At 36.4% G+C, this 243,793-nt stretch overlaps 4 protein-coding genes and 1 pseudogene across 10 annotated transcripts; 3 read left to right on the top strand and 2 right to left on the bottom strand.

The window, feature by feature from the left end:
- Window positions 1-17,516: 17,516 nt before the first annotated feature.
- Window positions 17,517-43,883, top strand: OSGIN2 (oxidative stress induced growth inhibitor family member 2). 4 transcript variants are annotated; one of them, XM_057497907.1, is made up of 6 exons: window positions 17,517-18,046; window positions 25,648-25,802; window positions 31,596-31,732; window positions 32,269-32,460; window positions 38,081-38,172; window positions 41,610-43,883. In XM_057497907.1, exons 2-6 carry the CDS (start codon window positions 25,736-25,738, stop codon window positions 42,637-42,639), a joined length of 1,518 nt encoding a protein of 505 aa, XP_057353890.1. In that variant the 5' UTR covers window positions 17,517-18,046; window positions 25,648-25,735; the 3' UTR covers window positions 42,640-43,883. The 4 variants fall into 4 exon arrangements, with proteins under 4 accessions (XP_057353890.1, XP_036788512.1, XP_036788504.1 ...); XM_036932617.2 differs by having other exon boundaries at window positions 17,517-18,143; XM_036932609.2 differs by lacking the exon at window positions 17,517-18,046 and adding an exon at window positions 18,597-18,894.
- A 15,698-nt stretch (window positions 43,884-59,581) lies between these two features.
- Window positions 59,582-130,800, bottom strand: NBN (nibrin). 4 transcript variants are annotated; one of them, XM_036932658.2, is made up of 18 exons: window positions 130,785-130,799; window positions 128,822-128,985; window positions 127,832-127,889; window positions 126,908-127,038; window positions 119,808-119,956; window positions 119,190-119,349; window positions 116,836-116,939; window positions 109,218-109,335; window positions 108,458-108,651; window positions 103,020-103,117; window positions 97,943-98,072; window positions 96,276-96,551; window positions 94,159-94,603; window positions 85,771-85,839; window positions 84,434-84,589; window positions 71,986-72,099; window positions 64,767-64,816; window positions 59,582-59,746 (listed from the first exon to the last, which is right to left on the bottom strand). In XM_036932658.2, the coding sequence occupies exons 5-18, from the start codon at window positions 119,879-119,881 to the stop codon at window positions 59,716-59,718; spliced, it is 2,019 nt and encodes a 672-aa protein (XP_036788553.2). In that variant the 5' UTR covers window positions 119,882-119,956; window positions 126,908-127,038; window positions 127,832-127,889; window positions 128,822-128,985; window positions 130,785-130,799; the 3' UTR covers window positions 59,582-59,715. The 4 variants fall into 4 exon arrangements, with proteins under 4 accessions (XP_036788553.2, XP_036788534.2, XP_057353889.1 ...); XM_036932639.2 differs by lacking the exon at window positions 127,832-127,889 and having other exon boundaries at window positions 130,785-130,800; XM_057497906.1 differs by lacking the exons at window positions 64,767-64,816; window positions 127,832-127,889.
- LOC118935802 (phosducin-like protein 3) lies at window positions 60,347-62,769 on the top strand (annotated as a pseudogene).
- Window positions 130,801-145,282: 14,482 nt separating the features above from the next.
- DECR1 (2,4-dienoyl-CoA reductase 1) lies at window positions 145,283-186,548 on the top strand. The gene is made up of 10 exons (XM_036932678.2): window positions 145,283-145,523; window positions 157,242-157,441; window positions 165,251-165,308; window positions 165,432-165,518; window positions 167,206-167,353; window positions 174,725-174,824; window positions 182,419-182,491; window positions 184,546-184,692; window positions 185,122-185,184; window positions 185,281-186,548. The coding sequence occupies exons 1-10, from the start codon at window positions 145,473-145,475 to the stop codon at window positions 185,338-185,340; spliced, it is 987 nt and encodes a 328-aa protein (XP_036788573.1). The 5' UTR covers window positions 145,283-145,472; the 3' UTR covers window positions 185,341-186,548.
- Window positions 186,549-187,827: 1,279 nt separating this feature from the next.
- CALB1 (calbindin 1) lies at window positions 187,828-210,442 on the bottom strand. The gene is made up of 11 exons (XM_036932686.2): window positions 210,160-210,442; window positions 209,531-209,607; window positions 205,685-205,759; window positions 197,132-197,215; window positions 196,962-197,018; window positions 193,825-193,902; window positions 191,244-191,299; window positions 191,113-191,152; window positions 190,931-190,984; window positions 190,016-190,087; window positions 187,828-189,680 (listed from the first exon to the last, which is right to left on the bottom strand). The coding sequence occupies exons 1-11, from the start codon at window positions 210,236-210,238 to the stop codon at window positions 189,567-189,569; spliced, it is 786 nt and encodes a 261-aa protein (XP_036788581.1). The 5' UTR covers window positions 210,239-210,442; the 3' UTR covers window positions 187,828-189,566.
- Window positions 210,443-243,793: the final 33,351 nt, after the last annotated feature.

Raw genomic sequence — 243,793 nt, 5'->3', positions numbered from 1 at the left:
GTTATTAGCTTAAACATGTTTCCAAATTATTAAATATAAGTGTTTTAAACATTTTAGATATTTGATAATCCCTAAAACCTTTATTCCTAACAATATTAATTCTTTTAAATTATAAAACTGTATGCATGAAATATCCCATTTCCCCCCTGAATATTTGTCCATGTCTTTGGATATAATAAAAATATACACTTTTTGAAATTTATTCATTTTATAAATAATATCATTCATTTACCTTATGCTTTTATTTGCTCCTTGATTACTGATTTACTCAGCTATAGCAGTTGATCAGCATAAGAACTTTGTGAAAAATATCAGTGGCCCTGGAAGTCTTTGCTCCCAAGCATTCCAGAATGTGAGCTTGGTGTCTACAATTTAAATCTGTGCTTTCACAAAGATCAACTTCAGTTCAGTATTCCTAAAAATGACTAATGCTGAATCCTATGTTATTCACTGATACTGTTTTGAAGAAGGTGGTAGAAATTAGATGAACAGCTTTCACAATTAGAATACTTCAAATATCTCACTACCTTTTATTTTACATGTTGTCCCTGCTTCCTGTGGTAATGACAATAGAACACTGCTGAGACCAGTAAAAGCATGCAGTGAATTGACGATCCTGAAGGTACAGAGGCTTAGATTGGGAAAGAACATTAGAGAAACAGATGGTTGAAGTTCTGTACAGTAGATTCCTTTCCATAACCGGCTACGGACTGGAGGCAGGAAGCGCAGTCCTTCTTCAGGCAGCATGTTGAATGCTGATCAATACTAATTCCTACACCTATTTTCATTTCTATTACTGCTGCTTCTGCTACAACTGTTAGTACTGTTAATTTTATTACATTTGCATAGACTTTTCACATATATTATCCCATTTAACCTTTGCAAAAATCCTTTCATGTAGAGATCAAAAATTATTTTAGGTAAGTTGTCTAGGATCACATAGTGAGCAAAATACCAGCCCACACCTGAACTACCATCTTCAGCCTCTTCTTTCTACATCTTTCTGCTCTTTGTTAGAAAGTTTTCTTCTGCTTAATCAAAATTTGCTTCCTTGTGATTCTCCCCTACATTAACGCTAATCACTCTCCCCACCACAAAGAACTCCATTAATGTTTCAGTTCCAAATCCTTTGACTTTGATAAAGACTTTTAAAGGAAAGTAATTAACCAAATTCTTCATGAGGTTAAAAAGAAAGCAGCAAGATACTATAATGTATCTTCTTGGACTGGGTTCAGCCACTAGGGAGAGAAATCCAAAATAATCCTGGCTTACTTATTCTCTTACATGAAATGTGGGTGTAATAATCAAGGGTTGGTAGCATGGCTTCAAAAACTATGCTCTACATTGTACCAGGAATACTAAGAGAATTCGTTGAGTAGATCTTTACATAGAGAATATCAGATAAAGAATTTGTACTCAGAATCTAAATAAGCATATTAAAAGATTCTTAAAAGTATTAATCATTCATTAGAAGCAAATTAGGACCAAAATGAGATGCTACTACATGCCACAAGAACATCTAAAATTAAAAATACTGAGAACACCAAGTTGTCAGAAATACTGAGCAACTGACTCTCATATGTTGCTGGTGGGGATATATAGTAATACAGCCACTTTGAAAAACAGTTCTGAAGTTTCTTCTAAAGGTAAGGATACTCTTACCACATGACTCAGCAATCCCATTCCTAGGTATTTCCCAAAATGAAATAAAAACATACATCTACAAATTCATGTGTGCAAATGTTTATAGCAGTTCTATTTTTAAATTTTCATCCATGATAGCCCCGAACTGGAAACAGCTTTAATGTCCATCAACTGGTAAATAAATTGTGGTAATTTGTATAGTGGAGTACTACTCAGTAATGAAAAAGAGGATATGCCAGGGAAAGAAGAAAGCTGGCACAAAGGCTCAAGACAAAAAATAACTTGGTGTATTGCTATAACTACTAGGATTTGGAGGTCACTGAAAGGTAAAGTGTAAAGGGACTAAGCAGCAGTTAAAACAGATCACTTACCTTGTATGCTATGCTAAGGCTTAAGATTTACATTTTTGGTGAAGGGATAACTTCTACAATTCTGTTTGGGCAGGACAAAGCAAACAGGCAGGTGTTGAGATCAAATAAATGGAAAAAAGAATATTTGTTCAACAGAGCATGAATTGACTTATTGTCAAGGAATCCTAACCTGTACAGATAGGCTAGGAAGTCAAAGAGAGGGAAGAGAACAGGGGCATCCATTAGAATATTCTAGAGTGCGTGATTTAAAAATGTTGGTTAGATGAGACACACGAGCATGTTTCTGTGTCATTTCTGTGTGTTTATATTATGTGTACAGTTTCACTTTCAATGTTCAGGTTAACATATCATTAAAGTCAGAGAAGTAGTGACTGTATTGACACTACCAGACATATGATACTTTTTTAAGTAATCAAAAGACTGTACAGAAAAAGAGGACATAATATTTTCTTTCATCAATAGAGTAAATGAAGTTTTAACTCTATTTTACTCCAGGCCTGGGCTCTAAAATATACTTTTATAAGATGAAGCCAAGAAGTTTAACACATCAATGACTTACATAGGGTTTACAGACCTCTCCTCAGTGTAGGAAAGTAAAAAGCCTTGTTGAACAAAAGTGCATCAGGATGGGTTGGTGATAGGAGGAACTCAGATGGAAATATAAAAGGAGGATGAAAAGCTAGAGTATGGTCACTAGGGAAAAGTTGGAACCAAAGAAGCAGAATAGGTAGGGGAGGCAGTTACCAGACTATAATAAAGTCAAGTTCCATTACTGGAGGCTTACCGCCAAATGCTGCCTTTGAACCAAGCCTCTCCTCAGCAGTCCTGAGCACTCTGTCTGGGCCTGTAGAATCTTTAAAGGTAACCAGATGATCACGTTGAAAAGAAGGAATGTATGTCTAAAGGAATGAACAACAAATAGGAGACTGAAGAGTAGGTGTAACACAATGAATCAGCTCCGACAGCCTATGACCTCTTCTCTAACGGCTTATGACCCACTGGCACATTCAATCTGCGGCTGTGCCATGTATGCCTAAATTCAGCATATGTGTGCCCTCTGTCTGATGTGTTTGGCTCATCCACCTTTTGCCTCAGTTCAGTAACCAAGCTTCCATCGTGAACCGAAACCCTAGAGCCCATTTTGACTTAATTCTGATTAAAAAACAGGCCTGCTTCGCTCTGTGTGTCAATGTCATGTTCTGTTACTTTACTTGGTGCTTTAGTCTATTCAGAACTTTCTTGGCTTTCGCTAATCCTACTCACATGGAATGGAATCTTGACTCTAGGTAATGAGTAATTAGATGTAAATCTGACTGCCAAAGTAGTTTTACAGCTAAAATTAGATGCCAAATAATAATAACATACTAGTAAACATTGTGCATATCAGTAATGAATTCACATTCAAAGTACTGGTTTGATCCTTTTGAAAGAAATAAAATAATTACTTTTTACTTTACCCTAGGAATGATGAACATTCAGAAACCACATAGTATTAGACAAAATTCAGTCAACTATTTCAAGGAAGGAAAAGGAAAATTTCTTTACTTTTCACCTTTTAGTCTATGATTCAAATAAATGTAATTACAGTGATAAGAAAATAACTAATAAATCTGATCGAAACTCACAAGGAGCAGTAAACAATGGAAGATTAGGAAGATTTTCATATATTAAACAAAGGAGTACACTTTAGGTTGACATATCAAAACAAGTTTCCTCCCAATATGCAAATGATCAAAACACAGCAATGGAAGTTTTGGATGCACTGTCAACCTACAGATTGACAGTAAAACCTCCAGACTATAGAAAAGGAATGGAAAATGTGGGGTAGTGACTAGTGAGCAGGAGCAGAAGCCAAAGCAGCTTATACCTCAGGGTGACTGTAGGGTTACCCCATTCATACCACAAACATGGTTGGCTAAGGATAGGCTCACTATTCTTAGTAATAACACTCCCTTGCAATTTTCCAAGTGTGTTGATTTCAAGGATAAATTGTGAGCTCCTGCTAGCTAGTGGACATGTTGAAACTGGGTATTATGCTTGAGTGTGGGGGGCTGGCATTCCGATGACTGTGGAGGAAGAATGTCCTGGCCAAGAGACTTGACTCTGACTGTCCTGCATATGGCCGTGGGGCATAAGGAGCAGACCTTTACACAAAGTAGGAAAAACAGCCACTGACCCTGCCTAGTGAACCACAAGGAAGCTTGGGCGAAAAGAAATCACCAACAGGAAGCCAGCCCCTAGCCTGTGGGTAGCTGTGGAGTCCAAATTCGTTCCATCTGTTTGCCTCAAATGATCCTAAATTGAGGTATTCATTAAAACTGTTCTAGATATGGTAAAACCCATCCAGTCTAGGCACAGGCAAATGTGGAACTAAGCTGTGGTTAAGATTTTATATCCTGAGTACACAGCATAAACTCCCAAATCAGCCCCTGGTAGAGATGGATTTGTAGCTAGAGATTATAATCTGTTTGAGGAAATGAATCACTGTGGAAAGTATTAGCAGACACAACAAATAGAAGAATTTGCACACCAAGGACTAGAAGAAAAGGATACAATCTAGTCTGAAAAATACTTTGACAAATGTTTATAAGGAAGGAAGGAATATAAATCACAATGAAAGAACAAGACAGTAATATAAGTAACAGCAAGACAGATTTGTAAGAGAGCCAAACAATCTTTCTGCAAATAAAATATATATTCATAAGAAAAAAAATACTGAGTGGATGCATTTCAAATCTCTTATTTAATTAGTTTGTCTAGAGCTTTGATGTTTATCTCTGGAAATTAACTCTTGTATATGTAGTATTTTAAAAAAATTTTTATTATGACATTATTGATATACATTCTTATGAAGGTTTAATGTGAAAAAACAATGTGGTTACTACATTTACCCATATTATCAAGTCCCCACCCATACCCCAATGCAGTCACTGTCCATCAGTGCAGCAAGATGCCACAGATTCACTATTTGCTTTCTCTGTGCTACACTGTTCTCCCCATGACCCCCACACCATGGGTACTAAACATAATACCCCTCAATCCCCTTCTCTCTCCCTCCCTGCCCACCCTCCCACACCCCTCCTCTTTGGTAACCACTAGTTCATTCTTGGAGTCTCTGAGTCTGCTGCTATTTTGTTCCTTCAGTTTTGCTTCATTGTTATACTCCACAAATGAGGGAAATCATTTGGCACTTCTCTTTCTCTACCTGGCTTATTTCACTGAGTATAATATCCTCCAGCTCCTTCCATATTGTTGCAAATGGTAGGATTGTTTCTTTATAGCTGAATAGTATTCCATTGTATATATGTACCACATCTTCTTTATCCATCCATCTACTGATGGACACTTAGGTTGCTTCCATATCTTGGCTATTGTAAAAAGTGCTGCGAAAAACATAGGGGTTGCATATGTAGTACTTTTAAACAGGAAAGAAAGTAAATATTTTCTCCTTGGAATTGCATATGGAAGCTAGACGTGTTTTACATGCTTTTGTGGAAGCTGATTCCAAACTCTAGTTCAGAGGTCTGGAAGTCACACTAAATTTCTAATGACTTAGCATGAGTTTTCATTGATTTCTGTTATGGTCCATAAATTAACATAAAAGTGTATACAAATAAGCAGGTTCCTTGGCAACCCCCACAAAAGAACAACCCTACCAAACATTCTAGTTACAACAATGTAGCAGAATTAGAGTCAAACGATTACTTTAACTATGTCATGACTAGTATGTACTCTAAAATAAAATAGAAAAAATAAGTATATATTCACATTTATGATTAAAGCTATTGTTTGTGGGATTTATAATAATCTGTTTTAATGCTGAGAACAAGGACAAATATATAGTTATTTTAGTAATACTATATATCTGATAATACACTGTTATATTAATGCAAGTTATCTGTCTTATTTTTAAATGATTTTATAATTTTAAATGCCTTAAAAGGCCAAGCTAATTCCTCTTTTTTTATCATTAAAACACATCAGGAATAAATTATAAAATAGTGGAAATTCAAATTTTAATTTCAAGTAATCTGATCTGTGATGTATTTGACATTATCATATTTTCTTCCAAACCTATAGGAAGTAAATGCAATAAGCATTGAATGCTCAAAAGGAGTAAGAATCTTCAAATAAGATTCATTAATTGTAAAGTATCTCTTCAGACTCTGACAACCATGTTGAGAAGCAATTTAACAATGAGTATACACAAAGAACTGCTCTACCATAAAACCCTTTTATTAACTGGGGAGGCCAAATAGTCTTTTAAAGCTAAAAGAATAAAGTTAGGAACAAAATCACAAAACTACATTTTAAAGTGAAAAAATAATCTCTATGTCCTTATGAGACTATCTAATTTAGTGGCATAAATTGAAATTTTGAAGCCTCTGGAGGAAAATGTAGGAAATGGGTTCCTATCCAAAAATAACTTTGCCAGGCAGGTATCTTAGAATTTTCTCTCATTTAATGGGCAAACACTGAAGAACCTGATTAGATAGAAAGGACTTCTATAATTACATTTGTCCCAAGCCTTTTTATGGATAAAATGGATTAAGGGAAGGTAAATACACTTTGCAGGATACTGATAGATAGGTTTATGCCAACAAAGTATCAATATTTAAGTCAAACTTAACTCTAAAAAAAACTAAAACAATCCATTTTCTTCCAGCCAATATTCTTGACAACTTTGTTAATAAGGCTTAGCTACTGTCATCATCCAAATGAAATCTCATCCTGGCACTAAATTGACAATTGGAACAAACTACTCTATCAATGTAAGTAAAGAAATTGACTCAATTAAATTATCTCCACATTTAATACTATTCTGAGATATTAAAAAGCCTAAATCTATGAAAGAAATTAATATTTTACTGTTTTCTTAAGAACTTGAGAGACTGAATATGCAAACAGACCATGGTCAGACCATATACAATAGAAGTTTGACCCACAGCCTGTAGCACCCTGCCCAGAAAACGAACCCTTTACCTACAATAAACAGCCAAGGAAGCCAGCTTGCTGTGTCAGACCTGCAGACAACCAGATTGCTATCTCCAGTGACAATCCAGGAAGCCAAACAACTCCTGTAAAAATCAGCCCCAAATGTCCAGGGTTTGATGACTAATTGACAGCTCCCTACTTTCTGTTCCCACTTCTAACTTAGCACTTAGCAGAGGAAGATGAATATTTATCCCTAACCACCCTCATGGGGTGCCCTAATTCTAGCTAGCCCACCTGTACCTTCCCCTTGCCCACAGCCTCCCATCAGGGCATACCTGAAGACTTTACTTTTTTTCCACTAAAAGCTTTCCCATTTCAAAAAATAAAAAATAATAGCTTTCCCATTTTGCTTGCCTTTGAGTTTCTGCCAAAATGCAAGTGACAGTGGCCAGCCCCATTTCTACAGCAAGTTCACAATATATAGTTTTTGCTTTTCTCATCCAGTCAGTCTTCATTTATTTTCACAAATTCATGCGCAGAAAGTATTGCTAAGATTAATATTTCATGCAGTTAATAGCTAACTATTATTGAGCCTTTACCATCAACTATACACTGTATTAAATGTTTTTACATGGATTATCTAATTAAATTTCATGGTAAATATAATGACTTATGAAATTGGTACTATTACTATATTCATTTTAAAAAAGAGGGAACAGAGGCTGAGAAATGTTTGATAACTTGCTTGACACACAGATATGAGGAATTAAGCAAGGATTAAAATAAAGACAGTGTGATTCCAAAGAGGATAACTCTTAACCACTATACCAAATTCAATTTGAAATACGGAGATAGAGGCATGTTTTAACTGCTTTCATAAGAAAATAGAAAACAAAACAAAATGAACATCATGTTTCAATCTCACAACTGGTAATAAAATATTGTATGATTATAGTAGAGGAAGAGAACTTGGAATTCATTTTATAACCATCTCTTTCTTCTCTAGATTACATAAGTGAGGTTCAGAGAGGAGAGGTAACTTACCCAATATTGTATATCTACTTAACAGACAAGGCAAGAGTAAAGCCCAGATCTATCTTCTGACTCCCAGCCCAGATATCCAGTGTAGGGGCCAAGGGCAGGATGTCCTAAAACGTGCCACTTTGGTATATTGATTATTTTAAATTAAAGCAGCTGGAGAAACATCTGGAACAAGGATACTCTGACCCTCCTCTGTCCCTACTGAAACCAGGAAATAAATCTCCCATCCCTGTCTACAACTGGAGGGTACAGAGACACCCTTATCATCAGAGACAGGGAATTCAGAGCCAAGGAAGTTACATAAACAAATACTGTTAACTTCTTTACTAATATACTACCCCAGCTCAAACGCTGTTTGGAATTCCTTACTAATTGGAGCTCCCAAACCTAAATTTTCTTTGTCCTGTCAATTCCTCACAGATTTATTCTCTGTCTAAAATACATAAAAGAATTTATATAAAAGAATTCTTTTATAAAATATATAAAAGAATTTAGAAATGCCTGCCTTAGTCATTTCTTTAGTTCTTAATTTCATCATTGGGCCTCTGTGTGTGTGCAATAAATCTTTGGGTTTTTTTCTCCTTTCAATCTGACCCATGTCATTTTAATTCCTAGACCAGCTAGAAGTACCCTAAAAGATGGAAGAAAATTCTTCCCCCATACCAGCATGCTTCACAGAGAGACAGACGATTTGCCCGAGGAGATTTGTAACTCCAAAAAGACTTTATATAACCATGCAATGCTAGCACATTCCAAATGTATATTATACAACATGACTAAACACATATCTTTTGTGGAGATAATGAGCTAAATGTTATTTAAGAGGCCACTGAAGTTCAACAAACATATATTGAGTACTAACTATGTAATAGGCACTGTTCTAGACACTTAAGTTTCATTAGTGAATAAAAGGGAAAATTCCCTATCTTAATGGTTTACAATTCAGTGGGAAGAAACAAATACTACAGAGTAGATACATTAAGTAGGCAAATCATATAATACGTTAGAAGATAACATGTGCTATGATAAAAATAAAAGTAGAGCAAGGTGAAATTGGAAATGCCAATTAAGGACACGCAGGGCAGATTACAAATTTTAAGCAAGAAGATTCTGGTCAGCTCATTGAGAAGGTGATATTTGAGTAGACTCTGAGGAGGTGAAGGAGTTAGCCATGTGGATACGGTGAGGAGAGTGTTCCTGGTGGAGGGAAAAGCCAATACAAAATCCTGAGGAAAGACTGCCTGTTACATTTCATTTGGAGGGAACAGCATGGGGACCACCAAGAAAAAGGGTAAGATTAGAACTATAAACTGGTATGTTATGTGTAGGGGGGATTTTTATCATTGAACTAACTTTATCGATAAAATATAAGCTGCATGTCTTCTATTTATGCTGTACATACCATTTTAAGTTCCAAGAAAGAGTAGTTCTTTCTCAGATTTTATATTGTGAATATCAGAATCAAAAGTTGTTTGAAGCTCTAATTTGTTCTGTCAATTCAATCAATTGTGCAAAATTGCACATGAATTCTATGTTAATGATTTGAATTATGTGACTAGGCTCCTTCACCAGTTCCTAACATAATCAGCAAGTGTGGGAGGGGAGGGGACTGCACCTGGGCATTGATTTTTGTAAATGCTCCTGCATGATTCTCATATTGAGCCTTAGTTGAGAAGCACTACTGTGGTACTTGTGAAAAAGAGAAGACTTTTCTCATTCCTGCTCCCAAGTCATCTGCTCAGTATGCTTATCATCGTTGCTGCTCCAGTTCACTACCTAGAAGTCCAAAACCACAAATCTCCTTCACAGAAATCATGGGACTCCTCCCTGCCACCCCATTGGAAGGGAAAGGTAGGACAGGCCACATTTCTCCTTTGCTGCCCCATTCATGAGTTTCCTGCAAAACCAACAAGACTGGGAGTGGGTGCCAAATGACTGAGAAGTTGGTGTTAGGGAGTGTAAGGGGAAAGGAAGAGAAGAGGGGAGGAACTTGGTTTGCATTAATTGCCTAAGAAAAAATTTTAGACACAATGCTATCATTCCATTTCAAATTTTGGCATTGTTGTGGTAGAAAATATTTTGTCTCTCCAAATATTTTGTTTCAGAGGCAGGTGTTAGACACAGGCACATAGAACTCAAGGTCCCAGTAAGGCCCAGGCAGAAGGGAACTAGGGTCAAGGATTCTCAATGAACAAGAAGCCTCATCCTGGACATCTGGGAAAATTCAGCCTGAGAAAAAAAGGAGTTTTTCTTTTCCTTTGATCCTAGCTCAGCCATAGCAACAGCCCTAGGAACAACTCCCAGCCACTTGCATGGTTTACTCTGTTTTTGTGCTTATAAACCCTAGACACTGCGGCTCTATCAGTGACCTCCCTTGGACTCCCTCCCGATAAACGGGAACACTTCTTTCTTCTTTCACTCTTATTAAACTTTGCTGCTTGTTCCATACTCTTGTCTGTTGGCCTTATTCTTTGTCACCTCCAAGGCACAATCCTGGGAAAAACAGTGTCTCAGCCAGTAACATCTTTGGGGGATCACCTGGGATTGCCTTTGAAGGGTGAGTATTGGCTGTGACCAGGATCTTTTTCTTACTTTCCTTATTTATAATGTGCCAACTGCTGCATGTGACAGCCATTTAAAAAAGCACTTAGTACACAGTGTGGGGGGGATAATGGGGAAGGGAAGACAAGTGTAGCACAGAGAAGATAAACAGTGACTCTGTGGCATCTTACTACACTGATGGACAGTGACTGTAATTGGGTGTTGGGGGGGAACTCAATAATATGGGTGAATGTAGTAACCACATTGTTTTTTATGTGAAACTTTCATAAGAGTGTTTATCAATAATAACTTAATTTTAAAAATTGTAAAAAAAAACAAAACAAAAAACCAGTAAGCTAAATGCCAGTGCAATCCTTTCTAAGTCACCAGACTTCCTCAACAGAGGAAACCATGACACAACCAGAACGATCTGGCTCATTTAGACTGCTATAAACTTTGTCTCCAGAATTTAATCTCCTGAACAATTGCATATGTTACTTATCTCCGACAATCAAGAAAACAATAAAAATGTGGGAAAGCATAGTTATCTCCTTACCAGAAAAATTCTTATTCAAAAAAAAAAGCAATCAGCATGGCTGCCGATCTCAAACCTCAGGTGTTAGGTTACTCCAAGTCTCCCTCAGTTGATTCCCCATCTCCCTTGGGAGTTGGGAACGTGGCTGAGTGGGGGTCAGACTTCTCTTTTGAAGCTCTCCTTGGATGCAAAGGACTGAGGAAAATAGGCAGACAACTGTGAGGTCCCCAGCAGAGGTCACACCTCGGTGGGGTCTCTAAGGTCCGTTGGAACTCAGATTCTAACTGCCCAATCTGGTATCCATAAGGAGCCACTTCTCCTCTTCTGTCTTACTTTCCTAGGAGGTGCAGGGGAAGTTAGGGGGAGGCTCCCCTGAGTATCCTCTCTCACAAGAGTGACTTGAGCAACTTCCCCTGGCCCCCTGCAGAAGCCTCTTATATGGATTGAGTATTTCTTTGATTCTCTCTTTGCTCCACCGTGAAATAAATGATGTCCCCATGACCTGGAGGGAACTGCAGCTTCAGGAGCCTGCCTGAAAATCTCTCAATGAAAATCTCCCTTCTTTGGGAAGTTCTCAGAGCATAATCTCACTCCATCCCATGCTCTGTGGCTCCCCCAAATCCCGGGGTGGCAGGGGCTAGTCCTCACACTGTGCAGATCCAAGCAGACACGGGATGCCAGGTGACCCTGGCTTTAGGAGCTGGTGAGGGAGACTTCCCTATGCCAAATTCAGTGATTTCCCTCTCCCACCCTCTGTACCCCTTCATTTTCCTGTTTTCAGCTGCCTGCAAGGCCACTGCCATTCATTTCTGCTCTCACTTTAATGAATTCCTTCCTTACCTATACTCTTCCCACCTGCTTGAGAATTCTTTCTCCTTCAGAGTCAAGAACTCTCCCCCATCCAAGTTGAGGTTTCACCTGGTGCACAGGGAGAGCCCTCCCAGATGCAGCCACCCAGAAACAATTCCTTTATGTGCCTGGGACATTTTCGGCACACAATTATGTGTTATATGAAGAATTCAAGTGGGCCAAACACATAAAGCAACAAGCTTACCACCTGTAACTCCAGAGGGAAAACATGTTCCCAGCCCGGGACAAATAAACCAGGGAAACCTGTGAAGCCGAAATCAGGCGAAGAGAAAAATTTAGTGGTAGAAACCCATTTATTGCTTACAAGAAGTCATCTACTCGCACTTTCCCATATCTCTCCCCCTGGCTTGGAAGAGCCAAAAAAAAGCCTCTCAGTCTTGATGCCATTCTCACCTCTTCCCTACCCCTTGTAAGCACCTGCTGATACAGAGTTGGGCTACTTCTCTCCATCCCTTGTAAACACCTATGATATGGAGATGGATTAAGGCCAGGCAAGAGGTTCTGGAAATACTGCAATTTTACCCATACCGCCCATCCTTTCCCAAAGTCTCCAGTCTTGTTCCCTAGAGGTGATTGCATTTACCTCATTGTTTCCCTCCTATCTCTAAATAAAATGCTTCTGCTGCTAATTCTGGATATATCAGTGTTTAGTTTTGCATACTCACTTCCTGCCAAGACCATTAAGAATTTTACTTAATTAGCCACCCTAAATGTTCACTACCTACAACACTCAATAAATTGTGTCACTGTTGTTAGCTTTTCCATTGATTACATTTGTGATATCATATACTTAAACTTGTATTTCTTGTTTCAAATATAAGCAGTACCTCTTCACTTTGTCAAATAAGACTATTGTATCCCATACCCTTCTCTTCATCTGTCCTAGTCTCTTTTAAATTATCAGGGTAACTATTTGCAATCTGCTTTGTAGCCATAGTTAAGAGATTCTTGCTTGTCTACAGCTGAAGTATCAATTTGAAAATCAGTTTACGTTTTGATAGAACATATTGTTCAACTGTCGAGGAAAGTATGTTTTTGTATACTTTATATCATACATCACCACCCTAATGGACTTCTGCCTTTTTGCTTTTAACTTCAGTTGTTTACTTGTATTCCATCATTAGAATACGTTATTCCAACATTTTCAGGGTACTACCACATCTAGGGGCTCTATATTTTTCCTCCAGCAGTTCTTTTACAGCTCTGTAGTCTCCTCTCAGTTTGGGTGGGTGGCTGGCAGGTCTGCTGCACAATTGTCATTCTGAGACTTGCCTTCACTGCTCTTCTGAATTCTATTGTTCACAGATGCCAGCCAGTCTGCTATAATTTCTTGGATAATTCCCTTGTTTTGCCAGCTCATATTCTCAAGTACTATCCTCAAAAAGAATTTTGAGGAGATAAAGCTTTTTCAGTTTATGTTTAATTTTTTCATTCTGCCCATATATTTTATTGACAGTTTGGGTTGGTATGGAATTCCAAGTTAAAAGTCATTTCCCCATGGAACTTTAAGGGCATTGCTTGTCTCCTAACTACACCTCCATTCCTGCTGATGAGAAGGCCATTGCTAGCTTGATTCTTATTCCTTCATGAAGGATCTTTATTTGTTCTCTCAAAGACTTTAGAATGTTCTTTGTTCTTGTTATCCTTAGATTGTATGATATGCCTACATATAGACTTGTTTCTTTTTCCTGCTCAGTACTCAATAGGTCTTCTACATTTGTAGATTCATGTCTGAATTTAGTTGTGAAAAAATCGTTTTTCTTGTAAGTTTCATACAGCCATTACCTTTGTTCTCACTTTCTGGAACTTCCATTGTGATATTTAAAACCTCAGTTAATAATACATGACTTATCTTTTTGGTCATATTTTCTGCCTCTAACTATCATTCTGTTCCCTACCCCTTTTTCCCTAATCTGGTAGTAATGCAAATAGAGCCTGCAAGTTGATTTTACAGGCAGTGAGATAGAGAAATAAGTTGTAATTCATGTTTCTGCCTCCACTTACTTAAAGGCCTATCCAACATTAGCCTGCTGGTTCACTGGGTGTGTTGCCTATGGTGGTGTGTGTTCATTCCTACTACAAACCAAGATACTGTGTTTCTTTAGCCCGCCTATAATTCTGCAAGACAGGTAAGCCTGTGAGAAATTCTTTTTATCCTGAGTTAGGGAGAGTGGATTCTATAAGTTGTGTTCTCTGCAACTGAGCCTTACTGCTACAATATTCACAAAAATGGATTGTATTTTTAGCAAGCAGCCTTGCAGGTATTTTTCTTTCTGTCCCCGGAGTTCAAACTGCAGGAACAAACTTCATCTTAAGTCCTCAGCCCCAGCTTCTGTCCTCAATTTTCTATGTAGTCAGGAAACATTTCTATTTGTCATCTAGATAAGAGAAATGAACTGATGGGAATTCCAAACCGACAGCTGAACAGAGGTATTCACTGTACCAAAAAGTATCAATGGGCTTGAGGATTTTCAGATCTCAGGTTTCAGAATAAATCAGAAAGGTCTCTGAGCTCCCCAGATCTTCAATAAAGGAGGAACTGTTTTTCTAGAAGGTTCTTTAAGGCTCTCTAAAGCGGAATCTTATACCACCACACTACTACATATGAAATGGTCCATTGACAGGTTTACCTAGTTTATGAAATGCAATGGTGTATTTTGAATTGTATACATTGAAACTTTTTGTTTTCTTCTAGAAAATGCAAAACAAGAGTGTCTTAGTCTTAGCTCTGGCTGTCTTAACAAAATGCCACAGACTGAGTTGCCTAATTAACAAAGTTGCTTATTTTCTCACAATCCTGGAGGCAGGGAGGTGTAAGTCAAGGTGCTTGCTGATTTGGTTCCTGATAACTCTCTTCCTGGCTTGCTGCCCTCTCCTGTGTCCTCACCTGGCAGAAAGAGCCCCTCTTCTTATTAGGTGCCAGACCTACTTGATTGGGGTTTCATCTTATGACCTCGTTTTACCTTAATTACCTCTTTACAGACCCTAACCCTTTGTTAACTTTAAAAATAAAAGTTACTTTACTAGCTAAAACAGGTTTATTCAGGAGTAGCAGAGAATTGCAGCTGGGGACAATAGAACCATAAGTATGTCTAGCGAACAAAGGAAAGGAACATTCTTTTACAGGGGAAGGGGCTGGGCTAGAAGGCTCTGTCTAAGCAGAAAGTCCATTGGAGTAAACTGGCAGTCCGATATATCATGGCTTCTTATTGGCTAGACTATAGCAGGAGGAGGAAGGTGGAAGCCTTCTTATTGCTGGGTGGCAAAGTAGCTAAAACAGCAAGGTATCCATCTCTTTTGATGGGATCTGAGATTTACAAGGCATGGTAGGCATGAGAGCTTCTCTCCTCCAGGCCTCCTGACCCCATGTTAGTGAAGTTTCCCATAATTTCTTTTCACAGCTTCAACATATGGATTTAGGAGTCAGGCACAATTCAGTCTAGCCACATACATTCTGGAATTTTGCTTTTAGAAAATCAAAAAATACTTTTCAATATGAATATTAATAATAACGATAACTGTTATTTCTTTAGTGATTAACATAAGCCGGACACTGTGGTAAGTGCCTTATAGGTATTTTCTTTTTTAATCCTTACAACCAGAGGAAAAAGTTCTATCATCCTCATTTTATACATGAGGACTCAACGCCTAGAGATGCCAAGTAATTGGCTCAAGATTACACAGCTAACAGAGCAAAGATTCCAAAATGAACACACCTTTTAGCCACTATATTACAATTTAATGTATGACATACTGGTATATTATATACCAGTAAGAGGAGTTGTTTAGTAAGGATTCTACAATCAGGAAACACTGTGACAAGTCAAAAACTCTAGAGACCGAGATCTCTGAAATGAAAGGGTTTATTGAGCCTTTACATATGTTAGCCATAGAAGGACTGAGTCCCAAGACAGGAAGTTTCTGCTTCCCCAGCAGAAAGGCCAGTTAACAGAAGTACCTTGTCCACCAGACTCTAGTAGAAACAGGGAACATTTATGAGGGGTGTCAAGGAAAGAAAGTTCTCTAAATTCGTATTGCGTACAGGCGAGGAAGGCAGTTCAACGGGAAGCAGGGGAAGTCTGAGGATAGGTGGTTAGTCCAGAGAGCAGGGCCGTGGGTTGGTTGGTTATGATGGTGTATTGCCAATGGGTTTCAGCCCCAGGCAAGTTCACTATGGATTCTGGGAGACAGAGGAAGGACAAAGGAACGTTGGGTGAAAGGGTTTGTTACCCGGCATTCTTCTCCTGGCAATAGGTCGAACACTAGAACTACATCTGCATCCAACAGTCTACAGGTCTGTAATCCTCCTCCATCTCTGCCTCTGCCCAGAGCACTGGGCAGAGCTCTTTATATAGTGACTCAGTCAATAATAGCTTATTGCCTAGGGGTGTGAAAGCAGTAGCCTAGCAGCAGGCCAGTTACATCATCAAGTAGTTTAGGTGCAGATGATGGTCCTGGCCATAGGAACTCCAATTTTCCCTACAGATGGTCAGGCACTGGTCATGTGCATGGCAAATGTGGTGGTCCTAGGGACCTTCTAGATGCTTGTTCAAATGACTTCACTGAGGAATGTGGAGTTTCTGGTTAGCTATGGCCTGTGGCTTTTGACTAGCGACCTTCCCTTGTCTCTGTCCCTCATTCACCTGTCCTTATGTCACTTAATTTAGGATATTTCATAATTTTTTAATCTTGTCAACTGGAAGCCCATAAAGTACCATGACTAGTACAGTTATAAGTGAGATAAGCTTCACCCTAAATATGCTAGTGTAGGCACTGAAAGGAGGGCTGAGGTTCTATTATAACAGTGGGGGAAGTTCCAGATTACATACTAATTATACTCTAACCAGCAGAATCTAAGTCTGTTGCCCTATAACCTCACCAAACCTGGATTTTTTATTTAAATAAGACCTTACCGACAATTTCAAAATAAAAATACACAAATTCTTAATAAGCTCCGTTTGCTCTAAGAAAACTCCTATATGCAATCAGTGGCTTCATATAATCATAAGCCATTATCACATGTAAGCCATGATAGCAAGTTCACAAGGTTTAAATACAAACTAGATTAAGCTTAAATTTTGATATGCCTTACTATTTGATCTGAAAATACTATAAGAAAACAGTAAGGTAATAACAAAGTCATGAAGGAAAAGTTATACAAAGTACTATAAACATTCTTGTAGTTATAAACATTATTTCATTTCCCTGGATTGGCATAGCTTTCAGGAAGTTAGGCCCTTTCTTTCTTTTAATTGAGGTATGCACAATAAAATGCACAAACCTTAGTGTGCAGCTTGATGAATTTCGATATATGTATACACTCATGTAACCATCACTCAGATATCAAACATTCTCACTAGTTTTTTTTTCCCCCTCCTTCACCTATTTCACCTGTCCTTTGGCAACCACCAATCTGTTAGGAATTTAGGTTCTTTAAAATGTTATAAAAAACAACAGAAAAGTAACTTCATGTTTCACTTTCTGAAACAACTTTTAAGTAGAAGGAGCTCCTCAAACTGTCAATAATTCATTAAAGAACAGAAATTTTAAAAATGGGATATTCCCCTTAGATTCTGTAATCCTGGAGGCAGGCTGGGTCCTACAACTAAGTTCCACAGAATCTAAAAATACCTGCTAAGTGCAAGTTCAGTGACAACACTCAGAAAACCTGAGAACTTCTTAAAAATAACTATTTAAAAACAAACTCATGCACCGTATATTTTAACTGCAAAAATAATTTGAGGTTTTTTGGGAATGGGTATAGAAAGACATCTCTGTATAATAGTACGTGCAATCAATTACTTAGGTTTTTCCCTTAGTTTCTGACAACACCGAATAGGGACACTCATTACTGGGGACTTTTCTAACTATACTTGCATCACGATCACCTGGAGGATTTAAAAAATACACATTGCTGCGCTTTCCTCCTCCCGGAAACGCTCTCGGCAAGTCAAGGGCGGGGCTGAGCAGCGGAATTTTTAATCAGTAAAGTAGGTGATTCTTACACTCGTGGATGTTTTTGAGCCACTTAAAGGAGGTAACTCCCTCCAGGAAGCCGGACTTCCACAACCAGAACGGCGGTGGGGGGCGTCCAGGCACCTGTGGTTCGGTGAGTTCCCCCGGCGACTGTGAGTCAGAGTCAAGAGCAAGACGCGCGCGGAAGCTCCGGGCGTCTGCGCCGGGTCAGCGCGAGGGAAAGCACTGAGGTGGGTTTACTGGGGGGGAAATCTCGGGCTTTCTAGGGCGCCCTCGGTGGGCGGCCCGCGGGGACCGACTCCGGCGACTCCAAGCTGCGCCGGTCGCCGAGGCCCCGCAGGACGCAGGGGTTCCTGCCGCTCAGCCTCGCTACCCGGCTCAGCAGCTCGTTCTCTGCCCTCGTCACTGGCCCTCTCAACCCCACGCCGCGAGGGGGGTGCAGGCCGAGGCCCGGGCTCGGGGCGCCGCGGCCGCAGCCGTCCGGTTGGCGGGCAGACCTCGGCCCCGGCCCGCGCAGCCGCCGCTCCATCAGGCCCGGCCCCTCGCCCCGGCCGCGGCTCCACCAATCGCGGGCCTCGCCCGCCGCGGCCGCCGCACCTGCGAGGAGGAGCCCGCACGCCTCCGCCACGGCCGTCGCAGCGTCCCCGCCCCGCTCCGCCCCCATCGCGGCGCCCCGAGATCACCCGCCGCCGGCGTCTGGCTCCCCGCGGGCGAGGAGCGGAAGCCGCTGTCCTGAGGCGGACTTAAGGGCGCAGAGCCTGGCCGGCTACAGAGCCGCAGCTTCCGGGCAGCGGCGGCAACGGCAGGCGCGGTGCGCGGGCGCTCCGCGGACCCCGCGACCCCGAGCGAGCAGGCGGGCGCCCTGAACGCTGCCCGCCGCGGGAGGCAGTGGCGGCGGCCGTGGCGTCGCACTCTGGTGCCCCGTGCGCCACACTCCATGCCTGTGTGGTGCTGTCGCTGCTCGCTGGCCGGTCATTTCAGGTGACTTTTCCGCAGGGGAAGGAGAGGAGCTGGCGAGGCGGAGCGCTTCCCAGCCGTGCGGCCGGGCCGGGCTGAGGTGCGCCGAAGCCGGGCGGGGCCGGAGCCGGACGGGCTCGGGTGGAGGGCGAGCGCCTGGACTGCAGCGGCCTCGCGCTCACCCCGCCCAGGCCCCCGCTGCCTGCTGGCTCCCTCCCGGTCGGGGCTCCCGCCTGGTCGGGGCTCCCGCGTCGCCGCCCAGCGAGCGGACCCCGCGCTCCGTGGGACTCGGCTCTCCTGTGCCCCTTTCCTCGCCCTGGATTGTACCTCCCACAGGACTTGGGAACCGGCTAGGCCTGGAGCGAGTCGGTTACTGCGAGCCGAGACTAATAAGCAGTGCAAAGTTTTAGTCAAGGGTTGTGCAAGTTACCCCCATCCATCCCCCTTACGTTTTCTTATTTCCTTTAAAAACGTAATAACCTCAGTTACTGGGTTGAAGCGAGGTGGGGAACTGTTTTAAGTGTGATGCTCTTGTTAGATAGAGATAGGTGCTACCTAAGATACTAGTAATTGGAAGCCACATAGTAGAAATTTGAAAAACGTGATTCTAGACTCACATTACGGCAAAGTATTTAAAGGTTTTAAGGATAATCCCTTTTAAAGTAAAAGTGAATAAATGTTCTAGATCAGCACAGTTGACCAAATCTTGAGTCACTTAGGGGAAGACCAAAGACGCTTGAAACTGATTTTAATGCTGTAGTGAAGAAATGTTAAACTTATCCAGGACTTTAGTAAAGTAACTTGCTTTACATATATGAATAAACTAAAATAATGGTATATAAAACTTTTTTTGGTAAAATATGAAACTGATGAAGAGTTCTTAAATTGGAAGTCATAGATAAAATTTAAGTATAAATCCATGAACTTGGGTGTAAAGAAAGGTACAAGAAGTTTTTAATCAAAATCTATGTTCTTCCAACTACGAATGTAAGCAACAAATCAGAGTAGTAACTGTGACTTTGTCACTAGAGGAAGTCATAAATATATCATCTACAGTTGTTGCACATATCTAGAAATACTGCTAATGCTTTTTCCCCCCATAAACTCTTATTACACATCACTGAACTTGATAAGATAGAGAAGGGCATATAAAATCACAAGTTTACTCTTTATAACTATTTTAATATAATTGATTTTCATGTAAATTTTGTGTATCTCTTATTTAATGAAAATCAAAGAGGTCCAGAGGTTTCACCAAATTGTAAAAGGATAAGGCACAGAAGGTTCAGAACTCTTGTAAATAGAGAGCAACAATCCAGGCTTGCCCAGCTTCCCAGTGAGTTTTGTAGGAGTCTCTAAATGCTGGATTTTTAAAAAACTGTTTTATGTAATAAACTGCTGAATTTTAAGTTGTGGACATATTTGTTGACTACTTGACAGACAGTAGTTTGAGAGTAGCAGATCCACTTTGGAGAGTTTTAGAACACAGGTTGTCCTGTGAAAATGTGTTAAACTGAAGTCCCTGGGAAAATAACATGCCTTTCAGAAAACACTATCAGAAAGCCTTTTGACATCTTTTGATACAGTTGAACTCAAAGGACACATCTTGGGACTCATATCCATTCAGCTAACCCTAGGTAGTAACTACTCTTTGTACAGAAATTTGGAGGAGGGGATGAAAACAAAGAAGTATTTCGCTGTATTTGGATATTGAGGGATAAAGGAAAACAAACCTGCTAGCCAAAAGATAAAAATTGTGATTAATATTTAGATTGTAGAAACAGCTCCATTGCATCTAGAATTCTAAAAATTATTTAATATTTAAGATGGCTCCTTTAGGAGGATGTTTATATTCTACTAATGCTGGTTTTTTTTTGTTTTTTGAAATTTCATTAGGAACATACATTAAAACAGGTTGTGACATCTATGTTTTGGATCTTGTCTAATATCTGAAAGGATAGGTATTGTGAGAGAATTATCCTCTTAACTTTGCAGCTGTCCACTAACTGCCCCATACTTCCTGCTCTGGAAAATGGCGAGTGTGACAGACTACATTTGTGACTTAGATCCTTCTTTTCGTATGGTAATATCAGTTTGGTAACAGTTTAGAATCATGCTTCCAAAGACTAAAAATTCGGATAGTAAAGCATGTCATTTTGGTTTGAGTGATCACTTAAAGAAGTATTGTTCGTTGTGAGAAAAGTTGTCTTGTTATCCCAATATTATGGTTACCCTGTCCTCAGAAATTTGTTTTGAGACTTTGGACTCTGATGTTTTGAAAACAAAAGATAGAAGGCCTCTAAAATCATCTTAAAATAATCTCTTGATGCCTACCAATAGGGTAACTATTTTCACACATGTAAAATGCTGTTCTTTATTTCCTAAAATATAATTATTTATTTTTTTGTAATTAATGTCCTAAGTAAAGGAAATTAGATTATTTTAATTACTCAAAATAAACACTTGTTTTAGAAAGCAAACATTCATCAAATTGGATACCTAAAGTAAAAATTTACACCTTTCATAGATCTATGATAATAGTGTGCATTGTAAAACACGTAAAGCAATACTAAATTTTAATTTAGGCTCTGAATTTTTTAGAAAGAATACTCAGTAGCAGGCCTTTGTTTCACTGTTACTTTATGTAAAACCAGTGAACCATGTTTTCATTTTTTGTTTGATTGTTTTTTGTTAAGTCAGTATTAAATTTTTCAAATATGCAAGTTTATTACAGATTATTTATGCCAACATTATAGATTATATGCAGGTTATTTATATGCACATTATACTGGTGTCTTAGAAAATCAGAACAAATTACTATACTATGCAGATAATTTCGATAAGCTAAAACTTGGGTGCTGTATACTCTGCTTAAATCTTAAGACAGACTAGATCAAATTTCTTGAGGCCTACACACACAAAAAACCTACTGGATCTAATGAATGAATTCAGCAGTGTTGCAGAATATAAGGTAAACATACAAAAATCAATTATATTTTGATAAACTAATAATGGATAATCTGACAGTGAAATTAATACAGTTCTGTTTATACTAGCATCAAAAAGAATGAAATAGGAGTAAATTTAACCAAAAAAAGTAAGACTTGTATACTGAAAACTACAAAACATAATTGAGATGAATTAAAGAAGGCCTAAATAAATGAAAAGGAACCCTGTGTTCCTGGATTGGAAAGCTTAATATTCCTTCAATTGATAGGTAAATTGAGTATAATCCTATCAAAGTCCTATCAAAATCTTAGCCTTTTTTTCAGAAATTGACAAGCAGATCCTAAAATTATTATGAAATTGCAAGAAACCCATTGTCCAAGATGACTTGAAGAAGAATAAAGTTCACACTTCTGATTTGAGAACTTACTACAAAGAAACAGTAATCATAACAGTGTGATGCTGGCATAAAGATAAACATGTAGATCAGTTGAATAGAATTGAGAGTCTAGAAATAAGTCCTTCATTTATGGGCATTTGGTATTCCATGGGATACAGAGACAATGTGGAAATACCATCTTCAGATGGTGCCAGGACAAAAGAATATCCACAAGCAAAAGAATGAAGCAAAAAGTAACTCAAAATGGATGAAAGACTTAAATGTAAGAACTAGAACTATAAAACTCATAGAAGAAAATGAAAATAAATCTTTGATGTTGGATTAAGCAGTGGTTTCTTAGGTATGACACCAAAATCACACCAACAAAAGTAAATTGGACTTGATCAAAAATTAAAACTTTTATAATTCAAAAGACAAAATGAGACAGCCCACAGAATGGGGAAAATGTTTGCAAACCCTGTATCTGAAAAGAAATCTGTATCCAGAATATATAAAGAATTTTTAAAGCTCAACAATAAAAAAGACCACCCAGTTTGAAAGTGGGCAGTAAATTTGAATATTTCTCCAAAGAAGATATATAGATGGCCAATAGACATGTGAAAAGTTGCTTGACATTAGTCATTAGGGGAATGCCAATCAAAACTTCAGTGAGATTCCACTTCATACCTGCTAGGATGGCTAAAAAAATAAGCATTGCTGAAGATGTGGAGAAATTGAAACCTCATATATTGCTGGTGAAAATGTAAATAGGTATAGCCACTTTGGGAAAAGAGTTTGGCAGTTCCTTAAGATACTAAAGAGTTTATTAAAGATACTAAGAGTTTTTGGCCCAGCCATATTCTTAAGAACATACCTGAGAGAGTCCACACAGTTTATACATGCATGCTCATAGCAGCATTCATAATTGGAGATGACCCAAATGTTCATCAGCTCATGAATGAGCGATGTGTTCTATCTGTACAATGGGATACTACTCAGGCATAAAAAGGAATGAAGTACTGATAGATCCTACAACGTGGGTGAACCTTGGAAGCATGCTAAGTGGAAGAAGCTAGACACAAGACCACATAATGTGTGAGGGGTTTCATTTTTGTGAAATGTCCAACTAGGTGAACCCAGTAAGACAGAAAGTATGTAATATGTGGTTGCCGGTAGCTGGAGGGAGGGAAGAATGAGGAATGAATGTTAATGGATTCGGTATATACTTTTGGAGTAAAAAGAAATTTTTCTGGAATTAGTGGTGATTGAGAAACCTTGTAATTATACTAACAATCCTGAATTGTACACTTCAAAAGAGTGAATTTTTTATGTGATTTATATCATTCAGGTTCTTGTTTTTTTTGTTTTTGTTTTTTTAAACGGTATTATCTTTCCATACTCCCTTTATTTACCTTGGTCTAGGGACTGATCAAATGACCTGTTATTGTCTTTCTGATATTTTTGAGCTCTTGAAAGCTGTTTTTTCTTTAAAAGAAGCCCAACGGAGGAGGAATTTTATTTCTTATTTTCTTAACTTCTTGTTTCGTCTTTTAAGTATAAACTAATTGTTTGAGAGGACAGGTCCAATGTAATGAAAAGTACTTATAAAATATATAGTCGGTATATATCCTTGGTAGCTATATTAAAATCTGAGGCCTGCCAGAAAAAAGATTGCTTGAGACACCTTTTTTTGGAATATTAACTGCTTCTTAGTAAGTTCTACAAAAATTGAGTTTTGTACCTTTAAGCAAAAGTGATTTGGAGTTTGTATAAGCCAACACTTCTGGCCATGGTTTGTTCTTAAGGAATCTGAATATTAAGTATTCATTTCACAGCATTTATTTATAGACTTAAGAAACTGACTGAGGCATTTTAGATCATTGAGTTTTGCTCACAGAATCAAATATGGCAGTAGCTGCTAAAATGCTTTCAGTCATTCAAAGGATCATGTTTGCTTTCAGAGTGTACAGGGTATCAGATAAAATTTAAGTAGTCTAGCTTACTAAATATATATAATACACTTTCAGGTTGACTCTTAACCCCAAGCATATCCCCCCCTTTTCAAAATGTGAAATGTTTAAGGTTTAAAGGAGGTATCTCTATCAAAAATGTGGACTGATGATCATTTTTTTATGAATTATTTCCTGGGTTTTATATATATATATGGAAACAACAGTATGGATAAGGTAGGGATGTCTGGAGGAGACTGAGAATGAAGTGTGCATGTCGTGACAAAATTGTAGCCTTTACAGCAGTCACAGTAATATTAATGAGGCCTGAGTCTCCAAAAAGACTTTGGTCTGAAGCATCCAAAGGGAGCTGGTGAACCTGTCCTTGGCACACAGGAGAAATATCAGGGTATAATACACACATGTTGAGTTCAGTTGCCAAGAAGCAAAAGCAAGCAAGCCAGCTAATACACCTATGTCTGATCAGAGGTAGTAGTTGGAATGCTTCCTTTTCTTGCATGTATTTAATTACCTGTCATGTCATGAAAGGAATGGGTCCAGCATGACATTTCTTCCAGGGGCAGGCTTGTGGTGTGAGGAGGGGTCCATGTGCCATTAGGAGAGTCTAAATGTTTGGGGTAGAGGTTACACCTTCTTCAAGAAAGCTGTTAGTGTATCCTGGAAGGTTATAGGGAAGCAGAAATTTCAGTCTCTTAATTCTTACCTTTTATAATCCTCCTCTAGGATCAGTAAGTCCCGTAAAATAACATATGCATCCCATGTTTATCATTTTGAGAACAGTAATATGTATATTAACCTACTGGTCAGTACATAATTTAATATCCAGGCATTTTTCCTTTTGCTGACTCTATGAAGATAAAAATAATCCAGGGATTCTTTCTTGAAGTAATCTCTATAATGCAGAACATAAACTGTTTGGCGGGTACTCCATTTATTGCATGAGCATCTCCGAATGCAAAACAAGTTTCTAGGGAACCAGTTGGGAAGGAGGTAGATTGGAATCAACATTAAAATCTTCCCATATATCAGTATCTCTTTGAGAATTAATAAGATGTATAAACATGTTTTACCAAATGCACAATTTGTAATATATAATTACAGTAATGTTTCCTTAAAATATTTGATGATTTTGTTCCAAATATACTGCGCTAATGCAGAGAATTAAAAAAACCCCAATACAATGCTTTGTCTTGCAACATTAAGGATAACTTCTTATTTAGGACTTCTGTAGCACTTGCATACAAGGTACTAAAGAGACATTAATAGTTATTTAGGATTTCTGGCATATAAAGTGGGATAGGTTGACATGTAGCTAAGCTACTAATTTGAAAGCATTAATCAGAGGGATTTCTTTTTCTCCTTTTATGAACTTTTAAATATTTTATGGCCTAAATAAAATCTGAGTAAAGAGAGGTTTTCATAAAGGCTTTATTGACTATATTATCTTTTTTTTGTTTCTTCCATGTTTGTTTTTTTAAAAAGAAACTACAGTGACACTGAAACCGAAGGAGAGATTTTTAATTCTTTAGTGCAATATTTTGGTGGTAATTTGGGGCGAAAAGTTAAAGCTATGCCATTAGTTGAAGAAACTCCTTTACTTGAAGATTCATCAGTGACTTTGCCTGTGGTAGTAATAGGTAAGTCATTGCATTTTATCTCTTTAAAGTTACAGTTATGATTCTTACTGTGTTTATAAATGTATAGTTGCTTAGCGTAGATCCTTAGGATTATATTGAAAAGTATTCTTATGTTGTTTGATATGTTAAAATACCTAATAATAAAATATTTGGAGGGAGTAATTGGTTTATCTGATACTAGATTCTATGTTAGAACACATCTTTTCACTGAAGTACTGATACCACTCTATTAAGATACTACCAGTTGTGTTAATTCTATTACAGTATCATGGTAATGATAACCAGTATTATTAGAGCCCTATACAGAGTATAGTGTGTACATCATTGGATTATGCCTTACAACTCTGTAGAATTAGGGTATACTCTAACCCTCTGCAAGCCTCTGATGTTACAGGGTAGATACAGACAGGGAAATTCAGAAGTTGAGTAACTTGTGCAAGTTAGTAACCAGGTCTCAGTATTGAGCTTGATAGTACTGTGCAGTAATGGTTATATTGTCTTAACTGTAATACTATTAGATACCCTTTGTATCACCTCAACAGATAGACGTGTAAGATAATAAAAAGCTGCTATTAAAACCTAATTTAGAATTGTAAAAGTTTTATTATTTAGTTTTATTTCATGTATTTATTTACCTGTTGTGTATTTTCCATGTAATATTCAAACTCAGGAAGTCAGACAAGTACTATAGTATGAAGCCACGCCAAAAGAAAGAATTAATGGGCCATAACATACCATGATGGCATTATTCCTTAGTTAACAGGAAGGAGAGAAAAGCCTTGTCCTCTCACTGGCATGTGGGAGATGCAGTGAAGGAAGGAAAGGAGGAAAGCAAGATAGTTCTACATTAGATTTTCCTGTGGGGAAATGTCAACAGTTTTCTCAGTAGTTCTTGCCCAGGATTTCTCTGGGACCATGCCTCAAGTTCCATTTCCCACTTAGGTCCAATCATAGTTACCTGTCCTGGATATATTGGAATGGGTAAGGGAACCTTGGCTTCTTGTTTTAGCTGGGCTGCAGAAGGGTCAGAAAAGGAAAAATGGCTTTATGTATACTTGCACACCTCATTCCCCTTTCAAAACAGTCTATTCCTGTTTTGCCTCAGCTAGCCAATGAGAAACTTAACCTAATGTTTGTGAGGCCGTTATTGCTGGCCATAGCATCACCAGTCTAAGCATGGAGAAAGCTAATTTTCTTAACATGTATTGGTTTTCTGTTGTTGTCACAACAAATTTCCACATACCTAATGGCTTTAAACAACATAAATTTATTATATAACTGTGCTGAAGGTCAGAAGACCAATTCTGGTCTCACTGGGCTAAACTTAAGGTATCAGCAGGACTGCATTCCTTTCTAGAGGCTAGGCTGTAGGGTAGAATTACTTCTTGCATTTCCCAGGTTCTAGAGGCTACTCTAATTCTATACCTCCTGAACCACTTGCATCTTCAAGAGCAGCGATGTTTCCCTATTAACCTTTTATAGTTCTCCCCTCACCACAGCTGGGAAAGTTTCTCTGTTTTTAAGAACTTGTATGATTAGATTGGCTCTACCTGTGTACTCCAGGGTACTCACCCCTGTCTCAATGTCTTTAATTTAATCACATATACAGAGTCTTTTTGCTATTAAGGTAACATTTTCAGGTTCTTGGTGTTAGGGTGGGGGTGTCTTTGGGAGTGAGGGAGCATTCTGCCTACATACGTTTCTCTGTGAACTGCCTGTTTGTATTCTTTGCCTGTTATCTGCTGAGTATTGTTTGTTTTTGATTCAGGAAACCTAGCTGTTCGCCTTAGAACTTAATTTGCACTGTTTTTCATCTATTCAGTGTTTATCTTAATAGACTTTATTTTTTAGGGAAGTTTAGATCTACAGGAAAATTGAGTAGATAGTACAAAGAGTTCGCATTTACTCCCTTTTTTCTTCTCCAAGCCCCCAATTCCGTTTTTCCTATTTCAACATCTTGCATTGGTGTGGTAAATCTGTTATCATTGATGAATCAATGTTTTTATATTACTATTGTTAACTAAAATCTGTAATTTAAATTAGGGTTCTCTATTTTGTTGTATGGTTCTGTGCATTTTGCTGAATGTCTAATGTCATGTATCCACCACTATAGTGTTACACAAAATACTTGCACTGCCCTAAAAACTCCTATATTCTACCTATTCATCCTTTCCTTCAACTCCCAATCCCAGGCAACCACTGATCTTTTACTGTCTCTCTAGTTTTGCCCAGAATGTCATATACATGGAATCATACAGTTGGTAGCCTTTTCAGACTGGTGTCTTTCACTTAGCAATTTGTATTTAAGTTTTTTCCATTCTTTCACGGCTTCATAGCTCATTTCTTTTTATCTCTGAGTACTATTCCATTGTATTGATATCTCACAGTTTGTCCATTCACTTATTGAAGGACATTTTCATTGCTTCCAATCTCTGACAATTATGAATAAAGCTGCTGTAAACATGCATGTGCTGGTTTTTGCATGGTCATTAAATTTTCAACTCCTCCAGGTAATTGATTAGATACTAACTTGGCTCTTATGGTAAGAATGTTTTTAGCTTTTTAAGAAACTGTCATCCAGAGTGGCTGTATCATTTTGCATTCCCAGTAGCTCTGAATGAGAGTTTCTGTTGCTCCATATCCTCATTAGCCTTTTGTATTATCTGTGTTTGGTATTTTAGCCATTCTGTAGGTATGTGGTACTACCTCATTGTTTTAGTTTGCAGTTCTGTAATGATATATGATGTTGAGTATCTTTTTGTTTGTTTGCCATCTACGTATCACTGAGACGTCTGTTCAGATCTTTTCCCTACTTTTAATCCATTGGGTTATTTGTTTTATGTTCAAGAGGTTTTTTGTATATGTCAGAAACAAGTATGTTGTCAAATACATGTTTTGCAAATATTTTCTCCCAGTCTGTGACTTGGGTTTTCATTCTCTTAACAGTCTTGTGCAGAGCAGAAATTTTAAAATTTAATGAAGTACTGCTTATCAATTTTTTCTTTCATGGATCCTACTTTTGGTGTTATAGCTAAAAACTTATTGCCAAACCCAAGGTGTTTCCTAGGTTTTCTCCTCTGTTATCTTCTAGTTTTATAATACACTATTTTTTTAGGTCTATGATCTGTTTTGAGTTGAGTTTTATAAAAAGGTTAGTATTTAGATTCCTATTTTTGCATGTGGATGTCCAGTTGTTCTGGTACAATTTGTTGAAAACACTGTCCTTTCTCCAGCCTTAGCTCCTTGTCAAAAATAAGTTGACTATATCTGTGAGGATCTTTTGCTGGGCTCTCTATTCTGTTCCATTGATTTGTCTACTTTTTTGTCATTTTTGTACTGTATTTTTTATTATAGTGAGAAAGACTTGAAGTTGGGTGTGTCAGTGCTAATGCTGTTCTTTGAAACTGTGTTGGCTGTTCTGGTTCCTCTCATCTTTCCATTTAAACTTTAGAGTCAGTTTGCCAATATCCATAAAATAATTTGCTGGGATTGTGATTTGGATTGCATTGAATCGTAGATTAAGTTGGGAAGAACTGACATCTTAACAATATTGAGTCTTTCTACCCATGAACATGTAAAATCCATTTATATATATATATATATAAAAATTATTTTGGTATCATTAATATACAATTACATGAGCAACATTTTCGTTAATAGATTCCCCCCATTATCAAGTCTCCACCACATACCCCATTACAGTCACTGTCCATCAGCGTAGTAAGATGCTATAGAATCACTACTTGTCTTCACTGTGTTATTCTGCCTTCCCTGTGCCCCGTATGTCTGCTAATCGTAATGCCCCTTATCCCCCTTATCCCTCCCTTCCCGCCCATCCTCTCCAGTCCCTTTCCCTTTGGTAACTGTTAGTCCATTCTTGGGTTCTGTGAGTCTGCTGCTGTTTTGTTCCTTCAGTGTTTTCTTTGTTCTTATACTCCACAGATGAGTGAAATCATTTGATACTTGTCTTTCTCTGCCTGGCTTATTTCACTGAGCATAATACCCTCTACTCCATCCATGTTGTTGCAAATGGTAGGATTTGTTTTCTTCTTATGGATGAATAATATTGCATTGTGTATATGTAGCACATCTTCTTTATCCATATTTAGGTATTTTTTGAGTCATCAGAGTTTCGTGGTTTTCCTCATATTGCTCTTATACGTATTTATTTCATGTATGTCCAGCTATTTCTTTTTTGTGTGTGAATATAAGCAGTGTTGTGTATGTAATTTCAAATTCCACTTGTTCCTTGCTGGTATACCTTATATTCTGCAGCCTTGCGAGAATTGCAAGTTCTAGTTCTTTGGTCACTTTTTTGGGATTTTCTGTATAGATAATCATGGCATTTATGAACAAATACAGTTTTATTTCTTCCTTTCCCATTTGTATACGTTTTATTTCCTTCTTGTTGTACTGCATTAGCTATGACTTCCATTGTGGTGTGTATTGAATTGGAATGGTGAGAAGAGACATCCTTGTCTGGCTTTTTAAGGAAAGCACCTCATTTCTCATCATTAAAATATGTTTGCTGTAGGTTTTTTTTTATAGATATTCTTTATCAAATTGAAATTCTTTGAGTTTGCTGACAGTTTTTATCATGAATAGGTGTTAAATTTTGTGAGATGCTTTTTTCATATCTGTTGATATTATCATGATTTTTCTTCTTTAGTTTTTCTTTCTTTTTTATTCAAGGAAATTAGTTCTTTGCTTCAGATCTTAACTCCCACTATTTGTCATTTGTTTTTAATTTTTCTGAAGTCAATAGTTTATTTTTCTTTGTCTGTTGATTTTTGTGTCTTGCATAAAAGCTTCCCACTGCAGTATTATAAGTAGAAATATTGCCCCCTTTTCTCATAGTCTTAGGATTTTACTTTTCATATTTACATCTTTGAGCCTGCTTTAAATAGGGCAAAATATTAGGGAAGAAACAGTATTTTTTTCCTGATGAATAGCCATTGTCCCAGTTGGATTAAATTTTTGATAGATGGAGATAATAGAGAAGTGGCAACCCGGACTAAGGGAACTACAGAAATGGAAGTAGTTCAACAGAGTTCAACAAAAAGTGGAGTTTGATTTTAGTTGCAATATATAAAAATGTAGTAAAGGCTGTATTTGGAGATGAGACTGGAAAGATGGTTGAGACCAGAACATGGAGAATGCTGGGTAACCAGAGAGACAAGTAATTAGGGCCCATAGAATAAAGGGGGTATCGTGATAAGGACAGTGTGTTACCAAACTCATCTGAATGTAGAATATGAAAGATTTTGAAGTAGGTGAATCTTGAGCAGAAACAGGAGACTTTTGTCTTCTAAGCTAGAGTATAGGAGTGATAATTATGCAAACAACTGAGTGGTGATAGATGACCATAGGTTTAGAACAGGTTTAGAACCTGATTTTGCTAATACCATTCTTTGAGAAGGGATAGGGTTAAAGGAGAAGACATCAACTGAAATGAATTTGCTTTTGAACACATTGTGATTAAGTTGTTAGAGGGTCAGTCAGGTGGAGTGAAGAAATAGCATATGGAAATGTGGGATATATTTTTGGGAAAGAGGTCAGCCTAGGGATCTAAGTTCGAGAGTCAGTAGTATAGAGAATTAAAGCTTTGAGTAGATGAGACTCCCCAAAAGAAAACAGGATTCAAGAAGACAGGGTCAGAATATTGTGAATATTTGGATTTAAGAGTTTAGAGAAGGAAGAATAGGTGAGGGAAGAGCCATCTGTGAGAAAAGCCAGACTAGAAAGGTGCATGATGCACTCCTCTACACTTTTGTTTTGTTTTGTTTTTAATAGGAAATGGACCCTCAGGAATCTGCCTTTCTTATATGTTATCTGGCTACAGACCATATTTATCATCAGAAGCAATACATCCCAATACAATCTTACATAATAAATTAGAAGAAGCAAGACATCTTTCCATCATTGATCAGGTATTGTTTCTTATGTGTAAATCCTTTTACTTTTCTATACTGGAACAAGGTTGGTTGTCTCCTTACATAAGCATTGTGTAATTTGGAAAACCGTTTTTCTAAATAATACTTATTATTTTTAGTTTAGATTTATAAATATATTCTGCTGAGTTACCTCAGTTTATTTTCTGGAATTGATTAGAGCAGAATTCCCAATTATACCTGTGGAGTTGTAATAGGTACTCTATGCTCAGATAAATTTGGGAAGTGCTGCTATTTGTCATGGAAGACATATTAAGGCAAATTAGCACAATAAGGAATCTTGAAGTTTTTCAGTAAAAGGATCTGATTAGCTTTCTTGAAACCCAACTTTTCCCCATATTTATTTAACGAAAGAATCTATGAAGATCTCGAGGAATGTCAGTGTTCTGTAGCACACTATCTGGGAAATGCTGGGTTAGAGTAAGGGCCACTGTTACGATGATAGCTGTTGATATATGGTTTTTTTTGCCCCTTTCAAACTCTGCCTTTTGTCTTTCTAAAAAAAATTCATTCAGGACTTGGAATACTTGTCTGAGGGCCTTGAGGGTCGGTCATCCAATCCAGTTGCAGTACTTTTCGACACACTTCTTCATCCAGATGCTGACTTTGGGTATGATTATCCATCCGTTTTGCATTGGAAATTAGAACAGCATCATTATATCCCTCACTTAGTTCTTGGTAAAGGTGCACCTGGTGGAGCTTGGCATGTGAGTATATTTTTCTTAGCACTTTAATGTATGTGTGTTATTATGTGTCATCTTGATAAGACCATTTTGACTCTTAAACATTATGATATGATATATATGGTGTTTACCATGTTTTTAACCAAGAATTTTAATGCTGTTCAATACAGGTTAATTACTAGTAGGATTTAAGCCAAATTTGATTATTGATGCAGTCTTAGAATAAGCAGTTCTTACATTATTTTGTAAGAATTATATAGAATTTTTTGCATAATAAAAATTTTTTTAATACATTTCTGTGTTTTTAGACTTTTACAAAGTCTCACACAGTACTTCATAGCAGTGTCCTTTATTTCCCTATATTTTCATGATCTTAAATGAAAAATGTATTGTAGAAGAATTTGTGTTAGTCTGCCTGCGTTGCTAGAATGAAATATCATTGACTGAGTTGTTTAAACAGCAGATACTTATTTCTCACAGTTTGGGGGCTGGGAAGTTCCACATTAAGGTGCCAGCCTGTTCAGTTCATGGTGAGGGCTCTTTTCCTTTTCCTTTGCAGATGGCCACTTTCTTGCATTGTCTTTCTCTCTTCCTCCTCTTTTAAAGCCACTAATCCTATCCTGAGGGTACCATCCTCATGACCTCATCTAGCCCTGATTATCTCCCAAAGACCCCATCTCCAAATACCATCACACTGGGAGTTAGGGCTTGAATACATGGATTCTGGGGTTGACATGACTCAATTCATAGGAGAGATTAAACAAGAGAACTGATAACAGGTTCAGTGCATGTCAGTGGGCAGCAGCTAAGTCATCACTCCTGTGTTCTTAGCAGTTAGTACAGTGTACAGTGTGTAATGAGTGCTCCTTTGTTATACAAATAAATGTCAAATCATTTTTGCTGTGTTATGAATCATGGGAATTTTAACATTAAATACCAAATCCTTTAGTACAAACTTCAGTTGGCTCTTCCTGTATTAGCACAATGTTGTATGTCTAAAAGTTATTTACATTTAACTTGTCAAGTGGCTATTCAGGGTATTTGGCGACTGTACAGATTAAATATAGCCTTGATACCTTTTATAATCTTAACTTGGTGGCTGCTATCCCTACCATAAAGAGAATTATCTTAAGTGTTTTATATTTGCTATATTAATGAATTCTTAATAAACATGTATTTCTTGAAAAAGTCATAATGCATATTTTAAGTCTTTAGATTACCTTCTCTAAATTCCTGAGGTATTATTCTACTTACTTTTTTCTGCTTATAACAATGTACAGGAAATAATTGATGTTACTTCATTTCTTCCATTTAAAATGGAAAGTTAAAGTATAGATAAACCTTAATTACCAAAAACACATGGAAATCAGTGGGAAAGCTGAAGTCTACCTAAAACTTGCTGAAACTTTTTCATACATCATAAATACATGATAAAAGAGTTTTCCTACACTCTCAACCATTTCAGTGATGGGCTGCTTCATTCCATTCCTTGAAAGCTTGCCTTTTCCTGAAGGAGTATCATGCTTCCCTGCAGCCCTCTGGAGTGGAGTCTGTTCCTTCTCCCATCGTCCATGTCCTATCATATTGCTAGTGAAGTTGGTATTCTCCTTGTTCCCCACTGCTCTTGTGTAGAGGTCCCTGTTTATTTGAACAGAGCTTGTCACTGTTCTAGAATTTTCCCCTCAATCACTGAATCTGTGGCACCTAACTCATGGTTTTGCATTATATCTCAAGGTTTATTATTACCTGGAATAACATTACCTGTACATACATGACACAGAACCAACACCTTAACCTCTTCATTTCTCAGTGATCTTCTCCCATTTTTCATTAGGTACTAACTCCAATAGCTCCACTGTAGCTCCTATTCATAACTACTCAACTTGTGAAAACCTAAATTTTCAAAATCTTACTTTATGATCACAACTTTCTATTCTTCCAACTGCATCACACAGTTATGCATACTGTGCCTAATCTCCAAACACGAGTGTGTTCCAGGCCCCATCTTAACCTCCTTACCTTTGCAGTTCTATTGCCCAATGATTGAACCATTCTCCTTAGTTCCCTTGACCCATTGTCCTTCTATCACATAGCCTTGGCAAAAATAATTCTTACAACTATCCACTCTTTCTTTTCCTATACTTGAGTTGTTAAACGTTACCAGAAATAAAATCTTAACAGCTACAAAAAGTAATCCCCAACCTTAGCTGGGTCCCAAGAACACTACTTGGTAACATCTTTTGATATTTCCTTATTAAATTCTTCAAGCTTTTATCCCTTTTTTCACCTTCCAGCTTTGAAATAACTTGATTCTTGCTTTACAGAGGAAGTGGAATCTGTCAGTATTGGGCCTACGTAATTTTTCACTGAAACCTACAAACTTACCTGTCTTCATCCTTATTCTTTGTTTCTTATTCCCTGTTATAGTAGAAGAGGTATCACTTCTATCCAAGGCCAACCTTCCAGCTTATATTCTGGATCCCTGTCTTCTCAAGTACATTGCTTATTTGATTTTGCCATTACTTTCTTGTAATGAAGCTTCAGTTTCTCTGCCAGGTTCTATTCATCAGTATGTAAATATGCTAGAATTATTTTCTGTTGTTAAATGTTGTGCGCAAGCTTGCCTATTTGTATCCTTTGTTTGATAGCCAACTTGAAAATGTTACCTCTATGTATTTCCATGCCTTTTGGCCTCCTACTCATTTAGCTCATCGCACTCTATCTCTATCACCATTTTTCCAATGGACCATCTCTTTTTGAAGGTCAATTATTTCCTTTTTTGCTGAGTTTTATAGGCTCAAATTTACCTTTCCTGATATCTGCAACATTTGATAGTGCTGATGGCCCTTTTGGATTCTGTGAACTTTTCATCTCAGTTTTCTTACTGTTTGTTACTCCTTTTCATTTATCTTTGTGGACTCTTGTTCTTTAAAACTGTGCTTGTGTATACTGACCCAAGCCAAGGTCTTCTCTTTCCCTGGGTTGCTCATATACTTCAGTGACTTGCATATGGATGCTGATTGGTTCCCAAATCAAGGTCCCTCGCCCAGATCACTCTTACATACTCAATGAGATATGTTCCCTTGATTATGCCACAGGTGTTCTCAAACTCTACATGCCTAAAATTAATCACCTTTATCATCAGATTCCTTCCATTTCCTTATTATAGAGTGGCACTATAATGTCATAACTTCAGGCAGAAACCTTTCTTGATTTCTCCCCAACTCCCACTTCAAACCAATTATCATATCTTCTCCATTCTTTCTCATAAACCTATTTTGAGTCAATGTACATTATTTTTCTTCATTGTAATTGAATTTTGCTGTATGGATCACCATTCTTTCTCCCCCAAGTTATTGGAAAGTCTTCCTAAATGGTTTTCTCACTCCAGTCTTGTCTTTGTCTTCTTCACTACATTCTCCATACCAGAGTCATCTTTCTAACACATATTTCTGGGATGTTATATCCATGTATAAGACCCTTTGGCCTCTTGTTTATCTAATGAATTATATGCAAAGTCTTTAATGCATTTTACCATGGTTTGGGTGATCTAGCCCCTACTTAGCTTTCTTGCCTTACTCCTCTCTGTCCCTTATATTCCATGCTCCAGAATGCTTTTATTAAGAGTCCAGGTTCTCCTCAGGATGTGTGATTCACAGAACTCATTAAAGATGTACTGATGATTACACAGCATTACAATGAAAGGATACAGACTGGATTCATTAAAGGAAAAAGGTTCATAGGGTGAGGTACAGGAGAAGATAAGCTCTATTTCTAAACATGTGTTCTATGTGGAGTTGCATGAGCATGCACTTAATTCTCCCAGCAGTGATGTGTGACGTGCAAGGAATGGCTGATGTGGCATGCTCACCCACACCTGAGTGTCTAGGGATTTTTCTGGGTGGTCACTCATGTAGGCAAGCAACACCCATGTGACTGACTTTTCGTGACTGATTCCTCTGCTTCCCTGAGCAAATACTCAGGGAATTGAGTATTTTGAGTTCCAATTCATTATGGTATTCACTATAAATGACATTGTTAGGATAAACTTAACACAGTCACACAAGCATAGCCCAAGTGTAGCCCAATGTCTCTGACATGCAAAAACAAAAACAACTCTCTTCAGGCAGAATTTTTCAAGGTCTCAGAGGCTCTTCCCTAGGAAGCAGCCACAGGCCAGTTCTGAAGACAATACCTTTCTTAGTAATGTGCAGGTTTAAGCAACCCAAGCCTGCTAAGTTCATCTTTTCTTGCACAAGGCTGAACTTTTTATTCCTTAAGCGACAGTCATGTTCTTTCTCTTTTTTAAACTGTCACATAACCTGTTTGTAGTTGGGAGTATTGTCCCTTCCTAATAGTATACTCCTCAAAACCCATTTGTGTCAAGAAATATTCTTCATTTTCTATACATCTCCACAGTACTTCTGTCAGGTTTGCATCCCTTAATATACTACACTCTCCATGACAGAGATATGGCACATAGATTACATAGGGAAAATAAAGAAAGGAAGATAGGGGAAAAAATAGAAAGACCAAGGGACTAGGCTTTCAACCAAATGGAAGAACGTGTACAGTTGGGAATAAAGTTAATAGGTTGTTGACAGTTAAGTGGAATAATATTAGCACTTTAAGGTTTTTGAGTTCCAGATGAGACGATTATGGCTCCATGTAACTTCTGATACATGATAAATTTTTAACAGCTACCCTTCCGATGTTTTCCATCTTCTTGGTTCTCCTCCTAGTACCAGGCTATGTGCCTTAAAGTAGTGGCAGCTTGCTGTTTTCTCTCCCTGTGGTGATCTGTGTATGTCACAAATAATAGGCTTCATAAGGCCGTTCATACACTAAATGTTTTGTAAATGTTAGTGAAAAGTAAGTCCTATTCCAAGTACTGGGCTATGTAGAAACAGGACAAGAATTAAGGGAAAAGCTGTAGCCTAAAATTGTTGGTTGAAGGAGATCATTTAGGTCACTGGAACAGGAGATTTTGGCCGACGGGCTTCTCCTGCTTTGTACTGAGCAAGCGAAGTAAGCAGGACGAGGGAGCTTTAAGGGTTCTTTCTTAAGGGCGGCATTAGCCTCAGCAGTGAGTCTGTTCTTAATTAAGCAACCATTGCTTATTTCCCTAGTTTTAAAAAGGGATGCAATTTCCAAACCTGCTTAGATTTCATACTTGAAGTTGGTCAGTTGATGGAGGACCTAAAAGTGCTTTGCTACCCATTAAAGAAAAATCTCTTAATAATGTCAAAGTAGAAAGACATCTGAAGTGTTACAAATGAACTTTTTTCCTTTTGTTTAAAGAATGGAAATATTGATTTGTTTCCTAACATGATATTCTGCAACTGAATTATCATGTTGATATAGGCCAAAGTTATCAACATTGTATAGGCATAGGGCAATATTATAAATTCGTTTTATAAATAAATATATTCTTATATGAAAGAAGGCTTTTGATAGTACCAAATTTATGGATGTTTTTGAAAGTTTATTTAGAACAACTTTCAGAGGTAATTCACACAACCATTTAAGACTTCTCTGAGCTCTCCTTATCCAGACTCTTAATTATAGTAAATGAGATGGAGTTAAAAAATCCATGTTACTGCTTTAAATTTGTTTTTTGATTGTACATTTTTTATTCAAATAGAATATGGAAGGCTCCATGTTGACAATCAGCTTTGGAAACTGGATGGAGCTACCTGGACTTAAATTCAAAGATTGGGTATCCAGCAAACGAAGGTAAAAGTGAACTATTAAAATTCTTTTGTGTACAGTGGGAAAGAGTGTGCAGATTTCAAAATATCTGTGATCCTGTTTTAGATGAATAATATAAACATATGGGTCTTTCAAATAAAATGTCTTTTCAGCAGTGATTACAAGCTACTTTCCAATTAGAGATGTTATAAAACTACACAGAGGTAAGGGCTTGTCTACAGATTGCGTTCCTTTGACTTTGTTAATCATGGGTTTTTTTCCCCACTTTGTGTTTAGTTACTTTCTTATTCACCCGTATAAATCTCTTCCATACTTACTTATTTTTATGAGTGGATATACACATTTATCCACTATATGCATATTTCATGTATGCATATCTCATGTATACATAACTAAAGTGTCTGACTTTCAGAGTAGAAGAGTATGTATGATTAATAATTTAGAATGATGGGATAAACCAGAATGTGTAATGTGATTGGCTCCTTGGGTATAGAAAGTGTTCATAAAAGTAGGAGTACCTGTGAAAATCTCAACTTTGAAGAAGACAAGTTTATTTTGGGGAAAAAGAATCCAGAATTTAGAAAGAGAACTTTGAAAAGCCTTATCATTTTCAAGGATAGTAAATATTAAATTAGATAGGAATTACTAATACAAAGAATCTTCTCTAATTTGCTCACAAAGCAGGAAGTTACTTAACCTTTGTTAGAACAGAGCTGTGACATTTGAATGCTTGATTCCTGCTACATAGAAACCATGCTACTCCACAGAAATTATCCTTAATTTAAGAAGATTTAAGGAGGATAAATTTAGACCAACATGGCTAATTGAGATTAAACCTTTCAGATACTCCTTTTGTATTTTTTAAAAATGAATTTTGTGTTTGAAATGTAAAGTTGCAAAACCAGGCAAGTTATACAAGTTCTTAATTTTCATAAGTAAGCAAGTGAAACTGCTCAACATTCTTCCTTTTGTGATATGGGTAAGAAAGGGGAAGCTTTATGATTTATGTACTATTAGTGTTCATCCTTCTAAATTAGGTACATTGTATATTGAAATAATATGTGAAAATGAGTCTTGGGATGAAATATTAGCTTTGGTTCCTACTTGTCTGATGTGTTTAGACTCTTAGATCTCGAGAGATTGGCAGGGTTTAAATCCTGACTCTATAACTTCTAATGTGACCTGGTCAGATTAACCTGCATATCAATTTCCTAGTTTATTAAATGGAGATGATAATACTACCTAGGGTTTCTGTAAAACTTGAGAATACATTCTAAATCTTAGAAAGTATTGAACTTTAAGACAAAAAGTTTTTATGAACTTCTTCAAATTACAAGTTACAATGAATTATGTGAAATGATTTGGTATCTTTTTGCTGCTACTTATCTCTAGTTAGGGCCCAGTAATTTTGGGGAAATTCCAATTATTTGAAAGTTCAAGTGGAAAATCAAAGATGTATTAATGTACTTTTTTCATAAAGAGCAGGTTATATTTATAGGTGAGTAGGAAAAAGGAGAGAGAAATGTTATTATCTTATTAGATGTAAGTTGATTTTGTTTAGAAGACTGATCTGAACACTAGGCTACTAGGAAAATACCAACTAACTAAAAATTGTGTCAAGATAGTATATATTTAAGAAGTGTATGTAATAGTTTAGACCTGCAATATCTTAACGATTGTAATCTAAATAATTCAGTCCATAGTTACAGTAAAAAATATAAACTGAATAGTATACAGACTGAAAGTTACTTAGTTGGCAATTGTGAGGCAAGCCTATAAAAATCTAATTTTTGGATATATATGTTTTAATCCCTTCATTTATTTAATACAAGTTTATTGATAAAGGCAGCTAATCTGAACAGGTATTATGCAAGGTACTGAGGAAACAGACGCATTAAATACAGTCTCTACTCTCATGGGACTTCTCTTTATAAACTAATTCATTAACATTTTTTTTTTAACTTTCTGAAATTATCTTTTTTACTTTTTTCTTTTAGATTTGAAAGTATTCAAATATAACACTTTGATACATGTTATTTTGCTGCATTTGTTTAATTTAATTTGAAGCCATTAATTCCATTCATTTTATTAAGGAGACATTATTATAATTTTAAGATACAACTAAATTTCATAAAGACGATTATGTCCAGTGCATCCTCAACTGTTTTGCAACAAATAATTATGAAAACTGATTTATACTTGATTACCATTCTATGAATGGTCAACATGCAAATTCATACTTTATGAGTATAGCATGCAAGCGCTGTTACTAAGCAAAGCTTAGGAACCTGTGGAGTTTATTATGATTCTGAATGATATTTTATAACTAATAGCTAATATTTTGGGGGGTGACTACTATGTATTTTATTATTATTTCCAACAGATAACACCAAAATTACATATTCTGATGTTATAATTTGGATCAACACATAAGTCTACCTTGTCCTAATGCCCACCTTCCTAACTACCACACTTTAATTCTCCCTTTTTTTTTTTTTTTTTGAGAGGGCATCTCTCATATTTATTGATCAAATGGTTGTTAACAGTTAACAACAATAAAATTCTGTACAGGGGACTCAATGCACAATCATTAATCCACCCCAAGCCTAATTCTCATCAGTCTCCGATCTTCTGAAGCACAACGAACAAGTTCTTACATGGTGAACAAATTCTTACATATTGAATAAGTTCTTACATGGTGAACAGTACAAGGGCAGTCATCACAAAAACTTTCAGTTTTGATCACGCATTATGAACTACAAACAATCAGGTCAGATATGAATATTCGTTTGATTTTTATACTTGATTTATATGTAAATCCCACATTTCTCCCTTATTATTATTATTATTATTATTATTGTTTTTAATAAAATGCTGAAGTGGTAGGTAGATGCAAGATAAAGGTAGAAAACATAGTTTAGTGCTGTAAGAAAGCAAATGTAGATGATCAGGTGTGTGCCTATAGGCTAAGTATTAATCCAAGCTAGACTAGGGCAACAAACCATCCATGGATGCAGAAGATTTCTCTCAAAACAGGGGGGATGAGGTTCTAAGCCTCACCTCTGTTGATCCCCAATTTCTCACCTGATGGCCCCCTTGCGACTGTGCCTGTCTTAGGTTGTTCCTCCCTTGAGGAATCTTACCCGTCTCTGGCTAACCAGTCATCTTCCGGGGCCATACAGGGAAATGTGAAGTTGGTAAGTGAGAGGGAAGCCTTATTGTTTGAAAAGGTTAGCTTTTTACTTCTTTGCAGATTTATGCCCTGTGGGTTTTATGCCCAGCATTTGTCTTGAGTTCATTAACATTTTTAACTAAAAAGAAAAAGCTTTTTTATAAAGTGTTAGGATAATTTATAGCTAAGACAGTCCAGAGGAATTAAAAAGATAAATAGCTTATTAGATGAAGCAGTACTCATAGAAACTCAAAGTACTCTTTGCTCATATTTTCCATTTTCTTTATAGGAACCTGAAAGGGGATAGAGTTATGCCAGAGGAAATAGCTCGCTACTATAAACATTACATAAAAGTCATGGGTCTTCAGAAGAATTTCAGAGAGAATACTTATATTACCTCTGTTTCAAGACTCTATAGAGATGAAGATGATACTGATGGTCAAGACAGAGACATTTCAACACAGCATTTACAGATGGAGAAGTCAAAATTTATCAGGAGAAACTGGGAAATCAGGGGTTATCAGCAAATAGCAGATGGTTCCCCTGTTCCCTTCTCTCTCTTTGCTGAGAATGTAGCTCTCGCGACTGGAACACTGGATTCTCCTGCCCACCTGGAAATTGAAGGGGAAAATTTTCCTTTCGTGTTTCATTCAATGCGTGAATTTGGAGCTGCTATAAGCAAAGGGAAGTTGCGCGGCCAAGTGGACCCAGTATTAATTGTAGGTTCTGGGCTTACTGCAGCTGATGCAGTACTTTGTGCTTACAATAACAACATCCGTGTGATTCATGTATTTCGCCGAAGAGTAACTGATCCAAGCTTAATTTTCAAACAGCTTCCCAAAAAGCTTTATCCAGAATACCATAAAGTCTATCATATGATGTGTACTCAGGCATACTCTGTAGACTCAAATCTTTTATCTGACTATACCAGTTTTCCTGAGCACCATGTGCTTTCCTTTAAGTCAGATATGAAATGCATTCTTCAAAGTGTCTCTGGATTGAAGAAGATATTGAAGCTCTCTGCAGCAGTAGTACTGATCGGTTCTCATCCCAATCTGTCTTTTCTGAAGGAGCAAGGGTGTTACCTGGGCCATAACTCAAGCCAACCAATCACATGTAAAGGTAATCCTGTGGAAATAGATGCATACACCTACGAGTGTGTTAAAGAAGCCAACCTTTTTGCATTGGGTCCTTTGGTTGGAGACAATTTTGTTCGATTTTTAAAGGGAGGGGCACTGGGTGTTACACGCTGTTTGGCTACAAGACAGAAGAAAAAGCGTTTATTTGTTGAGAGAGGAGGAGGAGATGGAATAGCTTAAAGTTTACAAAAGTTTACAAGAAATTATATGGACAGTTTACCATTAAAGATTTTTTAAGAGTGGTTTTGCAGTGTCCTGGCTTGAATTTTCTGGACTTGAATTAACTGGAAGAAAGCCTGAAGCTACAGTGACAATTTTTAAAATTACAAGAACTTGGTGTCCTCATTTTTATTGTATCAAAGGTGTAGAAACACTGCCAACTTGGTATACTACTTTAAGCTCTCACTTAACTAAAATGTTCCTTTCTTCCAAGACTTTTTGTGATCATTTTTGTTATGTTTGATTCCAAAATATTACAGCCTTGAATAATCTGTAAAATCATGCAGTCATTAGGCCATAAATTGTCCTCACTGTATCTTGGGTCACCTTGCTGCTCAAAGAGAGGTCCAAAGACCAACATCAGCTTCTTTTGTAGCTTGTTAGAAATGGAGACTGTCAGGCCCCACAGCAGACTTACTGAATTAGAAACTGCATCTCAGTGAGATCCTCAAGGCATATGTATGCTCATTAAAGTTTGAGGCACACTAGTCTAAAAGAAAATGGGATGTCATACATACGTAGACAGGGAGAGGAGGTGTTTACAACTCAGGATTAATTTATTTTGAAATGATCAATTGTATAATTTATTACCAACTATGATGGTCTTTAAAAAAAGATATTTTTATTGTTGAAACCTTGATAGGTACTTCATATTCTTAGCTTATAACTTAAATGGTCCAGTAACATTAGGATACACTTAGACATTTGGACACCTACCAAGATTTTTGGGGGGATTTATTCTTAACTAGCATAACACATAATCTATTTGCATCTGAATAAATTGTGAATGGAACTACTTACCCCTGTGTGACTACTGAGTTAATTTCTGTCACTAAAACTAAAATACTTGGGCATAAGCAATAATACTATAAAATTTGGGGGTATGGCCATAATGAAAGGTTAACCTAGAAATTAAGTTTAAAATCTGTCTTTCCCATTCCCAAGATTTGAATTGTGTTCATTGGAAATTACATAGCAGTTTATCCTAAGTTTATTAAATGCTTTAACTTGATTTATATTAATTTAGGTGTACCTAATGTCTATATTTTCACATAAGACTGAAATTTTTGGTGTTAGACAAAATCTTAAGTCCTTCCTGGTAAACTGAATTCTCATTCTCTTTTTTGGGGGGGAAAGAATTAATTTCATCTGGAATGTGTTTATTTAGACTATTTTTTCTTAATATTAAAAAAGACTAAAATGTGTTTCTGTCCATCTTACTGCAACATGTACTTATAGGTATAATTCATCTTAAATTTTAATTGTTTAAGATATACTGGCTTCTGCAACTTAGCTGTTTCATAAAATTGATGAATTCTTATACTGTTCATAAGTTGAGTTAACTTGATTTTAGAAATGCTATAATCCAGTAACTTTTTTTCAGATTAACTTCATACCAGTTGAAATGGTATAACAGTCTCTGACTGCACTTGATTGAGCACTCTCTTACTTGCCTGTTCTTTTGAGGTCTGAGTTGTATGTTTTTCTTAATGTCACCACTTCTGATTAAAAATGACATTATTATAAAGGTTCTAGGGAAGGGTAAGAACTGACATCCCCGGGTGTCTAAAAAGTTTGCTATTACCTAACCAATACCATTTTTGTGATCTGAATAGTCACAAAACAAAAAAACTTAAGTAAGGCTTCAGTAGGGCCATAAATAAACCTGGTGAATAGTTTCATCCTTAGTAACTTCCTGTTTCTCAATTCTCCCTCAAACATGTCCATTTTGCGTTTAACATTTTTCTCTGATGTACTAGCTCTTGTACTCTTAAGCTGATCAGTTTGCCCCTTATTCTGTCTTTCCTTAGTCTTCAGTATCAATAAGATACTCAAGAGAGGGAAGGAAAGCACTAAATAATTGACTAGTCAGTCGTACCATAATGTGGGTAACTCTCCTTCATCCCTCACAAAAGTCTAGCTCTTGACAGAATGTCTGAAAAGCAGAATCTTATTAGGTTTTAAATAATACATTTGGTCACAGCTCTCAGTATTTTAGGCAGTCTGAGTATGCAAACTTAGTAAAGTTTTATCATGTAATGTGTTTCCCTTGAGTCAAATTTTAATTAACAGACTTTTAAAAATCAAAGGTATTTAAAAATATTATGAAGTTAATGGGAAGTGGTTAAAATTCTTTTTAAATCCTAAATGAAGGCAAGTTCTCTTAAGCAACCTCTGGAACACTGCAGGGACCCAGAATGAAAATAAGACTGTATTGCCGTTCAGATATCTAACTTGGTTACATGGCTTCTAATTGTATTAAGTCATTCTGATCAGATCATAGTCTTTTAAACTACATTGTATTCATTGCCAGGGATGGGGTGGGGATACAGGGCCAGGATCCCTAGGCCTAACCAAGAAAGAGTTTGTAGAAAAGGTTTAAACAGATACTGTGCCAACTTTGTCTTCTCTACTGCCACTGCCAGGCTGTTAAAGTGTCTGTTGGGGAAGGAGCAGTGTAAACAAATAACTGATAAGCCATTCAAAAACCTAATTTAAAATTAAGAATAAAATGACAGCTTTATATTTTTAACCATGATGGAGTAATGGGAATTGGATGTATACTTCTCTGAAATCAACTATTACACCAAAACAAACCACATAAAGCACTGTTTTCATATAATGCACAACAGCCCAGGACTTATTTCTAAAAGAAGAAACACAACAGTTGAGCTCTACAATCACCTCAACTTTCTGTCTGAGGGCACCATTCAAACTAACACTGGAGAGGTGTTTCTGGGTAGAAGAAAACATCACCATTCAGGGTTCCGGCTGGAATTTGATGAGGAGGGTATCAGACAGGAAGGAGCTGCATAGAGAAGCAGCTCCAGAAATTTACATTCATGGTCCTCTTAAATATCTCTCAATAGTTAACCTAGTACAATGACAAACCAAAAGGCCTGGCATAGATTAGTACTGTGAGCTGGGACTGAATGGGGATTCTGGAGGGATATATACAGTTTTTATAAGACTCGAGTTGTGTACAGACAGAAAAGCAAGTCCTTGCCCATCATCCAGACATTCAATTGCAACTCCAAAAAGGGCAGGCCTTGTGAATATGGTTATTTTAGATCTGTTTTAGCCTAAAGTTAGTATCAAAAGGATCAAGCTGGTTTGCCAGTAAATTGCCTGCCAGCACAAAATCTGACCCTCTTTTAAAGGAAGACAACAAAATCCAGACTTAGCAACATCACATCTACAATATACAATGTGCAATAAAAAACTCTTAGATGTGAAAATAAGAAAATGTGATGTGAGAAAAAACAAGTAATCAAAATAGATTCAAAGTTGACACACCATGCCAGAAACAGCATCAAGCACTTTAAAAGTTACTGTCTATATATATATGCCCATAATTTTAAGGAAAAGGTTAATGAGTTACTTGTGGTGAAGCTCAGAGGAAAAACAAATATTATGTAGCTGAAAAATACAGTGTGAAATGAAAATGTCACTAGATGAGGGTAAAAACATATGTGACACTGCAGGAGAAAAGGTCAATGAACTTGAGGACAGGTTAACAGAAACAGTCCAAGCTCAAGCAGACAGAGGTAAGAGGATTAAAAAAAAAACCAGACTTCATGATATATATGGGATAAATAAGAAGTGGCCTAACATGTAGAGCAGGAATCGGAGAGGGAAACTCAGGCAGAAAAATACATGTGTTGTAATGATTTTACTCATCTGTGGAGAATAAGAACAAAGGAAAAACTGAAGGAACAAAACAGCAGAATCACAGAACCCAAGAATGGACTAACAGGTACCAAAGGGAAAGGGACTGGGGAGGATGGGTGGGTAGGGAGGGATAAGGGGGGGGAGGAAGAAGCGGGGTATTAAGATCAGCATGCATGGGGGGGGGGGGAGAAAGGGGAGGGCTGTACAACACAGACAAGGCAAGTAGTGATTCTACAACATTTAGCTATGCTGATGGACAGTGTCTGTAAAGGGGTTTATAGTGGGGACCTGGTATAGGGAAGAGCCTAGTAAACATAATATTCTTCATGTAAGTGTAGATTAAAGATTACAAAAAAAAAAAAAGGGGGATTACTCCATGATAGGATAAAACTAACTATAAATCAACGATTAATGCATGCTTTAAATATCCTTAATTTTGATCACTTAAAGGGTGTGAGATGATCGGCTATGGAGGTACACTTTTCTGATAATATTCCTTTCTCTTAAAAAAAAAAGTTCCTGTGTGGTAACCTCCAATGAGTTCTACACAAGGGTATAAAGGGCAGATCAAAGTGTGGGCAAAGGGTCTGTTTGTGTTTATACAGAGGATCAAAGCCTAATTTGGCTACCGTGAAAATGAACTAAGATACGATATGAAAGAGAACTTCCAACATCAGCACTCTCTGGAAGAGTCATACCAGAAGATGATCATCAAAAAACCCCAACAAAGATCCTGGCGCTGTTACAGTTGTAGCTGCATTCATCCCACCGGTTCCTGGACTTGCCATTGGAATGAAGAAGGAGATATCTAAGCTGGCCTGTGCATACAGTAAAACAACAAATTTGACTGGATCTACACTGTTGGAACTCAACCAAGAATTAGGAGAAGTGCAAGTTGTAGCACTCCAAAATCTTACAACTACAGACTATCTACTGTTAAAAGAACATATGGGATGTGAACAGTTCCCAGGAATGGGCTGTTTTAATTTGTCTGATTTCTCTCAGACTGTTCAAGTTCAGTTGGACAATATCCATCATATCATAGACAAATTTTCACAAATGCCTAGGGTGCCTAACTGGTTTTCTTGGCCTCACTGCAGATGGCTGGTAATTATAGATATGCTTTGGTTATGTAACTATACTCCTATTAGGTTAATGTGTGTGCGCAATTTAATTAGTAGTTTAAAACCTATACATGCTTAAATTACTCTACAAGAAGATATGTCAAAGAAATAATCAATCTTCCCATGTTTTCTTCCGTCTGCTACCTCTATAGCTTTTCTTCTTCCTTCCTAATTACAACCCTTAAATAGAATTCGTGCCTCATATCGAATTTACCGAGTATCATAATTCCTCCAAGTGGTAAAGATACCTCAAGACAAATGCTGGGCATAGAAGCCACAGGGCATTAATATGCAAAGAAGTAAAAAGCTAACCTTTTCAAACAATAAGGCTTCTCTCTCACTTACCAACTTTACATTTCCCTGTATGGCCCCGGAAGATGACTGGTTAGCCAGAGACGGGTAAGATTCCTCAAGGGAGGAACAACCTAAGACAGGCACAGTCGCAGGGGGGCCATCAGGTGAGAAATTGGGGATCAACAGAGGTGAGGGTTAGAACCTCTCCCCCCGTTTTGAGAGAAATCTTCTGCATCCGTGGATGTTTTGTTGCCCTTGTCTAGCTTGGATTAACACATAGTCTACAGGCACACACCTGATCATCTACATTTGCTCTCTTACAACACTAAACTATGTTTTCTACCTTTATCTTACATCTACCTGCCACTTCAGCATTTTATTAAAAATAATAATAATAATAATAAAGGTAGAAATGTGGGATCCACATATAAATCAAGTATAAAAATCAAGCGAATATTCATATCTGACCTGATTGTTTATAGTTCATAATGCGTGATCAAAACCGAAAGCTTCTGTGATGACTGCCCTTGTACTGTTCACCATGTAACTTATTCACTATGTAAGAATTTGTTCACCATGTAAGAACTTGTTCATTATGCTTCAGAAGATTGGAGACTGTTGAGAATTAGGCTTGGGGTTGATTAATGATTGTGCATTGAGTGCCCTATACAGAATTTTATTGTTGTTAACAACCATTTGATCAATAAATATAAGATATGCCCTCTCAAAAAAAAAAAAATAAAATAAAATAAAAATAAAAGACAAATGAAAGTAAAAAAAAAAAATACATGTGTTGAAATGAAAGCTGAAAATTTCGTAATTTGATTTAAAAAAAGAGCAACCCACAGATCCAAGAAACTCAAACTACAAACAGGACAAAAATAAATCATCTATGCACATCACAAACCACTGAAAATCAAAGATGAGAAATTCCAAAAGCAGAGAAAAAAAGGCAAAACAAATTATAATGAAGAATTGACAGAAAAATAACAGGACAGTGGAACAGTGTCTTTAAAATGCTGAAAAATACTGTCAAACTGACTAAAATTTAATATTCAGTAAAAAAAATTCTTTAATGAAATCTGAGAAAATTTGATACCAGGAGACCTACACTACACAAAATATTAAAGGAAGTTCACATTGAAGGTATATGGTACCTGATGAAACATGAAGAGTTTGCCAGAGATGATAGATTATTTTTTCTAATTCCTTAAATTTAAAATCCAATTGATTGTTGAAAGGAAGATAACAGTATTTAACTAGATGCAATTTAAAGCAGATATTTAAAAACTTAAGATATGGGACGTAGAAAAAATATAAATAATGAATTAGTAGAAGTACACATTTATAATTAGGACATAGACATTATAGAGGAAGTGGTATGTTAAGTGGTATGTAAACTGCATTCAGCAAGGAATGTACATCCTTACAGAAAGTACTAAAAAAAGTTAAAGATGTAGATATAAAGCCAATAAGGCAATAAAGTGGAATTAAAAATATTTGATTAATATAAAGGAAAGCAGAAAAGGAGGAAAAAAGGAAACAGATGGGACAAAGAAAAGCATGATGACAGACTCAACCAAACCACATCAATAATTACATGGGTGGATTAAGAATCATCAACATAAATACAAATATCATATTGGATAAAGAAGAAGCTTCAACAATATGGTGTTTACAAGAGACTTCGGAAAACAGGTTTTAAGTAAAAGGATAGAAAAAAACATGCAATGCAAAAGGAAGTGGACAAGAAGTATCACTACAGACAGGTATTTCACAATAAAAGGTGGTAAATCCAGGAGACATTCCAATCTTAAACGTATATGCATCCAATTACTGAGTTTCAAGATGTATGAAGCAAAGTTCTGGGCCAAGATAGTGACTTGGAGGCTCCTTAATTCAACTCCAATGGATACACCAAATTGGCAGTTACACATGAAATCTTTCCCTCAGAAAGAAATCTGGCAACTAGCTGAGCAATTCATTTATTGGGGAAACAAGACATCGAAAGGGAGAGGAGAGGCTGAGACACTCTTACCATAAACTCCACTTCTGGCACAAAAATAATCAGGAAGGAACTCCCAACTCCCTGAAGACTGAAAAGTTTGGACTTAACTTCTAATGCCGTAACTTTTAAGACTTCCACCTGAGGGATGGGCCCCCAGAACACCTAGCTCTCAAAGCCAATGAAGCTTGTGTCAAGACCCACAAAACCACAGCAAACAAAGAAACATCTGAACTGGCTTGGACTTGCTGTGGATATCCCATCAGGGCTCAGCAGAGAGGCAGCAGACAAGCACCCATCCCCATCTTTCTTTCCCTGTAAGAGGCTTATTTGCATACCTTAAGACCTGCAGTCTGAGTATTAGGTTCCTAATTTAGCACACATCTAGTAACAGATGGTTATTGTTTCTGGAGACCAGCAGGTACCATCTTTACCTTCTCCCTATGCCCCCTTCCAGGTCCCTGGTCTCACCCCAGAAGGAGCTGTTGTGCAATGTCTGCTGCTCTAGCTTTCATAGCTACCATCCAGAGAACATATTCCTTGATAGCTTGCTCTAGTGGCCCTCAGAGTTTGTGTTTGTGGACTCAACAGGACTGTAGCAAATAGCTTTTAACTAGCTATCTGCTCAAGGTTCAATGCAGAGTCAGCAGACAGAAATACCCCTTCTCCCAGTCTTCCCCTGAAAAAGGCCTATTTGCTTATCTTAAAAGCTGTAGCCAAAGAATCAGGCTTCTAATTTAGCTTGCATCTAGGGACAGATTATCATTGTCTCCAGACACCAGGGAAGCCAACAGACACCGTGTCTGCATTCTTCTTGTAATCCAGTCCAAATCACCAGTATTTCAGAAGTTTGTGCTCATGGGTCACACAGAACTACAGCATAAAAGAAAATTCTTACCTGGCTTTTCCACCAGGGTTCATTGCAGAAGGAGACAGAAACACCCAACTCACAGATTCATGAAAGGCATCTACTTGAATATTTTAAAAGCAGCTGACTGAGTGTCTAGCTTCCGATGAGCCTGCTGACTCTAGGTGCTGACTGAGAGCCTCTCCTTTAGGGCACTTACAGAACTTGGTATATCCTTAACTACTGGGAGCCACTAATAACAAATATGGCAGCTTGGACAATCACAAAAGATTGAAAGACCTAGGGCCTGGCTGAACAATAAGGTTCATCTACATGAGACCACACTGTCAAGACTGAAGAGGAGGCTATGTACCTAATATACAGAAACACACACACAGTCAAGAAAAATGAAGAAACACAGGAATATGTTCCAAGCAGAATAAGATAAAAATGCAGAAGCAGATCTTAATGAAATGGAGACAATTGTTTTACCTGATAAAGAGTTCAGAAGAATGGTCATAAAAATGCTCACTGAGGTCAGAAAAATATACAAAGTAAATATCTCAACAAAGAGAGAGGAAATATAAGAAAGTACCAAATATATCACAACGCCAAAGAAAACAAAACTGAACTCAAAAATTCAATAGAAGGGTTCAACAACAGACTGGGTGAAACAGAAGAATCAGCAAACTCAGAAAGAAAGGGAAATGGAATGCAACTAATCAGAGAATCAGAAAGAATGAAAAAGTGAAGACAGCTTATAAGACCAATGGGGCACAATCAGATGGACCAATATTCACATCACAGGTCTCAGAAGACAGAAAGGGGCAGAAAGCTCATTCCAAGAAAGAAATGGCTGAAAGCATCCCTAATCTGGGGAAAGAGATACACATCCAGATCCAAGAAGACCTGAGTGTTCCAATCAAGAAGACCCCAAAACACCCACAACACACTAAATTGCCAAAAGTTATATACAAAGAGAGACTCTTAAAAGCAGAATGAGAAAAGCAAGTTGTTATTTAGGATTATGAGATTAGGATTATGAGAATATTAGCCAGCAGGTAAATGGCAGGCCAAAAGGGAGAAGAATTACATACTCAAATTGCTGAAAGAAAAAAACAGCCAACCACAAATATTCTACCCAGCAAAGTTGTCTTTCAGAATTAAAGGACAGTTTTCCAGACAGCAAAGGCTGGAGTTCATCACCACTCAACCAGCCTTACAAGAAATGTTAAAGGGACTCCTTTGAGCAGAAAAGAAAGGATACTATTTACTAATAGAGAAATATATGAAAATACAAATCTCACTGGTCAAGGCAAAAACATAACTAAATTGAGAATACTCTTTGTGATGGTGATGGGTAAATCACTTATAAATCTAGTATGAAGGTTAAAAATAACAGTAGAAAAAATAACTACAATAATTTGTTAATGGTTACACAAAACTGTGACATCGAAAACATAAAACATGGGGGCAAAGTTAAAAATGTAAAAGAGTAGTATGCATGAAAATTATCAGTTTAAAATAAATTGGTAGAAATAAAACTTTCACTCTGCTTCAAGAAAAAATAAATTGGTATAACTATACAATGTTCTATGTAAGCTTCATGGTAAACAGAGTAAAAACCTTTTGTAGATACATTAAAAAAAAGGAATTTTCAAAACAAAGAAAGTCACAAGAGACAAGGACATTACATGATGATAAAGGGGTCAATACAATAAGAAGATATAACCATTATAAATATATATGCCCCCAACACAGGAGCACCTACATATGTGAAACAAATACTAACTGAATTAAATGGGGAAACAGAATACAATGCATTCATTCTAGCAGACTTCAACACTCCACTCACTCTGAAGGACAGATCAAAGAGACAGAAAATAAGTAAGGACACAGAGGCACTGAACAACACATTAGAACAGATGGACCTCACAGATATCCACAGAACTCTAAACCCAAAAGTAGCAGAATACACACTCTTCTCAAGTGCACATGGAACATTTTCAAGAATAGATCATATACTAGGCCACAAAAAGAGACTCAGTAAATTCAAAAAGATTGAAATTGTACCAAGCAGTTTCTCAGACCACAAAGGTATGAAACTAGAAATAAATTACACAAAGAAAATGAAAAATCCCACAAACACATGGAGGCTTCACAACATGCTCCTAAATAACGAATGACCAATAAAAACAGAGATCAAGCAATATATGGAGACAAATGACAACAATAAATCAACACCGCAAAATCTGTGGGATGCAGCAAAGGCCGTGCTAAGAGGAAAGTATATTGCAATACAGGCTTCCCTCAGGAAAGAAGAACAATCCCATGTAAGCAGTCTAAACTCACAATTAATGAAACTAGAAAAAGAAGAACAAATGAGGAACAAAGTCAGTAGAAGGAAGGACATAATAAAGATTAGAGCAGAAATGAATAAAATCAAGAAGAATAAAACAATAGAATCAGTGAGAGCAAGAGTTGGGTCTTCAAAGAAATAAACAAAATAGACAAACCCCTAGCCAGACTTATCAAGAAAAAAAGAAAGTCTACACACATAAACAGAATCAGAAATGAGAAAGGAAAAATCACTACAGACATCACAGAAATACAAATAATTATGAGAGAATACTATGAAAAATTATATGCTAACAAACTGGATAACCTAGAAGAAATGGACAATTTTCTAGAAAAATACAACCTTCCAAGGCTGACCAAGGAAGAAACAGAAAATCTGAAGAGACTAATTACCAGCAATGAAATTGAAATGGTAATCAAAAAACTACCTAAGAACAAAACCCTGAACCAGATGGCTTCACCGCTGAATTTTATCAAACATTTAGTGAAGACCTAATACCCATCCTCCTTAAAGTTTTCCAAAGAGTAGAAAAGGGAATACTTCCAAACTCATTCTATGAGGCCAGCATCACTCTAATACAAAAACCAGGCAAAGACACCACAAAAAAAGAAAATTACAGACCAATATCCCTGATGAACATAGATGCAAAAATACTTAACAAAATATTAGCAAACCAAATTCAAAAATACATCAAAAAGATCATACATCATGATCAAGTAGGATTTATTCCAGGGATGCAAGGATGGTACAACATTAGAAAATCCATCAACATCATCCACCACATAAACAAAAAGAAGGACTAAAACCACATGATCATCTCCATAGATGCTGAAAAAGCATTTGACAAAATTCAACATCCCTTCATGATAAAAACTCTCAACAAAATGGGTATAGGGGGCAAGTACCTCAACATAATAAAGGCCATATATGACAAACCCAAGGCCAATATCATACTTAACAGCAAGAAGATGAAAGCTTTTCCTTCAAGATCGGGAACAAGACAAGCATGCCCACTTTCCCCACTTCTATTCAGTACATAGTTCTGGAGGTCCTAGCCACAGCAATCAGATAACACAAAGAAATAAAAGGCATCCAGATTGGCAAGGAAGAAGTCAAACTGTCCCTGTTTGCAGATGACATGATATTGCACATAAAAAACCCTAAAGAATCCACTCCAAAACTAGTAGATCTAATATCTGAATTCAGCAAAGCTGCAGGATACAAAATTAATGCACAAATCTGTGGCATTCCTGTACATTAACAATGAACTAGCAGGGAGAGAAATCAGGAAAACAATTCCATTCAAAATTGCATCAAAAATAATAAAATACCTAGGAATAAATCTAACCAAGGAAGTGAATATATATCTCTATGTACCTCTATATACTCTGCACCCCTGGGATTATGCATGTCTCTGTTTGAGAGGCACAGACCTCCAGAACAATCAATCTCTTCTCTTACATACTAATTTGCATATCACAGTGCATTTTTATGTGCATTTTGGCACTTTCACAAATACTTCATTCACTGGAAATGACAAGGCTGAGCAGCACAGGTCATAAGATTGAAAGGGATCTTAGGAGGCTATGTTTTCTAGTCTCTGGCCTTCAAGGATAATCATATTAAATTACCAAAGACATATGAGAACACAGATTGTTCCATAAACTTTGCAGAGAAGGAATTCCATAGTCTTAGAAACTCATCCCATTTTAATATCAGGAAGTTCCTTCTTCAATATAGGCAAAATGCATTTTAACTGTACATAACTTGGGAGACCTATAAAAAATAAATTCAGGTAATTTAATTTAAAAACAGCCACTTGCAGTAAAGGCCATCAATTATAACCTAGATGATGGTAGCCTTTTCATTAGAATGTTTCTAGAATATACATGGTATTCACAGTGAAATTCAAACATCATTAAATTTTTTGTTATAAAAAAAAAGGGGAATTTAATATACCACTAGAGAAAATCATTACATCACAAAGGAGAGCAAGGAAGGAACAAAGGAACAAATAAATTATAAAACTACTTCAATAAATTAGCCAGAAAAGAGTTAGCAAAATGGAAATAGTAAGTTCACATATATCAATAATTATCTTAAACATAAATGGAGTTAATTTTCCAGTTAAGAGATACAGCTCAAAAGACTAAACAAAAAACACTAAGACCTAACTATGCTGGCTACAAGACACTTCAGCTTCAGGGAGATACACAGACTGAAAATGAAGGGATGAAAAAAGATATTCCATGCACATGGGAAACAAAAAGCAAGCAGGGGCAGCTATACTTCTATCAGACAGAACAGACTTCTATCCAAAGAGACAGAATGACAAAGGTCATTATATAACATTACAAGTCAATCCAAAAAGAGGATATAACAAACATAAATAAAAGAGCAGACTGAAGCTACCAGAATTCTTTCACTGACATAGATAGGGGAATCTTCCTTAGAAACGGACTATGCATCATAACAAAGATGAATATTAATCTTTACATTACATTCCTCCCCCAAAAAACAGACCATATGTATTCCATTAGCTTCATTGGCTGATTATGAAGCAAGACCATTAAGAGACTCAAATGACTCCACTTCACCAATCACCAGGGCCTGTCAGTTCTACCTCTGAGGCAATTCATGTTTTCTCCAGTGTCACTACTACTGTAATTTAAGGATTCATAACCCCCTATACTAGCTCAGTAATCTCTTCATTTTTTTATACTGTCTCAGTCTTGGTGTCTATACTAGAAATTGTAGATTGCTCACCCCATTCCACTTCCTAGGGAAGCTGAGAATCTTAAAAAGCTTTTATTTTTTTTACTCCCTCATGGCTAGAGTGCCACCTGCAAGTAGGTGGTAACTTGCAAGTAGGTTAATTAGGTTCTGCAAGTAGATGCACTTTGCTGAGATTTTAAAGTTAGACTGAGGAAGAGGCTAACTTCCTGTTTTGCTGTTTCTGCAAGTCAAACAAAGATGTTTTCCCTGCAGTGCTGTTACATTTCTCATTCTCTAGACAATTGAAAACCTACAGTTTTTCTTGACTTTAGCCTTCTGTTCCCTGAAGCATAGGTACATGGGTATATTCCTGAACACATAGCTCAGTAGAGGTATGAGCGACCTGAGTAGTCTGCTCTAAATTATTCTATGAGTTTTCCTGAAGGCCCGCAGAAGAATCTGCTTCTTGGAGAGCCATTTAAAGGACATTAATTTCCCTAATCCTTTCCAGTTTAAAATATAGTGGTTTCTGTTTATTTCAACTAGAGGTCAGTATGTAAATATCTCTAACTTGCATTTCTCAATGTAGCTTACATAGTTAACACACTGATTTAGAAACTGCCATTCAGAAATTATCTGCAGCTCTCCACTGCCTACTGAATAAAATTCAGACCTTTTGGACCAACTGTTAAGCACTTGCAATTAACTAATGAAACAGACACTCCATTTTTAAAAAAGTGTTGTTCCACTGGTTTGGGAGACTAACCTGTACAGTGACAGACAAGAGTGACATCCAATTCCATGGTTTAGAGCAACAAAATACCTTTCAGTAAGTTTGTTCTTCCCACATTATCCTTTTATAAAGGAAACAGAGTGATTCAATACTATTATGCTTATAAATTCACAGCTGGGAGCCTGACAAAAAGGGTAAAAATGTTCAAAAGCAAATGATATAGGCAACTTTGTTAACTTGAGGAAAGAGAAGACTTTACCTAAGTCTCAACTTGCTTCAATCTCTCAGGAAGGAATTTGAATCTTAATTATCATTCACATAAGCAGACGTAGACTCCCACTAGTGTGACCAGCCCCAAGGCTTCTACTGTGGAATTAGGACAGTCTGGAAGACACTCCTGGATAGAAAAAGAATTACGCTCGTAGAAAGGGAAGGGGTATGACGTTCCAAAACTGCTACTGAGGAACAGACAATTGTGAGATTGTGGCCAAGGCCACATCCCCTCTGTCATGCCATCAGGAAGCTGGACCGATCCACAGCTTTTAAAGCCGCAGGCTAGAAATGGGCACGCAGTTCCCATTCATCTGACTAAAGAAAGAGAGGTGGCGTAACTATACTCCTATTATGTTAATGTGTGTGCGCAATTTAAGTAGTAGCTTAAAACCTATACATGCTGAAGTTACTCTACAAGAAGATATGTCAAAGAAATAATCAATCTTCCCATGTTTTCTGCCGCCTGCTACTTCTATAGTTTTTCTTCTTCCTTCCTAATTACAACCCTTAAATAGAATTCGTGCCTCATATCAAATTTACCGAGTATCATAATTCTTCCAAGTGGTAAAGATACCTCAAGACAAATGCTGGGCATAGAAGCTACAGGGCATAAATATGCAAAGAAATAAAAAGCTAACCATTTCAAACAATAAGGCTTCTCTCTCACTTACCAACTTTACATTTCCCTGTATGGCCCCGGAAGATGACTGGTTAGCCAGAGACGGGTAAGATTCCTCAAGGGAGGAACAACCTAAGACAGGCACAGTCGCAGGGGGGCCATCAGGTGAGAAATTGGGGATCAACAGAGGTGAGACTTAGAACCTCACCCTCCCCCCCGTTCTGAGAGAAATCTTCTGCATACGTGGATGTTTTATTGCCCTTATCTAGCTTGGATTAACACATAGTCTACAGGCACACACCTGATCATCTACATTTGCTCTCTTACAACACTAAACTATGTTTTCTACCTTTATCTTGTATCTACCTACCACTTCAGCATTTTATTAAAAATAATAATAATAAAGAGAGAAATGTGGTATCCACATATAAATCAAGTATAAACATCAAATGAGTATTCGTATTTGAACTGTTTATAGTTCATAATGCATGAGCAAAACCGAAGGTTTCTGTGATGGCTGCCCTTGTACTGTTCACCATGTAAGAACTTATTCACTATCTAAGAATTTGTTCCCCATGTAAGAACTTGTTTGTTATGCCTCAGAAGATTGGAGACTGACGAAAATTAGGCTTGGGGTGGATTAATGATTGTGCACTGAGCATTGACACCCCTATACAGAATTTTATTGTTGTTAACAACCATTTGATCAATAAATATGAGAGATGCCCTCACAAACAAACAAAAAAAAAAGTACACACTTCCAATGGTAAAATAATAAGTAACCGGGATGTAATGAATATAGTCAAGATATTGTAACAGCTTGGTATGGTGATAGCTGGTACCTAGAACTGTCATGTATATAAATGTTGAATCACTGTGTTGTACACCTGAAACTAATGTAATGTAATACTGTGTGTCAACTACCCTTCAATAAAAAATAATTATCTACCAAAAAAAAAAAAAGGAAGAGAGGTGGCAACTTAAACCTCCTCTTCTTTCTCCTAAAACACGTAAAGCCTCAGAAAATAGTCTCCATCAAGACCAGGGGAAGAAGTACACTCTACTCACTCTACTCAAGCAGGGCTATGACTGAAGTTGAAAATTGTGTAGTACTGAAGGATTTTTGCAAAGCAATGGAAAACATCTTGCATCTATTAAACAGTACTTTCTATGCTGGAACTTAATGGGAATTTAAAAACCTCAGACCATCAGTTCCTAGAAAGTAGAGACCAACATTCATTAACCTTTGGAGTCTTCCAGTGGTGTGGAAAGCAACGTTTTATATATAATACATATTTAATAATGTTTCCAAAACAAAGAATTTGAAGAAATAAATTTCCAAAATAAACAAGAAAAAGCTATGCTATTATAAACTATGTCCTGAAAGGAAATATGTTCTGAAAGCTCATCAAGGGTGCAAAGTATCTTAGCCAGATACTTAAATGTGGTAACTTCCTTTGAGCATGGAGGAACCTGAATCTTCCATGAAGATGTGGCAAGAGTACAAATTAACATAATTTTTCATGGTAAATAATCTCTTAATAACCTTAAGAAGATAAGCTCTTGAGGGCGGCAGAACCTATGTGAGACCAGGAAACTGTCAATATAAAAAAGTTTGTTCTACTTCCTAGTTTCTTTTACTATTTCTACTTTATAGATACAAAAACTAGGATCTAAGGGGCTCAGAACAGGTATTCCCAGCTCAATACGATCACCAAATAGGTTTCCCCATTCTAGTGGGATCCATCCACAAGCTTGGTGGTATCTTCCATGTGCCCTTTCCGGCATTGCAATGCTGATAGGTGGGTGACACTTTCACCACTGAAACCCACTTCCTTTGGGTCACTTCAGTTCTGGGAAGACTATGCATAATGGAAAAGAAAAAAATTATGTTCTGATATGCCTATGATCTTCCAATCAATTCAGTGAAAAAGAGCAAAATTCAAAAAACACTGTACGTGTTATGCTATCATTTCTGTAGGAAATTTTTGGGAACTATTATGCATAGAAATTTGAATAGGCATTCAAAATCTCTGGAAGACCTCGAGGAAATGAGTATCATGGATTGTTTCTGAGGAGGGGAACCAAATAGCTAGGACAACGGTGGGAGAGTTGATGTCATCTTTTACCCCTTTATACTTGTAGAACTTTGAACTATGACTCTATTAACTATTCAATAAATAACCCCATTTAAAAATGAAAAGGTATCACAAGAGATGACAAAGACTCAGAACAAATAATACTCAAAACAGAACAAAAAAATGAAGTTTTGTGTGTTTTATTTAACAATTTAGGCCATAAAATATTTGTAACTTAAAACTCTCTATATATGATATGCATGTATCAAAGAAACCTGAAGTAAATGTCTTTCCATGGCTTCTTTATAAAATCCTCAGTTATCTTCTCCTTTTAATATTAGGATTATATCTGTAAAGAAAGAAATGAAGTTAAATGGTATTTAGATAATAGATGGCATTTCTTTCAAAGTTAAAGGGTTTTCAAAATATAGTTACACTTTGACAAGCTGAACAAGAATACCAATTTTATGCTTAGTATCTAGATATTATGTTTTTAAATATATAAAGTTAAAAAGTACAACTTTATCTAATTATCTAGATATTAAGCACAAAATTGGCATTCTCATTCCATAATTTTTTTTCCTTATAAGCCTGGGTATACTTTTAATCTGTTTAAAATATTCTCCCTCCCCCTTGGTAACCACTAGTCACTTCTCAGTGTCTATGAGTCATGCTGTTTTGTTCCTTCTGTTTTGCTTTGTTGTTATACTCCAAAAATAAGTGGTATCATATGGTATTTGTCTTTCTCCACCTGGCTTATTTCACTGAACATAATACCCTCTAGATCCATCCATGTTGTTGCACATAGCAGAATTTTTTTTTCTTTTTATGGCTGAATAATATATCATTGTGTATATGTACCACCTCTTCTTTATCCATTCATCTACTGATGGACATTTAGGCTGCTTCCAAATCATGGCTATTGCAAACAGTGCCAGTGATAAACATAATGGTGCATGTATCTTTTTGAATCAGGGATTTTGTTTTCTTTGGGTAAATTCCTAGGAGTGGAATTGGGTCAAATGGTATTTCTATTTTTAGTTTTTTGAGGAACCTCCATACTGCTTTCCATAGCAGTTGTACCAATTTGCATTCCGACCAACAGTGTAGGAGAGTTCCTTTTCCCCACATCCTTGCCAGCATTTGCTGTTTCTTGTCTTTTGGACAGTGGCCATCCTAATTGGTGTGAGGTGATATCTCATTGTGGTTGTAATCTGCATTTCCCTGATCATTAGTGATGTGGAGCATCTTTTCATGTGTCTACTGGACATTTGTATTTCTTCTTGGAGAAGTATCTGTTCAGGTCCTCCACCCATTTTCTAATTGGGTTGTTTTTTGGGTTTTACAGTGTAGGAGTTTATACATTTTGGATGTTAAACTCTTATCAGATGAGCCACTTACAAATATATTCTCCCATACTGTAGGATGCCATTTTGTTCTGACGGTGTCCTTTGCTGTACAAGCTTTTTAGTTTGACATGGTCCCACTTGCTCATTTTTTATTTTGTTTCCCTTGCCCAAGGAGATGTGGCCAGGAAAAAGTTACTCATGCTTAAGAGATTTTTTCCTCTTTCTTCTAAGAGTTTTATGGTTTCATGACTTACATTCAGGTATTTGATACATTTTGAGTTTACCTTTGTGTCTGGAGTTAGATAATAATCCAGTTTCATTCTCTTACAGGTAGCTGTCAAGTTTTACCAAAACCAGTTGTTGAAGAGTCTGTCTTTCCCCCATTGTATATCCATGGCTCCTTTATCTTATATTATTGGACATATATGTGTGGGTTTGTATCTGAGTGCTCTATTCTGTTCCACTGATCTATGGGTCTCTTTTTGTGCCAACACCAAACTGTTTTGATTACTGTGGCTTTGTAGTAGAGCTTGAAGTTGGGGAGCATAATCCCCCCAGCTTTTTTCTTCCTTCTAAGGATTGCTTAGGCTTTCAGGGTCTTTTGTGGTTCCGTATGAATTTTAGAACTATTTGTTCTAGTTCACTGAAGAATGCTCTTGGCATTTTGATAGGGATTGCACTGCATCTGTAAACTGCTTTGGGCAGGATGGCTGTTTTGACAATATTAATTCTTCCATCCATGAGCACGGGATAAACTTTCATTTATTTATTGGTGTCCTCTTTAATTTCTCTCATGAGTGTCCTACAGTTTTCAGAGCATAGGTTTTTTATCTCCTTAGTTAGGCTTATTCCTAGGTATTTTACTCTTTTTGATGTAGTTATAAATAGAATTGTTTTCCTGATTTCTCTTTCTGCTAGTTTATTGTTAGTATATAGGAATGGGACAGATTTCTGTGTATTAATTTTGTATCCTATAACTTTGCTGAATCCAGTTATTAGTTCTAGTAGTTTTTTGGTGGAGTGTTTAGGGTTTTCTATGTATAATATCATGACATCTACAAATAGTGAAAGTTTAACTTCTTCCTTACCAATGTGAATGCCTATTACCTCTTTGTTGTCTGACTGCTGTGGCTAGGCTCATTCTGTAATTTTATTCAGATATTAAACACTGACATGTTTACTTCTGTTTTTCCTTTTGATGTTGATTTGATAAATATTTGGTAAAAATAAAACACTAATCAAAAAAATCTTGCAAAAGCATTAAAATAGAGGGTGGTGGCACCATGGCCAGCCAGGTTGAGCAATTTGAGACAAGATTCAGGAACCCAATGCAGACACCGAGTGGAATGACATCTTACGCAATAAAAGAGCATCTTGCTCTCAAAGGACAGTCTGAAAGATTTGGAAAATGAGGCAGAAGAGGAGGAACAGAGAATCCTTGAGCAATCAGTTGTGGAAATGTATGAAGAAACTACTTTGGAAGAACTGGAGGATAATGAAGACAAATTTCATAAGGAAGACTAACATGCTACTGAAAGGTACAGGGAGCAGAGACTGGCTGAGAAGAAAGCAACTAAACTTATAGATAAATTTGGAGAAGTTTTGGAGATCGATCTCAGGAACGGATTACATTCAAGAAGTTACCAAAGCTCGTAAGGGCTTGTGGGTCATCTTGCACTTTTACGAAAAAGGGATTCCCCTCTGTGCCCTGTGGACTTGCCAGGAAGTTTCCGGATGTTGAATTTATCAAAGCTACTTCAACCACCTGCGTATCCAATTATCCTGATAGTAATCTGCCCACAACATTTGTTTACCTTGAAGATGATATCAAGGCTCAATTTACTGGACCTCCAGTGTTTGGTGGCATGAACCTGACAATAGATGAATTGGAGTGCAAACTGAGTCTGGAGCGATCAAGACAGACCTGGAGGAAAACCCTAAGGAACCAACTGAGGACCCACTGTTATCCTCAGTACAGTGCTCTATCCCTGTGAGGAGAGACAGCGATTCTGAGGATGACTGAGGCTGTGGCCTCAGTAATGTGCTGAACTTTCTTGATGTGACAGATTGTCTGGATGTTTTTGAAAAGGAAAAAGTAGGAATGTATCCTTTCGCTTTAGCCTTTTATAATTATGTTTCAAATTTCAAATTTCTGTCAGAAATTATCACTTCTGGGAATATTATTAAATTTCTTGGAATTCTTTTTAAATTAATAATATTGCCTTAAAAAAAAACCCAGCTACTGGTATGGCAAATGTCTGTTTCCTCACTTATATTTTAAGTAAGCTATAAAACTATTCATGATTAGTTCACATATAATTATATAAAAAGAAATATGGAGTTTTTAAAATAATGTGAACTAATTAAACTAAGCTTTGCAATTATATTTTGTTTACTTTTAATGCTCTTATAAAGCAGCAACAAGATTATTAAATAAAATAATGACCGATGGAAAAAAATCTCATTATCCTATTTAGAAGGAATAGGCAATAATTATTAGGAAACAAACATTGTCATATGAAAGCAATACCTGGAAGATTCCAATTTACTGCCACTTTGGGTTAAATGTTTTTTGCTAGTTAAAATAATTTTTTGTCTCGGACTGTTGAGATGTCAGCTAATCTCTATTACTGTCAAAGGCACTTTAAAATCTTTTTTAGAAATAAACTGACACAAGAATAAGCATTAAAATAACTAATGAAAACTACAGCTTAAAAATTAATACACATTTATAATTCTTTCAGTATGCTTTCAAGCAAACCACTCCTCCCATTAAAGTATACTACACATACCATAAAAGAGCATTATGAACCTAAATTATACTCCACAAAATTTTCACCTACAGCAATTAAATAAACAAGCTGGGCATCCAGATTTTCTTATTTGACTACTTATAAAAAAGCACAACATTTTCACCAATGATTCATATTGTCAGTAATGAAATTAAAGAATCACATTTGCTGCAAAACAGACTCAAATGTGTAGTTCAGGCATACCTCCTTTTACCGTGCTTTACTGTGTTTTGAAGATACTGTGTTGTTTTTTTTTACAATTTGAAGGTTTATGGCAACCCTGCATCAAGCAAATCTACTGGTGCAATTTTGCCAACAGCATCTGCTCACATCATGTCTGTAATGTTCCAGTAATCCTTACAGTATTTCAAACTTTTTCATTATTATTATATGCTATGGTGACCTGTGATCAGTGATTATGCCTTGCTGAGATCTCAGATGATGGTTAGCATTTTTTAGACATACTGCTGTTGTTCAACTTAATAGACAACAGCATAGCATAAACATAACTTTCATATGCACTGGGAAACCAAAAAATTGACTCAACTCACTTTATTGTGATGGTCTGGAATTGAAACTGCAGTATCTCCAAAGTGTGCCTGTACTTCTTGATTCTGCCTTTAAATAAGTCTTGTTACTTACAAGAAAATTTTATTCTCCCCTAAACAATATCTACCTATAATATAGCATAATATGGTATTTTATGAGTATTTGATAGCTAAATATTCTAAGGTCTGTTGGGCTTCAGAACTGTTAAAAATATGTTTAATCAGGATTAAACTATAATCACCCATTATAACTCCTCTAAACCTCCCACAAAAACCTGCTTTGAAACTATAATCCAGCCTCTTGTTTTTATGTAGGTACCAACTAAAACTAAACAGATTGGTATTTTACTTACTTCAAAACTCATTCATTCATGAATTCACTAAGTGCTTAAAATCTCACAAATTTATCAGCCAAATTCACCCAGCTCAGGAATGCCCGCATATAAATTTTCTTGATATAGTACTTCTGATCAACCCCAAATCTCAAAGTTATATACAATAAACCCAAATTAGAAGTGCTCAAGTAGTAAAAAGAAATACATACATTAAAAATAGAACACTTTATGTGAAGGGACTAAGTGTATATTTCTAAGGACAGAAGAAATATTTAATCTCTATGAATAGAAATGAAATTTATATACATCTCAAAGATTAGTAAGAAAGCTGAAATTAAACTTTACCTAAAGAGATCATCAGCAAGAGATTCTTCTTTTGCATGTTGATTTTGCACCTGTCAAAATTAACAATTTCAAACATTTGTTCAATGATTGATATATAGTTAATGAAATGATATTGTTATTATAGGCGGTCATAGTCATCACTGAGATTTCTACATCCAGGGGGTCATCAGGTCTATGAATTCTTGTCACCAAAACATCTTTTCCATTCAATAGGACCTCTCCATTTTTATTTCATGCCAAGATTATATAAGTCCTCTAATTAAACAATTTTCTCCAGCCAATCTCCTCTGAAAGGCAATCAACATACATACAGCTAGCTTACTGAGTTTTTAAACATTTTTCCAGGAAAACCCTTTCTCTAAATGAAATTCCAGTGAACTGAAGTCATATGACTGATGAAGGGACTGAGAAGGCACTATTTACCCCACCTTCAACCAGGTCATCTCTACAGGTAATGTGGCTCTTTTCCTCAAGGTCCCAACTGAGGGCTCAGAAGCTGCTGCTGAACGACCATACCCATAAAGTAATTTTAAACACAAACTTGTCAAACTCCTAAAATGTCTTTAAGAGTTAGAAATGGAAAAGCTTGTGCTGGTGCATCTGCCTAAAATCCAGCTGTGATCCTATCAAGTGCCATTCAAAACATTTCAGCGGCTTCTTTCTACCAAAGAAAATAGAAGCTCTTGAGTCTGACCCTTAAAATGGAAACATCTCTTCATTATCTGGCTCCTTCAACTTTTTAATCACCCTCCTCTTCATGAACCCTGTACACTCCAGTGTAAAGTGAACTGTTAAAAAAGAAAAAATAAAGACAAACAAAAAAACCTAATAAATATCCTGTGACCCTATCTGCTTTTATTCATGTTTCTCAGAAAATTACCTCCTTTTTCTCCTCTTTACATACCTGAACATCTTTCAAGATGCATTCATTCTATAATTATTTACTGTCTACAATGTGCCAGGGAACATGTTCTTCACCTCTTTAACAAGGGCTTTCTGATCCTTTTCATTTAACAGTAAGATCTGCTATGAAGAACTCCCACAAAACTTCAGCTATACAACTTTCAGATGCTTATCAATTTCTACCTTCTGTTATAATTTATATCACATCCTGACTAAAAGTCTGTAAGTTTCTTGAATGGAGATACTGTTTACTTTTACTGTTAAGAATTTACATTTATATTTCCAGATAAGACCTTAAAACTCCAAAAAATCCAATTTAATCTTCATATAATTTCATTATTACTACTACACTATTATGCCAATTTTAAACAGTAAGGGAATAGAGACTGAGGTTAAGAAATTTACAGAAGTTCAAAAGCTGTCATATGGAAGAACTGGGATTTGTCCAGGTCTACCTAAGAGCCACAGCTCTTAAGCAGGCTGTTGCACTGCTTCTGAGTCTTTGGAAGGGGCCTAGAACAACTTGCAGGGACTCAAACTTCTAAAATGATTTTCTGTTCATACAGTGAAATGACAAAACAAAATTATACCTTTTCACATTTTCTAATAGATACAGCAGAACATAAGTGGGAAGATGCATTATTTTCATAAAGCAGTTGTAAAAAAAAAACTGCTTTTATCATCATCCTAAATATTCTTACAGGCTTCCTGGAAGGGGATGTTAATTTAAAAGCAATAGTAAAAAAAAAAAAATCAGTGAGAAACAATTAGCTTTATTTTATGTATCTTAGTAAAAACATTAAGTGAAACAGTATTAAGAAATATACATCTTCATACTACTGGCATTTTTCAAGGGCTTGGGAGAACTACATCTCAACTTCTTTCAAAATTCAAACCAGGTTGGACAGAGTTCAAAGAATTATTATGTTTAATGCACAGAAGGAAAATATTTATTCAAAATTCAAGGAATCGTCAGGAACAAACTCAGTGACTATGAAAACTAAGACTGGCCTGCAATAGAAGCAGGGAAAAAAGGGCTGAAAGAACAAAAGGCAGGGAATACAGAAGAGTAGCTGAGGCAAACCCCGGGAAATGAGATGGCAAGACAAGAGCACATTAACTTATAAAAGAAGCTGTAGCCACGGAGAAGGAAAGTCAATCTGTTACCTTAGAGAATAAATCCTACTTAGAACACTTAAAATTACTAGCAAAAAGAGAATTTGGTCAGATAAATCTAGAACACAGGCGCTCTCTCTCTACTAATTCTAATGAAATAAGCGAAGAAAAAAGTCAGCAGCTGCCCTGTTAATGTCTCAGCATCTCCCCACCAAGAACAAACAAAACCCAACATCCATCATTCATGAAGGAGAAGAGCATAACCCCATGCCACAGACTGCAAAAAGGTGGCCATGCAAAGAACCAAAAGACTGACACAAATGAGTCCTAACACTGCCCCAACCCATTAAAAAGTGCTACAGAACTGACCAGACCACATCTAGAATTCTTAGTAATACTCCAACTTTGGGAAAACGTATTCTGAGCAGGAAAGAGAAAACCAACTGCTAGTGGACTGCTGGGAAAGAACTAATGGCACAGGGAGGTGGGTGAGTGACTGACATGACCAAAGGCACAGGCTCTAGGTGGCCCCGACTCATTAGGCAAACAACCAAAGGTGCCAGGTTATTCTCATCTGGGATAGGATATACTGCCTGGTACATATTTAATTCCAGTCCCAGGGAAGTGCTGCTCATAGCTCCAGCTGAGCCTTTACGTTCCTTGACTGAGAGTCTCCAGGCAACAGAAACTCAAGGACACACAGTGGGCCTTTGACTGAGCATGTCATACTGACAGTATGGAGGCCCCAGGATAATTTTGTCCTTTATGAGCAAGCTAAACGGAGTAAAAATCATTTTGACTACATTCGATTTTTACCTCATAAACTAGGTTTAGAATGCCCTACATAAGATGGCACACAATGCTTCACAGCAAACAGAATAGCCACACAGGGTATTTTACTTTAAACAGCAGCAAGATGAATGAAAATGGCAAAGCTATTCCACATACCAGAGGAGAAAAAAAGAGGCTGCAAAGACAGATAAAGAACCTAGTCTTCATGAAATAATAACCCTAAAATCAAAAAATAAATAAATAAAATAAGAACATGAAAGCAATAAAATAAGAACAAAAAGGTGATTAAAAAAACCTCAATGAAATGAAAAGGGAACAAATGCTAAGTAAACAAACTGAGAACTGTTAATAAACCATTTCAGAATTAAATAAATTAGAAGTAGCTAATACTGATTGTTTCCACTGTTATAAATGGTTTATAAGCAGTGCTTTATTTCATCTTCATAAAAAGCCAGTGAAATAAAGGTACTATTATTGTTCTCATTCTGCACAGGAGGAAATAGCAGCTAAAGTATATCATCCAAGGTCATATTGTTGATGAGGGAAAAACAGACAACCAACTGAAGTCTGAATTTTTGACACAGTTAAAGAGCTTTTCTAAAAAAACACTATGAATGCAAAAGAAATGGATGTGGAACACAAAGGTGACCTAATGAATAGATGGTTGTGTCTTAAATGGAAAGAACCCAGCAAATATTAAAGTGTTTTTAAAGATGTAATAGGAAAGTTCCTTGAAATAAAAAAGAACTGTATCAGCAAATCAAAGCAGCACACCGTATTCCAGGAAAAACAAATGGAGAATGATTAACATTGAAATCTATTCTGATTGTTACTGACTTTCAAACCTATGAAGGAATATTATAGGCATGCAAGTCATCCAAAACTGAAGGACAAAAGGACTGTCAGAAGGTGAGGAAGGGCAGATGTAGAAAGTACAAATAATTTCTTCACTCTTCACAGAAGCGAGCCAAAAATGGTATCTAAAATCGAAATATGTAGTTTGAACTAAATACTGAGTCTAACCTGGTATTTTCCCTCCTTAGTCTTAGAGGAATCTCAGGAAATAAAATATCTTGGAGGGAAGAAACCTTTGCAGAAATTCAGCAATGCTTTCAGTTTTACTTTCTTCTACCACCCTTCCTTTACTCTGTCCCGGCCACTCACTCCTCAATAAAAAGATGTCTGGAATATTATTCACTTAAAGTCTAAACAGGTAATTTCTCAGCTCTAGGATTTCAACTTCTTCATTCTTTTGTGCATTACCACAACTTTTTGGGATGCAAATTGTAAAATAATAAAGCCAATTATTCTTTCAAAAAATAAAGGATGCCATTTCCATTTTTTATAGCAAATATTGAGTGATAATATGGCACACAACCTTATTCTTAACCATCCTACTTTACTGAGTTACCTTCTAACAATTTTTTGATTAAAAAAGTATTTTCAAAAACGAATTTCTGAAAGCTACTTTAAACCCACAATAATGGAAAATACAAACCTTGAAAGGTTACCAGGCCCCACAGTCAGCTTTTGCCCTGCCCTGTGGGAATCCACAAACCATAAAAAACCTCAACTCTGATCTGATGTCTTGGTGGGAGATGAGTGATATAAAAGAAAATTCAAGATGGGGAATCTAATGAAAGATTCCAGCACTAAAGCGTGAAAGAGTAATAAACCCTATAACACAAAAGGAGAGAGCAAAGAAACTTGCTTGTCTTGACACTGGTACAGGGTGAAGGAAATAAAAACTCAAGATTTTTGATTTCTTAAAGACTATGACAAGCTGGTTTTCTCTCAAAGTTTTGGTCCAAATACATGTTAACTACTTGGGAGGTCCAAAAAAAATCACAAGCAGAGATTAAAGTTGTCTCATGTTAGTAGAACAAGACTGGCAGATGTAGATGTACCAGGAAATAGACCTGAAGTCTCAAGGATTTCCCACTGATTAAGTTCTAAGGAAAATAAACTGCTCACATTCAAATATTACAAATTACACACTTGAAACAAGGCACCATGAAGAGAACTGCAAAAAAACAAACAAAAACCTGACAAACACTTCAGGTATTGGTATTATTAGGCAAAGAATACAAAAGTGGAGCTTAAAAATACCAACAGGGAACAAGAAGGTTTAGAAATGAATGAAACGGACTTTTAGAAATGAAAAAAATACTATAGGTTGAATGAAAACTCAATGGATGGATGGAATACTAACCAGATGGAGCTGAAGAGAGAAGTAGTAAACTAGAAGACAATCTGAAGAAATTATCAAAAATACAATCGAGAGAAACAAAGATGAAACATATAGAAAAAAAAATTAAGATACACACCAAAGGAAGTGAGATTCAATTTACATCAAAAAGGAGTTTGGGAAAAAGATATTATCTCTATCATCCTATTACCTAACAGGCCTACTTTAAACAGCCTGCTGAGATTACCTATCTGGAGCCTACCTTCTGGGTTCCAGCAACACTGAATAATCAGGCAAAGACTAAGAGAAAAACTTGTAACCTTGGATGAAACCCCTGATTATCTCACAATCCAATGATTATGTGTTTCAGAATTCTTAACTTCCACACAGTACATTCTATAGAGCAAAAAGTTCCTCCTCACTATACTGAATTTCATTAAATTCTCCAGTTGAAAAGAAGGGGTTCAAAGAATTATGGATCAGGTGGATAGTATGTTATATAATACCCATTAGGACTCAAAACACCAAAGGAGAAAGTTAAAAAGAGAGAGAGAGAGGGATGCATATTTTTGTAATCCTTCCTGTGAGTTCTCCATTTAGCAGTTTATAAATATAGGTAGCTAATACATGTAAATAATGAGTTCCTAGAAACCACAGTCTAACATGGAGAGCTGTAAAGTAGTTCATATTTTCCTAAAAGAATAATGCTATAACTGAGGTTTAGGTTACTGAGGCTTAGGCAGCATATTAGTTGTAGACATGATCAAAGAAATGCCATAAAGTATGCAAAATTAAAAAGCTCTAAAGCAATTTCAAATATCAAAATTATGCTGCTGGTGCTAGTTCTAGGGTTTAAGACAATATGAATAGATTATACAAGTATCCTACTATAAAATACATAGAAAAGCATACTCTGACATAATACATATTTGATCAGAAATTCATGTTTACATTAGACATAAAAATATGAAGGAAACTGTAAAATGGGATTTGTCTTAGAATATTCCAGAAAGAAAAAAACTAGGCAAGAAAATGTGCAAAATGCTGATATTTGTTAAAGCTGTGCGTTTTAAAGCCCTCCCCTGACCTTCAAGATAGTATGTTCATGCATCATTAAACCAAAGTATAAAAGCATAACTGCAGAGAACAAAGTTAGACTCTACCTTACACCACATGTAAAAACTAACTCAAAATGGATCAAAGATCTAAAATTAAGAGTTAAAAATATAAAACTCTTAGAAGAAAACATAGGGGGAAAGCTTCCTGATACTGGATTTGGTGATGATTTCTTGGTTATGACAACAAAAGCACAGGTAACAAAAGAAAAAAACTGGACTACAGCAAAATTTAAAACTTCTATGCATCAAAGTACACAATCAACAGAGTGAAAAGTCAACCCAGAGTGGAAGACAACATTTGATCACATATATGATAAGGGGCTAATATCCAGAATATATAAAGAACTCTTACACTTCAACAACAAATAAACAATCTGACTAAAAATGGACACAAGAGTTGAATAGACATTTCCTCAAAGAAGATACACATTGGCTAACATGTATATAAGAAGATGTTCAACATCATAACCATTAAGGAAATGCAAATTGAAAACACAAGATACTTTCTCATACCCATTACCCAGTAACAAAAAAACAGAAAATAAGAGTTGAAGAAGATGTGGAAATATTGGAACCCTTGTGCATTGTTTGTGGGAATGGAAAATGCTATGGAAGTTGGCATAGAATTAAACAGAATAAAAATGTATTAGTGAAAACAGGAAAAAAATATTCAAGAAAATGAATTCTAAAATTCTCAGAACTGTTGAAAACTAATTCCCAGATTTAGAAAGCTATTCATATACTATATAATTGTTATATTTGTAATATCCTCCATATGAATGTATGAATATGTTTTTAATTGTTATCCTTCAGTTTTCTTTAAAATTTCTCTGGGTTAAATCTCTTTATTCTCCTTTATGTTAGAATGTAAACCTAATTTGTTTAGGTTTTATTTTTTAAATTAATAAATCTAGAAGTCCCTTAAAGAAGTGTTATGGAAAGGTTCAAATTAATCTTAATGCTCTGTAACTCAGGAATTTTTCTGAATGACTACCTTAGATAACTTAGCTTAAGGTTGGTTTTAAGAAGAATTTGCTCAAAGAAAGGCACAAGGGATCAAAAGGCAAATCAAACAAGTTACTGGGCCTCACTTCCTACTCACCTCCATTTCCTGCTTTAACCACTCTTCTAATTCACTATTCTTCCGAGTATGATGGGCTATTAGATCTGATCCTCCAATGATGTGTGGAAGTTTTCCTGCTCCAGGAAATGTGACCTGTTAAAGGTATTAAGGTTAAATGTATTACGAAATCAAAGAACTATATATAAAGAACTCCTACAATTCAGCAAAAACAAAAGTTTTAAAAAAGCAAAGACTGTAAATCATGTGTAAGTGCTAAAGATATTCGTATCTCATAAATAGAAAGAGAGCAGTAACTATTCAGACCCATCTGTTTGAGCTCTGATTGTTGGCTTCTACTATACCCAGGATTTAAATATACCCAGAATTTAAGTACTGAAAAGTTAGATTTTTAATTTGGAGCTTTTCTTAAAAAAATGGCCTTAGCTCATCATCTAGCCATTACAGCAACTCAAGGTGAGAACACATAATGAATTAATGTATTATATTTTCTAAAGATCTCAAAGTTTGGAGACTTCAACATACCACTCACTCCAAAAGACAAATCAACCAGACAGAAATAAGTAAGGAGACAGAGGCACTGACATACCAGGCCACAAAAAGAGCTCAGTAAATTAAAAGAGACTGAAATTGTTCCAACCACCTTCTCAGAACACAAAGGTATGAAACTAGAAATAAATTATGCAAAGAAAAAAAAGGCCAACAAACACATGGAGACTTAACATGCTCCTAAATAATCAATGGATCAATGACCAAATTAAAACAAAGATCAACTAGTATATGGACACAAATGAAAACAACAACTCAACACCCCAAAACATGTGGGATGCAGCAATACAGGCTTACCTCAAGAAAGAAGAACAATCCCAAATGAACAATCTAAACTCACAATTAATGAAACTAGAAAAAGAGGAACAAATGCGGCCCAAAATCAGTAGGAGGAGGGACATAATAAAGATCAGAGCAAAAATAAAGAAAATGGAGAAGAATAAAACACTAGAAAGAATCAATGAAACAAGGAGAAGGTTCTTTGACAAAACACCTGGCCACATTAGTCAAGAAAAAAAGTATATGAGTGTACACACATAAACAGAAACAGAAACGAGAAAGGAAAAATAATTATGGATGCCACGGAAACACAAAGAATTATTAGAGAATACTATGAAAAACTGTTATGATAACAAACTGGATAACCTAAAAGAAATGGACAACTTTATACAAAAATACAACCTTCTAAGACTGACGCAGGAGGAAACAGAAAATCTAAACAGACCAATTACCAGCAATGAAATTGAATTGGTAGAAAGATGGCGGTGTGAGAGGTGAGGAGGCTTCCTCATAAAACTGCATATAATATGAAAATATAATTAATAAAACTAATCCCGAAAGACCACCAGGAAGGAGGACTGCGCCAGACTGCATACACCTGGAGAAAAGAGCAGACCTCACGGAATAGGGTAACGTACCAAAGGTGTACACCGGCAGGACCCAAGCCCTTCCCCCACCCGAGCTCACCAGTTGGAGGAAGAGAAATGGAGCGGGGAAGGAGAGGCCTGGGATTGCTGAATACATAACTCTGGAGATCTGACCTGGGAGCACAAATCTACATTTCATGGTGCTTTCATGATACTCTTGAGATTGGGGGATTGAAAAGCTAGGACAGGCAGAATTCCTGGAGAGAGTGAGATTCCAGCCACTTATGGAAAGCAGGGATCCATATCCAGCTGCACTGGGACAAAGTAAGGGCAGGAAGTCTGAGAGACTTCCTAACAAGGAAGCCCTTAGCAGGAGGGCTGCTAAAGAGGCAAGGATTGCACAGAACTTACTGCTCAGGAGAAAGAACAGGTAGACAAAATCGTCTGGGTGTACTATGCCCAGCAGGTTGGGAGCTTTCCAGATTTACAGGTGCTCCAGCTTCCTGGCTGGCTACACAGCTCCAAGGACCCCTTCTGTGATACACAGCCTACTGAGCCTTTCTCCTGGACAGCCCCACATGGCTCGCAAACCGGCAAACTCTACCCTAGCATTAGGTCAGCCAGAGGGAAGATCTGTCTACAGCAACTGCAAAGGAAAGGCATAGAGGCTTATGCCTGTGTGCTCGGTGCTCTGGTTCAGGCAGTGTAGACAGGCATAGTGGTTGGGAAGCAGGAAACAGCTCTTTCCTCTTGCCAGGCACCAATACCACTCCCCTGTGACCCCCCATCATTGCTTCAGGGGCTGAACAGCTTCAGAGAGTAGAACTTCTGGACACCAGAGGGCGCCATATACAAATATGAAATGCCAAAGGAACCTGGTTCAGAGTAAAATTAATATAACTCCTGAGAAAGATGACATGGACTTCATGACTCTTCCTGGAAGGAAGTTCAAAATAAAAATCATTAACATGCTAATGGAGGTACGGAAAGATATTCAAGAACTCAGGAATGAATTCCGGTAGGAGATCCAATAATTGAAGAGCAAAATGGAGGGAATTAAAAGCAGACTGTATATGGTGGAGGAGATGATAAGTGAAATAGAAACTACAGAGGAAGAATACAAAGAAGGTGAGGCACAGAGAGAAAAAAGGATCTCTAAGAATGAAAGAATATTGAGAGAACTGTGTGACCAATCCAAACAGAACAATATTCACATTATAGGGGTACCAGAAGAAGGAGAGAGAAAGGGATAGAAAGTGTCTTTGAGGAGGCAATTGCTGAAAACTTCACCAATCTGGGGAAGGAGATAGTCTCTTAGGCCACAGAGATACACAGATCTCCCAACAAGAAGGGACCCAAGGAAGACAGCCCCAAGACATATAGTAATTAAAATGGCAAAGATCAAGGATAAGGACAGACTATTAAAAGCAGCCAGAGAGAGAAATAAGATCACATACAAAGGAAAGCCCATCAGGCTAACATCAGGCTTCTCAGCAGAAACCTTACAGGCCAGAAGGGAGTGGCATGATGTATTTAATGCAATGAAGCAGAAGGGCCTGGAACCAAGATTACTTTATCTGGGGAGATTATTATACATTTGAAGGAGGGATTAAACAATTTCCAGATAAGCAAAAGCTGAGAGAATTTACCTCCCACAAACCATCTCTACAGTCTATTTTGGAGGGACTGCTATAGATGGAAGTGTTCCTAAGATTAAATAGCTGTCACCAGAGGTAATAAAACCACAGTAAAGAAAGTAGAACAGCTAATTTCTAAGCAAATGCAAAATTAATTTAACTGTTCCCAAAGTCAATCAAGGGATAGACAAAGAGTACAGAATATCATACCTAATATATAAAGAATGGAGAAGGAAGAAAAAGTAGGAGGATAAGAAAAGAACCTTTAGATTGTGTTTGTAATAACATATTAAGGGAGATTAAGTTAGACTCTTAGATAGTACGAAACTTCACCTTGAACCTTCGGTAACCATGAATCTAAAGTATGCAATGGCAGTAAGTACATACCTATCGATAATCACCCTAAATGTAAATGGATTGAATGTACCAATCAAAAGACACAGGGTCACTGAATGGATAAAAAAACAAGACCCATCTATATGCTGCCTACAAGATACTCACTTTAAATCCAAGGACCTACATAGACTAAAAGTGAAGGGATGGAAAAAGATATTTCATGCAACTAATGGAGAGAAAAAAGCAGAGGTTGCAGTACTTGTATCAGACAAAATAGACTTCAAATCAAAGAAAGTCACAAGAGACAAAGAAGGACATTACATAATGATAAAGGGGGTCAAACCAACAAGAAGATATAACCATTATAAATATTTATGCTCCCAACAGAGGAGCACCTACATATGTGAACAAACACTAACTGAATTAAAAAGGGAAATAGAATGCAATGCATTCATTCTAGGAGACTTCAATACTCCACTCACTCTGAAGGACAGATCAAAGAGACAGAAAATAAAGAAAATAAGTAAGGAGACAGAGGCACTGAACAACACATTAGAACAGATGGACCTCACAGATATCCACAGAACTCTAAACCCAAAAGCAACAGAATAGAGATTCTTCTCAAGTACACATGGAACATTTTCAAAAATAGATCATATACTAGGCCACAAAAAGAGACTCAGTAAATTCAAAAAGATTGAAATTGTACCAAGCAGTTTCTCAGACCACAAAGGTATGAAACTAGAAATAAATAATGCAAAGAAAATGAAAAATCTCACAAACACATGGAGGCTTCACAACCTGCTCCTAAATAACCAATGGACCAATGACCAAATAAAAACAGAGATCGAGCAGTATATGGAGACAAATGACAACATTAATTCAACACCACAAAATTTGTGGGACGCAGCCAAGGCTGTGCTAAGAGGAAAGTATATTGCAATACAGGCCTACCTGTGGAAAGAAGAACAATCCCATATAAGCAGTCTAAACTCACAAATAATGAAACTAGAAAAAGAAGAACAAATGAGGAACAAAGTCAGGAGAAGGAGGGACATAATAAAGATTAGAGCACAAAGAAATAAAATCGAGAAGAATAAAACAATAGAAACAATCAATGAAATCAAGAGCTGGTTCTTCGAGAAAATAAACAAAATAGATAAACCCCTAGCCACACTGATCAAGAAAAAAAGAGAGTCTACACACATTAACAGAACCACAAATGACAAAGGAAAAATCACTATGGACACCACAGATATACAAAGAATTATGAGAGAATACTATGAAAAATTATATGGTAACAATCTAGAAAACCTAGAAGAAAAGGACAACTTTCTAGAAAAATACAACCTTCCAAGGCTGACCAATGAAGAAACAGAAAATTTGAACAGACCAATTACCAGCAATGAAATTGAACTGGTAATCAAAAAACATACCTAAGAACAAAACTCCTGGCCAAGATGGTTTCACCGCTGAATTTTATCAAGCAATTAGTGAAGACCTAATACCTGTTCTTCTTAGTTTTCCAAAAAATAGAAGAGGAGGGAATACTTCCAAACTCATTCTATGAGGCCAGCATCACTCTAATACCAAAACCAGTCAGGGACACGACAAAAAAATTACAGACCAACATCCCCACTGAACATAGATACAAAAATACTCAATGAAATATTAGCAAACCGAATTCAAAATACATCAAAAGGATCATACACCATGACCAAGTGGGATTCATCCTAGGGATGCAAGGATGGTACAACATTCGAAAATCCATCAACATCATCCACCACATCAACAAAAAGAAAGACAAAAACTACATGATCATCTCCATGGATGCTGAAAAAGTATTTGACAAAATTCAACATTCATTCCTGATAAAAACTCTCAACAAAATGGGTATAGAGGTCAAGTACTTCAACATAATAAAGGCCATATACAATAAACCCACAGCCAACATCATACTGAACAGCGAGAAGCTGAAAGCTTTTCCTTTACGATGGGGAACAAGACAAGCATGCTCACTTTCCCCACTTCTATTCAACGTTGTACTGGAGGTCCTACCCACAGCAATCAGACAACACAAAGAAATAAAAGGCATCCAGACTGGCAAGGAAGAAGTTATGCAGATGACATGATATTGCACATAAAAAACCCTAAAGAATCCACTCTAAAACTACTAGATCTAATATCTGAATTCAGCAAAGTTGCAGGATACAAAATTAATAAACAGAAATTTGTGGCATTCCTATACATTAACAATGAACTAGCAGAGAGAGGAATCAGGAAAACAATTCCATCACCACTGCATCAAAAAGAATAAAATACCTAGGAATAAACCTAACCAAGGAAGTGAAAGACCTATACTCTGAAAACTACAAGACACTCGTGAGAGAAATTAAAGAAGATACCAATAAATGGTAAAACATCCCATGCTCATGGATAGGAAGAATTAATATTGTCAAAATGGCCATCCTGCCTAACGCAATCTATAGGTTCAATGCAATTACTATCAAAATACCAACAGCATTCTTCAATGAACTAGAGAAAATCATCCTAAAATTCATATGGAACCACAAAATACCTAAATACCCAAAGCAATTCTGAGAAGGAAGAATAAAGCAGGGGGAATTATGCTCCCCAACTTCTAGCTCTATTACAAAGCCACATTAATCAATACAATTTGGTACTGTCACAAGAACAGACCCACAGACCAATGGAACAGACTAGAGGGCCCTGATGTAAACCCAACTATATATGGTCAATTAATATATGATAAAGGAACCATGGACATACAATGGGGAAATGACAGACTCAACAGCTGGTGTTGGCAAAACTGGACAGCTACATGTAAGAGAATGAAACTGGATTATTGTCTAACCCCATTCACACAAGTAAACTTGAAATGGATTAGACTTGAATGTAAGTCATGAAACCATAAAACTCTTAGAAGACAACATAGGCAAACATCTACTGAATATAAGCATGAGTACCTTCTTCCGGAACACATCTCCTCGAGAAAGGGAAACAAAAGCAAAAAGGAACTCATGGGACTACATCAAACTAAAAAGTTTCTGTACAGCAAAGGACACCATCAACAGAACAAAAAGGCATCCTACAGTATGGGAGACTATATTTTTAAATGACATATCCTACAAGGGGTTAACATCCAAAATATATAAAGAACTTACATGCCTCAACACCGAAAAAGCGAATAACCCAATTAAGAAATGGGCAGGGGATATGAAGAGACAGTTCTCCAAAGAAGAAATTCAGATGGGCAAAAACACACAAGACAATATGTTTCACATCACTAATCATCAGGGAAATGCAAATTAAAACCACAATGAGATATCACCTCACACCAGTAAAGATGGCCCACATCGAGAAAACTAAGAACAACAAATTCTGGCAAGGATGCAGAGAAAGGTGAACACTCCTACACTGCTGGTGGGAATGCAAGCTAGTTCAACCATTGTGGAAAGCAATATGGAGGATCCTCAAAAAACTAAAAATAGAAATAGCATTTGACCCAGGAATCCCACTCCTTTGAATTTACCCAAAGAATACAACTTCTCAGATTCAAAAAGACATATGAACCCCTATGTTTATCACAGCACTTTTTACAATAGCCAAGATATGGAAGCAACCTAAGAGTCCATCAGTCCATCAGTAGATGGATGGATAAAGAAGATGTGGCACATATACACAATGGAATACTATTCAACCATAAGAAAGAAACAAATCCTACCATTTGCAACAACATGGATGGAACTGGAGGACATTATGCTCAGTGAAATAAGCCAGGTGGAGAAAGACAAATGCCAAATGATTTCCCTCATTTGTGGAGTATAACAGTGAAGCAAAACTGAAGGAACAAAATGGCAGCAGACTCAGAGTCTCCAAGAATGAACTAGTGGTTACCAAAGGGGAGGGGTGTGGGAGGCTGGGTGTGGAGGGAGGGAGAAGGGGACTGAGGGGTATTATGCTTAGTATGCATTGTATGGGGGATCACAGAGAGAACAGTGTAGCACAGAGAACGCACATAGTGAATCTGTGGCATCTTGCTGCACTGATGGACAGTGACTGTGTTGGGGTATGGGTGGGGATTTGATAATATGGGTAAATATAGTAACCACATTGTTTTTTCATGTGAAACCTTCATAAGAGTCTATATCAATAGTACCTTAATAAAAAATTTAAAAAAAAAAGAATTGGTAATTAAAGAACTACCTGAGAAGAAAACTCCTGAGCCAGATAACTTCCCTGCAAATTTTTTCAAACATTTAGAAAGACCTAATACCCATTGTCCTTAAAGTTTTCCAAAGAGTAGTAGAGGAGGGAACAATTCCAAACTCACTCTATGAGGCCAGCATCACTCTAATACCAAAACCATGCAAAGACACCACAAAGAAGAAAATTACAAACCAATATCCTTAATGAACATAGAGGCAAAAATCCTCAACAAAATATTAGCAAACCAAATTCAAAAATACATAAAAAAGAAATATATCATCAAGTAGGATTTATTTCAGGGATGTGAGGGTGGTACAATATTTGAAAATACATCATCATCATCATCATCCACATCATCAAAAAGAAGGACAAAAACCATATGATCATATCCATAGATGCCAAAAAAGCATTAGACAAAATTCAACATCCATTCATGATAAAAACTCTCAAGAAAATGCATATAGAGGACAAGTACATCAATATAATAAAGGCCATATATGACAAACCCACAGCCAGCATCACACTTTAAAGCAAAAAGCTGACAACTTTTCCTCTAAGACAGGGAACAAGACAAGCATGCCCACTTTCCCCACTTCTATTAACAGAGTACTGGAGATCCTATCCACGGCAATCAGACAACACAAAGAAATAAAAGGCATCCAGATTGATAAGAAAGACCTTAAAATGTCACTGTTTTCAGATGACATGATATTGTACATAAAAAACCCTAAACACTCCACCAAAAAACGAATAGAACTAATAACTGAATTCAGCTAAGTTACAGGATACAAAATCAATATACAGCAATCTGTTCCATTCCTGTATACTAATGATGAACTAGTGGAAGGAGAAATCAGAAAAACAACTCCATTCATAAATGCATCAAAAAGAATAAAATACTTAGGAATAAACCTAACCAAGGAAGTGAAACACCTACTACCTAAAAACTACAAGACACACATGAGACAAATTAAAGGAAACACCAATAAAAGAAAATACATCCTGTGCTCATGGATAGGAAGAATAAATATTGTCAAAATGGGAACCCTGCCTAAAGCAATTTACAGATTCATTGCAGTCTCTGTCAAAATACCAACAGAATTAACAAACTAGAATAAATAGTTCAAAAATTCATATGGAACCAAAAAAGACCCTGAATAGCCAAAGCAATCCTGAGACAGAAGAACAAAGCTGGGGGAATCACGCTGTTACTTCAAGCTCTACTACAAAGCCACAGTAATAAAAACAGTATGGTATTAGCACAAGAACAGAATGATAGATCAATGGAATAGAACAGATAGCCCAGATATAAACCCACACAGGTATAGTCAATTAATATATGATAAAGGAGCCATTGATATACAATGGAGAAATGGCAGCCTCTTCAACAACTGGTGTTGGCAAAATTGGAGAGCTACACGGAAGAGAATGAAACTGGATCATTGTCTAACTCCATACACAAAAGTAAATTCGAAATGGGTCAAAGACCTGAATGTAAGTCATGAAACCACTGAACTCTTAGGATAAAACAGGCAAAAATCTCCTGAATATAAACACAAGCAACTTTTTTCTGAGCACATCTCCTCAGGCAACGGAAACAAAAGCAAAAATGAACACATGGGACTACATCAAACTAAAAAGTTTCTGTATGGAAAAGGGCACCATCAACAGAACAAAAAGGCACCCTACAGTATGGGAGAATATATTTGTAAATGACATATCCAACAAGTGGTTAACATTCAAAATATATAAAGAACTCACATGCCTCAACACCCAAAAAGCAAATAACCCGATTAAAAAATGGGCAGAGGATATGAAGAGACAATTCTCCAAAGAAGAAATACAGATGGCCAACAGACACATGAAAAGACGCTCCACATCACTAATCACCAGGGAAATGCAAATTAAAACCACAATGAGATATCACCTCACACCAGTAAGGATGGTCAGCATTGAAAAGACTAAGAACAACAAATCCTTGCAAGAATGCAGAGACAGGAGAACCCTCCTTTACTGCTGGTGGGAATCTAAGCTAGTTCAACCATTGTGGAAAGCAATATGGAGGTTCTTCAAAAAACTAAAAATAGAAATACCACTTGACCCGGGAATCCCACTCCTTGGAATTTACCCAAAGAATACAACTTCTCAGACTCAGAAAGACATATGCACCCCTGTGTTTATTGCAGCATTATTTACAATAGCCAAGATATGGAAGCAACTTAAGTGTCCATCAGTAGATGAATGGAAAAAGAAGACATGATACATATACACAATGGAATACTATTCAGCCATAAGAAATAAACAAATCCTAACATTTGCAACAACATGGATGGAGCTGGAGGATATCGTGCTCAGTGAAATAAGCCAGGCAGAGAAAGAGAAGTGCCAAATGATTTCCCTTATTTGTGGAGTATAACAATGAAGCAAAACTGAAGGAACAAAACAGCAGCAGACTCACAGGCTCCAAGAAAGGACTAGTGGTTACCAAAGGGGAGGGGTGTGGGAGGGTGGGTCAGGAGGGAGATGGGCATTGAGGGGTATTATGTTTAGTACATATGGTGTGGGGGTCACGGGGAAAACAGTATAGCACAGAGAAGGCAAACAGTGAATCTGTGGCATCTTACTACGCTGCAGTGACAGTGACTGCATTGGGGTATGGGTGGGGACTTTGTAATATGGGTGAATGTAGTAACCACATTGTTTTTTCATGTGAAACCTTCATAAGAGCGTGTATCAATAATACCTTAATAAAAAAAAAAGAAAGAAAACAAATCCTACCATTTGCAACAACATGGATTGAACTAGAAGGTATTATGCTCAGTCAAATTAGCCAGGTGGAGAAAGACAAGTACCAAATGATTTCACTCATTTGTGGAGCATAACCACAAAGCAAAACTGAAGGAACAAAACAGCAGCAGACTCAGTCTCCAAAAAGGGATTAGCAGTTATCAAAGGAAAGGGGCTGTGGAGGGCAGAAGGGGATTAAGGGTTAAGGGGCATTATAATTGGCATTCACATTATAGGTAGGTCACGGGGAAGGCAATACAGCATGGAGAAAACAAGTAATGACTATAGCATCTTATGCTGATGGAGTGATTGCAATGGGGCGGGGGTGGGGGACTTTATAATATGCATGAATGTTGAAACCACAGTATTGTTTATGTGAAACCACCATAGGGTTGTATATCAATGATATTTTAATAAAAAAATTAATAAATGGCAGGTAACCACTGCCATTGGTAGCTAAAAAAAACACAAAAAAACATAGAAAGATTTCAAAGTTTAAGCTCTTTCTAGTACTTAAAGAAAATTTAAGTCTCAAAGCTTTCAAAAATTTATAGATACCCCAACTAAGAGATGTTAGAGACTGTAACAGTCTATACTCTTAATTGAAATTTTAATTGTTTACAAAGAGATGCTAAAAAAAAATGTGAAAATGCATGTAAGCACACTGCTAATACTGTATTGAGTACATAATAAATCCTTAATATTTATGGGAAATACTTGAAAAATTTCAATATATAAAATGGAAAGGGAATTTCAAATTAGTTTTCATCATTTAACAGCATTTTAAAAAGTACTTAAAAAGTACAAATAGAGCCATGTCATTGGGGTGTATAAAGAAAAACTGAGACAAATTCTTTCACTAGAGGCAATCCAGTTCAACATCTTTCTATAAAAATTTTAGTTTGAATTTCTTTTATATTCTCAAAGAAATTCCTTAGTCAAGGATATTACTATTTTTAAGAGTTAAAAAATTTTCCAAACTACTTTTCAGAAGTGTGTACTATTTTATACTTCTTCACCTTTTCTGTGCCAACAGTGAATATTGCTTTTCTTTGCTAACCTTATTAATAAAAAAATAGTATGTCTTTTGAATTTTGATTTAACAATGAGATTTTTGTAACATGACACTGAACATGAAGGAACCATGCCCTTGTGCTATTCATGAGCCATAGCTGTTGGGTGGGAAAGAGTAAGTGGGTGTTGTGTAAGGGGGAGATATTTCCATCTTCCATTCCAAGTAGATGAGATTCTTCTTGGAGTTCAGAAGCCTTTAGACATTGTCACAGCAGGCAGAAAACGAATTTAACAAAGGAAAGTTAATGGTAGCTCACATTAGAGAGAAAAAGCTACATCACTTCATTGTCACATAAAGAATCATACAGATCATGTTCCAGACAAAAGCAGTCTTTCAAAGAAATCATTTTTGAAAGAATTACTGTATTCTAATCAAATGCATAAGCAAAAGTTAGCAGTCAATGGTAGGTATGGTGTAAGAAGCAAATATCCCAGAACAGACAGCAAAAGAATCGAGATGGTATCAGAAATACTGTTTTAACTACACTGATACAATAAGTATCTGATCGGTTCCTAAAGGAGGTACAAATCAGGACTGATGGTAATATTCAGTGTACGTATTTACATTTTGTTCTTCAAATACAGGTAATAATAAAATGCCTAGTTTTCATAATTTAATGTACTCAATTACTTTCAACAATCTGTTATCTTCACAAAGTCGAGTTAAAGAATTCCTTCAGGTAGTCACAGATCAATATTAAGAACTGGGAGGAGGACCCAGTCAATACAGCCAAAGGCCTGCTGCTTAAGGTAGGGAGAACCACCCTTTAAAGAGCACCCTTTAAAGAATTCAGTCTTCATGAAGTTTGTTTCATTCTAGGTGTTCCAAATATTCATAAACTAGTAGTTCATGTGCTTCTAGAGTAACTTTAACTGTTTTTAAGCAGAAGAAATAGCATCAGTTTTCAACATGAATGCTTTTATTACTATTTAGCATCAATAGTATCTTTAAAAGCATTTCAAACACTCCCTTCTTGTAGGAATACATACCTTTTTGAATTTCTTGAAGTTCTTTAGCTGACCATAATCATTACTTACACTGGATGCATTTCTGGAGGTAGAGTTATTGACCACCAGTGATCTAAACTCAGTCAGTAACATCTTCCTTGGAAGCATCTGACCATCATCCAGAAGTTCATCACTGTTCTTAAATGGGGTTAAGGTGGATAGACAAGAAGAAGAAATAAGAAGGAAAAGGAAAATTACTTGTCATTTAGGGGTTCACAGAAAAGAAGTTCAAATACATGAAAAAATAATAAAAAAAGGTTCATTTCTGGTACCTGAACTTTACATTTGTAATCAAATCATATCTATTTCAAAATTAGAAAATTATTTACTCAAGCACTCTGTAACTTTAGAAATATTTATAATTCAACTCATCTTATGACAGAGGGCTAAAAACGCTATCATATATTTAATTTAGTAGCCTATTCTAATAAATACCATCTCAATGAACAATTTATTTTCTTACATATATATTTTCTTGGTGAGAAATCTCAGTAATGACTGCTTTTCAATAAAACTGTTCAATGACATTATTTTACAATTTGTCCTACAAGTTCTCATGTACCCTTGGATTTTCAGTAATTTATTTCTTTTACTATTTTTGACAATTAAAAAAAAATTTATCATTAATTCTGACACACTACCTTATTAACTGAAAGCCACTTTTTACTTCCAGAATAATAGTAAATCAACCTGAAGACTCAGTTGCTGGATGAAATTCTTTTTCATTTACTTTTAACTAACTAGTTAGTTACATATCAACATTGTTACAGCTGGTTGACTACCTTAGTTTTTAAACTGCTTTACTATGCATTTATAGAGAAGTTGCTAACATGACTAAGATAAAAACATGGAGAGAAAAAAATAATGAAAAAGTCAAAATAAAAGGTTCATCTGATAATAACAGAACATAATCAGGAACTCCAATAAAATAACAATTATCTAATTCTTTTGTATTCAGTTTTAGATTTACAAATATTTCACATCCATTACTCAATTTGATATAAACAATCCTATTGGGAAATGTCAATCTCATTTCCTAAACAAAAGACTTGGGGTTCATAAATGTAAAGACTTGAAGGTCACCTACCTCTAGGGTAGAGGGCAGGGAATTACACTCAGGCTTTTCTCCATACTCTTTTTGCTGTACCACTATATTAATACCACCTATGCATTTCCAGAACAAGCAAATTACGAAGTAGACCAAAATTACAGAAAGAAAAATATTAATCCTAAGAATGTAAACTGACAGAAACTGATGAGATGATGATGCTCTGGAAGTCAAATCTTTATAAAGATAAAATAAATAAAAATTTCCTCACAGAGAGTTCTTTAGTTGACCATAGTGAATCTTTCTTGAGCTCACATTTTTTCCCAATTTCATCTTCTTCCTAAGAAACAAATATTGTTCACAGGAGTTATAAAACGGTCCCTTTCTGAAAACCTTAGACATATTCATGCTCTTGACCCAGTTATTTGACTTTCCAGTAACTTTTCTAGAGAAACTATGAGATGAGAATAGAAATATATGTAGAAAAATACATTGTAGTATGAGTTACAAGAGCAAAGAATTGGAAGAAACCTAAATTCATAGAAGTTGCATACTTGAAGAATTTTTAACAATATGAAAAGTGATAATATAAGTAAATAAAAAGTGGCTATACATTTGCAGTGATTCCAAGTTTGCAAAATAAGATTTGAAAATCAAAGTATCTCAATATTAGTTATCTGAAGACAACAGGATAATCAAATTACTGTTTTTCTTTATTTTCCATATTTCTTCGTGGTTCTTATTTTCAGTCAAAAATAAAAACACTTTTAAAGGATTCTATATAAATTTATGTGTAGAAGTGACTTTTCACCCTTAAACCAAGAAAAAAGTTAATTTAATTGTTCAAGTATTATCTGCAATAAACTGGAGACTGCCTTGTATATACACTATCCTTCACATTCATATATTGAGACCATGTTATACAAATAGCTTTCCAATACTTTCAGTAAAACTACAATGTCTTTGGAGACAATAGGGGGCATATCGTTTTACATCAAATTTCCAATGATTTGGTTAATAAAATTTCAGAAAAATTATTTAATAAGTGAATTGGAAAGAACAGAAAAACAAATACGCTTTTTGTTTGCTTAAGGACTAAAGATAATTAATATTCTTATTTACTAATAGTAAGAATAAAAAGGTATATTCCAAGCCTCTCATGTGCCTGTTTACTGAGTACTTTCATATAAATCACTCACTGAAGTTGTTATCACAATCAGAACATTTTATTCCCCACACCTTCTCCCTGGCCTACTCCCTCAAACTTGCTCACCCTCTTGAGCAAGATTTTATTTCCTACGTTAGAGAATCAAACATAATGCACCCAGACACTTGGGCAGTAAGCTTGGAAATTATCCCATAGTCTTTCCTCTCCATTTCTCATATTGATTAAGTCAGCAAGTCCTGGAAATTCTACCTTTGAAAGGCATCTACTGAATTTATTCTCTCAGACTCCCTTTCCTGTTAGTATGCCCACAGCCTAGTGTAACTAAATGAATCAATGAATGACATTCTGAGAATACTGACAAAAGGAACAGCCAAAATATTACGGCAGACTTTTTCTTTTTCTTTTCCATTTTATGCCTTTATTAATTGTAAACCAATTACTTATTGGTACAACTTTTTATTTTGGTATAATTAATATACAATTATATGAGCAACACTGCGGTTACTAGATTCCCCCATTATCAAGTCCCCACCACATACCCCATTACAGTCACTGTCCATCAGCATAGTAAGATGCTGTAGAGTCACTACTTGTTTTCTCTGGGCTATACTGCTTTCCCCGTGCCCTGCCACCCCCACCACATTGTGTGTTAATCGTAATGACCCTTATTCCCCTTCTCCCTCGCTTCCCACCCATCCTCCCCAGTCCCTTTCCCTTTGGTAACTGTTAGTCCATTCTTGGATTCTGTGAGTCAGCTCCTTTTTGTTCCTTCAGTTTTTGCTTTGCTGTTATACTCTACATATGAGTGAAATCATTTGGTACTTGTCTTTCTCCACCTGAATTATTTCACTTAGTATAATACCTTCTACCTCCATCCATGTTACTGCAAATGGTAGGATTTGTTTTCTTCTTATGGATAAATAATATTCCATTGTGTATATGTGCCACATCTTCTTTATCCATTCATCTACTGATGGACACTTAGGTTGCTTCCATTTCTTGGCTATTGTAAATAGTGTTATGATAAATATATGGGTGCATATGTCTTCTTGAAACTGGGCTCCTGCATTCTTAGCGTAAATTCCTAGGAGTGGAATTCCTGGGTCAAATGGTATTTCTACTTTTTGGTTTTTTGAGGAACCTCCATTTTGCTTTCCACAATGGTTGAACTAATTTACATTCCACCAGCAGTGTAGGAGGGTTCCCCCTTTCTCCACTTCCTCACCGACATTTGTTGTTGTCTGTTTTTTGAATGTTGGCCATTCTAACTGGTGTGAGGTGATATCTTATTGTGGTTTTAATTTGCATTTCTCTGAAGATTAGCGATGTGGAGCATCTTTTCATGTGCCTGTTGGCCATCTGAATTTTTTCTTTGGAGAAGTGTCTGTTCAGATCCTCTGCCTATTTTTTAATTGGATTATTTGCTTCTGTTTGTTGAGGCTCATGGCTCTGTATATATTTTGGATGTCAACCCCTTATAGGATATGTCATTTATGAATATATTCTCCAATACTTTAGGATGCCTTTTTATTCAATTGGTGGTGTCCTTTGCTGTACAGAAGCTTTTCAGCTTGATATAGTCCCACTTGTTCATTTTTGTTTTGTTTCCCTTGCCCGGGTAGATATGTTCATGAAGAAGTCACTCATGTTTATGTTCAAGAGATTTTTGCCTATTTTTTTTCTAAGAGTTTTATGGTTTCATGACTTACATTCAGGTCTTTGATCCACTTCAAATTTACTTTTGTGTATGGGGTTAGACAATGATCCAGTTTCATTCTCTTACATGCAGCTGTCCAGTTTTGCCAATACCAGCTGTTGAAGATGCTGTCATTTCCCCATTGTATGTCCATGGCTCCTTTATCATATACTAATTGACCATATATGTTTGGGATAATATCTGGACTCTCTATTCTGTTCCACTAGTCTGTGGGTCTGTTCATGTGCCAATACCAAATTGTCTTAATTACTGTGGCTTTGTAGTAGAGCTTGAAGTTGGGAAGTGAGATCTCCCCTGCTTTATTCTTCCTTCTCAGGATTGCTTTGGCTATTTGGGGTCTTTTCTGGTTCCATATGAATTTTAAAACTATTTGTTCCAGTTTGTTGAAGAATGCTGTTGGTATTTTGATAGGGATTGCATTCAATCTGTAGATTGCATTAGGCAGGATGACCATTTGACAATATTAATTCTTCCATCCATGAGCACGGGATGTGGTTCCATTTATTGGTATCTTCTTTAATTTGTCTCATGAGTGTTTTGTAGTTTTCAGGGTATAAGTCTTTTACTTCCCTGGTTAGGTTTATTCCTAGGTATTTTATTCTTTTTGATGCAATTGTGAATAGAACTGTTTTCCTGATTTATCTTTCTGCTAGTTAATCATTAGTGTATAGGAATGCAACAGATTTCTGTGTATTAATTTTGTATCCTGCAACTTTGCTGAATTCAGATATTAATTCTAGTAATTTTTGAGTGGATTCTTTAGGGTTTTTTATGTACAATATCATGTCATTTGCAAACAGTGACAGTTTGACTTCTTCCTTGCCAATCTGGATGCCTTTTATTTCTTTGTGTTGTCTAACTGCCGTGGCTAGAACCATCAGTACTATGTTGAAGAAAAGCAGGGAGAATCGCCATCTGTCTTGTTCCTGATCTTAAGAGGAAAAGCTTTCAGCTTCTCACTGTTAAGTATAATGTTGGCTGTGGGTTTGTCATATATAGCCTTTATTATGTTGAGGTACTAGCCCTCTATACCCATTTTGTTGAGCTTTTATCATGAATTAATGTTGAATTTTATCGAAAGCTTTTTCATCATCTATGGAGATGATCATGTGGTTTTTGTCCTTCTTTTTGATGATATGGTGGATGATGTTGATGGATTTTGGAATGTTGTATCATCCTTACATCCCTGGGATGAATCCCTTTTGATCATGGTGTATGATCATCTTGATATACTTTTGAATTTGGTTTGCTAATATTTTGCTGTGGATTTTTGCCTCTATGTTCATCAGGGATATTGGTCTGTAATTTTCTTTTTTTTTGGTATCTTTGCCTGCTTTTTGTATTAGAGTGATGCAGGCTTCATAGAATGAGTTTGGAATTATTCACTCCTCTTCTATTTTTTGGAAAACTTTAATGAGAATGGGTATTATGTCTTCTCTAAATGTCTGATAAAATTCAGCGGTGAATCCTTCTGGTCTAGGATTTTGTTCTTGGTTAAGTTTTTTGATTACCAATTCAATTTCATTGCTGGTAGTTGGTCTGTTCAGATTTTCTGTTTCTTCCTTGGTCAGCCTTGGAAGGTTGTTTTTTTTCTAGAAAGTTGTCCATTTCTTCTAGGTTATCCAGTTTGTTAGCATATAATTTTTCATAGTGTTCTCTCATAATTCTTTGTATTTCTGTGGGGTCCATCATGATTTTTCCTTTCTCACTTCTGATTGTGTTTGTGTGTGTAGATTCTCTTTTTCTCTTAATAAGTCTGGCTAGGGATTATCTATTTTGTTTATTTTCTCAAAGAACCAGCTCTTGGTTTCATTAATTTTTTCTGTTGTTTCATTCTTCTCAATTTTATTTATTTCTTGTCTGATCTTTATTATGTCCCTCCTTCTGCTGACTTTGGGCCTCATTTGTTCTTCTTTTTCCAGTTTCAATAATTGTGAATTTAGACTATTCATTTGGGATTGTTCTTCCTCCTTTAAATATGCCTAGATTGCTATATACTTTCCTCTTAGAACTGCCTTAGCGGTGTCCCACAGAAGTTGGGGAATTGTGCTGTTGTTTCATTTCTCTCCATATATTGCTTGATCTCTTTGATCCATTGATTATTTAGGAGAGTGTTGTTAAGCATGTGTTTGTGAGCCTTTTTGTTTTCTTTGTTCAATTTATTTCTAGTTTTATATCTTTGTGATCTGAGAAGTTAGTTGGTACAATTTCAATCTTTTTGAATTTAGTGAGGCTCCTTTTGTGGCCTAGTATGTGGTATATTCTGGAAAATGTTCCATGTGCACTTGAGAAGAATGTGTATCCTACTTTCGGGTGGAATGTTTTGTAGATGTCTGTTAGGTCCATCTGTTCTAATGTGTTGTTCAATGCCTCTGTGTCTACTTATTTTCTGTCTGGTTGATCTGTCCTTTGGAGTGAGTGGTTTGTTGAAGTCTCCTAAAATGAATGCATTGCATTCTATTTCTTCCTTTAATTGTTAGTATTTGTTTCACATATGTAGGTGCTCCTGTGTTGGGTGAATAGATATTTATAATGGTTGTATCCTCTTGTTGGACTGACCCCTTTATCATTATGTAATGTTCTTCTTTGTCTTTTGTTACTTTCTTTGTTTTGAAGTCTACTTTGTCTGATACAAGTAATGCAACACCTGCTTTTCTCTCCCTATTGTTTGCATGAAATATCTTTTTCCATCCTTCACTTTTAGTTTGTGTATGTCTTTGTGTTTAAAGTGAATCTCTTTGTAGGCAGCATACAGATGGGTCTTGCTTTTTTATTCATTCTGTAACTTGTCTTTTGATTGGTGCATTCAGTCCGTTTATATTTAGGCTGACTATTGATAGATACGTACTTATTGCCATTGTAGGCTTTGGATTTATGGTTACCAAAGATTCAAGGGAAGTTTCTTTAGTATCTAACTGTCTAACTTAACTCACTTATTATGCTATTATAAACACAGGGCAGATCTGTGTTTTTATCCTAGCATCAATACCCAGCTCAGTGACTTTGGCGAGTTACTTAACACCTCCCACTGTCAGTTTCCTGATCTGTTCATGCAGAAAGTACTACTTCCTTGCAGGGTTACTGTAAATAGAATGACGGTATCTAGCAAGTGGTAGCTATTAGTATTGCGCTTTGAGAGTTGCTATGGTTATGAGAGGAGGAAACCTTAATTTAGAATAGGAGGGTTAAATGAGGTGAAGAAGAGATATTCTGTAGACAGTGGGTGCTATTAAGAAGAAGAATGTTAACAAGGATGCTGACTTATGTTTGTATTTTATGAAGACTGTGAAATTCAAAAGCCAAAACTCAGGCACAGCTGTCATTTATATTACGATATACTCCTAGCAGGTGTATCTAGCCAACAACTTTCTATTTCAGTTTCTAGGAAATTTTACAGATGTGCTAGAATCTATATTCAAATCCCAAAACAGAAAATGGCAGTTTTACAATCTACCATTTTTAGTATATGCAAAAATGTGCCACACATTGCTATTCCCTCTCCAAGAGGGAGCATATTTATTAGGACATCATAAATTCTGAAACAGTAATATAAGGGCAAAGGAAATTATGCTACACAACCATAGAACAAAATAATTATATCCCCTGATAGCACTATATTGATGTAAACCCTGGCTATTAAATGCTAAGTCTTTTCAGGTCCACAAAAGACTGTTTAATGGTTCCTATATCATTGGTGTATGGTGCTCACTTCCTATCCTTCCCAGCCTGGGCTCTAACGCCCAATTCCTTAGGTAACAGGAGCTGTTGAAGAATGTGCGAAGTAGGTATTTAGGAAGATCAATTACCAGGCACACAGGATGAATCAGAGTTCTATGGGTAAAACCACAACCATTTCCAGACAGAACTGTAGCCACTGTAAGCAGTGGACCAATCTCAAATAAAATTTAAGGGGGAAAAAAAGCTATTTAAAAAAAGATTAAAGTATGTAATAGTGTAAGACAATCAGAGAAATAAAATAAAATCATATCAGAAAAAATTAGAAATAAATACAAGAGGAAAGAGTACCACAAAGGAAATGCATTTGCAAAGACATGGCCAAAATAATATAAATAGGGCTTAACTTCCTAAAGACTAAATATTTGTAATACTAAGTAACTTGAACACAGTACAGTCTGGAACAATCTGTAACTAAACTGACAATGTAAATTCATAATGCAAGAAGATATGTGTATCTTTATAAAGAGCTGTAAATTTAGTACACTTAGGAAATAAACCCTTGGATTTCATCAAATGCTACATTAAACAACTTAAGTAGCTCTCCACTATAGTGCAAACTGCTACAGAAATGACTTACAGGATATATTAAAACACTTAGTCCAATCAATCTCCTTGTGAAGAAACAGCTAATCTTAAACCAGTCAAAGATTTAACAGTGCATAAAGGACCCTCTGTGGAGGAAGTTCTCAATCTGGCTATAAGATATCTCAGTATCTATTCTCTTTCCTCCCTGCTAATATAACTCTAAGTTTGTTAGGAATGGCAATGTGCCAAGCTTAAAACATTTCCCAGACTCTCACAGACTGAGGGTGAGAGATGGAGTGGCACAGCCCCATGACTAAAATCTGGTCAAGAACCAAAGTGGGGTTTCTGAGGAAGCTCCTTGAAAAGTGGTAAGGAACTCAAGTAGAAAGGCCCTTCTCCACTTTGTTCTTCCTCCCTGAGAAGATGACATGATGGCTAGAGGTGCCACCTCTTTAATAGAAAGAGAGACACTTAGGAAATTTATCTCATGGAACTGCCAAGCAGCTTTGGTTACCTAAATCTGGGCTTCTTTTATAGGGAAAAAAATAACACAAAACAAAACATCTTATTTAAACACTGATTTATAATTTTTAAGCAAAACCAAAGGAATTCTTAATACAATGAGGGAACTTTTTCTGGAAAAAAAATTGGATATACTGAAATCTGGATCTCTGGGGCTTTGGTCCCAGAACTTGTATTTTTAAAAAGCTCACAGGTGAGTCTGATGCAGCTTGTCCACAAAAGGGCATCAGGAGTCACTCAAGAAATAAATAATGAGGATTCCCTCCCTCATATGAAGAAGCCAATAAATAGAATAAATAGAACATAAACTTTGTTTTTTCAATAGTACTTACAGATTTACATAGTGCTTGATAGACACTAAGTTCTCAACAAATGCTTATTGATAGTAGTACCTTCCAATTACTTAATCCTTATCCTTTTACTTAGCCCTGTACTTATCTAGCAGCCATCTACATAGGCAACTTACTGATGCGTAAAATATGAAATAATCTTAAGAGTTTTCTTAGGTAAAAGTGGGTAAGGCAAAATGATCAGCATTCAAGAAAACATGATAGAACATTAAAGATCAAAATGAAAATAAGAATTCCTAGTGATGTTATATATGTTTTAAACTAGTTTATTAGTAGATACTTTATTTTACTAACATCTTCATCTTTCTGTGCTGTTTACTCTATTAAGGCATCTCCTAATCTTATCATCATGGCCAAAATGTCTGATATAATACATTGTATAGCCTAGAAATCTATTAAAACAATCATGAATGATAGTTTTTACTTGTCATTTATTATTTACTGTCAAGGAATAACTGTGTTTTTAACATTCACCTAAACCCCCAACAAATTCTTATACTTAATACTGGACGTTAAAGAAACTGTTTTGCACAAAGAAAACATAATGGGTGCTCACACATCAATACCAATACCCGAAGTACTTTTTAACATTCTAAGTTTCTATTTGCAATACTTCTCATTAAAAAAGATTGTACTTACAGATACTTTGTTACTTTCTGGTATTACTTCATCATTAAAAATGCCATTTGTTTCTATTTCCAATCTTGGTCTTTTTCTAACACTGACACCATCCTCTTGTTTTGGAACTTTCACTGCAATTTCTAACTCTGGCTTTGTGTTCTTGAATAACTGTTCCAATACTTCATTTTCTATGACCAAATCATCAATTTCTTTTCTTTTTTCTGATCTTGGTTTTTCCATAGAAAGAGATTTATTGGCAGAGTTGTTCACAGTGGATTTTAAATCTGTATCTGTAAATAAGTTATCTGTTTTTTTTCCAGTAGGCTCATTCTGAGATAGATGCTGCTCCTTATTGTTCCATATTGAGGGTGTAGCAGGTTGTGTTGGTTCTAAAAGAGAACAGGACATTTCTATTCTTGCTGATTTAGATGAAGAAATTCCTTGATTTTCTTCATCCCTTTCCCTTAGATTTAGAAAAGGAGAGAAGGAAACAAAAAACAACACAGCTAAGTAATTTTTTCAATTGGCAATATTCACCTTTCCCCTATTTAATTCACAATATTCTTGATTTTATTAATTAACAATGTCACTGGAAATAAAAAACAGACATCTGAAAACAGCACATAATTCATACTCTATCATTTTGACAGGACTAATCAACCCTATGCTAAAATAATAAAAGATGTCTATCTTTTCTGCTGAAGCAGCAGTAGTTGATAGATCAATATGGAAGGAAAAGGTAGAAAAATACAAAAATATAAACGACTTGTTGACAGGAAACAAAAGCTTACTTTATAATGTAAGGAGTTTATGCGCAGGGAAATATTACTCTAGGAATATAAGCTGATGGGTTAATGAGAGTTGGATTCAAGATTAAGGCAGAGTAGGTAAATCCAGAAATATAGCACAGCCTATGCACTGCAACTAAAATATGAATATATGACTAAGAGCATTCTCTACAATACTATTTCATTCATTAAGTACTGAATACTTCATTCATTTAAACTCTATTAAGGCCCATAGAGGATACAAAAACTTGGGTGTCTGCTCTCCAGGAGTTTATTGGATTCATGCTAAAGTAGAACACTCAAGGTGATATTTTAATAATAGTAATCTAATGTCAGGATACTGGAAAGACTGAGTAAGAAGTTTTTGTAATAATTTCGGTGGTCAGAGTTTGAACTAGGGAGCTGACAACACAAACACATGGAAAGGGAAGAATCAAACACTGAAAATAAGAATCAGCACTACTATTTTGGGGAGGCAGAGAATAAAAAGTCCAAGATTTTGACTAAGTGACAGGGGAGAAAAGGTTTTAGGCCTTATTTTTGGGAAAACCGCAGAAAACTCCTATGGGAAAACAGAAATGAAGCTTAAAGGATAAGTTAGGAACAAATACACTGATCATTTGTAATAAAGTCAGGAGGAAACCCTGAAGGTGCAGTAGCAGGAAGAAAAGAAGTCCTCAAGGGGGTTAAGGGGAAAGTCAGACAGGCAAATGAACCAAGACAAGATACTACTATAAAACTGAGAAAAGACTACAAGGAGGACAGAGGACTACAAGAACTGAATGTTAACCAAAAGACCACTGGAGATGGCAACTGTATCAATGGATACTTTCAAAGTTGTCATGTCAACATGAAATATTTCATCCAGAAATGAGAGCAATAACAATCATCTTTTTTGAGATGTTTTAAAAGTGACTGTAAAAGACAAAAGGCAGTGGCAAGAAGGAGAAACTAAGACAAGGTTTTAAAAAATAGAAGTGAGCTAGAGCTGAATACACAAGAAAAGGATCCAGAAAATATTAAAGGTGACAGAAACTGAGAGTATTATTTATAACGTATGGTCCTAGAGAGATTAAGAGAAGTGGGAACAGCTAGGCAGAAAGAACTCAGGTGTGGGAAAGTGTGGCAAATGAAACAACACATAAACTAAGGTATACAACAAAAAAGATGAGGGAGAATCTAATGACCTTAGTGAAGGAACAGATTTGGATATCTTTGAGAGATAATAAGGTCACAGTGTCACAGCTTTCCAAAGAAGCATATTTAAGCAGAGCACAGACTAAATATCATTCTATAATCATATAACATTAATATTTTTAAGAGACAGAGTTATAATTTAAAATATACCTTTTTTTGGTAGACGTCTGAAAGTAATTCTTGATGGAGTTGGTCTTCTGCTGAAAAGCCTGATCTCTACTTTTATTTACGTCTGGGAGTTTAGCTGGTGAAAGATGATAGCTTGGGATTTTCATCCTTACCAGAGTATTTGATACTACATTTTTATTATTGTTAGAGCTTATTTTGGAGGGTTCCTTTGCAGTGAATGTTTTTTGAGAAGGCAATCTGAATTTTTCTTCCATTCTGGAGATTTTGATTCCTTCTGGCCTTTCACTCAAATCCATACTGTAGCAAAAGAAAAGAATGCAAGGTAAACAATTAAGTTTACAGCAATTTTCCAGAAACAAAATCTTTAAAGTAGTACTAATGTAATACAGCTTTAAGAACACAGTCATTTTTAGATAATTCAACAAATACATTTTACTCTCCTAAGAAAGTAGCTCCTTTGTCATCAAAGCTCCGTGAAGATGAATGATACTTTCCTTCATCACCTACATCACATCAGGCATGCTCTACTCTGAACACTGTCAAACACACTTGGAATATCAACCTAGTATCCTATTACAAATTAAACTAGGTGATAATTTTTGCTTTAAGATTTTAAAATTATTTCTATGCAAAGAAAAAATTTTGAAAAATGGGAAATCAGAAAAAAACCATCTTCATCATTCTAGTATAGTATGTATCACATGTTTAAATCACTTTAGATGAATTGATCAGTTATACCCCAGCCAGATGATAGTCTCTATTGTTCTAGATTACCAGAAAAATATTTTAAACACACACAGAGCCTTCTACAATGCAGGATTAAGTATGTACTACCTTTGCTACTTTATTTCACAGAAAAACAAGGCTGTCATTCAAGTGACTTTTAAGACATTAATAGCTTCTCTTTAAAAAGCTGTATCTGGCCTCAACATTTTGAAGTATAGGTGCAATAAAAATTTAAATATGGTCTAATATAGTGATATCTTAAGTATCTTTTAATACAATCATTCTGGATTATTTTTAAAAAAATACTGTCTGAAATGAAAATTCTCATAGAATACAAATGAGCTACCCTTGCTCTCTCAAAACAAAATTCTCCAAACAGAGAAGCACTAAAAAAATTATCTTTATCAACAAACATAATTATTTTAAACATAATTATTTAGATAGCCAGGTAAATATACAGAAAGTATATGCAAAATTGTAAGCATTCTTCAAATACAGGAAACATCATATAATACAAATTTATTTCAAACATTTCACAAGTCACAAAGTGGTAAAACTCTTTAGCCTTCTATGCACATTTGCAAGGAACAAAAAAACTTAATCATAAGTGTTGGCAAACTATGTTCTACAGGCAAAATCTGGCCTGCCACTTGTTTTTGTATATGAAGGTTTATTGGAATGCCACACTCATTCATTTATTTGTTGTCTATGGCTGCTTTCATGTCACATGGCAGAGCTGGGTAGCTGTGACAGAGATCAATGGCCCACAAAGCCAAAAATATTTACTCTCTGGTCCTTCATAGAAAGTTTGCTGATCTCTGTCCTAAAATATGTCCCCTGGTATCCCACTCTCCCATGATTTATCTCCCAAGAGATGACCTGATAAAGGCACTGAATGCCTTTTGAATATTATATTAATTTATTAATAAAATAATAATAGTTTGTTAACAATGAAGATTTACCATGTATCTGCTTGCTCTGATTCTGTGTCAGCTACATATGTCATGGCATCCACTGGGACACTTGGCCTTAGTTTTTCACTGACTGATAAGTCGTGGGAAAGACTTGGCCCTGGAGTTGTCGTCTTCAATCCTGCAAATCACATAAGTCAAAGAAAGAATCAAGACTGCTAGACACAAGATGGACATTTGGTCACTTGAAATTGTTAGACCCTGCCATGCTGAGGGAATTCAGCAGGTGACACAGTACACACAGTTGTCTTCAGTCAGTAGAGCCAACAAGTACCTAATAAACTAGCTTACAAGCAGCCTGTTGGTATCTGTGATCAGCTTATCTATCAAATCATTTAAAACCACATCAAACCCTTCATGGTGAAGTATTATCAACTTAAATAAAACTAAAATCAACTTAAATTCTAATTCAAATTATGCTTTAAGTCACTAGAACAAAAAACTACATTTCTTCCCTACAGAGTGTACCTAACCTACTGTATATACAAATCAAAATAAGGTGAGTTTTATTTTCAGAAGGAATACACTTTTTGAAAAGAGAGTTGAAGACAAATATTTTGGCTACTCCAGAAAATCATGATTACTTCCTCATTTTATTTACTAGAATAGCCATTTAATTCAAGTGCCATTCTTCTGCATACTTTTCTCAAGCCTCCCACACTGAATTAGGGGCCTCTCCTTTCAGCTCCCATACCACCCTTTACATCACTCTATAAACTTTTAACATATTTAATGCTAGCTGTGTGACCTGTGTTGAGTAATTTAACCTCTTCATGCCTTAGTTTCCTCATCTACAAAATGGGAATAATTAACATAATTTCCTCATATGTTGTTTTGAGAGCAAAGTGAATTGATATACGGACATTGTTTAGAAAAATGTTGGGAATATAGTGAGCACTATGCATGTGTTACAACTGTTACCATTATCAACACTTTATATTATACTTGTTAACTTGTTATTTCCTTTATTACTCTTTAAATCTTGAGAATACATCTTGCTTATTCTGTTACCTCCATTCTCTAAGTAATGGTTGGTACCTAGTGGATATAAATAAGTTAATGGAATTAAACTGTTACCTGTAAATTTTTTTAGTTAACATTTACTAAGTATCTAACTTAAATTATCAGTTATGAGGTCCTCATGACATTGGATGCACTTAATAAATGTTTATTACTGGCTCCAAATTCAGGTATTTAAATAACTTCCTCTACTTTTCTTACATGACCTCCTTCAAAGCTCACTGGCATTTCCTTAAATACACATATCCCTAAAATCCATTATAGCTTGAACAGAAGTTTGCAGAACAACTATAAATGCTTATATAATTACTAAGAGAAACATTCATAAATTGAATCTAATGACCCAGAATAACTGATGTTGGTTGATAATAAGATTATTTACAATGTTCTTCTTGCTAAAAGTATCATGGAGGCAAGGATTTGGTTTGGTCTGCTTATCTCTTTATTTCAAGTGTTTAGAATAATTACAGGTATATACAAGAAATGTTAAATAACTCCTAGTAAATAAATGAATGAATATGGAAGCAAAGGAGGAAAAGAAGGAAGGGAGGAAAGGAGAAATGCATTCACCATCTCCCCAAAACTGGCTATGTCTTAAAACTGTTTCTAAGTCAGATGTCTACTACATCTTAGAAGTTACATAGACTTACCTATGAATACACCCAAGAAATAAATACTACTACTAATTACACACAGTTTTTTTTACTCATTCTTTATGAGTTTATTTCTATATGAAATGATACAATACAAAAGGTCTGTTTATCAAAAAAAAAATGAATTTTAAGATTGGCTTGGCTATGAAGTATTTATAGGACCTTAACTTTTCTGTCTTGAGATCTCTTACCTTTTAACAGAAAGACAGATTAGATGATCTCTAAGGCCTTTCTAGCCATAAGTACATTTCCAACAGGGGATAATAAAACTATATTGCTCCACACCGGCAAAGATAATCTGTATACGAGTCAGTCAGTTCAGTTAAGCAAATATTCCTACCTACTATAAACAAGTACTGTGCTGGTGCTGTCAGGCAAGCTAAAGTTAGTAAGAGTTAGTAAAATCAATCTTGTGGCTAAAAGAGGCATGGAAACTAAATATATTTCAAACTAGGGAGAAACTTTAACTGGAATGCAAAAAACAAGGTTATTGGGGTATGAAAAACAGAAAATTCTGACTTGGAGTAGAGTTATAGGAGAGAATATAAATTTAAAAAGCTTCATGAAGGAGGTGAGCATTTGTGTAATGAGTCAGATTTTGAAGAGCAGTACTGGCATTCTAGGAACAGGGGCCATGATGAGCAAGGTCAAGGAGTGTGGAAATTATAAATAATATGGCACATGTACTATGTAGAAAGGTGTATTAAAAAAAGATGAGGATGGGAGGAAATAGGCTGCAACTAAATTGCTGAAGGCCCATAAATCTACACAAAGGGCTTAAGGATTTATTTTATAAATGATATAACTAGTAAAAGGTGTTAGGAAAAGGAAAGGTGAGTCAAGTGGCAAAGTAAAATACTGTAGAGATGAGCATGGAGGCAGGACCACTACTGGGGGCAAATAACAGCCTCAGGAATGAAAGAAGCAATTCTAACAGCACTCAGGAAAGAAAGAGGTGGAAGGTTCAAAGGGGGTAGATGCTATGAGAAAGGATAGTAGCAGACCTATTGAGAAGAAGCTGCAGAAGGATTTCAGTCAGGTCTGGTTGATTAAATGTAAAAGGAAGAATAGAAAATGACTGAAGTTGTAAGTCTGAGTAGTGCCTCCTCATTTATATAAGGTGGCTCCTCTTTAGTTCAGTCCTTCCCAAGATACTATAACCCGGTGGTTCTTGGAATTTGTAGGAAAAATACCAGCTTAAAGTCAATCAAAACAAACCAAAAAGACCCAGAAGCCTCTGCTGCATCCCACAATATTCTCATCTATGAAGAATGTCAATTTATGTTAAAAATGTTTCTGAAGCATGTACCTACTGGAAGAATTACTTTTCTAAAAGAGAAAGGACAATTGTCCCAAGGTGGGCTGGGGCAAAGGGAGCTACTCACTTAGACCCAAGGGTTCTGCTTTTATACATTTTTTTGTTGTTAAAGTCTAAAATTACTGATAGGATTTTGAATTTTTTTGCTCTAACAGAAATACAGTCAGTAAAATGATATCTACAGCATATGCTATTTCTAAAGGCTGTGCAGATTTCTAACAGACAGCTTCTCTAAGAATATGGCTTTCTTGTCCACATTAAGTAGTTCTCTCTCTAAGAGAGGCTGAAGAATATTTAGCTTCCTGACTCTAAGAATGAGTTCTGGAATGTTAGTCATGAATTTTTGGGAAATAATCATCATACCACAAGTCCATCAAAATAAGTTATTTGGACATATTGGAAACTTCAAAAATAAAGTGTTTGTATTTGAAAGTTACCTACATACAGATGAAAGGATACAAAGTATACTCAGTGGGAGAATGTAAAGAGATTAGGTGAATAAACATTCTTATCCAAATAATAAAATACTAGCCTGTCAGGCTTTTTATCAAATGTCTATCTTTTTACATCAGCTTCCAGTCACCCCTATGCCAGCATGTCTTAAAACATTATATATCAAAATTTATGCAATCTGTATGGCAGTGTAATAATGTCATAATACCTTTGACTTAATAGTCAGTTTCAGTCAAATTACTTGCTATGTAACTCTGGCTAATTTCTTAATGTCTCTGTATGTCAGTTCTCTCATGTATAAAATGCAGATGTCATTTACCTTAAAAGGACTGTTTTGCAAACTAAATTTTGATGACATATGTGAAGTGCTGTGCAAAGTCAAGGGATGGCAGTTATTATTACTCATAAGGCTCTGATGGCTAACTCCTTCCAAAATCTAGCTTAGCATGCTTATAACCTATATAAACGAGGGTTGCAGAGTATAGCCATTCAGGAGGTACACTGTCCAACTCATAGGTGCCACCCAATGGGCCACAATGTGAACGATACCCTCTGGAGTGTACAATGACGTGGTAGTGTGTCTTTTAGATAAAGTTCAGTGACTGCTAAAAAAAACTATAGAAAGAACACAGGAGGCAAATAAATATATATGAGTACATAGAATGGACACTGTTAGCTAGGCAAAGAAAAGTTACTCATAGGGAGTACTTTAGGGAGTATAAATGCAAAAATGTCTAAGGTAAGAAAGCAATAAGAATAAAGGAACCAGCTTCAAGAATGACAACATCATCTTATTTTTAAGAAAATGAGGTGAATGTGTTCTAAATAACAAAGGGGTAATAGTGACTATCTTTTAAAACATTGGTTTTTATGACAATCAACACTGAGATGATTATAATATGCACTCTTCATCTCAGTAAATGGCATCAGCATCCTCCCAGTTACTCATGGCAGAACACTATCAAGTCCTGCTGGGTCTAGTTTCAAAATATACCCCGAATCTGTTCGTTTTTCTGTAAGCTCCACTGCTACTACCCCAGTCCCAGGCATTGGACTGTCTCTCATCTGGACCTCTACACAGCTTTCTACTCATATCCCCACTTCCATTTTGGACCCCTAGAATCCTTTCCTCACACAAATGCCACTGTGATATGTTCCTCTTATCTGGCATCTCTGCTACCCAGATTCCCCCTTTTCTCATCATTCAGGACTTATGAGGCCCAAATGTAACACCATCAGTGAGACTCTCCTTGACCACCTACCTGAAACAGCCCACTCCTAGTTACTATATCATCTTATTTTAGCGTTCTCTTTGTACCTGGCCCTAACAACGTTATCAGATGTGTTTGCTTGTCAATTGTCTGAATCTTTACCTTCAGAACATAAAGTTCACAGTAATATATAACTTGTTTACTTTATCTACCAGGGTATCTTCAGCACTTAGGACAGTTCCCCGTATATGGCAGCAATGTGTATTTATTAAATAATGAATGAATGAATGGATGAATTTTTAAAGATAATGAAAATGGTCACCCTTAGTAAGAGTAATGCACAAAGAGCTACTGTCAATTTACATTTACATAATAAGGTTGATAAAGAATCAGTAAAATAATGCTTGAATTACCTGTACTGGGCTGGCCCTGGGGATCACAGTAATTCTCTGTAGTCATGAAAATAACTGCCAATCCAATTTCTGCTTCAGGAATAGGTCTAAGACCCTGTCTAGAATAAAACAGTTTAAGTATGATGATACTGAAAAACAACTTTTATTAGCATGATATCAAGTTGGATCTTCATTTTATCCTCCCTAAAAAGATAACAGAAATTTCACATTATGGAGAGAATTTCTAACAGAGTACTAGCTAACTCAATGGGGCAAAGTTACATTTTACAAGTCAAACACCTTTTAGTAACTCAGTCATTTAATCTGTAAAATAAAGGCCTAGATCCTTCCAGTTCTGAAATTCTGCAATTTTCAGAATAAGAACTCTAATACCCAATGAAACAATTAAAATATATTTTTATAAGCAAATCTATGATTACCAGATCCTAAGGTAAAACTTAAAAGAGAGACAGAGAAGAAGGGAAGGAAGGAGAAAAGTACAAGAGCTATACCTAAGCTGTATCTATACATGTGTTTTAAGTTTAGTAAATCAAATCACTTTATTAAGTTTACATATATTAAGGAATCCTCTTTTTAAAAGAATCTTATGGCAAACCAATATAAGACTGTATATAAACTATACTTCAATTAAAAAAAAATCATATGGTGAACCTATCTTCTATTATTCTATAATGCAGATGACTGATTTTATAGAACAGAGAATTTAATAATAATGCTATATAGAAACTATACCTCAAATTTTAAGAAAAAGCCATAAAACTTTTAAAAAGATATTTTAAGTGGTTATAGCATTTTAAAGAATCTTTTCTAAAATGCCTTATGTTTGTTTTTTGTATGTATTAAATTAAATAGCTATCAACTATATGTGCGATTATAATTTTTTTAAGTAATATAATCAAGTGACACTATAAATCAAGCAATTCAAAATTGGTACTTTAATACACTACTTTTTTTGAAACTGTAAATTTATTTTACTATGTAATTAGTTATAAAGATTGTCTATATAAATAAAAACATTTTAACATATATTTAATAATAATGTTATACAAACATTACATCATCCTAAATGGGGAAACATTTTAAGTGCTCCTTTTAAAGTCAACTATGAGATAAAAGTGGCTATTAACACCACTTATACTCAATACTTCTCTCTGGAGATCCCAGATGGTACAAAAGAAAAAGTGAGAAGTATCAAAGGCATAAGGATTAAAAAAGAAGATGGGGACATTACTATTTACAGATGATATAATTTATACAAAAAACACTACAGATGTATTAGAAATGAAAGGGGAATCTAATAAGGTAGCAGAATATAAGATTAATATCTGAACATCAGCTAAATTTTTATATATCAGCAGTAAACTAGGAAATATAATCAAGAAGACAGTATTTTTTATTAAAATTATTAAAGAGAATATATTTACATTCTACCTACCAGAGATATATCTATCATAAAATATGTAGTATCTAGGAATAAAAGGTGTTCAAGATCTCTACAGAGAAATGATAAAATTGTTAATCCTCCCCAAATTGACTTGCTGGTTGCATGGAATTCCTAATCAAAATCCCAACAAGGTTTTTGAAAAGACTATTCTGAAACATATATGGAAAAATAAGAGCCAAAAATAGCTAAGATGCTTCTGAAGAAGGGCAGAAAGAAGAGATCTGACCCAATAGATACTAGGACCTAAATGATATTATAGTAATTAAGACAATGTGGTATTGGTACAAGGATAGACATATTGATCTACAGAATAGAATAAAGCCAAAATCATTCCCATGCATGTATGAACTTTGGTATAAAACAGAATCAATTACAGATAGGTTAAAAAATTTCAAAAACAAAATATCAAAACACTGGTAAAAAATTAGTTAAAAATATAAGTGAATATTTTGTTATCTATGAATAGAAATATATTTCTTAAGAGGTTGTTAATTTTTAGTAAAATTAAAGGTTTTAATGCATCAATAACAAAAAAAACACAGTAAGTTACAAAGTGGTAATAGCTATCATAAAGATTTTGCAATATATCTAAGTGAAAAAGGATTAAAAAAAATAAAAAGGAAAATAAAAAGTATACAAACACACCATTATCATATGACTCAGAAATTTCAAATCCAAAGAAATGAAAACTTAGGTTCACTTGGAAACCTGTATATCAATGTGCAAAGCAGCTTTGTTTGTTAAAAAAAAACTGGAAAATTGTTGATGTCCTTCAATGGGTGAATGACTCAACAAACTTCAGTGTATCCATACAATAGAATACTACTGGGCAATAACAAAGAATGAACTACTGATGCACAAAAGTTAGATGAATCTGCTAGTAATTATGCTGCAGGAAACAGCCAATCCTAAGGGATATGTGCTTTGTGATTTCATTTATATAACATTTTTAAAAGATGAAACTTTGGAAATAGAGAATAAATTAGTGGTTGTCAGGGTTTGAGAACAGGGAGTGGGAGGAGGGGAGGAAGCAAAGTGAATGTGGTTAAAAAAGAGCAACATGTGGGGGACCCTTCTGGTGATGGAACTGTTCTGTATCTTGGCTATGGTGAATATACAAACCGGCATGTGATAAAATTGTACAGAAATAAATATACACACACACAACTGGGGAATCTATATAAAAAAAGAAGAGAGCAATTATCCCAATAGAAAACTGATTAAGAGACATAAACAGAATTTCATGAACAGTATTTCAGAAAAGGAGAAAAACAAATGTCCAATAAATGCTTGAACAAATGTTAAGCATCAGGTGATCTGGGAAACAGAAATCACCATCAAGAGGTAAGATTATATATCCATTCAACTGACAAAAATAATAAAGTCTGAAAATACCAAGTGCTGAAAACCATGTATATGTACTTGACCTTTTATATACGGTGGGTGGGAGTATAAGTGTTAAACAATTTGATACCACTTCATGCAGTTGAGCATTCACAAAACCTATGATTCAGCAGTTTTAACCCTAGATCCCTAAAGAAAACCTTGCAAAAGTACCAACAAGAAACATACAAAAATGAACTCAGCACAGTTACAATAATAAAAATCAGGAAACAATATTTTCAATGGGAAATGGATGAGTGAACTATAGTATATTCACAAAATAAAACATTTTACCATTAAAAGAAACAAATTACAGCAACATACAACAAAACAGATCAATAATTATCAACAATGTATCAAGTGAGAAAAATCCCCAAAGAATGATTACATGTAGTATGACAGCCATGTTTAAACTTAAATCCACTAAAAGATACACACACACACACACACACACTTTAGGAATACATAAAGAAGCAACAGAACTATAAAAGAAAGTAAATCATGAGCAAAGGATCCAGGATGGTCATTATCCTATGTAGTGGGAGACTGGGCTTGGGGATACCATATAGTTAGATGTAGGCTATTTCCAAGGATTTAGCTTGTTTTTTTTGTGGGGGAAGGGCATATACTCATTTATTACATAATTTAAATAACTGCTCAAGAAATCACTGAATAAAATAAATGCGTATTTTTTATGGTTCAATGATGACAATGCATCATGAACCAAGAATTATGATTTATCTAATTTTGTGCAAAGCTGCAGAACAGGTGAGGAGAGGATATAGCAAAGGAAAAAGACAGGATAATTAAATTAATAAGAGGAGGAGTTCCCAAATTTGAAACAAGATACTAAGAAAATATCTGATTAAAGACAAAACCAAGGTTGTATTGTTCCCCTAGACTTCTTAGTCTTCTTCAGAAGATATTTAATTTTAACCACTGATATCCTATACCCACTTAAAACAACTAATCAATAAAGCGGTGGCACTACCAATCCCAATATTTCCCTGTTGTCTAGAATTAGTCAACATCTACTTGTTGACATCACTGCCCTTTCCATGGCTATCAGTGGCTTGGCCTCAGTGGACAGGTGTTAAGTGGTAAGTCTTTCTCAAACTATAAGGTTGCTCTTCCCCCAAAACAAATTGTTAACAGGGGCCAAAGACTACAAATGTCACCTCATGATCAAGGCACCAGCCTCTGAGCAACCTCGTGTTCTACCTCCTTTCTTACCTCAGGGGTCTCTGTTTGCTGAAAGGCAGAGAGATGTAATGGTGAAGAGCATGGACTCTGGAACTAGACTGTCTGGGTTCATATCCTCCTCCTTTGCTCACTCTGTGTTCTACTCAAAACCTCTTTTGGCCTATCTGCATAATGAGTGCCTTAACAATAAATAATACATAGGGTTGTGTGAGGATTAAATGTCTTCACATAAAACTCTTAGAACAGGACCTGCTACTTAGTATTATGTAAATGTAGCTATTACTACTTTTGTTCTGCCTAGCTCTTTGAAAGAATGGTTATAGGTAAAATGTTTTACCTGAAAGAGGCCTTCTCTATTTAGAATAAGCTTCTTCCCTCTGCCCTGTTATTCTGCTTCTTTATACACATTTGTAATTATCTGTTTACTTGTCTTATCTCTTTCCCTCTATGTAGTAAGCTCCACTGGTAGCAGGAGTCATGGCTCTCTTGTTGAATACGAGATTCCCAGTGCTTAAAATGTAACAGAACCACAGTAAATTTTGGCTGTGGTAATAAGAGGGTATTTTTGTTACACAGGTATTTTCTTTTTTCCAGTAGTTAGTTAATATATCCCCATTAAGTAAAATATTTATGAGACAGATGAATGAAATTTTGCTTTTTACTTCAGCCAATAAATAAAAGGAAAAGAAGCAATCTCCATGGTCAAGAGGACTCCTCGGACAGGAAAAATGAATACTGTAAGGAACTAGCTATTGATTTCTTAGGCATAAAAATACTGTAGGCCCTAACTACGTTTGGCCAAGTGAACAGAAATGTAGTCAACAGACTGCCACGCCTGCTATTTTCACAATATTTTTTGGTTTCAGCAATGCTAAAATTATTAATACCAAAAAAAGGTCTAGGAAAAAAACCTTGATTTAGCTTTCCCTCTGGACAAGAGAGACTATCCTAAAATATTTGACTTTTTTTTCTGCTTTCCATAATAGCCTACATAAGAGGGATAAAAAGTTTTATATGCATTTTTAATGGATAATCATCATGAAGGCAATTTCAGCTCTAGGCATTTTCAGAAAAAAAAAATTTACATTTGAGATTTAACTTTTTCAACTGCTACATATTCTACAGAAAAACTTAAATACTTCTTTATTCATTTAGGGAGGTAAATTCTATAATTTCTATTAAAGTAACAAAAAAGAGGCAGAAAATAAATATTGAGATAAAATTGTCATGGATAAACACTGTATTTCCAGCATACTAAGTCACAATAAATTTTCAAGCACTATACACAATAAAATCTTTATAATAATTATTGCATATAGTTTAAGTGGAGTGCAGCAAAAAATTTAAATATAAAATTGCCTATTTGTACATTCTTCTAATAATAAGTATTCTTTTACTGATTCTGTACCTTTGGAGCATATCCATAACTGAACGAATCCATTTTTTCTGAGAGTCAGGAATTAAGGTCTGTGTATTTGTTATTCCTACATCAACAACACAAGTTCCAGGCGCTGAAAAGAAACTATCTTCTTCTTCATTTTCTTCTGTTACCAGTTTAGCGTCTCCTCCTCCAAAAACAACCGCTGAGCTTAATTTTTTATGCTAAAAATGGTAAGAAAAAGAGAAAGTAATGAAATAGCCAAAATTAATTTCTTGAGTAAATTCTTGGAAGTAAAGTCATAGTAGAATTGGTTCTACTTTTTGAGAGGACAATCTGAGGTTCCACTTAAGAAAATCCCTAGTTCACGAGGTACCTCTGCAGTCCTGGATTTGTTACACAGTCTGCAGTTTCTCATCATACTTACTCTACAGTACAACTATGGGCTTACTTGCATTATTTTTCCACCTACAACATAAACTTCTGGAACCTCCACTTTAGCACACAGAAGACATTTGCCAGCTGTTTATTAACTGAATAAGCTAGGACTTAAACCAAAGTTTCCCAATTTACAAATTTATATAAACTTAATAGGTCAATTAACAGATATTAAAAATACCATAATCATATACAAAAACAGTGGACTGATTCTAATGCCTGGGCAGTTTTTTATTCTGTCACACTTCAACACAAAATTGCAAAAGGAAATGCTTTAACAATTGTTGATAACAGTAATCATTTGTCCTAGTTTGTAATGTTTTCTTTAGGAAAATTTAGCTTATAACATTACCTGTTTGGCATTTAGAAATACAAATGTTTTCCCTCTGAAGATTTGTTTTCTTTCTTGTCGTCCTGACAGATCTATGTTTTTACTTCCAATAGCTGGTTCATCAATAGGTGGGTAAAAACTGCAAAAGAAATAAAAAATTAGAGTATACTCTAATTATATACTACTCTGTATGGATACCAATAAATTTGTAAATGGGGTGGGACACTTAGAAGGGTTTCATTTCCATAATATCATCATATTACTAAAAAATAAATGAGAGTTTAACCTGGGACAAAAATGACAAAAAATCTAAATGCTCTTTCTAGACATATGGTGACAGGTGCCACATAGAATAGCAGAACTGTTCTTTATTTTCTGAAAATACACAATCCAGGGACAGACACTCGTAACAATATACAATTAAATATACATGAATCAAACAAGTTATGTGGATTATAAAAGGTTGAGACATTGTCCATAAAAATCAAATTCCATTAACATCTTGTATTTCCTAGCAGCTGGATATGGATTAATAATGTTCATATTCCAATTATATGAACTGCTACTAAAACTGTTCTGCTACAGATCCCTTTGGAGAAGCTCAGGACATTTTAAAACATTATTTTGTGAAACTAAGAAACAAAGTTTTTTAGCTCTTTAATATAATGCTATAAGAACATCTTAATTATCCATGGAAATGAGGGAAAAGAAGAAAATAGAGGAGTAAAGTCAGAAAATTCTTAAGCCTCTCATTAGTCCATAATTTCAACTATCTCATCAGATCTTTTGTTAGAGTGATTCATAATTAACCAACCTTTCAGCTTATCTTTACCTTCTAATAAACTTACTATCATTCATGGAAAAGAAACTCAATATTGTAAAGATGTCAGTTCTTCCCAAGTTGATCTATAGACTAAATACAATCCAAATAAAACCCCCAGCAATTTAAACCTGTGAATACTGACAAACTGACTCTAAAGTTTATATGGAGAGGTGAAAGACCCAGAATAGTCAACACAATATTGAAGGAGAAGAATAAAACTGGAGTACTGACATTACCCAAATTCAAGACTTACTTTTAAGTTACAGTAATCAAGAGAGTGTGGTATTGTGAAAATTAAAAAAAAAAAAGACAAAAGAGAATATTAAGCCCAAAAATAGACTCGCAGGAATACAGTCAATTGATCTTTGACAAAGAGCAAAGGAGTAGAATGGAGATGAGGTAGTCCTTTCAACAAATGATGTCTGAACAACTGGACATCCACATGCAAAAAAATGAACCTAGACTCAGATTTTACATCCTTCACAAAAATTAACATGGACCACAGGCCTAAATACAAAGCACAAAACTACAGAATTCCTAGAAAATGACACAGCAGAAAATCTACATGACCTTAGATAAGGCAATGCCTTTAGATACACACCAAGGATATGACCCATGAAATAAAAATTGATGAGATGAACTTCATTAAAACTAAACTTCTGTTTTATGAAAAACAGTATCAAGAGAATGAGAAGGTAAATCACTCCAAGAAAATATTTGCAAAAGATACATCTGGTAAAGGACTGTTAACAAAAATACAAAAAGAACTCCTCAAGGTCACAGTTTCCATAAGTAAACAATGATTAAAAAATGGGCAAAGACCTTAACAGACACCTCACCAGAGAAATATACAGACAGCAAATAAGCATATGAAAAGATGCTCAACATCATGTTATCAAGGAAATGGAAATTAAAGCAATGAGATGCCATTACACATCTAATGAATGGCCCAAATCTGGAACATGGACAACACAAAAAAGCTGGTGACACTGGGAAGGACAGGAACTCTCAATTATCACTGGTAGGAATGCAAATCAGTACAGACATTTTGCAAGACCGTTTGTCACTTTCTCACAAAACTAAACACGTTCTCACCATATGATTCGGCAGTCATGCTCCCTGGTATCTACCCAAAGGAGCCGAAAACATATACACACAAAAACCGGCACACAGATGTGAACAGTGCTTTATTCATAACTGCCATAACTTGGAGGCAACCAAGATGTCCTTCAGTAGGTGAATGGATAAACTGTGGTACATTCAAACACTGGATTATGTCCAAACCCACAGAATGTACACCAAGAGTGAACCCTAATGCAACCTATGAATTTTGAGTTACTATAATGTGTCATTGTATGCTGGACTGTAACACATGTGCCACAGCAGGGGTGAGGGTGAGGAAGCTATGCATGAGAGAGGTAGGGGGTATACAGGAAACTTCTGTACCACCTGTTCTTCTTTGCTGTGAACCTAAAACTGCTCTAAAAAATAGTCTTAAATTTTTTAAAAAGACATTACCAATGCATCTTGGTGATGATAAGGGGAGAATGTAGGATGTGGCCAGTTAATAAACTTGACAATCAGTCACTAAACAATCAAGAGTTAACAATCTGCAGAAAGCAACACCCAATGTGGTAAACATACTTCAGTCATGAGAGTCACCACCCAGCATTTTAAAACTAACTTCCTTACATTTTTTCCCTTGGATTTCTCTTTAGCAGCATACATAGTTCATAAAGTTAAGTCATAATCAAACAGTTATATTACAGTTGACCCTTTAACAACTGACACCTCACACAGTAAAAAATCTGCATATAACTTTCATTCCCCAAAAACTTAACTATTGATAGCATATTGTTGACTGGAAGCCTTACTGATAACGTAACAGCCAATTAACACATATTTTATGTTTTATGTATTAGATACTTTATTCTTACAATAAAGTTAGAGAAAATGTTTTTTCAAATGGTCTCAAATCTTCCAAAGAATATTCCAATATATTTATTGAAAAAATCTGTTTATTAAGTGGACCCACACAGTTTAAGCCTCCGTTATTAAGGGTCAACTATCATTTTTTTAAATGCTGGCTACTAAAGAAAACCACAAATACATGCATTTTAATCTGCTACAATGGATGTTCTATGTCTATTCTATGATAGGGAATTTCTAGAACCTGCCATCTCAAATGAGTGAGTTATCTGCAGGCAAGAGCAGATGTAGTCAGTCATCAGGATGGAAGGGAACCCATTACATTATTCTGGTTTTCTAAATAACTGACTTTAAAATTGCATTTATTCTACTTAAGATAGGATATAATAGATACTATTTTACCTGTTAAAATTAAATCTACAATAAGAAAAGAGTTCTAGAAAATAAGTAGACATTCTAAATCATGAATAGCATAAATTTGTAGTATCTCTTGAAACTTGTTTTATCTTGTCTATTTAACAAAAATTCTCCCATATCTTATACTTCTTCTAGTGTGAAAGGCAACTAACATTTCGCTTATATACATATGGCTAGCTCATGAATGAGTCTATAATGTAACACTAGATTATAGATGACAAAATAGTATGTAAATGTTTAACACATACATATGATTAGTAAATATGATATTCTTAAGTCTTTCTAATGACACTTAAATACAACTTTTAATTATCTACTACTTTGTGTTATCCACTGCCATTCCCACAGAAAACAAATTACTGTACCCAGGGAGCAGTTAACTGTAGAAGTTCAATGAAGATGGAACATTTGTTAAATCCTGAACCAGGTTCCTAAACATATGAATGTGAAATACCCTTAGTTTTCCTTACTGGCACTATGAGAGTTCTAACATTGTGTGTGTAACTCTTTAATGTTTGACTCTTTCACTAAATGCCATTGTGATATAATGAGTTATAAGAAATACATTATTTGGTCATTTATATGACCAAATACGTATTTCCCAGGTATATTGGTCTTCATCCACGGTTCTTGAAAACACTGTGGAGTCTCAAAGGTGTTTTGTTATGTTAATGAGAGACTTTTGGACCCCCACCCAAGGTGGGGGTCTGGAGGCTGAATCATCCAATGGCTAATAATTTAGGCAATCATGACTATGCAATGAAGTCCTCAACCTAAGAGAAGAGCTTTCTCACTCTCTCTCTGCTCTGCTCTGCTGCTCTGCTCGGTTGGATCCTGCTTCTTGGTCTAAGAAAGCTTCTATGCCTGGGGAACCAGAATGCCTGCATGTGACAAGCCAGGCCCCAAGCTCCACGAGGACAGAAGCTCCTTTATCTGGGACCTTGCCCTATGTCTCTCTTCATCTGGCTGTTAACTTGTATCCTTTATTAAACTGGTAAACTTGTTTTCCTGAGTTCTGTGAGCCGCTTTAGCAAATTAATTGAACCTGAGGGGGAGGACATGAGAACTTCCACTTTGTAGCTGGTAGGTCAGAAGCACAGGTAACAACTGCCTGGGGCTTGCAACCAGCGTCTGGAGTTGGGGGTGGAGGGCAGTTTTGTAGGACAGAGCCCTTAACCAGGGAATCTGGTGCTGTCTCCAGGCAGATGGCATCAGAATCAAGTTGAGTTCTCTAACACCCTGTTGGAAAACCCCCTCCCACATATTTTACACACACTAGAATTGGGTCCAGTTACCAGAATGAAGTTACACTACGATTACTGCTGTGTGTAGTATTGTTACTGTTATATATGTATGTAGGGAAAAAATACACCATTGCATTTCATGTCAGAGATGTTCCAGCCATGGAGGCAGAAAATGCTTTCTGGCTCATCATTATATCCTCAGGTCTATCTCACCTGGTACATCATAAACACTCAATAAACATTTGGTAAAAAATAAATTGACAGTACAAAATACACATAAAATTTCACCTAATAAATTAAAAGCAAACAAAAAGTATAAACATCCCTCAATTCCTCAATATACAGATCTGAGTATTAAAATTCTGTGATAAGAAAAATGTATTTTGGTTTTCTCTTAAAACTGTTGGTAAATTTGAGCCCCACTACTAAGACTGACCCTGAAAATACCAAGAATCTAAGCAAATGTTAGGAGCAGTTTACAGATACATATACATGATAGACAGAGATGACTGATAATACAGTGATAAATGACTATGTTCTGGAACTTAATATACCTAAACAAGTCTTTTTCACTTTAATAGTGTAAGGATGAGAAAAGAAAGGAGACAAGTGATAAATGTCAAGAAAACATCCCTAAAAACCAGTATTTCTGAAGCATTACATTCCACAAATTTTAAAGCATTTGAGAATTTATAGTGATTTGACAGCTAGTAAAAAAAAATTGTAAAACAGTAAATTAACTTGGTAGAGACCTAGACTAAAGGCACACTTCTTGAATACAAGGCTACAACAAATATAAACTGATCCCCAATTTCTATAACAGATTAAAACAAAGTATTTTTGGGCACACTTACATAGAAACCTCAAGAGCTATAAATACCTGTTTTATTACATAGCAGCTGGTACATTCACAAATTCTACAAAATACAAGTCTAGAAATAACAACTTTTTCCTATGTACATTTTAGGACTTTTACTTAAATTCTTTACATGATCTTCAACATATTTCATCTAACTTAGAGCACATAATCTTCACTTCTATGCCAAGATTTTCCAAATACAGAATTTTTCTGAATTCATGTATAATTCTGGCCCTGGAAAGTATTCTAAGCCACAATACTTATCTGTCCAACATCTGGGCAGCTGTTTATTTCACTACTCCTGTAGGATATTCTGTATATATATCCTGTAATCCTTCATGATTGCTAGAAATAGTTACTATACTGCTTTTCTTGGTGATCTCTAAAAGGCTTTAATTATGCTGACATCCATAGCTTGTAAATGTGAGGTTGTATCTTCAGGAAAAAATTTATTGTTCATGTTACATTTCTGTGCCTTGAATTTTAGCTGATTATATAAGGACAACTCTATAAGCTTCCTTAACTCACACTGTTTTAAGCTAATGTGTCTCCTGGGTCTGAGATTTGATTTCAAACTGGTGAGTTAACCCATTCCTATTTTATAAATGCTGGCAGAAGACACAAGACACTTTGACCAGAGACAAGGCAGCAAGGTCCTATCTGGGGAACACAGATGGCACACACAGTGGGTTGTGCTACAGGAGAAAGGAACACTGAACTTGGGAATCAGTTTTTATAACAAGCTATAAGAAGACCTCTCTTTGTCCTGGGAGGGAGACATTACCTTTTCCCTCAATGTTTCTTACTGCAAATATAACCTGGAGAAATGGCCTGGGTTTAGGCAATCAGGGCCATAGATTCTTGGCATGTTCCTCAAGTTGTGTATGAATGTAGACTCTCTCCCAACAAATGTTATCATCAGTAGTACACACTATCAGACTCCTCCACTTCCAAGTAATCTAGAATTAACAATGATTTGTAATCTGTAGTAAGGGTCAGTATTTATAGGATTCACTCACTGCCCACTCCCCACCAGGGAGGTTCACGAATAGGCTTCAGGAGAAAATGTGATTCTGTTCAAACACTATGCAAATTCGTAGTATATAAATGAAATTTCTGGAGAGACTATTGTTTTCAGGTTCTCACAGGGTTGTAGGACTCAAAAAAAGTTAAGAATCAAGTATTTTAAAATCTGAGGACCTCTTTCCAAAATCCAAAAACACATTATCTGTAAACCAGATAATAAAATACAAGAAACCTTTCAAATGAAAATTAAGAACAAAAAGAAAAATATTATTTTCAGAAACTTTTCAAACAGACACACATCATCAGGTATAATTAGGCCCTAAAAGACCCTCCACTGGGCAGAATAGCTTACAATAATAGCTAGTAGTATTTTAAAATTAGTAATAAAATTCTTAACCTGTATAACATTTTAGATTTTTTTAAACTTCAAATATTCACATTTGTCTTATAGACATAAAATTAGCTTATATAAATTGTGCCATACAGACTATAACCTGACACATATTTTAAGCAAGTTTATCTTCTTGTGCTAAGTTGACTAAATACACCCACCATTTTATAGTCACCAGCATTTTAATCATGCAATCTGTAAAAAAAATCCAAATATCTTCCTCCTCAACCACAGTTTGTATTACTTCAAAGCATCACAAATACAAATAGATACAGCAGATAGAACCTTTAGTTTGGTGGCTTACAAGTTTAGCACATCATCCAAGATAATAATAATAATAATAATAAAGCTATGATGCATCTTCCTAAATACTATTGCAACTAGCAACATTTAACAGGCACCTATTATGATGCCAGGCAATGTGCTGAGACTTTATATAAACTATTAAAATAACTAATACTTATTAATAATACTAAATACTTAAATACTCAGCAGAACAGATATTAGTCTCATTTTCCAAAGGAGGTAATTGACACTGAGGAGAAATAAGCTCCATTCTCAAAGCCATAGTGCTGTTAATATTCTGACCCAGGACAGTGTGGCTCCAGAACAGGCTGCTGCACCACAGAATTCCAGGGTCCCACTTGCATGATGCCCAATGCATGATGCCCAGCATTGGCACAGTAGGTCTTCTGATTTTACCTTTGTGCCATTTACTGTCCTTCAATTTTTTTCTTTAAATATTGGCACATATATAACGTTTGTTTCACTGAAATAAGAATCAACAAAAAACCGGGGGAATCTTTCTTCACATACCAACAAAATATTTCATTAATAAAGCTGAACTGTAATATTACACCCTGAAAGAGTCATTAAAAGGGTATTAATCTGAACAAAATAAGTACTATCACATTCTGTATGTTATATTTTATTTACAATATAAAATGTACCTTTCAATTTGTGGAAGCTGTTTCTTGGAGTGAACTGCTTTAAGAAACTCAGTAAAATATTCTGGCTTTACAATTGGACGTCCACAAATGAGTGCACATATTGTCTAAAGAGAAAAAAACATACCTGAATGCTAGCTTTTTTTAAAGAAAAGTCTTAAGTTATAGGGTACAACAGGGCTGTTCTATTCAGTTTTCCTCTTACGTCTCTAAATTTATAAAGGAGCCATAATCTGTAAAACAGAAGTCAGTATTCGTCCACTGCTCAGTTTTGGCATACAAATTCCTATGTAATCACTCAATTGTAAGAAGCCATAATTACAGTATTAATTTAAAAACCACTTGGGGCACTGGGAACAACTTAACAAAATACAAGTCAAATTAAAAATGTATTCCAAAATTGGTATGTGTAATTGCGTATCACATACTTTAACCATGGAATAAGGTCTTTTCAAGAAAGTAAATAAAGGAGTAACTGTTTGGGGTTGAGCATAAGCTCAAAATAAGTATACACAGATAAGCGGGGGGAAAGAAACAACTAACAAGTGAATTATGTTATAAGCCTCAAATAAAATATATCCATAAAATCTGAGGAAGATAAAAAACACCACCATTAGCAATGAAAATAAAGAAGATTCAGCATAATTCTAGGAAATAATCAAACTAAAGAATTTGTAAGAATGCTTCTAATAACATGGGGTATTATTTAAATATGAGCAAGCAATTTAGGGTGTCTTCCAATGGAATCTGAGACACACCAACCTCACACATGAATAAAATAATTGACTTCCGACATGAAACAGTAATGTGCAATTCAACATTGGACTGAGTAAGCTCCAACACATGTGATACTGAGCAGAGGATTTAACTGTTCTGTGCCTTGGTGTCCTCTTCAGAAAAAACTTGAATGGAATACCCTCTAAGTTTCCTTTTGGTTCTAACATTCAGTGATTTAAAAAATATATGCTAACCTATACTTTTGGAAAATTTACTCCCAAAGTATCTAAAAACATATATATATAATGACAAGGTTCTCTTCTTTGGCACATGATCAATCAGAAATACTGAAAAAGGAGGGCTGCTCTGCAAGCTTTTGTTGGTGCTTATCTGTACTCTAGTCTCAAGTGACGAAACGGCCATTAGCATCTTCAGTCACTGGAACAGTGCGTACTCAGGTGAACAGATGCTAGTGTCCAATTCAGCAGTCTCAGTAAAAAACGATCTCAAGGCCATTTCACTGCTTTTGCTTTTATTTCATACCCACCAAGCAAGGGCATTATTACCGATTTCACTTCCCAGGTACCTTGATAACTTCAAGGGTACTGTGTTAGACTCAACACATAAATATCCTGGTAACTATTAAGGTGTATCCCTACTATAAACTAATAAATGGACATTTTGATTTATTAGCATAACTTAGTACTCAAGAGGCTGATCAGTCTGCTGAGTTTATGAATCAATGTCATAAACTTGCAAAGATGAAGAGATCTTTAACCAGAGATAATCCCATAAACATACAAGTTTAACTTGAGGTTCAATCTGAACAAGCCAGCCTTTTTCTATGACACCTCTTGAACTATAAGATGCATATTCTAATTTAATTATATTAGATAGTAATTGTGTCATCTAATAAAATCACCTAAAATATCTGTTGTTGTTCACTAAGGTATTAACCTAAAACAATCCCATGTATCTACAGTCAACCTGTTTAAAAGGAGACAAATCACCTCTCAATGTTATTCTTCAATTAGCTTTGGCTATAACCAAATCTGATAAAGATGCAAAATCTGAAAACATACTGGAATATATTACTGTTTTAATGAATATTCAGCATCTTCAAAAGGTACGTATCTATATATCTCAAGATTGTAAAGATACATTAAGGTAATATTAAACTAGAAGAGCTAAAAACATCTTGTGATTAGGGCCTTGAAGTAAATAAAAACTTAAATAAGAGAGCATGAGATCATGAAGTGATCTGGAGGAAGATAATTTGATGAAAGAGACTAGAGATGCTAACTGTGAAGACGGGCACTTGATCTCAGTCTCTTTGCTCTTAGACTGAAGACACAAACTACACACTGTAACAAACTTCTTGGTGAAAGGATAACAAATCATTTTTCAAGATGTTAAAATATGAAACAATTTTATGAGCTTTTGCTTCTCTCAGATAATAAACAGATTATCTGAAAAGCCATTGTAGCCTAAATGGTATGCAATGGCATGGGGCTGGCATGTATAAATCTAACAGGTCTGATAGTTATAAAGTAAATGACTTTAAAAACATCTGTATATAGTGGGTAAGTAAGCTTAAATTCAAAGAACTTATTAACATAATAAAAAGGTATTCAACCTACTTTAATGGTAACTTTAACTGATACCATGACAAGGTGAGTACATTCTTCTGTCCAATTGTTTATAGTAAGTCCTCCAAGTTGCAATACAGCTTGATTTAGAGCAGTTTTCCCAGAAACATCTAAACAAGAAGAGCATGCAACCAAAGGCTCATACTCTACTCTGTAAATGAGAATAAGTTACATAAAGGTGTATTATCATTGTTAAAAAAACAGCAACTTTGTTAAAAAAACAGCAACTTACTTTAAATTTTAATTTCACATCACATGCTGTTATTTTAATTTTTATGTAGCATTAAACTTTGACTTACGAAATTACCACTTCCTAAGTCTTAACTCACAATTAAAAAAAGGCAACAATCAAAGTTAACATTATAATCTCACCTATGTGGAACTGAAAAAACACTGTTCCCATCAAGGTTCTCAGAGTCCAATCACACTTTTGGTTAATCATGTCACTATCTTTGATTGACAAAATGCACTAACCACATGTGGAGCAAAGTTCACTACTGCAGTAAGTAGGAACTAATTAGATGGCTTTCAATTCATTACCTATAAATATCCTTGTCTTTTAGAATTTGATTAGTGTAAACTAAAACTGACTGTTAAAAAAATTCTTACCTGAATTTACTTTCAAACACTCCAAAAGTAACTCTATCCCCTGTCTTCAAAGTTAAGGTAAGGCCATTCTGCATTTTTTCCTCATTAACAAAGGTACCATACTTAGAATTATCTTTTATTGTCAATATAGGAATTTCATCCGTTTGACTCTGGAGAAAAAAATAAATAAATCAACAAATAATTTAAGTCTTTTACCACTCAGTAAATATAATTCTCAGGGGGAAAGATTTCAAAAGAAAAGGTTGAGAAAGACAGCAGCACGGAAAGTGAGACAGAAACCTCCTCCGAAAACCACAAATAATATAGCAAATACAACTAATCCTGAAAAAGCAACCAGAAAGAAGACTGGGACAGACTGCCTACATCTGGGGAAAAGAGAAGACCTCAAGGAAAAGGGGAAAGCAGCAAAGTTGCGATCTGGTGGGACCCAATCCCTCCCCTGATCCAAGCTCACCAGCGGGAAGAAGAGAAATGGAGCAGGGAGGGAGTGGAGGCCTAGGACTGTTGAACACCAAGCCCTGGAGATCTGCTCTGGGAGCATGAACCTACATTACATGGTGCTCTGGAGATTATGGGGTTGGAAAGCTAAAACAGGCAGACTACTCGGCGAGACTGAGATTCTAGCCACTTATGGAGAACAGGTACCGACAACTGGCCACTCTTGGACAAAAGAAAGGCGAGCACTTTGATAGACTTCCCAACAAGAGGAATGCTAAAGGGGCAAGGATTACACAGAGCTTGCTGCTTAGGAGAAAGGACAAGTGGACAAAATTGTCCTGGCGCACTGAGCCCAGCAGGTTGGGAACTTTCAGGAGCTTCAGGCACTCCATACCCCTGGCTGGCAATGCCCACCAAGGTGTCCCATGGCAATATGCAGCCTGCCGCTCCTTCCTCTAAGCCGACATCAGTTCTCAAACCTGCTGCCCAGCTATTGCACCAGGCCAGCCAGAGGGCTGTCCTGCCCATGGCAGCTATAGGGGCATAATGCAGAGGCTCTTCCTTCTGCGTTTGGCCTACTGGCCCTGGCAGTGGAGACAGAAACTGCATCCAGAAAGCAGGAAAGAGCTTTCGTCCCAGCAGGAACTGGCGCAGCTCACCTGTGACACCCACCACCACTCCAGGGGCTGGGCAGCTCCAGAGAGTAGAGCTTCTGGGCACTAAAAGGCACCATCTACAAATATGAGATGTCGAAGGAACCTGGTTCACACCAAAATCCCTCAAATACCAGAAAGAGGGCCAAGTGAAACTGAAATCACCAATTTTCCTGATAAAGATTTCAAAGTAAAAATCTTAAGCATGGTCACAGAGTTGCAGAAAAATATTCAAGACCTCAGTGAGGAATTCAAGAAAGAGATAGAAACTTTGAAAAATACAGTATTTGTAATGAAACATACAATGGAGGGATTTAAAAGCAGATTAGATGAGGTAGAAAAGACAGTAAATGAAACAGAAATTAGAGAACAGAAATACAAAGGTGAGGCACAAAGAGAAAAAAGGATCTCTAGGAATGAAAGAATATTGAGAGAAGTGTGTGTCAAATCCAAACAGAACAATATTTGCAGTTAGGTGTACCAGAAGAAGAGGAGAAAAAGGTATAGGAAGTGTCTTTGAGGAAATAATTCCTGAAAACTTCACCCATCTGAAGAAGGAAATACTCTCAGGCCATGGAAGTGCACAGGTCTCCCAACACAAGGGACCCAAGGAACACAACACCAAGACACATAATAATTACAATGGCAAAGATCAAGGACAGAGTATTAAAAGCAGCCAGAGACAGAAAAAAGATCACATACAAAGGAAACCCCATTAAGCTATCATCAGACTTCTCAGTAGAAACCTTACAGGCCAGAAGGAAGAGGCATGATATATTTAATGCAATGATACAGAAGAGCCTCAAACCAAGAATACTAGGTCTGGCAAGATGATCATTTAAATTTGAAGGAGGCATTAAACAATTTTCAGATAAGCAGAAGTAGAGAGAATTTGTCTCCCACAAACCATCTCTACAGTGTATTTTGGAGGGACTGCTATAGATGGAAGTGCTAATAAGGCTAAATAGCTGTCACCAGAGAAAATAAAACCACAGTTAAGGAAGCAGACCAATTAATTACTCAGCAAATGCAAAATTAAATCAACTACATCCAAAGTCAGTCAAGGGATACACAGAGTACAGAATATACAGCTAATACATAAAGAGTGTAGGATGAAGAAAAAGAAGGGAGAAAAAAAAACCCTTTACATTGTGTTTGTAATAGCATACTAAGTGAGTTAAGTTAGACTACTATATAGCAAAGAAGCTACCCTTGAACCTTTGGTAACCATGCATCTACAGCCTGCAATGGCAGTAAGTACATATCTATTGATAATTACCCTAAATGTAAATGGACTGACTGCACCAACGAAAGGACAGTGTTACTGAATGGCTAACAAAACAAGACCCATGTATATGCTGCCTACAGGAGACTCACTTCAAACTCAAAGACATACACAGACTAAAAGTGAAGGCATGGAAAAAGACACATCATGCAAACAATAGGGAGAGAAAAGAAGGTGTTGCAGTACTTGTATCAGACAAATAGACTTCAAAACAAAGAAAGTCACAACAGACAAAGAAGGACATTACATAATGATAAAGAGATCAACACAACAAGAGTATATAAATATCTATGCACCCAACATAAGGGCGCCTACATATGTGAAACAAATACTATCAGAATCAGAGGGGGAAATAGAAAGCAATGCATTCACTTTAGGAGACTTCAACACACCACTCATTCCAAAGAACAGATCAACCAGACAGAAAATAAGTAAGGAGACAGAGGCACTGGACAACACATTAGAACAGATGGACATAACAGACATCTACAGAACACTCCACCAAAAAATAGCAGGATACACATTCTTCTCAAGTACACATGGAATATTTTCCAGAATAGATCATATACCAGTCCACAAAAAGGGCCTCAGTAAATTCAGAAGGACTGAAATTAAACCAACCAGCTTCTCAGACCACAAAGGTATGAAGCTAGAAATAAATTATGCAAAGAAAACAAAAAACCCACAAATATATGGAGGCTTAACATGCTCCTAAATTGTCAATGGATCAATGACCAAATTAAAACAGAGATCAAGCAATATATAGAGACAAATGAAAATAACTCAACACCCTGAAACATGTGGGACACAGTGAAGGCCATGCTAAGAGGGAAGTTTATTGCAATACAGGCCTACCTCAGGAAAGAAGAACAATCCCATATGATCAGTCTACACTCACAATTAATGGAACAAGAAAAAGAAGAACAAATGAGGCCCAAAGTCAGTAGAAGGAGGGACATAATAAAGATCAGAGAAGCAATAAATAAAATTGAAAACAATAAAACAATAGAAAGAACAAATGAAAGCAGGAGCTGGTTCTTCAAGAAAATAAACAGATAAACCCCTAGCCAGACCCATCAAGAAAAAAAGAGTCTACACACATCAAGAGAATCACGAGTGAGAGAGGAAAAATCACAATGGAAACCACAGAAATACAAAGAATTATTAGAGAATATGATAAAAAATTAAATGCTAACAAATTGGATAACCTAAAAGAAATGGACATCTTTCTAGAAAACTACAACCTTCCAAGAAGAAACGGAAGAAACAGGAAGAAACGGAAAATTTAGATCAGATCAATTACCAGCAATGAAATTGAACTGGCAATCGAAAAGCTACTTAAGAACAAAATGCCTGGACCAGATGACTCCACCGCTGAATTTTATCAACCATTTAGTGAAGACCTAATACTCATCCTCCTTAAAGTTTTCCAAAAGTAGGAGAGGGAATACTTCCAAACTCATTCTATGAGGCCAGCATCACTCTAATACCAAAACTAGCCAAAGAAACTACAAAAAAAGAAAATTACAGACCAATATCCCTAATAAACATAGAGGCAAATATCCTCAACAAAATATTAGCAAACCAAATTCAAAAATACATCAAAAAGTTCATGCATCATGATCAAGTAGGATTTATTCCACGGATGCAAGGATGGTACAACATTCGAAAATCCATCAACATCATACACCACATCAACAAAAAGGACAAAAATCACATGACCATTTCAATAGATGCTGAGAAAGCATTGGACAAAATTCAACATCCATTCATGGTAAAAACTCTCAATAAAATGCTAGTAGAGGGCAAGTACCTCAACATAACAAAGGCCATATATGACATACCACAGCTAACAACATACTTACAGCGAAAGCTGAAAGCTTTTCCTCTAAGATAAGGAATAAGACAAAGATGCCCACTCTACCTACTTTTACTCAACATAGTACTGGAGATCCTCACCATGACAATCAGACAACACAAAGAAATAAACGGCATCCAGATTGGTAGAGAAGTCAAACTGTCACTGTTTGAAGATGACAGGCTATTGTACATAAAAACCCCTAAAGAATCCATCCCCAAACTATTAAAACTAATAACTGAATTCAGCAAAGTTGCAGGATACAAAATTAATATGCAGAAATCTGTGGCATTCCAATATACCCACAATGAACTAGTGGAAAGAGAAATTAGGAAAACAATTCCATTCACAATTGCATCTAAAAGAATGAAAATACCTTGGAATAAACCTAACCAAGGAGGTGAAAGACCTATACGATGAAAACTACAAGACACTTATGAGAGAAACTAAAGAGGACAATAATAAATGGAAATACATCCCATACTCATGGATAGGAAGAATTAATATTGTCAAAATGGCCATCCTGCGTAAAGCAATCCATGCACTCCCTATCAAAATACCAAGAGCAATCTTCAACAAACTAGAACAAATAGTTCTAAAATGCATATGCAACCACAAAAGACCCCAAATAGCCCAAGCAATCCTGAGAAGGAAGAATAATGCTGGGGGGATTACACTCCCCATCTTTAAGCGACACCACAAAGCAACAGTAATTAAGACAATTTGGTACCGGCACAAGAACAGACTCATAGATCAGTGGAATAGAATAGACAGCCCAGATATAAACCCACACACATATAGCCAATTAATATATAATAAAGAAGCAATGGATTTACAATGGAGAAATGACAGCCTCTTAAACAACTGGTGTTGGCAAAACTGGAGAGCTACATGAAAGAGAATGAAACTGGATTATTGTTTATCCCATTACACAAAAGTAAATTCGAAATGGATCAAAGACCTGAATGTAAGTCATGAAACCATAAAACATTTAGAAGAAAACAGAGATAAAAATCTCTTGAATAGAAACATGAGCAACGTTTTCCTGAATGCATCACCTCAGGCAATGGAAACAAAAGCAAAAATGAACAAATGGGACTACATTAAGCTAAAAAGCTTCTGTACAGCAAAGAGCACCATCAGCAGAACAAAAAGGCATCCCAGTATGGGAGAATATATCTGTAAATGACATATCTGACAAGGAGTTAACATACAAAATATATAAAGAACTCACCCACTTCAATACCCAAAAAGCAAATAACCGGATTAAAAAATGGTCGGAGTGTTGAACAGATACATCTCCAAAGAAGAAATTAAGATGGCTAACGAGTACATGAAAAAATGCTCTACATCGCTAATCATCAGGGAAATACAAATTAAAACCACAATGAAATATCACCTCACACCAGTTAGGATGGCCACCATCCAAAGACAAACAACAACAAATGCTGGCAAGGATGCAGAGAAAGGGGAACCCTCCTACACTGTTGGTGGAATATAATTATTTCAACCATTGTGGAAAACAGTATGGATGTTCCTCAAAAAACTAAAAGTAGAAATACTATTTGACCCAGGAATTCCACTCCTAGGAACTTACCCAAAAAAACAAGATTCCAGATTCAAAAAGACATATGCACCCCTATGTTTATCGCAGCACTATTTACAATAGCCAAGATATGGAAGCAACCTAAGTGTCCATTGATAGATGAATGGATAAAGAAGATGTGGTACATATACACTAAGGGATATTATTCAGCCATCGAAAGAAAACAAATCCTACCATTTGCAACAACATGGATGGAACTATTATGGTCAGTGAAATCAGCCAGAGAAAGACAAGTACCAAATGATTTCACTCATTTGTGGAGTATAACAACAAAGCAAAACTGAAGGAACAAAACAGCAGCAGATTCACAAACTCCAAGAAGGAACTACTAGTTGCCAATGACAAGGGGGTGGGGAGGGAGGGAGAAGGGGATTGAGGGGCATTATAATTGGCACACATGGTGTGTGTGGGGTCACGGGGAAGACAGTGTAGCACAGAGAAGACAAGTAGTGACTCTATAGGATCTTACTACACTGATGGACAGTGACTGCAAGGGAGTGTGGTGGGACTTGATAATAATGGCTGACTGTTTTAACCACAATGCTGCTCATGTGAAACCTTTGTAAGATTATATATCAATGATACCTTAATAAAAATAAAAGAATACAAACACAAAACTAAATAGCACTGATCAGATTCAGTATTTGCTAATATGCAGTCTTTGCTCAAAACAATGGCTTTTCTCACATATTACCATCAACATTATCACGAGCACAGCTATTTGTATGTATCTATATTACTTTTATCAGCCATGGTTGTGATTAAAACAGCCAACCAAAGTCAAAGGCATTCAAAGAAGCTGGGGGGCATAAGCAATAGCTGTTTTTCTCTAATAAAACAAACCATATCTCAGTGTGAAATCTTCTTTATATGGGAAATTTAATGTTCACATGGCCACACAAACTCTTTAAATTTAAAGCAGGAGTTGTGACAGCCTGTTCACTGCTGTATTCCCAGGCTTGAAACAGAGATTGACACACAGTAAACGTTCAATAAATGTTAAGTAAACACATGTAAGTATGTTCTACTTCTAAATCACAAAAATAAACAGTAAAATACTAGTACAGAAACTTCCAATCTCATAATAAACAAATACCACTGGCACCACTGCCAAAACGTACGTATTTTATTGTGTTTACACTTTGAAAAAATCTTAACAGCTTTATGAAATGAAGGGACTCTCTCTTACATATGCACCAAGGTTATCTTGTGATTTCAACTCTATTACTGTAGGCTAGTGAAATAAAATTAGTAACATACCAGTTTGGACACAGAAAAGTTAGCAGTTAACACAGCATGATTTCGACTGATTGACTGATCATCTTCAATTAGAATGCCACAGTTTTTCCTTCCAACAATGTACTCAACACCAGTCAAAAGCCTGTAAGGTTCTAAGAGAATTAAAAAAAAGTAAATTGATACAGACACGTTTATACATACATACACATAAGTGTATAAGTGATATAAGTATGGCAAATATTTAGATAAAATATTATTTTGCTATTAAGTGTTAATAATCAACATTACATAAAACAAACCTGTTTTTTCTAATCAAGCCCGACTGAAAGGTGGAAAAGACTATCTAAATAGATGGGAAGCTCTACCATTTTCTAAAAAGAAAACAATATTGAAAAGTATCAACACTTGTAATTAACTTACACATTAATGCATCACCAAACAAAATCATAATACTATGTATGGAATTTGATAAACATATTCAAAAATCCATTGGAAAAATAAAATGTAATGAGAATTTCCCCTATCAGATGGTAAAATAGGCTATAAACCTATAGTAATGAAAAAGTATGGTATTGGATCAGAGGTTAACAACATAGATCAATGCAAGAAAAGTTCAGACTAGATTCAAGTGTATATTTTTGGATTAAAAGTAAGCATTTCAAACCAGTGGGAAAGGGTTATTTTTTTTTTAATGTTGGAAATTACAAATGATGTATTTTGGAGACTTGTAGATTTATGTTGCCTATGCGCTGGAAACTTGTAAAGTTTAGTCTGAGAGTAGAGTCCGTTACCAGAGTAGTATGCTGACTGCGCAGATAAACCAGACAAGCAGGAAGGAGTTCAGGTAAGCCTTGACCACGTCTGGAATGTATTTTATTAATTAGAGATTCTTAACTGCTCCGAGGAAAAAGTTTCAAGGAAAAAGTTGTGTGCTGGTTTACCTACATTTCTTTCTAGAGGAATGGGCCCGTAGCTTCCATTAGAGTCTGAAGAGTTCACGGGTCTTCAAAAGGTAAGAATGCCAACCATTGACACTACAGGCATTTCTCTTCTGCTACCACTCTGCAGGAACCCTGAGATTCAGCGACAGGCTACAACTATTCCTCCAAAGAACTGACTTCTACTCGCCCACCAAGTTTATGTTCTACCTGCACATGCTCCAAGTTCAGAGTGATACCTTGATTTTTCAGTCTTTACAGTATTTACTTTCCTTACTGTTCATTTGGCCCTCTTCAAATTTACCCTCTACACAGATCTCTTTGCCAAGTATAATGTAAAGTTCATAAGGACAAGACCCAATCATACACCACACCTGCTTAGCCACCTCGCAAACCCTACACGCCCTAAGCAACCAATTAACATGAGAACATCATGTTTCCATGGCAGGAGATGCAGACAAGAAAAAAAAACTACTTTTCTGTTGTTCTGATGACAAAATGGTAAAAGGTGTTGATACAAAATTTGAAATTAAGCTTTCCCACGGTTGCCATTTACCCGTCACCTCTGCGGTCCTTCACAAAAGTAAAAGTGCTCAAGACAGTCATCCGCTGCCATCGTGTGGTCTAGCCTGTAGTAACTTATTCTGTGTGTTTCCCCAAAAGCTTGTCACCGCAAGCACCCAGCCACGGCTCAAGCGGGCAGGCCATCTGCGCCCCGCCCGAGGTCTCGTCAGCGAAGCCGGTCCCGAGCGTCACTGGCGGTCCCAGCGCCGCAGGCCGACTGCACGGTTCGGGCTGCAGGCCGGCTGGAAAGCAGCCCGCCATGCGGGCAGACGACGCGGTCCGCACACACTAAACGCGCGGCCTTAGCGCCCCTTGCGCAACCTCCGGGCGGACCGGAAGGCGGCGAGAGGGGCGGGTATGGCTCCAGAGACCCTCTGCCCCGGGCAGTTGCTCCCAGGAAATCGGTCCCTGCGCATCTCCCTTCCGCCCTTACCTCGGGCCAGGCCCGCGACAGGGAGCAGCTTCCACATGGTTCCGGGACCTCACGGTCGGGGCCGACGTGAGGCCGCGCAACCGCAGCTGACCGACGTGCGTGCACACAGCGCCAGCAATCCGCGCGGGCTCCGCAACGTGCGCGCTCCCGGGAGTCACGCCTTTCTAGGAAACAGAGGGATAGGTAGGAGTGCTACGTGGGCGCCTTTCGTCACCTGGTGGTAGGGAAGGAACAGCGCAACGTACTGAAATGTGCAGTATTAGGCTGTGAAATACAGGTTCCATTTTAAGGTGTTTAACGAATAGAATATTATCTGCTTTTTTTCTGATTGTGAGTGCACATTAACATACTAACCAGTTATGTAATTCTTTGCATTTTCAACTCCTTAAATTACAGTCATTCCTTTGTAAGGATCCTAATGATGGTGATAATTATGATGAAGATAAAGATTCCACCCCAAGTCAACTCATTTTTACTCTTCTCCAAGTCCAAATCAACTTCTCCTAATTTCTCTGTTTGATAACATTACACTTGTATCTAATCAGGAGCTAAATACTGGGGAGTCTATCCTTTCTTTCCATTTCCACTTGTACCAAACTGGTCCAAGCTTTTCTCTAATACTCCAGTAGCCCCCAATCCTCATCACCCACCTCCTGCACTAATCCATTCTACATCCTGCACACTATCCGAAGTAAACAACCTAACCCACACTTCTGATCATATAATTTCTGATTCTCAAAAGAAAAAAAATGTCACTTTTAAAGGCTGGTTTACCAATCTCAGTTATGACATACATGCAAAAATTCTAATCACAAAATTAGCAAATTGAATCAGGTGGTATATAAGAATGATGACCATGACTAAGTGGGACTTATTCCAGGAATGGAAAGGTGCGTGTTAACTGAGAAAAAGAAAATCAATGTAATTTGCCAGAATAACAGAAAAAAAGAAGAAAAATCATATAATCATCTTAGTAGTTGCAGAAAAAGCACTTGATAAAATTCAACATCCATTCATCACAAATACTGTCAGAAAACAGACAAGGAATAGAGAGAACATCTTTGATCTTATAATGGGAATCTATGAAAAAACTACAGCTTACATTATATTTAAGGTAAATTATTGAACATTTCCCTCTGACATCAGAAATGAAACAAAATATGTGCTCTCACTTATTTTCAACATAGTTTCTGATGCTCTAACTAATGCATAAAGGAGAAAAAAAAAGTCTCATGGTTGGAAAGGAAAAAAATACAGTCATTCACAAATGACTTAATTATGTACATTGAAACTGTAAAATAATCTATTGGCAAACTATTCAATTTAATAAATTAATTTAATAAGGTCACTGGATACCGTACCTATACACAAAATTTAACTGAATATCCTTATTCCAGAAAAGAAATAGAAAATGACATACAAAATAAACTAAATAGTACCCAAAGTTATTAAATACCTAGTAAGAAAACTATCAAAAAATGTGATACAAAACAGTATTGAAAAAATTAGAATAAATCCTAAATAAGTGTAGGGATAATATACTATGTTAATGGTTATTAAAATGTCATTTCTTCCAAAATTAATCTACAGATTCAATTTCAATAATGTTTCTGAAGATTTTTTAGTGGAAATTGATAAGAAGATTCTAAAATATATATATGGAAATTCAAAGGCTGAGAATTTGAATTCCAAGACAATTTTGAAAGAAGCTGGAGTACTTATACTACCAGATATCAAGATCTATTGTAAGGTCATAGTTATTAAGTAAGTGTTCTAATTGCATAAGGATAGAAAAATGGGCAAATGGATCAAAATAGACCTAAAAAAATCCACACATATAAGGTAATTTGATTTTTCAAAGATGATATGAAAGAACAATGTATGAGAAATTGTTTTTTTTTTCAATAAATGATCCTGGTGATCTTGATTAACACTACAGAAGAAATTAGAACTGACCACTTACCTCACACAGATATGAAAAGTCAATTCTAGATGGATCATAGATCTAAATATGAAAGTAAAATAATAAATATTTTATAAAAAATGAACATGATTGAGAACTATTCTTAAACAGGACACAGAGAAGTATGTCCTGGGCCCCAGAATGCCTATGCTTCACTGATTTGATGGGCCCCCCCAACAATTTGTATGGGTTTTCTTCTTACTCTTCTGGATTTGACATGTCTTGCCAAAGCCTCCAATACACTTTCCAATTCTTGTTAATCCAATTTTATTAGCATAATGCCATCGATGTAGTAGATGTTCTGTGGGATGTCCAGGTATTTCAAGTTCCTTAGGAGAATATTATGACACAAGGTAGAAGAGGCAACATAGCCCTAGGACAAGACTGTAAATATTTTCAATTATTTGTTCCAATGGAATGTGAACAATTTCTGATTTAGCTTTCTAATAAGGTTGGGAAAGAACACAGTCATGGTACCAGTCACTTCAAACCAGCTACCTGAGGTCACGCAGCTCTGCTCTTGTAAAGATACCATATCTGGTAGAGCAGCTCTAGTTGGGGTTATTACTTGGTTGAGTTTCAGTAGTCTATTGTTTATTCTCCAGGAACTGGTGGGCCTTTGTAGGAGTAAGTATGGTGAATTGAATGGAGATAAGATGGGAACCAAAAGTGGCACCAGTATCTACCATTTTCCTATATTTTTAAATTTACTATCTTGGCTCCCTGCAGCCTTTCACTGTTTTGATGGCTCTTACCCTGTAAGCCAAGGAACCAGTGTTGGTGCTGTGCTAAGTACCAAGTATGTCCTTACCAATGATACATGTGGGACTGGAGAAATGACCACCAGAGAGGTCCACATGCTTAGTGGGCCCACTGTATGCCAGATCTGGGTAAAGCTCCATTTATTATCTGAGTCCTGTATACATATACTCTAATTGGAGGCCCTAATAATACTTGAGGTTCCTGGGAATCAGATTTTGGGGCATTATCTTTTCCTCAGTGAATGGTTTCCCAAAGGAATGTCCATATATCCCTGTAGGGAAGGACTGGGGGTGGGGTGAGCACTGGGGAAGTCATGACCTTGTATTCTCACCTTGGTCCTCCCTCCTGGCACTCCTGCCTCTCCTTTAGCCAATGAGTTCTGGACTGCTAAACTGGCTCAAGTCAGCAAATTGGATAAGAGCCTATGACTTTTTATTAAGGGTGCTGCTCTCAGCCTGTACCATCTTCCTTGGTTTCTTCTTATTGTATAGATTGAGCACGTCTTTGTTGGCTTACCTCTGTCTTTCCCCATAGGGATGCCATATTCTATTAACCATCTTCAGAGCTCTCTCTGAGTCAAAAGTTCCATCTGCTGCTCCTTAGGATAGTTTGTACCATTCTGATGATTAAGCCCTGCCACCTAACCCTTATTGTTTCAGGATTCTATTACTCCTGTTGCTATCTGTGAACCTATCGTTCATCATCAGTCATGACCTACAAGGAGAGCACACTGAGCTTCTCCGTGATCCTGGCACCCGTACCACCAAAGAATTCCTAGTCACTTTGATAAATGGAGCATCAGAATGGGAACTTTGTCTTCTGGGAGAGTTTCCAGCTTTACATGGTATAGCCACTCTAGGATGCCCACTTCTCTGATCATTTAGCTCCCTGCTTCCACCATCTGCCATGGCAATTCTGATGTTTCTATTTCTCTTATCATGGGCCACCACCTACTTCAAGCTTCTAAGAGCCATCACAGAAGTATGATAGTCATATTTTCCAAGGTCCTTACCAGGGTGTCCAATCTTCTCTTCCTGGAGAATGCTCTCCAACCGATAAACTCTCCCTTATCCAAATTTATTTGCCATCTGCCCCTTGTTCAGCATTGTCAGAATAGAGTCCCACAAGTACTCTCCTAGTTCCTGCCGGCACTTTGACCAGGTACTGCAGGTCCTTCACTGTAAAGTCACTTCCTCCCTTATCAGGCCAAGTCCTTCCCCCACTGGGTTATGCTGTAACATAGCCCTATTTATTCTGATTACCAGGAGGGGAGATAGAGCAGTGTCAGAGTGATAAAGGAAAATTTATCTGTAGCTTGGCCACAACACAGGTCTGATAAACAGAGTCCAGAAAATTAAAAAGAGGGGACACAAGGCAGATAGAGTTTAAGATTGGTAGCAGATCGGCCTGCTGACTGCTCCATGCTCTCTGCCTCATGCAGTTTGCTGGCATCTGTTCTCACCTCCTGTTCTGTTATAAACAAACCCTCCTACATCTTTAGTCTTCATCTTGCCCTAAATGAAACATGGCTCTCACCCTAGATCACAGCTTCCCTCAAGTTCTATGGTACTTATTCTGATGCCTTTCCCACTGATGTCCAGCATATTTATTAGCCAGTAAGATTACTGTTTACATTCTAATTTACCATATGCAAAATGCATAATCTGTGCCTTGCAAAATCTCTCCTAGGTCAGGATCATTACATGTGAATATCGACCGTCTATACCTTCTCTTACTGTTGCCCATTGCAGGTATGTCCATGTCACTTGCCTATATTCATGGAGGACACTATCACCTATGTGAGAGTTTTCTACTCCATCCTGTCTGCCATCACTCTCAAGTAATTGTAAGACGCAACTAGAAAACTCATTCTATCCACTAGGCTCACATTTATTTGACCTTCTCAACTCCTGTGACTCTCAACTCTACTCCACACACACACACACACACACACACACACAACCTCTTCACTAGCCACATTTTAGGTCTTTACATCACCAGAACCCCCTCCATCTTTTTTTAATTTTTTATTATTATTTTTTTTAAGGTTTCACATGAAAAACATTGTGGTTACTACATTCACCCATATTATCAAGTCCCCCCTCACACCCCATTGCAGTCACTATCCATCAGCATAGTAATAAGCCACAGAGTCACTACTTGTCTTCTCTGTGCTACACTGTCTCCCCATGACCTCCCCACACCCAACATGTGTGCCAATCATAATACCCCTCAATCCCCTTCACCCTCCCTCCCCGCCCACCCTCCCCCACCCCTCCCCTTTGGTAATCACTAGTCCCTTCTTGGAGTCTGTGAGTCTGCTGCTGTTTTGTTCCTTAATTTTTGCTTTGGTGTTATACTCCACAAATGGGGGAAATCATTTGGTACTTGTCTTTGTCCACCTGGCTTATTTCACTGAGCATAATACTCTCTAGCTCCATCCATGTTGTTGCAAATGGTAGGATTTGTTTTCTTCTTATGGATGAATAATATTCCACTGTGTATATGTACGACCTCTTCTTCATCCGTTCATCCTGATGGACACAGGTTGCTTCCATATCTTGGCTATTGTAAATAGTGCTGCAATAAACATAGGGGTGCATATGTCCTTTTAAATCTGGGGTCTTGTTTTCTTTGGGTAAATTCCTAGGAATGGAATTCCTGCGTCAAATGTATTTCTATTTTGAGTGTTTTGAGGAACCTCCATATTGCTTTCCACAATGGTTGAACTAATTTACAGTCCCACCAATAGTGTAGGAGCGTTCCCCTTTCTCTGTATCCTTACCAGCATTTGTTGTTCCTTGTCTTCTGAATGTTGGCCATCCTAACTGGTGTGAGGTGCTGGGGCCAGGGTGGGCCCTGCTGGGAGTTTTCTGACAATGGTAGTACCTGAATATTAGTTTGTGACATACATTCATTGGCCCAATGGTTGCCTCGGTGGCACCGTGGGCAAATTCCAGGTACTCTATTTGGTCTTTCCCAAGGCTGTGGGGAGACTTCTGGAGAAGCCCTTGGATGCCGTCTTGGGTGTGGGCACTCTCGAGCAAAATGGCCGAGCTGTCCACAGCAAAAACATTCATCTTTAAGAGTGCGCTCCATCCCTTGCCAGAGGCCGGGCTTATGTGTGGGCCCAAATGTATTTTGTAGTGCTGCGGCTAATGCTGCACCCTGCATGTAGGAAGATCTCACATCTGTGCAGAGTTTGACAAAGTCAGAAAGAGTTCCCTTTTTTTTATAAGGCTGAATAAGGCCCTGACATGTACTGTTTGCGTTTTCATAAGCCAATTGTTTAGCGAGAACATTCCCAGCCTCAGAATCAGTAACTACTCTAGATATTGCCTGCAGTAAACGCATTACAAATTCCTGGAAAGGCTTTCCTGGGCCTTGCTGAATGCTGCTGAGCTCTTCAGTTTCAGCTCCTGTGGTGGGCAGGCTCCTACAAGCCTTGCTTCCACAAAAGTTAATTTGCTGATATGCTTGTAAGTGAACTGAAGCTGATCCAGCAAGGTGGAGTACTGCCCTTTCCCAGTCAGCATATCCAGGCTGATGGGAATGTTACACATTTAATTTCTATCAGATTGTTGTGCACACAGTCTACAAATTCAGTCTTTCATAGCAAATAATCACCTCCAGTGAGAGATGGCTTAGCAAGCATTTTCCAGTCATTAAGAGCCAGAGCCTCAGATGTTACTGTCTCCAAGAGAGCAAAGGTAAAAGGGGCAGCTGGACCATATTGAGAGCAGGACTGTCTGAGCTCCTTCAAAGTTTTGAAAGGGATAGGATTATGTTGTCTGATAGGATTTCTATCCCCTTCCTGCCTTTTAATGACTGGTAGGCAGAGAGAGTGAAACTTAGATATGTTCTCACCCCGCCTTTGGGCTTCGTGGAAGCTGCACTGCAACGCTGAGCAGTGAGCAGGGCCAGGAGTTACTTTGGTGGAATGTCCCCGGTTAGGTGGACTACTAGAGGGGCCCGAAGGTGAAGAGAGGTTCCCTGCTTGCAGTCTGTGGCTCTGAGGCCTAATAGGACAGAGTGGCGATTGCAGGGGTTTAGGAGACGACACTTCAATTTTTGAAAAGTGGTCAAGACAGGCCCAGTATCGGTAGGAGGTTTCAAGGTGTTAAAAGGCCCTGTGTTGCTTTTTCCCTCCACCTCGGACTCCAAGGAGGCAGATACCTCCTGTTCACAATATGAATTGTTCTGGTTGCTATATTGGACACCATGGGAGCCATGTTGTTTATTTCCAAGGGGCTCCTTCTCACATTGCTGCTCCTCTTTCAACAACTTTTGCTCATACTTGGGAGGCAATAGCTCATTGTTTTGTTTATACTTGGGAGGTAATGGCTCACAGTCTACGGGAGCTGTCACACTAGCCAAAGCCTCGTAACTGGTGAACATTTGTTTTGATTGCTTGATTGCTCAACTATAGAGCCTTCCTCCGGAAGTCTGTCAGGTGAACAAGTTACCTCGGGGGAAAGATCTAAACTTTCCTTTACTAAATTCCATAAAGCAAATGTTTCTACAGGAAAGTCCTGAGGCCCATGAAGAGTGAAGCACTCTTCTTTGGGGAGTTTCTTCTTTGGGGAACCAGGGGCAAGTATCCTGCACAAAAGCAAGCAAAGATTCTAGCTGCAGACTGTGCACAGTACTGCCACAGGTACGAAGCATAGCTTTAAGCATATGTACAAAGATTTCTCGGTCTTTAGACCCTGATTGTCCCATATTTTACTCCTGACTCTATTGCATCCATACCTCACTCTGGGCTCTATTGCCATACCTTATTTTTCCTGGTTCCCAAAACTGTACTGATGCACGTCTGATCCTTGGGGAGTCCCCTCACTTAAGTTTTCTTCACCCCGTTCTCAGGTCCTTGTTTGGGGATCACCTGCAGAGACCAGCTTTGCAAAACAGCTGAACGTGAGAGGAGTGGATGGGAGATGCAAGAAAAACACAGAGATATCAGGAAAGACACAGAAACTAAAGTTTGGGTCAGGAGGTCTTCTGGCTGCTGGTGGCAGACAAGTGATGCAGTTTTATTTCACAACACAGCTTATATGCACAGGGTCACTTCCGTGAGCTGCCCACAATGATATCACTTCCAGTGATCACACTCCCGGTGCCCTCACTTCCGGATCCGGTGATCTCACATCTGCTGTTCTCACTTCCAGATCCAGTCTTCATACTTCCAGCCCTCCACAGTGAGGTGATACTCATTGCGGTTTTAATTTGCCTTTCCCTGATAATTAGCAATGTGGAGCATCTTTCCATGTTGGCCATCTGAATTTCTTCTTTGGAGGTGTCTTTTCATATCCTCCACCCATTTTTTAATTGGGTTATTTGCTTTTTGGGTGTTTACGCATGTGAGTTCTTTATATATTTTGGATGTTAACCCCTTGTCAGATATGCCATACTGCAGGGTGCCTTTTTTTTTTTTTTTTTAATGGATGGTGTTGTTTGCTGTACAGAAGCTTTTTAGCTTGATGTAGTCCCATTTGCTCATTTTGCTTTTGCTTCCCTTGCCCGAGGAAATGTGTTCAGGAAAAAGTTGCTCATGTTTCTATTCAAGAGATTTTTGCCTGTGTGTTCTTCTAAGTGTTTTATGGTTTCATGACTTACATTCAGGTCTTTGATCCATTTCGAATTTACTTTTGTGTATGGGGTTAGACAATGATCCAGTTTCATTCTCTTACATGTAGCTGTCCAGTTTTGCCAACACCAGTTGTTGAAGAGGCTGTCATTTTCCCATTGTATATCCATGGCTCCTTTACTGTATATTAATTGGCTATATATCTGTGGGTTTATATCTGGGCTCTCTATCCTGTTCCATTCATCTATGGGTCTATTCTTGTGCCAGTACAAAATTGTCTCAATTACAATGGTTTTGTAGTGGAGCTTGAAGTTGGAGAGAGTAATTCCCCCAACTTTATTCTTCCTTCTCAGAATTGCTTTGGCTATTCAGGGTCTTTTTTGGTTCCATATGCATTTTAGAACTATTTGTTCTAGATTGTTGAAGAATGCTGTTGGCATTTTGATAGGGAGTGCATTGAATCAGCAGTTTGCTTTAGGCGTGATGGCCATTTTGACAATATTAATTCTTCCTATCTATGAGCACAGGATCTAATTCCATTTATTGGTGTCTTCTTTCATTTCTCTCATGAATGTCTTGTAGTTTACATCATATAGGTCTTTCACCTCCTTGCTGAGGTTTATTCCGAGGTATTTTATTCTTTTAGATGCAATTGTAAATGGAATTGTTTTCCTGATTTCTCTTTACACTAGTTCATCATTAGTATATAGGAATGCAACAGATTTCTGCATATTGATTTTGTATCCTGTAACTTTGCTGAATTCAGTTATTAGTTCTAGTAGCTTTGGGGTGGATTCTTTAGGGTTTTTATGAACAATATCATGTCATCAGCAAACAGGGACAGTTTAACTTCTTCCTTACCAATCCAGATGCCTTTTATTTATTTGTGTTGTCTGATTGCCATGGATAGGACCTCCAGTACTATGTTGAATAAAAGTGGGGAGAGTGGCATATTTGTCATGTTCCCCATCTTAGAGGAAAAGCTTTCAGCTTTTCACTGTAAGTATGATGTTGGCTGTGGGATGTCATATATGGCCTTTATTATGTTGAGGTACTTGCCCTCTATACCCATTTTGTTGAGAGAGTTTTTACCATGAATGGACGTTGAATTTTGTCAAATGCTTTTTCAGCATCTATTGAAGTGATCATGTGGTTTTTGTCCCTCTTTTTGTTGATGTGCTGGATATGTTGATAATTTTCGAATATTGTACTATCCTTGCATCCCTGGAACAAGTCCTACTTGATCATGATGGATGATCTTTTTGATGTATTTTTGAATTCGGTTTGCTAATATTTTGTTGAGTATTTTTGCATCTATGGTCATCAGGGATATTAGTCTGTCATTTTCTTTTTTTGTGGTGTCTTTGCTTGGTTTTGGCATTAAAGTGATGCAGGCCTCATAGAATGAGTTTGGAAGTATTCCCTCCTCTCCTACTTTTGGAAAACTTTAAGGAGGATGGGTATTAGGTCTTCACTAAATGTTTGATAAAATTCAGCAGTGAAGACATCTGGTACACGTATTTTGTTCTTGTGTAGTTTTTTATTACCAATTCAATTTCATTGCTGGTAATTGGTCTGTTCAGATTTTCATTTCTTCCTGGGTCAGTCTTGGAAGGTTGTATTGTTCTAGAAAGTTGTCCATTTCTTTTAGGTTATCCAATTTGTTAGCATATAATTTTTTATACTATTTTCTAATAATTCTTCATATTTCTGTAGTGTCCCTAGTGGTTTTTCTTATTTGTGATTTTGTTGATGTGTGTAGGTTCTCTTTTTTTCTTGATGTGTCTGGCTAGGGGATCATCTATTTTGTTTATTTTCATGAAGAACCAGTTCCCGGTTTCACTGATTATTTCTATTGTTTCATCCTTCCCTATTTTATTTATTTTTGCTCTAATCTTCATTATGTCCCTCCTTCTACTGACTTTTGGCCTCATTTGTTCTTCTTTCTCTAGTTTCATTAATTGTGAGTTTAGACTGTTCATTTGGGATTGTTCTTTCTTGAGGTAGGCCTGTATTGCTATATACTATGCTCTTAGAATTGCCTTCACTATGTCCCACAGATTTTGGGTGTTCAGTTGTTGTTTTCATTTGTCTCCATATATTGCTTGATTTCTGTTTTCATTTGGTTATTGACCCACTGATTATTTAGGAACATGTTATTAAGCCTCCACGTGTTTGTGGGCTTTTCTGTTTTCTTTGTGTAATTTATTTTTAGTTTCATACTTTTGTGGTCTGAGAAACTGGTTAGTACAATTTCAATTTTTCTGAATTTACTGAGGCTCTTTTTGTGGACTAGTATGTGATCTATTCTGGAAAATGTTCCATGAGCCCTTCAGAAGAATGTGCATCCTGCTGCTTTTGGGTGTAGTGTTCTGTAGATGTCTGTTAGGTCCATCTGTTCTAATGTGTCATTCAGTGCCTCTGTCTCCTTACTTATTTTCTGTCTGGTTGATCTGTCCTTTGGAGTGAGTGCTGTGTTGAAGTCTCCTAAAATGAATGCATTGCATTCTATTTCCTCCTTTAATTCTGTAAGTATTTGTTCCACATATGTAGGTGCTCCTGTGTTGGGTGCATAGATATTTATAATGGTTATATCTTCTTGTTGGATTGACCCCTTTATCATTACGTAATGTCCTTCTTTGTCTCTTGTGACTTTCTTTGTTTTGAAGTCTATTTTTTCTGATACAAATACTACAACTCCTGCTTTTTTCTCCCTAGAGGAGTGGCTATAGACAATGACACTGTCTTTCAATGGAGATGAACATCATGAGACCACCTGACAAACCTATGCACCCCCCCAACAACCCTTTGTCTTTATCCCATACTCGTTAACTTCTTAAAAGACAGAATCCCAGCTTTTGGGTGCACCTCTTCACTGAGGTAGCCCACACTCCCCTTTCTTTGAGTGTGTGGGTAAAATTGTAACATTTCCAGAATCTCTTGCTGGGCCTTACTGCATTTCCATATCAGTAGGTGTCTCCAAGGGGTGGAGAGAAGTAGGCTATCTCCGTATGAATAGGTGATTACAAGGGGAAACGAGGGCCTATCTGGATGAGAGAGGTTGGGTGGGGTCACTTTTTGCAGCCAGGGTACCGGAGACACACACGAGCAGAAGTGGACGACTACTTGTAAGCAATAAATGGGTTTCTATCTCTTTATTTCTCCTTTTGACTGATTTCCATTTCAAAGGTTTGTCCCAGGCTGGGAAGGTTTATTACCTTCCCCATCCACTCCCCCACCTCCCCAAGTTACAGAGTGTGCACCTTTTTACTTTAAATAAACCTGCTCAACTTATTGCATTTTGTTTCTGCTCTCTTCCAGTGGTGTCATTGTTACTTTGCTATTTCATTCTATTCTCTAAGCTTAAACACAGCCTTCCCTCTGCCTCTGTCCCACCTCAGATTAGTAGAAGAGGGCTGCTGAGAGTTCTGATTTGGTCTTGCAAGCTTCCCTCACATGAGTGACCTGGACAGAAATGCAGCTATACAATCATGCTCCTTACTAGCATGCCTGAAAATCTTTCTTTGCCTTTGGGAAGTTCTCAGAACACAACCTCACTCCATCACTCAGATCCCATGCCATGCAGATTCAAGCAGACACTGGACCCCAGGTGACCCTGGCTTTAGGAGTTGGCAAGGGATATATCCAATGTCAAGTAGAAGTTCAGTGACCTTTCCTTTCCTCTCTTTTTTTCCTTCCTCTCTGCTTTATTCAAGTAAACCTGCCTTTGTCTACCTTGACTCTGGCTTGCTCCTTCCTTGTAGTATATTCAAATAAAGCTTCAGCTCTGCTTAATTACTGTGTCTCTGACCTTCAATTCTTTGTTGTGGCAGGGACAAGAACCAAGGAGAATAAATTCAACCCCTAACAAAGTGACCTCTGATGATGGGTGTGAGAGGCTACACTAAGGTGGGTGTACGTGTGTGTGTGCATGCATGTGTGGTTTGGAGTTAGGAAGGGGAGACTGTGAGGGGTGTGCATTGTTTGAGTACATGAGTCTGCCAGTTGCTAAAGCTGAACCATGAGGAGGGCAGCAAAACTCATGGTGTGTTTTTAGGACTTAGGTGTTTTTTCAAGAAAAATTAAAAATTAAAAAAAAATTAGTATACCCATTTGTTTTTGTGGCACATTCAAGACAGGTGTAACAGGCATGAATTTTCAACCATGTATTCAGGAGAGAAAGTGATAGCATCTTATTTAAGTCCCATTCCTAGACCTCATCCATCCATCTATGATTTTGTGAAATTCAACCTCAGTCATCTTTAGTGCCCTGTCTCTCCCCTTCTCTCTCAGGATCATGAGAAGGGCCCTAGGTCTTAGAGGCTTTTGGGGAGGCCTCCTGGTTTTCAGTCTACCATGGTTATATTTTCTCAATCTGGCTTGTTCCCTTGATTTCCAACCCTTCAGCCACAGTGTACCAACAGTTAAGTTGAGCACCCAGTGTTTAGCCTGCCTAAGTATATTATACAGCTCTTCCCCTCTGACTTGTGGTAGAGTGTGGGTCTACCTAAAATGTTTGCAACCTGCTTACCTTCCCATGTATGGCATAGTTGTTATGGAAGGCAGAATTCTAAGGCAGTTCTTATTACCCCCACTGTTTTAACATAGTATTCACACCTTGGAGTATGGATGCAATCTGTGACTTGATTTTAGTCAATAGAAAACGGCAAAGGTAAGGGATTTTGCAGATGTAATTAAGGTGTCAAATTAGTTGATTTTTAATTAATCAAAAGGAGACAAAGATTATTCTGGGTGGGCCTCACTTACTCAGGTGATTTGCCTTTAAAAGAGGGACTGGGTCCTGCCTGAGGTGAGAGATTCTTCTTGTTGGCTTGAGTCACATTGAGGAAGCCCACATGGACAGTAATTGCAAGTAACCTCTAGAAGCTGAGGGTGCCTTCCAGCCAACAGCTAGCAAAAGCTGGGACCCTCAGTCATACAGGCACAAGGAAATGAATTCTACCAACAACCTGAATGAGCTTGGAAGCAGATTATTTTCCAGTTGAGCCTCCATATGAAAACACAGACTAGTAGACAACTTGATTGCCATGTTGTGAGAGCCTGAGCAGATGACCTGGGTAAGCCATACCTGGACTTCTGACCCATAGAAGCTATGACATGATAAATGTATATTGTTTTAAGATATTAATGTTGTAACATCTCTGTGGAAACAAGATAAACTTCCACCCAAAATTTGATTTGGATATCAAGACTGATGATGGCACACATGTACATGTATGCACACACACACACACACACACACATACACTCACATCCCAAGATAATAGGAAAAGCCTCATTATTTATAAATTGAGGCTTTTGGGAAGGACAACGGATCTCCCAAGCAGGTCTGAAAATGGTTTGAGAGAGCGAACGTTATGGACTGAACTGTGTCCCTTCCAAATTCATGTGTTGAAGTCCTAATCTCGAGTACCTTAGAATTTCACCATATTTGGAAGTAGGGTCTATAAAAAGGTAGTTAAGTTACAATGAGGTCATTAGGGTGGTCCCTAATCCAACATGACTGGCGTTCTTATAAAAGTGGATTTTAGCCATAGAAATATACAGAGGGAAGACCAGGTGAAGACAGTGGAAGAAGATGACATCTATAAGCCCAGGAGAGAGGCCTTCAGAAGAAAGAAACCAATCCTCCCAGCACCTCAATCTTTCTAGCCTCCAGAACTTAGAGGAAATAACTTTCTGTTGTTTAAGACACCCAGTCTATGGTACTTAGCTATGGCAGCCCTGAAAGACCTATACAATAAAGTAAAAAGGGTGATTTAGGGTTTTATTGTGGTTAGGGGCTGCAGCTGGAGTGAGGGAACACGTGTGAGAAGGGGCTTTGCTTTCAGTGCTATAGAACAGAGTATTCCAGATTTCTTATCAGCTCTCCCAGATGAGGCATGGGACACAAGAGAAAGAAGGGCGAGGCTTAAAATCTATCACCAAACATAAAAAAATAGAGGCAGACTTTTGTTATAGTTAGGCTGGTGGTAGTTTGTTATGCAGCAGGAGAAAAGAAAATACAGTGGCAAGGAGCACAGGCGCTGGGGCTAGCCAGTTACAGTCACATCCCAGCTTATAAGCTCTGTAGCTTGAGGCAAGTTCCTCAGCTACTCCGTTATATGCCTCAGTGTTCTCTGTTCAGTAGGAAAAATAATAATATACACCTTACAGGGTTGTGGGAACGAAATGAGTGAGGTTGACAACAGGGAATCCCACTGTTATATCCCTTGGGCCCTATTACTTCAGGGCACCACTACCTCCAACTGCCAGTGCTGCATTCGTTTTCTTGAGTCTTTCTCTGAATGAAGCCTTGATCCCAAGTCCATAAGACAGAAGGGCTAGAGAATCAGTACCCACCTCCAGCTCCCTCATTCATGAGGTGGGATTTCTCTGGGGCATGTGTGTTAGTCCATTTAGGCTTCTATAACAAAATACCATAGATTGGGTGCCTCAAACAGCAGAACTATTGCTAACAGTTGAGGAAGCTGGAAGTCCAATGCCAGCATGGCTGGATTCTGGCAGGAACCCTTTTCTGGGTTGCAGACCACCAACTTCTTGTTGTAGCCACACATGGTAGAAGGGATAAGCAAACTCTCAGGGTCTTTTTTTATAAGGACACTAATCTCCATCATGAGGGCTCTGCCCACATGACCTAATTACCTCCCAAAGTCCCACCTCCTAATGCTATCACCTTGCGGGGTAGGATTTCAACATACGAATTTGAAGGAACACCAATACTTAGCCCATAGCAGTATGTTTTCACCATTCTCTCCCAAAGTTTCCTGTGTGACATTAGCTCTAGCTGCCTGCAGTGTTAGACAGCTGGATAACTTACCCTGCACTGCCTGCCTCTTTTCCATACAGGTGTTCCCCAAAGTTCTCAGGGAGTCACTTGCCCTGGATTCTTGTCTCCCTTTCTGCATTGGGAGAACCCAAAGTACCACAGGGAGTTAATACTGTAAGGACACTGTCAATGCCCTCCAGCCAAAAATCACCAGGTGTCCCCACAGTTGAATCAGTTGAGTTTATTATCTTGATTTTATATTTTGCAGCAAGGGAAACCATGGGGTGTCTCAGTAAAAGGGTATTAGAAAGAACTGATCTCAGGATTTGGACTTTGGCTGGGTGATTTATAAGGAAGTGAGTATTCACACTAGATTGGATGCTGCCAGAAAATAGGCAATCCTATAAAAGAGGATCTCAATAAATCTTATCTATAGTGAAGGGAGATTAAAACGAGGTTAATGTGATTGGTAAAAAAAAAAAGTCACTCATTTTAGCCAAGGGGTTGTTAGGTAATTTGTGGATGTCAACCATCAACTTGTTTTGGTCTGTACTTAGATAAAATTATGACGTTGACTTGCTTTGTCTCACCTGCTCCCAGAGTAATGTGTCTGATATAGGTACTCTGTGAGACAGTTTATGTCTACTAGGAGATGAGTGCTGCCTACCCGTTAAGTGCCAGGCCAGATTCTGAACGACAGGCTGCTTTTCTACCCTTTCTTTCTCGCACTTAGAAAACGCGAGGCACTTAAGAAATTCTGTGTAACTTACCATTGGTTCGAGCTTGGGGCTTCATAAGCATCCTCTTTTAATCTTCACAATAATCCTGAATTAGGTATGAAAAGTTACATGTTAGAAGAAAGGGAAGAAATGTGATCTGGGTTTATGCAGCGTGTCAACAGGTACAGTACATTAAAATGGAGAATGATAGGCTAAATAAAGGTCAGTCTTCGCTGTTAATGTGTATATGAATCCCATTTAGAGAAAAGCAAAGAAGGGACGGTCAGAGCTGGACTGCTTCTTGGCAATAGAGGGCGCTGTTTCTTGGGAAAAGTCAAAGCCGCGGGGAGCTTCAGCAGTTAGCGGATTTCAGCCGCTACGCCTTAGGAAAAGTGAACCCGCAGTTTAATCCAAGATAGTGTTATTCAAATGATGCGTGATTCAACGCCGCACCAACCACGAATTTAAACATACACTTACGGAATAAATATAAATTACTGAAAAGTCATTAGCACTCGGTGAGCTGTGTGCATGGGTAGCGGTTGTGCAATCTGCAAACCGTTTTCTGGCGCAGTGGTTCGTTCAGCCACACAAGGACACACCGAAACCGCCATTTCTGGGCTGCGGAGGAAGGGTGGAAGATCGCCGGAGAGACAGCGCCCTGGGGTGGAGGGGCGGGGGGCAGCGCAGCCACACAGTCTGCGGCCCGCCCCTGCCCCGGCCCCGGCCCGCGGCCCGCCGGCCCTCCCTCCCCAGCCCTCCCGGCTCTGTGGCCTCGCGACCGCCCCCTGCGCTCAGGGAGCTTCTAGACCAAGTTCGGGAGGCCCAAGATGGCGCCGCTGGGCCGTGTTTTCTTTGCTCTGGGCCGCAGTCCTCGAAGGGTAAGGCGGCGCTGGAGGGGCCGGGGCCCGGCTCACCCCCAGCGAGCGCCCTGCTGGTGCCCGTCCCGAGGACGGAACCCGGGGCGCGGGGAGCGAGGACCGCGGGGCCTGTGGGGAGACGAGGGGCCGGGCGTCTCGGGCGCGGGGAAGCGCCGGAGGACTGGGAGCCAGGGGACTGGGGTTGAGGGGAAAAACCGCATTCCGCTGCCAGTGGACGCTCTGGTGTATGCACGTGATTGTACGTAGGGGGTCGGGGAGGCCCTCAAAGGTCACGTTCCTCTAAGTTTCACAGTTACGTGTAAACAGGTGGGAGAGGACACTGCGCACGCCCACCCGCTGAGGAGAGGAAGAGGACGCGGTGGGGAGTGGGCCCGGAGGGGAATTGGCCTTACCTGCAGTCCTTTTTGTGAGGAAAGTTCACTCACCTGTTAGTTGTGAAATTAAACATTAGTGCAAACATACTCACATAGGAAGAAAAAGAAAAAAAATCCAGCTGTCTGTACTCTGCTCCCTATATGTAAGGCTGAGAGCGATCTCACCCTGCTTTCTCTCCGTCTCCTCCATACTTCAGGGTAGGTTTCTGTTAGCCGGTGTAGGGGCACTGGAATCAAAGTCGAAACAAAATGTGCAAGTGAAGACATGAGAGAAGAAAGAGAAAGGAAAATAAAAAGAAGCAATAATAACAAAGACAGCCCCTTCCCTCAATAAAATTTAAACATCTTAATAAACCAAACTAAAGCAAAGTGCACAATTTCCTTAGTCAGAAAAACTACTCTGCCAACTGAAAAAAACTTCTTTCAGTTTAATAGAATGGGCAGCCATGTTCTTTTTTGAAAAATATGGACGGTTGTTGCAAATGTGAACACAAGGAAACAGTATGGTGAATCTCTTTGTCAAGTAAGAGGAACTTTTACAAAATGAGATTTATTCAAGGTTAAGGTTTTGTTGTAGCATTTTATCTTATAAAGATTAACGTTATAGGTCATTGTAGAAGAAGCCTCTGCTTTCTGATACCTTTCTCATTTGAATCTCTACAACAGCTCTGTGAGAAGAAAAGTCTTCAGAGACGATTTTTTTTAACAAATCATTAGGATTGTAGTAATAAGGTCACACAGACTGTATCCCAGCTCTTCTGACACCATTTGACAATACAATTTGAGAGGTAGAAAATGAACTCATTTAAAAATTAATTATAATGTGACAATTTTGAAATTCCTTTGCCTAAGAAAAATGGAAGTTTTGAGGATCAACCCCACCAGAGGCAGGAGAGGTCCCTATTGGTGTGGTTTGTTTCCTTCCTGGCACATGCAGGGTTGGGTTTGAATTCCTGGGAAAAGAAAAGGCTTCACATTTGTGAAGTGGGAGGTTGTTCCAGGGAACATCATGTTTTTGTGGGCAAATACAAGTTGTTACAATTAAAACCCCTAATTTGGATAATTTTGTTACTAAGAAACAAGACAAATGTTTCATTTGTTATACATCCTATTTTTGAAGTGCTATATTAAATTGTGTCCTTAGTTGGTACTTCTCAGTTCAATGAAACAAATGTTCATTGAGAACTAGCTCTGTGCTTGACCCAGAGGTTTTTTTAGAAATGATCCCTGCTTTGAAGGTGTTCTTAGTTCTACTGAGGTAAACATTCACACATCAGGAAATGATAGTTAGGTGCCTGCTAATGTTGGGCATTCCTTGGGGATCCTTGGCTGAAAAGGTATCTCTTCATTGAGCCAATAGCCTCATGTATGTTTTTCAAGCTATGGAAAATAACCTGTGAGTGGACCTTGAAATCACTTCAGTGGAGCAAAATTAGTTTAAGAAAAATAAATTGGAATAGAATTGGAAGCACCAGAATTCAATCTTACTTAGTAAGGTTAAGTTTACTTTGTGAAATCTTTTTTACTTTTTTTAAATTTAGCCATTCTTCCTTTTGTAGGTTGATTCTTTGATATCTGTGGTGGGCACTGTCATGCTTCTTTTCATTTTGTTTTTATTAAGAGTAATAACTACTATTTTTATAAAAATGATACCTGACCATTATAAATTCAGGTAATACAGTTAAAAAAAAACAAACAAAATGAAACAAAGTAACTCATGACCCCAAACTGGCCACTCAGAAATAATTAGGGTTAACATTTGGTGAGCATTCCAGACCCCTACCTGTGCTGGTAAAAGGATGAGTACCTAGACATAATTTTGCCTGGATGTGTCACATTTATTTTTTCCTTATAATTCAATTAACATTGTTTCTTTATCTTCTGACAGTGAACATTGTCAGGAAGTGTAAGGCCCGCTAGATTTTTTTCTTCTTTGTTTTGAGTTTTCTTTCTTTTTTTTCTATCTGAAAGCCTAAGAAATCTTTCTTTACCCAGCTTAAAATTCCAGAATTTAAGCTTCTTAGAGGCAAGGATTTACATCAGGTTTGTTGACCACTGTATCTGCAGGCCTAGCACAGAATAAATTTCTAATATCTATTACATGAATAAATATGTGTACTGTATTGCTGTATAAAGCATATTTCTTATTATGGTCTACATTTTTTAAATGTCTGAAAAATAAGTCTGTTAGGTCACACCAGACCCAGTAGGCTATCATTTAAAATGCAGTTGTGTATTAGAATGCATTTATGAAGAAAACAGTGCCTAGAGGAGTCAGGAAGCCTTCATGGAGGAGGTGGCTCTTGGTACTAACTTTTAAAGGAAGAGTTGGAATTTAAAGGGCCCCAGAGATGATCTAGACCCAAGGAATAGCATGTATCAAGAAGTGAAGGAGCATGGCCTATTTCTAAAAAATGTGGTTTGGTTCTGTGAAGTTTGTGAAGTATGTGTGCAGAGAGAAATGCATGGAGATTGTCTGCAGCTATCAGGAGCCATGTTTAGGAGAGAAGTGCCTTGAGCAGGTGTGTAGTACTCTAATAGAAGGCAGCAAAGCAAGTGGGTTGGGGGAGGTGATTTGGGAAACTAGGTAAGAAATGACAGCCCTTGGTGTTTGTGCACTACAAGAGATACAGGTCTTTGAAATCAGGCAGTGGATGGAGAGGGAAGATATTGGGGAGGTAAAATGAGTGAGACTTGGAGAAAGATTGGATATAGCAGGTGAAAAGAAAGGATTTGAAGGAGTCACTAGAGGGAGTCATGCAGATGAATGGTGGCCTTGTAGCTAAATTACACAAGTGAAGAAATTTAGAAACAAACTCCTTCCCAAAACTTAAAGCTAACTTTGTAAAACTAAAAAAAAATTAAAAACAATCTAGGTCTCAGATGATTCCTTAAAGGTCATTTTAAAACACATCGAAAGAGGAAGGGAATTATAAAGTTAGCCAGGGTTGCCTGTAGCCCATATTAGAAGGCATTCCATTTGGCAACTTAGTTTTTAAGGAAAATTTCAGGTAGAAAATGATCAGCGATCTCAGTTTTCCTGTGCTTTTCTCTTCCTAAGATGATGATTCACTTTGAGATCAGAATGCCTGGGTAAATATGAGTAAGATAAGAGTAAGGGGACAACTGTCCTTTGATCCCTTCCAGTCTGGGGAAGCTCCCACACTGCACTGCATGTGGAAAGCAGTGATACAACTGTAGGCTTTCACAGTTGATGAAGTGATATTGCCATTTACCACTAGTCCCTATTTATTCTTCATGCTTCTAAACTATTTCCGGTTGCAGATTAGATATCTCCACTTGAATATTGCAAAGGTATTCCACGTACAGCATTTCTAATAGAGAACTCATCATCTTCAATTCTCCAGTGTGTTCATCTCATGTCAACCCAGCCATTGCAGTTAGAGCATTCCACGTCCAGCCGGGTACATCAGAAAATATCTTCAGCTCTCCATGCCTCCAGCTGGTTGGCTTCTGAATTCAGGCTAATCTACATGTTCAATGCATGTGCAAAATGTTATCTTCCCCTTATTTCTGCTGCCCTCATTATTTCTCACCTAGACTAATACCTTCTGTCTGAGTAATCTGCATTTCTTTCATCTAGCTCACTGTTAAATCTTAATATTTCTAGAACACAAGGCAATGCACAAAGTAACAAATATTGAGGTGAAGGTGAGAGAGATGGAAAAGCTTCTCTCAGCTGAATAACCTTGATATTTTCAGTAAAGCAGTAGACCTCTTTATCTGCTAGTGAAATAGGTCAAGGTGTGCTGAGGTTGGACTTGGAAGCAAGAAAAAAATAATTGGACCAGAAAATAATATTTGCAATGATAATTTATTACATCCTCATTTTCTGGGACCTTCCCATCTGCAAGTAATTTTATTTGCTAACTTCCCACCCCTTCTGATGATGGCATGCTGTCTAAGCCATCATAATCACTTGCCTGGCCTGCTACAAAAGCGTCATACCCAGTCTTCCTGCTTCCAATCTTGCTTCCTACATTTCATTCTCAACAAGGCAGCCAGAAAGATCCTCTACTTAAGACAGATCATCTCAGTCGTCTGCTCAAAACTTTGGAGATGTTTTCCACTAGACTCAGAGTAAAAGCATTAAGTCCTCACATGATGGTCATCTCAACCTGCATGATCCAGTCCCCTTTACCTCACTGACCTCACCTGCCACTCCCACCCTGACTCCTTCTCCAGCCACACTGGTCCTCTGACTGTTTCTCAACATGCTAGGAGTGCTTCTTCAGACCCTTGTACTTCTCCCTTTGCCTGAGAACCGTGTAACCCATTCCCTCACATCCTTTAGGTCTTTGCTCAAATGTCACCTCAGTGAGATCTCTGACCACTAAAATAGCAACACTCTATCCCATTGTAAACCTTATTTTTCTCCACAGCACATATTGGCTAAATATACTATATATTAAACTCAGTTTTTTACTTCCCCTCCTCCCCAGAGATAATCTCTCTAAGGGTACAATATTGTATCTGTTTTGTTCACTGCTTACTGCCATTGTTTAGAATAGTGTCTAGGGTATAGTAGATGCTCAGTAAAAACTTACTAAAGATAAATAAATGAGTTAGCTTTATACCTAATGATAATAATCATGTTTACTCCTAATAATTTTTCATTTGAGCTAATTCCCAAATCAAAACAACTTTTCAAGAGCTGGGGTTCTATTTCTATTTCTGTTAAAAAGAGTCATGTTAGTTTCGGCCAGTGTGATAGGGATCAATAAGAGATGACTTGAATGAGAGGCAAGCAGGAGTGAAGGTCCCAAGTTGAAAATTTCAAATTGCCTGCTAATGAAATGTCTTTGATGTTCTCTCCCTTTATTGTATAGTATTGGTCTGTTTGGTCGACATCTAACTGCAGACAGATAAAAACTAATAAAAATGGAAAGTATCCCCTGTAGCACAAAGCACCTACTTTTTCAAGGACTCATGTTCATTGCTATAAGATGTATCATCACTTAAAAATGTGATTTCTGTCTTGCTACTGGCAACAACTGCATAATTCAGCCTAGCTACTGGAGCTCGGAGTCCAGCTGGCTTTCTTTTATATTTGCTCAGCCTTACCTTCAAGTTGCTGTGGCAACAAGATCTGTGTTCTGCAGAAGCTTAGAATATCAGTGGCCTCTGTGCAGTGCCCTTCTTTAAATTAAGGAGCAGTTAGAGGTGCTCAAGCAGTCCACACAGGCACAGAACATGAGCTTCAAATGGCCTGGGGCAACCATAGGTTAGGTGGAATTTGGGCTCTTCAATCTTTTAAAGTTTGTAGGTTCACTATTGCCATTAGGGTGTGAGACAGTTCTTCTCTGCAGGATTGTCTTTTTTTGCACTGGAACATCAAGTACAACATGTTACCTAGCTGCCACCTAGGAGCCATGTCCACTGTGCTGAAGTGGCAGTGGTCTAGGCATTGAAAAGAATGCATGCAAGGCACAGACGTGCCTCTAGCAGTCAGACAAAATTAATTGGGGTAGGTATTGAAGGTGTGCATGGACTATATATGAGTTGCTTTGGGAGTGCAAAGATGTGCACTTTTCAAAGGTATTTGAAAAATAAAATTGTCGGTTCTTTGTCAAGCTGACATTTTTGTGTGACAGTTAAGGCCAGTCTGCAGAGGTCTTATCATGTGGATTTGAATTGGGGTAAATTTGATCTACAAAAGTAATCATTTTGACCTAAGCCAACAGGCACTTAGAAACTCCAAAGAGTAGATATGGTAATATTTCATTGTCTTTATAAATATAGCTCATATTTAAGCATGGAATATAGACTACTTACACTTCAAATAAGGCATTCATCCTTATCTTAACACCGATTCTATGCTAGTTTTCTTCTTCCTGTAACTTTGTTTTCCTCTATGCCCTTCCCATTTCTTATACTTGTATATATTATTTGATTTTCGATTTCACTGTATTCAGTGAAAATTTAAGAGCATAATGAACATTCAACAATATAAAAGGATATGCAGTGATAATACATTAAGTCCCTTTGCTAAGAGGTTACTGTAATGAATAGTTCTTGTGGATCCCTCCAACAATATCTGTGCTTGTATCAAAGTATGTTTGAACATAAATTCATTAAAAAAAAACACACACAAGTGGAAGTGTTTTATATGTATTTCCCTACCTTGCATTTTTCCCTTAATACATGCCTCACACTGTTGGTATTTATTTTAATAAATACTTGTCAAGTGATTGAATAAACAATATGTATGTGTCAATATTTACATTAGCCATGTAAATTCTAGCTTCTTTTAATAGATACATAGTATTTTATATAGGTGTGCCCTGATTGATTAGGTCTATCCCCTATGTAAATGCAGATAGATTGTTTTCTAGTCTTCTACCACAAACAATGCTTTAATAAATATGTTTGGCTATTCTGAGTCTCTTGCATTCTGAGCACCTAAAAATGAATTTTAAGATGAGCTTGTCAACTTTTGCAAAAAGCCAACTGGGATTTTGATAGAAATTTCATTGAATCTGTAGATCATTTTGGGGAGTATTGCTACCTTAACTGAGTTAAGTTTTCCGATCGATCAACACAGAGTATCTTTTCATTTATTAGGTCTTCTTTAATTTCTTAATGATCTTTTATAGTTTTTAGTTTACAAGTCTTGTACTTTAATTAGATTTATTAGTAATGATTTTATTCTTTTCAATGTAATTGTAAATAGGATTGTTTTCTCATTTTCATTTTCATCTTAATACATATCTTTGAGAATAGCTTCCCTTCCTTCCTCCTGCAATGAATGAGTACATCTGTTGGATAAATTCCTAAATGTGGAGTTGCTGGGTCAAATGGTACTTGACAGTTAACATTTTGATAAATGTTGCTAAATTGGCTTCCAAGGTGTTGCCCCAAATCATATCAACAGATATGTAAGAGTGACTTTAATAAGCTGTTTTTGTATTATATATAAAATTTTGAACTTACCAATCTAGTAAGAGAAAAATAGTATCTCCCTTTGTTTAAATATTCTCATTCATTCTTAAGTAGAGTTGTATATATTTTCTTTGGTGAGCTGCCTTTTTAAGAACTTTGCTGTTTTTCTGTTTGCAAATGACTTATTAATACTAATATATCAATAGATTTGGGTTTTTCTGGGTTTAACTAATTTCAAAATGCCGTAGTTTAGAGTCATTAGAAATTATTTTAAAGTGTTAAAACAAGGGAAAAAGCTGGGTTTGTATCACATATCTGCATAAGACTGCTTGTCTGCACACATGCACTTTTGATGGCATTGGAATATGGCCAATCAGTGTTACATCTATTTATTAAATAAAACAAACATTTATTGAATGTCTAGTTGTTGCCCAAAAACCTATCATAGTAGTGAATGGAGATTGTTCTGCCTTCCTGGGTGTTCACAGCCCAATGTGGAAAACTGGGATCCTGATGGAGGGAGGGATTCAGTTGACCCATTTTTAACAGAGACACCTGATAAAAAGTGTCACCAGAGTTTTTGAAGGCTGATTCTGCTGGGTTGAGAAAGAAAGTGGGTAGTTCAGGCAGATGAAAAATCAGAAGCAAAGGTGAAACATATTTGGCAAGATGCAGGAATGGTGAGCAGTTGGTGAGCATAGGGTATACTCCTATGTGGTCGAACTGGTAGGAAGTGAGGCTAGGAAGGTAGGTGAGGCCATGTTGTCCAACAGCTTGAATGCCATGCTAAAATGCTTAGTTTTTATATTATCTGACTCTGGAGGACATTGGTTTTTTTGAGGGATGGTATTTTAATATGAAGGCTCAGTCAGTAGTAATGATGACAATAATGTTGAAACAGCTAAGCGATATTACCTTATTTGGCTCCAGAACTTCTATATGAGGATCTGTTATATGATTTTTACAGATTTGAAACTGTGTTTTCTTATAATATATATAACACATTAAGAATTGTTTTTACAGAAATTTGTTTTGCATGAAACTCAGAAACTTCTTTATGGTGCAAAACAAAAAACAAACAAAAACAAACATTTTTTCCCTTTTTATTTTGTATTGGTTTCTTGGGTTTTGTTTAGATTAGGGGTCATACTTAAGAGGCACAGTTCCCTCAAATTCCCTGTGAAACGAAGAGACCACCCAATGAAAAGGGCTCAGTTTGGCTGTGTGAGTGGGGACTGGGCAGAGCTCAGGCCTTGTCTCAAGGGAGCATGAACTCAGCCTTGTAGGAGGTTTTTATCTGAATTTGTCTGAGTTCTGCTAGTACCTAAATACTAGTTTGGATTTTTTAAAAGGTTAGGTAAGCCTAGTGAAATATTTGGCCTACTATCACCAGTCTAAATATTAGATGTTTATTCTAAACATTTCAGACTGGCCAAAATACTTAAGTAATTTATTTATAGATATAACACTGCTCATCCCCTACAGAAGAGACAGTCAAGACTCTTTCAGAATTGCCATTTTGAGGATTAGAAGTACAATCACTTCACTGGTTTAGATACTGTAATTTAGGAATATGTGAAGGAGGAAGATACTGTTTATATAATGTGGGAGAGTGAGGAGTATAGAGTAGGAGGCAGATGGTAACTTATTTTCCCTCTGGGACATTTTAGGACTATTAACTCTAAAAATTATATCTGTATTGCCAAAATTGGGAGGCTTTGGATAGTTTTAAGAATTTAAGATTTTAAAGCTCTCCTGAGAAATTAATGCTGATATGAAAGGTGTTATTTCCATTTGCAAAAAGACAACTTATTTCTAGAAAAACCACAAAGCAGGATTTGAAAATCTTTAAAAGTCTATTTTGTATCCACTTTTTGTAAATCAAAAAGAAGTGGTGGCCAAAAATGTCGTTTCAGTTATTCAGGATCCTTCTCTGTAGAAGTAGGAGACTGAATAAAACATGATCCTGTGAGGGATATTCATTTCTATGGGTCTTAATGTTGAAATGAACAACTTGTTTTTAGACCAACAGATGTCTTGAATTTAATATTCAACAGCATATATGCTATGAATTATCAGAAGGTAATGTGATTAAAATAGTATAACAATTTCTTCATGTTTGGTTTGGTGGGGAAAGGTCGTCATAAGTATTGGTCAGACCAAATAAGACACAACAGGTTGTCTGTGCTATGTAGTAACGTGATACCTTATAGACACATAGTAGGAATTGTTATTACCAAATGTGATTATTTTTACCTTTATATTCTTTACCAGTTAGGAGGTTGAGAAATGTTTTACGAAAAATAAAAAAAGAATGTTTGTATGCAAATATCTTGCTTAATTTATCTTTCATAAAGTAGCACATCAAATTCCCTATAAAAGTCAACACTAAGTAAATAAGAAATCATCGGAGAGCCTTTGGAAAATTAGAACACATTTTTTCATTATTACCAGGTAATGACAAACTTACCTGCCTACTTGTGCAAATTTCCTGATTCATCATCTTAATGTAATAGTTCTGGAGGCGGTAGCAGCCTTAAGTAAAACTGCCATTTATGTAGAGAAAGATTATTGTAGGTTGCTTGTGTTATGCTTTGGCAAAAGCATACAAAAAGAAAGTGCTTTGTCTAAGCAGAGCTGAAGGAAATATAATGACTAACATAATCAGATGTGCAGATTTATCTTTGTAAGTTATTTTATACATATTTTCAAATTTTGTCTTTCAATAATGTTTTTTTCAATAATAAAATCAAGTCATTCTTATTGAATAGATTTTGAAAATACTAAAGACCAAACAATCAAATCATCATCCATAATCCCATCATGCGAAGATAAGAACTGTATGGTAATGGATGGATTCTGAAGTCACACATCTTAGATTTGAGTCAAGTCTTCACTACTTATTATTTCTCTTTAAAAGTTAGTTAAATGACTTCCTGTGCTTTGGTTTCCTCATCTACAAAATGGGGTAACAGTAGAATTTACCTTATAAGGTTGTTGTAAAGCATTGAAAGTCTTTAGTATACCCTGGCACATGGTAAATATTGAATCTACTATTTACTATTATTTCCTTCTAGTCTTTTTTCTAAGCATATATTTTTAGTTACAGTTAAGAATACACTGTATATTTCTGCATTCATTTAACATCATATCATAAGCATTTTGTGCAGTTTTCAGCAGATGAACAGTCACATCCTAAATTATTAACCACATTTCTAATTATTTCCTTAGGATAAATGTCTAGGTATCCTAGATCAACTGATAGCAGCCCACTTAGCTTACAGGAATACTTGAGGAGGAAATGATAGATTCTAGAGTTTTAATCTTGTAATTATAACCTGACGGGGAATATCACATACTTTTTTGGTGTGTCACGAAGCTCAGTAGGAGTTCAGTGAGTACAGAGAGGCAATATATAAGGCATTTATGAGGAAGGACTCTGGAGCCTTGTCAGCCCATGTTTGAATTTTGGTTTTGCAGTTGGGCAATATATTTAACTTCTCTGGGCCGGTCCTGTAAAATGAGGCAAAAATAATACCTATTTCATGAGATAGTGAAGAGTAGTTAGGTATCTAATCCTGGCAGATGGTAAGCTTAGCTCTTTATTGTTTGTTATTATGTTTAATACTTAAAGTTTGTTTTTATAATTTAAATGTGATAGAATGTCTCTGATTTTCACAACTAATATGAGAGTGTAAATTGTAAAAAAACCTAAAACACGGCAATACGAATAATTTTTAATTCAAGTGTTTTGATTTTTTCCCCATTTTAAATATAACAAATAGTTTATCTGTTCTAAATTTATTATCCAGAAGACAACATGTGAAGAAGCATTTGATTTAATAATCTTGTATCTTTACAATTATATAAATATATAATTGTAATTATATAATATAATCTTTTAAAATTTTTCTTCTTTTACTCAAAGATGGAAAGTGATTTTTATCCAGTTATTATTGTTGTATGACAAATATGCTTTATGCTAGTTCTTTTTAAAGTTAAATTTAAACTAAACACCTGAAAATAATACTGATAATATTTATAGAGTTCTTAGTGTGTGCTCAACAATGTTCTAGGTATTTTACTTACATTAACTCATATAATCCTCACAATATCCAGTGGGGAAGGTTCTGTTATTGTCTCCATTTAAGAAGAAACTGAGGCACAAAGAGGTAAAATAATGCTGAAGTTTATATGACTATAAAGAAAATTCTTTTTAGTCTCGCTCCAAAACCCATGCTTTTACCCACTCCACTGTTACTTAACATTCCAATAGAAAAAAGTAATAACTGATTAAATATAATACCAGTATGCTTACAGCAAGTTTGTATTAATATAGGAATCTGATTAATATTAAATTCAAGAGTGAGTTTTTTGAGATTCATCTCTGTTGTGGAAATACATGCATGCAAATTTCAATTAATTTTTTTTTCCCTTTCAGTTTTTCAGTTGTGGAATGAAATTATATCAAAACCTTGAAGCTTTTCAGGCTGAATTCTTTCCACCCCTTCAAAAAGCGATGCTACCACCTAATAGTTTTCAAGGAAAAGTGGCATTCATTACCGGGGGAGGTACTGGTCTTGGTAAGGGAATGACAGCTCTTCTGTCCAGCTTAGGTGCTCAATGTGTGATAGCCAGCCGGTAAGTCACTCTCAGTGTTTTCTGGCAAGAGTTTATTATGAAACAGTTTTGTGCCATAATATTGATAACACTGTTTGCCAGAGTCATTTGATTTGCATCTTAATCTTCTATGAAATATCCTTTAGATTATTTAAGTAAATTTCCTTGGAAAAATCAGTTATAATTTGTGATGATAGAAATACAGATGGTCTCTGACTTATCATGGTTTCACTTGCAATTTTTTGGCGTTTTGATGGTATGAAAGCAATAGGCATTCAGTAGAAGCTGTACTTTGAATTTGGAATTTGGCTGTTTTCCTGGACTAACGGTATGCACTGTGATCCTCTCTGGCAATGCAGGGCAACAGTGGTGTGCTGCAGGTCCTGGTTGGCCTCGTGATCTCTAGGGTGTACAACTGATACAGCCATTCTGTACCTCTACAACCATTCCTTCACCTTCAGTATAGTATTCAGTTAATTACAAGAGATATTCAATACTTTATTATGAAATAGACATTGTGTTAGATGATATTGCCCAACAGTAGGCTAATTTAAGTGTTCCAAACACTTTTTTAAGGTGAGCCAGGCTAAACTATGATTTTTGGTAGGCTTGGTGTATTAAATGTGCTTTATTTTTTTAATTTTTTCTATTTTGGTATCATTAATCTACAATTACATGAAGAACATTATGTTTACTAGGCTCCCCCCTTCACCAAGTCCCCCCAACATACCCCTTCACAGTCACTGTCCATCAGCATAGTAAGATGCTATAAAATCACTACTTGTCTTCTCTGTGTTGCACAGCCCTCCCCGTGCCCACCCCCACACTATACATGCCAATCGTAATGCCCCCTTTCTTTCTCCCCACCCTTATCCCTCCCTTCCCACCCATCCTCCCCAGTCCCCTTTCCTTTGGTAACTATTAGTCTATTCTTGGGTTCTGTGATTTTGCTGCTGTTTTGTTCCTTCAGTTTTCCTTTGTTCTTATACTGCACATATGAGTGAAATCATTTGGTACTTGTCTTTCTCTGCCTGGCTTATTTCACTGAGCATAATACCCTCTAGCTCCATCCATGTTGTTGCAAATGGTAGGATCTGGTTTTTTTTTTTTTTTTTATGGCTGAGGAATATTCCATTGTGTATATGTACCACATCTTCTTTATCCATTCATCTACTGATGCACATTTAGGTTGCTTCCATATCTTGGCTATTGTAAATAGTGCAGCGATAAACATAGGGGTGCATCTGTCTTTTTCAAACTGGAGTGCTGCATTCTTAGAGTAAATTCCTAGAAGTGGAATTCCTGGGTCAAATGATATTTCTATTTTGAGCATTTTGAGGAACCTCCATACTGCTTTCCACAATGTTTGAACTAATTCACATTCCCACCAGCAGTGTAGGAGGGTTCCCCTTTCTCCACAACCTCGCCAACATTTGTTGTTTGTCATTTTGATGAGGACGATCCTTACTGGTGTGAGGTGATATCTCATTGTGGTTTTAATTTGCATTTCTCTGATGACAAGCGATGTGGAGCATCTTTTCATGTGTCACTTGGCCATCTGAATTTCTTCTTTAGAGAACTGCCTATTCAGCTCCCCTGACCATTTTTTAATTGGATTATTTGCTTTTTGTTTGTTGAGGTGTGTGAGATCTTTATATATTTTGGATGTCAACCCTTTACCAGATCTGTCATTTATAAATATATTCTCCCATACTGTAAGACACTTTTTTGTTCTATTGATAGTGTCCTTTGCTGTACAGAAGTTTTTTAGCTTGATATAGTCCCACTTGTTCATTTTTACATTTGTTTCCCTTGCCCGGGGAGATATGTTCATGAAGAAGTCACTCATGTTTATGTCCATGAGATTTTTGTGTATGTTTTTTTCTAAGAGTTTTATGGTTCCATGACTTACATTCAGGTCTTTGATCCATTTGGAATTTACTTTTGTGTATGGGGTTAGACAGTGATCCAGTTTCATTCTCTTACATGTCGCTGTCCATTTTTGCCAGCACCATCTGTTGAAGAGACTGTTATTTCCCCATTCTATGTACATGGCTCCTTTATCGTATATTAATTGGCCATATATGTTTGGGTTAATGTGTGGAGTCTCTATTCTGATCCACTGGTCTGTGGCTCTGTTCTTGTGCCAGTACCAAATTGTCTTGATTACTGTGGCTTTGTAGTAGAGCTTGAAGTTGGGGAGCGAGATCCCCCCCACTTTATTCTTCCTTCTCAGGATTGTTTTGGCTATTCGGGGTCTTTGGTAGTTCCATATGAATTTTTGAACTATTTATTCCAGTTCATTGAAGAATGCTGTTGGTAATTTGATAGGGATTACATCGAATCTGTATATTGCCTTGGTCAGGATGGCCATTTTGATGATATTAATTCTTCCTAGCCAGGAGCATGGGATGAGTTTCCATTTGTTAGTGTCCTCTTTAATTTCTCTTCAGAGTGTCTTGTAGTTTTCAGGGTATAGGTCTTTCACTTCCTTGGTTAGGTTTATTGCTAGGTATTTTATTCTTTTTGATGCTATTGTGAATGGATTTGTTTTTCTAATTTCTCTTTCTATTAGTTCATTGTTGGTGTATAGGAAAGCCACAGATTTCTGTGTGTTAATTTTGTATCCTGCAACTTTGCTGAATTCCAATATTAGTTCTAGTAGTTTTGGAGTGGAGTCTTTAGGATTTTTTATGTACAATATCATGTTATCTGCAAATAGTGACAGTTTGACTTCTTTACCAATCTGGATTCCTTGTACTTCTTTGTTTTATCTAATTGCCGTGGCTAGGACCTCCAGTACTATGTTGAATAACAGTGGGAAGAGTGGGCATCCCTGTCTTGTTCCTGATCTCAGAGGAAAAGCTTTCAGTCTCTCGTTGTTCAGTATGATGTTCACTGTGGGTTTATCATATATGGCCTTTATTATGTTGAGGTACTTGCCCTCAATGCCCATTTTGTTGAGAGTTTTTATCATGACTGGATGTTGAATTTTGTCAAATGCTTTTTCAGCGTCAATGGAGATGATCATGTGGTTTTTGTCCTTGTTTTTGTTGATGTGGTGGATGATGTTGATGGATTTTCGAATGTTGTACCATCCTTGCATCCCTGGGATGAATACCACTTGGTCATGGTGTATGATCCTTTTGATGTATTTTTGAATTCGGTTTGCTAATATTTTGTTGAGCATTTTTGCATTTACATTCATCAGGGATATTGGTCTGTAGTTTTCTTTTTTGATGGGGTCTTTGCCTGGTTTTGGTATTAGGGTGATGTTGGCTTCATAGAATGAGTTTGGGAGTATTCCCTCCTCTTCTGTATTTTGGAAAACTTTAAGGAGAATGGGTATTATGTCTTCTCTGTGTGTCTGCTAAAATTCTGAGGTGAATCCATCTGGCCGGGGGTTTTGTTCTTGGGTTGTTTTTTGATTTCTGATTCAATTTCGTTGCTGGTAATTGGTCTGTTTAGATATTCTGTTTCTTTCTGGGTCAGTCTTGAAACGTTGTATTTTTCTAGGAAGTTGTCCATTTCTCTTAGGTCTTCCAGCTTGTTAGCATATAGGTTTTCATAGTATTATCTAATAATTCTTTGTATTTCTGTGGGGTCCATTGTGATTTTTCCTTTCTCTTTTCTGATTCTGTTCATGTGTGTTGATATTCTTTTTCTCTGTATAAGTCTGGCTAGAGGCTTATCTATTTTGTTTATTTTCTTGAAGAACCAGCTCTTGGTTTCATTGATTTTTTCTATTTTTTATTCTTCTCAATTTTATTTATTTCTTCTCTGATTTTTATTATGTCCCTCCGTCTGCTGACCTTAGGTCTCATTTGTTCTTCTTTTTCCAATTTTGATAATTGTGACATTAGACTATTCATTTGTGATTGTTCTTCCTTCTTTAAATATGCCTGGATTGCTACTATCCTCTTAAGACTGCTTTCACTGCATCCCACAGAAGTTGGGGCTTTGTGTTGTTGTTGTCATTTGTTTCCATATATTGCTGGATCTCTATTTTAATTTGGTCATTGATCCATTGATTATTTAGGAGCATGTTGTTAAGCCTCCATGTGTTTGTGAGCCTTTTTGGTTTCTTTGTACAATTTATTTCTAGTTTTATACCTTTGTGGTCTAAAAAATTGGTTGGTAGGATTTCAATCTTTTTGAATTTACTGAGGCTCTTTTTGTGGCCTAGTATGTAGTCTATTCTGGAGAATATTCCATGTGCACCTGAGAAGAATGTGTATCCTGTTGCTTTTGGATGTAGAGTTCTATAGATGTCTATTAGGTCCATCTATTCTAGTGTGTTGTTCAGTGCCTCTGTGTCCTTACTTATTTTCTGTCTGGTGGATCTGTCCTTTGGAGTGAGTGGTGTGTTAAATTCTCCCAAAATGAATGCATTGCATTCTATGTCCTCCTTTAATTCTGTTAGTATTTGTTTCACATATGTTGGTGCTTCTGTATTGGGTGCACATATGTTTGTAATGGTTATATCCTCTTGTTGGACTGAGCCCTTTGTCATTATGTAGTGTCCTTCTTTATCTCTTGTTACTTTCTTTGTTTTGACGTCTATTTTGTCTGGTACTAGTATTGCAACACCTGCTTTTTTCTCCCTGTTGTTTGCATGAAATATATTTTTCCATCCCTTGACTTTTAATCTGTGCATGTCTTTGGGTTTGAGGTGAGTCTCTTGTAAGCAGCATATAGATGAGTCTTGCTTTTTTATCCATTCTACTACTCTGTGTCTTTTGATTGGTGCATTCAGTCCATTTACATTTAGGGTGATTATTGAAAGATATGTACTTATTGCCATTGCAGGCTTTAGATTTGTGGTTTCCAAAGGTTCAAGGTTAGCTTCTTTACTACCTTACTGTCTAACTTAACTCACTTATTGAGCTATTAAAACACAGTCTGATGATTATTTCTCTCCCTTCTTTTTCCTCCTCCTCCATTCTTCCTATGTTGGGTGTTTTGTTCTGTGCTCTTTTTAGGAGTGCTCCCATCTAGAGCAGTCCCTCTAAGATACCCTGTAGAGGTGGTTTTTAGGAGGCAAATTCCCTCAACTTTTGCTTTTCTGGGAATTGTTTAATCCCTCCTTCATATTTAAATGATAATCGTGCTGGATACAGTATCCTTGGTTCAAGGCCCTTCTGTTTCATTGCATTAAATATATCATGCCATTTTCTTCTGGCCTGTAAGGTTTCTGTTGAGAAGTCTGATGATAGCCTTATGAATTTTCCTTTGTAGGTGACCTTTTTTCTCTCTCTGGCTGCCTTTAATACTCTGTCCTTGTCCTTGATCTTTGCCATTTTAATTATTATGTGTCTTGGTGTTGTCCTCTTTGGGTCCCGTCTCTCAGGAGTTCTGTGTGCTTCTGTAGTCTGAACAAATATTTCCTCCCCCAGTTTGGGGAAGTTCTCAGCAATTATTTCTTCAAAGACACTTTCTATCCCTTTTTTCTCTCTCTTCTTCTTCTGGTACCCCTATAATGCAGAGATTGTTCCTTTTGGATTGGTCCCAGAGTTCTCTTAATATTGCTTCATTCCTGGAGATCCTTTTATCTCTTTCTGCGTCAACTTCTATGCATTCCTGTTCTCTGGTTTCTATTCCATCAATGGCCTCTTGCATCTTATCCATTCTGCTTATAAATCCTTCCAGAGATTGTTTCACTTGTGTAATCTCCCTCCAGACATCATCCCTTAGCTCTTGTATATTTCTCTGCAGCTCCATCAGCATGATTATGATTTTTATTTTGAATCTTTTTCAGGGAGACTGGTTGGGTCTATCTCCTCAGGGGTTGTGATTTTGATCTGTATCAAATTCTTTTGCCTTTTCATGGCGATACAGATAGTTTGTGGAGCTGGCGCAAGTGATGGCTGGGAGAATGTCCCTTCTTGTTGGTTTGTGGCCTTCCTCTCCTGGGAGGACAGCGACCTCTAGTGGCTTGTGCTGGGCAGCTGAGCGCAGACGGGGCTTCTGATTCTTGCCCAGCTGCTATGGAGTTTATCTCCACGGTTTCTGTGCGCATGGCCTGCCTCAGGCTGCTGCTCTGATATGGCTGAGCTGCGTCAGAGGGGAAACGGCCGGGAGGCTGTTTATCTCTGTGAGGGCCCTCCGAGCTGCCCTGCTGTCCAGGGTGTTGGGGTGCCCAGGGTTCACCGGGATTCTCAGCTGCTGTGCTAAGTGTCCCGGGATGCTTCTGTCCAGCTGTGGTGTTCCTGTCCCTTTAAGACTGTTCAAAAAGCACTCACTTTTCTTTATCCCAGGGGCGCTGGCTGCGGGGACCCACTCAGAGGTCTTACTGTTCTGTTTCCCTAGTTTCCAGTACCCGATGCATGCACTGTGTGTCTGCACTCTGGTGCGGATGGCTAGGGTTGGCTATTTAGCAGTCCTGGGCTCCCTCTCCCTCCCTGCTCCGACTCCTCTCCTCCTGCCAGGAGCTGGGTAAGGGGCGCTTGGGTCCCTCTGGGCCGCGGCTTATATCTTACCCCCTTTGCGAGGGGCTGGGTCCTCGCAGGTGTGGATGTAGTCTGGCGGTTGTCCTGTGTCTTCAGGTCTCTCTTTTAGGAAGAGTTGTATTTTCAAAAATATATGTGGTTTTGGGAGGAGATTTCCACTGCTCTACTCACGCCGCCATCTTGGCTCCACCCCTCTGTCTTAGGTATTTTCATGAGAAGTTCTGGCAGCTCGATAGAGGGCTATTAACCAAGCATCATTTTAGAGCTGCAGTCCTAAGGAGCCTTCTAATTAAGGGATTGAAATGCACTTTTAACAGACAGTATTTTCAATTTATGGTGGGTTTGACAGGACATAACCCCATTGTAAGTTCCATAAGGGTGAATTATGGAACTGATTATTTATGTATGTATTTGCCCAAATTCAGTTACTGGATTTTTTTCTATACCTGGAGATGAAGTTCAAAAGTCTTACATTGCGGGTGTTCATTTTCATGCGAGTGATTATAATTACTGCTTGAGTCGATAGTTAGCCTTGAAGTAGGATAATGAATATAATCCTTCCATTTTCTATAAGATGGGCAGATATTTCAGAACACCTATTGTGAGAAATATAGGAAGGGTAAGACCATGTGGAAGGATATTCTTATTTAGGCATACTGGGACCATATAACTGTAAATCTAGAACTTCAGAGACTGGTCAAAAAGTCTATGCCTTCCTCCTGTTTTGAGCAGTATGACATTTTTAGGTAGCCTAAGTAGTAATATAAATGACACATTGCTACAAAATTTACAAAGAGCCAAAGGAATTTCAGATGTTTCTTTTAATGCAAATTGGTCAGAATTTTTCTCTTTTTACATTGTAATGTTTTTAAAGGTGTTAAAATACTATTTTCTTTGTAATACTAATGGTTTATTTTTGTTTTTCTTCCAAGATTGTGAGATTCTGAATGCATATTAATGTATTTATATCCATACATTTGGTCTGAAATCTACTAACAGATCTTACACAAAACAGATTTTATATAGTATATTATACACTTACATATTACCATGTATCTATTTTCTTTCTAAAGCAAAGTTGCACAAGGGAACAGGTAGAAATAATTATAATTAAGGAAATATTTTTATATCTATGTCATTATAAAGTAACTGGTTTAAAATTATTCAGTAAATTAGCATCAGATATATAAAACGTATTTGAATTTAACTTTTTGAAAATGAATTCAAACTGATCTGTTTATAAATATAGCTTTAATGTTTTCTCAAAAATGCATGTCTGTAAGCTATAGTTTCTCTTTGTTTTTTAATTCATGGAATTAAAAAGAAATATAATATGAAGTCATTTCCAAACTCATGCAAAGTACCGTGTACTTATTTCTAGAAAGATTGATGTTTTGAAAGCTACTGCAGAACAAATTTCTTCTCAAACTGGAAATAAGGTACATTAAAAGAGTTATTTAATTTAGACTTAGGGATTACAACATGCTTAAATAATTTACTTTTGCTTTTGTTTTAGGAAGTCTGAAAAATGTAAGATTCTTTTTCTCCTTGTTATTTTGCAGGTTCATGCAATTCAGTGTGATGTGAGGGACCCTGAAATGGTACAAAACACTGTTTTGGAACTGATCCAAGTCGCAGGACATCCTGATGTAAGTATAATGGTGATAAGGCTAAAGTATGAGATGTCTGATGTTGATTTTGGGTACCAAGATGCATTAAGGAAATAAAACATAGATGTGAGCAAGTGCTGTGTTGAGAAGCACCTATTTTCTGTCTTTAGGAATAAGCCAGCTCTGCTTAAAGCAGGGAATAGATTAGGTGAACTGCTACACCATTTCAGAAATTTTGTTTGTTTGTTTGCTTCTATATAATATTCTTTATATTATTCTTTGTAACATTCACTTCCTGTTCTTCATAACATTCATTTTTTTCCTTTATTACACTATTTTTATATCGTTAATGTACAATTACTTGAACAACATTATGGTTCCTAGACTCCCCCTATTATCAAGTCCCCACCACATACCCCATTGTAGTCACTGTCTATCAGCTTAGTAAGATGCTATAGAATCATTACTTGTCTTCTCTGTATATTCTGCCTTTCCCATGTCCCACCCTGCTACATTATGTGTACTAATTGTAATGCCCCTTTTTCCCCCTTATCCCTACCTTCCCACCCATCCTCCCCTGTCCCTTTTCCTTTGGTAACTGTTAGTCCATTCTTGGGTTCTGTGAGTCTGCTGCTGTTTTGTTCCTTCAGTTTTTTCTTTGTTCTTATACTCCACAGATGAGTGAAATCATTTGATACTTATCTTTCTCTGCCTGGCTTATTTCACTGAGCATAATACCCTCTGGAAGTTCCTCAAAAAACTCAAAATAGAAATACCATTTGACCCAGGAATTTCACTCCTAGGAATTTACCCTAAGAATGCAGGAGCCCAGTTTCAAGAAGACATATGCAGACTTATGTTCATCACAGCACTATTTACAGTAGCCAAGAAATGGAAGCAACCTAAGTGTCCATCAGTAGATGAATGGATAAAGAAGATGTGGTACATTTCAGAAATTTTTAAATAATGCATTTATACTCATATAGAACAAACTCGATTTCACTTTACTTAATAAGATTATGAAATAAAAAGAGCAGTTATCCAAGAGCACAATATGTAGTTTAAATGATTCATGCTTCTTGTTTTTCTTAATAACTTTTGTTTATCTGTGTCAGTGGAGGAGAACAATACAAATAAGGAAACCTACAAGAAACTCCAGATTTCTCCTTTCAATACCCAAGATATGCATAGACATTTTGCTGTTCAGTTCACATGTTGGAAAGAAGTGATTTCCTCCAGTAGTCCCAAAAAGAGCACTTTTCTGTGTTAAAGATATTTTCAGACAGACCAATAATAGTGAATCTGCTATAGAACTAAGTGGAATCTTTATTGATCATGAAGAAACAGGTCATCAACCAAGAGTTTCATTGGGTAAATTAAGCCAAAATGCCACTTGAAATTAAAAGGCATTTTAATTGAGATTCTTTGAAATAGTCTAGTCACATGGTAGACATGTTTAATCTGTATTTATCTTCTTAATAATAGATTCCACTGTGATTTTGAGATGGATTAGGATTCTGAAATTTGGTAAATAACACAGGAGCTTTTCCTATTCTGAAAAAAAGAAACACTGAACCAAATCTCATGGTATTATTTCATAGCTGACTGTGAACTTTAGCTTTACAGTATTGTTTGGATTAATAAGTTTCAGAGATAAAAGCCCTTGAGGAGAGAAATGTTCTTTCTCATCTAAAAGTTTCTGTAACTTGCCTTATTCATTTCTTAGATTGTGATAAACAATGCAGCAGGGAATTTTATTTCTCCCACTGAAAGACTCTCTCCTAATGCTTGGAGGACCATAACTGACATAGTTCTAAACGGAACTGCTTTTGTAACACTAGAAATTGGAAAGCAACTAATTAAAGCACAGAAAGGTATGCTTATTTATTCTTTACATATTTATTGGGTCCCTCCTGCATGCAGGTTCTGTTCTAAACCCTGGGATGCTTACAAAAGTCAGTAAGACAGTGTCTGCACTTGTGCAGTTTATAATCTAATGGAGAAGAAAGATACTTAAATAATTACCATATGCTATGATATGAACCATAATAAATATGTATTTCATGTGCATTAGAAATCCAGAGAGAGGGATGACTAGCTCCCCTAGGAATGATTATCAGGTTGAGGAATAAGATGCAATTTGAGCTAAATTTTCAAAGCTATAAATATGGAGAAGGGGGAGGGAAAGTAAATGGGAATGTTCATGGGAAGAGGCCTGGTGGAGGGGAAAGCAGGGTTTAGGGATGGATGAGAAAATTGATACAGTTAGAGATGGGGAAGAAGTGTGGTAGGAAATGATTATGGGAGGTGAGTTAGGTGTAGTTGGGAAAGTTGCCAGCACCAAAATAGGAAATTTGATGTTAATTCTGAAGGAAATGGGAGATACTTCCTTACAGATTTCTAATGAAGAATGTGACTTGATTGGAAAGGTTATTGGCAAAAATATAGGGATGGAAAAGATTAGGGAGACCATCCAGGAGGGTTTGGTTCTTCTTTTGGCTTGTGGATGGTGACACTGGGGATAATTAGAAGATGTAGCAGATATAGCCAGCAGGCTTTACTGGTAATAGTTTGTAGCTGGCTAAATAGTTTGTATGATAACGACATTGACAAAACTGAGAACACTGGAAGGAGAATAGCTTTAGAGGGACATTATAAGGTGAGTATTTTGTTTAGTACTATGAACCAACTTCTTTATCAAAGTTCATGTGATGTGAGTAATACATATATGTGCAGTATATGTACGGGTATATACATATATGTCTATAACCAGGGTACATTTGTATGTTTAATGGACACTGATGACCTTTGTGTTGCAGGCCCTGTGCTGCATGCATGCTTGAATGACAGAGGTGGGCAGACTCTGTCCCTGAATAAGCTGGGGTTGGGACCTGAAGGATGAGGGTATTTCTCAGGGTTGAGAGTATTCTGAGCAAAGGCAAGGAGGAAGACACTCTGTGCTCCTCAAAGCATCCAAGGATCCTGGATGTCTATCTCTTGTCCTTCCCTCTGCCTCTGTCTGGTTTTTTCTTTGCATACTTCTTACTCATTTCTCTATTTCTTTCTCTCTCTCTCTCTCTCTCTGTCAACTCTTCACTTTTGGTTCTCTGATTCTCTCTTCACGTTGGTCTGTATCATCATTTCTGTGTTTCTCGGCTTCATTGTCTCTTTTCTTTCTTTCCCTGCCCATCTCTTTGACTCTTGACTTCTGCCTGACTCTCCCTTCTTTTCTCATTATTGTCTCTCCTTTTAACATAGATTTTGATCTATTTTTACTCATCAGATTGGATTAAAATTCTATGGGCTTCATTAAAAATTTATTAGCTAAGACCTTTTTAAAGATGGGAGCCAGTTTTTATTCTTCCAAGACTTCCTGTCAGTTATTGATGCCATAACCTGACGGAGTTTTAGGAACTTGTACCACTGGGAGAGAGTACAACGCACAGGGTCTATTCTGGTATTGGAGTGACAGTCAGGGAACATAGGTGCTAATGATCTCGGAATCATGTCAAAGTAGGTATATCTGGAATTCAGTTCAGGGGGCAGGTACTCTATAGTAATTTGTGATCAGAGGTATGTTAGGTGGTCTGGCATCTCAGAAGACAGTCAAAGGAAAGATATCCAGAAAGTCAGACTAGAGAAGATAAGGATACCAGTACCTGGAAGACAGATGCTCGCTTGCTGGGGCAGGAATGTGCTTCTAAGCAGCATTTATGCAAAATTGACGATTATGAACAAATAAAAGGTTTAGGAAACTTTTAAAGACATCCCAATGTGCTCTTATAGCCAAAAAGGTCAGTAAATACAAGGCTGGTCTTTACTAGGAAGAATGTTAAAAATGTGCTAAGGTCCATTCATCACTAGGATATCATGTATAGATGTAAAAATCTATTTAAATTTATTTTAGGGAAAGAATACCTAATTTTATTAAAGAATTGAAAGAACTTGCAATGAGGAAAGACTGAAAGAGATACTAATATGGGATTTTATTTAAGAGTCTCATCATAAACAACTTGGATAGGATAAATATTAAATTTTTCCATCAAATCCTAGATCACTAGGAACAATAGATACCTCTTGAAATCCACAGGAGGTGAATATAGGACCTCCTATATTGGAAGAAATATGGAAGAAATATTTTATTGAAGCAGCATTACAGCATTACTTTATACTAGTCTAGTACTTTATAATTTACAATGTCCTTTCATATACCAGTATGGAAACAGTGTGAAATCAAGATTATTGTAAGCTGAAATAGAAATAAAGAAAAGAATAAATCAGTGTGCACTATAACTCTTAATGTATTCATTTTAGCTTGCTAAAATTGATGTGAAATTTATATGTAGTGAAAGTCACAGATTGTTTAAATTGATGTTTTGATAATCTTATGCACTTAATTAGCCATTATCCCAACCAAGGTATAGACCATTTCTACTGCTCCCAAAACTTCCCTCTTGACATCTTCCTCCCTATTTAACTTTTTAATCTATTTTTATTGGGTCTTTTGTCTTTTATTATTGATTTGTAGATTCTTTGTATAACCTTTGACTGGGCCCTTTGTCAGATACAGTATGTCTATCAAATATTTCCTTCCTGTCTATGGGGTTTCTTTTCATTTCCTTAGCAGTGTCTTTTAATAAGTAGAAGAAGCTAAATTTTGATGAATCTGCTAAACTCTTCTCCAAACTGGCTTTACCGTGTTGTTTTGCATTGAAAAAATTATTGTTATGTATTCTGGATACTAATCCTTCATCAGATATATGTCTGCAGAATTTTTTTTCCCAGTCTGTGACTTGTCTTTCCATATTCTTAACAATGTCTTCTGAAGAGGAAAGGTTTTTAACTTTGATGTTAACTTTCAAAATTTTTCTTCTATGGCTCCTGCTTTTTGAGTCCTATCTGAGAGATCTTTGTCTAACCCAAGTCACAAGTAATTTCTCCATTATTTTCTTATGGAACTTTTAGAGTTTCCACTCTCACATTTAGGCCCATGATCCATTCAGAGTTAACATTTGCATAGGGTATGAAATGACCATAGAGGTTACTTTTTTGCATATGTCTACCATCCTTTCCTCATTGAAGTACCCATAACTTCTGTTGAAAATCAATTGATGATATCTATATGGGTCAATACCTGAGCCCTTTATTCTGTTCAATTGATCTACATGTCTGTCATTATTTTGATTACCTAGCTTTTAAATATATACATGTATTATATTCTATATATATTACAATATTGATTAGTTTTATATTAAATTGACATCAGGTAATATGAGTCCTCCAACTTTATTCTTTTTGAAAATTGCTTTCACTATTCTATGTCATCATTTTCATATAATTTTAGAATTAACAATTTTTAGAAAAGAATCTACTGGAATTTTGACCAGAATTATGTTAAATCTAGATTATACTGGGGAGAGTTGACATTTTAACATTATCAAGTATTTCAATCCATCAATATAGTATGTCTTTCCATTTGTTTAAGTCCTCTTTAATTTCTATCAGCAGTATTTTGCTGCTTTCAATGTGTAGGTATTACACAAGTTTTGATAAATTTCTGCCAAAGTACTTTATACTTCTGGTGCTATTTCAAATGATACTGTTTTCTAACTTTTAGATCTAGAATTTAGTAATACAGTGGGTTTGTATTTGTATATTGACCTTTTTTTCTATAAGCTTGCTAAACTCACTTATTAGTTCTTATAGCTTTTTTTGGTAGAGTCCTTAGTATTTTCTATATTGTTGATTATATTGTTTGTGGAAGGAAAAAAAAAAAAGGACAATTTTTGTATCTTCCTGTCCAATCTGTGTTTTTTTTTTCTTGCCTCATTTTACCAGCTGGGGACTCCAGTACAATTTTAAATAGCAGTGGTGAAAGCAAATATCTGTTTGTTCCTGGTATCAGAAAAAAAATCAAGTACATTTTCTCCTGATATTAGGAATGTGCCATTTCCAAACCTCTTCCATAGGCAATTATTCTAATTTAAGTAATTGGCCCTTTTACAAAAAAGAAAAACATGTGTGACTAACCCTGAGAATCTGGGAATTCTTTACTCTGAGCTTTTTGCACCACTGTTCAGCTTTGAAGTTCAGCTGTATTGTATCACCAGGCAGTATTTATCCTATTGGAATGGTGCAGTTTAAAATTTTTACTGCCTTTTTATATTTGGGGAGAATTAAAAGCAGTAGTATCTCATTCTAAGCAGTAAGCTTCTCCAGTTCATCTAGGCTGAGAAAATAAAACCTTAAAGGAAATAGAGAAGAGAGTAATATCTTTCATTTTCAGTATCTGAATTATATAATAATGGATTAACTCCTCCTCTCCCACACCTTGATAAATACTTCTGCTAAATCTGAATCAGAAAAGAGAGCACTTTCTACTGGAGCATTTTCTTTGTGTAATTGTCATTTTTTAAAGTTGTTTTTATAATTTTTCTGTAAGACTGATGCAGTTAGCATGTGTTGTCAGTGTACTGTAATGGTGTACACTGATGCCCTATATCACCCCTCTTTCACAGAGTGGTTTTGGAAGCGCAGTAACTTTCAGAGATCTGAGAAGCCAAGTGTGATATATAAAGGAATTATCATAATGACTAACATACCATTCTAATTTTTCATATCCTCAAAACGGTACTCCTGCCCCCTCTCCCACCCCCGAGCTGTCCAGGATGTGCTGAGTTTTGTTTCTGCTGTGGTAAATGCAGAGGGAATGAGAAACTAAATATATGGAGGAGAAAAAAACTTATTTGAACATTCTTCAAAATATTTCACTGTAGTCCTTCAAACTTGTAGTCCTTTAAGTTTTTTAAAGTATGTTCTGTTTTATAAATATACAAATATGTTTTCTTTTGTGAATATTAAACTTACAGTATTTTATCCAGTGTTGTGTCTAAAATAACAAGTAGGAAATTACTAATTTCTCAGGAGCTAAAGATTATTATTTTAAACGTTCATTCACTCAGTTAATTTACTGAGAATCTACTATGTCCCAGGCACTGCTGATTACTCTGTGTTTGGTGTCACTTTTTAGTATAGCTTTGTACAGTCAATCATTTTCAAAAGAAGTTTAGAAAATAAGAAAAGAGGTGATATATTTACTGACATGTTTACTATTTATGACGTCCATCATTCCATCTGAAGATCTGAATTTCTATATAATATCATTTTCATTTAGCATGAAGAACTTTCTTCAATATATCTCATAGTGCAGGTCCTCTGGCAATGAATTCTTTAAGCTTTTGTTTGCTGGAAAATATCACCTTCAGTTTTGAAGGATATTTTCACTCTGTACAGAATCAGAGTTGACAGATTTTTTTTTCTTTCAGCACCTTAAAGATATCATTCCATTGTTCTCCAGCTGAGATGATATCAGTGAATATTTTTATCTTCGTTCCTTTATATTGTGTACTTTTTCTTCTTGTTGCTATTAGGGTTTTCTCTTTATCGCTGTTTTTGAGTGATTGATTATGATATGCCTTGGTATGGTTTTCTTTGTGTTTATCCTATTTGGGATTTGTTTAACTCCCTGGATCTATCTATAGATTATAGATAGCTTTTACCAAATTTGGAAATTTTTCAGTCTTTATTTCTTCAAGTGATTTTCTGCACCATCCTTCTGGGACACCAGTTATTATGTAAGCATGCTAGATAGCATTCTGTATAGCTCACTGAGTCTGTGTTGCTTTTTGTTCCCCTCTCAACTTTTTGTCCCCTGTCCTTCATATGAATTGTTGATATTGCTGTGTCTTTAAGAGCATGGATCTTTTCTTTTACAACTAAGCACATTCATTTAATTTTTCACTTCAGATATTGCATTTTTTTTAGCTTTAGCTATTTGGTTCTATTTTTGTATTTTTCAATTTTCTCATTATACTCATTTTCCTTGAAGTCTTTTGGCATAATTGTAATATCATTTTAAAGGTCTTTGTCTTCTAATTCTATTTTTTCTGTCATTTTTGAGACTATTTCTATTAACTGACTTTTCTCCTTGTTTGTGTGTCTTTTTAAGTGTAATAATTTTTATTGTGTACTGTGAATGTTAATGTTGAGTGTGTGTGTGCACGTGTGTGTGTGTATATACAAATTTTCCTTGGAAGTGTGTTGAGTTTTATTTTGGCAAGCAGGTAAGTTACTTGTGGATCAGCTCAATCATTTCAGTGTTCATCTTTAAGCTTTATTTGGGTGAGTCTGGAGTAGCTTTCACTTTGGGGCCAATTTAACCCTCCTGCTCTGAACCCTCTGAATTTTCCTTTGAAAGCCATGGATATTCAGTGGAGCTGCTTAGAACTCACTAATCTCCCAGTCCCATTTCAGCTCTGGAAATTGTTCATCTTACAGCTATTCTTTTCCTGGTTTCATGGAATCTCACACTAAATATGTTCAGCTTGGTATTTGGCCACAGAGTCAATGAGACACTGCAGATTTATGGAGATTTATCTCTGCATACTTTCCTCCTTTGGGGAACTTTCCTCACAAATTCCAACTTCTCCAGTCTCTCCAAACTCTGATCTCTCCCTCCTCAACTCAGTCAGATTGCCATGTTTTGCTTGTACTCCTCTTTATGCCACAGTCTATGTAGTATATGTATATAGTAGATAGTATATGCTATAGTACATAGTAGGTGCTTGCATACAGTATATACTATAGTATACAGTATAGTATTTAGTGTGTATATATTACACACTATTACTTATTATATATAGTATTTTTAGGTAAAAGTCTGGGGTGATCTTAGGGCTCATTTGTTTTTCTTCTCTCAGAGATCACTGTCCATCCTTGCCTGCTGTACAGTACCTGAAAGTAACTGTATCATGTATCTTATACAGTTTCCTTGAGGTTGAAGGGAGAAGGGCAAGTCCTTCATGGCTGGAGGCAGAAGTCCCTGCTAATTTGTTTTTGATTCTGGTTTATTTTTATTTAACTTCTTAGTTAACATTAATTCTGTCCATCTGATTATGCAGGGGATTATAGGACCATGCCTCTGATTTGGGTCTTGGTATTAACTCACCTGGTATAGACTTCCAAGTAAATGCTGACTGGCTCATCCTGAATGACCACAAGATTACTAGTGAGATGTAGCATTTTGTGAGATTACTCTCTCATTAATTTAGGGTTTCTGAAGTTCTAACAAAGGCTTTGGTTTTTGTTATACCCTCTTGAATCAGATCCCATTCTTGTCAATCATGTTTTCCTGGTGTGAATTTATTTAGCTGTACATTAATTGCTTTATCCTTTAAAAATTTCAGGAGCAGCGTTTCTTGCTATTACAACCATCTATGCAGAGACTGGGTCAGGTTTTGTAGTACCAAGTGCTTCTGCCAAAGCAGGAGTGGAAGCCATGAGCAAGTGAGTACTGCGCTGTTAAGGTGCTGACAATAAATGATGTCCTCTGGTCACTCAGGGAACTAGATTCCTGCTTTCTAGTCTCTGTCCAGAGAAACATAAAACAAAGATTAATTTGGGATCAGCTGGAGAAAGATATTCAATCTCCTTGTTGAGTCCTCTGTGTCTATTTAGCATCATCCAATAGAACTTTTGGCAGTGATGGAAATAGTCTATAGATCTGCACTACCCAATTGCCGCATGTGGCCAGTGAATGCTTGAATTGTGGCTACTGTGACTGGGAAACTAAATTGTATTTAATTTTAATTATTGTAAAATCAAAATTGAATAGCCATATGTGGCCAGTGGCTATCATATTAGATAGTGCAGGACTCTAACCATTTTTTGCTCTCCCACATATCTTTGTGAGTTACCATCCCTGATCTCTATTAAACACACCTTCATCCTTGTACCTACTGTTCAAGACTAACAGGACTAACATAGACCAGTGGTGGCCCCTTGCCAGGTCTTGTGGCCTTTTCTCAGCAGCATATGATTGCTTTTTGAGTTGGCCTTTCCCACTGTCTCTGTGGTAATGTAGCTTCTCATCATGGCTTACTGTAATAACTCTGATATATTTCTATGCTACCACTCTCTTCCCACTTCATTTTTTATTCATATTTCCAGCAGAATCATCTTTTTTAAAGTTTATATCTGCTTATGATACTCCCTAGCTTAAAACCTTAGATCATTTTTTAAAATTTCTCTTTAGAGTAAAAGCCAAAACTCAGTATGGCATTCTAAATAGGCTTGTCCTTGGCCTTTGTTTAATTCATCGATTTATTGGATAAATATTTATTGTGTGCCTGGTACTGTTCTAGGCACCAGGGTTAGGATAGTGGTACAGGCAGAACAGTCCTCATCCTCACCTGAGCTTATATTTTAATGCCATTATTCCAGTGCTGTAGTTCCCATTGAATTGCTGCATATTTCCTTAAATGTGCCGTGCATTCTCATATATTTCTGCTTGGGCTATGCTGCCGAGAGAATTTGCTGTGATAGTTTGCCAACTTCCAAAGTCCCCATTGTATCACCTTTTCTGGGATGTTTTCTCTCATTTTTCTAGAACAGACTTAATCACTCTCTACTTTGCACCTTTAAAACTTTGTTTATTCCAATTACTGAGAACACTAACACACAAATAAATCCTATTCAGTGTTACAGATTCTAAAGTGAAAGTCATGTATCAATATAGTAGGGGCACAGAGAAGGGCATAATGAACTGCTTTTTAACACATCACTAAAGCTATCTGACCTCCTCCTTAGAATGTAAATTCTGTAAGGGAAGTGACTGTATCTTACTCATCTCTGTACACACATGTTCAGCAGGATCTGGTACACAGCTTTGTGCTTGCTGAGCTGTGTCTCTTTTCCCAGTAGTCTCAGAGTTCTTGGAACATTTAAGTCAACATTTAAATCAGTAATAAACACTTTTTGAGATAAAAATGTTTTTTTATTACTTTACTCACAAGTTGAATCTTAGTCTGAATAGATATAATTACCTTTTTAAAGGTCAGTTGGTTTTGGAAATACTTATGGGACTGGAACTTGACTATTTTGGCATGAATTACATAATCAGTATTTGTTTTGTTGGGACCTTTGAATCTTGTTAGAGGTTTCAATTTCATGTCCTTTAAGGATTGTGATTTTGTGTTTTTTTGTGTTACTGCCTAGTATATCGCACATAGTAGATGCTCAATAAATGTATACCTCTTGTCCAGCCTGAGGTCCCATCATCCCTTTTCTCATATGTTATGGTATACACTCATACCAGATAAGACCTTGTAGTCTTCAAATACTGCGTGTTGTTTTTGCCTTTTTCCTTTATTCATATTGCCCATATGCCAAGTCTGTCTTCTTTCTTTTTTTTTTTTTTTTTAAATAATTATTTTTTATTGAAGGGTAGTTGATGCACAGTATTACATTACATTAGTTTCAAGTGTACAACACAGTGGTAGAACATTTATATACATAATTCTAGGTTCCAGCTATCACCCTACCAAGCTGTTACAATATCTTGACTATATTCCTTATGCTTGTTACAATATCTTGACTATATTCCTTATGCTATACATTACATCCCGGTTACTTATTTATTTTACCATTGGAAATCTGTCCCGTTTTTTTTGTTTTTTTGTTTTTGTGAGGGCATCTCTCATATTTATTGATCAAATGGTTGTTAACGACAATAAAATTCTGTATAGGGGAGTCAATGCTCAATGCACAATCATTAATCCACCCCAAGCCTAATTTTCATCAGTCTCCAATCTTCTGAGGCATAACAAACAGGTTCTTACATGGAGAACAAATTCTTACACAATGAATAAGTTACATAGTGAACAGTACAAGGGCAGTCATCACAGAAACTTTCGGTTTTGTTCATGCATTATGAACTATAAACAGTCAGTTCAAATATGAATACTCATTTGATTTTTATACTTGATTTATATGTGGATACCACATTTCTCTCTTTATTATTATTCTTTTTAATAAAATGCTGAAGTGGTAGGTAGATACAAGATAAAGGTAGAAAACATAGTTTAGTGTTGTAAGAGAGCAAATGTAGATGATCAGGTGTGTGCCTGTAGACTATGTGTTAATCCAAGCTAGACAAGGGCAATAAAACATCCACATATGCAGAAGATTTCTCTCAGAACAGGGGGTGTGAGGTTCTAAGCCTCACCTCTGTTGATCCCCAATTTCTCACCTGATGGCCCCCCTGTGACTGTGCCTGTCTTAGGTTGTTCCTCCCTTGAGGAATCTTACCCGTCTCTGGCTAACCAGTCATCTTCCGGGGCCATACAGGGAAATGTGAAGTTGGTAAGTGAGAGGGAAGCCTTATTGTTTGAAAAGGTTAGCTTTTTACTTCTTTGCATATTTATGCCCTGTAGCTTCTTTGCCCAGCATTTGTCTTGAGGTATCTTTACCACTTGGAAGAATTATGATACTCGGTAAATTTGATATGAGGCACGAATTCTATTTAAGGGTTGTAATTAGGAAGGAAGAAGAAAAGCTATAGAAGTAGCAGGCGGAAGAAAACATGGGAAGATTGATTATTTCTTTGACATATCTTCTTGTAGAGTAACTTCAGCATGTATAGGTTTTAAGCTACTACTTAAATTGCGCACACACATTAACATAATAGGAGTATAGTTACATAACCAAAGCATATCTGTAATTACCAGCCATCTCCAGTGAAACCAAGAAAACCAGTTAGGCACCTTAGGCATTTGTGAAAACTTATCTATGATATGGTGGATATTGTCCAACTGAACTTGAACAGTCTGAGAGAAATCAGACAAATTAAAACAACCCATTCCTGGGGAATGTTCACATCCCTTATGTTCTTTTAACAGTAAATAGTCTGTAGTTGTAAGATTTTGGAGCGCTACAATTTGCACTTTTCCTAATTCTTGGTTGAGTTCCAACAGTATAGATCCAGTCAAATTTGTTGTTTTACTGTATGCACAGGCCAGCTTAGATATCTCCTTCCTCATTCCCATGGCAAGTCCAGGAACTGGTGGGATGAGTGCATCTACACCTGTAGCAGTGCGTGGATCTTTGTTGGGGTTTTTTGATGATCATCTTCTGGCATGAGTCTTCCAGAGAATGCTGATGTTGGAAGTCCTCTTTCATATCGTATCTTAGTTCATTTTCAGGGTAGCCCAATTAGGCTTTGATCCTCTGTATAAACACAAACAGACCCTTTGCCTACACTTTTATATGCCCTTTATACCCTTGTGTAGACCTCATTGGAGGTTACCACACAGGAACTGCCCTCTTCTTTTTTTTTTTGTTTGGTTTTGTTTTGCTTTGTTTTTGGTATCACTAATCTACACTTACATGACGAATATTATGTTTACTAGGCTCTCCCCTATACCATGTCTCCCCTATAAACCTCTTTACAGTCACTGTCCATCAGCATAGCAAAATGTTGTAGAATCACTACTTGCCTTCTCTGTGTTGTACAGCCCTCCCTTTTCTCCTACCCCCCCATGCATGTTAATCTTAATACCCCCCTTCTTCTCCCCCTGCCTTATCCCTCCCTACCCACCCATCCTCCCCAGTCCCTTTCCCTTTGGTACCTGTTAGTCCATTCTTGAGTTCTGTGATTCTGCTGCTGTTTTGTTCCTTCAGCTTTTCCTTTGTTCTTATATTCCACAGGTAAGTGAAATCATTTGGTATTTCTCTTTCTCCGCTTGGCTTGTTTCACTGAGCATAATACCCTCCAGCTCCATCCATGTTGCTGCAAATGGTTGGATTTGCCCTTTTCTTATGGCTGAGTAGTATTCCATTGTGTATATGTACCACATCTTCTTTATCCATTCATCTATCGATGGACATTTAGGTTGCTTCCAATTCTTGGCTATTGTAAATAGTGCTGCGATAAACATAGGGGTGCATCTGTCTTTCTCAAACTTGATTGCTGCATTCTTAGGGTAAATTCCTAGGAGTGGAATTCCTGGGTCAAATGGTAAGTCTGTTTTGAGCATTTTGATGTACCTCCATACTGCTTTCCACAATGGTTGAACTAACTTACATTCCCACCAGCAGTGTAGGAGGGTTCCCCTTTCTCCACAGCCTCGCCAACATTTGTTGTTTGTCTTTTGGATGGCAGCCATCCTTACTGATGTGAGGTGATACCTCATTGTAGTTTTAATTTGCATTTCTCTGTTAATTAGCGATGTGGAGCATCTTTTCATGTGTCTGTTGGCCATCTGTATTTCTTTTTTGGAGAACTGTCTGTTCAGTTCCTCTGCCCATTTTTTAATTGGGTTATTTGTTTTTTGTTTGTTGAGGCGTGTGAGCTCTTTATATATTCTGGACGTCAAGCCTTTATCGGATGTGTCATTTTCAAATATATTCTCCCATACTGTAGGGTACCTTTTTGTTCTATTGATGGTGTCTTTTGCTGTACAGAAGCTTTTCAGCTTAATATAGTCCCACTTACTCATTTTTGCTGTTGTTTTCCTTGCCCGGGGAGATATGTTCAAGAAGAGGTCACTCATGTTTATGTCTAAGAGGTTTTTGCCTATGTTTTCTTCCAAGATTTTAATGGTTTCATGGCTTACATTCAGGTCTTTGATCCATTTTGAGTTTACTTTTGTATATGGGATCAGACAATGGTCCAGTTTCATTCTCCTACATGTAGCTGTCCAGTTTTGCCAGCACCACCTGTTGAAGAGACTGTCATTTCGCCATTGTATGTCCATGGCTCCTTTATCAAATATTAATTGACCATATATGTCTGGGTTAATGTCTGGATTCTCTAGTCTGTTCCATTGGTCTGTGGCTCTGCTCTTGTGCCAGTACCAAATTGTCTTGATTACTATGGCTTTATAGTAGAGCTTGAAGTTGGGGAGTGAGATCCCCCTACTTTATTCTTCTTTCTCAGGATTGCTTTGGCTATTCGGGGTCTTTGGTGTTTCCATATGAATTTTTGAATTACTTGTTCCAGTTCATTGAAGAATGTTGCTGGTAGTTTCATAGGGATTGCATCAAAAGTCTGTCTTCTTTCTCCTTCCTACCACCTCTTATCTCCTATCCTCCACTCTTTCTTTCCCCCTGCTTCCCACACCAAACGTCTAATCATCCTTCAAGTGTCAACTCAAACATCTCCTCCTCAAGGAAAACTTCCCTCTTGCTCCTGGTAGACTTAGGCACTTCTTCCTGTAAGTAGTCATGGTACCTGTTACACAATTCCCACTATAGTAACTGGTTCACTATACAACTAAACTGACCTCTGTTGAGAGCAGGGACTGCCTTTCTTAGGGAGTGTTGGCACGGATCAGTACACAATGAACATCTGTTGATTGAACAACAATAATGGTTAACATATCTTGAGTATATTGTGCTTGACATCTTAACATGCAGAGCGAGCCAATGAGGTGGATTCCTTATCATGTTATAGTATTTATTCAGAATATAAGCCAACTTCAGGAGAAGTAGCTCTGAAACAAACTTATCAGGGCGCCTCTGAGCAGAGATAGGATAGAATTTCCTCTAGTCAGGTTTCCTTAACAGGTTGCTCAGTTTTTCACAGGGTGCTATAAACTCTGCTCAGCTCAGTAGTTCTGTTAAGGGAAGTTACTATTTCCCTACCAATTTGAAGTGGGTGCACTACAAGCCTAAGGAAGCTATTGTCATGAATTCTGTCAAAAGCATCACTCAGAGAAGCAATTTTTATGTATGATTTGCCCAAAGAGATGCAGCCCACCCATTTCTCTAAAGTGCACCCACAAAGATTTAAGTCAGATTAACAGACTGAATTTGGAGTACATGCCCCCGTCCCATAGAAAACGTTTTACTGAATTGGCCCTTGAAGTGATGCTCTTAAGGCCATATTAATGGATATCTTATAGTGTCACAAAACTTATTCCTTTGTATATCTATTCCAAGGCTATAGTGTCTTAAGGTCATTACTGTATTGTACAATTTTCCTTTTATAGCCTTCTTGAAAGAAATGGCTTGCTGATTTTTTATCAGAAACAACTTTACCTGGGACATTAGCTTGCTTTTTGCTTACAGGTACTGCAAATTGTGTAACTGATTAGGCTTACCTTTTTTGCAGAGTGTCATGGAAAGAGGAACTGCAAATTTGTGACCTGCTTATTTAAATATATGTAATGTCACAGTGCATTTAGGTGTTAGCTTAATTCTTGACCCCTTTATATTTCCTTATCCTTGCATCTCTGCCTTCCTTCTTTGCTTTTTAATGATTTTACCTTCCTCATTTGCATTATATATGTATTCTTTTAAGTTATTTTGTCATTTTTTGAAACTAAATTAAGTATAAATATATATATATACAAATATAGATATGAGTATAAATTCTTAAAATAAGTTTAGATAATAAAAGTTAGAACTATCTTCTTAAAGAGGCTTTTAAAACAGGTTGCTTTAAGGTTCCATGTTTCCTATTATTATATATTGCTTCAGGGCATTTAGTAAGATTTGTTAAATTCCTACTTCCTTTTGAGTGCAGTTTAACAATTATATTAAAACCTCATTAAACATGGTTGTGGTTAATATTTTAAATCTGTGTAATCCATGTCTTATTCAATTAATGTACTTGTGTTGTTGCAAACATTGTAACCCAATGTACCATAGTAAAGTTATATTGGACATTGTAAATGCAGAACTAACTCCAGAAAATATGGAGGAGTGACATGATTCTCTTACTTTTTTATGCTCAGTTATGATACTTACTCTCAAAGTGTATATTGATATTGAACTTGGTTCTAGAATGTAAATGGTAGGTAGTATAGCATAGGGATTAAGGACACTAACGTGTAATGATAGATAGTACAGCAGAATGTTTAAGGGACAGACTGGAGCTGGGCCATTTGAGGTTGACTCACTAGCCAAATGACCCAGAGCAAATGATTTAACCTTTCTGTGTCTCAATTTCCTTGTTTGTTATATGGGGAATAAAATAGTACCTACTTGTTGGGGTTGCAGTCTCTGCATGTAGTAAACACCCAGTAAGTCTTGTTTATTAGTATTTTTAACATATGGTATAATATTTTAGAATCTTTGTTGTTTATTTAATTTTTAGGTCTCTTGCAGCTGAATGGAGTAAATACGGAATGCGATTCAATGTGATTCAACCAGGGCCTATAAAAACCAAAGTAAGTTTTAGTTTGCTTGTTATCACATTGTGAGTAGTAAGGATGAAACACTGATAGATATATTCTGAGTATTGTGTGCAGGACCTTCCAGAGATGCCTTAGTTTGGAGCCCTGGTGGTAAGGAGAGGGTTTTGTCCTTATCCAACATAAGAAATAAGGAGGTGGCCAGGAATATGTCCTCTATGCAGCTTCTTCATAAGGTCCATTTCAATGTTTTAATTTTCTAGAATCTTTTGTGCCTTCAGTTTTGGCATTTTGTCTCATTTGCTTCAATGATCTCTTATTGCCCTGTGTTTCATAATTTTCTCCAGATTTTTGATTGACATAACTTTTTTAAAACCATGGAAACATAGCTATATTTTTAGTTTAAAAGATGTTCTAGAAGTATATCATACAGGCTTGGTCTCGCCATAGGGAGTATTTTCTTTGACTCATATCTGTGCCTTTTCACTTTCAAACACTCAGTTATGCATGCCATTTAACTTCCTCTTCTCTCTGGTTAAAAATCCTTCTGATGGCAGGCATTCCACCTTATAATCAATAATCCTTACAGATACTCACTGCAGCTCATAATGATCACTAACACTCTTGCAGATGTCACTCAGAAGGTCCACAGGTTTCTCACATTACCCTGAATGACTTCATTCTCACTTCTTTTTGTTTTCATGTAGCCTAAGAATTTACAGTCCCAACCACTACCTTGTTTCAGTTGTATACACATATTTGAAAGTAGTGTTAAGGAGCATTTGGGTTGTAGGTAGGTCTGGATTATTAATCTTAACCTGGAATTGGTGGATTAGTTTATTTGGTAGTTTAAAGAGTGGAAAATGGAAAGAAAAAATGAGCTGAGTGAGTAAAACTTGATTGAATATCTTCTTTGACATTTCAATAAAAAAGAGTCTGATGAAACTCATGGAAAAATAACTCAAAAGCATATATTAAAATGCATGGTTCAGGGTGGCACTGTGCCAAGCACTGTCTGAAAAGAACTCACAGTAACTTCTTTTTTGGACCTCAATATATAGGGAAGATCACCTGCATTATATTTATTTATATGACATATTTATTGAATGCCTATGGTGTACAAAGGTAAGGTGCTAAGAAAGATGCAAAAGCATTTGTGACAGAGTGCTTTCCATCAAGGAGCTTATAGTCTTGCAGTAGAGGTATAAGTTGTATACAACGAACAAGTGTGAAATTTTAAAGGGATTCAAGGAAATTCGAAGTCTAGAAACTCCCTAGCAAGTACTGATAGAGCCAGGACTGGGGCCAGTTGTTATCCTTTGTCTCTGCTGCTTTATATCTGCCCAGAGAGAGCCGGAGGGCTCACAAGGACTCCTGAGAGCTTGCTCCGTCTTGTACCTGTTTTATCAAAGAAAATTCTCACTCAGACCTGTAGGTATTCATACAGAAAAATCTAACTTTTTATTAATCAGTGCACGCACATACTTCATGTTTGTTCCTTCACATCATTAATAGAAAGCAGGAATTGTTTGGCAAATTTGGTTATGGCTTTCTATCTCTGGGATCTACTTGAATTTCATATTCCTACATAGTTGTTTTCTTCCTTCCCTACTATTTTGAGAAGAAAGGAGAAGGAATTTTTTATTAAATATTTCCAACTGGAGTCATTTTTCTGTGTTTACCAAATCAAACAATAGTACCACTATGTACCTCTACCTCACTAAGCTTGTACATATTCCAAATACTTTCAGATATGTTTTTTCATTTGATACTTAAGACAATTTTGTGAGGTAGCTAATATAGGTATCCTCAATTTTACAGGTGGAGAAACTGTAAGGTAAAAAGGTAAAGAAATTGTTAAGGTAAAAATGTTGCATTTTCTAGTGATTCTTTCTAAAGCTAACATAAGGTAAAATGACTTGTTTTGAGCTAATATGAATGTGGAAGAATTTGGCAAAATTGTTGCTTACAAGGCTGAAAATGTGAATAGCCTGCCATAGTAACATTCCAGTTTATGCAAATTTGTTTCTTAAATAGGAAAGGGGGTTGAATTAAAAAAATGTAGCTTAACTATTTTCTTAATTTCTAAGGGTGCCTTTAGCCGTCTTGACCCAACTGGAGCATTTGAGAGAGATATGATTGACAGAATTCCCTGTGGTCGGCTAGGAACTGTGGAAGAACTCGCAAATCTTGCTGCTTTTCTTTGTAGCGATTTTGCTTCTTGGATTAACGGAGCAGTAAGCATTGCTTCTCTTGACTTTTTTGGTGAGGTGGATTTGGGGTGGGGAGACATATTGTGGAACCAGTCCTGATAATTTGAATGTAAATGTGATTTACAATACTTAATTAGCTGTAAATAATATCAAAATATTAATACATATTGTTTAACCTGTGGAATTTATTCATTGATAGATTAATTTTATTAAATGCAGATTAACCTAATAGACATGCCTTTAAGATGCTCTTTAAAATTGGGTAGAATTTGAAATTGTGGAGTTGGGGGAAAGAAGATTCTAAAGAGAGTAAATCAATTTAGGTTTAATCATCAGTTTTGTCTTTAAAATTTGGCTTTGACTGAAAGGGCCAGGAAGACATTCCATCCAGTTAGGATGAGAAAATGGCTAATGGTTCAGAAACTTTAAGAAGGATTATTTTTTTTTTTTCAGGTCATTAGATTTGATGGTGGAGAGGAAGCTCTTATTTCAGGGGAGTTCAACAGGCTAAGGAAGGTAATGCCATTTTGTAAATATAATTTTAGCAGGTAGGATATTAAACCTTAAGAATATCAAGAATCACATTAAATTGACTTTTTCTTTTTGTCTTAGGTCCCCAAAGAGCAGTGGGACACAATAGAAGGACTCATCAGGAAGACAAAGGGCTCCTGAGACCACTCTGGCCTTCATCTTGGTTACACTGAAAATAATACAGACTTTCTGTAATCTTTTGATTATTTTCAAGCCTAATAAGTTGTTAATTAACAAATATTCATTGAATATGTATTATGTGCCAGGTCAATGGTGGATAGACACTGTATATTAAAAGGTATATAAGGTTGGGATATCATCCCTCCAAAAATTTTTTTTTAATTAAAAAAGGAGGAAATGAATGAAGACTTAAATTAGAGGTAAAAAGTGTTGGAGCTACAGAGAAAGGAACAGATATTTGTAACCTGGAAAAATCAGGAGCATCTTAACAGTGCAAGTAGCATTTGAGTTATATATTAAACCAAGCCTATGGTAATGGGGTCTAAAAGAAAGAAAGTAGAGGATTTTCAGTAGATTTAATGGACTCTGCCTTTCTATTATGTTTCCTTTTCATTGGACTTGTGAATTACCTTCTTTTAGATAGCTCACTATTATTTCAAACACATTTTTACTAAAGCCTATTTTGCAACCAGACATTTGTCTAGTACTAGGGATAAAACACAAATAATCTACAGCATTTGCCCTCTTGAAACTCATTATCTAGTGGGACAGACAGACCTGTAAATAATTATGTATGATGCATTGTGATAAATATTATTCTAGCAGTGTTAAAGTGTGGAGAAGGAAGTAATTCATTCTGTCTCCAGAATGTAGAGAAAGTGACACTTTGGAGATTGCATTCCATTTCAGCTTTAAAAGAATAGATTTCTCTTGGTAGAGAAGATGAGCAAAGCTTATAAAATATTTTTTATATAATTAATGTCATTTCATATTTGGTTTGACTAATTTGTCATCCTGAGAATCAAATAACAAGAAAGCCATAGTCTCAAGTCCATATAGCTATAATTTTGAGCTTATATTAAAAAAAAAGTCTGTTTTGCTTTCTTAGGATTGGCTTCTCATATGCTCACTGGGCTCTCCCCATTGCCCAGTTACCAAGAGATGGGACCAGGTTCCATCTCACCTCCCCTGAATAGATCGGTCATGCAAAGGAATGTAGTTTTCCAATTTGAATTTATATGCTGTAAACTCATATGGAAACCCTTACATTGACAGTTGATTATGTACATAAATTACATTGAATTGTGTCTACTAAGTGGGTAATGTTACAGGTTTGGAATAATTTGCATTTCTCCTGATTACTAATAAAGTTGATTACTTTTATTGTTTTTGGATATGTTTTGATATCCTTTTATTTGTGAAATGCCTGTTCAAGTATCTTACACATTTTTCTATTGGGTTATATTTCTTAAAACTTACTTTTAGGAGGAGTGTTTGTATATTTTGGATGTTTACCTTTGTCAGTTACATGTGTCACAAGTCGTCATCCAGAGCACGTGACCTACAAGTTGACCTGGGGCAATCAGAGGTTCCTCGCCTCCTCCCTGTCCTTGGAAAATATGTTCTGCCCACTTTTTTCACAGCTGCAGCCCTTTCAAGGAGGCAGCCTTGAGACAGTAAGTGTTGAGACCATCTGGACTGAGTATGTGACTGAGCCTCGTTAAGGTCCTACATAAACTTTTTAAGATTCTGGAACATGAGTGTGGATATCTACCAGTCTTGTGGCCTACCAAGACAAGCCTCATGTGTAAGTTCCCTTGTTTGTTAAACCTGCTGCCTACCAACCTGGAGTGGCCTGTCTCTCCTCCATCTCTCCCTGCCCTCTGTGTTCAGGGGGCCAGTTTCAGATTATACCCAGGAACCTCCCAAGGTTGCCAGCCAGCACAAATATCTTCTCACATTCTGACATTTGATTTCTCACTCTCTAAATATTGTCTTTTAGGAAATAAGAGTTCTTAATTTTAATAGAGTCCAGTTTTCCAGTCTTTTTTTTCATAACTGGTCATTAAGGAATCTTTTCTTGCACTGGTATTGAAGATATTTTATGTTATTGTCTGCATACCTATCACGTTTAGATTGAGAATATACTTGGAATGAGTTTTGTTTGTGATATGAGGTAGGTGTTGTATACGCTATCTTACATTTGCTCTTTCAGATTCATTTTCTGTTCTTCCCTCTGTTCTTTGCTCCAGGAGGCCAAACTCTCACTTACATTTAAGTGTGACTGATTTAGCTGAGCTATGAGAATTTTTTTCCCCATATAGTGCTTAGGAGCTAAAGTTCACCATGATAGGTGCTGGATTTCTGGGAAGTCCCCTCAGGTATACTCCTAGCAGATTTTTTGTTATTTTCTTTCTTTTTCCATGCTATTATTGTAAGAGTGCGAAACCTTGTTTACTTTTGGTATACTTTAAAATGAAAAGCTGTTTTCTACAGATGAAATGTAGGAAAATTCTGTGTATTTCTCCTCTTCTCACAGAGAAGATATTCCATTAAGAAATATTTGATTGTATCAGGCAAAAAACTCCAAATATTTAGATTTTTTTGAGATTTCTTTGTAGACCTTAATGTCAGAGGTACCTCTTAATTCAATGAGGCATCCAGTAATTCACTGAGTCAGGAAGACTTACATTTATTTAGGTTTCTTACACCGTAATAATTTGAACATCCTACATTTCCACCTGGACCAATCACAGGTTACATGTCAACTGACTTTTTGAGGCAGAAACAAAAATACAAGAGATTAGAGTTATTTTTCTCTTTATTTATTCTTAGTAGTTAAATTCAGCTTAAGGTCAGTGCTTCCATTTACACACTAGAAGCAAAACCAATCTACCAACTCACTTACATTATTTGATAAATTCTATTTTTTTGGCAGATCTCTTTTTTGTTCATTGTTGGGGGAAAGAGATGTCTTGCTTTTTTCGTTGTTATCTATGAATTGAGAAGTCCAGTGCTAAATTTATAGAATGGGGATATTCAAACTGAACCAGAACCATGTAGCTCTTTGGTGGCAACTTTGTAAATTTCACACAGATGTATCTCTCATAGCTCCATGCTTCACAATCAGAGAATTAGAAATCACCAACCATTACATGTCAACTATAACCAGTATAAGATATTCTAGCTACAAATATATGAAACTGTGATTTGGATGTGGGTCAAAAGAATGTTATAGAATCTCCCTTGCTAAATAAGATAAATGATTCCATTAGCATTTCTCTTCGGATGTTATTTTTAACTTTTTTGAACTATTTGCAGATAGAAATAGAACTATATTGAATGCCGATCTCAATATGAAATACAGAATTCACAGAATACACAAAATTATTGGTGATAGAACATTCAACAATCAGGGTGCTATGACTTTTACATTAAAATTCAATTATGTAGTAAAAAATAGAGTTGTTATAGCTAGAAAAAAATATTTTCAGAGGCAGCAGATACCCTTGATGGATGAACAATTCTACATAGAATGAAAATCCTATGAACAATTCTGCATAGAATGAAGTATGCAAACTAGACACCAGGATACTCGACATATATAATTTAATCAGAGATCACACAGAATATGACATAAAAACAGCAGTTTACTAGAATAATTATAACCTGCAAAACATGACAACAGCTTAGAAAATTGGTTAAGGTCACACTCTCTGACAGTAGGTTTGTTGGGAATACAGATATAGAATCAGATAGACTTATGTTTCATCTGGTGCTGCCTTTCTGTGTCATCAAATCAGCTTGAACCTTATAGCTTGGTTTGGATCAAGCAGTAGGTATGTTGTTGATTAATTAACTAAATCTTGTCTATTGAGAGTGTTAACCTCATAGATTAACTATTGACTGATATTTTGGTAGTATTTTAGATGCAAAAGCATATTCCTCCTAATAATTGGAAATACAACTTACAGCTCTTTTGTAGGACAGACCTATGATTGTCTGAAATAAGAATGTTTGGTTTGTTATGTATAATTCTCCTATCCAGTGACAAATATGCATTTACACATAAGAGACTAGAATTTTGGAGATTTATCCTAGTGGAATTTTTAGGGAAATCTTGTCCAACTATATTTATGAAAGCAAGATAGGTTTTTTTGGTTTTTTTTAATTGGGTGTATTGACTGGCATAAGCATAGACATTCTCCTTTTCAGTCATGTAGTTACAAAAACTGTACATTACAAACAGTATAGAAACAAGCTGAAAAGAATGTGCCACATCCTGGATAATTATCTATATGCAGTTAAATTTACAGTTATAAAAGAAAATACAGCCTACTCCCTTATAGTGCACAGTTATTTTTTAGATAAAATGTATCGCTAGTAAGTGGTCATGGTCACCAACTCTAGTTGTCTTCAGCGCAGAGAATAAGAGCAAGGTCTGTTCGGTACAGCTTTCCTCCATCTGATAAAGCCATTATGCTTTTCTTGTATATTGGAATATTATTAATATCCAGATCCTGTATAGAACATAGATGGCATTATAATCTAGTTAAATATGGGAGTTAACCACTGTCCAGTGATGAAATGTGAGATGAAAAGTGCTTATTACATCAATCCATTAAGAAAAGAGCTGGATTAAATTCTTATACAAATGGGATTAACCACCAGGTTGTTTTAAAAATCTATCACAGTTACACTGATTTAGGCCAGTACCAAATGAGGTTAAGAATTGAAATCTACTTCTGCTTCTCTATAAATTTTTTAAGTAGATTTCCAAAAACGGATGTGTGGTTACTTCTGGATGGATCTGAAAAGTCTGCTTGAGGAATAAGTGGCACAGTAACTGAGTTACCTGTTTATTCTTCTCACACAGATCCTTCAGTAGAGCATCTAGTTCATTTTCATCTATATATCCATTGCCATCCTGAGGGAGGAGAAATAAACAGTATATAACCAACTCCATCCACAAAAATGGGAAATGTAAAACAGAAATAACAGAAATCTTCAGAAGATCTCTCTATTGCATACTTGGCAGATATTCTAACCTCTCATGTCAGACCCTCAAAATTTCTAACTGCGCCGAAGTTCCAAAATAGATACAAATTCAACAAATATTTTGAACTTTTAAAAGTACTTTCATTTTTAATATTTCATTTTATGTTAACAATAGCACCTTCTGTTGAAGTAAATAAGTAGTCACAAATAGGTTCATATGAGCAAAGACACTGAAGCCTGGGGAGGCTGTGAGACTGGCCTGATAATACACCAGGTGGTGGCAGAGGTATATTAGAGCCTACAGAATACTGATTTGGTCCAGGAGTAGAAAATCAGAAGAAATAAAGGACATTAACTGGTGACATCAGAAATAACCTTTCCTTGCATACACAAACTTACAGTCTACTACGTGTGGGGATTCTGCAGGGTACTTTCATCTAGCTTAATCCCAATTCCACCTTGCAAAGTGGGTATTATTATTTCTTATTTACAAATGAGGAAGTTGAGGTTCAGAGGAGTTTGGTTTCTTGTTCAAAGCCTCACAGTAGATAAATTGTAGCATGGAATTTGTATCAAGATGTGACTAATTTGGGACACATCATAATACATTTCCTATGACAAGAATGAATTGGCTGAGTAATTTTAATACGTCATGTTTCTTTTAATATGAACCTTGGGGTTTATATTAAACACACTTGAGGGTTTTTTCTCTAAGTGAGCATTTTCCAAATTCTTCTAAAGAATCAAGTTTTAGATAAGAATAGACTTTTACCTGATCATATAACTCAAAAGCTTTATTGAACTCTTTCCCACACATTTTGACTCCCTAGGTGGTAGAGAAGAGAGCAAAGGTTAAAATGCTATTTCTCTGTTTCATTGTTTTCCCTTGGCAAATCTGCCATATTCTAATGTTTCGAGGAAAATATAATTTGCGGTAGAGAAAAAGAGAAGTACCTGAAATTTAAGAAGAAAATTCTCCTGCACTGGTAGTAACCTTTTAAGAGAAAAACATCATATGAATAGAGCAGATTTTTTTTAAAAGGATCGGCTTTTTGTACTAGTATTTGCACAGCTCCTAAACTCACCGTGCCATCTCAGTTAATTCCAGCTTCCCATCATTATTTGAGTCAAATAATTTCAGCTGAAAAAGAGAATGTCATTATTGTAGCCATTAAAGAATGATTTACTGAATGGAGAAGAAGAAAATTAAAGATAAAGCAGTTTGAGTTACCAATTACTTATATAGATAGCAAATTCTAGAAACTTGCATTTATTAAACTTTCAGTGCAAATTTTCAAATTTATAATGTGTCAATGGCCCAAGTCTACCAGAACAATACAGAATAGTCAAACTGAGTAATAGTGATCTTACTTAGGCTTCTAGAATAGTAAATATGTGTATACATGTGTTGGGGGCACATGTCGGGGCAATCATGTCTGGCAGTATATAGCATGTCTTGAAACTCTCCAAAGAATGGTATGAAAATAAACATTTAATTTGTTTCCCTCTTTTAGAGCATAAAGGAATATAAGCAGAAGCAATAGGCAGGTGGTATGAATAATCCTTAGAGAAAAGAACTTCAGTAATTTTGAATTGTTTCATCTTCCTTTGGATACTAGAAACTAAATTAAGCACCCTACCTCCCTACACTGCACTTACATACACATCATAAACCAAGGAACACCCAGATATAAACACACTCATACCTGTGTTCAGAAAGCATCCATGTTTTTAGAAAGTAGCAACTATTGCTATACCATATCATATAGAAGGACTATATATGAACTATATTAAAATATATAAAATATGTATACTTTCTGTATGTGTATAAAATATGTAAAATATGTGAGAAAATGGCTTTATTTTTATTTTTGAAAAAGGAATCTGATCAGGGTCATAGTCGATATAAGTTTAGGGAAATCTCTTCAGGGAGAAAAGGAAGGGTATTCTATGGTTTGAGATGTTCTAAAAATCCTTTGTAGGAGGCAGATTTTTTTCAGGGTCTGATACTGACATATTTCATAATCCATTGACCATAGTTCTAATATTGTCACACAGTCTACCAAGATACTGGACACCTGATCACACAATTTAGTGCCCACAGGGAAATATTTCCCCACATATATCTTTAAATTTTAATTAGTTCCTGCTTAATTTGCTACCCAGATTTGAACTGGTTCATGACATTTAATCAGATATGCCAGGCCAGTCCAACAGGGGGAAAACTCCCATCTGAGTTGTTTTAAAAAGGCTGCTTTAGATTTCTACCTGAAAAGGAGTCTTTACTTTAAATAGACATCCCTTAAAATTGGCACAAAACAAAAGATTGCTAAATGTAGGTTATTGTCTCTTTCCCAATGTTATGTAGAGCTTAGGTCTCCCCACTGTGACACATTTGTGTGCTCGTGCTATGGTAAGTGGAAATACAGTGAGGAATTAAAGAGGACACTTTCTTGCAATGAAAGCTTTTTGCCTTGTTTTGAAATTAAAGATTACTTCCACTTTGTAATATCACTGTGTAATGAATAAAGTAATAATGAAATTGTAGTGTTTTTGTTTTCCCCCATAAAAGCAAGATGACAGGCTGAAAAATCTCATTTACATCAATACAATCAAACTCTTCATAAGATTATTTCTCAGGGTAACTAAAAAGTCTAACTCCTTTATCAATCTAATGCAACAATTTTATAACACATACTTTTATGGATAATTTATTTAAATCCACGAGGTAAGAATTTTAGTACCTATAGTATTTAAAGCATGTATAAAAATATGTATTGAAACTGGATTAACTTAAAACTTTCCCTGAATTTCAAAACTTAAACAATTAAAAAAGTGTTGCCCAAATAGTGTCCAATGGTTTAATCAGTTTAGCAAGAGCCTTTTTCTTCATAGTCCTAATGTTATAAGGAGTCAAAATGATAAAACCTTACCCTCTTGAAATTAATTAACTTCACAGGCACTGGATTCAATTAGAACTTCGTAAGTTTGTTCATTTCTAAAACATTAAGTACTTATGTGTAAAGCAATTTTCTTGGTTCTATTATCAATATTATACAATATATCTTGGTTAAACTATTTAATGTAGTATCAGGCTCAGGGTATATTTGGATTTCCTCACCCAAAGCACCAAGACGATATTCCAAAATAATAATAATCAAAACAAAGAAGGAGGAAATAACCATATTTTGTTGTTCAATGAATAAAATAGCTAGAAGTCTTCTTTAAAATCTAAAAAAAAATCTATGGTTTCCTGAGTCATAACCTCAGGATTTCCTGATTCAGAACCTCTGTAATAAATAAGTTTTTAGTGATACAATATATATATATCTACAATGTAACTTACATATATATGTTACACAATTTTTAGTGATAGAATTTTGTCTTTGTAAGAGAAACAAAGTGATCTTTTGATAAATGAAAATTACTTTGCTCTACAAGAAAGGAAATGCTCATCTACAGAGCTTAACTCCAATGCCTGCAGCACTCAGCCTTACAAGGTATAAGCATCCTTAAGTATTTCATTTTTCAAGTGAAACAAAACCTATATGTATGTGACGCCCACACCATGGTTTATTTATTTTATCCTGTGTAGCCTTGGGAATTAGCAAGAACACAGTAATATTTCATGGGCTCTGGCTACAGTCTTTTCAAATTCAGTCTTACCATTAGGTCTGTATACTCAGCTAGTTTTGTATCATCAACAGTCTTGTTTGCTTTTTCAAGCAGGTCCTTTAGAAAGTTCTGTTAAGACAAAGAGCATTCGTATGAATTTAATCAACAACGTACAGTGGGCTCCCATCTCAGCCTGCCTTGAAATGAAACACTTAAGGAATGTGGTCTCTTTTCGAGGCTAGAACTGGGTGAGGAGAGAGGACTTTTAATGGGTGCTGAGCCATGTGGTCCTCTCGGTATTCTAGCTAAGATGCTGCCTTTGACAGGTACAACATCTGCCTTTTATAGAGACCTGATCTGTCATAGTCTGTGCTACACTGTATTTTATGATTTCAATTAAAGGAGCATCTGGATTGTGCACTGTGTAGGAATCAGAGTAAAAGCATTTAAAACCAGCCAGCCCAGTGGATGCCTTTGTACATAATAACTTCACAAATACTCATATGCCTCCCTTGCAAGAAACACAAAGGTTCCTTTCTATACCTTCATGAGTGAAAAATTATCAGCAAGCCAGACGGAGAACTACTGCTAATTTAAGGTGTATTTCTTACACTCAAAAGCTGTATTTCCACATCAGTTTATAGCTGGTATGAAGCTTGGTTCACCAGTGGGCTGGTTGTTTGGCTTTTAGGTTTGATGCTGTCCTAAGCACCTTGGTTAGAATGCTTCAGCTGACTGTTCCAACTCAAACAGCCGGCCACAGATGATGTTATCTAATCTTTGAAGGATATATCAATCATATTAAAATAGAAATTAATGTGGGAAGGATGAAAAAAGATGATTATTAATTTGACAGTTGGAGTTTAGGAGTATAATTTTTTAACAGAGAAATAAATCAAATAAAAGCTTTACAAAAGCTTGCTGTATAAATGACAGTGTAAGTACTAAAGCATATTATCTTTCATTTTGTCTAATGCTGTTCATTTGCAACTCCTTTATTTTCTCAGAAAATGAATTAACACAATTATGGAAAACTCAGCAGATGCTGTGCTTGGACATTACTGAGGGCTGGCGTTTCTTTGGTTCTGCTGTGGTTTATCTTCCTCCAAAATGTACCAGTTCTGCTGGGATGATTTAACTTCATTCTTTTTGAGGAAGGAGACCTTTTTCTTGGTTTGATACATTTTCTTTCACTTCAAACATTTGACTTCAAATTCAAAGTGAAACATGGAAATTTCAAGTTATCTAGGGATGAATTTTATTTTTGAGCCTTATGAGACTTTTGTCAGAGATTAATTGGGTTAAAAAACCTCATCAGAGACTCACATGGTGGTCACAAAAATAGCCTGAGAGAAACCTTGGGACACTGAGATTCAAAGTCATGTCTAAGAACAAGTGATGTTTTACTCTATTATGGATCTTAAAATTAGCTTTCTTGAAAGATCCATTAAAAAAGAATGCCAACTTATCTTCAAAATTCCCCAGAGAGGAGGACTTCTATTTAGAATCTCTTTCTGAGAATAAAATTTAGAACAAAGAAGGTCAGTATTGGAAATGAGTTGAAGTTTTCATTATGAACTTGAAGTGATTTTTTAAAGAATATTTTTGGTCCAGTAGAATAAAAAACACAATCGCTGACTTTTACCTCATGGGATCTAGTTTGCTGAACTGCAAGTTTGTAAAATACATTGTTTTCAGTGATTTCACATTTAAAATGTTTATATTTCCAAGAGACTTTAGCTATGTTTTAACAACTTTGCAGTGGAGCAAATGTCCCAGTTCCATCCCTAAAATTTTATGTGTGGCATGTTAAACCATGACTAGGAAATCATGTTTGACATTTTTATTTCCCCTACATGGCAGCAGAAGAGGTAGCTCTTGATGACTGAAGTCTGAAAGCATGTGATGTTGTGGGGAAAAGAGCCCAACATTATTAGCATTATCAGATATTCTAGGTCTTAATCTTGGTTGTTTTCCTATGCAGCTGTGTAACTTTGAAAAATTAATCTCTCTGAACTTCAGTTTCTCTGTTTGTATAATGGGAATGATAATACCCCCTTGCAAGTTTTTTGTGAGGATTAAGTGTTAAAATACATTTCAAACACCTAATACTATGCCTGCCACATAGTAGGTGCTCAGCAAACAACAATTTTTGCTTCCCTTTTAGTCACTTCATATGCTGAAGATGGAGAAAATAGGATCTTCTGGACTGAGAAATCTTGGGGTCAATTTAAGGAAGTGAGAAAGCAATGCTTTCATTTTTCTGAAAGGCTAGTAAATTACTGAGTTCACGATTAATATAATTTATTATGCCTTGTATTTCACAAAATTCTTCATGCACAACATCCTACTTGAGCTTCACAATAAATCTGAGAGGAGGGTACTATCAGCCCCATTTAAAGGATGGAAAAAATCAGAGAGAGTATTTGTCAAGCGGTGAAACTTGATTTCAGATCTTTTCACTTTTTGTCCTCCTCCTCTCTACCAGCTCCTCTGGACACCTGTGAGATACGAATTGATAAATCCATTTTCAAAGTTGCACTTTTTCAGGAGTTTGATTATACATTAGGACTTTGTTGTGTTTACTGTTGTTGAGAGGGGCAGGAGACTGTATGGAATGTTTAAGGGGCCTTGGAGGCTGATAAGTCTGAATTTAAACATTGTAGCCTCGTGTCTTTCTGTGTGGCTTTCAATTTATCACTTAGCTTCTCTTAATCTTTTTCCTTACTGGGGTAATACTAATCTCACAGAACTCACATGAAGGTGAAAGAAGATATTGTGTGTGTAAAGTACCTGGCATATAGTAGGTGTCTAACAATCGTTCGTTTCTCTTTCTCTTGAAAGAAAAATCTATTATATAGTTGTTTAATTTATAAAATAAAATGTCAAATTTCCATGAAAAGGAGTGGATTTTCTGGCTTAGTATATCATTATATCTATCTATCCATCTTATACAACAATTTGCACATACCACAGAAAATGGTAATTTCTTGCATCGCTGAACAGAATTTCAAGGAGTACTTGAAGTCCCTTTTTTGATCTGGTTCTTCGTTGATGATGTGGAAGAGTGGGTGAAAATGTGCCACTGCTCAACATTAGTTCCTATTGTGGGAGGTTTTTTAAAAAGCTAAAAAGTTCATGATTGTATTTGAAAAGAAAAAACTTAGCCCAAGTTTTTACTTGCTTACCTTAAGCTCCTCAGTTTCTATAAAGCCACTGTGATCAGTATCATATTTTCTCCATGTCTGTAAGTAATTTTAAATAAGGAAAAACAAACACATTAAATAAAAAGCCAACAGTTTTCCTACTTTTAAGTAGCTTTCTATAGATGTCACCTACTGACAGAACTTTCTCATACCTTCATGAATTCCTCACAGGACTTCAGTTGCTGGCATCGGAAGAGCAGCAGGAAGTTCTCTTCTGTGGGTAGTACATGAGCCAACTGGAAAATATTTAAAAAGTCGTTAAGGAGCTAGAAAGCATGTCTCTGGCATTACCTCCTGCGTAGGTTTTGCATTTGTTTTGGAGCATATTTATTACAAGGAGTTTTACTGCCTAGAAAATTAGGAGAAGAAAGTCATTAGAATGAACTTTGCTTTTCTGACACTTGCTCCTGCACAAAGCCATCGTGTTTCCCAATGCTTGGGTGCCCTTGAGCCACTGATTTCTGTCAGAGAGATGGCTGCAGCAGGCGAACACAGGAAGCTCAGACAGGACTGGTTTGACCACTTCCATCTGCTGGACGTATAAACAGATTCATCCCCTTGGCTGGAACTCTTCAGACGTTCTGTCCACAGAGCAGTCTTCCTCCTCTCAGCGTGCAGAGAACAATACACGTGGGGACACACATAGAAGGAAAGAAACTGAGAAATATGAATGTAGGTGAAAAGGAAGGAAGGAAGGAAAAAAATTGTGTCCCTGAGTGTGAGAGAAAGTGAAGTAAGACATGCAAGGGGAGGTAAACTGAAGACATTGACTGTAAGGCAGGGGAAGGAGAGTAGAAAAGACAATTCACAATGAACAGTAAAAATTGAACAGTAATAGGGAAAATCAGTTCTCAAATGATAGGTTTCTGCCAAAAGGACATCTGCTGTTTGAATCCGGGCTTGGGCTTATTTTATGATCTCCATTCATGACCCTACGACTTTTCTCCTTAGATCTCATTTCAGAACTTAAATACCCTTTTTTATTGGAGTAAAAAAGGGCTCCAGATCCCATTTTAAGATGAATGTAGTCTATCTATTGCGTGCAGGGAGGGAGGGAGCTGGATTGATGGCCCCACTGCAGGCTTGGGTTCTATTCCTGGATCAGCTGCTAATTAGCTGTGGTTCCCAGCAACTCCCTCAGCCATTTCTGGAACTTAGTACCCTCATCGCTAAAATAAGGAACTGAAACAGAAACCAATGTCTCTTAAACGTATTGGGCTCAAGATGACCTTGAGAATCTGTAAAATCACTATATTATTACCATTAAAGAATGAACCAACACATATTATATTTCATGTAATTTCCAAGTTGATGAATCCCTTGCTGTACATGCATAGACCCTCATCTCTGGATTTTAGCCCAAGAACCTGTGGTCTAGATCAACTTTAAAGTCAGTATAAGTTCCAGAAGTTCTACCAAATTATAGGAAAGACTCTTAAAAAAATTTTTTTAACCTTTTAGGTCCATTAAAAAATTTTAAATTTAATATAAAATGTATCATTCTACCTTATATGCCAGTAACCTCTGGTTCTTTATGCCTGTATAATATTCCTTTATCTTGTTTTCAGATCTTTGAAATAATTTAAAAAATTATTAAAACATTTAAAAATTTTATCTTAAAAAGTACCACAAATTAAAACCATTCAATTTATAGGCACTACACATGGGTGTGGGCCAAGGGACAGGGCCAAGCATCTTATTAGGATTTTTAGTATGACTCAGCCAGAAAATATTTTCCTATTTATTTTGACACAAAGGTCACTAGTGTGGTTCACATTAACATAAGCAGTCATTTGGGAAACAGGAAACAGTCAATTCCAACTTTTCCTTTCTTCATTAGTGTGTAACCTGCCAGATACCACTTTGTAAGTTTTTGGTGGCTCTGTCCATGGATCATCTATTTCAGGAGGGCAGAAACCATTCTTTGCCTGCATACCCTGAATGCCCAGTGTGGTGCTCAGCATGTTATGTGCCTGACATAAATGCAGATTGGCTGATTACTTTACTTCGTTAACATGACCACCTTAAGAGGATTTATAATATTTTCTATCCTATCTTCATTGCTACTTTCTATATTGCTTGAAATAATTGTGTGTTGTTTTGAACAAAAGAGGAATCAGTTTTCTTAAAAAAAGTATACTTATCGAAATCCACCAAATAACATGAAAATAGAAAAAATGAAAGTACAAGCTAGTTAGCAATGACCAAATGTAAAATTCAGGAAATCTTAGCCATCTTTGTTTCAAAAATTACAGTTCTTATAACGCACATAATGTTCAGACGTCTTCAGAGTTTCAAATATAGAGATGGTAAAATTGCTCTTCATGTCTAATGTACATGTACACTTCTTTGCCATGCCACTTTGGTCCTACTTGATCTAATTATTTTAAAAACACAGATTATACCTATGTGCAACATATTCAATCTTTTAATTTCATTGAAATGTTAATATTAAACTGAATATGGCACCATCCTATTTTACAGACATTAGAAATGAGTTAAACATGTAAAAGATTATAATAAGACAAACCAGCCACTTAAAAACAAGAATACCATGTGTGGATTGGATGTGGCTATATGAACATAAAGAAATCATCCTTTTTAAAGTGTGTTTCATTTCACAGCGTTGTGGTCCTGTGTCATCTGTTGATCTTTCCATCAATGTATTGTGTGTGAATCAATATTCAAATTTCAGAGCTGGAAGCAAGAACTCTCTAGCTATAATGTCTAAGGCCATGTTTACAAAGTGCCAGAAGTCTTTTATAGAAGGTGTTAAGTAGAGCTGCTTTATTCTCAGATTAGCTAAGTCACGGCTGTGCAGAGTAGTATCCAATACTGGCTGTTCCTAGATCATTGGTGGTTTCTTGGTCCTTGGGCTGCCTGCCTGCTTTTTTATGAACTCTCAAAACTTTGCTGTGAGTTGGAGAAGAGGGTGAAGAACACCAAGGGAATTAGATGTGGCCACAAGGAGAATACCTGAGAACTTCATTTATGAGAACTGTTGTCTGTCACTGAAATTAGGGGAAGCACACATTTCTTTCTGTTGGCTTGTTTCTTCTGCCAATCTACATACATCCTGATGATATGGTCTTTGTCTTATTTACTGTCTATTTGCCAAAAACCTGCAAAAATTTCAGTAAACATTTTACTGAGCCAATGAATGAAGGCAAGAAATTACTTGTCTAGGGTCAACACAGGCTATAGATAAGAAGAAATATATTTCCTTTGGAGGTGATGCAAATAGCTTATTACTGAGCTGTGGATAGGAGTTAGGGTGGGTATTATGATGTTCCACCTTGAGCTCCCTTTCGGTGCTGGGAGTATTACTGTGGCCTCAGCTGTCAGTACCCTTTGGGAGTTACCTGGGCTGAAGAAAGCTGCATCCCCAAAAGGCTGTGTCTTATGATAGACCCACATGGATATACAGAGGTCCAGCCCTCTTGTGCAAATCTCGGGACATCTCTGCAGGGTCATCCCAGTTGAAGCCTCTATTGAGACTGTGTCATAACCTACTGACTCCCTCTGTCCTGTCCTGTTCTTTTCACTTCCTTTCGATGAGTATTGGTTATTGATTCCAAGAGCACTTCTAATAAACTTCTTCATTACTAATCCTCAACTCAGATCTGCCTCCCAGGGAACTCAACCCCTGTCACTATTCCCAGGCTGAAACCCTTGCCTTATGTTTTAGGGCAGGTTGAAGTTCCTTGCAGTGGCTCATGTGACTGTGGTTCAAAGCCACTAGTAGGCACTGTGCTGGATGCTGGGAATTCATAGTCACCACTATAAAGAAACTTCTTCAAAGCAGGAGCTAGATACAGTGATAAATTATGAGGTATGAGGGTACACATAATGGGTGTAAATGACTTAGCTAAGAAACATCAAAGCACACATGAAGCATAATGCCTAACTTTTAAACTAAAGAAAATCATGGTTTCTGTTAACCTTCTTCAGCACAGATTAACAAAGCATTCACATATTTCATTTGAGAACCAGAGAAATATGTTTCCTAGTCAATGAGAAGTGAGTCCAGGAAATTTGGGAGGCAAATAATCTTATATAAGTTTAAGGCTAGATGAGTTTAATAATTTGAATTTGACAGGTTATATAGGAAGTGGGAAAAAGGCTTGGCATTTAGAGGAGTGGTTTAGATTTTCAATGAGTTATTTTTATTTTTAATAATAAAAGCATTTACATTTTTGAGTTTTTATAGTGTGCCAGGGTTAATATATTCATTTGACATGTATTTTTACATGTGACATCAATATTCACCTACCATCCTTGTTTACAGCCAAGGAAACAAGCTTAGAGAGGATAAGTGGGCTGCTATCACATAGCTTATAGTTTGATTCAGATTTGAATCAGACAGTCTGGTCTTTTTGATTTTGAGGCCCTTGTCTGTTTATAACCTTCCATTAAAATCTTCACATGAAAAAGTGTGACAAATAAATCCTTTTAAAAATATCTATCTGGAGGGATGTTTTTATCAGATTTCATGTCATTTCCCCAAATTCTAAGGTGGAAAAGTAGTCTTCCATGAAAAATTACATTCACTGTAGCTAAACTCACATGCTTAAATCCTGCCATGGGAGAAAAGATGGAAAGTCTAGAGAAGCGCCTGCTTCCTGGGGAGGCTATTTATACTTTTAGGATTAAAATAGCTTTTAGATCTATTTTTTCAGTGGATGCACTGACCTGGACAAATAGACACAAAACTGAAGAGGATGGTAGGTTCCTACACATTGACCAAAGGACCAGGTGAAAAGCTTAGATTTGACATCCAGCTAAGGGAAATATCTATACTTACTGTGAGCACCAGAGAAGAAATATCTAATATCTGCTAAATCATTCAGTCTTCCTCTTTAATTATTTTAATTGGCCTTCTCTGCAATAGAATTTAGTCTGAATAAATTTAGAACATTTCTTGACTGTCATGTTATTTGTTGAATTATCTCAGAATTTCAATGCTCCTGTTTCATATTAATAATCTCTTTGTTACTGAATTGTATTTGTGTGAATTTTAAAATAATTTAAAGACATGAAATTAAGAAGTTCAGAAGAAAGCCTTTCTTCTTTACATGTTTCTAAGTAGCAAAAGCATGTTGGAAAATGTCAGCCAACTTTATCAGGACAGAACTTTGAGAATTAACCATTATACTTTCTGATCTTTTGAACAGCATATTTCAATTAGAACCAGATCATGTTGGCTCATTTCTATGGAGAAAACAAACTATCACATGAATATCATTTGATTTACTATGACTAGATTTTTTTTTTGATATCATTAATCTACAATTACATGAGGAACATTATGTTTACTAGGCTTCCCCCTTCACCAAATCCCCCCCACAAACCCCATTACAGTCACTGTCCATCAGCAGAGTAAGATGTTGTAGTCACTACTTGTCTTCTCTGTGCTGCACAGCCCTCCCCATGCCCTCCCCAACATTATACATGTTAATCTTAATGGCCCCTTTCTCCCCCGTCCCCTTATCCCTTCCTTCCCACCCATCCTCCCCAGTCCCTTTCCCTTTGGTAACTGTTAGTCCATTCTTGAGTTCTGTGATTCTGCTACTGTTTTGTTCCTTCAGTTTTTTCTTTGCTCTTATACTTCACATATGAGTGAAATCATTTGGTACTTGTACTTTGACTAGATTTTTATGAGCCCATGAGTATACCTATTAAGGGCAAAACATACAGCAAAGCCAACTTCTTTTCTCTTTGAATAGTACAGTTGTATGCTTGAGGTGAATAGGTAGATTATTATAAATTTTGGAAAACATGGGATTTTTCCATTCCTTCATAGCTGGCTTGGATTTGTGTATTTTTTCCCCATATTGTGTAGGATTTCTTAGCAAGTGATATGATGTCAAGTTGGAAAAAGAAAGGTTGAACTTCATTTAATGCAACTTCCTGATGACACTAGAGGGCACATTATAAATTCAGGTATTTCCCACTCCCCATTCCCCATTTTCTACTTGTCATCTGTAACTTTCAATTGCTTTTTTCCAATGATTTTCAGAACCCCATCTTTCTCTCTTCACTTGTAAGCAACTGCCAAAGAGAGAATCGACAGGCATTTGATTTGACTGCTGCAGCAATTTCTCTTTCCTGTCCTCCCAGTCTCTAAATCTTTTTTCTACAACTAATTACCATTCCACCCCTTCCTCTTGGGCCTTGATTGATAACTCCACATAATGACAAGAATTCTGAGAACAGAGTCAGATCTAGGCCTGTAGGTAGATTTTGTCATTCCTTGCCAGCAGGATCTTGGACACATCATTCAGCCTTTCTGGGCTTCAGTTTCTTCATCTTTAAAATAAGGAAATTTGGCTGTTTTTTTCCCAAAGGTCCCATCTAGCAAAAAAATCCATGTCCTGCAATACTTAAGCTTTCTAATAAATTCTTCTGTGTCTTACTTCTCTCTCTTTAAACTCTTTTTGCTTTAGCTGATCTGAAAGTTCTGCCCAAATCATATTTCAAGTGCTTTGGCCAGATCTCTATACTTTGTGCATCCTGTTCAACCAGGCTAACCATATAGTAAGGTGCCTATTTTATTACTTGCCATAAGTAATAAACCAACTGAGACTTGAAAATATTTTCTTTTAATGCAGAATATGTACAGATTATTTATTATTAAAAAAGAGCAGTTCAGAGGGAAATGGCTGGGTTTGGGCTATTCTACTATTCATTTCTTATTTTTTCTTTGACTTTAAGAAAATTCTATTGAGGCCTCAGGATCCCCAACTATAAAAATAGATCTTCATTTTATATTTAGGCTTATTTTATTTTGTTGTTCTGAGGATCAAATGAAAGAACATATTTGAAAACTCTTTCCAAATTGTGTAATGTTGTACTAGTGTAAATTGTTTTTATTGTTATTGCTTTAAAAGTTCCTTAATTCTTCACTTCAGCCCTCATTAACTTCTTAATCCTCCTCTGTTACGTATCTTTCCTCACAGAGAAAACTTTTCTTTCTTATCTCAAACTGCTGGAGAAATTTCTATTATCAAACCTCCAGGACAATGCATCTGCTAGTGACCCCTAGCCTCTCATTCAAATATGACTTAAAATTATAATTCATAAATGATTAGACTATATCATACATAGTAAAACCGAGATGCAAAACAGATTCATCCATCTTGTCCTTTTAAAAATGTAAAATTCACGTGGAATGGATCTATGCTTTTTATACTGCTGTTCAACACAGTATTGCTGAAGAAATTAAGTGAAATAAATAACTGAGAGCACTGGAATCCTTCAAGGTGAAACATATTAAATACACATTACAATCTTCCCTTTACTAGAATTATAAAGCTAGCCAAACTCTGAAATAGCCACATTTATAATTTCAGATTTTCCAACTAGTGTTGACTAGATGTATCTCATCTCATTTATGTTCATTTAAGTTATTTTTTCATCCTTGATGATTTCATATCATGATTAGTTAGCTTCTATGTCAATCTGTAAGTCCTATTACTGTTAATTTATCTATTTATATAGTAAACATCACACATAGGCAAAGGGGAGAGTGTATTCTCCAGGGAAATGTTTTAATTACAAAGATAGTAATGGTATGTTCCTTCCTTAACTCTATTTGTAGTAGCTGCTTAAAAATAAGTGTATTTCACATTGACATCATAGGTGTCCTAAATATTAATTATTTTAAAACCAGGTTAGTTCTCTGAATCAAAGGTAAATTATGACTAAATGCTGTTGACAGCCAGAATACATCACAATCTAATACACTCAGAACATTACATATAATTATGCTTGTGATTTGGCATATTTTAAAATATGACCTTATTAATTTTTCTGGACAAAGCTGTCCATTCAATTTTTCTAGTAGGTTGCAGAGATAAAGAAAGCTGAAACACAAGAGTTAGGAAAGGTAGAAGCAAGGGAAGCAACAGTTCTTTCACAAACTGAAGAATGTCAAAGAATTGATGCATAATCAGATTTTTGCTTCCTTAACTCATGGACAAAAAAAAAAAAGAAAAAGTTGTCCTCAATAGGAAAGTAATAAAAAAAGGTTGTTTTCAATAGGAAAATAATAAAAAAGTTTATCTTATCAAAAGATAACATTTGACACCCACAGTTCTAACTTTTAGAGACTCAAAAGAATTCCTCCCCTATAACACATTGTAAAATATTCACCCACTTTAATTAAGTTGCTGTGTTTTTTACTAAGGCCAACCGCCAATCTATAATAGAGTTTTAGGAACCAGGATGCAGCTTTTTGTCATGACATCATCATAGAGACTGCAAATATTTCATTTTATATCTTAACAGAAAAGTCTACACTGTTAAATGATAAGAAATACCAACAAACAATGTACTTGGTTGAGATTTTATCCAAGTGAGGCTGGGTAATGTAATGGCATGAGTATTCATCTGCAAGTCGGAGACTTGGGTCTCTACCTGCCTCTGTGCCAGCAAACAGCTGCAAGACCAAAGGCAAATCATTTCACTTCTCCAGGACTCAGTTTCAAAATGTATTAAATTTAGGTTCTGAGTTAGGCAGATACTTAGGTCTCTTTTATTTCTGAAGATTTTCTTTTATGTTTTTGAACAGAAGATAACATGTTACTTAGGTAAAATAAGCAGCTCTAAATTGGTTTTACCAAATCATATTTGAGTTAGATACAACTACAAAATGAAGCTTATTTATTAAAGCTATATCAGAAAAATGCAGAAATTCTCATTACCTCTACGATTCCTATTTTCCCATCATCTCTCTGCCCATAGTGATCCACAAAAGTTTTCATCTCAGGTGATAACTCCTAAAATTACATAAAAGCAGGTAAGAAGTTTGGAAAAAAACAAAGTAAAAAACAAACCCAATTATATTTGTGATGGTGTTAATGACTTATTGCAAAGAAAAGCCAGAATTGGAACCATTTAGGGTTATGCATACTGATGAACTGTTATGAAAATTAAAGACATACCTGAATCACTGTATTTACTGGCTTGAAATGAAATAGTTGTAGTTATGTTTATCATTTTTGCCTCAATCCTTATGATTTATCTTCTATTATTAGTTTGGAGATATACCACCATTTGAAAATGTAGTCAGGATTATTCAGTTCATAACTTTTAGTCATTTCAAATATAATGATGACTGTTATGTACTTTAAACATTGCTTGCTTCATGAGAGATTCCTTTATGTTGCCACACTAATTGTCCTATAAAATTTTCCTTATTCTATATGCTCTTCTATAGAAAGTGAGAATATGTTTTTGGTTTGGACAAGCAAAAAATCTGAATGTTGAAGAGTGACTCACTTTGTCAGCAAAAAATGTTTCCAGCATGGGAGTAGCATTCATTAAGTTAAAAGATTAAATATCAGAAAAGTATGTGTCAGATAAAAAAATTACTTGACCCAGTTTGTACTTAGGGACAGACAACATTGATGACCTAGTTTAGGTTATATGTGTTTAACATCCTTGCATCCAAGAGTAATTTAGGGAGCAGTTTTCTAGTGTGTCCTTGTTTCCATTTTTTCTGAGATAATGTTTTCTCTGCCATATATTTTGGCATAATATAACTTGTTTTACAGTGACAAAATGAATACTTTCATCTCATTTGACCTATTTTTCCAATCTATTCTGTTGCTTATATAATCTCTTCACATATTGACAGATCAGAGAGCTGTGAGCTGTAAACTAGTGATCTAAATATAGAACTAGTATTCAGGTAGTTGAATTTATACCCTTGGGTCTCCAGTCTAGCCCATTAAATAGCCTTGTTGCATTAACTGAAGCCTATTGTAAATAGGTCAGCCTTTATTAACATCCTATTTTATGTCCTTGCAAAAGTAAATTAAGGTCTCAGTTTTTATCATAGCTACCAAGACAGTGGTATTATCTATCACACAAGTTTGCGCTAGGCATAGATAGGTTAATATAATTTAAGGGTTATATTGAGGCTGAATACATTACTATTACTAGTTGTTACAAAATCCTTTTTGAACCAAATTAAATATCTTTAGTAGAACTGAGGTAAATAGTAATTAAACAATTTGATTGTATTGTAGTCTTTAAAACTATTCTGCTATGAATTAATTGCAATTTTCATTTAGTAAGTTTTGTTACAGCAACAGTTATAAGAAAATGAAAGAGTCTATCCAATGGCTATAGTGGGACTATAAGTTGTTACATTTTTTTGCACATACATTAAAGTAAACAAAAATAAAGCATTTGTTTTTAAATCTTAAAACCATGTAATACCACTAAATTTAACTAGCAGAACTGACATTTAATTTGTGAGCTTTTTGGGTGATAATTATATCAAAACCTGAATTTTAAACAGTGTGAAAAATAATGATAATAATAATAACAACAACAACAAAGTAAATTATAAAAATGAATTCAAATTTAAAGGCTAAATATCATTGTCAGTTTAAAAGGGCAGTTCTGAAAACATACTGAGTTGTTGTATTTCATTAATGTTATATTCACTTATAGCTAGTATTAGTGAAAGTTTTGAAATTCCACTTTATTAATATAACAAATCAAACAATGTTTCCATTAATACAGTGAAATCTGTTATCCTATGACCACAAATGCAAAGGAACTAGGTTTATAAGATCAATCTTTATGTCTAAAAAAAAGGAGAAATATGTAAAAGTAGGTTTACTTCAATGAGGCCAGTAGTATAGTGAAATGTGTGTCTAGTACATGAACCTCTCAGTCCAGATCTTGATTTAGGTTTTATCTATCCAAAGCCTATATACATAATCCAGAAAAATATGCTGCTGCCTTGGTATTAAACAACTTGATATAATTCTGTACCTATGTTCAAGTTTGGTATTAATTGGATTATAATCTAATAATTAGAGTTTCCAAAATTCTAAAATTAGAGCCTAGGCAGTGGGAAAAAAAGCTCTAAAAATGTAAAACTCGAACATGAAGCCACTGTTTACAAAAAAAGTACAAATATTAAATGGGAAGAGGAAAATAAAAATCAGAAAAAATATAGAGAGTTTCTAAATATTTGAATTTCTAAGAGGAAAATAATCTCAATATTAAAATGACTTCTGGGAAAATTAAAACATAATCATTTAGCAGCTAGAAGCATCTTATATGGTTTTAATTTGAAATTTTATAGCAAGTAAAATTTTCAACCAGATATTTTAAATATATTTTTTAATGAAGAAAATAATTGTTTTGTTCTATTAATCAAAGATACATAGATACATGGTAATACACAAGGTGGGGGAAGGGTGGGGAAAGAGTGAGGAGACATATTGTATTTTATTTGATCCCATTCTATTGTATGTTCAGATTTACATAATATTAAATCTCAGTAAAACAATCCCCAAAGCATAATGTGGTTTTAAATCTATTTGATCAATGATTTTATCCACTGGTAGTTCTGTAATGCATTTTAAAGTCCTCTAGGATTCTTTTGAATATGTTGTACACAGTTGCGTATCACACAACTTTTGATTTATAGAATAAAAAGTAACTCTATTAGTAAAATATATATAAAAAATTCTGCTAAAGGATCACACAATATTTTCCACCTCTAAAGTCATCTATATATCATCTGTAATGTAAAATCTCTAACAGTAGTTTAAAAAGCCAAAGATCATTAACATCTAACTAGCCCAAATCCAACACTGCCTTCTTCTAAAACACAGTCCTACATAAACCTCAATAAGTGAATAAAATTCTTAACCTATTTTCCTCTCTACAATAATCTCACAGATGTTTTAAATCTGGTTATTTTATTTTTATGCTGGTAACATCTTTTCTTAACAGGTTAATTTATGCCCAAAGGAAGTCATTCATAATTAGTAAAATTGCCATTTGTTTAATTAACCAATGATTTAAATCACAAATATAGCTTATTTTCAAAACAACATTAATTGCTCCCCATGAGAGTATAATTTTGTTTTTTGAGAATACATGAAATTTTTAATATTGCTTTCCTTTTAACATCTCTACCTTTTGGGTTTCTCTCAAAAGAATGAACAACTTTCTTGTTAAATTTGTGTCATTAAAATGTTGCAAGTTGTACAACTTTCCCCCAGTGAAGGTCAAAACAGGACATTTTCCCCCCTCTCCATCCCCATCAACATCATAACCCTAATAATTGGCAATGGACGGAGATTCATAATCTGCAGATCTGTTTCCTGACCACCAAGGGGCAGAAACGTATTTCTACCCCTCCGCTTCTCAGCAGTTAGAGAAGTTACGAATTACCTAATCGAGCTCATTCTTAGAAGTGGGATCTGCTAAAAGATCTCAAGCACCCACACTTTGCTTTTAAACACTATTAAAGCAAATGCAAGTAAAGAATCTATATTTTAAATGCTCCAATTTCAGATTGTAAGGTTTTTCCCTTTAGGGAAACTTTCCCTCCCTCTCTCTCTTTCTCTCTCTTTTTCCCTACACAATTTGGAAAAGCACTCTTTCTCCTCTTTCTCAGTCAATAAGTGTTTACATTTCCCGGAAACCACTTGACCCCCCGACTCTTTATGAAAACGCTAGAATATTTATATTTTAAGGCTGAAGGTCTTTTTCCTTCTTTTCAAACCTGAACCTACCAATCCAGCCTTCTTCCGTGCCTGCTGGAGCTCCTGAATCAAGTTCTGCAGTTCCTTTCCTTCCAGGTAGCCACTTCCTGCAAAGAGAAGGACGCACCGGGTGTCAGACATCTCATTCTGAGTTTCTTCGTTCCATTTCCACTATGGCTATCTTTCTGGTTACTAGAGAGGCTCTCGCCCCCACATTCATTAACCTGCAAGGATTATGGCGATGGCAGCGTTCGCCTCAGGGTAATAAACTTTAGACCCGCTAAGCACAAAGGGGGATGGTAGGGATGCTAAGCATAGCCATAGAAACTTAGGGGTACAGTATCCCCCAATCCATGTTTTCTCTCTCACTTAGCACTCCCCTCCCCCCCCCCGCTCTCCCCCCCCCCCACACACTTTTTACTTTCACCATTCTTGGAGCTAAAAAAGTTTAAGGTTTTGGGATAACATAGAAACAGTAACATAAACTTTCAAGCTGATGGTTAAGCAGTCAGCAAGAGAGAGAAGATTAGGGAGATGAGGGAAGAAGTAAAGAAAAGAAACGAGGGATAATGAGATCAGGAGGCTCAGGGTTGGGGGGAAGGGAGGAGAGGGCGTGGACAAGGGTCTTCAAACAGTTAAAAAAGAGAGAAGATAATCACCATCAGCGTCGAAATGAAGCCAGATCTCGAAGAACTGTGAGGCTGTGATCAGGGATGACTGCAGGTGGGATTCTGCCATTGTACAGCGGAGTGTGTCTCCGAGTGTGTGAGTGTGTGTCAGTACGGGTGTGGGGTGAACAAGAGCCTCAGTGTGTGTGTGTCTGGCTGAAAGACTGGGCGGCGAGGCAGCCTAGGGCGCGGACGCTGTCGGGAGCTGTCCTCGGTGCTGCTCAGCTCAGGCGTTCCTCCGGAGTTCTCTCTCCACGCCCCGCACCCAGTTCTCCGTATTTATCCTGATGGCCCGCGCCGGGCCACGCCTACTTCTGCCTCCCATTCCTCACTCCCGCCTCTTGCTCGCACCAACCTTCCCCTCCCTTCCAGTTTTCTCTGCTCCTCCCTGGAAAGCCGGTTGGAGCAGGAGTTTTGTTGGAGTGTAGGAAGCAGCAGGTGGTGGGAGATCCTTCGCTCAGAGACTGGATGCTTAAAACAGACTCATTTCCTCCAACATTCTCCTAGTCTATAAAATATCTTATTCCTGAATATTACAGTAAAAAACGTATGTAAATAGGTTTTGATTTTCAGGTGGGAGAGGAAAGCTGATGAAGTGTAAAACGACATAAATGATGTTTATCTTGTATGATTTCTCCAAGACATTTTAGTATTTGAGTGAAAGCTTGACAAGTATTAGATTAATTTGATTACTGTATACAATGAATTTATTAATATCAATAACCACTCTATTTTGTGTTTGTGAGGGCCATCGTACGAATGTTTCTTAGGTGATTTACATGAATAAGGCTTGCCAGCATGAGAAAACAAGATTGTGTGGTTTTTTTTCAGCTTGAAGTAGAATTATGATTGTAAAGTGATAGAATTAAATGATAAAATCTTAAAATGTTATGGAAGGAAGTGATCTTAGAGATAAACTATGGTTTATGTCCTATGGGTTTAAAAAGAGTGAGTAAACTAAAGCAAAGAGAAGCCAAACATCTAGTCCAAGCTCATACGTAGGTGAACTAGTGGCCCAGTCAAGGCTCCATTCAATGGCCTTAACACACGTATCTTTCTTTGTATGCCAAGCAATCCTGTGAAAGAATTTTTCAGGAGCTTGAAGTTATCATCAGAGCTGAAAAAGCTACCTAACTGAATGCGTATTATGGATTCTAATATAATAAATGACATACTTAGATTATTTATCATTTACATAAATATTTCTAAAGCATTTGGGTGTGAATCTTTTGAGACCTTGAATTTCCACTGAAAATGTATCTTAAGTGTCTGATTACAATGGTACAAAAGCAAAATGAAGGAATAAGAGAAAATCTAAATACAACCAATACAGGCTTAAAGTGAGGCAAAATGAATTCACCAAGCTCTGTTTTTTTTAACCTTGTGCGACTGAATAGGAGAACCCTCAAATTTATGTTTCTGAGACAATGGATTCCAAAATAGATTTGTGGAACTTCTTATGTGTATCTTTTCCATAGACCATCATTTCAAAACTGGACTATTTCAATAATCTTCTCAATGGAGTTCTTTCTTCCATAATACTTTGCAGTATACAAATCACTTTTACTTCAGTCTTCAGTTACCTTATCTGATCCTCACATTTAGTCTCTGAAGTTTTTATACAGAGCAATACTGTTATTCTTATTTTATGCAAGGAGCAAATAACTGTATTCTAGAACTAAATAGACAGTCAGTGTTGAGTTATTTATATTTTTATGCATTCAAAAATCTTTATTAGTACTTACCATGTCACACATTCTGTTAGACTTGGAAAATAATGATATAAAAGGCATGGTACCTGCTTTCTTGAAGTTCAGACTTATGGGGATACAGTCATATGCACACACTTGCAGTACATGGATATAATGGAAGAATGCACAAGCTACTGTGTGTGCATAGACCTTATAATTTTTCTGTATGCATGGGAATTGATGTTTCAGTTATCTAATTTTGCTTCAGTAACAAGCACAGAGAAATATTTACTCTGCAGTGGGCACTTTTGGTTATAAGGAGAAATGTTATCACAAGCTTTTTACACTCCTGGAAAACTATTTCTAAGAAAAGTCCTGTTTGGCATATATTAGCAGCAGGATTTTTGTATGAAAAAGTATGGCATGTGAAATTGGAAGCAAAGGCTAGAGGATGAACTTTGAAAAGAGGGTGAGAAAGTACTGACTATAGAATGATTTGAAGGAGCACTCTGACCCTTCCTATGCCTAATGGCTCACAATGTCTAGACCCTGGACATAGTTCTGAAACTAAGAAAAAGACCAGAAAAAAAAAGAACATGAGTTAAACAAACCAATGAAAATAGAACTAACATTTCTATTTTCAGGAGCTTGAGGTAATTACAACGAATTTCCTTCCTCAACAGCCCCCACCCCCCACCACACATACACACACAGTGGTATAAATTCCTTAACTGTTCCACCACAACTTTTTTTAAAGTTTCATTTTAGGTTCCAAAAAACTTCATGACAACTTTAAAAAATAAGAAAAGATGGGTATGAAAAAACATCTCTTTTTTGTTTCACTTCTCTGAAGCCATGATGACTTCAGAATTTCCATGTAGTAATCCTTAGGTGAATGATTTGGTAGGTGGAAGAGCAGGAAAGGAATAGGTGACTTCCTTGGAGCTGTGTGCCTATAGCAAGCACATTCTTTTTACTTCTTTTTATGTTTATGTGCAGTGGCTTTTAAGAGAACGAATGTATATTTTGGAGATCTAAAGCCCCTTTTAAAATGACCTCTTAGTGCTGCTGTTATCCTGAGGTAACCAATATTACAAGCTTTATGTTTATGCAAACATACAAATACACACATGTGGGGTTTTTTTTAGTTGTTATTTGGTTTCACAGAAAAAAGACAATATTTTGTATATCACTCCAACTTTTTATTATTAATTTAAGTACATCCTTCCAATATTAACATCAATATCTAATTCAAACTTTTGTCCCAGTCAAAAAAATTTTTAAGTATATTAACCATAATTACAGCATTCAGGTTAGTTGTAATTTTTTTACTGTGACAAATAATACTGCAACAAACACTTTTGTCCATTTATCTTAGTTACATGTGTTCTTGGTTACAATTGGACAGAGTCCCACAAAGTAATATTGCTCATTAAGAAAGTTACTTATTTAAACTTTTAATACAGATTTCTGTATTATTTTCCCTAATTTATAACAGCTCATACTCAAATGGACAAAGTCTGAGGATGACATCTTCATTAGCTATAAATGTTGCTGCCTTTTAAACTTTGTGCTAATCTAACAGGTAAAAAAAATAGGCTATTTTTGTTCCATTAATTTGCATTCACTATTAATTTTTAAATTTACCTTTTGGTTTTCTAAGGTGGAATTTTATCTCACACACACACACACATATATACTTATCTTTTAAATAGCAGAAATGGAATTCCACAATGTTTTTCTTTTTTTTCAACTTGATCTTTTTAATTTTTATTTGTATGTGTTTTCATCATTTTTTGTTTTTCAATTTTTTCTTTCATTAATTGGTTTGTATGTAGCTTGATCTTTTTTATATATTACTGGATTAGGTTTGCTAGTATTTGGTTAGGATTTTTTTATTAAGGTATCATTGATAAACAATTTTATAAAGGTTTCACATGAGCAACATTGCGGTTATTACATTCACCCATATTATCAAGCTCCCCCTCACACACATGCAGACAACGTTTTTCATTGAGACTATTGGTCTATTGTCCCATACTGTCACAGCCTCAAAAGAATATCTCTTTTCAGACTATTCTCAGCCATTTCTAGATTAAATTATGCTTTATCATGCCAATTTAAAAAGTGTATTTGAAGCAACTTGAGAAATATTCTCATTACTGTCCCCAAATCCTTTCTGGGGGTAACACCCCTGAATCTTTTTTGGTTCCTTAATTAAGGTAGGAAGGATCTGTTTAAGTGCATGGGAATCAATGCTTTCATTTATAGGATTCTTGATCTAGAAATGCTTTTAATAGTGAGAAAGATTTTTCCCTAAGATTAGCATTTCTAAAAACAGTACTGCAAATAAAGCATTTTCATGCCTTGTTTTATAGGCCTCATTACCCAGCATTAAGGCAAATAGGTTCATTATCCAATATTGTTATAAAAGTAAGAGGAATTTATTTGAAAAAAAAACTGGGTAATTAAACTGTATTTTCCATTTCATGTTACTGAATTGCCACATCTCCATTCACATCCAGGCTACTGTGGTTCTAATTCACTATGCAAATTGGGTGGGTCTGAACTTCCTGGTTTTAATGAATGTTTACTTAGTTGAAAACTCCCAGAAATCTTTTACTGTGGGTCCAATTGCATGGGAAATATAATAATCACTCTCTTTGCATCCTAGCTCCTCATGAGATGTCCTTTAGATGAATTCAGCCTTTGGGAGGAGTTCATGGTTTTACCTACTTGTACTGTCTGGAACATAACTCCTCAGCATTATCTTACCATTTGATTTAATTTTCCCAAGGATTGTTGAAGGACTTGCATAGATCTGGTGACAGAGAATTCTGTACTCAGGGCCAGTGAGGTAACAATGGGAAATGATTGTATTTCCTGCTGGGTGCCATAAGTTTTATAAAAAGAACTGACCAAATGCAACTCTCAAACATGACAGTAGAAATTGTAGACCTGCAACTATTTGCAAAGTTTACATATGGAAGAGGGGGAAGACCTTGTCTGAAGGGACTAGAGGTGGCTTTTAATGCAGTTTAAGCAGACTTCTCCATTGATTCAAGCTCTTCTACAAAGATGAGCACTGCTGCATGAGTGATATCATTACCCCACCAGAATACTCATTCACTTACTCTAAAGCATCTACTGACCACAGCATTTTATTCAGAGGGCTACGATGGTGAAGAAAACAGAGAGTATCAGTCCTCACAGGGTTTCAATTTATCAAGAAAGAATATGTAAATTGAGGTCAAATATCAGGCTGTGAGGAGGCTTGTTGAAGGATGTATGTACAGGGGCATTTCAGCTTTATAACTTCTGTGATCCCTCCCAACTTTTCAATTCTATAATTTTATTATTCTTTTTGGTCTGCTGTTTTTGTGGTAGGTAATATGCATTTGCAAAATAGATACTTGTAAGAAGTATAGAACGTCGTCTTAAGCAAAAATGATTTTCTTGGTGACTAATGGGCCCACTTAAGATAATTCTGAAGTTTTGGACTTCATCAAACCCATTACTTAACCTCTTAAACTAGTAAATACTGTTATAAATATTTTCATTTACATTATCTGCATTTTCACTTTTTCAAGGACAGAGAATCCCTTGATTATGATGAGAAAAGGATATAAAACATGAAAGGTAGATTTAATTAAGTTTTTTTTTTCCTTGGATACTTAAAGTCATCAGGCTTTTGCAACTGATAACTGTTACTAATTCTAAACTCCATATTTTATCACATCTGATTATTCCTGGTAGAGTGATGCATCTTACAACTGGTATTCCACAATTGGCAAGTTGATATATAATTATCATGTATCTTAAATCAATGATATTTTAAATGATGAAATTTGTTGATTTCCTCCAAAACATTTTTAGTAGGTACTATTTACATGAAGAAAAGAATTTAAATCCTATTCATAGAATCCAAACACCTGTACAAAATGTTTTCAGTCTTATTTTCAACACCATTCCCATAATATCCAATTCTCCAGCCACAATAAAACTACCTGCATATTTGGAGTATGTCTTTGCTCATGGTATTCTCTTTTTTGGGAAATCTGCCTTTCCACTCCTTCAGGAGTTCCCTGCTGAGTGCTTCCTGTCAGCAGCTCCCCACAGGCATAGACCCTGCCAGGTTGCCTTCTCTCAGTCTTTCACCATGAGGTAATACTTCTGTCTGTAAAGTAACTTTGAATGGCCTAGTGTTCCCTACCTTTGCCTGACCTCTCAACTGAATTATGTAGTTATTTATAAAGGGGTTTTAAAGGCCCAGATAAAAGGGACTATATTCAGGAATTCTATTTGGCTAATAACAGGGAGGAAATTGATCACATTTTGATTTTAATCTGAATTAATACCTGATTAGAAGAAAGCTATTATATGTTAATATTTTGGAATTTATAACTGTACTTTTATTCTTTTGTAACATTTAAAAGTATGCAAGTTGGAAAGTTCTCATCAATACATGCAATGCAATAAAAATTAACCTTTAAAAAATGCAACAGGAAATTGGAAATGGAGAACCAACCAGTGAAATGAGTAGGTACTGTTCAAGAGTTTCAAAGTCATTAACAAAGTCTGGTGTCTGACTTCTTTGGAGAATCATCTCTCCACACACTTGCCCTATTGTACTCTGTGCCCCATCTTTACCGAATCTTTTTAGTTCTTCACGACTACTGTTTTCCAGGGCATTTGCACATGTGCTTCTTTCCCCTCCCCATCCCTTCCTTCCTATCCACTCCAGCCCCTCCTCTTCCCCTTCTTTTCTCTCCTCCTCCTTTCCATCTCTTGGGATTTTTGCACTTATTAGAACCTCCAGAACAATTTGACTAGAACTAGTGAGAGCAGATATCTTTGCCTTGTTCCTCTTTTACGGGGGAATGCATTCAGTATTCCTCCATTAAGTATGATATTACCTATAAATTTTTTTTCACAGGTATCCTTTATCAGTTTAAGTTCTTTTCTATTCCTGGTTTGTTCAGAGTTATTTAAATCATGAATTGTTTTTGGATTTTTGTCAAATATCTTTTTTGTGTATCAATTGAGATAGCACACATAGACACAAAAACCACACATATGGTTCTTAGTCCTTTGTTCACTAAGATGATGTATTATATTAATTGATTTTGGGTGTTAAACCAACTTTACAGTCCAAAAACAAACCCACTTTGTCATGTATAATTTTTAAAAATATTGTTAACTTCAGTTTGCTAACATTTTGTTAATTTAAAATTTTAAAATATTTGATATTTCTATTAACATTTTTGCATCTATATTCATGAGGAATATTGGCCTATAGTTTTCCTTTCTTACAATGTCTTTGTTTGACTTGGGTATCAGGGTAATGCTAGCCTTATAGAATGAGTTAGAAAGTGCTTTCTCCTTTGCTTTCTGAAAGTTTGTGAAGGATTCATGTTATTATTTAAATGTTTGCTAGAATTCATTAGTGAAGTCATCTAAGACTGAAATTTCTTTTGGGAAGATTTTTCTTTACTAACTGAATTTCACTTCTTATTATAGGTCTTTTCAGATTTTCTATTTTTTCTTGATCATTTTTTATAATTTATGTCTTTCAGGAAATTTGTCTACTTAATTTAAATTGTTTAATTTGGCATAAAATTGTTCATAATATTCTAATACTTTTAATTTAAGTAGGAATGCTAATGATGTACCTGTTTCATTGCTTATTTTTGGTAATTTGGATCTGTCTTATTTTCTGGATTATTCTAGGTATGCATTGCCAATTTTGTTGATACTTTCAAAAAACTTTAGAATTTATTGTTTTTTCTTTATTGGTTTTCATTTTCCAGTTCATTTGCTTCTAATTTAATCTTTATTGTTTTCCTGTTTCTGCTTGCTTTAAATTTATTTAGCTCTTATTTTACTGATTGTTATGAGGGAAGTTGATTTTATTAATTTGAGAGTTTTTCTCTTTTCTGACATAGCTGCTTAAAGCTATAAATAGGCCTCTCAGCATTGTTTTAGCTGTATCCCCCAAGTTATTTTGTACTTTTGTTTTTATTCAATTCAAAATATTTTAAAATTTCATTTTTGATTTCCTTTTTATCCCATGCATTACTTTGAAGTGTATTGCTTGATTTACAAATATTTTCAGCTTTATCTTTCTTCCTGTTTTTGATATCTAATTTATGTTGTGGCCATAAAATATTTACTGCATAATTTCAGTCTGTCTACATTTATTGAGGCTTGTTTTACAGGTCTATCTATACAAGATAATGTTCAATGTGCATTTGAAAAGAATATATGTTCTACAGTCATCGGATGATCTGCTTTAGCATTATAAGTTTGGTCAAGTTGGTAGATACTGTTTTTCACATCTTCTGTACACTTGCTGAATTTATGAGCAGATGTTCTCTCAGTTATTGAGAGTGGGTTATTGAAATATTCAACTATTGTTCAAGTATCTAATTTTCCTTTCAACTTCATCAGTTTTTGTTTCATGTATTTAGACAATCTCTTCTTAAGTGTGTATATATTTATGATGTTATATATTATGTGTTGATGCTTTTCTAATTATAAAAAATCCTTTCTTGCCTCTTATAGTATTTATCTTAAAATTGATTTTTCTGATGTTAATATAGCCACTCCAGCTACCTTACAGTTACTGTTTGCCTTTTGTATGTTTTTCTGCCCCTCCACTTTCAATCTATTTGAAGTTTTTGAATCTAACTTGTGCATTTTTTGGACAGTGTATTATTGGGTTTTGCTTTCTTATCCATACTGACAATATTCTTTTTGAGTATATGGAGAGTTTTAAAAAAATTAGAGATCTTTTACTGTTATTTTATTATTCATTAAGTGATAACAAATATTCCTGATTAGGAACCACAAGATATAGGAAATCCACAGGCTTTGCTGTTAAGAAGACTGCTTAAGACCTTGATTTTTGCAACTTGCTAATTTTGTGACTTTGGTCAAGGGTAGTTCTAAAATCTATAAAAACGGTGATATCTATCTTATGACATTATAAGATTTAAAAAGGAACCATAGGAAAGGTGACTGTTAGGGTCTTAGTCAGGTCAGGTAATAGTGATTAACGCAGTTATAATAAGCATCTACTAATGTTACCATATTAAAGTGCTCAATCAGATGCAAGATTATTTTAAGATGTGTCTAATCCTGACCTGTATAAGTGACTGAAGAAACCATCCCCAGGCCACTTAAGATAGCAACATTTCATTACAATTTTATTAGTGCATGATTATTTGGTGCTTATTGTTAATTTTCATTCGTGGGCCATAATTCATTAGCCAGAAGTGCTGCTTTGAATGATCTTTTGACTTCTGCATTGCAAACAATGCTAGCATGAAATAAATGTGATAATGAGGTCTATTGATCATGATGAGAGACTTTATGTTTTCAAACTACTTTGTGATCATTAAACTGAGCACAGTCTTAGTGACTTCGAGGATATCTCCTTTCGATCAGCCATGACACAAAAACCAAGAAATCTCCTGGGAAAAATGCTTTCATGGAAGATAAAAAAAGGAGTATTTTAAGTCCTCCACAAATATGAGGGTAAAAGAAGATAATCAGTAAATAATAAAACAGAAGCAAACAACATCTACCTTATGCAAAACAAATTTTATTCTACCACCTTTGTGAGTATGTCTTCTGGGGACAAAACATTAAGAACGCTCTCCGGTATTGGGAAAATTTGAAAGTTTATTTCTTTTCTATTTTGTTCCTTGGCATAACAGAGCTTTGGTAGAGTCATAGCTGAATCAGACTGAGAGATTTTGCATTATATTCTTAATTTCCTCTAGGAAAATGCTATTTTTAAAATCTTTTTTTTCCCTTAAAACATCATGTATATGCCCAGGGAGAGCAGTGATGAGCAGTAAACAAATTTATTGATAGATAGATGGAAAGCAATTAGAATGTGCTTAGAGCAACTGTACCCAGCACTGTAGTGTTTGATGCCATGGAAATGCAAATTAACTAGTGCATCAATAATCATAACATTAATGATGATGAGCATTGTTTAAGAATTATTCGCAGATAAGCAAACCGCTTTATCTGTAAGTATACACTAAGTATATATGCAAGCTTATGTACTTAAGAGCTATTTTTCTCTTTGTGAAATGAATGTGTGCTAATGAAATTGAGTTTAAAGTGATTTTCCATAAAGCAAATCCTATTTTCCAACCTATCCCATTCATATGATGGGAAATGTTTTTCCACAGAAGATAGTGAAACTGACATGCAAATATGGTCTGGAATTTGTTAACAAGGTTCTTATTTAGCAGCAATTCTTCCACAATCACTATTCCCTCCACTATACAGAAACTGGGGATGCAATGCTCAATCAGAAACTCTATAGTGAAGGGGTTTATCTTTTAGTTATAGACTCAGAGAATTAAACAAGGAATTTCAACACAATGTGATATGTGTTATAAAAATGCCAAGTACTGTCGGAGAATACAGAGGGTGCCTAACCCAGTCTAGTGGGACAGAAAAAGGTTCTTGGAGGAAGCACAAGAAGGAATTTTCTAGGCAGAAGGGGAGTTGAAGGTGGATACAGAGGACCTAGTGATGATGGCAGGTGCAGGGAATTAGGGATAGTGGTGTTGGTGATGGTAGAGGTGTTCAAGGCAGAAAGAATGTGTACAAAAGCATAGAGGTAAGAGGGACCATGGAGTGCTTGTGGAACCTGAGCAACTTCAGTATTGCTCAAGGGTTTAATGCGGGGGAATGGAGAGATGAAGATGATGGAAGATGAAGCTAGAGAGGCATACAGGGTCAGAATATGAATAGATCCTCCTATGGAAGGAGGCTGGTGTTCTGTGGTGTGCTGGTAACACGCTCAGTGAATAAAATGCTTTATTTTGTAGTGTTTGCCCATTTATGTAGTGTAACTACTTCTACCATGGCCGATTTCATGCTACCAGTGGTTGACCAATTGCCTTGCAAAATTCCTGAATTTTTAACAAATTGGATCTTAAGAACCAGTTTGAACCTGCTTCATCCAGCACACACCTGCTGGACACTAGGTCATGACTGGTGATCTGATATTCGGATGGAGCCTGAAGAGAGGAAGGAGGTAGGTGCATTGGTTATTGTAATCCATCAGTACTTTTAACAACCTTTCCTCTTGGAGGCTGTAACTGAATCCTTCTCCAACTCCAATGCATGCCTATATACTAACAAAATCAGCAGCTTGTTTTACTATGTGTCACTTTCAGTCCTGTGTGGGATAGAATTTAGAATTATAGAATTCAAAGGGATCTTTGAAATTGTTTGACACAGTTTTTTTTTTTAAGGTGCTGGTCATGTTGTTTGTTTGTTTATTTATTTATATTAAGGTATTATTGATATACACTCTTATGAAGGTTTCACATGAAAAAACAATGTGGTTACTACATTCACTCATATTATCCAGCACCCCCATACACCATTGCAGTCACTGTCCATCAGTGTAGTAGGATGCCACAGATTCACTATTTGCCTTCTCTGTGCTACACTGTCTTCCCTGTGACCCCCCACACCATGTGTACTAATCATAATACCCCTCAATCCCCTTCTCCCTCCCTCCACCCGTCCTCCCCCACCCCTCCCCTTTGGTAACCACTAGGCCCTTCTTGGAGTCTGTGAGTCTGCTGTTGTTTTGTTCCTTCAGCTTTGCTTTGTTGTTATACTCCACAAATGAGGGAAATCATTTGGCACTTGTCTTTTCTCTGCTGGCTTATTTCACTGAGCATAATGTCCTCCAGCTCCATCCATGTTGTTGCAAATGGTGAGATTTGTGTCTTTCATATGGCTGAATAGTATTCCTTTGTGAATATGTACCACACCTTCTTTATCCATTCATCTACTGATGGACACTTAAGTTGCTTTCATATCTTGGCTATTGTAAATAGTGCTGCGATAAACATAGGGGTGGGTATGTCTTTTTGAATCTGAGAACTTGTATTCTTTGTGTAAATTCCAAGGAGTGGGATTCTCAGGTCAAATAGTATTTCTATTTTTAGTTTTTTGAGGAACCTCCATATAGTTTCCACAATGGTTGAACTAGCTTACATTCTCACCAGTAATATAGGAGGGTTCCCCTTTCTCCACATCCTCACCAGCATTTGTTGTTCTTAGTTTTTTTGATGCTGGCCATCCTAACTGGTGTGAGGTGATATCTCATTGTGGTTTTAATTTGCACTTCCCTGATGATTAGTGATGTGGAGCATCTTTTCATGTGTCTGTTGGCTATCTGAATTTCTTCTTTGGAGAATTGTCTCTTCATATCCTCCGCCCATTTTTTAATCGGGTTATTTGCTTTTTGGGTGTTGAGGCATGTGAGTTCTTTACATATTTTGGATGTTAACCCCTTGTCGGATATGTCATTTACAAATATATTCTCCCATACTGTAGGATGCTTTTTTGTTCTGTTGATGGTGACACAGTTTTTTTAGAGTTCAGGAAACTGAATCTCAGGTTACAGTGAATAGTTGTAGAGCCAGTTGTATAGCCTGGATGTCTACTTCATCCTTTCTTAGTGCAGCCATTAGCTGTTGTCAGGATCCTTCAAACCCCCCATGTTTTCTACACTATCAGTCACTAAATTTTAGGTCTGTACTCATTCCTAAATAGTTATTATTCAACTGAACTGTCATATCATACTTGACTGGTGTCAGACTTGAGAGTTCTCTTCAACATTTTAGGTTTTTCAAGTTAAGCTGTTTAAGTTTGAACTCTTTTTTTTAAAGCTGGATTTTTATGTGTACAGATTTTCAATAAATATGCATGTTCAGGTCAATTAGTAATTCTTAAAACAATGTTAAATGACTTGTTTTAACTGTCAAACACAATTTAGAAAATACAAAAAGGAGAAATCTATTATGTGTACCCATAATTTTACTTTTGCCATTGTTCTATCTTCTTTTCTGATGTTCCTACATTCCTTCATCATTTCCTTTCAAAAACTTCATTTAGCTCTTTTTGAATAGGTCTGCAGGTAACAAATTCTTAGTACTTCATAGGGAAATGTGATAATTTCTCTTTCATTCCTTGAAAATATTTTCACCGGCCCTAGAACTCAGGATTAATAGTTGTTTTCTTCCAGTGATTGAAAGATATTTTTCCACTTCTTCTGGCAACCATGGTTTCTGATGAAAAATGAAATGTCTTTCCAGTACTTTTTCCACAATAGGTAAGGTGTCTCTGAATATTTTCAAGTTTTTCCTTTGTTTTTAGAGATCAGAAATTTGGGTACACTATGTCTTAGCATGGGTTACTTTGGATTTTTTTTATTCATGGTTTATTCAACTTCTTGAATCTGTAGGTTTTTGTCTTTTGCCAAATTTGGGAAATTCTGGGCCATTATTTTTTCATTACTTTTCCAGGCTTGTCCTCTTTTTTCTCTCCTTCTGATATTCCAATGGCATGGGTATTAGATATTTTGTTTTAGTCTCACAGGAACTTGAAACTCTGTTTAACTTTTTCATTCTATTTTCTACCTGTTGTTCAACTTAAGTAATTTTTATTATTCTGTCTTCAAGTTCACAGATATTTTATTTGTCCTCTGCATTCTACTGTTGAGTCATCTCTTAGCTTTAAAATTTTTTTAATGATTGTTTTAAATATAAAATCTCATTTGGTTCTATTTCATACCTCCTGTTTCTTTGCTAAGAGACTATTTTTCACCCAAGAAGTGTGTTGTTGCTAATATATACAATTTTATGATTATTATTTTAAAATTCTTGTTGGATAATTGTATCATCTCTGTCATCTCAGTTTTGTAGTCTGTTGATTGTCTTTTCTCATTCATGACGATATTTTCCTGGTTCTTGATGTGATAAGGGATTTCAGTGGCATCCTGGACATCTTGGGTATTGTGTAATGAGACAATGGATCTTATTTAAATCTTCTGATGTAGTAGTCCTCTTCTTACACTGTGCCTGTGGGCAAATCTCATTACTGTCATGTGGGGTAGGCTTCATTGACTGTTTTGAGTAAGGGTAGAGTTCCTTGTATTGCTGGATGTGAGTGGGAATTCAAGCTCCCCACTGAGCCTGTACTGATACTACTCTGGTTCAGAGGAGAGGGGAGGCCAGTATTGCTCCCTACATGGCCTTTCATGGACACCATTGAGGGGGTTCTCCCAGGCAGGGATGAAAGTCCTCCCTCCCTATTCCACTTCCTAATACTACCCAAATTTGGGGGTAACCTTGTTACAGCCAGAGAGGATAGAAGTCCATATTCCTCAGCCTTTGCTTGCAGGGCTGGGGTTTGGCCATAGTTTTCTCTGCGATGCTTCACTGGAGTAGAGTGGTTATTGTCTAAAAATTTATTGTTTTGTGAGGCAGCCCCCTTTTTGATTCTTTGGCTAGAGAGAGCCAGCTTTTCTTGGGACTTTTTCTGCTCCCATTGATGTTTCTGGATTGTGGCTTCTTCAGCACTTAAAATCTTCTACACTGTTTGACTGTCTCCTTGCTTTTTGCTAAAGTTACCTTAGAAGGCTAATAGAAAATTTAGGGATTATAATTTCTAAGTTTGAGAAATGGAATTCCTATCCAGAAATAGGATCTTGGTAGGTAGGATATTCTGTATTATGGGCTGTTGAAGATGAAATTTGAGAACCAGAAAAGGGGTTGTTCTAATTGAAACTTAAGGTCTTCACCAACTCTGAAGTTCTGGTATTCTGAAACCAGCAGCTTCAATAGTCTTTCCCAGCAAAGAGGACTGTAGCATTGAGGAACCACAGCTCAAACATCTGTCCCAAGAACTTTCCATATGGAAATTTCTTATCTACACAGTCCCTGTAAGAATAACAGAGGGAGGGTGGGAGGAGGATAGCAAGAGAGGAATATTCATCATAGACATAAAATGCACGTATTTAAAGTAGCTTTTAAGAGCCCAAGAGACTGAACATGTTTATATTGTTGTGTTCAGGATACAGAGAACTCCATGATCAGGTATAAATAAAAATACTCCTAATATTTTGCCCAAATAATTTTTGTATGTATTGGATAATCCTGAGGAAAAAAGAAGGGATTGACATTTATGTTAAAAAAAAAAAGGGTTTGTTAATTTTAAATGTAAGTATTTGTAGTTAGGAACATTTGGATCTTAACTAATGAAATACATATTTTTGCTTACATATATTTAGTGCAATTTCATTATGTATTTGGTATCCAATCGGTCATAATTATCCTTGAGAAAACATTCATTTTAGTAACATTGGAGCTAGGAGATCTTAATAAGTACTAGCAGCCTGAAATGAAGGCTGGAAATTCTGAATTGTGTAATTCCAAATGCTTTTATTATGGAGATAGGTCAATTGCATGTGATTCACAAGCTGACACATTACATGAATGGCATCTCAATAAAGTTTTATATGGAAAAAACAGCAACTATGGACACAACCTGGAAAGATAAGCTAGTTTATCATTTGATTGCTGTGAACTTGAAGTAAGTCTGTATTGCCATGGAGGGTGATAAGGAAAGTAGTTAGTGTAATTAGATTTGCTAGTGCAAACTTGTTACTCAGCTTTGGAATTACTCCAAAGAGAATTATTGACCATGTCATCTTCTATGCATATTTTCAGCTAGCCACTTTGGGGGTTACAGCAATACCAAAGTCAAATTTGGCACATTTCCCGAGTCTCACGCTCAGTAACATTAATGGGTGTGAAGTGTAAGTAGTGAAAGAAAAATTATTTCTCTTTGCAATTATCAAAAATGAGAGTCATTGCAAAACAACTGAAATATGTTTCTTTTCTTTTTATTTGCAGAGCAATATCCCTGGAGGTTTTATTTTTGTTAGTGACTAGAAGACTAGATTTTTTCAATATTCCTTTATATTCAAACTGTGAACCTTATGTAGTAATTGTTAATAATGTTTTATGCAGATAAGATTAAGTGACCAGAAGTCATAGCCTGGTTGAAAACTTTGTTGGTTAATAGGAGTGTTGTAATTATATAAAATTTAGGATTCAGTGACAGAGGATTGACATGCCATAAAAATTAGAATGAATAGGGTTTATCTACTTATGTAATCTGTATACACACACAAACTGTGTATTTATATATTCATATATAATCTATGTATATACATATACTATATAGATATACCCATATATATGTACATACATATATATGTGGGGGAACTGTAAAAAGATAAAGCGAGACATATTAAAAGAAGTTGTCCAGACATTTTACAGCTGATTGGGATAGCCTTTTAGTTTTCTAAGCCCCCACTTTGTGTTGGGTCTTTCTCATAGCTCATACCCTTCCTAGGATTTGTCAGTTGCCCCTAGAGCAGTAGTGGGTTGGCTGACATTATAAATGTCTATTCCATGACTGTATTTAGCATAGATATCAATGTCCCACACCAGTGGCTGGGGGCAGAGTGGAGTATCTTGGCTTTCATTCCTGAGGCGTATGTGGTCCAGTCAGGGTCTTCAAAGACAGGGTTGTAGATGGCCTGCCCATTCTTAACTCTCTTAGAGTTTGTTGTATCTCCTCTATAGATTTCCTGGGTCCCTGTGCACAGGGAGGCCCCTCTCATTGGGCCAAGCTTCTCTGCAGATGAAAATAATGCAATTTATAAGAGAGCGAGTGAGTAACTTGAACCCTCTGAGTGCCATCAAGTTTTGCTGGAGGGTAGGGTGATATTGCTCTTTTCTCTGCCTCCTGCCCAGTCTGAGAAATGCCGTTTTCCCCCTTGTATCCCATAGTCACACTAACAGTGCCAGAATACGTTCCCTGGCTGTTTGCTGGAACTTGGCAGCTCTATCAGTAAGCTCAGCAGGAGCATGTTCTTTTATCATGTATGTTTCCTGAATCTGGGCTGCCCTACTGTCTGGGGTTATTGCTGTGTTTTTGCTTTCCTTTGTATTAGGCATCAGACAACTTGGGGCACTTTGTCCATTTCACTGTCAAATACCACAACATCCTCCTTTTGCTCCCCTCACTTTCCCAGGGATTATACCTTTTGCTTCCCAATCGGGCTTTGTCACAACTGCTTGGACCTGAATCCACAGTATCTTGCATCTTCCAGGATTTGTAAAATGGCATGCAAAGGTCTCCAACTCACTATCTTGCTTGTCTGCCAGCTCTGAAACTAGCAGTGTAGCGGACAACAGCATATCCTCTAACCTCAGCTCTTTCAATTTTCTAGCCTCAGCTTTAGCCTCTAACTGGTTATTGGTGGCCAGCTGAACTGTATGTAGTAGAGGCCAGTAGAGAACCACAGTGTACCCAGTCCAGCTTAAGTTGGACCCAGTCTGACACTAGACCCGGTCCAATTTTTAAGTTGCTCTCAGTCCCTCCCCCACCTCCCGATAGAGTATGTTTCTCCAGTCAGTCTGGTTTCTAAGTCGGACACAGTTCATACCTGAACTTGGTCTGGTTTCCAAGTGGGACCCAGTTCACCCTCGGACCCAGGCCAACTCTGGCCGATTTCCGCACCCAGTAAAGAGAAGAAAGTCTGAAAGCTCGTAACGCAAAAGCTCCCAGCCGGGTTCTGCCGGGGGGCCTACCCGTGACTTCAGCGGCCGCGAGAAAGCAGCGAGCTCTGGGAGCCAAAAGGTACGCACGTCTGGCTGCTCGTTGCTTCTGGGGGCTTCTGAGGGTCTTGTTCCCTTCTCTCTTCTGACACCAAAACTGTTAAAAGATACAGTGAAGAATATTAAACATTTTAAGAGATTATTTGAGCAGAAATTGATTTGAATCAGGCTGTATCCAATCTAGCAAATAAAGGAGCTGTGAATTGCTGTACAAAATCAAAGACTTTTATTGGCAGAAGGGAGTAAAAAAAGGAAATGACACCAGACAAAACAGCTGGTTGGTAATTGTAAGGTTACTTTCATATTGAGGGGATGGCAGGGAATCTATCAGGTACCCAACTAGTGCTAATTAGGTGATTGCTGATTGACTGGTTTAAGCTCCCATTTTTGGGAGAGCAGAAATTAATTAAGTCTTGGCTTGGTGACTTGTTGCTTCGCATAAGCGACTTCATTTTGGGCCTGTTGTTTGCAGCAGTATACATATGTAACTTTATATGTATAAAAAACTTTGAGTCAGAGTTTTCCAATTGTTACTTTCTTACTTTAGCAATGAAAGCACTCCTATTATTATTTTAGTATTACATGTTAAAATACCATTGTTTCTCCTTTGAACATTTTGCCATAAAATAAATGCATAGCTTTAGATTTTTAAAATGTATTTTCTCATTTTCATTCCAGTGAATTGCACTTAAAACAGCGTTATTAGTTGAATCCCTTGGTAGCAGTCTGAATAATTTTTACTCCAAATAACAGCATGAGTTCAAATTTAGATTAGATGAATCTTATTGCTAACTCTTCTAGGGACCCATCCATCAAATTAAAAACAAAATCAACTCCTTTGACTTAGCTCTAGAAGTTAATTTCAAAACTGGATGAGGTACAAATTTAAAACTTTAATTTTTCATAAATCTTTAAGTTTGGAGTTCAAAGTCTTTTTATTTATTACAAACTCCCAAATTCAAGTAAACTGTGTCACAGGCTATATAATCAAGTCTCTGAAGAATAAAGGTTCATAGACTGATACAAAAGGAAAATATTTATGTAAAGAGAAAAGGGTAAAATCCAAGTGCAGCTTCAATATTTTCTAGACTTACACATCATTGTGATTTGAGTTTTCATCAGTCCTCCAACCCATGTTCTCATGGCTTTAAATAAATTTTATTACAAGTAATATATTTTTGTTTTTTTAAATTTTTTGTCGCTGTAACTGTGAAAATATGTTTTCCAAGGTAGAAAAATTTAAGTATGACTCAAGTTCTAATTTTCATGATTCTGAGATTAATCGTATGGTCTTGAACACTTACTAAATCCTTGTGTCTTGGTTTCCTTGCCTATAAATTGAAGAGGTAAAAATGGCCCATCTTTTCATGTGTTGATGCATACTAAGACTTTTTAAATTTATGGGAGGTGATGGGTCCTTGAACTATTACTGAATCCTTCCAGGAGATAGAAAGTCTATTCTCTAGTTAAAACGTAACTTTAGTCTGTTTTGGGCTTTCTCTATCCTTATTCTGTCACTTAATGACCTTCATTTAAAATAAAGTTTTCCTTATAAGGAGAATTTAAATCTTTTTCTCCTATTCTTGTTCTGCTGGAGAAAAGAAATGCACAGACTTTAAAGTTGGAGTGTCTCACCCCATTGCTTAGAAAAGATTAAATGGCTTGAAGTGTTACTAATACCTAGTGTATTTCACTATCAGGGTACAGTTAAAGTTAAGGACATTTACATAAGTAAGAGAAGCATTTGCTGAGAAAAAGTATAGTGGAATAATATCTTTGCATTTTAATCATGTTTATTTTTATATCTTCTAATCTGTAAAATGTTAATTTTCAACTGTCCCTATGATTTGTGCAAATTAGCAAGAGAGTTTTTCCAGCCTGCAATTTCTTATTGTTGGGGAAAAGTTGAGATTACATTGCTTAATGGGAAATAGAATACTGCAGCCAGGGAAACCTAGAATAATATAGGATACAATATTTTTATTCAGTGAGTTCAAAACAAACCAACAACATCAGGGTGATAGAAAAATTCCCTACAACAAGAGGCAGTAACTCCTTTATGCCAAGAGGGTATTAATGGTGCCTTGACTGGAATCCAGGAAGAATTGTTAATCTCAGGAGAGAATAAAGTAGTATAAACCAGTCACCCCTCTCTCCTTTTCGTCCATCAAGTTATGGTGACTTTGGGGCAAAACAAAGCTATTTTAATTATTTAAAAAAATTCTTGAGAGGGAGAGATTTTATTTAGGATGTCATAATTTCCCCTGGTGTCTTAATTCCCTCTTTCTCCTTAGCAGAAATAGAGATAGCAATAAAATGCTAATATCTCCCATCTTTCTCTGCCCAGGAAAGTGAGTTTGAGACACACAATTTTCCCCAGGTGAAATTGAATCAACTATCTGATACTGGAAATAGGAAGTTCATTCTAGTATTTTTATTTTTTGTCACTATAGATAATTTAAAAGATTGTTAAACAAGTGTATGAGCCAAGTGCATGAAGAGGTGGGTTATTATTTCCAGATTTTAGATTCCAGTCTGAACTCTGTTTTTTTGTTAACTGAGGAGCTGTGGGGTCCTCCTGCTTGTATTAGTTTTTTGAATAGAGTGATTTATATGTAATATTCAAATAGATGTAGAGATAAAATAAATCCATACTGCAGATGTCTATACTGCACTGACTGGTTTGAGCCCTGTGGAGGCAACATGGTAACAGAAAACCCCTTGGTTTGGGTAAGAAACTTGGATTTAAAACTTGAGTCCAACATTTATCACCTTTGTGACTTTGGAAAAATAATTCCACTTCTCTTACACTTGCTTTCTCATTTGTACTTCAGGGATAAAGAGACTTTTCTAAGCTGTTGAAAGATTTAAATAGGAAGGTGCCTATGTCTTCTTGGTGTTTTCTTGCTTCTCCTTCTGTCTTCCTTGTCATAACTGACTAATTTAACATTTATTGTGGGTTTTTTTTACCCCTCCACAATACCTTTCAATAATCCAAACCTAATTAACAACTTTATCTTGACACAATTAGAAAGAGTTGACCAATACCAGAGAAATTTGACGGTGGAAATATGCTCAAGAACCCTATTACTTTGGCTTTTACAGTCCAGTAACTGTTTAACTGATTTTTCATCAATTTGACTGCTTTTTTCCACTATTTGGTCAGAAAGATAGATGGGCACTTTGGTTACTGGTAGATTTAGGTGTTAGGAATATTGCTCTTGAAAATTAAGCTGTAACTTAAGGTTGCATCTATAAATTAGTTTACTAGAGAGAAATCATCAAACAAGAATTTGTTTATGGAACTAAATTGTTTATCATGCAAAATGAATTCAAACACAGAGTCCCATATCTTTCAAATGAAAATATTCCACCCAATATTTCTGGTCTTAGAGAACTATTATACTGTTTTAAATAGATATTTCTTATATTTTTTATACAAATCCCTTTTATTACAACCTATCTAGATGAAACATAAGATGGTTTTAAAGGATAATTATGTAACTATGAGCTTTCAAAGACTACATTATTTACAGAACAATGTTTTTTTTTATTAACTGTTGCATTTGAGGGGTAAAATATGTTTGGAACAAAAAGTTTTTACACTGCTAGGCATAGAACTTGTATTTGAAAGATTCATTTTTTGATTTCATAGAATTAAATTGTATATAGGTTAACATACACTGTATTAGATATACTCCTTTGTGAATGAAAAAATCTTCTTGTGGTGATTTAGTATAAATAAATTTTCATAGTATTTTCACAGTGTTAGTTTCTTTGAGCAGACTAACGAAGAAAATGTAGTCACTTGGCATGTTCTTCCTATTAAAGCTAATGGGTATTTTTGAAAGAAAGAACATACCCTGCTTCTTTTGATCAATCTAATGAAAGTTCACATTCCTTTGATCTCACAAGTGACCTCCTTGGGTAGATAGAAAATGTAAATGAGCAAATGAGTTACTATGCCCAAACTATTTGAAAAGCCTAACATTAAAATCGGTCATTCTGTTATCTATAATATATTAAGCTGCTGATTGTATTTTATCTTCTGCTGATATTTTTTGTTCAATATTAACCTTCAGAAATCCCCTATTTTACTGCTGCTCATGAATAATGTAACCATTTATTTAGACCAGTGACTTCATTGGATGGACAGGAATCAAAATGTGAGTCAAAATGATCCTCAAATATTATTTTTATTTCAAAATGGAAGATATTTTCCTGGTAATACAAATCATAGTAAAAATTATAAAACAGAAAAATTTCAAGTTCCCCTGTAATCTCACCTTGTAAAGCTATTTACTCTTAATGTTTTAGTTTACTTTCTTCCATCCATTAAAATTATACATACAGATACTCATGACTACACAATACATATATAAGACTGTAAGTTATTTATTTGACTAAAAAATATTTTCTGGACCCCTTTCCAAGTTAATACAAAAGTGATCTTTTTGAGAACTTATTTAATATTATTTTCACTTATTTAATGTTATTATTTAGTAAACCATTTGTTGTTTACTGTTATGATGTTTCAGTAAATATCTTTCTTTCTACATATATCTTTGTCCTATTGAGATAGGTAGAGAGAGAACCAGTCCAAACTCCACCTGCCTGAGTCCTGACAGAGTGCCTTGTGATTTGGACTCCTCACTCTGTAAGGCTTCACTATGCCTTCTTTTCCACGTCAACCTAGTTTTAACAAATTTTATAGCTGCCATGTCATAGGTTTAGTGACCCCTTGGTCAGCTAATCAGTGGACCAAGACACAGACAACTTGTGACATGTGCACAAGGTAAATTCTGTGTCTGATAGTTGCCTTTTCCTCACTGTAATACTAAATTTCCTACAGCTGGGTGGAGATTTATATGCTGATGATATATCAGATGACATTGCTGCATATATGTATGTATGTAATCCAATTGTCCTGTGCTAATTGAAACCCTCTCTACTCATGCTAGGTGACTTAATAATTAATGAATAAACAAATTTGCTCCCCATAATAGGAGCTGCCTTGATTCCTTTCTGGGCTGATTTTCTCTTGAGCAGCCCAACTTAATCTGTCAGAAGTGTTTCTGTTTCCTTCTACCCTGATTCATCTAGGGGCTGACTCTCTCTTGAACAGCCCATCTTGGCCTATCAAGGTGTTTTTGTTTCCTCACTTCTCTACTAAAATGCACTACTTGCTTGCATACTTCTATGTCTCGGTGTTAAATTCTTTTCATATCTGAAGACAAGGACCAAGGAACCTGTTCTAGTGTCTGCTGGTAACACTATTGTTTCTTTAAATATATTCTCAGAAATTGAATTGCTGAATCAAATAGTATATAAGTTTGAAAAATATTGAGATGGCTCTTCTAAAAGATGTTCAAACTACATTTCCATTAAAAATGTAATAGTGTCTTATTTTCTCACATCCTTGTTAGCACCATGCATCTTAAAACTTTTGAACTTTGCTGATTTGACAGGTTAAAAAACTATATAATATTACTATTTTTACTTGAATTCTAAAAATTATTAACTAAAGTGAGTAATTTTTTGCATTGTTATTTGCTTTCTTCTTCTTTTAATTGAGTTATAATTGGCATACATGTTGTGTAAGTTTAAGGTATACAATGTATTGATTTGAGACATTTGTATATAGCACCATGATTTACCACTGTAGTGTTAGCTAAAAACTCAATCACATCATATAATTATCATTTCTTTTTTTTTGGTGGAAAACATTTTATTTATCTTTTAATATTGTTCATAATGTTTTTGCCTCAAAAAGTTTAAATTAATATGTATTTACATAATTTCATAGTTTTTGGATTTCTTATATTTAACAAAGATCTCTTTGTCTTTCTTCTTCAATATTAAAGTAATATACTCCTTTGTTTGATTTTAATAATTTTGTGTTAAAAGAATTTAAATACTAATACATCTGGATTTTGTGAGAAGCACAGACAATACTTTTCTCACTTTTTATAGCTGTGCAAAATTATGTATTATTTTATCCATCCTTTTTCTTTACACTGATTAGAAATGCCACATTCATAATACAAAAGTTTTCATATATTTATGGATTTGGGTCTGATTTCAACTTTTTCTATTTGTCTATCCCTATGCTACTGGCATTATTTTAATAATTGTAGCTTTTTATAAATCTTGTCAAGTAGAACAAATCTTCCTTATTTTTCTCTTTTGAATATTTCTTGGTTATCATCATGAATTTTTTCTTCTTCATGAAATTAACAATCACTTTTTATACATTTCATATCATTAGTATGTTCCATTTTCATTAGTTCTATAGGGAACTTAATAAGAACTACATTAAATTTAGATATTATTTTTGGAGAAAACTGAAATCCTTACAAAATGAGTCCTCTCATCTAAGAATCTGGCATATATCATGCACTTTATTTAGAAAGTCTTTTTATTCCCATCAGAAAAGTTTTATAATTTTCCTCATAGGGGTTTTATATAGTTCTTTTTAGGTCTATTTCTAGGAATAAGATAGCTTTTCTTTAGTAGGACTGTAAATAGAATTGTTCCATTCACACATCTAGATGATTATTACTGATGTTTAGGATTTACTGCTTTTTGTGTATTAATTTTATAATTTAGTCACCTAAGACATGTTATTATGACTCTCAAAATTTTTTATCTGGTTCTCTTGCCTTTTCTTGGGTAGAAAATTCTATTGTTTGCAAATCATGATAATTTGCATGTGTGTGTCCATCTTTTTCTTGTCTCATTGTATTGACTAGAAATTTCAGAGCAGTGTCAAGTAATGGAAGGGACAGCAAATACCTTTGTTTTATCATTCACTTTAATAGAAATTCCTCTAATTTTTTCACCATTAAGGATGATGATACTACTTTTCATCTGAATCACATTAAGGAAGTTTTATTTGTAATATGGGAATAGATAAGTTACATTTAATGCCTTCAAAAATCATCTTTAGAAATAAATTATGGTTTTAATCTATGGATCTATAAAGAAAATAAACTATAGAATTGAATTTCCTAAGCTGAGTTATCCAAATCAACTTGCTTATGTTACAGTATACTTTTGATATAATGTTGGATTTGATTTGCTAATATTTTTATTAGGACGTTTTTTCATTATATTCTACAAAGAATGAGATTTCTTTGTAGTTGTGAGTATGTAGGTGTATGTCTGCTCACAGATGGGTTTACAAAGTCATTTAGTTTTTAGAATTAAAGTTATACTAGCTTCAGAAAATTAATAGTGAAAATGTCTTTATTCTCTATAACAATATAAATAGCAGAAATCTGTTTTTTGAATTTGGGAATCATCTTGATGTGGTGTTGCATGGGAAAGGTAGATCTTTGGCAATGTTTTCATCTTTATAATTCATTTTATCAGACCTGCTGTTTATTAGTCAAGTCTCCTAATTTGTTATTTTTATGCCTACTTGTTCTGTCAAGTTCTGAGGGAGTCTTCAGTTTCCAATTATGTTTGTGTTCTTTTGTACATTTGTAATAGTTTTCTTTATAAATTTTGACCAGTTATTTTGAGCAAAAGGGTTATTTTAGCTTGGATTCAAGGGAAAGTAGTTTCTAGGAAGTACAGGTAGGGGAATGGGGACAGAGAAATTAGGGAAGCCATCGAATGGTTCATTAGCAAGCAATATACCATTGTGAGCAACAGAACTTAATCCCTCTGAGAAACCCTGGTAAATCAGTAGAGAAAATGCGCTTTAGAGTTATCCTTGCCAAGTTGATGAAAGAGCTGGGATAGTTTATCCACTCAGTCTCATCAGTTATTGGTTGAGGCCTGCCTGCTCCAAGGATGGGAGGTGTTAATTTTCCAGCATTTCTGGCCAGCTTTGTCTGCAATCAGAGTGGGCTCCAGCAGCCAGAGAAAGTCAGCATTTTTTTTTTCGGTATCATTAATCTACAATTACATGAGGAACATGATGTGTACTAGACTCCCCCCTTCACCAAGGCCCCACCACATACCCCATTAGTCACTGTCCATCAGCGAAGTAAGATGCTGTAAAATCACTACTTGTCTTCTCTGTGTTGCACAGCCCTCCCCAAGTCCCCCCCCACATTATACATGCTAATCGTAAGGCCCCCTTTCTTCTCAACCCCCCTCTCCCTCCCTTCCCACCCATCCTCCCCAGTCCCTTTCCTTTGGTAACTGTTAGTCCTTTCTTGGGTTCTGTGATTCTGTTGCTGTTTTGTTCCTTCAGTTTTTCCTTTGTTCTTATATTCCACATATGAGTGAAATCATTTGGTACTTGTCTTTCTCCGCCTGGCTTATTTCACTGAGCATAATACCCTCTAGCTCCATCCATGTTGTTGCAAATGGTAGGATTTATTTTTTTCTTATGGCTGAATAATATTCCATTGTGTATATGTACCACATCTTCTTTATCCATTCATCTACTGATGGACACTTAGGTTGCTTCCATTTCTTGGCTATTGTCAATAGTGCTGCGATAAACATAGGGGTGCATCTATCTTCTTCAAATTGGACTCCCAGCATTTTTAAAAATACAAATTTCAGGAGCTGGCAGGTGGAAGTCAGGCCTACATAAGAATGAAGAGAAACAGCATCTGCTACAAGTGTTCACAGTTGTTACAGGTTTCTAATGCTTTGTATCTATACTTAATTAATTCATTCTTATATTCATTCATTCTTTTACTGAATAAATGTTTACTTTCACATATGAGTGATAGTTTACTGGTACATAATTCTCAGACCTGCAAGAATTTCTCAAGTTCTGATTCATAGACTTGTTTTTCAGAGTAATATGCTTTCTGAAAGTCATTAGTTCTACCAATTTATCTAATTTTGTCAATCATCTTTTTAATTCTTCAAAAGTCTGCTCTTCTGTTATGCTCTTTTTAAAAATAGACAGTTATTATTAAAGAAAAACTGAACACAAATGCAATATTATCTTCTTACATCTCATTGAGAATTCTACTTAGAATCTGTAAAAAATTTTCTCTCTTATTTCCAAACTTACATATTCACTGATGGTTATTTGTTCTTACCACCCAGCTTGGTCACCTTCTGATTTTCTTTACATTTCTGAGGATGCTCTTGTTGTCTAGTCATTTAATTGCTTATTAAATATTTAATTGCTGACTTTAATTGCTAATTAATGTTGGCAGGTATGATCTCCCCTAGTAGTTATATAGATTAGTAGTTCTAGATCTTTTCACAGACAATAAAGTTTTTAAACATTGGAGAAATACATAGTAGTGTTAATTTTTAGATTCACTGTAAAAGTTAATTGAAAAGCTACTATCTGCTATTATCATAGATTTAAAGGAAAGAACATTTTAATTCCTCTGAAGTAGGAAAGATATATAGTCTCTTGAATAGTGCAGATTTGGGTGTATACATACTCACAACATTCACCTTTTTTTCTCACTTTATGGAGTAATGGGAGCTTCCACTCTGGTAGGCACTGGTATAGTTGTATTTTCCCCCTTAGCCCTTACCTTCCAGTTGTCCACTCAATGAGTAGTAATGGATGTTTTCTGGTTGCAAAGCTCCATTTCATTTTGTGTGCTACACATACCTGTGAAGCCTGGGTGCATATGCTGTGGCTACATTCTTTACCTGAGGGGCAATCTTTTAGTTTATTCTCTCCAGTGGCTCCCCAAGCCAGTTTTCATCAGAAAAGATACTCTCTTGACTTCATTAATTTTTCCTAGCCTCACCAACCAGCTAGGTCCAGTGCTACTCTTCGGAATGTTCTCTAGTTACCTCTGGCTCTGCCCTGTGCTTGTGAACTGGAGTTCCCACCATAGGTTTGGTCAATTTTTTTTTTCTTTGCTGATGTTTTTTAACATTGTAATTTGAAATTGGGACCTTTTTTGGCTTTAACATGTTTGAAAGTGTATTAGGTTCTTTTTTGTTCATTTTGATGGATATTGTTTGGGTGTTTTTGTAGCCTATGGATATTTTTTTTTTTTTAAATAATTATTTTTTATTGAAGGGTAGTTGACGCACAGTATTACATTACATTAGTTTCAAGTGTACAACACAGTGGTAGGACATTTATATACATAATTCTAGGTTCCAGCTATCACCCTACCAAGCTGTTACAATATCTTGACTATATTCCTTATGCTATACATTACATCCTGGTTACTTATTTATTTTACCATTGGAAGTCTGTCCTTTTTTTTTTTTTTTTTTTTTGTGAGGGCATCTCTCATATTTATTGATCAAATGGTTGTTAATGACAATAAAATTCTGTATAGGGGAGTCAATGCTCAATGCACAATCATTAATCCACCCCAAGCTTAATTTTCGTCAGTCTCCAATCTTCTGAGGCATAACAAACAAGTTCTTACATGGAGAACAAATTCTTACATAATGAATAAGTTACATAGTGAACAGTACAAGGGCAGTCATCACAGAAACTTTCGGTTTTGCTCATGCATTATGAACTCTAAACAGTCAGTTCAAATATGAATACTCATTTGGTTTTTATACTTGATTTATATGCGGATACCACATTTCTCTCTTTATTATTATTATTTTTAATAAAATGCTGAAGTGGTAGGTAGATACAAGATAAAGGTAGAAAACAGAGTTTAGTGTTGTAAGAGAGCAAATGTAGATGATCAGGTGTGTGCCTGTAGACTATGTGTTAATCCAAGCTAGACCAGGGCAATAAAACATCCACGTATGCAGAAGATTTCTCTCAGAACAGGGGGGGTGAGGTTCTAAGCCTCACCTCTGTTGATCCCCAATTTATCACCTGATGGCCCCCCTGCGACTGTGCCTGTCTTAGGTTGTTGCTCCCTTGAGGAATCTTACCCGTCTCTGGCTAACCAGTCATCTTCCGGGGCCATACAGGGAAATGTGAAGTTGGTAAGTGAGAGGGAAGCCTTATTGTTTGAAATGGTTAGCTTTTTACTTCTTTGCATATTTATGCCCTGTGGCTTCTATGCCCAGCATTTGTCTTGAGGTATCTTTACCACTTGGAGGAGTTATGATACTCGGTAAATTTGATATGAGGCACGAATTCTATTTAAGGGTTGTAATTAGGAAGGAAGAAGAAAAGCTATAGAAGTAGCAGACGGAAGAAAACATGGGAAGATTGATTATTTCTTTGACATATCTTCTTGTAGAGTTACTTCAGCATATATAGGTTTTAAGCTACTACTTAAATTGCGCACACACATTAACATAATAGGAGTATAGTTACATAACCAATGCATATCTGTAATTACCAGCCATCTCCAGTGAAACCAAGAAAACCATTAAGGCACCTTAGGCATTTGTGAAAACTTATCTATGATATGGTGGATATTGTCCAACTGAACTTGAACAGTCTGAGAGAAATCAGACAAATTAAAACAACCCATTCCTGGGGACTGTTCACATGCCATATGTTCTTTTAACAGTAAATAGTCTGTAGTTGTAAGAGTTTGGAGCGCTACAATTTGCACTTCTCCAAATTCTTGGTTGAGTTCCAACAGTATTGACCCAGTCAAATTTGTTGTTTTACTGTATGCACAGGCCAGCTTAGATATCTCCTTCCTCATTCCCATGGCAAGTCCAGGAACTGGTGGGATGAGTGCATCTATAGCTGTAGCAGTGCGTGGATCTTTTTTGGGGTTTTTTGATGATCATCTTCTGGCATGAGTCTTCCAGAGAGTGCAGATGTTGGAAGTTCTTTTTCATATCGTATCTTAGTTCATTTTCAGGGTAGCCCAATTAGGCTTTGATCCTCTGTATAAACACAAACAGACCCTTTGCCTACACTTTTATATGCCCTTTATACCATTGTGTAGAACTCGTTGGAGGTTACCACACAGGAACTGCCCTTTTTTTTTTTTTTGCTTTGTTTTTGGTATCACTAATCTACACTTACATGATGAATATTATGTTTACTAGGCTCTCCCCTATACCAGGTCTCCCCTATAAACCCCTTTACAGTCACTGTCCATCAGCATAGCAAAATGTTGTAGAATCACTACTTGCCTTCTCTGTGTTGTACAGCCCTCCCTTTTCTCCCACCCCCCCATGTATGTTAATCTTAATACCCCCCTACTTCTCCCCCCCTTATCCCTCCCTACCCACCCATCCTCCCCAGTCCCTTTCCCTTTGGTACCTGTTAGTCCATTCTTGAGTTCTGTGATTCTGCTGCTGTTTTGTTCCTTCAGTTTTTCCTTTGTTCTTATATTCCACAGATAAGTGAAATCATTTGGTATTTCTCTTTCTCCGCTTGGCTTGTTTCACTGAGCATAATACCCTCCAGCTCCATCCATGTTGCTGCAAATGATTGGATTTGCCCTTTTCTTATGGCTGAGTAGTATTCCATTGTGTATATGTACCACATCTTCTTTATCCATTCATCTATTGATGGACATTTAGGTTGCTTCCAATTCTTGACTATTGTAAATAGCGCTGCAATAAACATAGGGGTGCATCTGTCTCTCTCAAAATTGATTGCTGCATTCTTAGGGTAAATTCCTAGGAGTGCAATTCCTGGGTCAAATGGTAAGTCTGTTTTGAGCATTTTGATATACCTCCATACTGCTTTCCACAATGGTTGAACTAGTTTACATTCCCACCAGCAGTGTAGGAGGGTTCCCCTTTCTCCACAGCCTCGCCAACATTTGTTGTTGTTTGTCTTTTGGATGGCAGCCATCCTCACTGGTGTGAGGTGATACCTCATTGTAGTTTTAATTTGCATTTCTCTGATAATTAGCGATGTGGAGCATCTTTTCATGTGTCTGTTGGCCATCTGTATTTCTTTTTTGGAGAACTGTCTGTTCAGTTCCTCTGCCCATTTTTTAATTGGGTTATTTGTTTTTTGTTTGTTGAGGCGTGTGAGCTCCTTATATATTCTGGACGTCAAGCCTTTATCGGATGTGTCATTTTCAAATATATTCTCCCATACTGTAGGGATCCTTCTTGTTCTATTGATGGTGTCTTTTGCTGTACAGAAGCTTTTCAGCTTAATATAGTCCCACTTACTCATTTTTGCTGTTGTTTTCCTTGCCCGGGGAGATATGTTCAAGAAGAGGTCACTCATGTTTATGTCTAAGAGGTTTTCGCCTATGTTTTCTTCCAAGAGTTTAATGGTTTCATGGCTTACATTCAGGTCTTTGATCCATTTTGAGTTTACTTTTGTATATGGGGTTAGACAATGGTCCAGTTTCATTCTCCTACATGTAGCTGTCCAGTTTTGCCAGCACCACCTGTTGAAGAGACTGTCATTTCGCCATTGTATGTCCATGGCTCCTTTATCAAATATTAATTGACCATATATGTCTGGGTTAATGTCTGGATTCTCTAGTCTGTTCCATTGGTCTGTGGCTCTGCTCTTGTGCCAGTACCAAATTGTCTTGATTACTATGGCTTTATAGTAGAGCTTGAAGTTGGGGAGTGAGATCCCCCCTACTTTATTCTTCTTTCTCAGGATTGCTTTGGCTATTCGGGGTCTTTTGTGTTTCCATATGAATTTTTGAATTATTTGTTCCAGTTCATTGAAGAATGTTGCTGGTAGTTTCATAGGGATTGCATCAAATCTGTATATTGCTTTGGGCAGGATGGCCATTTTGACGATATTAATTCTTCCTAGCCACGAGCATGGGATGAGTTTCCATCTGTTAGTGTCCCCTTTAATTTCTCTTAAGAGTGACTTGTAGTTTTCAGAGTACAAGTCTTTCACTTCTTTGGTTAGGTTTATTCCTAGGTATTTTATTTTTTTTGATGCAATTGTGAATGGAGTTGTTTTCCTGATTTCTCTTTCTGTTGGTTCATTGTTAGTATATAGGAAAGCCACAGATTTCTGTGTGTTGATTTTGTATCCTGCAACTTTGCTGTATTCCGATATCAGTTCTAGTAGTTTTGGGGTGGAGTCTTTAGGGTTTTTTATGTACAGTATCATGTCATCTGCAAATAGTGAGAGTTTAACTTCTTCTTTACCAATCTGGATTCCTTGTATTTCTTTATTTTGTCTGATTGCCGTGGCTAGGACCTCCAGTACTATGTTAAATAACAGTGGAGAGAGTGGGCATCCCTGTCTAGTTCCCGATCTCAGAGGAAATGCTTTCAGCTTCTCAATATAATTGAGCTGTTTCAGCTGTTCAATATAATGTTGGCTGTGGGTTTATCATAGATGGCCTTTATTATGTTGAGGTACTTGCCCTCTATTCCCATTTTGCTGAGAGTTTTTAACATGAATGGATGTTGAATTTTGTCATATGCTTTTTCAGCATCTATGGAGATGATCATGTGGTTTTTGTCTTTCTTTTTGTTGATGTGGTGGATGATGTTGATGGACTTTCGAATGTTGTACCATCCTTGCATCCCTGGGATGAATCCCACTTGGTCATGGTGTATGATCCTTTTGATGTATTTTTGAATTCGGTTTGCTAATATTTTGTTGAGTATTTTTGCATCTACGTTCATCAGGGATATTGGTCTGTAGTTTTCTTTTTTGGTGGGGTCTTTGCCTGGTTTTGGTATTAGGGTGATGTTAGCTTCATAGAATGAGTTTGGGAGTATCCCCTCCTCCTCTATTTTTTGGAAAACTTTAAGGAGAATGGGTATTATGTCTTCCCTGTATGTCTGATAAAATTCCGAGGTAAATCCATCTGGCCGGGGGTTTTTTTTCTTTGGTAGTTTTTTGATTACCGCTTCAATTTCGTTGCTGGTAATTGGTCTGTTTAGATTTTCTGTTTCTTCCTGGGTCAATCTTGGAAGGTTATATTTTTCTAGGAAGTTGTCCATTTCTCCTAGGTTTCCCAGCTTGTTAGCATATAGGTTTTCATAGTATTCTCCGATAATTCTTTGCATTTCCGTGGGGTCCGTCGTGATTTTTCCTTTCTCGTTTCTGATACTGTTGATTTGTGTTGACTCTCTTTTCTTCTTAATAAGTCTGGCTAGAGGCTTATCTATTTTGTTTATTTTCTCGAAGAACCAGCTCTTGGTTTCATTGATTTTTGCTATTGTTTTATTCTTCTCAATTTTATTTATTTCTTCTCTGATCTTTATTATGTCCCTCCTTCTGCTGACCTTAGGCCTCATCTGTTCTTCTTTTTCCAATTTCGATAATTGTGACATTAGACCATTCATTTGGGATTGCTCTTCCTTTTTTAAATATGCTTGGATTGCTATATACTTTCCTCTTAAGACTGCTTTTGCTGTGTCCCACAGAAGTTGGGGCTTAGTGTTGTTGTTGTCATTAGTTTCCATATATTGCTGGATCTCCATTTTGATTTGGTCATTGATCCATTGATTATTTAGGAGCGTGTTGTTAAGCCTCCATGTGTTTGTGAGCCTCTTTGCTTTCTTTGTACAGTTTATTTCTAGTTTTATGCCTTTGTGGTCTGAAAAGTTGGTTGGTAGGATTTCAATCTTTTGGAATTTTCTGAGGCTCTTTTTGTGGCCTAGTATGTGATCTATTCTGGAGAATGTTCCATGTGCACTTGAGAAGAATGTATATCCCGCTGCTTTTGGATGTAGAGTTCTATAGATGTCTATTAGGTCCATCTGCTCTACTGTGTTGTTCAGTGCTTCCGTGTCCTTACTTATTTTCTGCCCAGTGGATCTATCCTTTGGGGTGAGTGGTGTGTTGAAGTCTCCTAGAATGAATGCATTGCAGTCTATGTCCCCCTTTAGTTCTGTTAGTATTTGTTTCACATATGCTGGTGCTCCTGTGTTGGGTGCATATATATTTAGAATGGTTATATCCTCTTGTTTGACTGAGCCCTTTATCATTATGTAGTGTCCTTCTTTATCTCTTGTTACTTTCTTTGTTTTGAAGTCTATTTTGTCTGATATTAGTACTGCAACCCCTGCTTTCTTCTCACTGTTGTTTGCTTGAAATATGTTTTTCCATCCCTTGACTTTTAGTCTGTACATGTCTTTGGGTTTGAGGTGAGTTTCTTGTAAGCAGCATATAGATGGGTCTTGCTTTTTTATCCATTCTGTTACTCTGTGTCTTTTGATTGGTGCATTCAACCCATTAACATTTAGGGTGACTATTGAAAGATATGTACTTATTGCCATTGCAGGCTTTAAATTCGTGGTTACCAAAGGTTCAAGGTTAGCCTCTTTAGTATCTTACTGCCTAACTTAGCTTGCTTATTGAGCTGTTATATACACTATCTGGAGATTCTTTTCTTCTCTCCCTTCTTGTTCCTCCTCCTCGATTCTTCATATGTTGGGTGTTTTGTGCTGTGCTCTTTCTAGGAGTGCTCCTATCTAGAGCAGTCCCTGTAAGATGTTCTGTAGAGGTGGTTTGTGGAAAGCAAATTCCCTCAGCTTTTGTTTGTCTGGGAATTGTTTAATCCCACCGTCATATTTGAATGATAGTCGTGCTGGATACAGTATCCTTGGTTCAAGGCCCTTCTGTTTCATTGTATTAAATATATCATGCCATTCTCTTCTGGCCTGTAGGGTTTCTGTTGAGAA

Source organism: Manis pentadactyla, chromosome 3 (assembly GCF_030020395.1).
Source record: "Manis pentadactyla isolate mManPen7 chromosome 3, mManPen7.hap1, whole genome shotgun sequence".
Taxonomy (NCBI): Eukaryota; Metazoa; Chordata; class Mammalia; order Pholidota; family Manidae; genus Manis; species Manis pentadactyla.
The sequence above is the reverse complement of the archived record's forward strand: the minus strand, read 5'-3'. Positions and strand labels throughout refer to the sequence as shown.

Bases quoted from the DNA above. Each gene is read 5' to 3' on its own strand.
- OSGIN2 (XM_036932609.2), top strand. From the start codon at position 18,851: ATGCCTGTGTGGTGCTGTCGCTGCTCGCTGGCCGGTCATTTCAG. The intron at 25,803-31,595 runs GTAAGTCATTGC...TGTTTTTAATAG, and splicing joins TTTGCCTGTGGTAGTAATAG to GAAATGGACCCTCAGGAATC. The intron at 31,733-32,268 runs GTATTGTTTCTT...AAATTCATTCAG, and splicing joins ATCTTTCCATCATTGATCAG to GACTTGGAATACTTGTCTGA.
- NBN (XM_036932639.2), bottom strand. From the start codon at position 128,858: ATGTGGAAGCTGCTCCCTGTCGCGGGCCTGGCCCGAG. The intron at 108,652-109,217 runs GTAATGTTATAA...TACCATTTTTAG, and splicing joins TATTTCTAAATGCCAAACAG to CATAAAAAATTAAGCTCAGC. The intron at 96,552-97,942 runs GTAAATCTTCAT...CTTTTGCTACAG, and splicing joins TCAGAGCAAGCAGATACATG to TATGGATTTGAGTGAAAGGC.
- DECR1 (XM_036932678.2), top strand. From the start codon at position 145,473: ATGGCGCCGCTGGGCCGTGTTTTCTTTGCTCTGGGCCGCAGTCCTCGA. The intron at 165,309-165,431 runs GTACATTAAAAG...GTTATTTTGCAG, and splicing joins CTTCTCAAACTGGAAATAAG to GTTCATGCAATTCAGTGTGA. The intron at 185,185-185,280 runs GTAATGCCATTT...TTTTTGTCTTAG, and splicing joins AGTTCAACAGGCTAAGGAAG to GTCCCCAAAGAGCAGTGGGA.
- CALB1 (XM_036932686.2), bottom strand. From the start codon at position 210,238: ATGGCAGAATCCCACCTGCAGTCATCCCTGATCACAGCCTCACAGTTC. The intron at 197,216-205,684 runs GTAATGAGAATT...AATATTTTCCAG, and splicing joins GGAAAATAGGAATCGTAGAG to TTGGCTCATGTACTACCCAC. The intron at 197,019-197,131 runs GTATGAGAAAGT...AATTACTTACAG, and splicing joins CCTGTGAGGAATTCATGAAG to ACATGGAGAAAATATGATAC.